Source organism: Pristiophorus japonicus, chromosome 3, assembly GCF_044704955.1.
Source record: "Pristiophorus japonicus isolate sPriJap1 chromosome 3, sPriJap1.hap1, whole genome shotgun sequence".
Lineage (NCBI taxonomy): Eukaryota > Metazoa > Chordata > Chondrichthyes > Pristiophoridae > Pristiophorus > Pristiophorus japonicus.
Genome location: NC_091979.1, coordinates 64370923 through 64659280, shown reverse-complemented (window position 1 = coordinate 64659280; position 288358 = coordinate 64370923). Strand labels below are relative to the sequence as shown.

At 48.2% G+C, this 288358-nt stretch overlaps 1 protein-coding gene across 2 annotated transcripts; it reads left to right on the top strand.

Annotated features, from left to right (window-relative positions):
• Positions 1-64528: 64528 nt before the first annotated feature.
• Positions 64529-214706, top strand: LOC139259738 (histamine N-methyltransferase-like). 2 transcript variants are annotated; one of them, XM_070875381.1, is made up of 7 exons: positions 64529-64580; positions 69247-69396; positions 123229-123284; positions 150508-150615; positions 154446-154576; positions 160413-160506; positions 214313-214706. In XM_070875381.1, the coding sequence occupies exons 1-7, from the start codon at positions 64537-64539 to the stop codon at positions 214651-214653; spliced, it is 924 nt and encodes a 307-aa protein (XP_070731482.1). In that variant the 5' UTR covers positions 64529-64536; the 3' UTR covers positions 214654-214706. The 2 variants fall into 2 exon arrangements, with proteins under 2 accessions (XP_070731482.1, XP_070731483.1); XM_070875382.1 differs by lacking the exon at positions 150508-150615.
• Positions 214707-288358: the final 73652 nt, after the last annotated feature.

Here is a 288358-nt window from a genome sequence, read left to right as displayed (position 1 = left end):
CCGCGCTCGGCCCAACCCCGTCACCGGCGAGCGCGGGGTGCCCTGAGCCCGTGCCCGAGCCCTTGACTAATACCGCAGAGGGGTTCGGGCGTGGGCATGACAAGAAAAAGGGGGGAGTGGAGCGGGAGGCCTTGGCAGACATGGGGTACTCCCTGCCTCCGCGCACCCCCAGGAACAAAAGGAGGCGCCACTCCAATGAGGCGGAGGGGGAACAACATCCCTCCGCGGAGGAGTCGGTGCCCGCCGCATCCCCCGCGTCCCCCACCAGCGCCCCCAAATTGCGCTGTAGGCGCGAGGAATCTGTCCCCAGGGAGAGTGAGGCAGTCGAGGCTACCTGGGATGGCGTGAAAGATCTGCCTGTCGTGGGGGGCGTGGGGCCAGCGGAAGAATGCGTAGCCGCCGGGTCGAGCTTCCCGGGGACTGAGGCGGGCGGGGCCGAAAAGGCCGAACCTGAGCCCGCCCAGCCAATATCCAACTTCCCCCGGGATTTGCTCGACTCGGCAGAAACTGAAAACATGATTAAGTCCACAGAACATCCACACGCTGGGCCGGGGGGTGGCGGCGGGGAGGGGGAAGAACAACAACCCTCGCCCCCTACTTTGGAGCTGGGTTACTTGGTGGACCTGGAACATTACTTTGACCAGGTCTCTCCGTGTTCCCCGGTTCCTGGGGCGGAGGAGGAACCCCTTCCACTGTCGCTTCCCGACCCAGCACCAATTTTAAAAGAGCCCAGTGGGGACTCCTCTGCCGACGATCCTGGGGGTGGGATCGGGGCGGAGCCAGGGCCGGATGGAGCGGCCGGGCCGTTTGCCGTACCTTGTGCGGTCGACGGGCCGGCTGCTGGCGGCGACCTCCCGGGGGAAGTCGGGGACTCGGTGGAGGACGCGGGAGAAGATCTAGAGTCCATCGCCAGTGAGGCGGTGGATCTGCTCGCGTCCGCCGCTGAGACCCTCCTCATTCCTGCAAAGGAACTCCGGGACTTTTTGGTCCAGTGCCGGGGTCGCCGCGACCAAGCCCGTCTGGCCCTGGAAAGATGGTCTGAGCCGGTGTTGCTCATCGCTTCCGTCCGCACCGCCGCTAAAACCTTGGCCGCGGGCGGGCCCTTATCAAGGGTGCAAGGCCTTGAGCTGCGCCGGCTCAAAAAGTTCCTCGCTGGGCTGCTGAAGGAGTGGAGGTCAACAAACGACTCCACTCCCCGCCCCACAATAGGTTAGGTAGAGGTTGCACTATGCTCTAGTCATGAAGACAACCAGAGCCAGCCTCAACATCAACGGCAGCAGAGAGGCACACCGTAGATTTAACAATTTTTCGCTCCTGCGGGAGGGGAAATATGCAGTGTGCTTCCTGCAAGAAACCCACACCATTCCGGGAGACGAAGCCACGTGGCTCCTGGAATGGCAAGGAGAGGTCCGCATGAGCCACCTCACCGCCACTTCTAGTGGGGTGGCCATCTTGCTGGCCAAGCATTTTCAGCCGGAGATCTTGGGGGTCGAGGAGCCCATGCCAGGCCGCTTGCTGCACGTAACGGTTCGCCTGGGGGACGTGCCGCTCCATCTCGTGAAGGTGTACGCCCCTCAGCCCGGCCCGCAGCAAACGCACTTCTTCGAAGAGGTGACCGCTCTTCTTGGCTCCATTGACGTTGGCGACTGCATTGTCCTTGGGGGGATTTTAACTGCACCCTCGAGGCGAGGGACCGCTCCGGTGCCCCGCAGAGCATGACGGCGATGGAGAAGTTGAGGGACCTGGTCGGGTCCTTCGACTTGGTGGACGTCTGGCGAAATCTCCATCCCGACTCCAGCGCCTTTACTTGGGTGAGGCCTGGAGTAGGATGGTCCAGAGTCGACCGCCTTTATGTGTCTCGGGCGTACGTTTCCTGCGTCCCGGCGGCCTCCATGCGGCCAGTGCCGTGTTCGGACCACCACCTGTGTGGGCGGAGCTCGCTTCGCTCCGCGCGAGGGCGGGGTCCGCGTACTGGCATTTTAACAACCGGCTGCTGGAGGACGTGCGGTTACAGGACTCGTTCCGTCGTTTCTGGGCCGACTGGAGAAGGAAGCAGGGGGGCTTCCCCTCCTTGAGGCTATGGTGGGACGTGGGCAAGGCTCACGTCCGCGTCTTCTATCAAGAGTATGCGAGGGGGTCGACCAAGAGGTGGGCGGCCAGGGTCGGGCGCCTAGAAAAAGAGGTGCTTGACCTGGAGTCCCGTCTCGGTCAAGTCGTCGGGGACCCGGCCCTGCGGACGGTGTACGAAGCGAAGAAGGCCGCGCTGAAGGACCTGCAGCTCTTCGGGTCCCGAGGCGCGTTCGTGAGTTCGTGAGGTCGCGGATCCGGTTCCTGCGGGATCTGGACCGTGGCTCCCCCTTCTTCTACTCGCTGGAAAAAAGGCAGAGTGTCCGTAAGCAGCTCTTGACGCTGCTGGCCGACGACGGCTCTCTCGTCTCGGATCCGGAGGGCGTCAACAAAGGGCCCGTGAATATTACGGGGCCCTGTTCTCTCCAGAGCCGTCCAGCGAGGAAGCGCAAAAAGTTTTGTGGGAGGACCTGCCGAAGGTCAGCCCGGAGGGCGCCGAAAATCTGGAAGCTCCGCTAAGCCTGGCGGAGCTGACCGGCGCCCTCGACCGGCTCTCGAGGGGAAAATCCCCGGGGCTGGACGGGCTGACCGTGGAGTTCCACAGGGCGTTCTGGGACGTCCTGGTGGGGCGACTACGCGCGGGTCCTGGGGGAAAGTCTGGCAACCGGGGAGATGTCCCTCTCTTGGCGCAGGGCAGTCATCGTCCTGCTGCCTAAGAAGGGCGATCTCCGCCTCCTTAAGAACTGGCGCCCGGTCTCCCTCCTCAGCACGGACTACAAAATCTTCGCCAGGGCGATGTCTGCTCGCCTTGCTGCCGTGCTGGACCACATGATCCACCCCGACCAGTCCTACACGGTCCCGGGCCGGACAATCCACGATAACATCCATCTGGTCCGGGACCTCATCCATTATTCCCAGGAGGCTGGTCTGTCGGTCGCCTTCCTATCCCTCGACCAAGAGAAGGCGTTCGACAGGGTGGATCATGACTATCTGCTCGGAAAGCTGCGCGCTTTCGGGTTCGGGACGCATTTCGTCGCCCAGATCCGACTTTTGTATGCCGCCGCGGAGTGTCTGATTAAGGTTAACGGGTCCTTGACGGCGCCCCTTCGCTTTGGGAGAGGGGTGCGCCAGGGATGCCCCATGTCCGGCCAGTTATACGCCGTCTGCGTGGAGCCTTTCCTGCGCCTCCTGTGGACGAGGTTGACGGGACTGGCTCTGCAAGGGCCGGGCATGGAGGTCGTCATCTCGGCTTACGCCGATGACGTGTTCCTCGCGATAGAGGATCCCGCTGACCTGCGGAGGATGCGTGAGTGCCAGGAGATTTACTCGGCCGCATCCTCCGCCAGAATCAACTGGGAAAAATGTTCCGGACTCCTGGTGGGTCAGTGGTGGGTGGACTCCCTGCCGGAGGAGCTCAGGCCTTTTGCCTGGAGCACGACCCATCTCCTCTATCTGGGAGTCTACCTTAGCCCCGACGAGGAAGCCTGGCCGGCGAACTGGCAAGAGCTGGAGGCCAAGGCCTAGGGCGCTAGACAGGACTGCTCCGAGTGCTGTCCTACAGGGGTCGAGCGCTAGTCATAAACCAGCTGGTGGCCGCCATGTTGTGGTACCGGCTGGTCACTTTGACCCCTCCCCCTGCGTTTGTCGCCAAGATACAGAAGAAGCTGGTGGACTTCTTCTGGAACAACAGGAAGCACTGGGTCTCTGCGGCGGTCTTCAGGCTCCCGCTTGGGGAGGGCGGTCAGTCGTTGGTGTGCGTCAGCACCCAGTTCGCGACTTTCCGTCTTCAGACCCTGCAGAGATACCTTTACGTTGAGTCCCCTCCAAGGTGGCGTGCTCTGGCGATGTATTTCTTCCGCCAACAGCACGGCCTCAACTACGACAAGCAGCTCCTGTTTGTGAGTGTGGGGGGCGTCTGGACCGCCCTCCGGGAGCTGCCTGTCTTCTACAAGGAACTCATCAGGGTCTGGAACAAAGTCTCCTCCAAGCGTAGCTCTCCACTGGCTGGAGTGGCGGCTGTCCTGCAAGAGCCGCTGCTCGGGAATCCGTACCTCCACGACCGAGGTTTCAGGTGGCAGTCGGACGAGAGGGCTGTGGCTGGTGAGGTGACCAGGGTCAGGGACCTGCTCGATGGCGGAGGAGCGGGCTGGATGGCGTCAGACACGCTGGCGCGGCGCCTAAATTCTGCCGACGTCCGCCGCGCGGCCGATGCCATCGAGTTGCTGAAAACAGGTCTGGGCCCCGACTCTGTTAGGTGCATCGAGGAGGCTCAAGCATGTGGGGAGATCCCGTCCGAACTGACCCCCGTCCGGACGGAATTCCTCATCGGCGCCAAACCCCGGAACCTCCCTCGGGGGCCGGCACCTCACAACTTGAGCCGCCTCGAGGAAATCCCCTCCGTGCCTTTCAGTTCTGCGCGGAGGGGTTTTCTGTACTGGCTGCTCCTGCACACCCTCAACTTTGCCATCCTCGCCTACCGTCTGGACACACCATGGCGTACCATCTTGCCGTCCGGAGGAGGCGAGGGTCCCCGATGGAAGGTACTCTACGCGGGAGTCCTCCCAGTATTCATCGGGGACTTGGCCTGGAGGGTGGTGCACGGAGCAGTCCCGTGCAATAAATTTCTAAGCTGGTTCACGGGCTCCCAGGCCGCCTGCAATTTCTGCGGTCTGGAAGAGTCCGTGTTCCATGTTTTTATTGAGTGCACGAGGTTGCAGCCCCTGTTTTGCTATTTAAAGGGGCTGCTCCTGAAATTCTGGCTGCACTTCAGTCCCACACTCCTGATCTTCGGGCACCCTGTGCAGAGGGTAGCGGGTAAGTCCGAGGGCCTCCTCGTAGGACTGCTCCTGGGCACGGCCAAGGGTGCCATCAGCTGGTCCAGGCAGCAGGCGGTCGAGGGAGTCGTTCAGCCAGACTGCCTGCCTCTCTTCCGCTCTTACATCCGGTCCAGGGTGTCCTTGGAGATGGAGCACGCGGTGTCCACCGGTACGCTCGCGGCCTTCCGCGAGAGGTGGGCACCGGAGGGACAGGAGTGCATCATCATGCCCGGCAACCAAATTTTAATTTGATTTTTTGTTTTTAAGTTAATTTGTTTTAATTGCCGGTGCTTTTAGTGTCCCCCTCCCCTTTTATAGGGGGCACTTAGGAAAAATAATATTATTTTAGTGCCCAAAAAAAAATATATAATAAAAAAAAAGGCCTTGTAAATATTGGTGTTCCCCCAGATCGGGGGGCACGGTTTAATGTTTTTGTTGTTTACTCCAAAAGAGTTTCATGCACAAGGACCCCCAGGTCCCTCTGCATCTCAGCATGTTGTAATTTCTCCCCATTCAAATAATATTCCCATTTACTGTTTTTTTTCCCAAGGTGGATGACCTCACACTTTGCGACATTGTATTCCATCTGCCAAACCTTAGCCCATTCGCTTAACCTATCCAAATCTCTTTGCAGCCTCTCTGTGTCCTCTACACAACCTGCTTTCCCACTAATCTTAGTGTCATCTGCAAATTTTGTTGCACTACACTCTGTCCCCTCCTCTAGGTCATCTATGTATATTGTAAACAGTTGTGGTCCCAGCACTGATCCCTGTGGCACACCACTAACCACTGATTTCCAACCGGAAAAGGACCCATTTATCCCGACTCTCTGCTTTCTGTTCGCCAGCCAATTCTCTATCCATGCTAATACATTTCCTCTGACTCCGCATACCTTTATCTTCTGCAGTAACCTTTTGTGTGGCACCTTATCGAATGCCTTTTGGAAATCTAAATACACCACATCCATCGGTACACCTCTATCCACCATGCTCGTTATATCCTCAAAGAATTCCAGTCAGTTAGTTAAACATGATTTCCCTTTCATGAATCCATGCTGCGTCTTCTTGATTGCACTATTCCTATCCAGATGTCCCGCTATTTCTTCCTTAATGATAGTTTCAAGCATTTTCCCCACTACAGATGTTAAACTAACCGGCCTATAGTTACCTGCCTTTTGCCTGCCCCCTTTTTTAAACAGAGGCGTTACATTAGCTGCTTTCCAATCTGCTGGTACCTCCCCAGAGTCCAGAGAATTTTGGTAGATTATAACAAATGCATCTGCTATAACTTCCGCCATCTCTTTTAATACCCTGGGATGCATTTCATCAGGACCAGGGGACTTGTCTACCTTCAGTCCCATTAGTCTGTCCAGCACTACCTCCCTAGTGATAGTGATCATCTCAAGGTCCTCCCTTCCCACATTCCTATGACCAGCAATTTTTGGTATGGTTTTTGTGTCTTCCACTGTGAAGACGGAAGCAAAATAATTGTTTAAGGTCTCAGCCATTTCCACATTTCCCATTATTAAATCCCCCTTTTCATCTTCTAAGGGACCAACATTTACTTTAGTCACTCTTTTCCGTTTTATATATCTGTAAAAGCTTTTACTATCTGTTTTTATGTTTTGCGCAAGTTTACCTTCGTAATCTATCTTCCCTTTCTTTATTGTTTTTTTAGTCATTCTTTGCTGTTGCTTAAAATCTTCCCAATCCTCTAGTTTCCCACTAACCTTGGCCACCTTATACGCATTGGTCTTTGATTTGATACTTTCCTTTATTTCCTTGGTTATCCACGGCTGGCTATCTCTTCTCTTGCCGCCCTTCTTTTTCACTGGAATATATTTTTGTTGCGCATTGTGAAAGAGCTCCTTAAAAATCCTCCACTGTTCCTCAATTGTGCCACCGTTTAGTCCTTGTTTCCAGTCTACTTTAGCCAACTCTGCCCTCATCCCACTGTAGTCCCCTTTGTTTAAGCATAGTACGCTCGTTTCTGACACAACTTCCTCATCCTCAATCTGTATTACAAATGCAACCATATTGTGATCACTCATTCCGAGAGGATCTTTTACGAGGAGATCATTTAATTTTCCTGTCTCGTTTCACAGGACCAGATCCAAAATGGCTTGCTCCCTTGTAGGCTCTGTTACATACTGTTCTAAGAAACAATCCCGTATGCATTCTATGAATTCCTCCTCAAGGCTACCCCCTGCGATTTGATTTGACCAATCGATATGTAGGTTAAAATCCCCCATAACTACTGCCATTCCTTTTTCACATGCCTCCATTATTCCCTTGATTATTGCCCGCCCCACCATGAAGTTATTATTTGGGGGCCTATAAACTACGCCGACCAGTGACTTTTTCCCCTTACTATCTCTAATCTCCACCCACAATGATTCAACATTTTGTTCATTGGAGCCAATATCATCCCTCACAACTGCCCTGATATCATCCCTTATTAACAGAGCTACCCCACCTCCCTTACCTTCCTGTCTATCTTTCCAAATCGTCAGATACCCCTGTACATTTAATTCCCAGTCCTGGCCACCTTGCAACCGTGTCTCTGTAATGGCCACCAAATCATACCCATTTGTAATGATTTGTGCCGTCAACTCATTTACTTTATTTCTAATGCTGCGTGCATTTCGGTAGAGTGTTTTCATCCTCGTTTTTAAACCATGATTTTTAGTTTTTACTCCTCCTGCAGCCCTTTTATATTCAGTGGCCCTTTTTGTTTCTTGCCTTTGGTTTCTCTACCCTCCACTTTTACTCATCTCTTTTCTGTCTTTTGTTTTTGTCTCCTTTTTGTTTCCCTCTGTCTCCCTGTATTGGTTCCCATCCCCCTGCCATATTAGTTTAACTCCTCACCAACAGCACTAGCAAACACTCCCCCTAGGACATTGGTTCTGTTCCTGCCCAAGTGCAGACCGTCCGGTTTGTATTGGTCCCACCTCCCCCAGAACCTGTTCCAATGCCCCACGAATTTGAATCCCTCCCTGCTGCACCACTGCTCAAGCCACGTATTCATCTGTGCTATCCTGCGATTCCTACTCTGACTAGCACGTGGCACTGGTAGCAATCCTGAGATTACTACTTTTGAGGTCCTACTTTTTAATTTAACTCCTAGCTCCTTAAATTTGTCTTGTAGGACCTTGTCCCCTTTTTTATCTATGTCGTTGGTACCAATGTGCACCACGACAACTGGCTGTTCTCCCTCCCTTTTCAGAATGTCCTGCACTCGCTCAGAGACATCCTTGACCCTTGCACCAGGGAGGCAACATACCATCCTGGAGTCTCGATTGCGGCCGCAGAAACGTCTATCTATCCCCCTTATGATTGAATCCCCTATCACTATCGCTCTCCCACTCTTTTTTATGCCCTCCTGTACAACAGAGCCAGCCACGGTGCCATCAACTTGGCTGCTGTTGCTCTCCCCTAATGAGTCATCTCCCTCAACAGCACTCAAAACAGTGTATCTGTTTTGCAGGGGGATGACCAGATGGGACCCCTGCACTACCTTCTTTGTACTACTCTTCCTGCTGGTCTTCCATTCCCTAGCTGGCTGTGGATCCTTCTCATGCGGTAAGACCAACTCACTACATGTGCCACTTATGTCATTCTCAGCATCGTGGATGCTCCAGAGTGAATCCACCCTCAGCTCCAATTCCACAACGCGGTCCATCAGGAGATGGAGGCGGATACACTTCTTACACATGTAGTCGTAAGGGACACCGGAAGCGTCCCTGAGTTCCCACATGGCACAGGAGGACCATATCACGTGACCGATCTCTCCTGCCATGCCTTAACCCTTAGATACCCTTAAATTGGTAATAACAATGTTACAGTTTACTTACTGATATAAAAAGAAAAAGAAAAGCTACTCACCAATCACCAGCCAATCACTTACCCCATTGGCTGTGACGTCACCTTTTGATTCCTTTCTACTTCTTTTTTGCTTTCTCTCCCACTGTAGCTGCACCGGTACGCCTTTTATAAGCCGCTCCGACGCTGCTCCCACCTCTCCCCAACTGCTGCTGACTCTCGAGCTCCCGCTGGGCCTTTTATAGGCCGCTCCGACGCTGCTCCCACCTCTCGCCAACTGCCGCTGACTCTCGAGCTCCCGCTGAGCCTTTTATAGGCTGCTCCGACACTGCTCCCACCTCTCACCAACTGCCGCTGACTCTCGAGCTCCCGCTGGGCCTTTTATAGGCTGCTCCGACGCTGCTCCCACCTCTTGCCAACTCCCATAATCCCTTGGGAGCACAGGTATTTAAGGAGGCTTCACAGGTTGGAGAGGCACTCTGGAGACCTGCAATAAAAGACTAAGGTCACACGTTACTTTGAGCTCACAGTGTTCAGTCTGACTCTTTCTCCATACACAACAGTTCATGTTGCAATTGACGATCTCAATTGCAGATCGATTCTTTAATAAACCTATGTATATTTTAGAATTGTCTCCCATGGTCTTCTGTATCACTAACTTGTTCATTATATCTCCGTACACTATTTTGGTGAAGTGGTACATTACTGAGGAGAGACCCCCAGACCCTGAGAAGTTTTGCGACCGGGTTTTCACCGCAATTTGATCTTCCGTGGCAAAAACACGGTCGCAAAGCCCGGGTGGGATCCTCAGGTACCTATTTGCGGCAGCGCTTCCAAGTACCACAGGGGAGAGAGGCGCCGACGTGCAACAACGTGGATTGCATTGGCGTTGGACTTTCGGCTTCTTCCTGACCCATACGCTGTGCCCAGAATAGCGACAGGTTGATGCAGTCCTGTCAACAGCAGTAAATATGAAAACCTGCAAAAAAGGTAAGTTAAAGTTTTGATTTTTTACTTTTTTTCAGTGATTCGATCGATAAGGATCTTGTAAATGTTTTTGGAATGTTTTTTTGATACTTTTCCCCTTCCAAGGAGAACCAGTTGATGTGGTATATTTGGACTTTCAGAAGGCTTTCGACAAGGTCCCACACAAGAGATTAATGTGCAAAGTTAAAGCACATGGGATTGGGGGTAGTGTGCTGACGTGGATTGAGAACTGGTTGTCAGACAGGAAGCAAAGAGTAGGAGTAAACGGGTACTTTTCAGAATGGCAGGCAGTGACTAGTGGAGTGCCGCAAGGTTCTGTGCTGGGGCCCCAGCTGTTTACATTGTACATTAATGATTTAGACGAGGGGATTAAATGCAGTATCTCCAAATTTGCGGATGATACTAAGTTGGGTGGCAGTGTGAGCTGCGAGGAGGATGCTATTAGGCTGCAGAGTGACTTGGATAGGTTAGGTGAGTGGGCAAATGCATGGCAGATGAAGTATAATGTGGATAAATGTGAGGTTATCCACTTTGGTGGTAAAAACAGAGAGACAGACTATTATCTGAATGGTGACAGATTAGGAAAAGGGAAGGTGCAACGAGACCTGGGTGTCATGGTACATCAGTCATTGAAGGTTGGCATGCAGGTACAGCAGGCGGTTAAGAAAGCAAATGGCATGTTGGCCTTCATAGCGAGGGGATTTGAATACAGGGGCAGGGAGGTGTTGCTACAGTTGTACAGGGCCTTGGTGAGGCCACACCTGGAGTATTGTGTACAGTTTTGGTCTCCTAACTTGAGGAAGGACATTCTTGCTATTGAGGGAGTGCAGCGAAGGTTCACCAGACTGATTCCCGGGATGGCGGGACTGACCTATCAAGAAAGATTGGATCAATTGGGCTTGTATTCACTGGAGTTCAGAAGAATGAGAGGGGACCTCATAGAAACGTTTAAAATTCTGACGGGTTTAGACAGGTTAGATGCAGAAAGAATGTTCCCAATGTTGGGGAAGTCCAGAACCAGGGGTCACAGTCTGAGGATAAGGGGTAAGCCATTTAGGACCGAGATGAGGAGAAACTTCTTCACCCAGAGAGTGGTGAACCTGTGGAATTCTCTACCACAGAAAGTAGTTGAGGCCAATTCACTAAATATATTCAAAAGGGAGTTAGATGAAGTCCTTACTACTCGGGGGATCAAGGGTTATGGCGAGAAAGCAGGAAGGGGGTACTGAAGTTTCATGTTCAGCCATGAACTCATTGAATGGCGGTGCAGGCTAGAAGGGCTGAATGGCCTGCTCCTGCACCTATTTTCTATGTTTCTATGTTTCTATGTTTCTCGCAGCAATCTCAGCCCTGGACTAACTTTGGCAAAACTTGCGGTTTTGCGCCACAAGTGCTTGTGCAACACCCCCTTACCGATGTGCCCCTGGCGCAGATGTAAAGGCCAAAAGTTTGGGCTCAAAATGGTAGCACAGCGCAAACAGCAAGTTTCACGTATGGCTACCGTTTTCGCCTAAAAATCTCGAAAGCCAAAAATCTGGCTCTTACAATATCCGGGCCGTAATAATCTGGCTTGAACTTGCTAAAATGGACAGTAACATTTTCGGATTGTCCCTTTCCTTTGGGGATATAAAGACCACACATTCATTCCCGTTAGGCTTCCTCAACCTTAAGTTGTGAGTGAACACTTGAGAGGTATGCCTGATCCAAGATAATCCCAAAGGGGCTCAGATTATAATTCACCACAGTTGATATTTCCTCTTTAAAGGCAGCCCATTACTCCATTACAGTTTGCCTGCCAATCATAAGAACATAAGAACATAAGAAATAGGAGCAGAAGAAGGCCATGCGGCCCCTCGAGCCTGCTCCGCCATTTAATACGATCATGGCTGATCCGATCATGGACTCATGTCCACTTCCCTGCCCGCTCTCCATAACCCCTTATTCCCTTATCGTTTAAGAAACTGTCTATTTCTGTCTTAAATTTATTCAATGTCCCAGCTTCCACAGCTCTCTGAGACTGCGGATTCCACAGATCCACAATCGTCTGAGAGAAGAAATTTCTCCTCATCTCAGTTTTAAATCGGTGGCCCCTTATTCTAAGATTTTGCCCTCTAGTTCTAGTCTCTCCCATCAGCGGAAACATCCTCTCTGCATCCACCTTATCAAGCCCCCTCATAATCTTATATGTTTCGATAAGATCACCTCTCATTCTTCTGAATTCCAATGAGTAGAGGCCCAACCTACTCAACCTTTCCTCTTAAGTCAACTTCCTCATCTCTGGAATCAACCTTGTGAACCTTCTCTGAACTGCCTCTAAAGCAAGTATATCCTTTCGTAAATATGGAAACCAAAACTGCATGCAGTATTCCAGGTGTGGCCTCACCAATACCCTGTACAACTGTAGCAAGGTTTCTCTGCTTTTATACTCCATCCCCTTTGCAATAAAGGCCAAGATTCCATTGGCCTTCCTGATCACTTGCTCTACCTGCATACTAACCTATTGTGTTTCATGCACAAGTACCCCCAGGTCCCGCTGTACTGCAGCACTTTGCAATCTTTCTCCATTTAAATAATAACTTGCTCGTTCATTTTTTTCTGCCAAAGTGCATGACCTCACACTTTCCAACATTATACTCCATCTGCCAAATCTTTGCCCACTCACTTAGCCTGTCTATGTCCTTTTGCAGATTTTGTGTATCCTCCTCACACGTTGCTTTTCATCCTATCTTTGTATCGTCGGCAAACTTGGTTACGTTACACTCAGTCCCTTCCTCCAAGTCGTTAATATAGATTGTAAATAGTTGGGGTCCCAGCACTGATCCCTGCGGCACCCCACTAGTTACTGATTGCCAACCCGAGAATGAATCATTTATCCCTACTCTCTGTTTTCTGTTCATTAGCTAGTCCTCTATCCATGCTAATATATTACCCCCAACCCCATGATCTTTTATCTTGTGCAGTAACCTTTTAAGTGGCACCTTATCAAATGCCTTCTGGAAGTCCAAATACACCACATTCACTGGTTCCCCTTTATCCACCCTGTTCGTTACATCCTCAAAGAATTCTAGCAAATTTGTCAAACATGACTTCCCCTTCATAAATCCATGCTGACTCTGCCTGACCAAATTTTGCTTTTCCAAATGTCCTGCTACTGCTTCTTTAATAATGGACTCCAACATCTTCCCAACCACAGATGTTAGGCTAACTGGTCTATAGTTTCCTTGGTTCCATTTTCCCCAGGCCAGATCCATTTTTTTCCCACTGAAATAGGCCTTCCCCAGTTAACCATTTTGACTCTATATATTCCCTGTTCTTTTTCAAAGCTATTCTAAATCTCATGATACTATGATCACTATTCCGTAAATGTTCACCTACTGACACTTGCTCTACTTGACCCACCTCATTCCCCAGAACCAGATCCAGCAATGCTTCCACCTTCGTCGGGCCAGAAACATACTGATCAAGAAAGTTCTCCTGAACACACTTCAGAAATTCTTCCCATTTTCTGCCCTTTGCACTATTACTATCCCAGTCTATATTAGGATAATTGAAGTCTCCCATTATCACGACTCTATAACTTTTGCACCTCTCTGTAATTTCTCTGCAAATTTGCTCCTCCATATCTTTCCCACTATTTGGTGGTCTATAGAATGCACCGAGTGGTGTAATGGCACCTCTATTATTTCTTAACTCTAGTCATATTGGCCCCAAGTTTCCACATGATTTGCTCCTGATTTTTAGGAGCAACTGGTGTAGAACGGAGTATCTTAGAAATCGGAATTCTCGTCATTTAGTTTGCTCCAGTTCTAGTCAGTTAGAACAGTTTCACTTTGGAACAGAATTTTTTTTCAAAAGGTGGCGTGTCCGGCCACTTACACCTGTTTTCAAAGTTTCGGCAGTGAAAACTTACTCCAAACTAACTTAGAATGGAGTAAGTGAAGATTTTTCTACGCTCGAAAAAACCTTGTCTACACTTTAGAAAATCAGGCATAGGTTACAAATCAGGCGTAGGGAATGGGGGAGGGGGGATTTAAAGGGACGTTTACAATCATTAAACACTTCAGTTTTACAAATAAAGAGCCATCATCAATAATAAATGATAAATACATCAATAAATCAACCAATAAATAAATCAAAAAAATTAATAAGAAATAATTCTTTTTTTAAATCAATAAATAAAACATTTTCTACTTACCGACTGCAGCACCGGGAGCCCTCCAACAGCGTGCTGGGATGCCCCCCCCCCGCCCCCCCCCCCCCCCCCCCCCCACAGTGTGTCTCTGTCAGTGTCTCTATCTCTCTGTCTGACTGTGTGTGTCTCTCATTCTCTGTCTGTCAGTGTCTGTGTTTCTGACAGCGAGGGGAGGGGGAGGAGGGGGGTAGAGGGAGAGAGGGGGGGAGCAGAGGGAGGAAAGGGGGAGAAGGGGGAGGGATGGAGAAGGGGTGGAGAAGGGGGAGGGGGGGAGAAGGGGATAAAGGGGAGAAGGGGGAGAAAGGAGATGGGGAGGGGGGGAAAGGAGATGGGGGGAAAGGAGATGGGGGGGAAAGGAGATGGGGGAAAAGGAGATGGGGGTGAAAGAAGATGGGGGGGAAAGGAGATGAGGGGAAGGAGAAGCGGGGGAAAGGAGAAGGGGGAGGGAGGCTGAACGGGCTGGGCCCGAGACTTCGGGCAGGGCCCGTCCCCAGCACCAGACTTACAGGTAGCTGGCATTGGGTCGGGTCGGGGGGCTGGTGGGAGGGAGGTCGGTTTGATTCGGGTCGGGGGGGGGGGGAGGGAGAGGGAGGTCGGGTCGGGGGGAGGGAGGGAGAGGGAGGTCAGGTCGGGGGGAGGGAGGTCAGGTCGGATCCAGTCCGGGGGGGTGGGGGGGAAGCGGGAGTCGGGTCCGGTCCGGTCCGGTCCGGGGGCGGGGCGGGGGAAGTGGGAATCGGGTCGGGTTCGGAGGCGGGGGGGGGGCGGGGGGAAGCGGGAGTCGGGTCCGGTCCGGGGGTGGCGGGGGGGAAAGCGGGAGTCGGGTCGGGTCCGAGGGCGGTGGCGGGGAGAGGGTGGGGAAGCACGAGTTGGGTCGGGTTGGGTCCAGTCTGGAGGTGGGGGGCGGGAAGCGGGAGTCGAGTCGGGTCGGGAGGAAGCAGGAGCTGGCCGTGGGAGGAGCCTTATTCATGCAGCCCCAGTGAGGCTAGTCGGCCAGGGCTAGGGCCTGCGTGCTTCGGGCCCCTCCCCCACAGTTTCGGGCGCCTGGAGCTACTGCAATTGCGCGCCCACTGTAGCGCGCATGTGCAGAGGTCCCGGCACTGTTTTCAGCACAGGGACCTGGCTCCACCCCCTACAGCTCCTGCTGCGCCGTGCCGAGGGCCAGAGGACCTGCAGGGAGGTGGAGAATCTGGAGGGTTTTTTTAGGCGCACTTTGTGGTGCAAAAAACTGACGTCAGGTCAGGACTGCGCCGTTCTAGGCGCGGCTTGAAACTTGGGCCCATAGATTCTGTCCTTGACCCCTCCAGGATATCCTACCTCTCCAGCACTATAATATTCTCCTGAACCAATATTGCCACATCACCTCCCATCTTTTCTTCCCTATCTTTCCTGAACAGACTATTACCAGAACTATTTAATACCCAATCCTGCCCTTTTTGAGCCAGTTCTCAGTTATTACCACAACATCATACTCCCATGTGGCTATTTGTGCCTGGAGCTCACTTACCTTGTGTACTACACTTCATGTATTCACATACATACCCTGTACAGCTATCTTGGATCATCCTTTGTTGCCTCGTAGTCTGACCCCATCTAATACCTTAGTCTGACCCCACCTAATACCTCACTATCTCTTACTCTCTGTCTCTTCCAATCCTTTGTACTCCTTGTTTCTCCTTTCTGATGTGAAATGCTGTCTTTTGGATGAGATGTTAAACCAAGGTCTCATCTGCTTTCACGTAGATGTAAAATATCCCATTGTACTATTTTGAAGAAGAGCAAGGGAGTTATTCCTGGTGTCCTGGCCAATATTTATTGCTCAACAGCACTAAAAAAACAGATTATCAGGTCATTATCACATTGCTGTTTGTGGGAGCTTGCTGTGCACAAATTGGCTGCTGCATTTCCTACATTACAACAGTGACTACACTTCAAAAGTACTTTATTAGCTGTAAAGCATGTTGATATGTCCTGTGGTTGTGAAAGGTGCTATATAAATCCAAGTCTTTCTTTATTTCGTTCCAGATCTTTGCCAGTGCCACCATATAGCCAGTGACAGGGAAGTGTGTCTGAATGTTTGCCTGCCTCCCTCACTCACTGTGAGTATGTGTCTAGTCTTTGCTCAGTGCTTCCAGATGACCTGCTTCTCTCAATGTACTTCAAAAAAGAAATAACACTTTCAGTTACCCTAAATGAATAGCATTTTCAGGCTGTGCTGATCACGCTTAAAAATGAGCAATGGCAACTAGATTTATATTGTTATTTATCACATTCTGGAATTACTAGATTTTAAGTCATTAAACATTGAAAATAATACTTGTTTAAAGGGTGAGCATCCCTGATTATAATCGCTCAACCATCGGTGGTCGTGCCTTCAGCTGCCAAGGCCAGAAGCTCTGGACCTCCCTCCCTAAAGCTCTCTGCCTCTCTAACTCGCTTTCCTCCTTTAAGACGCTGCTTAAAAAAAACCTCTTTGATGAAGCTTTTGGTCATCTGCCGTAATTTCTTCTTATGGTGTCAAATTGTTTCTTATAATACTCCTTGGGACGCTTTACTACTTTAAAGGCACTATATGAATACAAATTGTTGTTGTTGTTGTCTTTGTTGTTGATTTCTCTCAGAAACAATAGTTAACTATTTCAGTGAAGGATGGCTGGAGGCTCAAAAACAGTCCCAAAATAGCTGTAATCCCAAAACAGCGAGGCAACAAAAACAATGCCACAGGAAAATCAATGCAGAGGCATTCAAAGACCCTGTTAAGAAAGCCCTATTCAGCCAGCGCCTCACTGCCAACCTGGCGACCCTCGAAAACCCAGAGACGCAGAGAGCCCACAGCACCTGGTCTAGCCTCAAGGCCTCCATAACCAGCACCTGCGAAGAGACGCTCGGTCACTCGACCAGGAAACACCAAGACTGACGAAAACCACCAGGAGATCCAGGAGCTAATTAGTCGCAAGCGCAAGGCATTTCTGAACTTAAAACAGCAACCCAACACGAGAGCAAGAAAGCAGCTCTACGTCGGTTGAAGGCAGAAGTCCAACAAAAAACCCACGACCTAAAAAACAGATGGTAGATGGAGAAAACGCAGGAGATCCAGCAGTTAGCCGACAAACATGACGTGCATGGATTCTTCAGGGCAGTCAAGACTACCTACGGCCCAAGCACCCAAGGCCCTACCCCACTGCTTGCCAAGAATGGTGAGGTACTCATCAAGGACAGAGAGGCAGTCAGTGCCCGTTGGAAGAAGCATTTTGAAGATTGTCTTAACTGAGACTCTGTCTTCGATGCGAGTGTTTTCGACTCAATCCCGCAGCATGCTATCCGCCACCATCCCAGCACAACCCCAGCCCGGCACGAGATAGAAAAGGCCATCCGTTAATCCGTGAAGAATAACAAGTCACCAGGAGCAGATGGAATTCCCGCCGAAGTACTAAAGCATGGTGGAGAAGCACGTTTGGCACAAATAAATGACCTAATTTCTCTTATCTGGAAGGAGGAGAGCATGCCAGGAGATCTCAGGGATGCTGTAATCGTGACCATCTTCAAAAAAGGGCACAAGTCCGACTGCAGTAACTACAGAGGAATCTCCCTGCTGTTGGCCACAGGGAAAATCATTACAAAAATCCACCTCAATCGTCTTCTCCCTGTGGCTGAAGAGCTCCTCCCAGAGTCGCAATGCGGATTCCGTTCACTAAGCGGTACCAAGTGACAACTACAAGAGAAATGCAGGGACAGCACCAACCCTTGAACATGACCTTCTTTGAGCTCACAAAGGCTTTTGACACTGTTAACCGTGAGGGATTATGGAGTATCCTCCTCCATTTTGGCTGCCCTCAAAAGTTTGTCACCATCCACCACCTGCTCCACGATGACATGCAAACTGTGATCCTGACCAATGGATCCACCACAGACCCAATCCATATCCGGACCAGGGTCAAGCAAGGCTGCGTCATCGCACCAATGCTCTTTTCGATTTTCCTTGCTGCAATGCTGCATCTCACCCTTAGCAAGCTCACCACCGGAGTGGAGCTAACTTATAGAACAGATGGGAATCTATTCAATCTCCGTCATCTTCAGGCCAGATCCAAGGTCATCCCATCCTCTGTCATTGAACTACAGTATGCAGACATGCTTGTGTCTGCACACACTCGGAGGCCGAACTCCAAGCCATCGTCAACACCTTCACCAAGGCATACGAGAACCTGGGCCTTATGCTAAACATCCGTAAGATAAAGGTCCTCTACCAACCTGATCCCGCCTCACAGCACTGCCCGTCGAGTATCAAAATCCACGACGAGGCCTTGGACAATGTGAACCATTTTTCATAACTCGGGAGCCTACTGTCAGCAAGAGCAGACATTGATGACAAGGTCCAATACTGCCTTCAGTTTGCCAGTGCAGCCTTCAGTCACCTGAGGAAGAGACTGTTTGAAGACCAGTACCTTAAATCTGGCACCAAACTCATGTTCTACAGGGCAGTAGTGATACCCGCCCTCCTATATGGCTCAGCGAAATGGACTATATACAGCAGGCACCTCAAAACGCTGGAGAATTACCACAAGCGCTGCTTCCGCAAAATCCTGCAAATCTATTGTCAGGACAGACGCACCAACATCAGTGTTCTTGCTTAGGCCAACATCTCCAGCACCGAAGCATTGACCACGCTCGATCAGCTCCGTTTAGCGGGCCACATCGTCCGTATACCTGACACGAGACCTCCAAAACAAACGCTCTACATGGAGCTTTGACATGGCAAGCGAGCCCCAGGTTGGGCAGAGGAAGCACTTCAAGGACACCCTCAAATCCTCCTTGACAAAGTGAAACATCCCCACCGACTCCTTGGAATCCCTGGCCCACGACCATCCAAAGTGGAGGAAGAGCATCCGACAGGGCACTGAACACCTTGAGTCTCGTTGCCGAGAGCATGCAGAAATGAAGTGCAGACAGTGGAAGGAGCGTGCGGCAAACCAGGCTCCCCACTCACCCTTTCCTTCAACCACTGTCTGCCCACCGTGACAGAGACTGTAGGTCCTGCATTGGACTCCTCAGTCACCTGAGAACTTACTTTTCGAGTGGAAGCAAGTCATCCTCGACTCGGAGGGACTGCCTATGATGATGTTGAAGCTGGCCAGCATCACAATTTCAAAAACATAAACTAGGGCTACAGAATTCGGAAGCGAACATTTGGGGACGGTAACCTTCGCAGGAATCGTGCAACCGGCGCAGAAGTCCCGCCCCGTGACCTAACTTGGGGGTCACCGCCCCTGAGAGGAAGTGGAGCGCAATGACCTGCTTGTGGGTGATAAGCACACGCAACACGGAACACTACATGGCCACTCCACGTAGCGTTGATGTGTTCCACGAGCCCTCCCATTCCGTTAAAGGGCGGGATGCTGCGAGCTCTGCACGGCTCTTGATGTGCCTCCACTAGGTCACCGGCGATGCGGGATGCTGTGGCCACCGCCTGGCACAGAAACGGAGTGCTGGGCTGCACGATTGCTGCACAGACCCTGTGAAATCGGCAGAGAAAGGCCCGAAAGATAAGTCGGCATAAAAAATGGTGGGGCGCGATGCCGCGAATGTCTCCATTAAATCTTGCATCGCGAGCGGAGTTCATGCGATGATCAGCCATGATCTTATTGAATGGCGGTGCTGGCTCGAAGGGCCGAATGGCCTACTCCTGCACCTATTTTCTATGTTTCTATGTTTCTATGTGCCCCGCGAGGCTGGTGCTGACCACGCCCACAAGGGGCATTGCCTCATTTCTGCTGTGGGGTGAAAATGGGCCGCTGCCGGAGATGCATCCACCCAGGGTGCTATCAGCGGGGGCATGGCGCTACTGATTTCACGCCTCTGCTAACTCGCGCGAGCCAGTATTGCTCCGCCCGCCCCCCCCCCCGCCCCCGGGAAAACACTTTGGCGCCCTGTTAGCGCCCACCTCAGTCATGTGGTCAAGGTGAGTACATGCTTCAACAGCTCCTACGTACCAGACTCTGAACTGCTGTCTGTGCACACTGCACAAACCACCATTCTCCCACCAAACATGTGCAGCTACTTAAACTCACAACCCCATCTCATGCCTTGCCTACATTCACAGCGCTTCAATGATGGTGGGCATATCTCCCAGAAAATTAGCTGAACTTTGACTCACACACATTCCTTTCTATTTCAGGCCAAGAAGGCATTCAATAGGAGGGAGCAGCAGAGTACAGGTGAGGGTGAACCTCAGGTCAAGCAGCTGTCTGACCTCGAGGAATGAGTGCTGTGACTGATTGGGCAGCAAGTGGTGGGTGTGTAGCCATCGGCAACACCAACCCAGCTGGGGTAACAACGGTATCTTTATCTCCGCTCCTTTTCTCATCCCACTACCCCGTCAAATCAGAATGCTTTATTACTTTTCGCATCCTGATACTGTCTGCTTTCCTCGCTCCATTCCTGCACTCCTGCCCTCACCTTAACATGTCTAGTGCCATTAATGCTTTCAGATAATCAGTCAGCAGATGTGCTGTCTGTACCTGAGCCTCCCCAGTGCAGTCAGGAGGGAGAGTTGGAGGAGGAGGAGGAGGAGGAGGAAGAGGAGGAGGAGGAGGAGGATACAAGCACCTCTCTCTACTGCAGACACCAGCTCAGAGACTGACACTACGTGGTCCTGAGAGGTTAGGTTAGTAGAGGGGTCTGCACTAGGTGATACACTGGGGCCAGGCAGGCTGCATCAAGATCAAGGGGAAAGGTAGCCTCGTGAGCCAACTTTCCGGAGGGAGAGTTCGCACGTGAATTCTGCTGCACAGGACTCAGGCGAAGACCTCAGTGGGGAGGCGTACACAAGTAGGGTGATGGCCATGCACTCTGAGACGATAGGTGCAATGGAGAGTTGAGAAGTCCGCCTCCAACATAGCACAGAGCTCTGCGCCCTCCATGGACCCCATCATTTCAGTCTGCTGATGATGGTGGATTCCCAGAGAGACCGTGCGGATCCAGACCTCATGACGTATGTCATGGGCAACGTAGCAGCTTCCATTGCAGCTCAGGCGGAAGCAACGCAATGTCTTGATGCTGTGATGCAGAGCATGGTTGGTGCCATTGAGTCTCGGACTGCTCTCATGTAAGAATTCGGTGAAAACATAATTTTGGACTTACGTTTTGGACATTGCTTGGACACATTTTCTGTTCCTGCAGAGGAGCAGAGCAGCCTAACTTGGGACAGGTCCAAACATGTTCCACAGGAATGCACATCAGGTGGACAAGGAATCAATGGCTGAAATGGTTGATGGACAGGCCCTTTGTCTTGCAATCAGTGAGAGATCAACAAGATTGGTCGGTGCTTATTGTTATGTATTTAACCCCTTGTAACCTGCATCACACCTGACCACCAGAGGGCCAACCAGTTGGAGTCTGAAGGGATCCCAGCATCCTGCACTCTGGAACCTTGATAAAGGAGCAAAGGTCACACTTGCTCATTACACACAGTACTCAGTCTGACCATTTATTATAAGTGTAACAATTGGCGAAGAGGTAACGAATAACCGCACGAAAATGCAAAGAACAATTGGCATCCTGGAGAAGTTCTCAGAGGGGGACGATTGGGAGGCCTTCGTGAAGAGACTCGACCAATACTTCGTGGCCAACGAACTGGAAGGGGGCGAGGACGCGACCAAACAAAGGGTGATCTTCCTAACTGTCTGTGGGGCAACAATCTATGACCTCATGAAGAATCTCCTGGCCCCGGCAAAACCAACAGGGAAATCCTACAAAGAACTGTGTATGCTGGTTCGGGAGCACCTACATCCTAAGGAAAGCATTTTGATGGCGAGATATTGGTTCTACACGTGTGAACGATTGGAGGGCCAAGAAGTGGGGAGCGACATCGCCGAACTAAGGCGCCTTGCAGGATATTGTGAGTTTGAGGGATTCCTAGAACAAATGCTCAGAGACTTTTTTGTACTGGGCATTGGACATGAAACAATCCTTCGCAACCTGTTGACTGTAGAAATTCCGAATCTGAGTAAAGCCATAATGATAGCCCAAGCATTTATGTCCACCAGCGACAACACCATGCAGACTTCGCAGAACAATAAAGTTTTGGCCAGTACTGTGCATAAAGTAACGTCGGTTTTGAGCAGAAATGTACAGGGCAGAATGTACATGCCGGCTGCTATGGCCCGACCTCAATTGACCCAGAGTCCACCATCATCTGTTAATGCGAGGCAGTTAACACTCTGTTGGCGTTGCGGAGGTGATCATCGGCCCCATCAATGCCACTTTAAGCACTATGCATACAATGGCTGCAGAACAATGGGACAGCTCCAATGAATGTGCAGGTGAGCTTCAAACCCTGCAAACCCTGCAGACCATCACATTGCAGAGGAAGATAGATCCACAGTGGATCAGACAGAATTGGAAACTCATACGGAGGAGGCAGAGGTGTACGGGGTAGACGCATTCATGATGAAATGCCCACCAATAATGTTGAAAGTTGAACTGAACGGTATTCCAGTGTCTATGGAGCAGTTCACAGGGGCAAGTCAGTCCATAATGAATAAAACGGCCTTCGACAGGCTGTGGGGAAAGAAGACACACAGGCCCAAGCTCAGCCCCATTCACACCAAACTAAGCACTAAAACAAAGCAACTAATCACTGTAATTGGCAATGCTGAAGTCAAAGTCGCCTATGATGGAGCAGTACACAAACTCCCACTGTGGATTCTGCCAGAGGATGGCCCCATGTTGTTTGGCAGAAGCTGGCTGGGGAAAATCCGCTGGAACTGGGACGATATCCGAGTGCTTTCGTCAGTCGACGACACCGCATGTTCCCAGGTTCTAAGTAAGTTCCCTTCATTATTCGAGCCAGGCATTGGAAGCTTCTCATGGGCGAAAGTACAGATGCATTTGATTCCCGGTACGTGACCCATCCACCACGAGGCTCGGGCTGTACCATACATGATGCGTGAAAAAGTGGAAATCAAGTTGAACAGGCTGCAACGTGAAGGCATCGTCGAGCCGGTGGAATACAATGACTGGGTCAGTCCGATTGATCCGGTACTCAAGAAGGACAGTACGGTTAGAATTTGCGGGGACTATAAAGTAACGATTAATCATTTTTCGCTGCAGGACCAGTACCCGCTACCCAAGGCAGACGACCTATTCGCGACCCTGGTTGGAGGGAAGACATTCATCAAGCTGGACCTGACCTCGGCCTACATGATGCAGGAGTTGGAGGAGTCTTCGAAAGGCCTCAGCTGCATCAACATACACAAAGGTGTGTTTATCTACAACCAGTGCCTGTTTGGGATTCGGTCGGCCACAGCAATCTTCCAGCGGAACATGGAGAACCTGCTAAAGTCGATTTCTTGCACAGTGGTCTTTCAGGATGACATATTGGTTACAGGTCGGGACACCATGGAGCATTTGAAGAACCTGGAGGAGGTTCTTAGTCGGTTGGACCGCGTGAGGCTCAGGTTGAAATGCTCTAAGTGTGTTTTCCTGGCACAGGATGTCAAGTTCTTGGGAAGGAGAATCGCAGCAGACGGCATCAGACCCACCGACGCCAAGACGGAGGCCATCAAGAATGCGCCGCAACCACAGAATGTGATGGAGCTGCGGTCGTTCCTGGGGCTCCTGAACTAATTTGGTAATTTCCTACCTGGTTTAAGTAACCTGCTAGAACCCCTACATGCGCTACTGCGCAAGGGAGATGACTGGGTATGGGGGAATTCACAAGAGGCTGCCTTTAAGAAAGCCAGAAACATATTGTGTTCTAACAAACTGCTTGTCCTGTGTAACCCATGTAAACGATTGGTGTTAGCTTGCGATGCATCGTCAATCAGGTTTGGGTGTGTTTTACAACAGGCTAACGAATCGGGAATTTTGCAACCAGTTGCGTGTGCAGCCAGGAGTTTGTCCAAGGCCGAAAGGGCCTACAGCACAATTGAAAAAGAGGCTCTGGCGTACGTTTACGGGGTAAAAAAATGCACCAGTACTTATTTGGCCTCAAGTTCGAGCTTGAAACTGACCACAAGCCGCTCATATCGCTATTCTCGGAAAGCAAAGGGATTAATACTAATGCCTCTGCCCACATCCAAAGATGGGCGCTCACGCTGTCGGCATACAACTATGTAATCCGCCACAGATTGGGCACAGAGAACTGTGCAGATGCTCTCAGTCGGCTACCATTGCCCACCACCAGGGTGGAAATGGCACAGTCAGCGGACTTGCTCATGGTCATGGAGGCATTTGAAAACGAGAAATCCCCCGTTATGGCCCGCCAGATCAGGACCTGGACTAGCCAGGATCCTTTATTGTCCCTGGAATAAAACTGTATCCTGCATGGGAGCTGATCCAATGTCCCAGTTGAGATGCAGGAAGCGATTAAGCCGTTCCACAGACGCAAAGATGAGCTGTCCCTACAGACGGACTGTCTTTTGTGGGCAATTGCGTAGTCTTGCCCAAGAAAGGCAGAGACACATTCATTTGCAAACTGCACAACACCCATCCAGGCAGCGTGATGATGAAAGCCATAGCCAGATCTCACGTGTGGTGGCCTGGCATTGTCTCAGATTTAGAGTCATATGTGCGCCAGTGCAACACTTGCTCTCAGTTGAGCAATGCACCCAGAGAGTCACCACTAAGTTTGTGGTCTTGGCCATCCAAACCATGGTTGAGGATCCATGGAGACTATACGGGCCCATTCCGAGGCAAAATGTTTTTGGTTGTCATGGACGCTTACTCAAAGTGGATTGAATGTGCAATAATGTCTGTAAGCACATCCACGGCTACCATTGAAAGTCTATGAGCTATATTTGCCACGGACGGCTTGTCTGATGTCCTAGTCAGCGACAATGGGCCGTGCTTCACCAGTGCTGAATTCAAAGAATTCATGACCCGCAACGGGATCAAACATGTCACATCTGCCCCGTTCAAGCCCGCATCCAACGGCCAGGCAGAACGGGCAGTTCAGACCATCAAGCAAAGCTTGAAAAACGTGCTGCAAGGCTCCCTGCAGACCCGGTTGTCCCAAGTACTGATCAGCTACCACACCAGACCCCACTCACTCACCGGGATTCCCTCAGCTGAGTTGCTCATGAAAAGGATGCTTAAAACAAGGCTCTCTCTGGTCCACCCTGATCTATATGATCATGTGGAGGACAAGCAACATCAACAAAGTGTGTACCATGACCGCGCAAATTTGTCACACGATATTGAGATCAATGATCCTGTGTTTGTGCTCAATTATGGACATGGTCCCAAATGGCTCGCTGGCCACAGCCAAAGAGAGGAGTAGGGTATTTCAGGTCAAACTGACCAATGGACAAACACAGAAAACACTTGGAACAAATCAAATTGCGGTTCACCAACAGCTACGAACAACCTGAAGAGGACACCACCAACTTTGACCTTACAACACACACACAAGTGGCAACTGACATCACAGTTGACCACGAAACCGAACTCATCATCCCCAGCAGCCCGAGACGATCGATAGGGGAGCGCAAAGCCTCAGATTGTCTCACCTTGTAAATAAGTGTACTGTTGACTTCACGAGTGAGTGATGTTATGTATTTAACCCCTTATAACCTGCATCACACCTGACCACCAGAGGGCCTACCAGTTGGAGGCCCAAGGGATCCCAGCATCCCTTGGGAGCACAGTATATAAGCAGGCCACCCACGTGATACCCGCACTCTGGAACCTTAATAAAGGAGCAAAGGTCACACTTGCTGATTACACACAATACTCAGTCTGATCATTTATTATAAGTGTAACACTTATGACACAAAGGAAGCAAATCGACCACACAGACTTGTCGGAGCCATATCAAGGAAACAGCCAGTAACAAAGGAACAGGCCGAGGACATTGATTTTGCTCTTTCAGTTGGACTGCCTCAGGTGCAAGAAGTAGCATTTTTGCAGATATAAGAGTGGCAGTTTACAGCCATCTCTCTCTCTCTCCTCTTCTACGTTTACTCGCTTCGTTCAACACACATGGACTGAGCACTTCATCTGGGATGGAGAGAAGAAACACCATCTACGAGCAAAGAGAGCCTTGCTACTTCAACTGAGAAGCTAACCTTGAGACTGGACTTGAATACCACAGATTGGTACAGAACCAGAAGATACGCCTCATCGGGAGAAACAACGAGTAAGCCAGAGGGGCAATTGGTGAGCATTTATCCCTGCCCATACATCTTTAAGACCACTGCATAGTGTGAAAAGGTCTTATGTGTCCCAGCCAAGCCTTAGGGGTTTGAGTGGGGAGGTTTTTGCAAGGATCGTAAGCATATGCACAATTCTGTTGGACAGATTTGGAGGTGCAATTTTGATGGTCTGCTCAATGATGCTCCTGTATGAGTGCTGGGCAGGAGTTTTGGGGTTGCGAAGGGGAATCATGAGCCAGGTGCAGAGCAGAAAGACCTTGTCTCCCAGCAACCAGCCCTGAGCTTCATGTGGTGAGTGATAGAGAGCTGGCGGTGAGGATTCTGCGTGTGCAGTCACACACCAACTGCACATTCAGTGGCATGCCTCCACGCTGCCCATGGCCGCCGGTCACCAGTCCTTTTATGGCCCCGACCTGCCGCTGATGTTCCCTCGCAGGTCGGGGCTCCACTACAAGGTACAGTGCAAAGAGTGACGTCATCAAGATCCAGGTCGGTGACTGGAGCGTGGGCAGATACAGCAGGAGCAGCGAGGTTAGGGTGAAGGAGCTGCAAGAGACTGTGGAGGGACATGATCGGGGCCCAGGGAAGGCGCGAGTTCGGGGCCAGGGGCCCAGGAGCAGCACGAACCAGCCTACACTGCGATACGTGTGCGAATTAGGTCTGTGCAGCAGAGCTGGTCTCCAGTTATCTTGGGTAATCGTTGCCACTGGACCAAGACCTAGCTCTGTCAAGCCCGTGTGGTGGCTGGTGTGCAACGGCCACACCACATTAACAAAATTCATGCACCGGCATCTTATACCCTTCAGAATGTAGTTTGGGTCCTTCATTGAAACACTTGTGAACTCATCATTTTTTTTGGCGTCATCCTCGTTTCGAGGGATCGCCTGTGATTGATTGATTGCCCATTCAGTGAGTGGTAGACTTTGCAATTATGCAATACCTCAGGATTGTTATGCGGTGCCAAAAAGGGGACGTGGGTACAGTCAATGGCGCCCTCCACCAGGGGGAAGCCTGCCATGTTGCAGGAATTAACTTCAACATTCCCATTTGACCAAGGTTTAGATCAGGAAATGAGTGGAGCAGGAAAAAGTAATGAATGTCAGTACCCATGACATATATTGTAATGGGATGTTCTAATAGGGTTGGTAACCTGAAGGGATGTCTGAAGTGGGTTGAAGGGCCGCTTTTATCCAATCCTATCTTGTGCAGGTCTGTGATGTACCTGTAATGAGAACAATGCTCATGTGTTCTGGATCTCCTCGCTTCCCACACTAAGGCCACGATTTTACTTAGCGAGGTGGGCTAAGAGCAGCTGAGGTAAGTGGCAGACTGCGACTCCGCTCTCGGTCCCGTCGCGCTGTGTTGAAGTGATTTTGCCTTGATGGGGCTTGTGAGGTTCCTGGCCAATTAAAAGGAAACGGGTCCGATCATGTCATTTGATGACACATCATCAGCCGATTTCCTTCAAGGGACCATGGCCAGATTCATTTTGACAGTTGGGCTGTCAGTGTTCTGCAGCATTGAGGTGCTACCATCATTGACAAGCACTGCACAGAGGTGCACGGCTGCATCCAGGCTCTCCCATACGGAGCTTCTCTTCCCTACCAACGCGTGGACGGGACCTCCCCAACTGCGTACGTGGAATCTGTGGCTGCTCAAAGTCTGCCAACGAATGAATCCGATAGCACTGTGTTGGTGTTGTGGGGGAAATCATTGGCATCACTAGTGTCGGTTTAAACAGTATATTTGTAAAGGCTGTTCGAGAGTGGGGCGTCTCCAGCGCATGTGTCTGCAACTGAGCAAGCGTGCTGCGACATTAAACGTGGAGGATGATGACCAGTCGAGCGCGGATCCGGATATGCAATCCGAGATACCAGAGAGGAAAGTGTATGGACTGTGTTCATTCGTAACAAAGAGCCAACCGATAATAATTAATGTTAAACTTAATGGTGTGCCAGGATTGATGGAATTGGACGCGGGTTCGATTCAATCAATAATGAGCCAGAGGACATTCGACAGGCTGTGGGATACTAAGGCTGTGAGGCCTAAGCTGAGTCCAGTCAATGCTAAGTTATGTATGTACACGAAAGAACTCATAATGGTGGTTGGCAGTGCAGTAATCAAGGTGTCATATGATGGTGCGGTTCACGACTTACCGTTATGGATTATTCCAGGCAATGGTCCAACGCTGTTCGGCAGGAACTGGTTAGAAAAAATCAAATGGAACTGGAACGAGATCAAAGAATTGTCGTCGGAGGAGGATACTCCATGTGCTCAAGTTCCCCTCACTATTTGAACCAGGTAGCGGCAATTTCACGGGAGCCAAGGTGCAGATCCACGTGGACTCAGATATAAGACCCGTCCATCATAAAGCATGGGCAGTTCCGTACATGATGAGGAAGAAGGTCGAAATCAAACTGGACAGACTCCAGCGTGAAGAGATCATATCACCGATCGAATTTAACGAATGGGCCAGCCCCATTGTTCCCGTGTTGAAAAGTGATGGCACTGTATGGTTGAATTTGTAATACAGATTGAGGGTGAGGAAGTAGTGTCTCAAATGAGCGTACTATGCTTAACCAAAGGGGACTACAGTGGGATGAGGGCAGAGTTGGCTAAAGTAGACTGGGAACACAGACTAAATGATGGCACAATTGAGGAACAGTGGAGGACTTTAAGGAGCTCTTTCATAGTGCTCAACAAAAATATATCCCAGTGAAAAAGAAGGGCGGTCAGAGAAGGGATAACCAGCCGTGGATAACCAAGGAAATAAAGGAGAGTATCAAATTAAAAACCAAGGTTAGTGGGAAACTAGCAGATTGGGAAAATTTTAAACGACAGCAAAGAATGACTAAGAAAGCAATAAAGAAAGGAAAGATAGATTACGAAAGTAAACTTGCGCAAAACATAAAAACAAATAGTAAAAGCTTTTACCGATATATAAAATGGAAAAGAGTGACTAAAGTAAATGTTGGTCCCTTAGAAGATGAGAAAGGGGATTTAATAATGGGAAATGTGGAAATGGCTGAGACCTTAAACAATTATTTTGCTTCGATCTTCAGAGTGGAAGACACAAAAACCATGCCAAAAATTGCTGGTCACAGGAATGTGGGAAGGGAGGACCTTGAGATAATCACTATCACTAGGGGGATAATGCTGGACAGGCTAATGGGACTCAAGGTAGACAAGTCCCCTGGTCCTGATGAAATGCATCCCAGGGTATTAAAAGAGATGGCGGAAGTTATAGCAGATGCATTCGTTATAATCTACCAAAATTCTCTGGACTCTGGGGAGGTACCAGCGGATTGGAAAGCAGCTAATGTAACGCCTCTGTTTAAAAAAGGGGGCAGAGAAAAGGCAGGTAACTATAGGCCGGTTATCTGTAGTGGGAAAAATGCCTGAAGCTATCATTATGGAAGAAATAGCGGGGCATCTAGATTGGAATAGTGCAATCAAGCAGACGCAGCATGGATTCATGAAGGGGAAATCATGTTTAACTAATTTACTGTAATTCTTTGAGGAGATAATGAGCATGGTGGATAGAGGTGTACCGATGGATGTGTTGTATTTAGATTTCCAAAAGGCATTCAATAAGGTTACTGCAGAAGATAAAGGTAAGCAGAGTCAGAGGAAATGTATTAGCATGGATAGAGAATTGACTGGCTAACAGAAAGCAGAGAGTCGGGATAAATGGGTCCTTTTCGGGTTGGAAATCGGTGGTTAGTGGTGTGCCGCAGGGATCGGTGCTGGGACCACAACTGTTTACAATATACATAGATGACCTGGAAGAGAGGACAGAGTGTAGTGTAACAAAATTTGCAGATGACACTAAGATTAGTGGGAAAGCGGGTTGTGTAGAGGACACAGAGATGCTGCAAAGAGATTTAGATAGGTTAAGCGAATGGGCTAAGGTTTGGCAGATGGAATATAATGTCGGAAAATGTGAGGTCATCCACCTTGGAAAAAAAAACAGTAAAAGGGAATATTATTTGAATGGGGCGAAATTCCAACATGCTGCGGCGCAGAGGGACCTGGGGGTCCTTGTGCATGATCCCAAAAAGTTAGTTTGCAGATGCAGCAGGTAATCAGGAAGGTGAATGGAATGTTGGCTTTCATTGCGAGAGGGATGGAGTACAAAAGCAGGGAGGTCCTGCTGCAACTGTATAGGGTATTGGTAAGGCTGCACCTTTAGTACTGCGTGCAGTTTTGGTCATCTTACTTAAGGAAGGATATACTAGCTTTGGAGGGAGTACAGAGACGATTCACTAGGCTGATTCCGGAGATGAGGGGGTTACCTTATGATGGTAGATTGAGTAGACTGGGTCTTTACTCGTTAGAGTTCAGAAGGATGAGGGGTGATCTTATAGAAATATTTAAAATAATGAAAGGGATAGACAAGATAGAGGCAGAGAGGTTGTTTCCACTGGTCGGGGAGACTAGAACTAGGGGGCACAGCCTCAAAATATGGGGGAGCCAATTTAAAACCGAGTTGAGAAGGAATTTCTTCTCCCAGAGGGTTGTGAATCTGTGGAATTCTCTGCCCAAGAAAGCAGTTGAGGCTAGCTCATTGAATGTATTCAAATCACAGATAGATAGATTTTTAACCAATAAGTGAATTATATGTTACCGGGAGCGGTCGGGTAAGTGGAGCTGAGTCCACGGCCAGATCAGCCATGATCTTGTTGAATGGCGGAGCAGGCTCGAGGAGCTAGATGGCCTACTCCTGTTCCTAATTCTTTTGTTACGTCTGTCAGGATTTGTGGAGACTACAAGGTTACGATCAACCGAGTTTCGAAACAGGATCAATAACAGTTACCGAAGGCTGATGACCTGTTTGCAATGCTAGCCGGGGGAAAATCGTTCACAAAACTGGATCTGACATTGACCTACATGACACAGGAGCTGGTCGACACGTCGAAGATACTTATGTGCATCAACACTCATAAAGGGCTGTTTATCTACAACAGGTCCTTTTGGAATTCGCTCGGCTGCAGCCATATTTCAGAGGAACATGGAGAGTCTGCTGAAGTCCGTCCACAGAACCGTCGTGTCAAGATGACATACTGGTCACAGATCACGACTCCGCTGAACATCTGAACATCTTGGAAGAGGTTCTATCTCTTCTGGACAAAGCGGAACTCAGACTGAAACGCTCGAAGTGCATCTTCATGGCATCGGAAGTCGAATTCCTGGGGAGGAAAATTGTTGCTGACGGTATCAGGCCAACGGACTCGAAAACCAAAGCCATCAAAATGCACACAAGCCCCAGAATGTGACGGAGCTGCATTCATTCCTTGGTCTACTCAACTACTTTGGTAATTTCTTACCTAGATTGAGCCGACTTTAGCCCTCGTGGAAGTTGGAGGTGGGTCAAATCATTAACCAAGTTGCCTCCGGTAGTGCTGAAGGAGACAAATCTGAAGCTGCTTGCGGGACATTAGTTCCAGGGCTCGGTCACCGAAATTAGATTCGTCCCGCCGACTTGACACTTGTCATTTCTGTCCTTGGGGGTTGGCAGGTTATCTGCACAGAGCTAGGAGGTGGCTGATCGAGACTTGGCCGGAGAACCTTATTAGAGCCACTGCACATGCTGCTAAGAAAAGGCGACAACTGGGTTTGGGGTGCATCTCAAGATAGAGCTTTTGCGAAAGCTACTAATCTGCTTTGCTCTAACAAGCTGCTGGTACATTATGATCTGTGAAAACGTCTTGTATTGGCCTGTGATGCTTCGTCATATGGAGTTGGTTGCATGCTCCAACAAGCTAATGAGTCGGGCAAATTACAACCTGTTGCATATGATTCAAAAAGTTTGTCAAAGGTGGAAAGAGCCGACAGCATGGTAGAGAAAGCACTAGCCTGTGTGTATGGGGTTAAAAAGATACTACAGTACCTGTTTGGTCTTCGCTTTGAACTGGAAACAGATCACAAGCCACTCATTTCATTGTTTTTGGAAAACAAAGGTGTCAATACCAATGCATCGTCCCGCATCCACAGGTGGGCGCTGACATTATCTGCCTAAGATTATGTCATTCGCCATAGACCTGGCACTGAGAATTGTGCCGATGCATTGAGCCGTCTGCCATTGCCCACACCGGAGGTGGAAACGCCACAACCTGCAGGCCTACTGTTGGTCATGGATGGTTTTGAAAGTGAAGGAACTCCTGTCACCGCCTAACAAGTTAAGACCTAGATCAGCCAGGACCCGATATTATCGGTTGTGAAACATTGTATCCTTAGTGGTGATTGGTCTGCCATACCCAAGCAAATTTGTGAGGAGACCAAACCTTACATCCGTCGTAAAGACGAACTATCCATTCAATCAGATTGTATACTGTGGGGTAATCGTGTTGTTATGCCCAAGAAAGGCAGAGAAAAATTTGTGCATGTTCTACATAGCACGCATCCCGATATTGTCATGATGAAAGCCATTGCCAGATCTCATGTATGGTGACCTGGAATTGACTCTGATCTGGAATCATGTGTGCATCAATGCAATACTTGCATGCTGCTTAGTAAAGCACCAGCGGAATCGCCGCGGAGTCTGTGGTCATGGCCATCTAAACCATGGTCCAGGACCCACATCGACTTTGCAAGTCCCTTCCTGGGAAAGATGTTCTTAATGTGGTGGATGTTTATTCCAAGTGGATAGAGTGTACAATCATGTCATCCAGCACATCCACAGCTACCATTGAGAACCTTCATGTCATGTTTGCTACGCATGGTCTGCCTGAAATCATTATAAGCGACAAAGGATCTTGCTTCACTAGTATGGAGTTTCAAGAGTTCATGAAACTCAATGGTATCAAACATGTGAGGTCAGCACCATTCAAACCCTCATCCAATGGACAAGCAGAGCGTGTGGTCCAAACCATTAAGCAGCGTATGAAACGTGTAACCCGAGGTTCACTGCAAATTCGCTTGTCATGCATATTGCTTAGTTACAGGACAAGAGCCCATACGCTTACAGGGGTCTCCCCTGCTGAACTATTGATGAAGAGATGTCTCAAGACCAGGCTCTCTCTTGTCCAACCTGACTTGAACAATCGCGTTGAATACAGACGTCAAAGTCAGCAAGGGTATCATAATCGCGTTACTGTGTCATGCGACATTTCTATCAATGATCCTGTGTATGTACTGAATTATGGTCAATGTCCCAAATGGATCGCCGGTACTGTTATGGCCAAGGAGGGTAACAGAGTGTTTATTGTTAAGCTCAAGAATGGGCAGACATGCAGGAAACATGTCGATCAGATAAAGCTGCAGCACACGGATGAACCGGAACAGTCTGAGGAAGACAAAATCAGTGACCAACCAACCTACTCTCCATCATCAGAGGACTCCGCTGTCATCAATGAACCTGGACATTAAATCACTGATATGGTCAATGAATCTGGACTTTCAATCCCTGACGTGGTCATTGCCACTCCCATCAGATTGGCTACCCAGCCTCCAGTCATAACAGACTTAGAACGCTCGCCCAAGGCTGGAGTTGAACTGAGACATTTAACTCAGGAGCGGAAAGCCCCGGACCCTCTCAATTTGTAACAAGACCGTTACTAATATCTTAAAGGAGGATATTGTCATGTATGTATGTTTGGTTTTACTAGCCACCAGGTGGCGCCATTGTCAGAGGTCATTGGGCTGTGCGCGGCCCAGGTATAAAAGGCCAGCCATCTTGTAATGTAAGCACTTTGGGCCCAAATAAAGTAGAGCCAGGTTTGTACCTGTTCGGAATTTACAGTATTCAGTCTATTGAGTTATTCCATACACAACACTTCCAAAACGCATAAAACTCAAAAGTCTCTTCCAAATAGTGAAGGCACCAGCTTCTAACATTGGAACATGAACAGCTGTGAAATGGTCGCTTTTATACCAGTTTTGCAGCTGTCGCCTACTCAAAGCAATGCTGCTTAAATACCTTTAAACAGGTTCTTAAGTATTTCAATTGCCTGACTGGCCACTTAGAGCCAGGGCTGCAAAGGACTTTAGGCTTAAGATCTGGATCCTTTCCAAAGGCCACAATGGAACTCACCAGCTTTCTGTGTACTGGGTGGAATTGCCAGATTATGCAAAACTCACCCAGAAGTAGGTGCGTTGGGGAGGGGACAGCAGGAAATTCATCTACACCTCCCCATGAATGGAAAATGGCAAACCAGGAAAAACAGAGTGTTATTCAGGCAGAAGTAGGTTTGACACATCTTCTGACCCTCCAATCAGAAGTCTGCCAATGGTTTTTGACTCTGTGGGGGAAACCAATGGCAAGCTTCTAATTATAATTGTTTCAGGTAGGTGATTGTCCAGTGTTTTGGATATGCTAGCACAAGGATTCCTGTACAAACTTAAATTCTACAGGAAAAACATAATCACATTTCTTCTCTTTGATATTCATTCTCCTCCTGAAGTTTAGTTCTATGCAGTCTGGTACATGTGCAAACAATAATGATTATTGACTATAGGAGCAGCTCCTGGAACAAAGTAAAAACATTGCAAAGTACATCATGAATTGACTACATAACAGAAAACTGAGGATAGCTGTCAATGCTGAGAGTTGTAAGTGAGCAGCTATGATCACTGAAGTCTCCAAGAGATTGGCCCTCAAACCTCTGGTCATTGATATATTTATTATGTATAAGAAATAGTAAGTGGTCTTGAGTCTCAAGGTACTGCATTTGTCGATGGTCCTGTGTAACCTTTCGTGACTAATTGAGTATGAGGGGCTGCACCAAATGTTACATGAAATTTCCTTTTAATGATCAGCCACCTCTTAACACACACGTTCCCCAGCTTGCTACAGCACTCTCTGTCCATTCGAGTGGAAGAACATGTCCTTCCTCTCCACAAAAAATTCCACAGCAGAGTCAGAAAATCTTTGCCTAGAAATTCTGTTTGCCACGAATGTTGCTGGTGTCGCTGGCAACTGGAGTTAACGGCAGCTGAAAAGACTGCAACACTAAGTAGAATATATTCGTCTGGGGCGGGGGCTAGAGATTGGTGGCACAGTGGTAACTTTTTGTTCCATACCCACCAGGTGGCATTAGTGGAGATCTCCGAGGCAAAGTTCGCATTCTGAAGTAGCATCCGAGCTTCACACATCATCTGGAAGCGAGGCTGTGGAGCTCGTGAGCGATTGTGGGCAATTAAAAGGGCTATGAATTAAAAGGGCAATGCATTCAAAACTAATACAAATTAAAATGCAGTGAAAAATGCAGTTTTCAGCCCTTACTGCTTGCTTTACATTTAAAAGTCCCAAATGTGATTATCTATCTCTTAAAGCGGAATTCCCTTCCCGAAGCTCAAAAAAGCTGCTTTAGCACTAACACAAATGGCCCAGTAGCCAGGGATGGGGCAGCCAGGATCTCACACGCAGCCCTCCAGCTTTGTGCAGGGGGTCAACACTGCAATACAGGTCCTCGCCCCACAGGTGCCAGGAGGCTCTCCCGAAATAAGGATGTGGGACTACATCACTGAGGCCGTCACTACCAGCAGAGTCGCCCCACCACCTGGTTTCAGTGCCAAAAGAAGCTTCATGGCCTCAGACCACTCATCAAGATCCCTGAATACATCTTCAAAAGCTGACTCCTATCAACTGCACCATTAGCCTCACACACTGGTCAATGCATGACTCCCACCCCCAATACCTCACTGTCCAACAACCTGTATGAATCACGGGGCACATTTCCCATTCCTAGCCTCACCTCACCACTTTGGAGGAGATGGTGCAGGTCATTCTTGGCAAGGTCATGGCTGAGCCCTTGGCCAGTGGTGGGGCTGGTAACCCTTTTCTGGCATGCACCTCTTGCTTTTACGCCCATCACCACAACTCCACCCTTGTGCCTTCCTCATTTTACACACCCAAGGAATTCAGCCTGCCCAGCCAGTGGTTGACTAAGAACAGGGAGAGGAGATTGAAGAAGAAGAAGAAACACCATCATTTGATTTGACACTCCCAGCCACCAGCTCCTCAAGGTCAACCAGCAAGGCCATTTGCAGAGTCCCCCACTGAAAGACAGCAGTCTTTTACCAGCCATGCTGCAGCCACTGAGGTAGCACTGTGTGACATCAGTACAATAGGCAAAGTCACACACAAGAAAGTCATGAAGAGAATGCATAAGGGTGATGTGTTGATTTTTTTATATCATATTGGTTGGATAGATGTATAATGTTGGATTGGAAAATTTTCTTTGTGGTGGCTTTTAAACATAAGAACATAAAACTTAGGAGCAGGAATAGGCCATTCGGCCCTTCGAGCCTGCTCCGCCATTCAATAAGATCATGGCTGATCATCTACCTCAATTCCACTTTCCTGCACTAACCCCATATTCCTTGATTCCCTTAATATCCCAAAATCTATCAATCTCTGTTTTGAATATAGTCAAAGACTGAGCCTCCACAACCCCCTGGGGTTGAGAATTCCAAAGATTCACCACTCACTGATTGAAGATGTTTCTCCTCATCTCAGTCCTAAATGAAAGACCTCTTATTCTGAGACGCTGACCCCTGGTTCTAGATGCCTCAGCCAGAAGAAACATCCTCCCTGCATCTACCCTGTCAAGCACTGTAAGAATTTTGTATGTTTCAATGAGATCATCTCTCAATCTTCTAAACGCTACAGAATATAGGCCTAGTCTATTCAATCTCTCCTCATAGGACAATCCCCCCCATCCCAGGAATCAGACTGGTGAACCTTCCTTGCACTCCCTCTTTGGCAAGTATATCCTTCCTTAGGTAAGGAGGCCAAAATTGCACACAATACTAGAAGTGCAGTCTCACCAGGGCCCTATATAATTGCAATAAGATGTCTTTACCTTCTACTCAAATCCTATTGTATAAAAGCCAACATACCATTTGCTTTATTAATTTACTTGCTGTACCTGCATGTTAACTTTCAGTGATTCACATACAAGGACACCCAGATCCCTTTGAACACCAACATTTTCCAATCTCTCACCATTTAAAAAATACTCTACTTTTTTCTTTTTCCTTGCCAAAGTGGATAACTTCACATTTCTCCACATTATATTCCATTTGCCATGTTCTTGCCCACTCACTTAGCCTGACTATATCCCTTGTAGCCTCTTTGCATCCTCCTCACAACTTACATTCCCGCCTAGCTTTGTATCATCAGCAAACTTGGATATATTACATTTGGTCCCCTCATCCAAATCATTGATATAGATTGTGAATAGCTGGGGCCCAAACACCGATCCTTGTGGTACCCCACTAGTTAGAGCCTACCAACCCGAAAATGACCCGTTATTCCTACTCTCTGTTTTCTGTCCGTTAACCAATCCTCAATCCCATGAGCCCTAATTTTGTTCAATAACCTTTTGTGTTGCACCTTATTGAATGCATTCTGAAAATCCAAATACACCACATCCACTGATGCTCCCTTATCTATTTTGCTAGTTGCAACCTCAAAAAACTCTAACAGATTTGTCAAACATGATTTCCCTTTCGTAAATCCATCTTGACTCTGCCCAATCCTATTATTATTTTCTAAGTGCCTTGTTACCACATACTTAATAATAGATTCTTGCATTTTCCCTACTACTGATGTCAGGCTAACTGGTCTGTAGTTCCCTGTTTTCTCTCTCCCTCCTTTTTTTAAATAGCGGGGTTATATTAGCTACCTTCCAATCTGCAGTAACCGTTCCAGAATCTATGGAATTTTGAAAGATGGCAACCAATGCATCCACTATCTTTATAGCCACCTCTTTCAAAACCCTACTATGTAGGCCATCAGGTCCAGAGGATTTATCAGATTTCAGTCCCATTAATTTCTCCAGTTCTATTGTTTGTCTAATATTAATTTCTTTCAGTTCTTCATTCTCACTAGACCCTTGGTACTCCATTATGTTCGGGAGATTTTTCATGTCTTCTTCCGTGAAGACAGACACAAAGTATAAGTTTTTTAATTTCTCTGCCATTTCCTTATTCCCCATTATAATTTCTCCTGTCTCGGCCTATAGGGATATTTACTTTTGCTAATCTTCTTTTTATATACCTACAGTCTGTTTTTATGTCTCTCGCTCATTTATTCTCATTCTATTTTCCCTTTCTTTATCAATTTCTTGGTCCTACTTTGCTGAATTCTAAAATCCTCCCAATCCTCAGGCTTACTGCCCTTTTTGCTAATATTATAAGCCTCTTCCTTTGATCTAATACTATCTTTAACTTCTCCGGTTAGCCACAGTTGGACCACATTTGCTGTGGGTTTTTTTTTTGCTTTAAAGGAATGTATGTTTGTTGTAATTTATGTATTAATTCTTTAAATGCTAGCCATTGCTTGTCAACCATCATACCTTTTAATGTAGTTTCCTAATTTAACTCTGACCTACGTAGTTTCCTTTATTTAGATTTAAGACCCTAGTTTCGTATTTAACTAAATCACTTTCAAACTTAATGTAAAATGCCAACATATTATGGTCACTCTTCCCAAGGGCCCCTTTATCACAAGGTTATTAATTAACCCTTTTCAATTGCACAAATCTAGATCTAAAATAACCTGTCCTATAGTTGGTTCCTCAGCATACTGATCTAGAAAACCATCTTGTATACATTAACTGAATTTGTTCTCTGCCCTTTTATGGTAAATTTGGTTTGCCCAGTCGATATGTAGATTAAAGACCTGTTTTATTTCAGCATTGTGGCAAAGAGGACACTGTGATAGTCAGTAACAGAGGGGAGGTAAGGTGTGGGACAAATGTTGAAAGGGGAATTGGGGATGTGGTCACTGCTTCCGCTGGCGGATGATTCCATCCTGGATATCCCGCTAGAAGGGGCTGTCTGGGTTGCGTCCTTCCTTTTCCTTCCTCTTCTTTGGCTTCTTCCTCTTCTGTTTCTTCCTCTTCCCTCTGGGAGCGGATGATATAAATCTGAAATGACAGCATATACTCAACTGGTCAGGCAGCATCTCGACCTGAGACATAAACACTGTTTCTCTCTCCACAGATATTGCCTGACCTTCTGAGTATTTGCAGCATTTTCTGTGATGTATGTAATAACTCGATAGACTGAATACTGTAAACTAACACAGGTACAAACCTGGCTCTGCTTTATTAGGGCCCAAAGTGATTGCATTACATGATGGCTTGCCTTTTAGACCTGGGCCGCACACACGTGCGTACAGCCCCCTGATCTCCGACAGTGGCGCCACTTGGTACCACCCAAACATACATACATGACAATATCCCCCTTTAAGATATTAGTAACAGTCTTTTTACAAATTGAGATGGTCTGGGGCTTTCCGCTCCCGAGTTGATCGTCTCAGTTCAACTTCAGCCTTTGGTGAGCATTCTGAGTCTGTTATGACTGGGGGCTGGGTAGCCGATCTGATGGGAGTGGCAATGACCATGTCAGGGATTGAAAGTCCAGATTCATTGTTGACAGCGGAATCCTCTGATGACTGAGGGTAGGTTGGATAGTCACTGATTGTGTCTTCCTCAGACTGTTCCAGTTCATCTGTGTGCTGCAGCTTTATCTGATCAACATGTTTCCTGCATGTTTGCCGATTCTTGAGCTTGACGATAAATGCTCTGTTACCCTCCTTGGCCGTAACAATACCGACGACGCTCCATTTGGGACCTTGACCATAATTTAGTACATACACAGGATCGTTAACAGAAATGTCGCATGACACAGCAGCGCGATCATGATACCACTGCTGACTTTGATGTCTGTAGTCAACATGATCATTCATGTCAGGGTGGACAAGAGAGAGCTTGGTCTTGAGACCTCTCTTCATCAATAGTTCAGCAGGGGGGGACCCCGGTAAGCATATGGGGTCATGCCCTGTAACTAAGCAAAATGCATGACAAGCAAATCTGCACTGAACCTTGAGTTACACATTTCATATGCTGCTTGATGGTTTGGACAGCACACTCTGCTTGACCATTAGATGCGCGTTTGAATGGTGCTGACCTCACATGTTTGATACCATTGAGTTTCATGAACTCCTGAAACTCCAGACTAGTGAAGCAAGGTCCGTTGTCGCTTACAACGATGTGGGGCATACCATGAGTGGCAAACATGACACAAAGGCTCTCAATGGTAGCTGTGGATGTACTGGATGACATGATTGTACATTCTATCCACTTGGAACATGCATCCACCACAACTAAGAACATCTTTCCCAGGAAGTGACCTGCAAAGTCGATGTGGATCCTGGACCATGGTTTAGATGCCCATGACTGGGTCTTTACTCGTTGGAGTTCAGAAGGATGAGGGGTGATCTTATAGAAACATTTAAAATAATGAAAGGGATAGACAAGATTGAGGCAGAGAGGTTGTTTCCACTGGTCGGGGAGACTAGAACTAGGGGGCACAGCCTCAAAATATGGGAGAGCCAATTTAAAACCGAGTTGAGAAGGAATTTCTTCTCCCAGAGGGTTGTGAATCTGTGGAATTCTCTGCCCAAGGAAGCAGTTGAGGCTAGCTCATTGAATGTATTCAAGTCACAGATAGATAGATTTTTAACCAATAAGGGAATTAAGGGTTATGGGGAGCGGTCGGGTAAGTGGAGCTGAGTCCACGGCCAGATCAGCCATGATCTTGTTGAATGGTGGAGCAGGCTCGAGGGGCTAGATGGCCGACTCCTGCTCCTAATTCTTATGTTCTTATGTTCTTATGACCACAGACTCAGAGACAATTCCGCTGGTGTTTTACTTAGATGCATGCAAGTGTTGCGCTGATGCACACATGATTCCAGATCAGAATCAATTCCAGGCCACCATATATGAGACCTGGCAATGGCTTTCATCATGACAATACTGGGATGAGTGCGATGTAGATCATGTACAAATTTCTCTCTGCCTTTCTTAGGCATAACAACATGATTACCCCACAGTAAACAATCTGACTGAATGGATAGTTCATCTTTGCAATAGTTGTAAGGTTTAGTCTCATCACCCATTTGCTTGGGTATGGCAGACACAACATTTCACAACCGATAATATCAGGTCCTGGCTGATCCAGGTCTTAATTTGTTGAGCCGTGATGGGGGTTCCTTCACTTTCAAAAGCATCCAGAACTAACAGTAGGTCTGCAGGTTGTGGCGTCTCCACCTCCGGTGTGGGCAACAGCAGAAGGCTCAGTGCATCGGCACAATTCTTGGGGCCAGGTCTATGGCAAATGACATAATCATAGGCAGATAATGTCAGTACCTACCTCTGGATGCGGGACGATGCATTGGTATTGATACCTTTGTTTTCCGAAAACAATGAAATGAGTGGCTTGTGATCTGTTTCCAGTTCAAACCGAAGACCAAACAGGTCCTGATGCATCTTTTTAACCCCATACACACAGGCTAATACTTCTTTTTCTACCAAGCTATACGCTCTTTCCACCTGTGACAAACTTTTAGAAGCATATGCAACAGGTTGTAGTTTATCCGACTAATTAGCTTGTTGGAGCACATAACCAACTCCATATGATGAAGCATCACAGGCCAATACTAAATGCTTACACAGATCATAATGTACTAGCAGCTGTTAGAGCAAAGCAGATTAATAGCTTTCTCAAAAGCTCTATCTTGAGATGCTCCCCAAACCCAGTTGTCGCCTTTTCTTAGCAGCATGTGCAGTGGCTCTCATGAAGTGCTCAATCTAGGTAGAAAATTACCGAAGTAGTTGAGTAGACGAAGGAACGAATGCTGCTCCATCACATTCTGAAGCTTAGGTGCATTTTTGATGGCCTTGGTTTTCATCAGCAGCAATTTTTCTCCCCACGAATTCGACTTCCGATGCCATAAATACGCACTTCGAACATTTTAGTCTGAGTCCCACTTTGTCCAGATGATGTCGAAACTCTTCCAGGTTGTTCAGATGTTTGGTGATGTCACGACCTGTGATCAGGATGTCATCCTGGAACACGACAGCTCTAGGGATGGACTTCAATAGACTCTCCATGTTCCTTTGAAATATGGCTGCAGCCGAGCAAATTCTGAAAGGACACCTGTTGTCGATAAACAGTCCTTTATGAGTGTTGATGCACGTAAGTTTCTTCGATGACTTGAGCAGCTCCTGTGTCATGTAGACCAACGTCAGATCCAATTTAGTGAACGACTTCCCCCCTCCCCGCTAGCATTGCAAACAAATCAGCAGCCTTCGGTAACGGGTATTGATCCTGTGTCGAAACTCAATTGATCGTAACCTTGTAGTCTCCACAAATCCTGACAGCGCCATCACTCTTTAACGCAGGACTAGCACATTCGTTCATTTCGACTGGTGATATGGCCCCTTCATGCTGGAGTCTGTCCAGGTCGATTTCGAACTTCTCACTCAACATGTATGGAACTGCCCGAGCTTTATGATGGATGGGTCTTGCATTCGAGTCCACATGGATCTGCACCTTGGCTGCCATGAAATTGCCGATGCCTGGTTCAAGCAGTTGAGCACATGGAGTATCATCCACCGATGACAACACTTTGATATCGTTCCAATTCTATTTGATTTTTTTCTCGCCAATTCCTGCCGAACAGCATAGGACCATTACCTGGAACAATCCATAAAGTTAAATCATGAACCGCACCATCATATGACACCTTGACTGCTGCACTGCCAATCACTGTTATGAGTTCTTTAGTGTATGTACGCAACTTGTCATTGACTGGACTCAGCTTAGGCCTCACAGCGTTAGTATCCCACAGCTTGTCGAATATGCTCTGGCTCATTATTGATTGACTCGCACCCGTGTCCAATTCTCTCGGTACCGGCACATCGTTAAGTTTCACATTAATCATTATTGGTTGGCTCTTTGTTGAGAATGAATACAGTCCATACACTTCCTCCTCTGGTATCTCAGATTGCATATCCGGATCCGCACTATACTGGTCATCATCCTCCACATGGTGTGTCGCAGCACGCTTGCTCAGTTGCGGACACATGCGCTGGAGATGCCCCAGTCTTGAACAGCCTTTACAAATGTACTGTTTAAACCGACGCTGATGAGGCTGATGATTACGCCAACACGGTGAAATCGGATTCATTCCCGTTGGTGGACTTTGGGCAGCCACAGGTTTTGCATACCCAGTCGAGTAGGCCCTGCCATATGCAGCTCTGCCAAATCTTGTTTACAGTACTTGCCGAGTTCCGATTTTTCGATGATATCTGCTTTAAGTTTTTGTCCGTCGTCATGCATGCCTGGGCAATCGTGATGGCCTTGCTCAAATCCAACATCTCCGCCGCCAGTAGCTTGCGCAGGATTACCTCGTGGTTGATGCCAATTACAATGAAGTCCCGCAGCATATCTCCCAATGCGTTTTTGAACTTACACGGTCCAGCTTGACATCTTAGGTTGGCAACGAATTGCAACATGCCCTGGCCCTCAGAACAAACGGGCTTGTCGAATCAATATCATGAGATGATGATACCTTCTTCTGGTTTGAAATGGTCACGTACCAGAGCACACAATTCCTCATAATTTTTGTCCATTGGACTTGCAGATGAGAGAAGATTTATGAGTCCATAGATTTTCAGACTGCAAACCGTGAGGAAGTCCGCCCTGCGCCTAACTGCGTCAGTGGTTTCCTCCATTTTGTTGGCCACGAAGTACTGGTCCAGGTGAGCTACAAAATCTGCCCAGTCCTCTCTCTCCATGAATCTCTCCAGAATTCCAATTGTGCTTATTTTTGCATGCGAAAGTTCTTAAGTTACCTTGTCGCCAAATGTTATGTATGTAATAAATCGCTAGACTGAATACTGTAAACGAACACAGGTACAAACCTGGCTCAACTTTATTAGGGCCCAAAAGTGATTAAATTACATGATGGCTTGCCTTTTATACCTGGGCTGCACACACGTGCGTACAGCCCCGTGACCTCCGACAGTGGTGCAACCTGGTGGCTAGTAACCCCAAGCATACATATGTGACATTTTCTGTCTTCTTAGAGGCCTTGTTTTAACATTCAAGACCTTGCAGGCATCCAACAGCACTCCCTAGACACTTAATAAAATGTTAATATCTATTGCAGCAAGCCACGACTTCAATAAAATCAAAACAAACCCAGTCCAAAAGCTTAAATCCAAACTGACCTGAATGATGTGTATGTCCCTTGAAGAGGAGCTGACATTTCCACTATCAGTATGCATGCATGTCAGGTTAATCTGGCATGCTTAGGACCTAGCGCTGAATTCATTACTAGGGTCGAAGTTCGGAATGGTGACTTTAAGTCAGCATTGCTCCTCCACAGGGTGCACCACCTACAGAGTCGGCAATCAATATATTCTGTCAAGTCAAGGACACTGACAATAACTTTGGCTTCTCTGAGGTAATACCACAGTTAAATTTTACATTAAAAGTTAAGACCTTTGGGCTAGACTTTCCACCACATCGCCCATCTATGGCCCATATCTCGTCCAAAACGGACCTCTATTGCCCATTTTGAGGAAAAAGTGGAAACTAGGCCAGAAAGATCGCCGGGAAAATAAGCCCCCAGGTTTCAGCTCACTTTGCCGAACTGATCGCCGAGCTGATCGCCCACACATGGCCCATCCCAACTTTCGGCACATCGCCATCACAAGGCCCGGCTGATTGCTCGCCAAGAACAAGGCTGGGTAATAGTTGCTTCTCCTGGGCTTTACTGAAGGAAATGGGCACTACAGACGCCATTTTGAAGATTGGAGGAAGGTTGGAGGCAGCTAAAATATCGTGCTTAGATAGTTGTGAGTTATTTAAGGGTAATGTATAGATAGATCTACTCAGATTATTAATTATATATCATTTTAATAATAGTAGCCAAGTGGATTAGACATTTTTTAGTGAAAAGTGCATTTATACCAAGTGAAAATAAGGCCTTGTCAGCTGACTGATGACCACACTGCATAAATCCCATCACTGAAGCAGAGAAACGTTACAACGAAAGCTACGTTGCAACAGGGAACATCGTCGAGAAGACAATTGGAGTGCTTCAGATGCCTGGACCACTCTGGTGGCAGCCTACAATACCACCCTGACCAGGTCACTGAGTTTATTGTGGTGTGTTGCATGCTACATAACCTAGCAATAAAGAGAGGACAGCAAATGCCTGATGGGGCTGCAGGTCCACCTCCAGAAGGAGGGGAGATGGAAGAACCAGCCGGCAAGGAGCAAGAAGACAAGAAGAGGAGGAGGAGGAGGAGCAGGAGGAAGAGGAGGCTGGTGAGGTCCTTGAGGAGGATCAGCCTGGCGATGTAGCCATGGTCCTACCACCACCCCCCCTCCCCCCCCCAGAAGAACAGTAACCCGTGGGAGTTACACGGTCGCAAAGCTGTTGTGTCAGCAGCTGATAAAGGAATGCTTTGCATGAACTTACATTGGGGATCGTCACAATTACATTTGTACAAAAGTATAAATTTGCATTGAGTTATGTTGAGTTACGTTTTAGCCTTGCCTGCATCGTCCTGTATTTGTCGTGCAGCATTTGCAAAAATGCTTAACTTAAGTAATGTTATTACAAGAGAATAAAGATGTTAAATTATTCAAAATGCCGAAGTTAAAATAACTTTATCAGAGAATTGTTAAAATCATTAACAAAATTTATTGCAAACACCCTTTTGACTTCCTCGTTTGGCAGGCCAACGTGACATCACCGAAAAATCAGATCGCATCGCCAGCCTAAGGCCGAGTGGAAAATCACCAAAAAAAAAGGGCCACGTTCCAGTGATCAATAAGGCTGAGGTGTCCTACATCGCTGGAACAAGGCCCATTTTTGGGGGCGATAGCCACCTAGTGGAAAGTCTGAATTAAGATATAAAGAAATAATTTACTGCGGAATCCAACTTCATACAATGAATTTTGGCACTATCAGCATTTGAATCAAATAAATATTTACAAATATATTTCAATTATTACTATTAAAAAATGGCAGTGGAACTCATTCACTTTGGAAAACAGTTGGATCCTGTTTTACTGGCAATTGTCTTTTACTTGATGTCTGCAAAATGCTTGATGACCTGAGAATGAAGTATCAGATCTATGAGCTTTCCTCTGACCTGGATATCACAGAGTGTTTCATTGAAGGAAATTAAAATGGGAAGCTTTTGTTGGATGACCTCACACAAATAATTCATTTCAAGGAAATTTTCGACATGGATCTGAAGGCAGAATTTCTTCAATACCTACCCCAGCCTCTGTGCTCAAGAGAGGAAAATGGGACAATTATTTTCAATAATAATTTGCAAGCAATGGTGGTTGACTATTGATTTGATTTCTATCAATCAGCCATTACCCAGCTAACATCACGTAATTTTCTTAACAGCTACAATTCTTTCTCAAGATTTATTGGTAAGATCACATTATTAGATTGTGCTTCCACTAAAGTTTTGAGTGAATTCACTAAGTTTCTCTCCAACTTAAAAAATAATTCCTCATAAGGTTAAAAATATAACATTCATGAATTAAGTGATGGAGCTTTTAAAATATCTTCTTGTAACTGAATCATTTTGATGAATCTTACACTTTAATTAGGAGGGGGAAAATAGAGTATGAGAGTAAGCTTGCAGGGAACATAGAAACTGACTGCAAAAGCTTCTACAGATACGTGAAGAGAAAAAGATTAGTGAAGACTAAAGTAGGTCCCATGCAGTCAGAATCAAGGAATTCATAATGGGAAACAAGGAAATGGCAGACCAATTGAACAAATACTTTGGTTCTGTCTTCACTAAGGAAGACATGAATAACCACCTCCCGAAAATACTATGGGACCGAGGGTCTAGCGAGAAGGAGGAACTGAGGGAAATCCTTATTAGCCGGAAATGGTGTTAGGGAAATTGAAGAGACTGAAGGCCGATAAATCCCCATGGCCTGATAGTCTGCATCACAGAGTACTTAAGGAATTGGCCCTAGAAATAGTAGATGCATTGGTAGTCATTTTCCAACATTCTATAGAATCTGGTTCAGTTCCTGTGGATTGGCAGGTAGCTAATGTAACCCCACATTTAAAAAAAAAGAGGGAGAGAGAAAAAAGGGAATTATAGATGGTTAGCCTGACATCAGTAGTGGGGAAAATGTTGGAATCAATTATTAAAGATGTAATAGCAGCGCATTTGGAAAGCAGTGATAGAATCGGTCCAAGTCAGCATGGATTTATGAAAGAGAAATCATGTTTGACAAATCTTCTAGAGTTTTTTGAGGATGTAATTAGTAGACTGGATAAGTGAGAACCAGTGGATGTGGTATATTTGGACTTTCAAAAGGCTTTTGACAAGGTCCCACAAAAGAGATTAGTGTGCAAAATTAAGGCGCATGGCATTGGGAGTAATGTATTGTCGTGGATAGAGAACTGGTTGGCAGACAGGAAACAAAGAGTGGGAATAAATGGGTTCTTTTCAGAATGGCAGGCAGTGACTAGTGGGGTGTCACAGGGTTCAGTGCTGGGACCCCAGCTATTTACAATATATGTTAATGATTTAGACAAAGAAATTGAATGTAATATCTCCAAGTTTGCAGATGACACTAAGCTGGGTGGCAGTGCGAGCTGCGAGGAGGATGCTGGGAAGCTGCAGGGGGACTTGGACAGGTTAGGTGAATGGGCAAATGCATGGCAGATGCAGTATAATGTGCATAATGTGTGAGGTTATCCACTTTGGTTGCAAAAACAAGAAGGCAGATTATTATCTGAATGGTGACAGATTAGTAAAAGTGGAGGTAAAACGAGACCTGGGTGTCATATTACATCATAGAAACATAGAAACATAGAAAATAGGTGCAGGAGTAGGCCATTCGGCCCTTCTAGCCTGCACCGCCATTCAATGAGTTCATGGCTGAACATGCAACTTCAGTACCCCATTCCTGCTTTCTCGCCATACCCCTTGATCCCCCTAGTAGTAAGGACTTCATCTAACTCCTTTTTGAATATATTTAGTGAATTGGCCTCAACAACTTTCTATGGTAGAGAATTCCACAGGTTCACCACTCTCTGGGTGAAGAAGTTCCTCCTCATCTCGGTCCTAAATGTCTTACCCCTTATCCTTAGACTGTGTCCCCTGGTTCTGGACTTCCCCAACATTGGGAATATTCTTCCTGCATCTAACCTGTCTAACCCCGTCAGAATTTTAAACGTTTCTATGAGGTCCCCTCTCATTCTTCTGAACTCCAGTGAATATAAGCCCAATTGATCCAGTTTTTCTTGATAGGTCAGTCCCGCCATCCCGGGAATCAGTCTGGTGAACCTTCGCTGCACTCCCTCAATAGCAAGAATGTCCTTCCTCAGGTTAGGAGACCAAAACTGTACACAATACTCCAGGTGTGGCCTCACTAAGACCCTGTACAACTGTAGCAACACCTCCCTGCCCCTGTACTCAAATCCCCTCGCTATGAAGGCCAACATGCCATTTGCTTTCTTAACCGCCTGCTGCACCTGCATGCCAACCTTCAATGACTGATGTACCATGACACCCAGGTCTCTTTGCACCTCCCCTTTTCCTAATCTGTCACCATTCAGATAATAGTCTGTCTCTCTGTTTTTACCACCAAAGTGGATAACCTCACATTTATCCACATTATACTTCATCTGCCATGCATTTGCCCACTCACCTAACCTATCCAAGTCGCTCTGCAGCCTCATAGCATCCTCCTCGCAGCTCACACTGCCACCCAACTTAGTGTCATCCGCAAATTTGGAGATACTACATTTAATCCCCTCGTCTAAATCATTAATGTACAGTGTAAACAGCTGGGGCCCCAGCACAGAACCTTGCGGTACCCCACTAGTCACTGCCTGCCATTCTGAAAAGTACCCATATACTCCTACTTTTTGCTTCCTGTCTGACAACCAGTTCTCAATCCATGTCAGCACACTACCCCCAATCCCATGTGCTTTAACTTTGCACATTAATCTCTTGTGTGGGACCTTGTCGAAAGCCTTCTGAAAGTCCAAATATACCACATCAACTGGTTCTCCCTTGTCCACTCTACTGGAAACATCCTCAAAAAATTCCAGAAGTTTTGTCAAGCATGATTTCCCTTTCACAAATCCATGCTGACTTGGACCTATCATGTCACCTCTTTCCAAATGCGCTGCTATGACATCCTTAATAATTGATTCCATCATTTTACCCACTACCGGTGTCAGGCTGACCAGTCTATAATTCCCTGTTATCTCTCTGCCTCCTTTTTTAAAAAGTGGGGTTACATTGGCTACCCTCCACTCCATAGGAACTGATCCAGAGTCAATGGAATGTTGGAAAATGACTGTCAATGCATCCACGATATCCAAGGGCACCTCCTTAAGTACTCTGGGATGCAGTCCATCAGGCCCTGGGGATTTATCGGCCTTCAATCCCATCAAATTCCCCAACACAATTTCCCGACTAATAAGGATTTCCCTCAGTCATTGAAGGTAGGCATGCACGTACAGCAGGCAGTAAAGAAGCCAAATGGCATGCTGGCCTTCATAGCGAGGGGATTTGAGTATAGGAGCATGGAGGTCTTACTGCAGTTGTACAGCGCCACACCATGAGTATTGTGTGCAGTTTTGGTCTCCTAATCTGAGGAAGGACATTCTTGCTATTGAGGGAGTGCAGCGAAGGTTCAGCAGACTGATTCCCGGGATGGCAGAACTGACATATGAAGAAAGACTGGATCGACTGGGCTTATATTCACTGGAATTTAGAAGATTGAGAGAGGATCTCATAGAAACATATACAATTCTGACGGGATTGGACAGTTTAGATGCAGGAAGAATGTTCCCAATGTTGGGGAAGTCCAGAACCAGAGGTCACAGTCTAAGGATAAGGGGTGTGCCATTTGAACCGAGATGAGGAGAAACTTCTTCACTCAGAGAATTGTGAACCTGTGGAATTCTCTACCACAGAAAGTTGTTGAGGCCAGTTCATTAGATCTATTCAAAAGGGAGTTAGATGTGCCCCTTACGGCTAAAGGGATCAAGGGGTATGGAGAGAAAGCAGGAATGGGGTACTGAAGTTGCATAATCAGCTATGATCATATTGAATGGTAATGCAGGCTCGAAGGGCCGAATGGCCTACTCCTGCTCCTACTTTCTATGTTTCTATGTCAATTGTTTATTGCTACATTTTCCCTGGTGTCTACACCACAATCTCACTGTGGAAAGCTCATTTTGTTTAATTCCAGAACAGGCAGCAGGGTTTTTTGTTGTGGCAGACTGAATTTATTTGCTTTCCTTTTACTTCTGAGGTAAAGGCCAATTTACTCAGCGATATTTCTGATGCGAGGATCAAGAACTGGTTTTATTATCTGAGCATGCCCATGTAAAGTAACAGAGGCCACCAAACTCCAGATAATTTTGGAACATGCTCAGGAGTCAGTAGGAACTGTTATATACATCATTCTGGCCAATCTTTGTGTACTTGCTTTGGGTAATAGTCAGATAAGGAGCATTTTTGCTTTCTAGCAGGTTGACTTTCTATCATTTAACCCTAAACTCTTGGCATACAAATTACCAGGGCTACAGGATACAAATTTCAGAAGAGCAGCGGAAGTTTATATCTATATATTGGTTGTCTTGTCTTAGCTGCACATGTCCATAAAAATGCAATGAACTATTGTTCTACATGACAAATACCAGCTTTTCGGCAAAACATGATGATATCTATAGTAAACGTTTGTTAATATGTGATTGTAACTGCATATGTTTCAATAATAACACATCATCCAATGTTAGCAACAGCTGTTGTAACATTGCTCAATCACAAATATGGTCAATAATCACAATGTTTTATGATTGTCAATAAAAGTGAAAGTATTTGTAATTGTAATTCTTTTTTGAGGTACACATCACAATTTGGTTCATAGTGGCCTATTCTTTAATTCAAATTTGTATTTATTGTTTTAAAAATACATTTATATAGAGTGTCTTTTAAGGTAGAGAAATATCTCAAGGCACTTCACAGAGGAAGAAAAGGAATGGATAGAGAAGCTTTGTGGATTTGTTTGGACAGGTTTCAAAAGACTGTCTCCTGCTTGTGTTCATTCCATCTCAAATACCCCTATTACTGTTATCTTTTGCATTGGGGGCCAATTAGCCTCGAGTGTTTCTGCTAGAGACATTCACACATTTAATACAGTGCAGGAACAGACTGCCATCGTCCACATGAAGTCAACAGGAAATCTATTTCAAGATATTGCAAGTTAGATTTTGTATAAAGAAGAACCACTTCGAAGAGGGAAGAGCAGTTTGGACAGTCGAGAAGAAGGACGCAGCTGGTAACTACGGTCCAGGCCTACAATCAGGAAACAACCAATGAGTGGGTGATTTACGTTTCAGTCAAATCATAGAAGGGGTTTGTGATTTAGTCTGAGTCATTTTATATGTAACAGTCGAATCGCGGATCGGTTTAACTGTGTCATAGTGTGTAGATGCAAATTACCCTTGTGCAGGGGTTTGTATTTTGCGTTTTGTTATTACAATATAAATCGCAGGGATTTATTCTTGGGAGGTAATTGTGTGTATGTTCAATAAACGAACGAATTTAAGGTTGAGCTAAAACTCTGTGCCTTGTGTATTTATTTCTTATACATCTTGAAGCCCAAGAACTGTATGTAACGAGGAACTAGTATCAGAAACCCTGACAAACTCTCATCCATGCCTTTGTTGCCTCTAGATTTGACTACTCCAATGCATTCCTGGCTGGCCTCCCACATTCTACCCTACGTAAATGTGAGGTCATCCAAAACTTGGCAGCCCGTGTCCTAACTCGCAACAAGTCCCACTCACCCATCACCACTGTGATCACTGACCTACATTGGCTACCGGTTAAGCAACACCTCGTTTTTAAAATTCTCATGCTTGTTTACAAATCCCTTCATGGCCTTGCCCTTCCCTACCTCTGCAATTTTCTTCAGCCTCACAACCACCCAAAATATCTGCACTCCTCAAATTCTGCCCTCTTGAGCATCCTTGATTATAACTGCTCCACCAGTGGTGACCATGCCTTCAGCTGCCGAGGCCCCAAACTCTGGAACTCGCTCTCTAAACCTCTCTGCCTCTCTACCTCTCTTTTCTCCTTTAAGATGCTACTTAAAACCTACGTCTTTGACCAAGCTTTTGATCATCTGTCGTAATATCTTCTGATGTGACTTGGTGTCAAATTTATTTGTTTTGTCTTATAACACTCCTGTGAAGCACCTTGGGATGTTTTACTACACTAACGGCGCTATAAAAATACAAGTTATTATTGTAATCATGTTTTTTTAGTAAATAATAACCTGATATTTCTAAATCTAGCTGACTTATTATATATTAAGAGAATATTTCAGGTTACTTTGCTTAAAGGGTGAGTGCAGACAGAGGTCCAACAACAGTCGATCCATTGATTTGCTCGGTCCCATGGAATTGTGGTAGTTCTCAAACTGGAAGACTTGTTTAGCTCCACTACCTGTTCACTAGAATAATGCATAGACCATCCGATATTTCTGTGATGCGGGGCACAAGTTTGGTTTATGTTCGTGGATCTGAGTCACCCCCATTGCCCCTCAATATGCAATCTGCTCGAATAGACAGTTCGTAATTGCGACAAATGTAAGATTTGGCCTCCTCGCACATTTGCTTAGGTATGGCAGACCAATCCCCTTTGAGGATGCAACCATTTACCACCGATAATATTGGGTCCTGGCTGGTCCAGGTCTTAACTTGTTGAACCATGACAGGGGTACCTACACTCTCAAAAGCATCCATGATTAACATGAAATCTGCCAGTTGTGGCATTCCCACCTACAGTGTGGGCAACGGCAACCGGCTCAAAGCATCAGCACAATTCTCTGCGCCAGGTCTGTGGCAAATGACATAATCATAGGCAGATAATGTCAGCGCCCATCTTTGGATGCAGGATGAAGCGTTGCTATTGATACCTTTGCCTCGGAAAACCACGAAATGAGCGGCTTGTGATCGGTCTCTAATTCGAACCTCAGACCGAACAGATATTGATGCATCTTTTTAACACCATACACACATGCTAAAGCTTCTTTATCGACCATACTGTAGGCTCTTTCTGCTTCAGACAAACTTTTGGATGCATACGTAACAGGTTGAAGTTTCCCCGACTCATTGGCTTGTTGTAAGACGCATCTGAGTCACCCCCATGTGAAGAGTTATGTAATTCCTTTATTTACTGGTGAGCTTTCATTCTTTGTAGATTTCACACAGTAAGGCTGTGATTCTCCCTACCTTGGTTGGTCTGTTGCGGCTTGGTTCAGTGGTGGGTCCCAACATCGCTGCTGGCTCCAGACTTCAATGCAGAAATGATTTTACGCTGATTGGGCTTTTAAACCCGCCCTGCGCGTTTCGCGACCAATTGAAAGAAGCGGGTCGGACGACGTAATTTGATAACGCGTCATTAGCCAGTTTCCTGAAAGGAACAATGTCCAAATTTACATTGACAGGTGTGCTGTTCCTGTTCTACAGCATTGAGCTGCTGCAAACGCTGACAAGCACAGAGGTGGACGGCTGCACCCAGGCTCTCCCATGAATTCTCTCCACATGTCAGCAGTAGCTCAGTGGGTAGCGAACTTGCTTCTGAGTGGGAAAGTTGAGGGTTCAAGTCCCATTCCAGGGACTTAAATGGATATTTGGGCATTCTAGTGCATACATCCTTAAAGATACTTGAGCAAAACTGTGCAGTGATAGCTAGAGCAAATAGAGTGTATTGGAGTGTAGCCCTAGGGCAATTGAGTATAAGACGAGGTGAACTGTTTTGTTGTTGTTTAAAACCTTAGTCAGGCCGCACTTGGTTGACTGTGTCTAGTTTTGGTCTCCTCACATAGCAGTTGTTATTGAGGCTCTGGAAAGGGTGCAGAAGAGGGCCACGAGACTAATTTGAAGACTAAAGCATCTTAGTTGCCAAGATGGGCTAAAAGTGTTGGGATTCTAAAAGGGGGATCTGATTGAGTTAATAAGATAATGAAGGGAATAGATAGTGTTCCAGCTGACAGTTTATTTCAATTAAATAGGTTAAGCAGGACCAGGGGTCACAAATTTAAGTTATATAGGGCTGGATCAAGGTACAGACGTCAGGATTCTATTCCCAGAGATTAGTTTAACTCTGGAACAAGCTACCGTTTCATGTGGTGGATGCAGACGCGCAGAATTCCTTCAAGCGAAAGCTGGATTTGTTTCTGGCTGCACGGAGATCACCTAGTACAGAAGGTAAACACTGCAGGGAATTCAAAGCCAGAGTGATCTCCTAGTTTTGATCGCCTAGATAGGTCGGAGAGGAATTGCTCAGATTTTTCCCCCAAATTGGCCAGGGTTTTGTTTTAATTAGGTTTTACCGAGGTTTCACAAACTAGCCTGGTGCATGTACATACATATATTAAGAAGGTTCAGGCTGCTGTTTGACAGGAGGCTAAGGTTGAGGAAGATTATTGAGCGGGGCATGCAGGTGGCAGTTAATGTTGCGGACAATACTAGAACGTTTCAAAGTTTTACGATTAAAGTTCAGTTAGCGCAATAATTGTTCAAGGCAAGGTCCACATTCTGATTTCAGCACACAACATTCAGAGTGAACTGAACTGTTAACGTTTCTTAACAGCAGGAAATCAGAGATGGAGTCATCTAAGAAATCGCTCGTCTCAAACGTCAGCTCTTATTTGAAGACTTTTAACCTCTTCTTAGACCGTTCCACTGAACATCTGTGCATGCAAAAATTCATTGATGAGAATCTACCAGACGTAGTAGCCAGGTGCGTCATGTTTAGAGTCTTGTATAAAATTAAGGAATCTGTAAAGGCTATATGACTTGTTTATTTGGTCGAAACCAATCTTTATCTACTTAAAAATGGTTTTCTGTTACTTAAACATCAGGTTGCAATAGTTGGTAAAATTCATGTTCTGAATTAAAAGATTTTGGTCCATAAATTCAAGTATGCAATGTCTGCTTTTCGGGCAAAGCAATTATTTGTGCGACGTGATTATCTGCAGGAACATTTTCGTGTCCTGCTGCACATGTGTGTGGTCATACCCATCCCTTTTTGCACATGCGCACCTGTTATGTATGCAATAAAGTTTCAAATTGAATACTGTTTAAATAAGCAAGGTACAACCTTGCTTCTGCTTTATTTTGGCCCAAAGTGTCTGACTCACAAAATGGCTGGCCTTTTATACCAGTGCAGCACCATGTGCGTGCTGGTCAGTGGCCTCCAGCAATGATACCATCTGGTGGCCACAAACAGCATGTACATACATGACAATACCCTCCTCTGAGATCTTATCACAGTCTTTCACAGGTTGAGATGATCCGGCGCTTTACGCTCCCGGGTTGACCGTCTCAGTTCGATTCCGGCCTTGGCTGAATGTGTGGAGTCTGTTGTGGCTGGTGGCTGGATGGCTGACTTGTTGGGGTTGACAGTGGCCATGTCAGGAATTGTATGTCCATATTTATTGAACTAGTCCGTGATGGAAATTCCGGGTTCACTGATGAGCCTTGAGTTCACTAAGGGCTGCTGGTAGGTTGAATGTTTGTCGACGGTTTCTTTGTCCGACTGCTCTGGCTCATCTATGTGCCTCAGCTTTGTTTGATCCATGTGATTCCTGCAAGTTTGCCCATTCTTGAGCTTAATAACAAATACTCTGTTGCCCTCTTGGCCATGAGCATACCAGCGACCTATTTGCGACCCTGACCATAATTCAACACATATACAGGATCATTAACAGAAATCTCGCGTGACACAGTTGCGCGATCGTGGTACCCTTGTTGACTCTGTCTTCTGTATTCAACATGATTACTTAAATCTGGGTGTACAAGAGATAACTTGGTCTTAAGATCTCTTTTCATCATGAGTTCAGCAGGCGAGACCCCTGTGAGTGTGTGGGGTCATGTCCTGTAAATCAGCAGTATGCAAGACAAGCAGGTCTACAGTGACCCTTGGGTTACTCTCCTCATGCTTTGCTTGATAATTTGTACTGCACGTTCTGCTTGCCTGTCGGACGCAGGCTTGAATGGTGCTGATCATATATGTTTTATGGCATTAAGTTTTCAAACTTCTGAAACTCCTGACTGGTGAAGCACGACCCATTGTCACTCACCACTATGTCAGGCAGACCATGTGTCACGAAAATGACATTGAGATTCTCTATGGTTGCCAGGGACGTACTGGATGACATGATTATGCATTCTATCCACTTTGAATAAGCATTCACCACCACTAAAACTATCTTGCCCAGGAAGGGACCTGCAAAATCTACATGGATCCTGGACCAAGGTTTGAATGGCCATGACCACAGAATCAGCGGCGATTCTGCTGGTGGTTTGCTGAGCTGCATGCAGGTGTTGCACTGATCCACACATGCTTCCAATTCAGAATCAAATACTGGCCACCATACGTGAGACCTGGCGATAGCCTTCATCATCATTATACCAGGATGTGTGCTATGTAATTCATGCACAAACTTCTCTCTCCCTTTCTTCGGCGTTACAACTTGATTGCCCCACAATATGCAATCTGCTCGAATAGTCAGTTCGTCCTTGCGACAAATGTAACTTTTGTCCTCCTCGATCATTTGCTTAGGTATGGCAGACCAATCCCCTTTGAGGATACAACCGTTTAACACTGATAATATCAGGTCCTGGCTGGTCCAGGTCTTAACATGTTGAACCATGACAGGGGTACCTACACTCTCAAAAGCATCCATGATTAACATGAAATCTGCCAGTTGTGGCGTTTCCACCTCCAGTGTGGGCAACGGCAACCGGCTCAAAGCATCAGCACAATTCTCTGTGCCAGGTCTGTGGCGAATGACATAATCATAGGCAGATAATGTCAGTGCCCATCTTTGGATGCGGGATGAAGCATTGCTATTGATACCTTTGCTCTCGGAAAACCACGAAATGAGCGGCTTGTGATCGGTCTCTAATTCGAACCTCAGACCGAACAGATATTGATGCATCTTTTTAACACCATACACACATGCTAAAGCTTATTTTTCTACCATACTGTAGGCTCTTTCTGCTTTAGACAAACTTTTGGATGCATACGTGACCGGTTGAAGTTTCCCCGACTCATTGGCTTGTTGTAAGACGCAACCAATTCCTTATGATGATGCATCACAGGCCAAAACTAAATGCTTACATGGGTCATAATGTACCAGCAGCTTGTTCGAGCAAAGCAGATTGGTGGCTTTCTTGAAGGCTCTGTCTTGCAATGCGCCCCACACCCAGTTGTTGCCTTTTCTCAATAGAATGTGGAATGGTTCAAGTAAGGTGCACAATTTAGGTAGGAAGTTACCAAAGTAGTTGAGTAGAGCCAGGATCGAATGCAGCTCCGTCACGTTCTGCGGCTTGGGTGCATTTGTGATGGCTTTGGTTTTCACGTCAATAGGTCTGATGCCATCAGCGGCGATTTTGCTCCCGAGGAATTCGACCTCCGGTGCCATGAAGAAGCACTTTGGTATGTTTAACTCTGAGTCCCACACTGTCGAAACGCAGTAGATCCTCTTCCATATTGTATCCTTGGAGCCATGACTGGTGATCAGGATGTCTTCTTGGAACACGACGGTTCTGGGAACGGACTTCAGTAGACTTGGCCCCAAACTCTGGAACTCGCTCTCTAAACCTCTCTGCCTCTCTACTTCTCTTTCCTCCTTTAAGATGCTCCTTAAAACCTACCTCTTTGGCCAAGCTTTTGATCATCTGCCGTAATTTCTTCTTATGTGACTTGGTGTCAAATTTATTTGTTTTGTCTTATAACACTCCTGTGAAGCACCTTGGGATGTTTTACTACACTAACGGCGCTATAAAAATACAAGTTATTATTGTAATCATGTATTTTTAGTAAATAATAACCTGATATTTCTAAATCTAGCTGACTTATTATGTATTAAGAGAATATTTCAGGTTACTTTGCTTAAAGGCTGAGTGCAGACAGAGGTCCAACAACAGTCGATCCATTGATTTGCTCGGTCCCATGGAATTGTGGTAGTTCTCAAACTGGAAGGCTTGTTTAGCTCCACTACCTGTTCACTAGAATAATGCACAGACCATCCTATATTTCTGTGATGCGGGGCACATGTTTGGTTTAAGTTCGTGGCATCTGAGTCACCCCCATGTGAAGAGTTATGTAATTCCTTTATTTACTGGTGAGCTTTCATTCTTTGTCGATTTCACACAGTAAGGCTGCGATTCTCCCGACCTTGGTTCGTCTGTTGCGGCTTGGGTCAGTGGCGGGTCCCAACCTCGCTGCTGGTTCCAGACTTCAATGCAGAAATGATTTTACGCTGATTGGGCATTTAAACCCGCCCTGCGCGTTTCGCGGCCAATTGAAAGAAACGGGTCGGATGACGTAATTTGATAACGCGTCATTAGCCAGTTTCCTGAAAGGAATGATGTCCAAATTTACATTGACAGGTGTGCTGTTCGTGTTCTGCAGCATTGAGCTACTGCAAACGCTGACAAGCACAGAGGTGGACGGCTGCACCCAGGCTTTCCCAGGATTCTTTCCACATGCCAGCAGTGGCTCAGTGGGTAGCGAACTTGCTTCTGAGTGGGAATGTTGAGGGTTCAAATCCCATTCCAGGGACTTAAATGGATATTTGGGCATTCTTGTGCATACATCCTTAAAGATACTTGAGCAAAACTGTGCAGTGATAGCTACAGTACATAGAGTATTGGAGTGTAGCCCTAGGGCAATTGAGTATAAGACAAGGTGAACTGTTTTGTTGTTGTATAAAACCTTAGTCAGGCCGCACTTGGATGACTGTGTCTAGTTTTGGTCTCCTCACATGGCAGTTGTTATTGAGGCTCTGGAAAGGGTGCAGAAGAGGGCCACGGGACTAATTTCAAGACTAACGCATCTTAGTTACCAAGATAGGCTAAAAGTGTTGGGATTCTAAAAGGGGGATCTGATTGAGTTGATAAGATAATGAAGGGAATAGATAGTGTTCCAGCTGACAGTTTATTTCAGTGAAATAGGTTAAGCAGGACCAGGGGTCACAAATGTAATTTATATAGGGCTGGATCTAGGTTAGACGTCAGGATTCTTTTCCCAGAGATTAGTTTAACTCTGGAACAAGCTACCGTTTTATGTGGTGGATGCAGACACACTGAATTCCTCCAAGCGAAAGCTGGAATTGTTTCTGGCTGCACGGAGATCACCTAGTACAGAAGGTAAACACTGCATGGAATTCAAAGCCAGAGTGATCTCCTGGATTAGTTTTGATCGCCTAGATTGGTCGGAGAGGAATTGCTCAGATTTTTTCCCCCAAATTGGCCAGGGTTTTGTTTTAATTAGGTTTTACCGAGGTTTCACAAACTAGCCTGTTGCATGTACACACATATATTAAGAAGGTTCAGGCTGCTGTTTGACAGGAGGCTAAGGTTGAGGAAGATTATTGAGCGGGGCATGCAGGTGGCAGTTAATGTTGCGGACAATACTAGAACGTTTCAAAGTTTTACGATTAAAGTCCAGTTAGCGCAATAATTGTTCAAGGCAAGGTCCACATTCTGATTTCAGCACACAACGTTCAGAGTGAACTGAACTGTTAACGTTTCTTAACAGCAGGAAACCAGAGATGGAGTCATCTAAGAAATCGCTCGTCTCAAACTTCAGCTCTTATTTGAAGACTTTTAACCTCTTCTTAGACCGTTCCACTGAACATCTGTGCATGCAAAAATTCATTGATGAGAATCTACCAGACGTAGTAGCCAGGTACGTCATGTTTAGAGTCTTGTACAAAATTAAGGAATCTGTAAAGGCTATATGACTTGTTTATTTGGTCGAAACCAATCTTTATCTACTTAAAAATGGTTTTCTGTTACTTAAACATCAGGTTGTAATAGTTGGTAAATTCATGTTCTGAATTAAAGGATTTTGGTCCATAAATTCAAGTATGCAATGTCTGCTTTTTGGGCAAAGTAATTATTTGTGCGACGTGATTATCTGCAGGAACATTTTCGTGTCCTGCTGCACATGTGTGTGGTCGTACCCATCCCGTTTTGCACATGTGCACCTGTTATGTATGCAATAAAGTTTCAAATTGAATACTGTTTAAATAAGCAAGGTACAACCTTGCTTCTGCTTTATTTTGGCCAAAATGTCTGACTCACAAAATGGCTGGCGTTTTATACCAGTGCAGCACCATGTGCGTGCTGGTCAGTGGCCTCCAGCAATGATACCATCTGGTGGCCACAAACAGCATGTACATACATGACAATACCCTCCTCTGAGATCTTATCACAGTCTTTCACAGATTGAGATGATCCGGCGCTTTACGCTCCCGGGTTGACCGTCTCAGTTCGATTCCGGCCTTGGCTGAATGTGTGGAGTCTGTTGTGGCTGGTGGCTGGATGGCTGACTTGATGGGGTTGACAGTGGCCATGTCAGAAATTGCATGTCCAGATTTATTGAACTAGTCCGTGATGGAAATTCCGGGTTCACTGATGAGCCTTGAGTTCACTAAGGGCTGCTGGTAGGTTGATTAGTTGTTGACGGTTTCTTTGTCCGACTGCTCTGGCTCATCTATGTGCCTCAGCTTTGTTTGATCCATGTGATTCCTGCAAGTTTGCCCATTCTTGAGCTTAATAACAAATACTCTGTTGCCCTCTTGGCCATGAGCATACCAGCGACCTATTTGCGACCCTGACCATAATTCAACACATATACAGGATCATTAACAGAAATCTCGCGTGACACAGTTGCGCGATCATGGTACCCTTGTTGACTCTGTCTTCTGTATTCAACATGATTACTTAAATCTGGGTGTACAAGAGATAACTTGATCTTAAGACCTCTTTTCATCATGAGTTCAGCAGGCGAGACCCCTGTGAGTGTGTGGGGTCATGTCCTGTAAATCAGCAGTATGCAAGACAAGCAGGTCTACAGTGACCCTTGGGTTACTCTCCTCATGCTTTGCTTGATCATTTGTACTGCACGTTCTGCTTGCCTGTCGGACACAGGCTTGAATGGTGCTGATCATATATGTTTTATGGCATTAAGTTTTCAAACTTCTGAAACTCCTGACTGGTGAAGCACGACCCATTGTCACTCACCACTATGTCAGGCAGACCATGTGTCACGAAAATGACATTGAGATTCTCTATGGTTGCCAGGGACGTACTGGATGACATGATTATGCATTCTATCCACTTTGAATAAGCATTCACCACCACTAAAAACATCTTGCCCAGGAAGGGACCTGCAAAATCTACATGGATCCTGGACCAAGGTTTGAATGGCCATGACCACAGAATCAACGGCGATTCTGCTGGTGGTTTGCTGAGCTGCATGCAGGTGTTGCACTGATCCACACATGCTTCCAATTCAGAATCAAATACTGGCCATCATACGTGAGACCTGGCGATAGCCTTCATCATCATTATACCAGGATGTGTGCTATGTAATTCATGCACAAACTTCTCTCTCCCTTTCTTCGGCGTTACAATTTGATTGCCCCACAATATGCAATCTGCTCGAATAGTCAGTTCGTCCTTGCGACAAATGTAACTTTTGTCCTCCTCGCACATTTGCTTAGGTATAGCAGACCAATCCCCTTTGAGGATGCAACCGTTTAACACTGATAATATCGGGTCCTGGCTGGTCCAGGTCTTAACATGTTGAACCATGACAGGGGTACCTACACTCTCAAAAGCATCCATGATTAACATGAAATCTGCCAGTTGTGGCGTTTCCATCTCCAGTGTGGGCAATGGCAACCGGCTCAAAGCATCGGCACAATTCTCTGTGCCAGGTCTGTGGCGAATGACATAAACATAGGCAGATAATGTCAGTGCCCATCTTTGGATGCGGGATGAAGCGTTGCTATTGATACCTTTGCTCTCGGAAAACCACGAAATGAAAGGCTTGTGATCAGTCTCTAATTCGAACCTCAGACCGAACAGATATTGATGCATCTTTTTAACACCATACACACATGCTAAAGCTTCTTTTTCTACCATACTGTAGGCTCTTTCTGCTTTAGACAAACTTTTGGATGCATACGTGACCGGTTGAAGTTTCCCCGACTCATTGGCTTGTTGTAAGACGCAACCAATTCCTTATGATGATGCATCACAGGCCAAAACTAAATGCTTACATGGGTCATAATGTACCAGCAGCTTGTTCGAGCAAAGCAGATTGGTGGCTTTCTTGAAGGCTCTGTCTTGCAATGCGCCCCACACCCAGTTGTTGCCTTTTCTCAATAGAATGTGGAATGGTTCAAGTAAGGTGCACAATTTAGGTAGGAAGTTACCAAAGTAGTTGAGTAGAGCCAGGATCGAATGCAGCTCCGTCACGTTCTGCGGCTTGGGTGCATTTGTGATGGCTTTGGTTTTCACGTCAATAGGTCTGATGCCATCAGCGGCGATTTTGCTCCCGAGGAATTCGACCTCCGGTGCCATGAAGAAGCACTTTGGGTGTTTAACTCTGAGTCCCACACTGTCGAAACGCAGTAGATTCTCTTCCATATTGTTCAGATGTTCCTTGGAGCCATGACTGGTGATCAGGATGTCTTCTTGGAACACGACGGTTCTGGGAACGGACTTCAGTAGACTTGGCCCCAAACTCTGGAACTCGCTCCCTAAACCTCTCTGCCTCTCTACCTCTCTTTCCTCCTTTAAGATGCTCCTTAAAACCTATCTCTTTGACCAAGCTTTTGATCATCTGCCGTAATTTCTTCTTCTGTGACTTGTGTCAAATTTATTTGTTTTGTCTTATAACACTCCTGTAAAGCACCTTGGGATGTTTTACTACGCTAACGGCACTATAAAAATACAAGTTATTATTGTAATCATGTTTTTTTAGTAAATAATAACCTGATATTTCTAAATCTAGCTGACTTATTATATATTAAGAGAATATTTCAGGTTACTTTGCTTAAAGGCTGAGTGCAGACAGAGGTCCAACAACAGTCGATCCATTGATTTGCTCGGTCCCATGGAATTGTGGTAATCCTCAAACTGGAAGGCTTGTTTAGCTCCACTACCTATTCACTAGAATAATGCACAGACCATCCTATATTTCTGTGATGCGGGGCACAAGTTTGGTTTATGTTCGTGGCATGTGAGTCACCCCCATGTGAAGAGTTATGTAATTCCTTTATTTACTGGTGAGCTTTCATTCATTGTAGATTTCACACAGTAAGGCTGCGATTCTCCCTACCTTGGTTGGTCTGTTGCGGCTTGGGTCAGTGGCGGGTCCCAACCTCGCTGCTGGCTCCAGACTTCTGTGCAGAAATGATGTTATGCTGATTGGGCTTTTAAACCCGCCCTGCGCGTTTCGCGGCCAATTGAAAGAAGCGGGTCGGATGACGTAATTTGATAACGTGTCATTAGCCTGAAAGGAACGATGTCCAAACTTACATTGACAGTTGTGCTGTTCGTGTTCTACAGCATTGAGCTGCTGCAAACGCTGACAAGCACAGAGGTGGACAGCTGCACCCAGGCTCTCCCAGAATTCTCTCCACATGTCAGCAGTGGCTCAGTGGGTAGCGAACTTGCTTCTGAGTGGGAGAGTTGAGGGTTCAAGTCCCAGTCCAGAGAATTAAATGGATATTTGGACATTATAGTGCATACATCCTTAAAGATACTTGGGTAAAACTGTGCAGTGATAGCTAGAGCAAATAGAGTATTGGAGTGAAGCCCTAGGGCAATTGAGTATAAGACGAGGTGAACTGTTTTGTTGTTGTATAAAACCTTAGTCAGGCCGCACTTGGTTGACTGTGTCTAGTTTTGGTCTCCTCACATAGCAGTTGTTATTGAGGCTCTGGAAAGGGTGCAGAAGAGGGCCATGAGACTAATTTCAAGACTAAAGCATCTTAGTTACCAAGATCGGCTAAAAGTGTTGGGATTCTAAAAGGGGGATCTGATTGAGTTAATAAGACAATGAAGGGAATAGATAGTGTTCCAGCTGACAGTTTATTTCAATGAAATAGGTTAAGCAGGACCAGGGTCACAAATTTAATTTATGGAGGGCTGGATCTAGGTTAGACGTCAGGATTCTTTTCCCAGAGATTTGTAGACCTCTGGAACAAGCTACCGTTTCATGTGGTGGATGCATACACGCTGAATTCCTTGAAGCGAAAGCTGGATTTGTTTCTGGCTGCACGGAGATCACCTAGTACAGAAGGTAAACACTGCATGGAATTCAAAGCCAGAGTGATCTCCTGGATTAGTTTTGATCGCCTAGATAGGTCGGAGAGGAATTGCTCAGATTTTTTTCCCCCAAATTGACCAGGGTTTTGTTTTAATTAGGTTTTACCGAGGTTTCACAAGCTAGCCTGGTGCTTTTACGTACATATATTAAGAAGGTTCAGGCTGCTGTTTGACAGGACGCTAAGGTTGAGAAAGATTTTTGAGCGGGGCATGCAGGTGGCAGTTAATGTTGCGGACAGTACTAGAATGTTTCAAAGTTTTACGATTAAAGTACAGTTAACGCAATAATTGTGCAAGGCAAGGTCCACATTCTGATTTCAGCACACAACAACGTTCAGAGTGAACTGAACTGTTAACGTTTCTTAACAGCAGGAAACCAGAGATGGCGTCATCTAAGAAATCGCTTGTCTCAAACGTCAGCTCTTATTTGAAGACTTTTAACCTCTTCTTAGACCGTTCCATTGAACATCTGTGCATGCAAAAATTCATTGATGAGAATCTACCAGACGTAGTAGCCAGGTACGTCATGGTTAGAGTCTTGTACAAAATTAAGGAATCTGTAAAGGCTATATGACTTATTTATTTGGTAGAAACCAATCTTTATCTACTTAAAAATGGTTTTCTGTTACTTAAACATTAGGTTGCAATAGTTGGTAAAATTCATGTTCTGAATTAAAAGATTTTGGTCCATATATTCATGTATGCAATGTCTGCTTTTCGGGCAAAGTAATTATTTGTGCGACGTGATTATCTGCAGGAACATTTTTGTGTCCTGCTGCACATGTGTGTGGTCGTACCCATCCCTTTTTGCACATGTGCACCTGTTATGTATGCAATAAAGGTTAAAACTGAATACTGTTTAAATAAGCAAGGTACAACCTTGCTTCTGCTTTATTTTGGCCCAAAATGTCTGACTCACAAAATGGCTGGCCTTTTATACCAGAGCTGCACCATGTGCGTGCTGGTCAGTGGCCTCCAGCAATGATACCAACTGGTGGCCACAAACAGCATGTACATACATGACAATATCCTCCTCTGAGTGTTATCACAGTCTTTCACAGGTTGAGATGATCCGGTGCTTTACGCTCCCAGGTTGACCGTCTCAGTTCGATTCCGGCCTTGGGTGAATGTGTGGAGTCTGTTGTGGCTGGTGGCTGGATGGCTGACTCGTTGTGGTTGACAGTGGCCAGGTCAGGAATTGTAAGTCCATTTTTATTGAACAAGTTCGTGATGGAAATTCCAGGTTCACTGATGAGCCTTGAGTTCACTAAGTGCTGCTGGTAGGTTGATTGGTTGTCGACGGTTTCTTTGTCCGACTGCTCTGGCTCATCTATGCATTTCAGCTTTGTTTGATCCATGTGATTCCTGCAAGTTTGCCCATTCTTGAGCTGAATAACAAATACTCTGTTGCCCTCTTGGCCATGACCATACCAGCGACCCATTTGGGCCCATGACCATAATTCAGCACATATACAGGATCATTAACAGAAATCTCCCGTGACACAGTTGCGCGATCGTGGTACCCTTGTTGACTCTGTCTTCTGTCTTCAACATGATTACTTAAATCTGGGTGTACAAGAGATAACTTGGTCTTAAGATCTCTTTTCATCATGAGTTCAGCAGGCGAGACCCCTGTGAGTGTGTAGGGTCTCGTCCTGTAAATCAGCAGCATGCAAGACAAGCAGGTCTGCAGTGACCCTTGGGTTACTCTCCTCATGCTTTGCTTGATAATTTGTATTGCATGTTCTGCTTGCTTGTCGGACGCAGGCTTGAATGGTGCTGATTTTATATGTTTTATGCCATTAAGTTTTACAAACTTCTGAAACTCCTGACTGGTGAAGCACGACCCACCACCACTAAAAACATCTTGCCCAGAAAGGGACTTGCAAAATCTACATGGATCCTGAACCAAGGTTTGGATGGCCATGACCATAGAATCAGCGGCGATTCTGCTGGTGCTTTGCTGAGCTGCATGCAGGTGTTGCACTGATCCACGCATGCTTCCAATTCAGAATCAAATACTGGCCACCATACAAGGGACCTGGCGATGTGCTTCATCATCATTATACCAGGATGTGTGCTGTGTAACTCATGCACAACCTTCTCTCTCCCTTTCTTAGGCATTACAACTCGATTGTCCCACAATATGCAATCTGCTCGAATAGACAGTTCGTCCTTGCAATAAATGTAAGATTTGGCCTCCTCGCACATTTGCTTAGGTATGGCAGACCAATCCCCTTTGAGGATGCAACCGTTTTCCACCGATAATATTGGGTCCTGGCTGGTCCAGGTCTAAACTTGTTGAACCATGACAGGGGTACCGACACTCTCAAAAGCATCCATGATTAACATGAAATCTGCCAGTTGTGGCGTTTCCACCTCCAGTGTGGGCAACGGCAACCGGCTCAAAGCATCGGCACAATTCTCTGTGGCGAATGACATAATCAGAGGCAGATAAAGTCAGCGCCCATCTTTGGATGCGGGATGAAGCGTTGCTATTGATACCTTTGCTCTCGGAAAACCACGAAATGAGCGGCTTGTGATCGGTCTCTAATTTGAACCTCAGACCGAACAGATATTGATGCATCTTTTTAACACCATACACACATGCTAAAGCTTATTTTTCTACCATACTGTAGGCTCTTTCTGCTTTAGACAAACTTTTGGATGCATACGTGACCGGTTGAAGTTTCCCCGACTCATTGGCTTGTTGTAAGACGCAACCAATTCCTTATGATGATGCATCACAGGCCAAAACTAAATGCTTCTAATGGGTCATAATGTACCAGCAGCTTGTTCGAGTAAAGCAGATTGGTGGCTTTCTTGAAGGCTCTGTCTTGCAATGCGCCCCACACCCAGTTGTTGCCTTTTCTCAATAGAATGTGCAATGGTTCAAGTAAGGTGCACAATTTAGGTAGGAAGTTACCAAAGTAGTTGAGTAGACCCAGGAACGAACACAGCTCCGTCACTTTCTGCGGCTTGGGTGCATTCGTGATGGCTTTGGTTTTCACGTCAATAGGTCTGATGCCATCAGCGGCGATTTTCCTCCCGAGGAATTCGACCTCCGGTGCCATGAAGAAGCACTTTGGGTGTTTCACACTGAGTCCCACACTGTCCAAACGCAGTAGAACCTCTTCCATATTGTTCAGATGTTCCTTGGAGCCATGTTTGGTGATCAGGATGTCTTCTTCGAACACGACGGTTCTGGGAACGGACTTCAGTAAACTCTGGAACTCGCTCTATAAACCTCTCTGCGTCTCCACCTCTCTTTCCTCCTTTAAGATGCTCCTTAAAACCTACCTCTTTGACCAAGCTTTTGATCATCTGCCGTAATTTCTTCTTATGTGACTTGGTGTCAAATTTATTTGTTTTGTCTTATAACACTCCTGTGAAGCACCTTGGGATGTTTTACTACGCTAACGGCGCTATAAAAATACAAGTTATTATTGTAATCATGTTTTTTTAGTAAATAATAACCTGATATTTCTAAATCTAGCTGACTTATTATGTATTAAGAGAATATTTCAGGTTACTTTGCTTAAAGGCTGAGTGCAGACAGAGGTCCAACAACAGTCGATCCATTGATTTGCTCGGTCCCATGGAATTGTGATAGTTCTCAAACTGGAAGACTTGTTTAGCTCCACGACCTGTTCACTAGAATAATGCACAGACCATCCTATATTTCTGTGATGCGGGGCACAAGTTTGGTTTATGTTCGTGGCATCTGAGTCACCCCCATGTGAAGAGTTATGTAATTCCTTTATTTACTGGTGAGCTTTCATTCTTTGTAGATTTCATACACTAAGGCTGCGATACTCCCTACCTTGGTTGGTCTGTTGCGGCTTGGGTCAGTGGAGGGTCCCAACCTCGCTGCTGGCTCCAGACTTCTGTGCAGAAATGATTTTACGCTGATTGGGCTTTTAAACCCGCCCTGCACGTTTTGCGACCAATTGAAAGAAGCGGGTCGGATGACGTAATTTGATAACGTGTCATTAGCCAGTTTCCTGAAAGGAACGATATCCAAATTTACATTGACAGTTGTGCTGTTCGTGTTCTACAGCATTGAGCTGCTGCAAACGCTGACAAGCACAGAGGTGGATGGCTGCACCCAGGCTCTCCCACGATTCTCTCCACATGCCAGCAGTGGCTCAGTGGGTAGTGAACTTGCTTCTGAGTGGGAAAGTACAGGGTTCAAGGCCTATTCCAGGGACTTAAATGGATATTTGGACATTCTAGGTCATACAACCTTAAAGATACTTGAGCAAAACTGTGCAGTGATAGCTAGAGCAAATAGAGTATTGGAGTGTAGCCCTAGGGCAATTGAGTATAAGACGAGGTGAACTGTTTTGTTGTTGTATAAAACCTTAGTCAGGCCGCACTTGGATGACTGTGTCTAGTTTTGGTCTCCTCACATAGCAGTTGTTATTGAGGCTCTGGAAAGGGTGCAGAAGAGGGCCACGAGACTAATTTCAAGACTGAAGCATCTTAGTTACCAAGATAGGCTAAAAGTGTTGGGAATCGAAAAGAGGGATCTGATTGAGTTAATAAGATAATGAAGGGAATAGATAGTGTTCCAGCTGACAGTTTATTTCAATGAAATAGGTTAAGCAGGACCAGGGGTCACAAATTTAAGTTATATAGGGCTGGATCTAGGTTGGACGTCAGAATTCTTTTCCCAGAGATTAGTTTAACTCTGGAACAAGCTACCGTTTCATGTGGTGGATGCAGACGCGCTGAATTCCTCCAAGCGAAAGCTGGATTTGTTTCTGGCTGCACGGAGATCACCTAGTACAGAAGGTAAACACTGCAGGGAATTCAAAGCCAGAGTGATCTCCGGGATTAGTTTTGATCGCCTAGATAGGTCGGAGAGGAATTACTCAGATTTTTTCCTCCAAATTGGCCAGGGTTTTGGTTTAATTAGGTTTTACCGAGGTTTCACAAACTAGCCTGGTGCTTGTACACACATATATTAAGAAGGTTCCGGCTGCTATTTGACAGGACGCTATGGTTGATTATTGAGCGGGGCATGCAGGTGGCAGTTAATGTTGCGGACAGTACTAGAATGTTTCAAAGTTTTACGGTTAAAGTCCAGTTAACGCAATAATTGTGCAAGGCAAGGTCCACATTCTGATTTCAGCACACAACAACGTTCAGAGTGAACTGAACTGTTAACGTTTCTTAACAGCAGGAAACCAGAGATGGAGTCATATAAGAAATCGCTCGTCTCAAACTTCAGCTCTTATTTGAAGACTTTTAACCTCTTCTTAGACCGTTCCACTGAACATCTGTGCATGCAAAAATTCATTGATGAGAATCTACCAGACGTAGTAGCCAGGTACGTCATGTTTAGAGTCTTGTACAAAATTAAGGAATCTGTAAAGGCTATATGACTTATTTATTTGGTCGAAACCAATCTTTATCTACTTAAAAATGGTTTTCTGTTACTTAAACATCAGGTTGCCATAGTTGGTAAAATTCATGTTCTGAATTAAAAGATTTTGGTCCATAAATTCAAGTATGCAATGTCTGCTTTTCAGGCAAAGAAATTATTTGTATGACGTGATTATCTGCATGAACATTTTTGTGTCCTGCTGCGCAAGTGTGTGGTCGTACCCATTCCTTTTTGCACATGTTATGTATGCAATAAAGGTTCAAACTGAATACTGTTTAAATAAGCAAGGTACAACCTTGCTTCTACTTTATTTTGGCCCAAAGTGTCTGACTCACAAAATGGCTGGCCTTTTATACCAGTGCAGCACCATGTGCGTGCTGGTCAGTGGCCTCCAGCAATGATACCATCTGGTGGCCACAAACAGCATGTACATACATGACAATACCCTCCTCTGAGATCTTATCACAGTCTTTCACAGGTTGAGACGGTCCGATGCTTTACGCTCCCGGGTTGACCGTCTCAGTTCGATTCCGGCCTTGGGTGAATGTGTGGAGTCTGTTGTGGCTGGTGGCTGGATGGCTGACTTGTTGGAGTTGACAGTGGCCATGTCAGGAATTGTAAGTCCATTTTTATTGAACAAGTCCGTGATGGAAATTCCGGGTTCACTGATGAGCCTTGAGTTCACTAAGGGCTGCTGGTAGGTTGATTGGTTGTTGACGGTTTCTTCGTCCGACTGCTCTGGCTCATCTATGTGCCTCAGCTTTGTTTGATCCATGTGATTCCTGCAAGTTTGCCCATTCTTGAGCTGAATAACAAATACTCTGTTGCCCTCTTGGCCATGACCATACCAGCACCCCATTTGCGACCCTGACCATAATTCAACACATATACAGGATCATTAACAGAAATCTCGCGTGGCACAGTTGCGCGATCATAGAAACATAGAAACATAGAAACATAGAAAATAGGTGCAGGAGTAGGCCATTCGGCCCTTCTAGCCTGCACCGCCATTCAATGAGTTCATGGCTGAACATTCAACTTCAGTACCCCATTCCTGCTTTCTCGCCATACCCCTTGATCCCCCTAGTAGTAAGGACCTCATCTAACTCCTTTTTGAATATATTTAGTGAATTGGCCTCAACAACTTTCTGTGGTAGAGAATTCCACAGGTTCACCACTCTCTGGGTGAAGAAGTTCCTCCGCATCTCGGTCCTAAATGGCTTACCCCTTATCCTTAGACTGTGACCTCTGGTTCTGGACTTCCCCAACATTGGGAACATTCTTCCTGCATCTAACCTGTCTAACCCCGTCAGAATTTTAAATGTTTCTATGAGGTCCCCTCTCATTCTTCTGAACTCCAGTGAATACAAGCCCAGTTGATCCAGTCTTTCTTGATAGGTCAGTCCCGCCATCCCGGGAATCAGTCTGGTGAACCTTCGCTGCACTCCCTCAGTAGCAAGAATGTCCTTCCTCAGGTTAGGAGACCAAAACTGTACACAATACTCCAGGTGTGGCCTCACCAATGCCCTGTACAACTGTAGCAACACCTCCCTGCCCCTGTACTCAAATCCCCTTGCTATGAAGGCCAACATGCCATTTGCTTTCTTAACCGCCTGCTGCACCTGCATGCCAACCTTCAATGACTGATGTACCATGACACCCAGGTCTCTTTGCACCTCCCCTTTTCCTAATCTGTCACCATTCAGATAATAGTCTGTCTCTCTGTTTTTACCACCAAAGTGGATAACCTCACATTTATCCACATTATACTTCATCTGCCATGCATTTGCCCACTCACCTAACCTATCCAAGTCGCTCTGCAGCCTCACAGCATCCTCCTCGCAGCTCACACTGCCACCCAACTTAGTGTCATCCGCAAATTTGGAGATACTACATTTAATCCCCTCATCTAAATCATTAATGTACAGTGTAAACAGCTGGGGCCCCAGCACAGAACCTTGCGGTACCCCACTAGTCACTGCCTGCCATTCTGAAAAGTACCCATTTACTCCTACTCTTTGCTTCCTGTCTGACAACCAGTTCTCAATCCATGTCAGTACACTACCCCCAATCCCATGTGCTCTAACTTTGCACATTAATCTCTTGTATGGACCTTGTCGAACGCCTTCTGAAAGTCCAAATATACCACATCAACTGGTTCTCCCTTATCCACTCTACTGGAAACATCCTCAAAAAATTCCAGAAGATTTGTCAAGCATGATTTCCCTTTCACAAATCCATGCTGACTTGGACCTATCATGTCACCTCTTTCCAAATGCACTGCTATGACATCCTTAATAATTGATTCCATCATTTTACCCACTACCGATGTCAGGCTGACCGGTCTATAATTCCCTGTTTTCTCTCTCCCTCCTTTTTTAAAAAGTGGGGTTACATTGGCTACCCTCCACTCGATAGGAACTGATCCAGAGTCAATGGAATGTTGGAAAATGACTGTCAACGCATCCACTATTTCCAAGGCCACCTCCTTAAGTACTCTGGGATGCAGTCCATCAGGCCCTGGGGATTTATCGGCCTTCAATCCCATCAATTTCCCCAACACAATTTCCCGGCTAATAAGGATTTCCCTCAGTTCCTCCTCCTTACTAGACCCCCCGACCCCTTTTATAACCGGAAGGTTGTTCTTGTCCTCCTTCGTGAATACCGAACCAAAGTACTTGTTCAATTGGTCCGCCATTTCTTTGTTCCCCGTTATGACTTCCCCTGATTCTGTCTGCAGCGGACCTACGTTTGTCTTTACTAACCTTTTTCTCTTTACATATCTATAGAAACTTTTGCAATCCGTCTTAATGTTCCCTGCAAGCTTCTTCTCATACTCCATTTTCCCTGCCCTAATCAAACCCTTTGTCCTCCTCTGCTGAGTTCTAAATTTCTCCCAGTCCCCAGGTTCGCTGCTATTTCTGGCCAATTTGTATGCCACTTCCTTGGCTTTAATACTATCCCTGATTTCCCTTGATAGCCACGGTTGAGCCACCTTCCCTTTTTTATTTTTATGCCAGACAGGAATGTACAATTGTTGTAGTTCATCCATGCGGTCTCTAAATGTCTGCCATTGCCCATCCACAGTCAACCCCTTAAGTATCATTCGCCAATCCATCCCAGCCAATTCACGCCTCATACCTTCAAAGTTAGCCTTCTTTAAGTTCTGGACCATGGTCTCTGAATTAACTGTTTCATTCTCCATCCCAATGCAGAATTCCACCATATTATGGTCACTCTTCCCCAAGGGGCCTCGCACAACGAGATTGCTAATTAATCCTCTCTCATTACATAACACCCAGTCTAAGATGGCCTCCCCCCTAGTTGGTTCCTCGACATATTGGTCTAAAAAACCATCCCTTATGCACTCCAGAAAATCCTCCTCCACCGTATTGCTTCCAGTTTGGCTAGCCCAATCTATGTGCATATTAAAGTCACCCATTATAACTGCTGCACCTTTATTGCACGCACCCCTAATTTCATGTTTGATGCCCTCCCCAACATCATTACTACTGTTTGGAGGTCTGTACACAACTCCCACTAACGTTTTTTGCCCTTTGGTGTTCTGCAGTTCTACCCATATAGATTCCACATCATCCAAGCTAATGTCCTTCCTAACTGTTGCCTTAATCTCCTCCTTAACCAGCAATGCTACCCCACCTCCTTTTCCTTTTATTCTATCCTTCCTGAATGTTGAATACCCCTGGATGTTGAGTTCCCAGCCCTGATCATCCTGGAGCCACATCTCCGTAATCCCAATCATATCATATTTGTTAACATCTATTTGCACAGTTAATTCATCCACCTTATTGCGGATACTCCTTGCATTAAGACACAAAGCCTTTAGGCTTGTTTTTTTAACACCCTCTGTCCTTTTAGAATTTTGCTGTACAATGGCCCTTTTTGTTCTTTGTCTTGGGTTTCTCTGCACTCCACTTTTCCTCATCTCCTTTCTGTCTTTTGTTTTTGCCTCCTTTTTGTTTCCCTCTATCTCCCTGCATTGGTTCCCATCCCCCTGCCATATTCGTTTAACTCCTCCCCAACAGCACTAGCAAAACTCCCCCGAGGACATTGGTTCTGATTCTGCCCAGGTGCAGACCGTCCGGATTGTACTGGTCCCACCTCCCCCAGAACCGGTTCCAATGCCCCATTAATTTGAATCCCTCCCTGCTGCACCATTGCTCAAGCCACATATTCATCTGAGCTATCCTGCGATTCCTACTCTGACCCTTGTTGACTCTGTCTTCTGCAATCAACATGATTACTTAAATCTGGGTGTACAAGAGATAACTTGATCTTAAGACCTCTTTTCATCATGAGTTCAGCAGGCGAGACCCCTGTGAGTGTGTGGGGTCATGTCCTGTAAATCAGCAGTATGCAAGACAAGCAGGTCTGCAGTGATCCTTGGGTTACTCTCCTCATGCTTTGCTTGATAATTTGTACTGCACGTTCTGCTTGCCTGTCGGACGCAGGCTTGAATGGTGCTAATCATATATGTTTTATGCCATTAAGTTTTACAAACTTCTGAAACTCCTGACTGGTGAAGCACGACCCATTGTCACTCACCACTATGTCAGGCAGACCATGAGTCGTGAAAATGACATTGAGATTCTCTATGGTTGCCAGGGACGTACGGGATGACATGATTATGCATTCTATCCACTTCGAATAAGCATTCACCACCACTAAAAACATCTTGCCCAGGAAGGGAGCTGCAAAATCTACATGGATCCTGGACCAAGGTTTGGATGGCCATGACCACAGAATCAGCGGCGATTCTGCTGGTGCTTTGCTGAGCTGCATGCAGGTGTTGCACTGATCCACGCATGCTTCCAATTCAGAATCAAATACTGGCCACCATACGTGGGACCTGGCGATGGCCTTCATCATCATTATACCAGGATGTGTGCTGTGTAACTCATGCACAAACTTCTCTCTCCCTTTCTTCGGCGTTACAACTCGATTGCCCCACAATATGCAATCTGCTCGAATAGACAGTTCGTCCTTGCGACAAATGTAAGATTTGGCCTCCTCGCACATTTGCTTAGGTATGACAGACCAATACCCTTTGAGGATGCAACCGTTTACCACCGATAATATCGGGTCCTGGCTGGTCCAGGTCTTAACTTGTTGAACCATGACAGGGGTACCTACACTCTCAAATGCATCCATGATTAACATGAAATCTGCCAGTTGTGGCGTTTCCACCTCCAGTGTGGGCAACGGCAACCGGCTCAAAGCATCGGCACAATTCTCTGTGGCAGGTCTGTGGCGAATGACATAATCATAGGCAGATAATGTCAGCGCCCATCTTTGGATGCGGGATGAAGCGTTGCTATTGATACCTTTGCTCTCGGAAAACCATGAAATAAGTAGCTTGTGATCGGTCTCTAATTCGCACCTAGACCGAACAGATATGATGCATCTTTTTAACACCATACACACATGCTAAAGCTTCTTTTTCTACCATACTGTAGGCTCATTCTGCTTTAGACAAACTTTTGGATGCATACGTAACAGTTTGAAGTTTCCCCGACTCATTGACTTGTTGTAAGATGCAACCAATTCCTTATGATGATGCATCACAGGCCAAAACTAAATGCTTACGTGGGTCATAATGTACCAGCAGCTTGTTCGAGCAAAGCAGATTAGTGGCTTTCTTGAAGGCTCTGTCTTGCAATGCGCCCCACACCCAGTTGTTGCCTTTTCTCAATAGAATGCGCAATGGTTCAAGTAAGGTGCACATTTTAGGTAGGAAGGTACCAAAGTAGTTGAGTAGACCCAGGAACGAATGCAGCTCCATCACGTTCTGCGGCTTGGGTGCATTCGTGATGGCTTTGGTTTTCACGTCAATAGGTCTGATGCCATCAGCGACGATTTTCCTTCCGAGGAATTCGACCTCCGGTGCCATGAAGAAGCACTTTGGGTGTTTAAGTCTGAGTCCCACTCTGTCCAAACGCAGTAGAACCTCTTCCATATTGTTCAGATGTTCCTTGGAGCCATGACTGGTCATCAGGATGTCTTCTTGGAACACGACGGTTCTGGGAACGGACTTCAGTAGACTTTCCATATTTCTCTGGAATATTGCTGCTGCCGAGTGTATTCCAAACGGGCTCCTGTGGTAAAGAAACAGTCCTTTATATGTGTTAATGCACATAAGTCTCTTCGATGTCTCGACCAAATCTTGCATCATATATTCTGAGGTATTTGTGAACCACTTCCCTCTAGCTAGCTTCACAAACAAGTCATCAGCCTTCGGTAACAGATACTGATCTTGTTTCGAAACCCTGTTTATCATAGCCTTGTCGTCTCCACAGATTCTGAATGTGCCATCACTTTTCAGCACAGGAACAATGGGGTGGCCCATTCATTGAATTCTACCGGTGATATGATCCCTTCATGCTGGAGTCTGTCCAGTTCAATTTCGACCTTCTCCCTTATCATATATGGCACTGCCCGAGCTTTATGATGGACGGTTCTTGCATCTGAATCCACGTGGATCTGCACCTTGGCTCCCGTGAAGTTGCTGATACCTTGTTCGAACAGCGAGGTGAACTTGCTCAATGCTTGGGCACATGTCTCTTCCTCCGGCAACACCGTCTTCATGCTGTTCCAGTCGCATCTGATTTTCTCCAACTAGCTCCTGCTGAGCAGCGTTGGGCCATTGCCTGGAACAATTCACAGCGGTAACTCGTGAACCGCACCATTACATAACACATTAATTTGTGCACTGCCAATCACCTTTATCAGTTCTTTGGTATATGTGTGCAGATTGGCGTTAACAGGGCTCAGCCTGGGCTATTATGTCTGTAAAGTACCTATGAATGACTCCACGAGGCAATGTGTTGTACTCAAACTGTAGTGACCTTGGTCCTTTACTCGTAACTCCAGAATGACGCAGCCGCATGCTGGCTCCCCTTTTATACAGCCCCTGCCACCAGGGCAGGAAACCCCAGTCTCCACCAGTTGCACCCTCTAGTGGTGCCAGCATGTATATACACAGTGTATACCTTATTGACAGTGCATCATGTAACAAAGTCTCCATCTTATGCAATTATACAGTGACTACACAGAGAATATATCTATAGTCTGTGTATATAACATCACTCTCCCCCAAGTCCTTTGTGCCAACTACCTTTGCACTATATGCTCTGGCTTAGCTGTCCCCAGACTTAAGTGCCAATAGCCCTTGCACCTTGGGTGGCCTTTGACTTGGCTCTCTCCCTGTTAACCCCAAGTCCTTTTGTCACAACGTTGGGTAGTAGTTACCAGTTTGGATGGTTCGATGATACAGTGGTTCCAGTGGGTTCTGGGAGTGATCCATGTGCGTGTCCATGGCTACATACATCCATTCCCCCCACCCCCCCCGACCCCCACAGTGAGATCATGCAGTTGGCCAGTTACATTAACATATAGGATTAGACACAGTGCAAGTACAAAGAAAGGAAAAAAACATTTTTTTTTACAGTTTGGACCGTGACACCTTGGTTCAGTGACTTACATTTATTGCGTTTTATGGTTGTGCACCAGGATTGGGTAGATTGCATTCATGGTTCAGTTATGGTCAGTACTGAGGTAGCAGGTAGGCGAGGACACTAGTTCCAGAGCAACTGGACGGGGTCCTAGTCGTCTGATGATGGCATGCATCCCCTGCTAGCGGGGTGGGGTTGGTTTGCTCACCTAGCCAGGACTCAGGGTCTTTACCATTGCCTAGTGGTGGGCAGATCCATAGATGTGTGTGGCCTCCCTGTCCTCCTTGAGGGCTGCAGAATCATCTGCCTGCTCTCTAACGGTGTTGGGAACCTGGCTGTTCCAGGTCCCATTTGTGGAACTCGTTGGTTCTGACCTTTCACTCCCAGATATGGCCGAGGTAGCGACTGGGTCTGGGGGCTGCACCGTCTCCACCCGGGTGGTGGGCAACGGCGGCCGACTATACATATTGGCATCATTTTCGTTTCAAGGTCCATGGCGAATCGTGCCATCGGGTGCATGCAGCGTGGGATAGACCTGGGGCAGGGTATCAGGATCAGTGCCTTCACCCTCCTGAGATTGCTCTAATTGGTTCCCCGACATATTGGTCTAGAAAATCATCCCGAATACATTTCAGCAAATCCTCCTCCACCGCATTGCTACCAGTTTGGTTAGCCCAATCGATATGTAGATTAAAGTTGCCCATGATAACTGCTGTACCTTTATCGCACGCATCCCTAATTTCTTGTTTGATGCTGTGCCCAAGCTCACTACTACTGTTTGGTGGTCTGTACACAACTCCCACGAGCGTTTTCTGGCTTTTGGTATTCCGTAGCTCCACCCATACCGATTCCGCATCATCCAAGCTATGTCCTTCCTTACTATTGCTATAATTTCTTCTTTAACCAGCAATGCTACCCCATCTCCTTTACTCTCTGTCTATCCTACCTGAACATTGACTACCCCTGGATGTTGAGTTCCCAACCTTGGTCCCCACTGGATTCAAAGTCATTTACCGACTCCTCTGCTAGACGGTGAGTCGTATTTCTTTTACACATACGCTGGAGGTGTCCCTTTGTGTTACAGGCTTTGCATATGTACTCAGCAAACTGACACTGGTGAGCCCTATGGTTTACTCTGCAACGCCAGCATGGTGCTACTCGATTAGCACCCCTCGGCGGACTCTGAGTTCTGGAAGCCTGAGGTCTGTGCTCTCTGCCCTGGGCAGAGCCACATTCTACAGACTTGCCTGTGAAAGGCACCATTCTGTGTACAGTACTTGCCAGGTTTGAGTCCACAGGATGAATAATTTTCTTGGTGCTGCAGGTCGAGGTCATGAACGCCTGACTGGTGCTGCTGTCTGTGGTGTAGGCAGATAACAGCTTGTGAAGGAGGCCCTCATGGCCAATTCCCGTAATGAAGATGTCTCGCAATGCTTCATTGAGGTGCATGCCGAAATCACAAGGTGCCGCAAGTCTCATGAGGTCGGCAGCATATTTTGCAATCTCCTGGCCCTCAGGTCTGTGGTGAGTGTAGAATCTGTGCCAGGCTGTGAGGATGCTCTCTTTTGCTTTTAGTTGGTCGCGAATTAGTTCAGTCAGCTCATCATATGTCTTATTCTTGGCCTTTGTGGGTGCCAGCAAGTCCCTGACAAGGTGGTAGACCTCGGGCCCACAACTGGTCAGCAGTATAGCCTTGTGCTTCTCCGCCAATGTGTCTGTCTCCGTTGCCAGGTCGTTTGCCACGAAATATTGCTCGAGCCTTTCCATGAAGGTATCCCAATCATCACCCTCTGCAAAGTCTTTTAGTGTGCCAAAGGTAGCCATAATCGTGTGAAAGTCTGTATTCTTGTCGCCAGTTATTATTTCTGTAATGTTCCTATGAATGACTCTACAAGGCAATGTGTTGTACTCAAACTGTAGTGACCGTGTTCCTTTACTCGTAACTCCAGACTGAGGCAGCCACATGCTGGCTCCCCTTATATACAGCCCCTGCCACCAGGGCAGGAAACCCCGGTCTCCACCAGTTGCACCCTCTAGTGGTGCCAGCATGTATATACAAAGTATAAACCTTATTGATAGTACATCAGGTAAACAAGTCTCCATCTTATGCAACACAGAGAGTATAGCTATAGTTTGCATATATAACATGAGCCTCACAGTCTTAGTATCCCACAGCTTATTAAATGCCCTCTCGTTCATGATCGATTGACTCGCCCCTGTGTCCAGTTCCATTGATACCGGTATCCCGTTAAACTTCACATTAATCAAAATTGGTTTACTCTTGATTATGAAAGAGTACAGTCCATACACTTCCTTCTCTGGCATCGCTGATTGCGTATCCGGATCCGCGTTAATCTGGCTCTCATCCTCCACGTGGTGTGTCGCAGCTCGCTTGCTCATCTGCGGACACTTGCACTGGAGATGCCCCATTCTCAGACAGCCTTTGCAACTATATTGCTTAAATCGGCACTGCACCCCCACAATGCCAACACGGAGGAGTTGGATACATTCTGCTGGCGGACTTTGGCCAGCCACAGGTTTCGCGAACGCAGCCAAAAAGACCCTGCCACGTGTTGCTCTGCCGAACGCCGAATCAATCGCATTTACAGTACTTGCCGAGGTTCAATTCTTCACCGCTATTTGCTTTACACTCCTTTCCATCGTCATACATGATTGAGCGATCTGCTTGGACCTTTTTGAATCCAACTCCTCCATTGCCAAAAGTTTGCGCAGGATCACCTCGTGGTTGATACCGATAAAAATGAAGTCCCGTGGCATGTCTGCTAACACCGTCTTGAACTTGCATGGTCCCGCTAGACATCTCAGGTTGGCAATGAATTCCGCCACGCTCTGGCCCTCCGATCGAACGTGTGTATAAAACCTGTATCTCGAGATGATGATGCCGTTGTCTGGCTTAAGATGCTCACGTATCAATGTACACAACTCCTCGTACGTTTTCTCTGTTGGATCACTAGGCATGAGTAGATTCTTTATCAGACTGTAGATCTTTGAACTGCCTCCCTCCACGAATCGCTCTAAAAATCCAATCGTGCTCATTTTGCAAACAAAGGTTCTTATATTCTCGTCGCCAAATGTTTTGTATGCAATAAAGGTTCAAACTGAGTACTGTTTAACTAAGCAAGGTACAACCTTGCTTCTGCTTTATTTTGGCCCAAAGTGTCTGACTCAAAAAATGGCTGGCCTTTTATACCAGAGCAGCACCATGTGCATGCTGCTCAGTGGCCTCCAGCAATGACACCATCTGGTGGCTACAAACAGTATGTACATACATGACAGCACCACGTCCCCTTCTGTGCATGCACCGTACGCCACATTGCAGCATGACTCATGCTGTGTTCACCTCCGTGGATCAAAGCTTCGCAAAAGCTTGGATCGGAAGGGGAGATAGACGGGGAGAAAGGGGGGGCGCGGGGAAGAGAAGGGGAGAGTGAGAGGCTGAGATGGGGTGAGAGATAGAGAGATGGTGACAGAGAGGGAGGGGAAAAAGAGAGAGCGAGAGAAGTGAGACGGGGGAGAGAGAGAGGGGGAGACAGGGAGGGAGAGAGGGTGGGCAGAGGGAGAGCAGCAAGTGAGTCAGAGTGAGAAAGAGACAGGGACAGAGGGAGAGTGGGGCAGAGAGAGAGATGAAGGGCAGCGAGAGAGAGGGGCAGAGAGAGCGTCAGAGCGAGAAAGTGTGGGGGTGATAGAGCGAGAGAGTGTGGCAGAGAGAGTGGGGAAAAGAGATAGTGGGGCGAGAGAGAGAGGCAAAGAGATGGGGGCAGAGAGAGAGAGTGGAGCAGAGAGAGTGGGGCAATAATTGTTCAAGGCAAGGTTCACATCCTGATTTCACTAGATAACAAAATTCAGAGTGAACTGAACTGTTACCATTTCTTAACAACAAGAAACCAGAAATGGAGTCATCTATGAAATCACTCATCTCAGTCTTCAGCTATTATTTTAATCTCTTCTTAGACCGCTTCACTGAACATCTGTGCATGCAAAAAATCATTGTTGAGTGTCTACCAGATTGTTTAGAGTCCTGTACAAAACTAAGGAATCTGTAAAGACCATGGGCTCAATTTTCTCCAAGCCCATTTTCTGGCGCATTGCCAGAGTTGCGCCGCTTATTTAGGTCCAGAAATGCACCAGAAAAACATATCCAAACTTTCCCCGATGTTTCTGCTGTAATCCAGACCCACAAAGCATGGCCTGTCGCCTCAGGGGATGGAGCCTGTGGTCTGCGCCAAAAAATGTAGCCGGGCCTTCTGTGCATGCGCGTAAAAAAAACTCACGTTCTTGACGTCGCTGAAATGGCCACACATGCGCAGTAGAGTCCTCTCCTCTCTCCCACCCCCCCCCGCTCCCTTGAGTCTTGTGACCTCTCTCTCCCCCCTCCCCCGGCACCAAGTCTTCAGATCGGCTGTCTCCGACCCTCTCCAGTCCCTGAGTGAGGTACCTTCTTGGTCCGCTGTGGCCCCGAGTAAGTATCTTCCTGGTCCGCTGTGGCCCCGAATGCATGCCGGTCCCAGTCCGTTGTGGCCCCCGAGTGTGTGCCTTCCCGGACCACTGTGGCCCGAGTGTGTGACTTCCCGGTCCGCTGTGGCCCCGAGAGTGTGCCTTCCCGGTCCGCTGTGGCCCCAAGAGTGTGACTTCCCGGTCCGCTGTGGCCCCGAGAGTGTGCCTTCCCGGTCCGCTGTGGCCCCGAGAGTGTGCCTTCCCGGACCACTGTGGCCCGAGTGTGTGACTTCCCGGTCCGCTGTGGCCCCGAGTGAGTGCCTTCCCAGTCCGCTGTGGCCCCGAGTGTGTGCCTTCCCAGTCCGCTGTGGCCCCGAGAGTGTGCCTTCCTGGTCCGCTGTGGCCCCGAGAGTGTGCCTTCCTGGTCCACTGTGGCCCCGAGAGTGTGCCTTCCTGGTCCGCTGTGGCCCCGAGTGAGTGCCTTCCTGGTCCGCTGTGGCCCCGAGAGTGTGCCTTCCCAGTCCGCTGTGGCCCCGAGAGTGTGCCTTCCCGGTCCGCTGTGGCCCCGAGAGTGTGCCTTCCTGGTCCACTGTGGCCCCGAGAGTGTGCCTTCCTGGTCCACTGTGGCCCCGAGAGTGTGCCTTCCTGGTCCGCTGTGGCCCCGAGTGAGTGCCTTCCTGGTCCGCTGTGGCCCCGAGAGTGTGCCTTCCTGGTCCGCTGTGGCCCCGAGTGAGTGCCTTCCCAGTCCGCTGTGGCCCCGAGTGTGTGCCTTCCCGGTCCGCTGTGGCCCCCAAGTGAGTGCCGGTCAGATTGCTATCGACCGCGCGAGCCTCTCCGGTCCCGAGTGAGTGCCGGTCCAGGTCCGCTCTGCTTCCTGCCCCTAGCCCAGGCCGAATAATCGAAACTTATCAAGTATTGTAAATATGATTGATTCAGCGATCGGCAGAGTGGCACATGGCAGGGCATACCCGACTGCGTACGTGAAACCTGTGGCTGCCCAAAGTCCGCCAACGGGAATGCATCCGATTTCTCTGTGTTGACGTTGTAGGGGAAATCATCGGCACCAGCAGTGCTGATTTAAACAATACAGTTGCAAAGGCTGTCTGAGAGTGGGGCATCTCCAGTGCAATTGTCTGCAGATGAGCAAGCATGCTGCAACACACCACGTGGGGGATGATGGTCAGACTAGTGCGGATCCGGATTACGCAATCCGAAATACCAGAGGAGGAAGTGTATGGACTGTACTCATTCCTAACTAAGAACAAATCGATAATGATCAACGTGAAATTTAATGGGGTGCTGGTATTGATAGAACTGGACACAGGGGTGAGTCAATCGATAATGAGCCAGAGGGCATTTGACAAGCTGTGGGATACCAAGGCTGTGAGGTGCAGGCTGAGTCCAGTCAATGCCAAGTTGCGCACGTACACCAAAGAACTCATAACGGTTGGCAGTGCCATAATTAAAATGTTGTATGATGGTGCGGTTCACGAGTTACTGCTATGGATTGTCCCAGGCAATGGCCCAACGCTGTTCGGCAGGAACTGGCTTGAAAAAATCAGATGCGATTGGAACGACATCAAGGCCTTGTCATCAGAGAAAGCTATATGTGCCCAAGTACTGAGCAAGTTTCCCTCACTGTTCGAACCAGGCATCAGCAACTTCACAGGAGCCAAGGTGCAGATCCACGTGGACTCGGATGCAAGACCCGTCCATCATAAAGCTCAGGCAGTTCCGTATATGATGAGGGAGAAGGTCAAAATTAAACTGGAGAGACTCCAGCATGAAGGGATCATATCACCGGTTGAATTTAATGAATAGTCCAGCCCCATTGTTCCTGTGCTGAAAAGTGATGGCACAGTCAGAATCTGTGGAGACTACAAGGCTACAATCAACAGGATTTCAAAACAGGATCAGTACCCATTACCGAAGGCTGATGACTTGTTTGCAACGCTAGCTGGGGGGAAGTCGTTCACCAAACTGGACTTGACATCGGCCTACATGACACAGGTGCTGGTCGAGACATCGAAGAGACTTCCGTGCATTAACACACATAAAGGACTGTTTATTTATGACAGGTACCCTTTTGGAATTCGCTCTGCTGCAGCAATATTTCAGAGGAACATGGAGAGTCTACTGAAGTCCGTTCCCAGAACTGTCGTGTTCCAAGATGACATCCTGATCACAGGTCATGAGTCTGAGGAACATCTGAACAATCTGGAAGAGATTCTACATCGTCTGGACAAAGTGGGACTCAGACTGAAACGCTCGAATTGCGTCTTCATGGCACCAGAGGTCGAATTCCTGGGGAAGAAAATTGCTGCTGACGGCATCAGGCCCACGGACGCGAAAATCAAGGCCATCAAGAATGTACCCAAGCCGCAGAGTCTGACAGAGCTGCGTTCGTTCCTGGGTCCACTCAACTACTTTGGTAACTTCTTACTTAAATTGAACACCTTATTAGAACCACTGCACATGCTGCTAAGAAAAGGCAACAACTGGGTGTGGGGTGTGTCTCAAGACAGAGCTTTTGAGAAAGCCACTAATCTGCTTTGCTATAACAAGCTGCTGGTACATTATGACCCATGTAAACGTTTAGTATTGGCCTGTGATGCTTTGTCATATGGAATTGGTTGCATACTCCAACAAGCTAATGAGTCGGGTAAACTTCAACCAGTCGTGTATGCTTCAAAAAGTTTGTCTAAAGCAGAAAGAGCCTATAGCATGGTAGAGAAAGAAGTACTAGCCTGTGTGTATGGGGTTAAAAAGATGCATCAGTACTTGTGTGGTATTCAGATTGAACTGGAGACAGATCACAAGCCACTCATTTCAGTGTTCTCTGAAAACAAAGGTATCAATACCAATGCTTCATCCCACATCCAGAGGCGGGCGCTGATATTATCCGCTTATGATTATGTCATTCACCACAGACCTGGCACCGAGAATTGTGCCGTTGCCCACACCGGAGGTGGAAATGCCACAACCGATGGACTTATTGTTAGTTATGGATGCTTTTGAGAGTGAAGGAACCCCTGTCACGGCTCAACAAGTTAAGACCTGGACCAGCCAGGACCCAATTTTATCGGTGGTGAAGAGTTGCATCCTCAAAGGTGATTGGTCTGCCATACCCAAGCAAATGTTCAAGGAGACCAAACCTTACATTCATCGCAAAGATGAACTGTCTATTCAGTCGGATTGTATACTGTGGGGCAATCGTGCTGTTATGCCCAAGAAAGGGAGAGAGAAATTTGTACGTGAGCTACATAGCACACATCCCAGCATTGTAATGATGAAAGCCATCACCAGGTCTCATGTATGGTGGCCAGGAATTGACTCTGAGCTGGAATCATGTGTGCATCAGTGCAACACTTGCATGTAGCTCAGCAAAGCACCAGCGGAATCGCCGTTGAGTCTGCGATCGTGGCTGTCCAAACCATGGTCCAGGATCCACATAGACTTTGCAGGTCCCTTCCTGGGGAAGATGTTTTTAGTTATGGTAGCTGCATATTCGAAGTGGATAGAGTGTATAATCATGTCATCTGGCATATCCACAGCTACCATTGAGAATCTTAGTGTCATGTTCGCGACACATGGTCTGCCTGACATCGTTGTTAGTGACAATGGATCGTACTTCACCAGTCAGGAGTTTCAAGAGTTCATGAAACTCAATGGTATCAAACATGTAAGGTCAGCACCATTCAAACCTGCATCCAATGGGCAAGCAGAACGTGCTGTTCAAATCATAAAGCAGAGTGTGAAGCGAATAACTCAAGGGTCGCTGCAGACCCGCCTGTCATGCATACTGCTTAGTGACAGGAAAAGACCACACATGCTTACCGGAGTCTCGCCTGCTGAACTAATGATGAAGAGGTGTCTTAAGACCAAGCTATCTCTTGTACACCCTGACTTGAATAATCATGTTGAATATAGAAGACAAAGTCAGCAAGGGTGTCACGCGACATTTCTGTAAATGATCCTGTATATGTTCTGAATTATGGTCAGGGTCCCAAGTGGATCATTGGTACTATCATGGCCAAGGAGGGCAACAAAGTATTTATTGTCAAGCTCAAACATGGCAAACAGTCAGGAAACATATGGATCAGACAAAGCTGCGGCACACAGACGAACCGGAACAGTCGGAGGAAGAGACAATCGAAGACCAACCAACCTACCCCAATCATCAGAGGACTCAGTGGTCATCAGTGAATCGGCACTTTCAATCACTGTCATGTTCAATGAAAATGGATTTTGAATCCCTGACATGGCCATTGCCACTCCCATCTTGAATTAAAAGATTTTGGTCCATAAATTCAAGTATACAATGCCTGTTTTTCATGCAAAGTGATTATTTGTGTGAAGTGATTATCTGCACGAACATTTTTGTGTCCTTCTGCGCATGTTGTGGTTGGACCCACTCTTTTTTTATGCATGCACACCACATGCTCTTCTGCGCATGCACCGTAACCCACAGTGCAGCATGACCCACACTGTGTTCAGCTCCGTGGATCAAGGCTCTGGAGAAGCTTGGATCGACAGGGGATATAGACGGGGATAGAGAGAGGATGGGGATGAGGGCAGCGGGGATAGAAAGAGGGGGGCCGGGGTGGAGAGAAAGAGGATGAGAGGGAGGGGAGAGAGATAGAGGGATGGTGAGAGAGAGAGGGGAGACAGAGTGAGAGAGAGAGAATGGGCAGAGAGAGAGTGGGGCGGAGAGTGAGATGAGGGACAGAGAGAGGGGCAGAGTGAGAGAGTGTGGCAAAGAGAGAAAGTGCACGGAGAGAGAGAGAGTGGGGCAATAATTGTTCAAGGAAAGGTTCACATCCTGAATTCTGTAGACAATAACATTCAGAGTGAACTGAACTGTTACCGTTTCTTAACGACAAGCAACCAGAGATGGAGTCAACTATGAAATTGCTCATTTCAGACTTCAGCTATTATTTGAAGACGTTTAACCTCTTCTGAGACCGCTCCACTGAACATCTGTGCATGCAAAAATTCATTGTTGAGAATCAACTGGATGTTGTAGCCAGCTGCATCATGGTTAGAGTTCTGTACAAAACTGAGGAATCTGTAAAGACTATATGAGTTATTTAATTGGTAGAAATCAATCTTCATCTACTTATAAATGGTTTTCTGTTATTTAAACATTGGTGTGCAATAGTTGATAACATTCTTGTTCTGAATTTAAGATTTTGGCCTATAAAATCAGGGATGCAATGACTGCTTTTCGGGAAAGTAATTATTTGTGCAATGTAATTATCTGCACGAACACTTCGTTTCCTGCTACGCATGTGTGTGGTCAGACCCACCCCTTTTTGCGCATGTGCACCATATCCCTTTCTGTGCATGCACTGTACCCCACAGTGCAGCATGACCCATGCTGTGTTCAGCTCTGTGGATCAAGGCTCTGGAGTAGCTTGGATCGACAGGGGATATAGACGGAGATAGAGAGAGGAGAGGGGGCGGGGGCGGCGGGATGGCGCGGGGGGGGAAGAGAAGGGGAGAGAGAGAGGAGGGGGAGGAAGGGGAGAGAGAGAGGGAGGGACGTGGTGAGAGACAGAGAGATGGTGACAGAGAGAGAGAGAGATGGAGGGGAAAGAGAGAGAGAGAGAGAGAGAGAGAGGTGAGATGGGGAAAGAGAGAGGGGGAGACAGGGAGAGAGAGAGAATGGGTAGAGAGAGAGTGGCAACAGTGTCAGAGCGAGAAAGAGACTGGGACAGAGGGAAAGTGGGGTAGAGAAAGAGAAGGGCAGAGAGAGAGGGTCAGAGCGAGAAAGTGTGGGGGTGATAGAGCGAGAGAGTGGGGCAGAGAGAGGGTGGAGAAAAGAGATAGTGGGGAAAGAGAGAGGGTTAAAGAGATGAGGGGCAGAGAGAGAGAGTGGGGCAATAATTGTTCAAGGCAAGGTTCACATCCTGATTTCGATAGATAACAAAATTCAGAGTGAACTGAACTGTTACCGTTTCTTAACGACAAGAAACCAGAGATAGAGTCATCTATGTAATCACTCATCTCAGACTTCAGCTATTATTTGAAGACTTTTAACCACTTCTTAGACCGCTCCACTGAACATCTGTGCATGCAAAAAATCATTGTTGAGTGTCTACGGATTGTTTAGAGTCCTGTACAAAACTGAGGAATCTGTAAAGACCATGGGCTAGAATTTCCACGTTTTTTGCATGCTTACCGCCTACTTAACGTCCATTGTACTGCTGAAATGACGTATAACGCCCATATTTCGCCATTTAGCCACAAAATGGAAACTGATGGGCATTTTTCAGAAACTTATCGGCAAGCATTACTTTCCCCATGTGCGTAACGCCGGGAAAAAATAATACCGCCCGCCCACTTTTTTTGGGGCGGAATCATCAGAATGGGTGAAATCAATGCCCATAATATCGCCCAGCGTTACTTTCCACACGGAATTAACGCCGAGATTCAATAATACCGCCCGCCCACTTTTTTTTGTCGTAAGGAGCACATTTAGTGAAACTAACGCCCAGGAAATCGCCCACCGTCACTTTCACCACATCGCACACATATCTCCCTCAATATCGCTCGCCCAAAAAAACGGCCAGAAAAAGTGGAACTGTTCTGAACTAAAGCCAGATCGCTTCATTCAAAAGGCTGCTTCAACTTCGGGGGAGTTTGGATTGACTCTGGAGTTCATCTCAGGTGAAGTGACCATCTCAACAGACATATTTTCAGACTCTGGACTATGGGGGTTTACTCTAGGTGTATTTTAGTCAGGAAATTATTGCTTCTGATCAATCACTATTATACTTTCATTGCAATGGGGCCAGCCATTCCTCAGTCTGCATCAATTAATACACAGATGCTGCAGAGTGCAGATGGCTCAATGTGTTATACACATCATTATGTCCCCAATTTAAGACATGCAAGAATGAGGAGGAGGACCAGACTATACACACCCCGCACGTACAGGGAAAAGAGGTCTTACTTCGACGTGTCTGACCACACCTGCCTTCGGTGACTGCACTTCCACAAGGTGGTGATCAATTAAATATGTGAGCTCATCAGGCCACATATGCAGCCTGCCATCAGGACATCAGTGTCAGTCGAGGTCAAGGTCACCGCGGCACTGTCTTTCTACGCATCCGGTTCCTTTCGGGCCTCCGTGGTCAAGATTTGCCCTCGGTCTCACCATGCAAACCATCGCTGCATTAGGCAGGTCATGGAGGACCTGTACGCAAGAAGGATGGACTTTATCAGTTTCCCCATGACCACTGTAAGGGGTGGTCCCGGGGGTCAGATTTACCTCTGACTACTTGAGTGGTTCGAATCACTCCCACACCCTTGGGTTCTAGACTCTGGATTTATTTGGGGGGTGTGATAAAATGCAAAAGACAACTGGTTTGATGCAAAGAACTTTGATTTTATTACAGACAAGAAAGTACAATGTCAAACTTATAATCACTTTAATAAAGAACAATACATTACACATTCAAAGGGGGTTACAGTAAAAATTACACCTCCCACCTCCCAATACCTAATCCTAGCTAGGTTAGACTCCAGGGCAGGCAGGGACTATGCTTACCAAACCTTTCTGATCAGTTAGCGGTAGTTCACGATTACGGGGTTCGTTAAATTCTGTAGGTTCTGCTTGCCGTACCCCGAACGTCGGAGAAGACTTCTTACTGCGCAATCTTCAGTTGGGTTGAGTCCCCTGATGCGGTAAGGCGCCTTTTGGATTTGTGGGATAAGTACTCGTTTTCTTTCGTTAGAAGTAGGTTTTTACAGTTCTTTAGATAATGTTTTACCCGTTGGTAGTTCAGGAACAGCTTGTAGAGTGGAAACTTTCGATTCTTGGGTTTCTTTCTGTTGGAGTTTTGTTTCAAGTTTGGTCGATCGCGGTGGTTTTGGTGGTGCCATGTTGGCTGTGGTCGGTTGCTGCCGCGATGGTGATGATCCTCCTTCCTTTTGGACTTCAGGACTTCGAGGCTGGAGAAGTTGGTTTTCAACTGTCGCGTTGGTTTCTCTCCCTTCTTGATGGCATAGTCGCAGTATGGCACATGTGTAGTATGGCACCTGGCGTAGTATGGCATACCCTTTGTTAAAACAGGAGGCCAGTTTTACGGTTTGAGTTGCCCTAATCTTCACGCCAAATCAGTCCAGAATTCTTTGTTTAAATTTGGCGGGTTTGATATTTCTTTGTAATATTTTGGCGGGCTCGTTAAAAGTTAATATGTCTTGGATGGGTTGCTCTTCTGAATCTATTTCCTGGTGGAAATATTAGCTTGGTAATCGCAATGTTCTTTTGTGCTTGGTTTTCACATACAGGCTGTAGTGGGCCCTTTGTTCTTATTCATGCTGAAGATGGCTTTTCTCGGTTCAGTTTGATGGCTGGCCATCTCTGAGTTATTGTTGTAATGTTAATGTCTCTTGTGGAGAAGGGTTTTCAAATATCCATTTCTTCAGACAATTTACTTTAGCCCTAACACCCAGACAGTTCCAATAATCAAGTTGGCTTCTTTAGTTCCTTAGGCCCGCCCACAGACTTGAATTTGTTTTGTAAAAGTCCAAAAGTCAATTAAAGTTCGTAGTTTCTTCCATAGCACTTTAGGATTTCAAACTTTCTGGTATATAGTCCCAAATTAAATTTCCTTTCCAATGAGCCCAAACACTGGGGGGGTTCCCCTAAATTTTGACCTTTCACCACGGAGGCTCAGACTGACAGGGCTGGAGCATTCTACCATATTGCTAAGTTCCCCAGGGTACAGGGAGCTATACAGTGCACTCACATCACCATGAGGCCACCTTCTCAGGACCCGGAGTGTTTTCGTAACAGAAAATGATTTCACTCCCTGAAGGTCCAACTTGTTGTTGACCACAACCAGATCGTCATGGCAGTGAATGCCAAATGTCCGGGCACCTTCGATGAGGCTCACATCCTGTGTGAGAGTGCTGTTTCTGACATCTTTAATAGTCATCAGCCACAAGGACAATGCTGGATGCTTGGTGATAACCAATATGGCCTAGCCACCTGGCTGATGACTCCTTTGTGTGAAACCCACACGGGGCCGAGAAGCGACACAACCAGAGCCACAGAGACACATGCAATGTGGTCCAGAAAACAATAACTGTGCTTAAGCAGTGCTTCAGATGTCTGGACCACTCAGGAGGGGAGCTACAATACAACCCTGAGCAAGTAGGTAAATTCGTGTTCGTGTGCTCCATGCTGCACAATTTGGCTATCAGGAGGGGCCAAGAATTGCCAGAAGAGACTGATGCTCCACCTCAGGAGAGAGAGGAAGAGGATGACAAGGGGCTGGACGCTGATCTAGGGCCAGACAATCAAGCTGGCTATGCAACCATGCCCACGACCCCCTCCAGACCACAGGAAAGGGCCCTTTCTACATAGCTGCAAGACTCTTATGTGAGGAGCTGATATCTAAATGATTGGCCTGAAAAAACATTGCTGTGAGTGACAACGCTGACACACTGCTGTGTGTGTGCAGCTCAGATATCAATGGTGCCCATAACCTTGGTGCCAGTTAAAGTTTACGTTGATGAAGTTAAGTTTTATTTAACCCTTTCATGTTAAGGAATCACTAGTGTGTAACAGTCCAGGTATCTGAGACAATGCGCAACAAGGTTAAATTTAATATAAAAAAATTTATACCAACATTGGTCTGAAATCATAAGTATCACAGGCAAAAATGCCCAACCCCCGCCCACACACAACTTTTTCCACGACTGACATTAATCAAATGTTCAACATGTCCAGCAACCCAGAATACAAAGGCAAAGCAGGTGGGTGGTCCCCTCCCCCCATACATTACAACAAATTACATACACCCATAGAGATATAACAGAGCCATCATCTGCGGAGATGCACCTCATTTTCCTTCCCCCCTCCCCTTCTTCTTCCCACCCCTTCCCCTCCTCGCTCCACGGCACCTGGCCGAGGAACTCTTCAGGCGGTGCCTCATTGGGGGGGCCGAAGGCCGATGCGGTGTTGGACAGGTACAGGAGCGGTGGGTGCCGAGGAGGCAACATTCTCTGATGCAGAAGCAAGATTTTGGTCCTTTCTCTCATCTGTCGTTCGCAGTGGTGGTGCGGAGCCTAGGGGTGGAGTGCCGTGCTTGGGGACCACTGGGAGGCCTGTGCCAGCAGTGTTCCTGGCTATTACCTCCAGGGCCTCCGCCATCCATGGAATGTACTCAGTCATAGTGGCCAGCTGTCAGGATTATGCCCCCCAATGCTTCGATGAGCTGGTCACCAATGTTTATAGTCCTCATCGACAACTGTACCATCTCTCCGCTCTCATGTGGTACTCGTGGGCCAGACCTGCCGCGTCCACGAGGCCTCCGCGGGGTTGGCACCATCCTAGGACAAATGGGGTGCCCTGTGGCGAGGTGTTTGGGGCCGATACCTCCAGAGTGGAGGTGGGAATGACCGGAGGACCATTAGATGGTCTTGGGGTGGAACGGCTTCTGGAGCGTGGCAATTCAGTCTCCTCGAAGTACGCGCTCTCATCCATAGAAAACAGACCCAGCGGATTGACAGGCGAGAATCCGAGCTCCTCAGCAGATTTAGGATCGTCTGGCGAGTCTGGCCCCGCATCCCCACCTTCTGGCCTCTGTGGCCTTGCCTGGGGCTGTGCTGCTGGCTGAGCTGCAAAACACAAATGAGGTTATTAGAGGAGAATGGGGTGCTAGGGTCACAAGGTGAGTCCAGCGCTACACACATCATATGCACAACAAAAGCACCACCGTTATCAAAATTATCACAGACATCACATTTCATGACCATCAACACATTTTCATTGCAATGATTTTCATTAGGCCAGCATTATTTCTAGGACAATTTTAGAAATCATCTCTTATATATGATTGTTCGGAAAAGAGTGGGTGTGGCATCTATTGACTTCACATCATGCAATGGTGTAAGCTTTACTCACGTGGCATCACTTCAGGATCTGCAGATGCTTCCGTGGCTGTCTGGGTCTGCTTTCCCACGGGTGCCTGCACCCGCTCCTCCATGTCAGTGATGTCGCTGACAACTGGTGGCCCCCCACCCATTCGCCTCTGCATGGACCTCATCGTCGATAGCTTCTTCTGCAAAATGTGACAGGATGACATGGCATGAGACCATTGCGTTATATCATTGCTAGGTACTGTCACAGAGACTGATACAACACATAACCGACAGATGTAATCATGATTATTATGATAATTATCATTCTTTACCAAAGGACATGCAATGTGACCGCAGGCTTTGAGTAAAACATTCCTGGTAAAAGTGGAAGACCTCACATCTGCTGATTGTCACTCATGACTGTTACAAATCAAATTATATAAATACACATGTCCAAGTAAATAAATGTAATGCGGATTTCACAAGGTTGTTCTATCGTTTGTGGCATTGGTTGCCCTAACGCACCTCATTGGTAGCCAACGAGACCACCTCTGCTATTTCGGTCCATATCTTCTGGTAGGCCTTTGAGGTGGGCTTCCCACGCTCTCCCTGTGTCAAATCACCCCAGCATGTCTCGATCTCCTGCAGGAGGGAGGCATTTGTCTCGTCTGAAAACCTCCTGGCTCTTTTGCGCTCTCCAATGTGCTCCTCTCCCACCTCACTGCTCTCTCCAGCATCGGTATCCACAGCGTGCTGTGATGCCTCCTCCTCTCTCTCCATTATAGGCCAAATTTGTGCAAATATGTGCTGGTAACAGCTAATTTTTGTTTCCCTATTTGTCCTAAAGCTCTAAAGTCTCCCTCCTTCCTCTCAAAGCAGCCACACCACACCCACACACGCCTTCACTCCCTCTCAGCTCCCTCTCTCTCTGCCTCCTCTTCTGCACATGTCATGATGACCCTTGACCTCCTGAATCATGGGAATCGAGCGTTGCCATGACGTTGCTAAGGACGGCGACACTTTACGGCAGAAGGTCAGTGAGATTTAACGCTTCCGGCCATTTCATATTGCTCGCAGTTACGCCCAATTTCAAAAATGGAGACTAGTTGCTTTGAGAATGGGTGAGAAGCCAGCGATCTGAAAACCCATTTTTACCGACCACGCCGGAAATAATGCCCATTTTTGGGCGATATGCACAAAAGTGTAAAATCTAGCCCTCAATGAGTTATTTAATTGGTAGAAACCAAACTTTATCTGCTTATAAATGGTTTTCTATTACTTCAACATTGGTGTGCAGTAGTTGGTAACATTCTTCTGCTGAATTAATAAAATGTTGGTGCATAAATTCAATTATGCAATGCCTGTTTTTCGGGCAAAGTGATTATTTGTGCAAAGTGATTATCTGCACAAATACTTTTGTGTCCTTCTGCGCATGTGTGTGTCGTACCCACTCCTTTTTTGTGCATGCGCACCACATTCCCTTCTGCACAGTGCAGCATGACCCACGCTGTGGTCAGCTCTGTGGATCAAGGCTCCAGAGAAGCTTGGATCGACAGGGGATATAGACAGGGATTGAGAGAGGAGGGGGAGAGGAGAGAGAGGGGGAGAGAGAGGGGGAGAGATATCGAGAGATGGTGAGAGAGAGAAAGAGAGAGAGAGTGGGGGGGGGGGATGGGGAACAGAGTGAGAGAGAGAGAATGGGCGGAAAGAGAGTGGTAAGAGAGTCAGAGCGAGAGAGAGACTGGGACAGAGAGAGAGAATGGGGCAGAGAGCGAGAGAGTGTGGGAAAGAGAGATAGTGGTGGGAGAGAGAGAGAGAAAGTGGGGCAATAATTGATCAAGGCAACGTTCACATTCTGAATTCGATAGATAACAACATTCAGAGTGAACTGAACTGATACCATTTCTTAACGACAGGAAACCAGAGATAGAGTCATCTAAGAAATCGCTCATCTCAGACTTCAGCTATTATTTGAAGACTTTGAACCTCTTTTGAGACAACTCCACTGAACATCTGTGCATACAAAAATTAATTGTAGAGAATCTACTGGATGTAGTAGCCAGTTGCGTCATGCTTAGAGTCCTGTACAAAACTGAGGAATCTGTAAAGATTATGAGTTCTTCAATTGGTAGAAACCAATCTTTATCTACTTATCATAGGCAGTCCCTCGGGATTGAGGAAGACTTGCTTCACTCCTAAAGTGAGTTCTTTGGTGGCTGAACAGTCCAACACGAGAGCCACAGACCCTGTCACAGGTGGGACAGATATTCGTTGAGGGAAAGGGGGGTGGTGGCACTGATTTACCACACACTCCTTGCGTTGCCTGCACTTGACCTCTTCACGCTCGCAGCATTGAGATTCGAAGAGCTCAACGCTCTCCCGGATGCACTTTCTCCACCTAGGGCGGTCTTTATCCAGGGTCTCCCAGGTGTCAGTGGTGATGTTGCACTTCACCAGAGAGGCTTTGTAACATTTCCGCTGCCCACCTTTGGTTCGTTTGCCATGAAGGAGCTCTGCGTAGAGCAATTGCTTAGGGAGTCTCGTGTCTGGCATGCAAACTAAGTGGCCTGCCCAGCGAAGCTAATCGAATGTGGTCAGTGCTTCAATGCTGGGGATGTTAGCCTGGGCGAGGACACTGATGTTGGTGCATCTGTCCTCCCAGGGGATTTGTAGGATCTTGCGGAGACATCGTTGGTGATATATCTCCAGCGACTTGATGTGTCTTCTGTACATCGTCCATGTCTCTGATCCATACAGGAGGGCGGGTATCACTACAGCCCTGTAGACCATGAGCTTGATGGTAGATTTGAGAGTGTAGTCTTTGAGCACTCTTTTTCTCAGGTGGCCGAAGGCTGCACTGGTGCACTGGAGGCGATGTTGAATCTCCGCATCAATGTCTGCCTTTGTTAACAAGAGGCTCCCGAAGTATGGGAAGAGGTCCACGTTTTTGAGAATCTTGATGATTGGGGGGCAGTGCTGTGCAGCGAGGACAGGCTGGTGGAGGACCTTTGTCTTATGGATGTTAAGACCCATGCTTTCATATGCCTCGGTGAATACATCGACTATATTCCTGGAGCTCAGCTTCAGAATGTACGCAGATGCAGGCGTCGTTCGCGTACTGCAGTTCAATGACAGAGGTTGGGGTGATCTTGGACCTGGCCTGGAGATGGCGAAGGTTAAACAGCTTCCCACTGGTTCTGTAGTTTAGTTCCATTCCAGTGGGGAGCTTGTTGACAGTGAAGTGGAGCATGGCAGCAAGGAAGATTGAGAAGAGGGTTGGAGCGATGACGCAGCCTTGTTTGACCCCAGACCGGATGTGGAATAGGTCTGTAATGGATCCACTGATAAGGATCACGGCCTGCATGTCATTGTGGAGCAGGCAAAGGATGTTGACAAATATTTGGGGGCATCCAAAATGGAGGAGGACGCTCCATAAGCCCTCACGGTCGACAGTGTCAAAGGCCTTTGTAAGATTGAAAAAGGCCATGTATAAGGGCTGGCGCTGCTCCCTGCATTTTTCCTGCAGTTGTCATGCTGCAAATATCATGTCCGTTGTTCCCTGTAGGGGACAAAATCCACAGTGTGACTCCAGGAAGAGATCCTCAGCCACAGGGAGAAGATGGTTGAGGAGAACTCTAGCGACAACTTTCACTGTGGCTGATAGCAGGGAGATTCCCCTGTAGTTGCCGCAGTCGGATTTGTTCCCCTTTTTAAAAATGGACTTGATCACTGCATTTCTGAGATCTCCAGGCATGCTCTCCTCCCTCCAAATGAGAGAGATGAGGTCATGTATCCGTGCCAACAGCGCCTCCCCACCATCTTTTAGCGCCTCAGCAGGAATCCATCCGCACCCGTAGCCTTGTTATTCTTGAGCTGTTTTATGGCTTTGCCTACCTCGTGCAGCGTTGGGGTTTCACTGAGATGGTGGCGGGTTGCATGCTGCGGGATGGAGTTGAGAGCACTCGATTTAAAGACAGAGTCTCGATTGAGGAGATCTTCAAAGTGCTCCTTCCAGCGGGCCCTGACAGCCTTAGTGTCCTTGATGAGTGTTTCCCCGTTCTTGGCCAGGAGTGAGATGAGGCCTTGGGAGTTTGGACCATAGGTGGCCTTGACGCGATGAAGAATCCTCGCATGTCGTGGCTGTCGGTTAGCTGTTGTATCACCTGCGCTTTCTCCATCCAGCACCTGTTCTTTAGGTCCCGGGTTTTTTGTTGGAGTTCAGCCTTGAGCCGTCTGTAACGTTGCTTTGTAGCTCTCGAGTTAGGTTGTTGCTTGAGGCTCAGAAATGCTCTGCGCTTACGATCTATTAGTTCTTGGATCTCTTGATCATTTTCATCAAACCAGTCCTGATGTTTTCTGGTTAAGTAACCAAGTGTCTCTTCTCAGGCACTGGTTATGGAGGCCTGGAGGGCAGACCAAGTGCTGTGGGCAGTGAGCATCTCAGGGTCATCAAGGCACGCCAGATTGGCTGTGAGGTGCTGGCTGTATAGGGCTCTCCTAGCTGGGTCTTTAAGTGTCCCGGTATTAACTTTTTTTGCAGCACTGCATCTGATATCCCCCTCTGCTTTGGGGCTACGTTAATGTTGATGATGGATCGGATTAGGCGGCGGTCCATCCAGCAGCCGTCAGCTCCTGTCATGGCGCGGGTGATGCGCACATCCTTGCGATCCCTGGCTCGAACGATGCCAGTGTTTGGAGCGAGGGTATTGCCACGATGCCTTGTATTTGTCCCTCTGGCGGAACAAGCTGTTGGTGATGAGGAGTTCGTGTTCGAGACATTTTGTCAGGAGTAGGGTGCCGTTGGAGTTGGATTTCCCTACCCCCTTTCTGCCAATCACGCCTTCCCAGAGGTCTGTGTCTTTGCCGACCCTGGCATTAAAGTCACTTAGGAGGATCAATTTGTCGCCCATGGGGACGTGGGACAGGGATGTCTCGAGGTTGGAATAAAAACTCTCTTTAGCCTCATCCATTGCATCAAGTGTTGGGGCTTAGGCACTGTGGCGCATTGGTTCTGGGATAGGGTAAGGTGAAGGGTCATGAGGCGTTCATTAACCCCGCAAGGGGAGTCTTTGAGGCGGTCAACCAGTTCATTTTTGACGGCGAAGCTGACTCTATGAAGGCAGCGTTCTTCTTCTGGTTTTCCTTTCCAGAAAAAGGTATAATCTCCACCATGTTCCTTGAGCTGACCTTCCCCTGCCTGCTGGGTCTCGCTTAGGGCGGCGATGTCGATGTCGATGTCAAAGCGTCTAATTTCCCAGGCAACTATGGCGGTGCGGCGTTCCAGCCTGTCGCCGTTGGAGTTGTCCATTAGGGTCCCGACATTCCAGGTCCTGAACTTCATATTAGATGATTGAAAGATGCCTGATCTTGAGTTCTTTTAACGTGGGTTGGTCGTTGCACACCGATTACCACACGGGCTTAGCGGAGCAAGGCCTTGGTCCAGTGGCAAAGGGGTCCAAGATGACTGGAGATCAGGCTCTGCTGTGTGAGCCTAGTTGCCTACGGCGAGATGTTGGCCACAAACTCGACGCTGAATAACACCCTTGATGGTAGGTGGTCTGCTGCTTGGTTGGGGGCAGGAATTGAGAGGGTCAGCGGTCCACTGGAGTTCAGTGTAGAAGGTCAGGGTGGTCACAGCCATGGTACTCACCACGTGCTGGGGGAGAAGAGGCCAGGTCATCAGCGGGGAAGGAGAGATCCAGTCGTTGCTGAAGGGGAGGAGGCCCGATCACCGTTGAGGAAGTGAGGTCCAGCTGCCATTGAAAGAGGTGGAGAGGCCAGCCATCGTTGCTGAGGAGGAGAGGCCCAGCCGCCATCGCTGGAGGAGGCCCGATCTCTGCTGGAGGGGGCCCGGTTGTTGTTGGGAATGATCCGATCGTCGTTGGAGGGGTGGAGGCCTGATCGTCGTTGGAGGGGGTCTGATCGCCGCTGGAGGGGGTCCAATCGGCTTTGGAGGGGCTCGATCACCTGGTCGGAGGCTCACCTGGTTCACCGGGCGTCGTCGAGGATCGGGGATCAGGTGGGGCAGCTGAGTCGACGTCGAAGGAGGAGGTCGGCGAAGAACGTAGCCGGAGGAGGGAAGAGGTCCAGATCCAGGTCGCTGCTGCAGGAGAAGGGAGGAGAGAGAGAGAGAGGGAGAGACGGGGTGAGAGATAGAGGGATGGTGACAGAGAGAGAGAGGGAGGGGAGAGAGAGAGAGAGAGAGAGAGAGAGAAAGAGAGAGAGGGTGAGACAGGAGAGGGAGAGAGGGGAGACAGGGAGAGAGAGAGAATGCGCAGAGAGAGAGTGGCGAGAGAGTCAGAGCGAGAAAGAGACTGGGACAGAGGGAGAGTGGGGCAGAGAGAGGGGCAGAACGAGAAAGTGTGGGGGTGATAGAGCGAGAGAGTGGGGCAGAAAGAGAGTGGGGAAAAGAGATAGTGGGGAGACAGAGAGAGTGGCAAAGAGATGATGGGCAGAGAGAGAGAGAGTGGGGCAGAGCGAGAGAGAGTGGGGCAATAATTGTTCAAGGCAAGGTTCACATCCTGATTTCGATAGATAACAACATTCAGAGTGAACTGAACTGTTACGGTTTCTTAACGACAAGAAACCAGAGATAGAAGAAATCACTCATCTCAGACTTCAGCTATGATTTGAAGACTTTTAACCTCTTCTTAGACCACTCCACTGAACATCTGTGCATACAAAAATTCATTGTTGAGAATCTACTGGATGTAGGAGCCAGGTATGGCATTTTTAGAATCCTGTACAAAACTGAGGAATCTGTAAAGACTATATGAGTCATTTAATTGGTAGAAATCAATCTTTATCTACTTATAAACATTTTTCTGTTACTTAAACATCAGTGTTCAATAGTTGGTAATGTTCTTTTTCTGAATTAAATGATTGTGGTCTATAAATTCAGGTATGCTGTACCTGTTTTTCGGGCAAAGTGATTATCAGTGCAAACATTTTCGTGTTTTCTGTGCATGTGCACGGTTGGCCCCTCCCCTTCTATGCATGCACAGTACCCCACAGTGCAGCATGTCCCACGCTGAGTTCAACTCCGTGGATCAAGGCCCTGGAGAAGCTTTAATCGACAGGGGAGATAGATGGAGGGGAGACAGGGAGAGAGAGATAGAGAGATGGGAGACAGCAGGGAGAGCTGGAGAGACAGGGGGTGGGGTTGGGGAGAAACATAGTGTTAAGTCTTGAATAAAGAGTCAGACGATATGCTGCAAGCTCAAAGTAAGTGTGACTGTAGTCCTTTATTGCAGATCTCAGAGTGCCTCTCCAAACTTTGAGGCCTCCTTATATACAACCTGTGCTCCCAAGAGATTGTGGGATCCTTTGGGACTTCAGGGGATAAGCCCTCTGGTGGTAGACATGGTAATTACAGGTTTACATACAAAACAACACACCCCCGCCAATGTCAATAGTGTAACTATTTACAATGTGAGTCGATCTGGGGCTTTCCTTTCTCTGGTTGATCATCTCGCTGCAAATACTGGTGTTGGTGAGTCATTTGTTGAGCCTTCGCTGGGCTACTGCACAGCTGGCCTTACTGGGCTGCTGGGGGTGGTGAGCCTTACTGGGCTGCTGCGGGTGATGGGTTCTGCTTCGTGGTCAACCGCCAGGTCAGTTGCCACTTGTGTGTGTGTTGGAGGGTCGAAAAAGGTAGAGTCTATTGTGGGTTGTTCTGGATAGTCCGTAAATCTGAGTTTGGTTTGGTCCAAGTGTTTTCTGCAGGTGAGTCCATTTGCGAGTTTGACCACAAACACCCTACTCCCCTCTTTGGCCAAAACAGTGCCAGCAACCCACTTGGGACCTTGTCCATAGTTCAACACAAATACAGGATCATTTACTTCAATTTCGCGTGACACATTTGTGCGATCATGATATGTATTCTGTTGAAGCCGCCTGCTCTCTACCTGTTCGCGTAGAACAGGGTGGACTAACACGAGCCTTGTCTTAAGTGCCCTTTTCATGAGCAGTTCAGCGGGAGGGATCCCGGTGAATGAGTGCGGTAATTAAGCAGGATAAGGGAGTCTGCAGCGAGCCTTCAGTTATCCTTTTCAAGCTCTGCTTGATTGTTTGAACTGCTCGTTCTGCCTGACTGTTGGACGCTGGCTTAAACGGGGCAGACGTGACATGTTTGACCCCATTGTGGGTCATGGATTCCTTGAATTCGGCACTGGTAAAGCACGGCCCATTGTCACTTACAAGGACATCAGGCAGGCCGTGCGTGGCAAACATGGCCCGTAGGCTTTCAATGGTGGCAGCGGATGTGCTTGCTGACATTAGCACACATTTAATCCATTTGGAGTAGGCATCTACAACTACTAAAAACATTTTTCCCAAGAATGGGCCCGGCATAGTCGAAATGAACCCTAGACTACGGTTTGGAGGGCCAAGACCATAAACTTACTGGCACCTCCCTGGGTGCATTGCTTAACTGGGAACATGTATTACATTTGTATACGCAGGACTCTAAGTCTGCATCGATACCGGGCCACCACACGTGGGATCTGGCTATCTCTTTCATCATTACAATGCCTGGGTGGGTGCTGTGGAGATCACTAATGAAGGTGTCCTGCCCATCTTTGGCACCACTACCCGATTTCCCCATAGGAGGCAGTCTGCCTGGATAGACATTTCATCTCTGCACTGCTAGTACAGCTTTATTTCTTCCTGCATTTCTAATGGGACACTAGACCAACTCCCGTGGAGCACACAATTTTTTACTAAGGATAGTAAGGCGTCCTGGCTCGTCCAGGTTCTAATCTGTCGGACGGTAACAGGTGATTGCTCACTCTCAAATGCTTCCATTACCATGACTAAATCTGCGGCTGTGTCATCTCCACCCCTGTGGTGGGCAATGGCAGCCTACTGAGAGCAACGACACAGTTTTCTGTGTCTGGCCTGTGGCGATGGCATAGTTGTATGCAGACAACTGGATGCGGGCCATGCATTTGTATTTATCCACATATTTTCAGAAAAGAGGGATATAAGTGGCTTGTGGTCGGTTTCCAATTCAAATTTGAGCCCGAACAGATATTGATGCATTTTCTTTACCCCGTAAACACACGCTAATGCTTCTTTTTCGATCATACTATAGGCCGACTCAGCCTTAGACTTCTGGATGCATAAGCAACCGGTTGCAATACACACCCGACCTCGTACGACGATGCATCACATGCTAGTATAAAATGTTTACATGGATCATACAGCTTCCTAGCTTTCTCAAAGGCATTTTCTTGGCTTTTATCCCATGCCCATTCATCTCCCTTACACAGTAGAGAGTGCAGGGGTTCTAACATTGTGCTAAGATCCGGTAAGAAGTTACCAAAATAGTTCAGGAGTCCAAGAAATGACCGCAGCTCCGTCACGTTCTGTGGTCTCGGTGCGTTCTTGATTGCCTCCGTCTTCAAATCGGTGGGCCTGATGCCGTCCACCGCGATTCTTCTCCCCAGGAACTTCAATTCAGGCTCCAGGAAAACGCACTTCAAGCATTTTAGCCTGAGTCCCACATGATTAAGAACCTTCACCAGGTTCTGCATGTGCTCGACGGTGTCGCGAGCTGTAACCAAGATGTCGTCCTGGAAGACCACGGTGCACAGGACCGACTTCAGCAAACTTTCCATGTTCCTCTGGACTATTGCCGATCGACTCCCAAACAGGCATCTGTTGTAACCGAAAAGACCTTTGTGCATGTTGATGCAGGTGAGGCCTTTCGAAGATTACTCTAGCTCCTGTGTCATGTAGGCCTAGGTCAAGTCCAGCTTCGTGAACGTTTTCCCTCCCACCAGCATCACAAATAGGTCATCTGCTTTTGGTAGCGGGCATTGATCCTGCAGCGAGAAACGATTGATAGTTATTTTGTAATTACTACAGATTCTGACGGTGCCGTCTCCCTTGAGGACTGGAATGATCGGACTGGCCCACTCATTGAATTCAAATGGCGAAATGATGCCCCCTCGTTTCAGCCGGTCCAGGTCGATCTCCACTCTCTCTCATCATGTACGGTACCGCTCCCGCCTTGTGATGGATGGGTTGCACCCCCGGAATCAAATGGATCTGCACTTTTGCTCCTTGGAACTTCCCGATGCCTGGTTCGAACAGCGAGGGGAACTTGCTTAGGACCTGGGCACATAAGGTTTCATTGAAGGACGAAAGCGCTCGGACGTCGTCCCAGTTCCAGCTTATCTTTCCCAGCTAGTTCCTGCCAAACAGCGTGGGGCCATCGCCCGGTACCACCCAGAGTGCTAAATCGTGCACCGCTCCATCGTAGGAGATCTTTATGGTAGCACTGCCAATTACGGGAATCAATTCCTTTGTGTACATTCTGAGTTTGGGATGAATGGGGGTCAGGACTGGCCTTGAAGCTTTGTTGCACCACAACTTATCAAAAGTCTTTTTGCTCATTATGGACTGGCTTGCACCCGTGTCCAGCTCCATGGACACCGGGAGCCCATTTAATTCAACCTTCAGCATTATCGGAGGACACTTTGTGGTAAATGTGTGCACCACATATACCTTAGCCTCCTCGGTCTGAGACTCTGGTTCGTCGTGATCCACCGTGGATCTGTCCTCCTCTGCTACATGGTGGTTTGCAGGATTAGCAGGGTTTTCAGCTCACCTGCACATGTGTTGGAGGTGTCCCATTGTTCCACAGCCCTTGCAAACGTATCCTTTGAAGCAGCATGAATGGAATCGATGATCACCCCCGCAGCGCCAACAAGGTGTTAATGGCCTTGTATTCACCACCCTTGATGGTGGACTCTGAGTCATCTGCAGACGTGCAGCTGCAGGCGTGTAAGTCCTGCCATGTACATTTCGATTCGAAAACAACATTACTTTGTTCACAGCACTAGTGTGCTGGGAAATTTGTTTGGTATTGTCATTGGTGGAGATAAATGCCTGGGCTATCACTATGGCTTTACTCAAGGTTGGGGTCTCTACAGTCAAAAGTATGCGAAGTATTACTTCATGGCCAAAGTTAAGCACAAAGAAGTCCCTGAGCATATGCTCTAAGTGTCCTTCAAATTCACAATGTTCTGCAAGGCGCCTTAGCTCGGCAACGTAGCTTGCCACTTCCTGGCCTTCAGACCCCTTGTACGTGTAGAACTGATACCTCGCCATCAGAACGCTTTCCTTCATATTTAGATGCTCCCGGACCAGTGTGCACAACTCATTGTACGACTTGTCTGTGGGTTTCGCTGGAGCGAGCAGATTGTTCATGAGGCCATATGTTGATGCCCCGCAAACGGTGAGGAGGATCGCCCTTCGTTTGGAAGCGTTCGCTTCTCCTTCCAGCTCGTTGGCCACGAAGTATTGGTCGAGTCATTCCACGAAGGTTTCCCAATCATCTCCCTCCGAAAATTTCTCCAGGATGCCCACAGTTCTCTGCAATGTTGTGTTGGGGTTCATCATCTGAATCTCGTCACCAGTTGTTATGTCTTGAATAAAGAGTCAGACTAGATACTTCAAGCACAAAGTAAGGTGTGAACGTAGTCCTTTATTGCAGATCTCAGTGTGCCTCTCCAGCCTGTGAGGCCTCCTTATATACAGGTGCTCCCAAGGGATTGTGGGATCCCTTGGGAGCACCTGTATATAAGGAGATAAACCCTCTGGTGGTTAGACATGGTAATCACAGGTTTACATACATAACACAAAGAAACATAGAAACATAGAAAATAGGAGCAGTAGTAGGCCATTCGGCCCTTCGAGTCTGCACCGCCATTCAATATAATCATAGCTGATCCTCTATCTCAACATCATATTCCCGCTTTATCCCCATATCCCTTGATGCCTTTTGTTTCTAGAAATCTATCTGTCTTCCTCTTAAATATATTCAGTGACTTGGCCTCCACAGCCTTCTGTGGTAGTGAATGCCACAGGTTCACCACCCTCTGCTGAGTGAAAAAATTTCTCCTCATCTCGGTCCTAAATTTCCTACCCCATATCCTGAGACTGTGATCCCTTGTTCTAGACTTCCCAGCCAGGGGAAACATCATCCCTGCATCCAGTCCATCCAACCCAGTCATAATTTTATATGGTTCAATGAGATCCTCTCTCATTCTTCTAAACTCTAGTGAATACAGGCCTAGTCAACCCAATCTCTCCTCATACGACAGTCCTGCCATCCCAGGAATCAGTCTGGTCTACCTTCGCTGCACTCCCTCTATGGCAAGTAAATCCTTTCTTGGGTACGGTGACCAAAACTGCACACAATACTCCAGGTGCAGTCTCACCAAGGTCCTGTATATCTGTAGCAAAACATCCTTGCTCCTGTACTCAAATCCTCTTGCAATGAAGGCCAACATACCATTTGCCTTCCTAACTGCTTGCTGCACCTGCATGTTTGATTCCAATCACTGGTGTACAAGGACATCCAGGTCCCTCTGTACATCAACACTTCCCAAGCCATCGCCATTGAAATAATACTTTGTCCTTATGTTTTTCCTACCAAAGTGGATAACTTCACATTTATCCACGTTATACTGCATCTGCCATGTGTTTGTCCATTTACTCAACCTATCTAAATCGCCTTGCAGTGTCTTTGCATCCTCCTCACAACTCACAATCCCACCTAGTTTTGTGTCGTCAGCAAACTTGGGCAGATGGGAGAAGTAGGTCAGGAACTTGGGCAGGAAGCATGGGAGGAGGCAGAGATAGAGAGATGGCGGGGGAGGAAGGAGAAATGGGGGGGAGGTGTGGGGAGGATGCAGAGATGGGGGGTGGGGAGGAGGGAAAGATAGAGATATGGAGGGGGAAGAAGGAGTGATAGAGAGATGAGGGGAGGAGCAGGCAGAGTTAGAGATGAAGGGGAGGAGGGAGAGATTGAGAGATGGGAGGTGGAGGAGGGTGAGGTAGTGAGATAGGTGAGCGAAGGGAGAGAGAGAGAGATATGGGGTAAGAGAGAGAAGGGGCAGAGCGTGAAAGAGTGGTGGAGAGAGAGAAAAAGTGGGACAGGGAGGGAGAGTGGGGAGAGAGAGTCAGCGAGAGAGAGAGTGGGGCGGAGAGAGAAAGTGGGACAGGGAGAGAGAGACTGGGGCAGAGAGAGAGCAAGCATAGAGAGAGATGAGGGGCAGAGAGAGGGAGAGTGGACATAGAGAGAGATGAGGGACAGAGCGAGAGTGATAGTGGGGCAGAGAGAGAGAGAGAGTGGTGGGAGGGAGAAGGTCAGGAATTCAGGTGGTGGGGAAGAGATCAGAACTTGGCTGGGGAGAGAAAGTGAGGAACTTGGTCCGGATTGGGCGAGGGTGGGGTAAGGGAATGTCAGTGTAAAGTCCTTACACAATACCACAAATCCACACGAGGCACACTCCATGATCTGAACTTTTATTCACAGGACCAAGAAGTGATGACCCTGCGTGGGACCTCCCTTTGTATACCTGGATGACCAAGTGAGGAGTGTCTCCCACAAGTTCACCCCCTGTGATCAAGGTGTGCATTTCTTACATATATACAGTATTGCAGTGTTGTACATAAAGGTTACATACATGACATCACCTCCTCTCAACATCTTATTGGGATGATAGGTTAAGTCTCTCGGGTGGTCTGCGCTCTCTCGTGGAGCGCCGCAGTTGGGGCTCTGGTTGTTGAGCCTTGGTATGCGTGTCTGTCACCTGCAGTGATTCTGGCCTGTCCGGGCTGACCACAAGGACTGTGCATGCTGCTGAATGTTCTTGTTGCTCGTTCACTGGCGGTGGTGTGAATACCATCTCGTGATCTTCGGCAGGTTCCTCAGTGTCCATGCTGAACCTTTTTTTTACTTGGTCCAGATGCTTGCGGCATATCTAACCATTGTTAAGTTTCACCACTATGACCCAATTCCCCTCTTTGTCTATTCAAGTACCCTCAAGCCATTTGGACCCCAAAGCATGATTGAGAACAAATACGGGGTCATCAATTTCTATACATCTCCCCCTTGAATTTCGGTCATGGTACTCGTTTTGGGACTGGCGCTTGCCCTCAACAATGTCAGACAGGACTGGATGAATGAGGGACAGCCGACTTTTGAGTGTTCATTTCGTGAGTAGCTCTGCGGGTGGGAACCCCGTGAGCGAGTGCGGTCGAGACCTTTGGGCCAGCAAGAGGCGCGATAGGCGGCATTGAAGGGAGGGTCCTTGAATCCGGAGCATGCCTTGTTTTATGATTTGGACCGCACGTTCCGCCTGGCCATTGGAAGCCGGCTTGAACGGTGCTGTCCTGATATGGTTAATGCCATTACCCAACATGAACTCCGGGAATTCGTAGCTTGTGAAACATTGGCCATTATCGCTAACAAAGATGTCCGGCAAGCCCTGGGTCGCAAAGACCGCGCGCAGAATCTCCACAGTGATGGATGTCGTGCACGAATTCAAAATGATGCACTCGATCCATTTCGAGTACATAAGAACATAAGAACATAAGAATTAGGAACAGGAGTAGGCCATATAGTCCCTAGAGCCTGCTCCGCCATTCAATAAGATCTTGGCTGATCTGGCCGTGGAATCACCTCCACTTACCTGCCCGCTCCCCGTAACCCTTAATTCCCTTATTGGTTAAAAATCTATCTATCTGTGACTTGAATACATTCAATGAGCTAGCCTCAACTGCTTCCTTGGGCAGAGAATTCCACAGATTCACAACCCTCTGGGAGAAGAAATTCCTTCTCAGCTCGGTTTTAAATTGGCTCCCCCATATTTTAGGGCTGTGCCCCCTAGTTCTAGTCTCCCCGACCAGTGGAAACAACCTCTCCGCCTCTATCTTGTCTATCCCTTTCATTATTTTAAATGTTTCTATAAGATCACCCCTCATCCTTCTGAACTCCAATGAGTAAAGACCGAGTCTACTCAATCTATCATCATAAGGTAACCCCCTCATCTCTGGAATCAGCCTCGTGAATCGTCTCTGTACCCCCTCCAAAGCCAGTATATCCTTCCTTAAGTAAGGTGACCAAAACTGCATGCAGTACTCCAGGTGCGGCCTTACCAATACCCTATACAGTTGCAGCAGGACCTCCCTGCTTTTGTACTCCATCCCTCTCGCAATGAAGGCCAACATTCCATTCGCCTTCCTGATTACCTGCTGCACCTGCAAACTAACTTTTTGGGATTCATGCACAAGGACCCCCAGGTCCCTCTGCACCTCAGCATGTTGTAATTTCTCCCCATTCAAATAATATTCCCTTTTACTGTTTTTTTTCCCCAAGGTGGATGACCTCACACTTTCCGACATTGTATTCCATCTGCCAACCCTTAGCCCATTCACTTAACCTATCTAAATCTCTTTGCAGCCTCTCTGTGTCCTCTACACAAGCCACTTTCCCACTAATCTTAGTGTCATCTGCAAATTTTGTTACACTACACTCTGTCCCCTCTTCCAGGTCATCTATGTATATTGTAAACAGTTGTGGTCCCAACACCAATCCCTGTGGCACACCACTAACCACCGATTTCCAACACGAAAAGGACCCATTTATCCCGACTCTCTGCTTTCTGTTCGCCAGCCAATTCTCTATCCATGCTAATACATTTCCTCTGACTCCGCGTACCTCTATCTTCTGTAGTAACCTTTTGTGTGGCACCATATCGAATGCCTTTTGGAAATCTAAATACGCCACATCCATCGGTACACCTCTATCCACCATGCTCATTATATCCTCAAAGAATTCCAGTAAATTAGTTAAACATAATTTCCCCTTCATGAATCCATGCTGCGTCTGCTTGATTGCACTATTCCTATCTCGATGTCCCGCTATTTCTTCTTTAATGATAGTTTCAAGCATTTTCCCCACTACAGATGTTAAACTAACCGGCCTATAGTTACCTGCCTTTTGTCTGCCCCCTTTTTTAAACAGAGGCGTTACATTAGCTGATTTCCAATCCGCTGGTACCTCCCCAGAGTCCAGAGAATTTTGGTAGATTATAACGAATGCATCTGCTATAACTTCCGCCATCTCTTTTAATACCCTGGGATGCATTTCATCAGGACCAGGGGACTTGTCTCCCTTGAGTACCATTAGCCTGTCCAGCACTACCCCGCTAGTGATAGTGATTGTCTCAAGGTCCTCCCTTCCCACATTCCTGTGACCAGCAATTTTTGGCATGGTTTCTGTGTCTTCCACTGTGAAGACCGAAGCAAAATAATTGTTTAAAGTCTCAGCCTTTTCCACATTTCCCATTATTAAATCCCCCTTCTCATCTTCGAAGGGACCAACATTTACTTAAGTCACTCTTTGTCGTTTTATATATCTGTAAAAGCTTTTACTATCTGTTTTTATGTTTTGTGCAAGTTTACCTTCGTAATCTATCTTTCCTTTCTTTATTGCTTTTTTAGTCATTCTTTGCTGTTGTTTAAAATTTTCCCAATCTTCTAGTTTCCCACGAACCTTGGCCACCTTATACGCATTGGTCTTTGATTTGATGCTCTCCTTTATTTCCTTGGTTATCCACGGCTGGTTATCCCTTCTCTTACCACCATTCTTTTTCACTGGAATATATTTTTGTTGCGCACTATGAAAGAGCTCCTTAAAAGTCCTCCACTGTTCCTCAATTGTGCCACCGTTTAGTCTGTGTTTCCAGTCTACTTTAGCCAACTCAACCCTCATCCCACTGTAGTCCCCTTTGTTTAAGCATAGTACGCTCGTTTCTGACACAACTTCCTCACCCTCAATCTGTATTTCAAATTCAACCATACTGTGATCACTCATTCCGAGAGGATCTTTTACTTGGAGATCATTTATTTTTCCTGTCTCATTACACAGGACCAAATCTAAGATAGCTTGCTCCCTTGTCGGTTCTGTTACATACTGTTCTAAGAAACAATCCCGTATGCATTCTATGAATTCCTCCTCCAGGCTACCCCGTGCGATTTGAGTTGACCAATCGATATGTAGGTAAAAATCCCCCATGACTACTGCCGTTCCTTTTTCACACGCCTCCATTATTCCCTTGATTATTACCCGCCCCACCGTGAAGTTATTATTTGGGGGCCTATAAACTACACCCACCAGTGACTTTTCCCCTTACTGTCTCTAATCTCCACCCACAATGATTCAACATTTTGTTCATTCGAGCCAATATCATCTCTCACAACTGCCCTGATATCATCCTTTATTAACAGAGCTACCCCACCTCCTTTCCCTTCTTGTCTATCTTTCCGAATCGTCAGATACCCCAGTCTTGGCCACCCTGCAACCATGTTTCTGTAATGGCCACCAAATCATACCCATTTGTAATGATTTGTGCCGTCAACTCATTTACTTTATTTCAAATGCTGCGTGCGTTTCGGTCGAGTGTTTTAATCCTAGTTTTTAAACCACGATTTCTAGTTTTGACCCCTCCTGCAGCCCCTTCATATATATGCATCAACCACAATGAGAAACAATTTTCCCATGAACGGGCCCACGTAGTCTACGTGAAAAAGTGACCATGGCCTGGTGGGCCATGGCCACGGGCTGAGTGGGGCCTCCCTGGGGGCATTACCTAGCTGGGCACACGTCGTGCACCTGCGAACACAGTGTTCCAGGTCTGAACCAATTCCCGGCCACCATACATGTGACCAGGCAATGGCCTTCATCAGCACGATGCCTGGGTGCTCGCTGTGGAGTTCCCTGATGAATGCTTCCCTGCCCCTCTGGGGCATGACTACTCAGCTGCCCCATAGTAGGCAGTCGGCTTGGATGGAGAGCTCATCCATCCGTCTGTGAAACAGTCTGACCTCCTCAGGCCATGCTCCGTGTGCGGGCGCCCAATCCCCAGTCAGGACACATTTCTTAATCAAGGATAGAAGGGAATCTCCGTTGATCCAGATTTTGATCTGGTGGGCTGTGATGGGGGAGCCTGCGCTGTCAAAGGCATTGACAGCCATGATCATCTCAGCGCTTTTCTCCGCTGCCCCCTCAGTGGTGGCCAGCGGAAGCCAGCTAAGCGTGTCAGTGCAGTTTTCGGTGCCGGGTCGGTGCCGGATGGTGTTGTCATACACAGCGAGCATGAGAGCCCATCGCTGTATGTGAGCTGACGCATTGGCATTGACGGCCTTGCTGTCTGACAGCAGGGCTGTTAACAGCTTGTGGTCCATTTGTAATTCGAACCTCCTGCCAAAAAGGTACTGATGAATCTTTTTCACCCCATAGACACATGCGAGTGCTTCCTTCTCAACCATCCCATATCCCCATTCAGCTTGAGAGAGCGACTTGGAGGCATAAGCCACAGGTTGTAGTTGGCCCTTAGCATTACCCTGCTGCAACACGCACCCAACCCCATAGGACGATGCATCACACATCAGAACCAATTTCTTACGGGGGTCGTACAGGGTCAACAACTTATTTGAACAAAGTAGATTCCGCGCCCGATTGAAAGCCCGTTCCTGACAGTCCCCCCAAAACCAATCGCAACCCTTATGCAGGAGCACGTGTCGCGGCTCCAATAATGTGCTTAAGTTCGATAGAAAGTTCCCGAAATAGTTCAAAAGTCCCCGAAATGAACGCAACTCCGATGTGTTGCAGGGCCTGGGCGCTCTTCGAATCACCTCTGTTTTGGATTCGGTGGGCTGAATCCCATCTGCAGCAACCCTCCTGCCCAGGAAGTCAACCTCAGGAGCCAAAAACATACATTTAGACTTCTTGAGTCGCAGGCCTACCCGGTCCAGTCGGTGTAGCACCTCCTCCAGTTTGTGAAGGTGTTCTTCGGTGTCATGACCGATGTTGAGGATGTCGTCCTGAAATACGATTGTTCCGGGAATGGATTTGAGCAGGCTTTCTATGTTTCTTTAAAAAATCGCGGCCGCTGATCGAATGCCAAATGGATACCTGTTGTAAACAAACAGTCCCTTGTGCGTGGTGATGGTGGTCAGTAGTTTAGATTCGTCGGCCAGTTCTTGGGTCATGTAGGCTGAAGTGAGGTCCAACTTGGTGAACAGCTTGCCGCCTGCCAGCGTGGCAAAAAGGTCCTCCGCTCTCGGGAGCGGGTATTGGTCTTGTCGGGCCACCTGGTTGACAGTGGCCTTGTCGTCGCCACAGATCCTGACCAAGCCATCCGTTTTTAGGACGGGAGCGACGGGGCTGAATTCAATGGGCGAGATGATGCCCTCTCTCAGCAAACGGTCCAATTCGCTTTCAATTTTCTCCCGCGTCACATATGGCACAGCTCTGGCTTTGTGGTGCACTCGTCTGGCATCCGGGGTGATGCGTATCACTACTTTGGTACCTTTGAAAGTCCCGACGGCAGGTTAAAATAGTGATTCAAATTGCTGTAGGACCTGTGACCATGAACTTCGCTCCACAGATGACATGGCGTGCACATCCCCCCATTTCCAGTTCATCTCAGCTAACCATCTCCTCCCTAACAGTGCGGGACCATTGCCCGGGACAATCCAGAGCGGCAGCCGGTTCATCGATCCATTGTGTGTGACCGCCAACATTGCACTGCCTAGCACTGGAATGATTTCTTTGTTGTACGTCCATCATGCGTCTCAATGCATTCTAGTTTGGGTCTGCTGGCTTTGAGTGGCCACAGCTTTTCGAATTGTTGAACACCCATGAGTGACTGGCTGGCCGCCGTGTCCAGCTCCATGCGTACAGGGGTGCCGTTTAATAGGACTTTCATCAACATGGGTGGCGTTGTGGTATATGAGCTGTGAATGTTTGCCACATGAACCCACTGAACTTCAGCGTCCAGTGATTTGCCCCAACCGTCATCCTACCTCACAGACCCCTCATCTGGTTCATCCGCCTCATATATTAGCCTGCTTACATGCTTTCTTCACATTCTGGCTGAATGGAACTGAGGTTACAATTTTTGCAGACGAACTGTTGAAACCTGCAAGTCCTGGCAGCATGTCTGCCCCCACACCTCCAGCATGAACTGAGATTCCCATTGTTGTGAACAAAAGAGCTGTTGCAAGGCATTCTTCGCTCATTGTCCCTTTGATTGCTCTTGAGCACCCTGTTAGTGGGTGTCAATGGCCCCATCCTGGGCCGCATTGTCCACTGGGCGGGGGGGCGTAAATGTTCGTTCGGCCTGCTCTGTTGAAGACTTACTCTTGGGTCTATTGCTGCCTGGGGTGTGTCGAACTGCCCTTGCCTGCCTGCGAGGCTCTGTGTCGCGTTTATGATATTGACTCCCTGATCCATCGCTATGTTGGAGGCAGAATTGCGCGCGTATATTATCTTGGTTTCCTCCTCTCCCGCCATAAAAGTCTGAGCCATCAACGTCGCCGCTTCCAAGGCCAAGTCCTTGGTCTCAATTAGCTTTCTGAAAATCCCAGCATGACCGATGCCCTCAATAAAGAAATCCCTTAGCATTTCCCCCCTGCAGGCATCTGTGAACTTACAGAGGCTGGCCAAGCACCCACAACGAAATCCGGTATGCTCTGTCCTTCCCAGCATCGGTGGGTATAGAATCTCTGTCGGGCCATGTGTACGCTGCTCGCCGCTTTGAGGTGCTCACCGATTAGTTTGCTGAGCTCTTCAAAGGCTTTGTCCGCCGGCTTCTCGGGTGCTATCAGGTCTTTCATGAGCATGTAAGTCTCAGGTCCACAGCTGGTCAGCAGATGAGCCCTTCGCTTGTTGGCCGCTGCGTCTCCCAGCCAGTCCTTCGTGACAAAACTCTGCTGGAGCCTCTCAATGAAATCGTCCCAGTCCTCACCAACACAGTACTATTAATCTGTGCTGCCGGTGGCCATTCTCGTGGGTCGTTGATTCCCGTTTCTCGTCGCCAATGTAAAGTCCTTACACAATACCACAAATCCACACATTCTATGGACAAGGTCACTCCATGACTTGAACCTTTATTCACAGGACCAAGAAGTGATGACCCTGCATGGGACCTCCCTTTATATACCTGGATGACCAGGTGAGGAGTGTCTCCCACAAGTTCAACCCTGTGGTCAAGGTGTGCATTTCTTACGCATATACAATATTGCAGTGTTGTTACATAAAGGTTACATACATGACAGTCAGGAACTTGGGTGGGGGAGTAGGCAGGAACTTGGGCAGGGAGGGGGAGGAATACAGGAACTTGGGCTGCGGGGGAGGAGGTCAGGAACTTGGACGGTGGGGTGAGTACGTCAGGAACTTGGGCGGGATGGGGAGAAGTCAGGAACTTGGGCAGTGGGGGCAGGAACATGTGTGGGGGTGTGGGAGAAGATATTAACCCGTGAGAATGAGCACTGTCTGCTCCAAGTGAGCCCTAGTCTATCTGGAGGCATTCCGAATGGCTCGAATTACAATTTGCAAAGTTACTGATTATGTAGACAGGGAGAATCTGATTGCACATTCCAGAGAAACTGCTGGTGTGTCCTCCAAGGGGACCAATCAGCAATCATGACTTGTCATTCAAGGGAGGCAATCAGAGCTTTAGTTGCTGCAAATAAACACATTCTTTTTCAGGCACTAAGCAGTCAACTGAGTCCCCAATACAGCGGGCAGGAAGAGCGCACACATTTCCAGCCGGAAGTGTGCCACCTGCCATATTGGGAAAGAGAAACAAATTGCCATATAGGGCCTAAAGTCTGTTTGAGGCAACCACAAGATTGGTTTGCCCTGAGGAAGCTGGCAGTAAAACCAGACCTTAGGACAGCATGAAAGGATATGGGAAGCAAATTTTTGATTAAGCTCAAAGTGGTTTGGGTGGGGATAGTGATGGAAGGTATAGCCAGATGGAGAGGCTTCAATTAGGGGGAAGGTATCATCAACGCTCATCCAAGTTTCCAGCAAGGTCATGATGTCAATGCAATCATCAACGATAAGTTTGTGGATGGCAAGGGACATGATCATAAGTGAACGAATATTCTGGAGGGAGATGTGGCGAGCAGCAGTGATAGCTGATGCAGTGACAGGGTCCACAGGGTCAGTATTGGGAGGGATGAGTGGGACGGAAAGGTGGTAGGAAAGATTAGCCTCCAACGGATGCGCTGTGTGCGAAGGTCAGCGAGAATGTAGGTTGCTGCTCGTAAGGAGGCAGTGACGAGTGCATCATTGGGCCCTTCAAAGGATGCCAAGAGAGGCACAGAGGGAAGCTGCAGGCTTATCTAAGAGGGAGTCAAACTTGAAATGTTGGCAGGAGAGTAGGAAGGCCAAGGATTGCTGAAGAGTTGGGATAAGGATTTGGGAGGGCAGAATACCCGAGAGGAGAGGAATGAAAGGAGGCATTATGATAGGAGAGATGGGTCTCGGAGGGGTAAAGAGTAGGGAAGATAAAAAAGTGGGAGAAAAAAGGAGAAATAAAAGTGATGGGCTCAGGACCTGAGCAACAACCAAAGCGTGCATGCAAATGAATACAGTGAAAACTGAAGTTACATAGGTCTGGTTACGTAGCAAGATTAGGAAACATATATCCTAATAGTAAACAGAGACAAGAGAGGCGATCAAAGGAGGGAGTCCAGATTTATACGTCAGCGTTGTTGTGGTGGGATAAAGTTGACATAGGTAGGGTGGAGTCAGCATGTTCAGTTTTGGAGACAGGCAGTAATGCCAATTCTTGTGAATTCATCAGACGCGCATTGGGAGGGATGAATAGGATGGGAAGAATATAAGAACAAAAGAACATAAGAAATAGGAGCAGGAGAAGGCCATATGGCCCCTCGAGCCTGCTCTGCCATTTAATATGATCATTGATGATCTGATCATAGACTCAGATCCACTTCCCTGCCCGCTCTCCATAACTCCTTATTCCCTTATCGTTCAAGAAACTGTCTATTTCTGTCTTAAATTTATTCAATGTCTCAGCTTCCATAGCTCTCTGAGGCAGCGAATTCCACAGATCCACAACATAGAAACATAGAAACATAGGAAATAGGTGCAGGAGTAGGCCATTCGGCCCTTCGAGCCTGCACCACCATTCAATGAGATCATGGCTGATTATTCTCTCAGTACCCCTTTCCTGCTTTCTCTCCAGACTCCTTGATCCCTCTAGCCGTAAGGGCCATATCTAACTCCCTCTTGAATATATCCAATGAACTGGCATCAACAACTCTCTGCGGCAGGGAATTCCACAGGTTAACAACTCTCTGAAGTTTCTCCTCATCTCAGCCCTAAATGGCCTACCCCTTATCCTAAGACTGTGTCCCCTGGTTCTGGACTTCCCCAACAATGGGAACATTCTTCCCGCATCTATCTTGTCCATCCCGTCAGAATCTTATGTTTCTATGAGATCCCCTCTCATCCTTCTAAACTCCAGTGTATAAAGGCCCAGTTGATCCAGTCTCTCCTCACATGTCAGTCCAGCTATCCCGGGAATCAGTCTGGTGAACCTTCACTGCACTCCCTCAATACAAGACTGTCCTTCATCAGATTAGGAGACCAAAACTGAACACAATATTCCAGGTGAGGCCTTACCAAGGCCCTGTACAACTGCAGTAAGACCTCCCTGCCCCTATACTCAAATTCCCTAGTTATGAAGGCCAACATACCATTTGCCTTCTTCACCGCCTGCTGTACCTGCATGCCAACTTTCGATGACTTATGAAACATGACACCCAGGTCTCATTGCACCTCCCCTTTTCCTAATCTGCCACCATTCAGATAATATTCTGCCTTCGTGTTTTTGTCCCCAAAGTGGATAATCTCACATTTATCCACATTATACTGCATCTGCCATGCATTTGCTCACTCACCTAACCTGTCCAGGTCACCCTGCAGCCTCTTAGCGTCCTCCTCACAGCTCACACCGCCACCACTTCTTCCAACCACTGAGAATTGCACGATGCCTGTACCAAGGGACTCATCCCTGTCAACGTCAAGTGGCCTGGTGTTCTCATGAGTCTTCCAGTCATAGCCTGATATAGAAAGACTCCTGTTGTTTTATGGGTGTTGATCTTATTGCCATTAAACACATTGACAATATGTTAGCCCATTGAGTGGGGTAGTTTTCACATAATTTTTGTAACATTGTTTTGAGGGTCCTGTTTGCCCTTTCTACCAATCCTGATGACTGAGGGTGGTGGGAGATATGCAAATGATGTTTAATGCCCATGATTTCCTGAAAATGGGTAAAAATTGTGCCTGTAAAATGTGACTCTTGATCACTGTCCACCTTTACTGGCATTCCGCACCTGCAGAACACCTCACTCATTAAGATCTTGGCTGGTTTTAGAGCAGTATTAGAGCTACAGGGGAATGCCTCTATCCACTTAGTGAATTGATCCACTATTTCCTGGGCATAAGTGGTTTCCCTGGATTTGGGGCAATGTGCCGATGAAATCAATTTGCAGATGAGTCCAAGGTTCCTCGGGAGGGGGGGTGGGGGGGGAGCAGGGGTGTGCGGCGGTACACTCCTGAGGAGGCCACGATTGGTATGCGGGGAGGATTATGTTGGAAGCAGGGTAAGCATTGTGACACATACAGATTGACTGCTTCCTTTATGGCAGGCCAGCATGCTGTTGTGGCCAACTGTTCCAATGTCAGTGTGGCCGCATAGTGCCCTCCCACTGGATGGGAATGGAAGAGAGAGAGGGAAACTCCTCACCCATTATTGGTGGAACACACACCACAGGGTAGGTGGCTCCTGTGTTCTGAAACATTAACTGCTGGGTGTCCGAACTGATGCCAGGGGCCAGTAGAGTACTGCTTCATGCCATGCGATCATTGTAGCATAAGGCTGGTGTTGTCGCTGCAAAGTCCCTAACTCAATGCGGTCAGATGTAGCGGCACTGGCCACAGGAGCACAGTGTTCTACAAAGGGCTCCCTAGGATCCCCTGACATAGCCGCCTCCTTGGCAGCCCTGTCGACTTCTGCGTTCCCTTTACTCTGGGGGCCCTTCTTCTTATGGGCTGCTTCTTTCCCAATGAAGCAGGGCTGACTGCACCCTTTTAAGTAAGTCCATAACATTTGTAACCAAGCCCCATGTACCAGGGGCTTGCCGTCTACCGTACAATACGCGTTCTTATGATACAGGGGTAGGGATAACATGGTGTTGATGGCGTAGGCACTGTCAGACCAAATATTAATGGATCTATCAGAGGTTTCTTTAATGGCAGTATGGCAGTTAAAAGTGTGGCAATTTCGGCATCCTGTGATGATTGGCGACTACACCGACATCAAATAACTGTGTTGTGGTAGCACCGCAGCATAACCAGTACGAGGTGACCCCTGCACATAACACGAGGAACCGTCCACATATATGTCTGGAGCACCTTCAATGGGCTCCTTTTGAACAGGATGCAACTCAAAATTTATTAGAGGCAGTGGACATTTGTGTGGATCTCCCTCATATGCTATGAACTGGGGTAGAAATGTGATTGCTTTGGGGGTTATGTCAATGTCTCTGTGCATCAGCTCCAATGTCAATCTACTAAGTCTCTGGAATGAGACCAGGGAATCTCCGACTCTCATGAGTAAGTTTAGTGGTGTATGTGGGGAATGCAGGCTGACTGCTTTTAACCCTATGATGTGTGTGAAGTGATGTACTGCCCAGAACACAGCCAATAGATGGCATTCACATGCTGCATAAGTTGTCTCCATCCCCTGAAGTATTCGGGATAAGTAAGCGATCGGCTGTAGATTCTCGGCTCGTTTCTGACAGAGGACGGCTGTAAGGCTCTGATCTGTTGCTCACACCTCGAGGTGGAACGGCTGAGTTGGATCCGGAGTGATCAGGCAGGTCGCCTGTATAACGGCCATCTTGAGTGTAGTTACTCCATCACGATGGAGTTCTGACCAGCGAGGGCGAAAATCACTGTCCTTTTCCTTTAAAGTTCATAAAGCGGCTTTGCCACCTTGGCAAAACGAGGAATAACATTTCTCTGATATCCAGCCAGATCCAGAAACGATTGGAGTGCTGTTCGGGACGTCGGGATACGTAGGCAAGAGAACAGGGATTACCGGTCTTCCATGTCCATTTTATCGGACCCTCACTTCTGACCAGTCGAAGGGGGGGCCAAACCCCTTCATAGGGACCCTGTTGAGGATCCTTCTAGCAGAGGTGTGCTAGCTTCTGTAACCGCACACATTTGCTGGTTATCCTGCCTCACCATAATAATTTGGGTTTTCATAAAAACAATTAACTGAGCCAATTGTTCCACCCCAGAGGGCTTGGAGTCATCGGGGCTGGTATGTATTTCCTTGGTGCCTGCATGGGGTTCCGGCACTTTTTCGCTATGTGGCTGTTCCTCCCGCAACTATAACAGGGGCCCAATGGTCTTTTGGCAGATTATTGGGGGTCCTCTACAACAGCAACCATTTTCATAGCTGTGTCTCCCGTAAGCATTTGAGGGCAGATCCTCGCCTTTTCCACCTCCCAAGCTCAGGTGACATCCGCCTCCATCACCATCTCCTGGTCAGTGGGTCAAGTGGATATGCCCAGAGCTGTCTTGACTTGGGGTGAAGATGATTAAGAACATAAACAGAGCCTGGGCTTTCCCCGTACCTGCGTCTGCAGGAACCTGGTGCTGTGTTCTCTTGTAGAGATCGCAGAGGCAATTAGCAAATGCCCTAAGCGTCTCATCCGGTTGCTGCTTAGACTGGTACAATAACGCTACCAAGTTAAAGTCTTGGATTCCCAGGCAGGTGAGAATATGGGTCATTACCTGGGTTGTGGTAGTGGCAACTTGATGGACTGCCTTTGGCAGCCCACAACTAAAACTGATGGTGCTGCTTGTGAGGAGGACTCGCTTAAGGCCCACATCCTCTACATAAAAACATAAGAAATAGGAGCAGGAGTAGGCCACCTGGCCCCTCGAGCCTGCTTTGCCATTTAATAAGATCATGGCTGATCTGATCATGGATTCAGCTCCACTTCCCTGCCCGCACCCCATAAACCTTTACTCTCTTATCGTTCAAATATCTGTCTAGCTCCGCCTTAAATATATTCAATGACAGAGCCTCCACAGCTCTCTGGGGCAGTGAATTCCACAGATTTATAACCCTTTGAGAGAAGAAATTCCTCCTCAATTCAGTTTTAAATGGGCGGCCCCTTATTCTGAGACTATGTCCCCTAGTTTTAGTTTCCCCTATGAATGGAATATATCCTCTCTGCATCCACCTTGTCGAGCCCCCTCATTATCTTATATGTTTCAATAGGATCACCTTTCATTCTTCTGAACTCCAATGTGTATAGGCCAGAACTACTCAACCTATCTTCATAAGTCAACCTCCTCATCAACCTAGTGAACCTTTTTGAACAGCCGCCAATGCAAGTATATATTTTCTTATATACGGAGACCAAAACTGTACGTAGTACTCCAGGTGTGGTCTTACCAAAACCCTGTACAATTGTAGCAGGACTTCTCTGCTTTTATACTCTATCCCCCTTGCAATAAAGGCCAACATTCCATTTTCCTTCCTGATTTCTTGCTGTACCTGCATACTAACTTTTTATGTTTCATGCACAAGGACTGCCCAGGTCACTCTGTACTGCAGCACTTTGCAATTTTTCTCCATTTAAATTATAATTTGCTTTTCCATTATTTCTGCCAAAATGGATAACCTCACATTTTCCCACATTATACTCCATCTGCCAATTTTTTTCCCACTCACTTAGCCTGTCTCTATCTCTTTGCAGATTATTTGTGTTCTCCTCACAATTTGCTTTCCCACCCATCTTTGTATCATCAGCAAACTTGGCTACATTACACTCGATCCCTTCATCCAAATCATTAATATAGATTGTAAATAGTTGAGGACCTAGCACCGATCCCTGTGGCACCCCACTAGTCATTGTTTGCCAATTGGAAAATTACCCATTTATCCCGACACTCTGTTTTCTGTTAGTTAGCCAATCTATATCCATGCTAATATATTGCCCCCAACCCGGTGAGCTTTATTCTTGTGCAGTAACCTCTTATGTGGCACCTTATCGAATGCCTTCTGGAAATCCAAATACACCACATCCACTGTTTCCCCCTTATGCACCCTGCTTGTTACATCCTCAAAGAACTGCAGCAAATTTGTCAAACATGATTTCCCTTTCAATAAAACCATGCTGAGGCTAGCAAGAACTCTGCTTGGGGTACTTCAATGTCCATCATCAAGAGTGGCTTGCGAGCACCACTACTGACTGAGCTGGCCGAGTCCTGAAGGATATAGCTGCCAGAGATGCATCTGTCCATGGCAGCATTGGTATCAGTGATCACCGCACAATCGTTGTCAGGTTAGAGTCCCACCTTCAAAGTGAAGATACCCTCCATTGTGTTGTGTGCTACTTCCACGGTGATAAATGGGATGGATTCACTGCAGATCTAGCAGCTCAAAACTGAGCATTCATGAGATCTGTGTCAAGGGCAGACACTCTCAACTCACCTCTGGAATTCAGCTCTTTTGTCCATATTTGGACCAAGGCTGTAATGAGCTTTGGAGCTGAGTGGTCCTCACAGAATCCAAACTGAGCATCAGTGAGCAGGTTATTGGTGAGTAAGTGCCACTTGAAAGCACTGTCGACGACACCTTCCATCACTTTGCTGATGATTGAGAGTAGACTGATTGGGCGGTAATTGGATGGATTAGATTTGCCCTGCTTTTTGTGGACAGGCCATATCTGGGCAGCTTTCCACATTTTTGGATAGATGCCAGTGTTGTAGCTGTACTGGAACAGCTTCGCTAGAGGCGCAGCTAGTTCTGGAGCATAAGTCTTCAGCACAACAGCTGGGATGTTGTTGGGGCCTATAGCTTTTGCTGTATCTAGTGCTCTCAGCTGTTTCTTGATATCACGTGGTGTGAATTGAATTGAATTGACTGAAGACTGGCTTCTGTGATGGCTTCTGTGGAAATGGCTGAGACCTTAAACAATTATTTTGCTTCGGTCTTCACAGTGGAAGACACAAAAACCATGCCAAAAATTGCTGGTCACAGGAATGTGGGAAGCGAAGACCTTGAGACAATCACTATCACTAGGGGGGTAGTGCTTGACAGGCTAATGGGACTCAAGGTAGACAAGTCCCCTGGTCCTGATGAAATGCATCCCAGGGTATTAAAAGAGATGGCGGAAGTTATAGCAGATGCATTCGTTATAATCTACCAAAATTCTTTGGACTCTGGGGAGGTATCAGCGGATTGGAAAGCAGCTAATGTAACGCCTCTGTTTAAAAAAGGGGGCAGAGAAAAGGCAGGTAACTATAGGCCGGTTAGTTTAACATCTGTAGCGGGGAAAATGCTTGAAACTATCATTAAGGAAGAAATAGCGGGACATCTAGATAGGAATAGTGCAATCAAGCAGACACAACATGGATTCATGAAGGGGAAATCATGTTTAACTAATATACTGGAATTCTTTGAGGATATAACGAGCATGATGGATAGAGGTGTACCGATGGAAGTGGTGTATTTAGATTTCCAAAAGGCATTCGATAAGGTGCCACACAAAAGGTTACTGCAGAAGATAAAGGTACACGGAGTCAGAGGAAATGTATTAGCATGGATCGAGAATTGGCTGGCTAACAGAAAGCAGAGAGTTGGGATAAATGGGTCCTTTTCGTGTTGGAAATCGGTGGTTAGTGGTGTGCCACAGGGATCGTTGTTGGGACCACAACTGTTTACAATATACATAGATGACCTGGAAGAGGGGACAGAGTGTAGTGTAACAAAATTTGCAGATGACACTAAGATTAGTGGGAAAGTTGCTTGTGTAGAGGACACAGAGAGGCTGCAAAGAGATTTAGATAGGTTAAGTGAATGGGCTAAGGTTTGGCAGATGGAATACAATGTCGGAAAGTGTGAGGTCATCCACCTTGGGGAAAAAAAACAGTAAAAGGGAATATTATTTGAATGGGGAGAAATTACAACATGCTGAGGTGCAGAGGGACCTGGGGGTCCTTGTGCATGAATCCCAAAAAGTTAGTTTGCAGGTGCAGCAGGTAATCAGGAAGGCGAATGGAATGTTGGCCTTCATTGCAAGAGGGATGGAGTACAAAAGCAGGGAGGTCCTGCTGCAACTGTATAGGGTATTGGTGAGGCCGCACCTGGAGTACTGCGTGCAGTTTTGGTCACCTTACTTAAGGAAGGATATACTAGCTTTGGACGGGGTATAGAGACGATTCACTCAGCTGATTCTGGAGATGAGGGGGTTACCTTATAATGATAGATTGAGCAGACTGGGTCTTTACTCGTTGGAGTTCAGAAGGATGAGGGGTGATCTTATTGCAACATTTAAAATAATGAAAGGGATAGACAAGATAGAGGCAGAGACGTTGTTTCCACTGGTCGGGGAGACAAGAACTAGGGGGCACAGCCTCAAAATACGGGGGAGCCAATTTAAAACCGTGTTGAGAAGGAATTTCTTCTCCCAGAGGGTTGTGAATCTGTGGAATTCTCTGCCCAAGGAAGCAGTTAAGGCTAGCTCATTGAATGTATTCAAGTCACAGATAGATAGATTTTTAACCAATAAGGGAATTAAGGGTTACAGGGAGCGGGCGGGTAAGTGGAGATGAGTCCACGGCCAGATCAGCCATGATCTTGTTGAATGGCGGAGCATGCTCGAGGGGCTTGATGGCCTACTCCTGTTCCTAATTCTTATGTTCTTATGTTCTTATGGTGGGGACCTCAGGAGGAGGCCGAAATGGATCATCCACTCAGCTGCCTGAAGATGGTTGAAATCGTTTCAGCCTTGTCTTTTGCACATGCATGCTGGGCTCTGCCATCGTTGAGGATGGGGATGTTCATGGAGCCTCCTCCTCCCGTTAGTTGTTTAATTGTCCACCACCATTCCGACTGGATGTGGCAGGACTGCAGAGCTTTGATCTGATCTGTTGGTTGTGGGATCGGTTAGCTCTGTCTGTAGCATGCTGCTTCTGCTGTTTAGCATCCATGTAGTCCTGTGTTACAGCTTCCCCAAGCTGGCACCTCATTTTTAGATGCGCCTGGTGCTACTCCTGGCATGCTCTTTCACTCTCCTCATTGAACCAGGATTGGTCGCCTTTCTTGATGGTAGAGTCAAGGATAATGCCGGGCCAGATTGTGGTTACAGATTGTGGTGGAATACAATTCTGCTGCTGCTGATGGCCCACAGTGCCTCATGGAGGCGTCAATGTAGGTTGGTTCATGTCACTTCAAATTAAAACTTTTTTACTTTGCAGCATTGGGAAAAACGGAAGTTCCAGTCTTAATGTCCTGGGAGTCGGAAGTGGTTCAGGTAGGTCCTGCTGTATCCATTGTTCTATATCTAATTATTAAGTATTGTATTCATGATGCATGTATTTTATCGTCTTGCGCAGCATATTTAATCAAATACACTTTTACTACTACAAACTCAGTAATGGTATCAAGTATTAAATGATGATGGATCATCTATATTTTATCCTGTAGCAAACACAAGAATAATGCACACTGGATTTTCAACAGCAACAACAACAATTTATATTTATATTTATATAGCGCTTTTTACATTGTGAAACATCCCAAACACCACGGGATCATTACAAAGCTAAATTTGGATATGTTAAGGGAGATCACCAAAAGCTTGGTCAAACAGGTAGGTTTTAAGGAGCGTCTTAAATGAGGAAAGAGAGTTAGCGAGATGGAGAGGTTCAGAAAAGGATTTTCAGAGCTTGGAGCCTTGGCAGCAGAAGGCATGGCCGGCAATAATTGAGCAATTAAGGTCAGGGATGTTCATGAGATCAGAATTCAATGTCTCATATTGCTAAAAATGGATTAGCAGAAAACTGCAAACAGAAATGCCTTTAGTTCTAGCATAGGATAAAGATTGTTCTGTAAAACTTGCATTGCCTACCCATTGATTCCAGGCTCAAAACTAATTTTGGGTTTTGTCCCTTTCATCACTAACTTGCATCTCATTTGATAAAGTATCCCGTAAATAAAACCAAGTCTTGATATAAAATGTTAAAAATTAACCATTGGCTTTATTATGTCCTTAATGAATTTTGCATAAACAAGACAAAAAGAAGAAACTCAATTTTGAGTTAGAAACAGAAATTGCTACAAAAAATGAGCAGCAGATGAAACGTTCCTATTACGCTTCGACTTTTGCACTTGCATCGGAAGGAGCACTTCGAAGATCTCCTCAACTGAGACTCTGTCTTCGATGTGAGTGTCCTCGATTCCATCCCACAACATGCTACCCGCCGCCATCTCAGCACAACCCCAGCCCGGCATGAGGTAGAAAAGGCCATCTGACAACTGAAGAACAACAAGGTCTCAGGAATAGATGGAATCCCTGCCGAAGCACTAAAACACAGCACTTTTGGCACACATACACAATCTCATTTCTCTCATCTGGAAGGAGGAGAGCATGCCAGGGGATCTCAGAGACACGGTAATCGTGACCATCTTCAAGAAAGTTGACAAGTCCGATTGCGATAACTACAGAGGAATTTCTCTGCTGTCTGCCACAGGAAAAGTCATTGCAAGAATCCTCCTAAATCTCCTTCTCCCTGTGGCTGAAGAGCTCCTCCCAGAGACCCACTAAGGGGCACAATGGACATGATCTTCACCACACGGCAAATCCAGTAGAAATGCAGGGAACAGCACCAACCCCTGTACTTAGCCTTCTTTGACCTCACAAAGGTCTTCGACACTATCAACCGTGAGGGATTATGGAGCGTCCTCCTCAAATTCGACTGCCCTCAAATGTTTGGCACCATCCTTCGCCTGCTTCATGATGACATGCAAGCCCCATGATCCTGACCAATGAATCCACCAATTCACATTAGGACCGGTGTCAAACAATATTGTGTCATTACACCAACACTCTTCTTATTCTTCCTTGCTGCAATGCTCCATCTCACTCTCAGTAAGCTCTCCACTGGAGTGGAGCTAATCCAAACGGGAAACTGTTCAACTTCTGCTGCCTCCAGGCCAGATCTAAGGTGTTCCCATCCTCTGTCATTGAATTACCGTATGCAGATAATGCCTGCATCTGCGCAAACTCAGAGGCCAAACTCCAAGCCATCGTCAACACCTTCACCGAAGTTACAAGAGCATGGGCCTTACACTAAACATCCATAAGACAAAGGTCCTCTACAAACCTACCCCCGCTATGCAGCACTGCTCCCCGGTTATCAAAATCCATGATGAGGCCTTGAACAATGTGAATCATTTTCCATACCTTGGGAGCCTAGTGCCAACAATGGCAGACATTGATGACGAAATCCAACATAGCATTCAGTGTGCCAGTGCAGCCTTTGGTCACCCGAGGAAGAGAGTGTTTGAAGACCAGGACCTCAAACTCGGCACCAAGCCCATGGTCTACAGAGCAGTAGTGATACCCACCCTCCTATATGTCTCAGAGACATGGGGGCCGAATTTGGTCAAGACCTCCGCCCGCCCAAGTGCCGCCCAAAGTGCTGTCGATGGCAGGCGGCAAATCAACGACGTACGCCGCCAATCTGGGTGGCAGTGGGTGGGAGGTCTCATTCTTGGCGGCTTGCTGCCCAACTGCCGCCAAGGATGGAGTTGGGCCCACGGAGGGTCTAACAGCTGAAAATAAAAATCATCAGGGGACACAGGCTGAAGTCGGTGTGGAAAAAAAAAAATTATTCACTAAACTTTTTTGCAGGATCTTCAGACTTACCGTCGGGGACAACCCAGCCTGCAGCCAGCAATCCAACCCCATTCTGGTGCTGACTCCCGCCCACATCAATATGGGAGCTCAGTGGGCGGGAGGTCAGTTGCGCCACTCGGCCGTTCCCGGTGGCTCTCCCTTCCTGCCCGCTCCAGGCCACGTCGAAAGTGGCACTGGGCGGATCTTGCAGAGGAATGTCAATGGTAGTGGACGGCAGTCAGCAGCAGTGGGCAGTAAGTTGATCAATTATGACCCCACGGACTATGATCATAGGCAGTCCCTCGAAGCGAGGATGACTTGCTTCCACGCCAAAAAAGAAATGAGTTCACAGATGTTTCAATGAAGGACCTAATATTCCAGGTCCCGAACTACATCTTGAAGGGTGGATTTTTTTAACATGTGGTGGCCATTGCACACCAGCCACCACACGGGCTTGACAGAGCTAGATCTTGGTCCAGTGGCAAGGATTACCCTCTGCTGCATGGACCTAGTGCGCGCACATATTGCAGTGTGGCTGGCCTGTGCTGCCCCTGGACCCTTGCCTCTTCTGGGCCCCAAACTCACGCCTCTCCTGGGCCCCAGTCACTTCCCTCTACAAACTTTTGCTGCTCCTTCACCTCTCCTGTTGTGCCTGTCTGCACTGCAATCAGCGACCAGGCTTCGCAACCGTCGTCCTCCTGCAGCAGCACGCACTGCTCCCTGCAGTGGTATGCCACCGCATGCTGCTCCCTCCAATGGCCCCGGCCTGCTGATGGTCTTGCAGGCTCGGACCGAGCCGAATTCCGGGCCAGGCCGCTGCAAGCTGCTCCCGTCAATGGCCTCGGTCTACTGATGGTCTTGCAGGCCGGGACCGCACTGATTTCCGGGCTGGGCCGCCTGTAGTGGGTGGTGTGTGGGTCAGGTTCATTTCTGACCTTCTGAGCAGTTCAAACCGCTCCCACTCCCTGGGTTCGAGACTTTGGATTTATTTGGGGATGTGACAAAGTGCAGCAGATAACTGGTTTTGGTGCAAGAAACTTTGATTTTATTCAGGAAAGAAAAGTACGCTGTCAAAACTTACAATCTCTAAAATAAGGAACACTTTATTACACATACAAAAAGGGTTACAGAAAATAATACACCTCCCACCTCCCAATGCCTAAATCTGACCAGGTTAAATTCTAGGGCAACAGGGATAATGCTCACCAATCGTCTTAATGACAGTTAGCGGTGGTTCACGGTTTCGGGGTTCGCTGGACTCTGTAAGTTCTGCTTGCCTTACCCCGAACGTCATGGAAGACTTCTTGCTGCGTAGTCTTCAGATGGGTTGAGTCCGCTGATGCGGTAAGGCGCGGTTTGGCTTTTGGATTTATGGGGTGAGTACCCACTTTCTTCTTGTAGGAGTAGGGCTTTTGGGTTACTTTAGGTAATGTTTCACCCATTGTAAACTAGGAATAGATTGTAGAGTGGAAAATTTTCGAACCTTCAGTTTCTTCTCGAGTAGTTTCTTTCTTAGGATTCATCGATCGCGGTAGTTCGATGTTACCACGTTGGCTGTGGTCCGTTGTTGCCGCGATGAGTTGGTGATGTCCGAAGTCACTGGGAACTGCTTTTCTCTGCCTTTTTGATGGTGTTCTTCCTTCTTCTTCGATAGCAGAGCAGTGTAACCCAGGAGTGCTGTCGAGGCCGAAGACGCTGATGGAGCGGATAGCGCAGTGAAGGCTCTAATTGCACAGAAGGCTCATCAGAAGGCTTCCTAACTCATAAAACAGGACCTCAATTCTACTTTGAGAGCTTTTCTAATCTGTGCGCCAAATCAAACCCGATTCGTTGTCTCAGTTTTGACGGGCTTGATAATTCTTTGTTAAATTTTGGCTGGCTCGTTAACGATAACTTGTTTAGGATGCGTCGATCTGTTGGATTCGAGTTGCGATTGTAAAAATTAGTTTTGGTGTTTAAGTTGTCTGCCTAGGCCTGGGTTTTCCATGCAGGCCGGAAAAGTGATTAACATTATGCATGCGCTGGATGCGTTTCATGCTTAGAGCTGTAGCTGGCTATCTCTGGGTCAATTGTTGAAATGTTACTGTCTCCAAGGGAGCAGAGTTTTTGAGTTTTCACAGTTCCTCAGACAATTTGTTTAGCTCTAATATCTCAGACAGCTCCAATATCCAAAGAGTGGCTTTTTCAAAGGTTAGTAGTCCCCTGTTTTTTCAGCCCTTTTCCTTTGCAGACCCATACATCTTAAAATCCCAACGTTCATCTTAAGCGAGTCCAAAATGATCCTTCCTTAGGGTTTCTTCACACAGAGGGGGAGTCTTTGAATTTTGAGAAAACTTTGAGTTTTACATTCCCCCCTGTGATATCCTACATGCTATAGTGTCATGCTAAGTGAGCAAAATTCTTGATTCCCGAGAGCCAACCTTCCCCTGTATTTACCGAGCTAAAACTTAAACGTAATGCAGTGAAATGTAATACAGTTTACAGCCAAATACAGTCATTCCAATTACATTGCAGCATGGAGGGGGCCCAACACCCTTCCATTACTCCAATTTTACAGAAAAATAAAGTACACAGTCAAAATACACAAGTAAACTCTCACAACACTTGACCACTGTGTTTTTACAGCAGGTAAAATCACAAAAAAACAAATCAGACATTACAATATGGTGTTTCCCTTCCCGATGCGATCCCCAAGTTTAGCTAGGGAGCTTTCAGCACGCTTTGGTGCTGGGACCGACGGCCTCTGCCTCTCACTCGGCAAGTGATACACCACAAGTAAAGAATAATCGCGAGTTGACAGACAACTAAAACATGGGAAGCTATTCTGACCCCTGCTGGGACTTCTATGTTTCTGAAAATGTCCCACCAGGGTGGAATTGTGATCTCCAGAATTTTCCTCTCTATCTCAATTGCTTTCTGTTCTAGAGTGTAGAAATGTTTCTGTGAGATTACTATAGCTTTCAGTAGAGTGGTAAGATGTTCCGGTAGAGGGGGGATTTCGTAGCCAAAATGTGCAATGTAATCTTGCAGGTTTGTGATGTTTTCACTTACAGTGAGGTGAACAGCGGAGGGTTCGGAAATGGGGACAATCCGTTCTTGGGCCACTTGAACTTACGCCTCGGGTTTAAAACAAAAACTGCTGTCACTCACCAGACACCAAAAGTGTTGTCCATGCTGGTAGTGGGGCGCACTGGTGGTGACACAATATGTCACCCCCTATGTATGTTACCGGTGGAGGGACCTGGTCTTGTGCCATTATCTCCATGGTACAGTTGATAGGTTGTGCGCCAGCAGCTTTAAACCCACACTGTGGTTTAGAATAGGCGTTCAAGTGCTGGGGACACAGTATTATGTGTGCACCCCGGCTCCGGCACCTGGAGGGGTCAGTATCTGTCATAGCGTGCTCCCACTTTATGAACTAAGGTGGGACCGCTGTGAAACGAACGTGTGCACCTCCTTGAATGACTCCAATGTTCTCCACCCTGTATACCGGTGCGGGTCGGGCTGTCCCACCCATGACCGGCATCCTAAGTACTATCCCCATGGTGGTGTGGTTAGAACACCCGCAATCCACTGGGACAGGGTCGGTTTCAGAAGCTAAACGGAGCTGACACGGTCTTAGTGAATTACTATACAGATGGAGTGTTGCGAGGTGCTTGTTGCTGATCCAGGAGGGGACTAAACCTTGCTTTAAATCCTCCAGGTTGTTGCGGCCCTCGCCCAACAACCATGCCCCGTACAGCACACACACCTCATTCTGTGCAGCCTGGTCTGAAGCATTCCTATCCTCCCGTATGAGTGCATTCACCGTTTGGGCATGCCTTTCCAGCTCAGCAATAATCTCTTTTAAATGAACCATCATAGCCTGGTCCTCGTGTAGCTCTGAGCTTACCACTATGTTTTCCTCTTTTAGGATCTTTCGTAGTTGGTTCTTTAGACAATTTATTTGCATTTGCAGTTCTATATCGTTATACTATTTATCACAGAGGATCCTGTATTATATGCAGTAAAAATGTCGTTCCAGGTTCCCCTTCTTTGTCTCCCCGTGCCTATAGTGTTGCCAGCATATAGGGCCCAAGTTTCAGCCTCAGTTGCTCCTGATTTTTTGGAGCAACTGGTGTAGAATGGAGTATCTTAGAAATTCAAATTCTCGGCATTTAGTTTGCTCCAGTTCTAGTCAGTTAGAACAGTTTCACTTTGGAACAGAATTTTTTTTTCAAAAGGGGGCGTGTCTGGCCACTTATGCCTGTTTTCAAAGTTTTGGCAGTGAAAACTTACTCCAAACTAACTTAGAATGGAGTAAGTGAAGATTTTTGTACGCTCGGAAAAATCTTGTCTACACTTTAGAAAATCAGGCACAGGTTACAAATCAGGTGTAGGGAATGGTGGGGGGGGTTTAAAGGGAAGTTTACAAACATTAAACGCTTCAGTTTTACAAATAAAGAGCCATCATCAATAATAAATGTTAAAAACATCAATAAATCAACCAATAAATCAATCAAAAAAAATTTATAAGAAATAATTTTTTTTTAAATCAATAAATAAAACATTTTCTACTTACTGACTGCAGCACCGGGAGCCCTCCAACAGCGTGCTGGGATCCCCCCCCCCCCCCCCCGCCACCCCCCAACCCCCACAGTGTGTCTCTTTCAGTGTCTCTATCTCTCTGTCTGTCTGTCTGTGTGTGTCTCTCACTCTCTGTCTGTCAGTGTCTGTGTTTCTGACAGTGAGGGGAGGGGGAGGAGGGGGGTAGAAGGAGAGAGGGGGGGCAGGGGGAGGGGAGGAAGGGAGGCAGAGGGGGAGGGATGGGGGAGGGGGGAGAAGGGAGAAGGGGGGAGGAGGAGAAGGGGAAGGGCAAGGGGGGAGAAGGGGAAGGGGGGGAGAAGGAGAAAGGGGGGAGGAGGAGAAGGGGAAAGGAGGGAGGAGAGGAGAAGAGGAAAGGAGAAGGGGGGGAAAGGAGAAGGGAGAGGGGAAAGAGGGAGGTGGGAAAGAGAAGGGAGGGGAGGCTGAACGAGGTGGGGAGAGGCTGAACGGGGGCGGGGAGGCTGAACGGGCAGGGCCCGTCCCCAGCACCAAATTTACAGGTAGGTGGCTTTGGGTCGGGGTCGGGAGCGTGGGTCGGATCGGGTCGGGGCCGGTCCCAGGGGGCAGTCGGGAGCACGGGTCGGGTCGGGGGGGGGGGGGAGGAGGGAGGTCGGTTCGGGTCGGTTCGTGTCGGGGGCGGGGGGAGGGAGGTCAGGTTGGGTCAGGTCCGGTCCGGGTAGGGGTGGGGGGTGGTCGGGAGCGCGGGTCGGGTCGGGGGGGTGGTGGGAGGGAGGTCGGTTTGGTTCAGGTCAGGGGGCGGGGGGGGGAGCGCGGTCGAGTCCGGTCCGGGGGCGCGGGTGGAGGGGGGGGAGCGGGAGTCGAGTCGGGTCGGGAGGAAGCAGGAGCTGGGCGTGGGAGGTGCCGTATGCACGCAGCCCCAGTGAGGCCATTGGGCCAGGGCTCGGGGCTGCATGCTTTGGGCCCCTCCCACACAGTTTTGGGCGCCTGGAGCTACTGCACTTGCGTGCCCACTGTAGTGCGCTTGTGCAGAGGTCCCGGCACTGTTTTCAGCGCAGGGACCTAGCTCCGCCCCCCACAGCTCATGCTGCGCCGCGGTGAGGGTCAGAGGACCTGCAGGAAGCTGGAGAATCTGGAAGTCTTTTTTAGGCGCACTTTGTGGCGCGAAAAATGGGCGTCCAGGTCGGGGCTGCGCCGTTCTAGGCGCGGCCCGAAACTTGGGCCCATAGTGTGTATAAATCTGCTTTGTCTACGTTGCCGAAATCTAACTTGTAAAATTCTTGAACATTTCTCTGAGTAGGGCCTGGTATAGCTGTTCTGTTTCCTTCGGGCACCAGTCAGTTAAGTGCACCTCGGTAAGATTTAAAATAACTGAAGCTACTGCATAGTATACCCACTGATATAACACCTTTTCGGTTGGTACCAATACTAATCCATTCCCTCGTCCCTTGGTGGTGGTAGGACATCTTTCTATTATTGTTCGCATTGGCAGGGTCGTGGGCAGGGGTTTCTTAATGTGTGCTATGAGTTCGGTGGCATTGATTGGGAGCGGGAAATGTGAGACCACGCACCCGTGTAGGCTGGAATTCCACCCCATTCGCTTCCAGACATCTTGCCATTGCCTGGCGAAGGCGATCGATATGCCTGCGTGACAGACCCTCTCTGATCCCCACATGCAAACGTAAATCCCCTGTTCAGACACCCTCCACTTGTTCCAACACACACTCACTCCTCCCTGTGTTCCCGTGATGGTCCGGTAAGTATCGTTACCGAGTCATTCCCAGTCGGTTCCCTGGTCCCCATGTGTCTTTGCTCAGCTTCCTGAGCCACCACCATCTATCCAGGGGAATCTGTCCTTTACAAGCCAAACACACATGTTTTCCATCCGTAACACTGACCCGCACAGCAACGATCCGTATCGTGGGGCATGGAACGGAGGCCTCCCCATAGGTAAATCCCGCCTGGCTGGAGTATCGAGTGGAGTTAGACCCCAACCATACTGGCCACCTTCCCTGTGGAAATAAACGGCGAGCTCTTCCACACCCGTTGTGCCACCCACTGCAGTTACAATCGGTGCTCTCTCTCCTGAGCACCCATAAATGAGGGATATTTCCATGTCACCTCGATCACCGATGCTCACCCCTATCAGGGTGAGCAGGAGCAGGACCCTTTTTATGTCGATCTCCTTTCTGTGGGGACACATAAAACAGATTGCCCAGTCCTGAGAAAAGCTTTCCGGCTTGACAAAAGGTGATCGAGTTCCAACTTAAATTTATTTCATAAAAAGCCCATGATTTCTTCATGGAAACTTGATAAAGTCTCTAATAAACTGAGCTGTCTTCATCCCAGTTTCTACATTGGAACTGATGTCTGTTTTAACTGCTGTGTCTTGGTCAGTTAGCTTCATAATCGGCACTTAGCTTTGTCCAGAATTTTAATAGAGTATGGTATAGCAATTTTTTTCGTCTTCGGAGTGCCTCCTCGAATAGCTGCAAAGCTGGGTTCTTTCATACCCTCAAATACTACCAGGTCTAGGTGACTAGTTGGACATCAGCTGCCAGGCAAAAGTCCTTCATAACCAATCTTATTCGTCTCACTATTTCTTTACGCATGGTTTCTTCTTGAGGTTGTGGTGACCTGAAATTCCTAAAATCTTAACTTAAACTAACGCTCTTAAAGATAAACATTCTTAAACTCATATCATACCATTATATACATCTGCCACCTGTCTCCGGGTGGCCAGGTTAATCCCTGTTCTTCTCCTTCCTTTTGCGGCCTTTGGGCTGCCTGAATGGCCGGCGGTAAGGTGGCCTGTACCGCAGGACTCGGAGTGTTCTAACCGGAGGTGTGTCTGAGTCCCACATTATCGGGGGGATGGCCCCTCCGGTGCTACAGCACACTGCCCCTTTAGGTGTAGCTGCTGAGTTAATTTTGTTTTCTGTGGGTTCTGTGCAGCTGGGGGCTGTAGGTTGGGGACTCTCAGTTGGTGGCTGGTCCACCACTACCTCTCCCGTGAGTCCCTCATTGCCGAAGGCTGCTGGCTGGGGGTCCCTGTCCGTCGACTGATCCCTGATTTTGGGTATTCTTTTATGGATGGCAAACCTCCCGGGGCTGACCCACTGAAACTGGGTGCTGGTGACCACAGGGTCTTAGGCCGTGGTGTGCGGGGTGTCCTTCTGAAGGCTCTGACTACTGGAGGTGCGTCCGATTGGGGGGATGGTTCCTCCAGTAATACAGTTTACTGCCCCTATCAGTACAATCTGTGAGTCTGCAACGTACCCTGTGGGCTTTCCACAGTCGGAGGCTGCTGGCTGAGGATCCCTGTTCCTAGAACGCTTCACTGTTCCTGGCTGCCCCTTGTGCTTAGCAGCTATCCTGGGGTTAAACAGATTACGCTAGTTTATGTGGAACCACTTTGTACAGCGGGGCATCTTTATGGCATTGATCATGGAGCTCGCTTTGTCGACAATGTGGTACGGCCCCATGTACAGTGTCTCAAAAGCCCCTACACGAGTGTAGTTCCATACCATGACCTGGTCCCCTATCTCCCATTCGTGGTGTTTGCGGGGCTCTAGCAGCAGTCAGTTGCTCCGATGCTATTTTCCCATGTTGTTAGTGGCCTGCCAGTGAATCTGTTTAAGGTGTTCAAACAGTATTCCTGACAAAGCTGTCCCAGCTCACTTCCCTGAGCTGACCTTCCGTGAGTAACGGGGCTAGTACATGGGTGGGGATACGCATGGCTCTGCCGGTCATGAGCTCATACAGGTAGTACCCCGTGACCTTTGACTGACTGGCCCAGATCCCCATGAGGACCAGTGGCAAGACCTCCACCCACTTCTTGGATGAGTCCCCCGTCTCTTTTCATAACCTTTCTTTAATAGTGCGGTTGAAACGCTCCACAGGCCCGGATGACTGCGGGTTATGGGTGACATGCCATTTACCCTCGATGCCGAGCACCTTAAGGGTCTCCTGTATCACCTGCCCGGTGAAGTGACTCCCTTGGTCGGACTCCACATACTGTGGTAGTCCCCATCGGGGATCCTAGCTGTTCCCAATGCAGTAGCTGTACGGCATGGGAAGGCTTCCACCCACTTAGTGAACACATCCACCAACACTAGGCAGTACTTGTAGCCTTCCTGGGCGGTGGGTAGGGGCCCGATGTAATCAACCTGGATCGACTGCCAGGGTCCCTCTACCCTCCTGATATGTCCCATAGACACCTTCCTTTTCTGGGGGTCAGGGTTGTTGGCAGCGCACACCAGACAGCCGGCACAGAACTCGCGGACATCTTCCCTGAGTCCCAGCTACCATCCTGCCTGTTCCACCCGTTGCCAGGTGGTTTCAGGTCCGGGGTGTCCTGCTCCTGGACTCTTGTGGACCAGCTGCAGGAATTCTCTCTGGTGTTGTTGCGGTACTACCCATTGCTCCCCCGTGAACAGCATGCCTTCTTTAATGGCAATAGCTGTGGTGTCGTATGGGCCGTCAACCTTTTCCCCTTTAGCTAGCATGTTCAGGACAATTTTGAGGATGGGGTCTTGGGTCTGAACCGTTTTCAGGTCCTGGGGCAATGCTACCCCTGCCCTTCCTGTTGTCCCAATCCTACCCTTAACCGCTGCAATGGGGCTTGGGTTGTATGGGTCCCAGAGCTAGCCCGTGCAAGCACCTTGCTTGGCCAACATGTCAGCATGCTGGTTTCCCTCGCTTCGGGGTTCAGTGGTTGAATGTGCCTTCACTTTGCATATAAGGACCTTCCCTTCCTCCCCTATGGCTGCCATAATCTTTTCCAGTAAAGGCTTAATTGCCAGGGGTCTCCCGTCTGCAGATGTGTATCCGCGACGGGACTGGATAGCCAGGTATTCCGTACACAAATTGCATGTGAACATACTGTCTGAGCAAATCGTGTATGGGGCAGGGAATTCTTCGGCGTGTGTGACCACGTACACCACCGCCGACAGTTCAGCATGCTGGGCACTCATGGTACTGGGGAGTTTAATCACCAGGGCAATGCCTGCCTCGGGGTCATAAATTCCGCAGCCTGTGAGTCGTTCATCCGCAGATACAGTGCTTGAACCATCTACATAGATGTCTCGGCCTGTGGGGTGTAACCCGGCCCGAAAGCCTATGTTAACTTCCCATAACCCTTCTACGGAACACCGGTGGGCTGTCGCTGAATAAATCATGTTGGCTGCAAGTCTTGGCTCGCAGAGACCCTTTACCCTTAGGTCCATCTGGGAGAGGAGTCAGGTCCAGCGAGCAATGCGGGCACTGCTCACTGTACCGTCCTTGATTCTCCCATCCAGGAGCATCTGGGTGGGCATGTGATGGGTAAGGAGTGTGGTAGGGGACCCCCAACTGAAAATCAATGTTCTTTTCACAGCCCAGTGAGTGGCTATGAGGTGCCGCTCACAGTTAGAGTACCCCTTCTCCACATCAGTGAGTATCCTGGAGGAGTAAAACACTGGTCTCAACGGCCGTACTGCTCCTGGAGCAGTATTGCGCTCAGACTGTTGCCGCTGGCTGCTACCTCCAGGAAAAACTCCTTCCCCCGACCAATAGCCCCTAAAGCCGATGCAGTCTGCAGATCTTTCTTGAGCTGGATAACTGCTGCCTCGCCACCTTTGTCCCAATCCCACTCCACCCCCTTGTGTAGGAGTCGGAGCAGAGGGGCTGCTGTGGCTGCATAATCCTCAATGAAATCTCTGCAATACCTGGTTAACCCTAGAAAAGATCTTACTCCTGTTACTGTGTTGGGGGCTGGTAACTTCTGGATTGCTTCCCTTCGAGCTTTGTCAATGGCTCTTTTCCCAGCGTGCACAGTTAGTCCCAGGTTTTTTACTTGCTTCTGGCCGATCTGTGCCTTCTTGGGATTAACTTCAAACCCTTCCACCTTCAGCAGCTCCAGCAGCTCAGCCAGCAGTGGGCCATGCTCCTCCCCCTCATCGGTGAATAGGAGCAGGTCGTCCACATACTGTATCAACTGCTGGGGTCTGCTGAAGCTCTTTAAACAATTCGTCATACATTGATGAAAAATGCTAGGCTGTTGTGGAAGCCCTGAGGGAGACAGTTCCAAATGTATTGCTGGCCTTTAAAGGTAAAAGCAAACTTGTACTGATCCTCTCTTCGTAAAGGGATGGACCAAAACCCGTTGGAAATATCCAGCACCGCGAAGTTGGTTGCGGAGGCTGGGATACTTCCAATGAGGTGGAACCGTGGGTGCACAGGTGGGGATGTTACGGTTGAGTACTCGATAGTCCACCGTGGCTCTCCAGGAATTGTCCAGTTTCCTAACCGGCCACAATGGAGTGTTCACATGGGTGGCTAACGGTCTCAATAACCCTTGCTTAACCAAATAACCCAAGGCTGTTTGCATGTCTGCTTCCGCCTCCCTGGGGAAATTGTACTGCTTTTGCGGTCGAGTCATGGGGTCCCCATCTACGCTAACCTCGACCCCATTTACCCTTCCACAGGGTTTGTGAGTGCCAAAAGTTGCAAGGTGTGCCCTCACATCCTCTTGGTACTCCATCGGAGAGTTACTGACCAGTGATTCGAGGTCGTAACCCTTCTTTTGCTTCATGGTACACACCGTCCCCTTGCCACGTTTTTCTGGGATAATCACCACCTCACTTTCCTGTCCCATACATACTGCCCCCCAAAGACAGTGGTTCTTTAAATCCGCTAGAATCCCGTGGCCTATAATAAAATCGACCCCCAGGATCCCCTTCCCTTCCTGCTCCCACTTCATTAGGACACAAGTCCACTTGATGTGGAGTGTTCCCAATAGAGAGTGGAACAGAGAATGAGCCAGCCTGCTCGGTGCCTGTGAAACCCACTAACCTGTATGGGAACCCGTTAGACAGTGGTGAGACGGCGGGGTTATCTGAATAGACGAGGGTGCTTGATGCACCGGTATCCAACAGATAAGTCCCCTTCACCTTCTCCACCTCCATCTGAACGCACGGTCTCTTCCATACATCGTACTCGAGGGAACACAGGTGGACAGATTGTGCCTGTTCTAGTCACTGTCCTGGATGGATGAGGCAGATGGGATTACGGTACCGGTGGTGACGGCTACCCTCCCAGGGCCCTCTAGTACTGTTTGGAGCGCAGCCACGAATGAGTCGATCGTGTGGGGAGAGACTGATTTCCCAGTCTTGGTCTTTTGGCCTGGGGCTGGAGAATTCTTCCCTGCACTACCCTTCCATGGATTCCAACAATCCTTTCTCCAGTGCCCACTGTTCCCGCACCTGAAGCAGTTCCGCTTCGTAACAGAGGGGCTGCCCCCTTCCTGGTGCCATTCCTTGTTATCCTGACTAGGTCTGATTTTGTGGACCTTTCCTTTGGGTGGGTGCTGTATCGGGTGGTGTGTGGGGTCAGGTTCACCTCTGACCTTCTGAGCAGTTCGAACCACTCCCACTCCCTGGCGTATGTGATAAAGTGCAAGAGACAACTGGTTTGGTGCAAAAGAACTTTGATTTTATTAAAAGACAAGAAAATACAATGTCAAACTTAGAATCACTCAAGTAAAGAACAGTACATCAAACATTCAAAAGGGTTACAGTGAATAATACACCTCCCACCTCCCAATGCCTAACACTCACTAGGTTAAACTCCAGGGCAAACAGGGACTATGCTCAGCAATCCTTTGCTGTTAGTTGGCAGTGGTTCGCGATTTCAGGGTTTGCTGGATTCTGTAGTTTCTGCTTGCCGTACCCCGAATGTCGTAGAAGACTTCTTACTGCGCAATCTTCGTGGTGTCCGCTGATGCGGTCGGGCGCTTTTTGGACTTATGGGGTAAGTACCCGTTTTCTTTCGTTAGAAATAGATTTCAAAGTCTTTTTAGGTAATGTTTTCACCTTTTGGTAGTCAGGCCTAGGTTGTAGAGTGGAAATTTTCGATTCTTCGGTTTCTTCTTTGTGGAGCTTTGTTTCGAAGTTGGTTGATCGCGGTGCTTTTGGTGGTACCACGTTGGCTGTGGTCGGTTGCTGCCGCGATGGTGATATTCTTCCTTCCTTTTCGATTTCAGGACATCGAGGCTGGAGAAACTAGTTAAAACTGCTGCGGTGATCTCTCTCTCCCTTCTTGATGCTCTATGAGGCTATGCTGCTGTGTGCATGCCTTCTGCTCAGCGTCCCTAGCAGCATCTTCTGAAGCAAAAGCATGCCCTTTGTTAAAGCAGGGCCCAATTATACCTTTGGAGCTGTTCTAATCTTCGTGACAAATCAGCCCCGATTCTTTGTTTAATTTTGGCGGGCTTGCTATTTCTTTGGCATATTTTGGCAGGCTCGTTAAATGTTAACCTGTCTTGGATGTTTTAATCTTCTAAATCTGTTTCTTGATAGAAATATTAGCTTTGGTATTTGTAGTGTCTGTCTGTGTTTGGGATTTTCATACGGGCTCGATGTGCCATTATTATTATGTATGTGCTGGAATGGTTTTCCAGTTCAGGCTGATGGTTAGCTATCTCTGGGTGAATTGTTGCTATGTTAATGTCTCCTGGGGAGAAGGGTTTTCGAGTATCTACAATTCTCCAGACAATTTACTTTAGTTTCAATACACCAGACAGCTTCAATACTCAAAACTGGCTTCTTTGAAGGATAGTTCCTTTAGTCCTTAGCCATGCCCATATAGACCCAATCTGCCTTGTAAAATCCCAAATTCGATTAAAGTTCGTCGTTTCTTCCATGTGCACTTTAGGATCTCAAACTTTCTGATAGACAGTTCCAAATTAAATTTCCTTTCCAATGATTCCAAACACTTAGGGGTGTTTTCCCATGAACTTTGCAACCCTTCAGTCCCCCCTGTGACACTCTACACTCTTGAGTGTCATGCTAGGTGAACAAAATTCCTGATGTCCCGAGAGCCAAACTTCCCTGTATTTACCTAGCTAAAACTTAAACGTGCATCCCCTTTGAAATGCAATGCAGTTTACAGGCAAATACAATCATTACAATTCTATTACAGCATAGAGGGGGTCCGACACCCCTCCATCACTCTATTTTTACAGTGAAATAAAGGTGTATAGTCAAACACATTTTTAAGTAACATTCTTACAACACTCGATTTCGGCATTTTTACAGCAGGTAAAATTAAAACAAATCAAACGTGGTAGTAAGGCGTTACCCCTCCCTGTGCGATCCCCAAGTTTGGCCATTGAGCGTACAGCACCCTTTGGTGCCTGACCTGATGACCTTTGCGTTTCACTCGGCAAGTGAGGCACCATAGGTAAAGAATAATCGCGAGTTGGCAGATAACTAAAACGTGGGAAGCTATTCTGATCCCGGCTGGAACTTCTACATTTCTGAAAATGTCCCACTAGGTGGAATTGTGATCTCTAGAATCTTTTTCCCTATCTCAATTGTTTTCTGTTCTCGAGTATAGAAATGTTTTTGTGAGATTACCACAGCTTCTAGTAGAGCAGTAAGATGTTCGGGTCGAGGGGGAATTTCAGAGCCAAAATGTGCAACGTAGTCCTGCGGTTTATAATGTTTTCCCTTGCAGTGAGGTGAACAGTGGAGGGTTCAGGAATGGGTACAATCCGTTCATGGGCCACTTGAACTTCTGCCTCAGGTTTAAAGCAAAAACTGCTGTCACTCATCGGACACCAGAAGTATCCAAGCTAGCAGTGGGGTGCACTGGTGATGACAAAATATGTCCCACCCTCTATGTATGCTACCTGTGGAGGAACATGGTCTTGTGCCATTACCTCCATGGTACAGTTGATAGGCTGTGCGCCAGCAGCTTTAAACCCACGCTGTGGTTTAGAATAGGCATTCATGTGCTGGGGACACAGTATTATGTGTGCACCCTGGCTCCGGCACCCGGAGAGGTCAGCACCCCTCATAGCGTGCTCCCACTTTATGACATAGGGTGGGACCACTGTGAAACGAATGTGTGCACCTCCTTGAATGACTCCAATGTTCCTACCCGTGACCGGCATCCTTACTACTATCCCCATGATGGTGTGGTTAGAGATGGGCTCTTCTCTGCTCTTCTCTGCCTCAGGTCTGCCTTATCGTCGCCCAACCAGTCTTTGGTTACAAAGCTTTGCTGGAGCCTTGCTAAAAAGTCCTCCCAATTATCTCCAGCATTGTATTTCTCATCTGAGCCATTGGTAGCCATTCTGTGGATTCTGTAATCCCGTAACTCGTCGCAGTACAGACTTACATGAGGCACATCTTGGAGTCAAGGTCACTCAGCACCTGCACCTTTATTTAGAAACATATAAACATAGAAACGTAGAAAATAGGTGCAGGAATAGGCCATTCGGCCCTTCTAGCCTGCACCGCCATTCAGTGAGTTCATGGCTGAACATGTAACTTCAGTACCCCCTTCCTGCTTTCTCGCCATACCCCTTGATCCCCCTAGTAGTAAGGACTTCATCTAACTCCCTTTTGAATATATTTAGTGAATTGGCCTCAACAACTTTCTGTGGTAGAGAATTCCACAGGTTCACCACTCTCTGGGTGAAGAAGTTTCTCCTCATCTCGGTCCTAAATGGCTTACCCCTTATCCTTAGACTGTGACCCCTGGTTCTGGACTTCCCCAACATTGGGAACATTCTTCGTGCATCTAACCTGTCTAAACCCATCAGAATTTTAAACGTTTCTATGAGGTCCCCTCTCATTCTTCTGAACTCCAGTGAATACAAGCCCAGTTGATCCAGTCTTTCTTGATAGGTCAGTCCCACCATCCCGGGAATCAGTCTGGTGAACCTTTGCTGCACTCCCTCAATAGCAAGAATGTCCTTCCTCAAGTTAGGAGACCAAAACTGTACACAATACTCCAGGTGTGGCCTCACCAAGGTCCTGTACAACTGCAGCAACACCTCCCTGACCCTGTACTCAAATCCCCTCGCTATGAAGGCCAACATACCATTTGCTTTCCTAACCGCCTGCTGTACCTGCATGCCAACCTTCAATGACTGATGTACCATGACACCCAGGTCTCGTTGCACCTCCCCTTTTCCTAATCTGTCACCATTCAGATAATAGTCTGTCTCTCTGTTCTTATCACCAAAGTGGATAACCTCACATATATCCACATTATACTTCATCTGCCATGCATTTGCCCACTCACCTAACCTATCCAAGTCACTCTGCAGCCTCATAGCATCCTCCTCGCAGCTCACACTGCCACCCAACTTAGTGTCATCCGCAAATTTGGAGATACTACGTTTAATCCCCTCGTCTAAATCATTAATGTACAGTGTGAACAGCTGGGGCCCCAGCACAGAATCTTGCGGTACCCCACTAGTCACTGTCTGCCATTCTGAAAAGCACCCATTTACTCCTATTCTTTGCTTCCTGTCTGACAACCAGTTTTCAATCCACGTCAGCACACTACCCCCAACGTCAGCACACTACCCCCACAGCTCTGGAATGCCTCACTTCCCTGAGACCTGCCTTTATATACCTCAGTGGGACAGGTGTGCAGTGTCTCCTGCAAGTGCACCCCTGATGGTAAGGTATGCTTGTGGTTACAGGTCATATCTAGTTACAGTCATGTGTAGCATGGTAAGATACAGTGGTGTGAGATACATGACACTTATTCATAGCAAACTGTTTGCCACCAGGTTTCGGAGCCATTGGGCTCTCTTGTGCCGGCTTAGGTGACTCTGGTTGAAGTCCCCTCCACAGGCACTCTGGTAAACAGGCCACAGTTTGTCTGCGAAAGCCGGTGGGGTTACCCCTGTGAGCTGCACTGTTTTCTCTACTCTGGAGAAGGGACTCCCGTCATTACAGCCCATGGCTTCTAGAATGTCTTCCTGGATGATGGCACATGCCCTCTGCCTCCTTTTGCTCTTGGCAGAGAAGGACTGGTGCAGCTTGCCGTCCAGTGAGAGGAGGAGCATCTTTGCTATCTCGGCAGCATCACACCCGTGAATATTCCCTGCCTGTTCCACTTCCATAAAGTGAACCGAGGAATCTCCCTTTGGAGTGAGCTTTCCCAGGTGGCTTATCATAGTCCTAAGCTGTTGGGTAGTGTGGGGAACCACAAATTGGCTTTCCAGGGGCCCCTGACCCCCAGCACCGGTGGGCGGGCCGAACTTCAGTTTCTGCACATTCCCATAGTTCTGCCTGTAGTGAATTGATGGTTTTGTCTCGAAGTTGGACCTGTCGCTGTAGACAGATCAACCAAATTGCCTTTTCGACCGATTCTTTATGATCGTTGCTTGCTGTGCGCTGGGCTGCAGCATCTCCCAGACGCTCAGTGTGCAACAGATCAAGCACCCATTCCCTAGTGACATTCACTTTCTTATACACATAGGAGGAAATCCTCTCTTCCATCTTAGTTTTTTCCTCCAAAACAGTATTCTCTGCATCACATCCTTTGGATTAAAGTCCTGCCGTGGTCGTCATTCTGTAGGGGTGGTGTGTGGGTCAGGTTTACTTCTGACCTTCTGAGTGGTTTGAATCGCTCCCACTACCTGGGTTCTAGACTTTGGATTCATTTGGGGATGTGACAAAGTGCAGCAGACAACTGGTTTTGGTGCAAGAAACTTTGATTTTATTCAGGAAAGAAAAGTACAATGTCAAAACTTACAATCTCCAAAATAAGGAACACTTTATTACACAAACAAAAGGGGTTACAGAAAATAATGTACCTCCCACCTTCCAATGCCTAAATCTGACTAGGTTAAACTCTGGGGCAACAGGGATAATGCTCATCAATCCTCTTATTGACAGTTAGCGGTGGTTCGCAGTTTTGGGGTTCACTGGACTCTGTAGTTTCTGCTTGCCATACCCAGAATGTCGTGGAAGACTTCTTGCTGCCTAGTCTTCAGTTGGGTTGAGTCCGTTGATGCGGTAAGGCACGATTTGGATTTATGGGGTAAGTACCCACTTTCTTATTGTAGGAGTAGGACTTTTGGGTTACTTGAGGTAATGCCTGACATCGGTAGTGTGTAAAATGATGGAATCAATTATTAAGGATGTCATAGCAGTGCATTTGGAAAGAGGTGACATGATAGGTCCAAGTCAGCATGGATTTGTGAAAGGGAAATCATGCTTGACAAATCTTCTGGAATTTTTTGAGGATGTTTCCAGTAGAGTGGATAAGGGAGAACCAGTTGATGTGGTATATTTGGACTTTCAGAAGGCGTTCGACAAGGTCCCACACAAGAGATTGATGTGCAAAGTTAGAGCACATGGGATTGGGGGTAGTGTACTGACATGGATTGAGAACTGGTTGTCAGACAGGAAGCAAAGAGTAGGAGTAAATGGGTACTTTTCAGAATGGCAGGCAGTGACTAGTGGGGTACCGCAAGGTTCTGTGCTGGGGCCCCAGCTGTTTACACTGTACATTAATGATTTAGATGAGGGGATTAAATGTAGTATCTCCAAATTTGCGGATGACACTAAGTTGGGTGGCAGTGTGAGCTGCGAGGAGGATGCTGTGAGGCTGCAGAGCGACTTGGATAGGTTAGGTGAGTGGGCAAATGCATGGCAGATGAAGTATAATGTGGATAAATGTGAGGTTATCCACTTTGGTGGTAAAAACAGAGAGACAGACTATTATCTGAATGGTGACAGATTAGGAAAAGGGGAGGTGCAAAGAGACCTGGGTGTCATGGTACATCAGTCATTGAAGGTTGGCATGCAGGTGCAGCAGGCGGTTAAGAAAGCAAATGGCATGTTGGCCTTCATAGCAAGGGGATTTGAGTACAGGGGCAGGGAGGTGTTGCTACAGTTGTACAGGGCATTGGTGAGGCCACACCTGGAGTATTGTGTACAGTTTTGGTCTCCTAACCTGAGGAAGGACATTCTTGCTATTGAGGGAGTGCAGCGAAGGTTCACCAGACTGATTCCCGGGATGGCGGGACTGACCTATCAAGAAAGACTGGATCAACTGGGCTTGTATTCACTGGAGTTCAGAAGAATGAGAGGGGACCTCATAGAAACATATAAAATTCTGACGGGGTTAGACAGGTTAGATGCAGGAAGAATGTTCCCAATGTTGGGGAAGTCCAGAACCAGGGGTCACAGTCTAAGGATAAGGGGTAAGCCATTTAGGACCGAGATGCGGAGGAACTTCTTCACCCAGAGAGTGGTGAACCTGTGGAATTCTCTACCACAGAAAGTTGTTGAGGCCAATTCACTAAATATATTCAAAAAGGAGTTAGATGAGGTCCTTACTGCTAGGGGGATCAAGGGGTATGGCGAGAAAGCAGGAATGGGGTACTGAAGTTGAATGTTCAGCCATGAACTCATTGAATGGTGGTGCAGGCTAGAAGGGCCGAATGGCCTACTCCTGCACCTATTTTCTATGTTTCTATGTTTCTATGTTTCACCCGTTGTAAGCTAGGAATAGATTGTAGTGTGGAAAACTTTCGAACCTTCAGTTTCTTCTCGAGTAGTTTCTTTCTTAAGATTCGTCGATCACGGTGGTTCAATGTTATCACGTTGGCTGTGGTCAGTTGTTACCGTAATGAGTTGGTGATGTCTGAAGTCACTGGGGACTACTTTTTCTGCCTTTTTGATGGTGTTCTTCCTTCTTCTTCGGTAGCAGAGCAGTGTAACCCAGGAGTGCTGTCGAGGCAGAAGACGCTGATGGTGCGGATAGCGCAGTGAAGGCTCTAGTTGCTCAGAAGGCTCATCAGAAGGCTTCCTAACCTGTAAAACAGGGTCTCAATTATACTTTCTCAACCCTTCTAATCTACGCGCCAAATCAATCCCGATTCTTTGTCTCAGTTCTGGCGAGCTTGATAATTCTTTGTTAAATTTTGGCAGGCTCGTTAACGATAACTTATTTAGGATGAGTCGATCTGTTGGATTCGAGTTGCGATTGTAAAAATTAGATTTGGTGTTTACATTGTCTGCCTAGGTCTGCGTTTTCGATGCAGGCCGGAAAAGCCAATGTAACCCCACTTTTTTTTCAAATAAGGAGGGAGAGAGAAAACAGGGAATTATAGACTGGTCAGCCTGACATCGGTAGTGGGTAAAATGATGGAATCAAATATTAAGGATGTCATAGCAGCGCATTTGGAAAGAGGTGACATGATAGGTCCAAGTCAGCATGGATTTGTGAAAGGGAAATCATGCTTGGCAAATCTTCTGGAATTTTTTGAGGATGTTTCCAGTAGAGTGGACAAGGGAGAACCAGTAGATGTGGTTTTCGACAAGGTCCCACACAAGACATTAATGTGCAAAGTTAAAGCACATGGGATTGGGGGTAGTGTACTGATGTGGATTGAGAACTGGTTGGCAGACAGGAAGCAAAGAGTAAGATTAAATGGGTACTTTTCAGAATGGCAGGCAGCGACTAGTGGGGTACCGCAAGGTTCTGTGCTGGGGCACCAGCTGTTTACACTGTGCATTAATGATTTAGACGAAGGGATTGAATGTAGTATCTCCAAATTTGCGGATGACACTAAGTTGGGTGGCAGTGTGAGCTGCGAGGAGGATGCTATGAGGCTGCAGAGTGACTTGGATAGGTGAGGTGAGTGGGCAAATGCATGGCAGATGAAGTATAATGTGGATAAATGTGATGTTATCCACTTTGGTGGTAAAAACAGAGAAACAGACTATTATCTGAATGGTGACAGATTAGGAAAAGGGGAGGTGCAACGAGACCTGGGTGTCATGGTACATCAGTCATTGAAGGTTGGCATGCAGGTACAGCAGGCGGTTAAGAAAGCAAATGGCATGTTGGCCTTCATAGCGAGGGGATTTGAATACAGGGACAGGGAGGTGTTGCTACAGTTGTACAGGGCCTTGGTGAGGCCACACCTGGAGTATTGTGTACAGTTTTGGTCTCCTAACTTGAGGAAGGACATTCTTGCTATTGAGGGAGTGCAGCAAAGGTTCACCAGACTGATTCCCGGGATGGCGGGACTGACCTATCAAGAAAGACTGGATGAACTGGGCTTGTATTCACTGGAGTTCAGGAGAATGAGAGGGGACCTCATAGAAACGTTTAAAATTCTGATGGGTTTAGACAGGTTAGATGCAGGAAGAATGTTCCCGATGTTGGGGAAGTCCAGAACCAGGGGTCACAGTCTAAGGATGAGGGGTAAGCCATTTAGGACCGAGATGAGGAGAAACTTCTTCACCCAGAGAGTGGTGTACCTGTGGAATTCTCGACCACAGAAAGTTGTTGAAGCCAATTCACTAAATATATTCAAAAAGGAGTTAGATGTAGTCCTTACTACTAGGGGGATCAAGGGGTATGACGAGAAAGCAGGAATGGGGTACTGAAGTTACATGTTCAGTCTGAACTCATTGAATGGCGGTGCAGGCTCGAAGGGCCGAATGACCTACTCCTGCACCTATTTTCTATGTTTCTATGTTTCTATGTGATTGACATTATGCATGTGCTGGATGGGTTTCATGCTTCGAGCTGTAGCTGGCAATCTCTGGATCAATTGTTGAAATGTTAATGGTCTCCTCGGGAGCAGAGTTTTTGAGTTTTCACAGTTCCTCGACCAATTTGTTTAGCTCTAATATCCCAGACAGTTCCAATACCCAAAGACTGGCTTTTTCACAGGTTAGTAGTCCCCTGGTTTTTCAACCCTTTTCCCTTTGCAGACCCAATGCATCTTTTAAAATCCCAAAGTTCATCTCAAGCGAGTCCAAAATTATTCTTCCTTAGGGTTTCTTCATACAGAGGGGGAATCTTTGGATTTTGAGAAAACGCTGCTCCCTCCAATGGCAGCCGGCACCTCAAAGCACTGGAGAAGTACCAGCAATGCTGCGCCGCAAGATCCTGCAAATCCATTGGCAGGATAGACGCACCAAAGTCAGTGTTCTCGCTCAGGCCAACATCCCCAGCGTCGAAGCTCTGAGCACCCTCGATCAACTCTGTTGGGTGTGCCACGTCATCCGCATACCCAATTTGAGACTCCCAAAACAAGCACTCTCATCGGAGGTCCAACACGGCAAGCGAGCCCCAGGTGGGCAGAGGAATCGCTTCAAGGACACCCTCAAAGCCTCCTTGAAAAAGTGCAACACCCCCACTGACATCTGGGAATCCCTAGCCCAAGACCACACAAAGTGGAGGAAAAGCATCCGGGAAGGCACCGAACACCTCATGTCTCTTCGTCAGGAGCAAGCTGAAGCCAAGCGTAAACAGCGGAAGGAGCATGCGACAACCCAGCACCCCACCCACCCGTTCATTCAACCACCGTCTGCCCCACCTGTGACAGAGACTGTAGGTCCCACATTGGGCTCTTCAGTCACCTGAGAACTCATTTTTTAGTGTGGAAGCAAGTTATCCTCAACTCCAAGGGACTGACTATGAGAGAGATATTTACGGAAGCATGCTAACAAAAGAAAAAGGGCATTTTGTTCTGTTTTGTCTTTTTATAACAACATAAAGTCATAGGCCAGGAATTTCCTCAGTGCAGCTACTGGTCTCCCATCGTAACTTTGCAGGAAGTGCGGCAGAAACCCAGTTTGCACATGTAAACATGGATTCTGCTGTACTTCCAGCGAGCTTACAGTAGTAGAGCAGCAGCACCTGTGTGGAAATTCCTGACCTTATATTCTAGGTCAGTGCTGATCACAATTGGGTTACAGAGGCAAGTAATTACTACAGAAACTCTGCACCTCCAGCTGGTGGGATCACTGTTCAATGGGTTTGGTGTGCATCCTTGTGGTGGCCAGGAAAATGATGGAAAGGTACACACATTTGAATTTGAGTTCCGCTCTTCACCGTGATGCTGTTGAGCATTTCTAGGGACCTGCTCTGCAGATAGTGAAGGTTCAAACCTGAACTTGTTAGTTCTTGAAACCGTGAGTAACTAATGATCATCCTACTTGGGGTGGGGGGAATATAAGCATGTTCCTTTGGAGTGAAGTAGATGTTTACATGCCTGGCGATGGAAGATAGAAACTGTCGTCTCCATCCGCAGCAGGTCTGCCATATTCCAGATACTGTTGATGGACTGGAATGACATCACCTCAATGACCATTTATCGGATGATCCAAGCTGGAAAATTATGGAGAAGCCATTCATATCCTCAGTAATTAACTTCAGAAGCATTCAAAAGTAACCATTGGAATTTTGAATGTGTTTTTTAATTCTTTTATCATATTTGCTGTCAAAAATAACTGGATGTACATCCAATTTAAAGAAATTGAATGGTATAGCTGTTCTTTAAAAACAAAATTGTGATCATGGAATGGCCTTCGATGAGCCTCTTTGCAGAACATCTTAGTACAGCACTGGGAAGTTTTAAAAGCTGTGAAGTTAGCTGTCAGTGGTTTAGTATTTTGGAAATCTCCATGTTTTGCTTCATCTCATGAACTTCATTCAAATAGTATCACATAAAAGTGAAACTGGTGCAATAGTGGGAGGTGGCAGGTGGCAGCAGCTCTTGCAGCACAGGCCGAAACCACGCAATGGCTTAGTGCTGTAATGGACTCAGTGCTTGGTGGCATTCAAGCTCACTTTGCTGTGATGCAGACTCAGTCTGCTCTTATGCAGACTCAGATTGATGCCACGCTAGCACTGATTGCTGCCATCATCTCTGGGTTCCCACCAGTCCAACAGGAGTCTCACGGTGGTGAAGTAGGCCGGCAGTCTGTGCTCCGGTAGATTGCTCCGAATGCTGAGACTCTGCCCCGGGGGAGTGGCAGTGTGTCGGTCGAAATGGAAAGTGCTGTCCTCTCAGAATAATAGCTTTCCAGCTCCCAGCATTGTCACTTCACCATTGTATCTGACGCTGTCTGCACCCCAGCCATCTGAGACTGCTGCCGCCCATCCTGAGGTGTGCAGTCCGCAGCCAGGCCTTCTGGGCTCAGAGCTTTTCCAGGACTTCCTGCTAGACCATCTGCAGTCTCTGTGTTGCAGAGTGAGCAGATTTTCACCAGCCTTGCTGCAGCTACTGGGGCCAAATTAAGGAGGAATGGTAGGGTTGGTAGGGCGGAGAAGCGAAGGGGAGGGAAAGAGTGAAAAAAGGCCCAATCAGCCACACTTTATGGGTTTTCATTTTTCAAAGGGGAGGGTTGTTTGTGCATATATTGCTGGTGTTGTTTGCGGGTTCTCATGTTTGAAAGGGGAGGGTTGTTTGTGCGTATATTGCTGGTGGTGTTTGCGGGTTCTCATGATTGAAAGGGGAGGGTTGTTTGTGCGTATATTGCTGGTGTTGCTTGCGGGTTCTCATGTTTGAAAGGGGAGGGTTGTTTGTTACATTAAAGTTTTAATTTGACGTCTCCGTTTTGGTCATCTGTCTCATTGAACCTTTCATGGTTGATGGGGCCTGCGACCTACAAATAGCCAGGCCTTTATGATTTCCAATCGCCATCTCAGCGATGAATTATTGGAAGCAGTGCCTAATGAGCTGGTGACACACGGCCCTTGCAGCACCCACATTGCCAACATCCCTCCTCCTGCTGCTGCTCCTCCTCCTCCTGTCCCTTGTCATGCTGAAGGTGATGTACTCCCTTCTCCTGCGATACAGAACCTCGGTGACCTCCTGGATGCAGCAATGTACAGCAAATAGGGAGATGTTGGAGATATGCCCTGCTGGTGCCTGGAAGGAGCTGGTAGCATAGAAGCTCAGTGCTACTGTCATCTTAACTGCCACTGAGAGCGAAGTCCTGTCCTGATGTAAGGCTAGAGGTCTGGCTGCAGAAGGTTCAGCCTTCTTAGTCACTGCTCTTCTCACAGATTCATGCAGGAGAAGTGCTTCCGGAAAACCCTGGGGGGGGCACAGGGATAAGTGGGTAAGGCCTCCTGTTACGACCTCTATGCGCCCTCCTCATGCCTCCGGCTACATTTCCCATAATCTGTCTCTGGAGCTGCTGCCTCGCAAATAGTTGCTGCAGGGCAAGATGGAGTGCCAGTGCAGCCCCCTGTGAAAAGGCTTGAGGTGCAAATGGATTGGTAAATACTAATGAAAGTAATTAAACAGTCACAGCAATGAAATAGCAGAGCAGTAATGCTAATCAGAGGTATGGAACGCCTGCTTTCTGTGGCGTATTTAACGCCATGCGGTAAGTGAGGCGAAGCAACTGAGGTTCGCGTCCGGGGCACTAATGGGGAGTTGCAAACTAATCTGGGTCCAGATGTCATGATCTGGGTGGTGATGCAGGGCGAAATGCTAAATGTTAGTGCCGCCGCTAATACTCAACTGAAATACGTGAGCAGTGCTAATTTCACCACGTCCGGGTGGTAAGCCATTACCAACCATTTATCACCCCGCCCGGGCACTAACGGCTGGTGCTAGCCAACTGAATTTTTAGCCCATAATACTTTAAAAGAACAAGTGAACTCCGAGCAGTTTGAATGCATCTTACTTATTCCTTTTGAAGAGATGCTGTAATGAATTCATGGAAAGAAGCATTCAGAAGTGTTTTGTTTTTCCATTCAGGCAAAATAGACTTTGAAATACTTGGCAAAATTCAGTCCAAGCATCCAGGTCTTTTGATTGATAATGAGGTGGTGGAGCCTAATCCTGAGCAAATCTCCAGCTACAAAGGTATTTTTGCAAACTTAAATATTTTTACGTACCACGTGTTTCCAGGTGAAAACTGCAGTTTTATTTGAGGTGTTAAAGTGACCGTTTGTGTGTGTGTGTGTGTGTGTGTGTGTGTGTATGTGAGACATCACTGTCCTGTCTTGTTGATTGATCATGGAACCAATAGTTGGTACTAACCTATGTAAAGATGCTGAGAACCAGTTTACTGCAAAATAAATTTCTCCTTTATTAACTATTAACTTTAATGGTTATGTTGTCATCTTTGCTCAAATATTGTTTTTTTTGAATCTGCTTCCAACACCCTTTCAGGCCGTGTATTCCAACTCATAACATCTCGCTGCATAAAAAAAGCTGTTGCCAAATGGATGTGTGGCGAGCCTATTCATAGGGACATCAGACACTGCCCCCAAGTATCAGCTCGAAAATGTTGGAAACTACTCGGTCATGACTCTCCCTTGCAGTTTTCTTTCTTACCTCCAGGAATACACTTTTTTTGTGCTCATTAGAGTGAGACTTTGTATAACCAATTGTAAAGAAACGGGAGTTGAAACATATGATGCTGAGTGAAGAACACTTTGAAATGAAAATGAAGGATCAAAATGATCATGTACGTTTTTGTAATGAAAAGCCATCTGCGTAGGATCCCTGGAGCGCGGTGCGGTCGCACGTCTGTGCAGCTTACAAGGAACACTTCTGCAGCGTCTTCTTGGAGTTAAGAAGGAAAGCAACAAGGGAGAGTCATGCCCGAGTAGTTTCCAACATTTCCTGGGAGTTATTGAGGGGCACTGTCTGATTTCCCCAGGAACAGGCTCCCCACACATCTATTTGGTAACAGATTTTTTTAATGCAGCGAGTTGTTATGATTTGGAAAAGGTAGTGAAAGCAGATTCAGCAGTAACTTTTAGAAGGGAATTAGATAAGTTGGATCCAAAGTGACAAATTGGATCCAAAATTGGCTCAGTGACAGGAAGCAAAGGGTCATGGTTGAGGGGAGTTTTTGTGACTGGAAGGCTGTTTCCAATGGGGTTCCACAGGGCTCAGTACTCAGTCCCTTACTTTCTGTGGTATATATTAATGATTCAGACTTAAATTTAGGGGGCGATGATAAAGAAATTTGCAGATAATACCAAAATTGGCTGTGTGGTTGACAGTGAGGAGGAAAGCTGCAGATTGCACGAAGATATTGATGAACTGGTCAGTTGGGCAGAAAAGTGGCAAATGGAATTCAATCCGGAAAATGTGAGGTAATGCATTTGGGGAAGGGCAACAAGGCAAGAGAATACACAATAAATGGGAGGATACTTAAAGGGACCTTGGAGTATATGTTCACAGATCCTTAAAGGTAGCAGGACAGGTTGATAAGGTAGTTAAAAAGACATATGGAATGCTTTCCTTTATTAGCCGAGGCATAGAATACAAGAGCAGGGAAGTTATATTAGGACAGTATACAACACCAGGTAGGCCACAGCTTGAATACTGCATGCAATTCTGGTCACCACATTACAGGAAGGATGTGATTGCACGAGAAAGGGTGCAGAGGAGGTTTACGAGGATGTTGCCAGGACTGGAAAACTTTAGCTAAGATGAAAGTTTGGATCAGCTGGTGTTGTTTTCAGTGGAACAGAGGAGGCTGAGGGGAGATTTAATTGAGATTTATAAAATTATGAGGGGCCTAGATAGAGTGGATAGGAATGTCCTATTTCCCTTAGCAGAGGGGTCATTAATCAGGGGGCATAGCTTTAAAGTAGTTGGTCAAAGGATTAGGGAGGAGATGAGGAAACATTTCTTCACCCAGAGGGTAATGGGAGTCTGGAACTCACTACCTGAAAGGATGGTAGAGGCAGAAACCCTCATCACATTCAAAAGGAACTTAAAGAGCTGTAACCTACAGGGCTACGGACCTTGTGCTGGAAGATGGCATTCGGCTGGATAACGTTTTTTCGACTGACGCAGACACAATGGGCCGAATGGCCTCCTTCTGTGTCGTAATTTTCTATGATTCTATGTACTTGGAAAGGAAACAATTTTCAGAGCTTTGGAGAAATAGCAAGGGAGTGAGACTAGTTGGATGGCATTTTCAAGGAGCTGGCAAGGCAAGGTGGGTTGAATAGTCGCCTTCTTCTGTCCTGTCTGACACCTATTCGAACCATTGAATCAAAGAAAGGTAGATTAAAAACGGGGAATAATTTAGCAGAAGAAAAGAAAGTATTTGTAAATAATATTATTTAATAGAACATAAGAACATAAGAATTAGGAACAGGAGTAGGCCATCTAGCCCCTCGAGCCTGCTCCACCACACAACAAGATCATGGCTGATCTGGCCGTGGACTCAGCTCCACTTACCCGCCCGCTCCCCGTAACCCTTAATTCCCTTATTGGTTAAAAATCTATCTATCTGTGATTTGAATACATTCAATGAGCTAGCCTCAACTGCTTCCATGGGCAGAGAATTCCACAGATTCACAACCCTCTGGGAGAAGAAATTCCTTCTCAACTCGGTTTTAAATTGGCTACCCCATATTTTGAGGCTGTGCCCCCTAGTTCTAGTCTCCCCGACCAGTGGAAACAACCTCTCTGCCTCTATCTTGTCTATCCCTTTCATTATTTTACATGTTTTGAGAAGATCACCCCTCATCCTTCTGAACTCCAACGAGTAAAGACCCAGCCTACTCAATCTATCATCATAAGGTAACCCCCTCATCTCCGGAATCAGCCTAGTGAATCGTCTCTGTACCCTCTCCAAAGCCAGTATATCCTTCCTTAAGTAAGGTGACCAAAACTGCATGCAGTACTCCAGGTGCAGCCTCACCAATACCCTGTACAGTTGCAGCGGGACCTCCTTGCTTTTGTACTCCATCCCTCTTGCAATGAAGGCCAACATTCCATTCGCCTTCCTGATTACCTGCTGTAGCTGCAAACTAAATTTTTGGGATTCATGCACAAGGACCCCCAGGTGCCTCTGCACCGCAGCATGTTGTAATTTCTCCCCATTCAAATAATATTCCCTTTTACTGTTTTTTTTTTCCAAGGTGGATGACCTCACATTTTCCGACATTGTATTCCATCTGCCAAACCTGAGCCCATTCGCTTAACCTAATCGCTATGAGCTACCAATTTTTGGGTGATTGAGTGGCACAGTCTGTTGGACACATTTCTGGGCCTTGGGTTCAGATTCATCCCAGAATAATGGGATGGAAGTCTTCTCTGTTTGTTGCCTGTAAGGGTTCTGTGTGAAATGCAATTGGGGAGTCTCTTCTGAGACCGGAGGCTTTTTGTTGGGGAAAATACAGGGAGCTTTATTCTGTCTCTAACTATGCTATCTGACCAGCGCTGCAGTATACCTGATGAGCTGGTGGTAGATACTGACAGTGGGTCTCTAAAATAATGGGGGTTTTTCACCTGCCAGTTGACTGTTTTTCAGGTGAAAACGAGGTGGCTGGCAAAGGAAAATCTGGTGGGGACCTTGTGCTATCAATTGCCTGCCTGATTCAATTTTTCTATTTCTTTTAAATCTATTTATGTAATTAGTGAGCGATTCCAGCACTTTCTACCAAATTTTCTGCTTGATGTGTACCATTTGATAAAATAATTAAATTAATGGTTTTCAATATAAATTGTAATATGTTGAGGTGTGAACAAATTGCTTCAGCCCTTAAATATCTGCTATTTTTCCTCAGCTAAACCGAACATACCAATGTGCTCTCTTAAAATCAGACGGTAATGAACTGTCTATATGTGAACTGCTAGAAACTGCATATGATGAAATAGCAAACAAAAGTTGTGTTTATATTTACTTTAATTAATTCCTTCTAATTCTACCTGTCTCCCAGCACTTGTGAAAGAAAAGAGTCAGAGTCTTAACATCTCCTTCACTTGGAACCAGATGACCTCAGAAGAATATGAAAAGAAAGCCAAGGAAAGAAATGAGATCAAAAAGTTTGATTTCATTCACATGATCCAGGTAACTGCAGCTAAAGATCACCTTACAACCAGCGGACAGAGAAGACATTCACCCCATCAGTCTGGGCTGGATGTGAACCCAGTTCTACACATCACATTCCTAACTGTGCCACTTAGTGCCCAAAATTTCAGAGACATTTTTGGAATATTCTTGGCCATTTTTTTTTCTGGCAAATTATTCCCCATCCTTGACGTGTCTGCCCTTGACACCTCTGGGACTACACGGGCGTGTGAGTAGCCTGATTGTAGACTTTAGTCATTAGCCCCGAGCATCTGTCATGTTGTGTTGGAGACAACTCAGCAACAACAATAACTTGTTTTTATACAGCACCTTTAATGTAAAACATCCCAATGCACTTCACAGTAGTGTTATTAAAAATAAAGACACCAAATGAGACAAGGAGATAGCAGAGCAGAGGAGCAAAGCTTGGTCAAAGAGGTCATGAAGGAGGAAAGATTCCCTAAATCTATCCCAGTATAAATCAGTGCCTTTAGAAGATGGGAGAGAAATTGGGAGGAAAATACATTACATTGTGTTATTTTCTAATGTTGCTTCATAAAATAAAATGGTCTTCTGCTTTAATTTTACTTCTTAAATTATATCTGCACTTTGTGGTTCCAAATATTTGTGAGACAGCAAATAAGATAAAACTGACTTAGTTGGACAGCATTTTCTATCAGTGTTGTTTATTTCAGATTGTTCTCTTGTAATCCAATTCCTCAATTATGGGATGCATTCTTCTTACTTTTACCATGAGATTTCAAGCGTTCCTCGGGTGGAAAGTGGAGGAAAATGGGATGGGGAGATCTTCCATCAAATCTCGGCCTGTAAAAACAGCTGCAGCTATTTTCTTTACCCTTAATGAGGCTAGTCTGCAGTGGATGCGACTGTCCCAACCCACCACACGTAAAAGACGGTGGGAGGTCAAGGCTTCCCGGAATAGCCCTGAGCATTTAGAGCGAGTATGTTCCTGTAAAAAAGGGCGGGGCTAACAAATCTAGAGCCCCCTGGATGTCAAGGGACGTACAGGGTAAGATGAAGAAAAAATGGAAGATGGTGACAAATTCTGAGAAATCAATACTGCAGAGGCTCTGGAGGAGTATAAGAAGTGTAGAGGAGCAATTAAAAAAGATATCAGGAAAGCAAAGAGAGAGCATGAAAGAATGTTGGCAAGTAAAATCAGGGAAAACCCAAAGATGTTTTATAAATACATTAAGAGCAAGAGGATAACTAGAGAATGAGTAGGGCCTATTAGAGACCAAAAAGGAAATCTGTGTGTGGAGGCAGAAGACGTGGGTATTAATGAATACTTTGCATCTGTTTTCACAAAAGAGAGGGGCGATGCAAACTTTGCAATGAGGGATGAGGAGTGTGAAATATTAGATGAGATAAACATAGTGAGAGAGGGAGTATTAAGAGGTTTAGCATCTTTGAAAGTGGATAAATCCCCAGGACCGGATGAAATGTATCCCAGGTTGTTAAAGAAAGCAAAAGAGGAAATAGCAGAGGCTCTGACCTTCATTTTCCTGTCCTCTCTGGCTACAGGTGTGGTACCAGAGGACTTGAGGACTGCTAACGTTGCACCTTTGTTTAAAAAGGGAGAAAGGGATCAACTGAGAAATTACAGGCCAGTCAGCCTAACCTCAGTGGTGGGAAAATTATTGGAAAAATTCCTGAGGGACGGGATAAATCTTCATTTGGAAAGACATGGATTAATCAAGGACAGTCAACATGGATTTATTAAGGGAAGGTCGTGTCTGACTAACTTGATTGAATTTTTCGAGGAGGTAACTAGAAGGATCGATGAGCGCAGTGCATATGATGTAGTGTATATGGATTTTAGCAAAGCTTTTGATAAGGTCGCACATGGCAGACTGGTCACGAAAGTAATAGCCCATGAGATCCAGGATAAAGTGGCAAGTTGGATTCAACATTGGCTCAGAGGCAGGAAGCAGAGGGTAATGGTTGATGGGTGTTTTTGTGACTGTAAGCCTGTAATCCAGTGGGGTCCCAAAGGGCTCAGTGCTGAATCCCTTGCTTTTTGTGGTATACATCAATGATTGGACTTGAATGTTGGGGGTATGATTAAGAAGTTTGCAGATGACACTAAAATAGGTTGTGTGGTTCATAATGAAGAAGAAAGCTGCGGATTGCAGGAAGATATCAATGTACTGGTCAGATGGGCAATACAGTGGCAAATGGAATTCAATCCGGATAAGTGTGAGGTAATGCATTTAGGGAGGTCTAACAAGGCAAGAGAATTTTCATTAAATGGTACGACACTGAAAAGAGTAGAGAATAAATGGACCTTGGAGTGCACGTCCACAGATCCCTAAAGGTAGCAGGCCAGGTTAAGCCGGCATATGGAATACTTGCCTTTATTAGTCGAGGCACGGAATACAAGAGCAAGACTGTTGTGCTTGAACTGTATAAAACACTGGTTAGGCCGCAGCTGGAGTACTGTGTGCAGTTCTGGTCACCACATTACAGGAAAGATGTGATTGCACTGGAAAGGGTACAGAGGAGATTTACAAGAATGTTGCCTGGACTGGAGAATTTTGGCTATGAGGAAAGATTGGAGAAGCTGGTTCTGTTTTCTTTAGAACAAAGAAGGCTGAAGGGAGAACAGATTGAGGTGTATAAAATTATGAGAGGCCTGGATAGAGTGGATAGGAAGGACCTGTTTCCCTTGGCAGAATGGTTAACAAACCGGGGACATAGCTTTAAAGTATTTGGGGGGATTTTGATGAGATGTGAGGGGTAATTTCTTCACCCAGAGGGTAGTGAGGGTCTGGAACTCACAGCCTGAAAGGGTGGTAGAGGCAGAAACCCTCACCACATTAAAAAAATACTTGGATGTGCACTTAAAGTGCCATAACCTGCAGGGCTACAGACCAAGTGCTGGAAAGTGGGATTAGGCTGAGTAGCTCTTGGTCGGCCGGCGCGGACACAATGGTCCAAAATGGCCTTCTTCTGTGCTTTAAATTTCTATGTTTCTATGATTTCACTCCCTAAATACCTGCCAAAAACACTGGGAGAGACTTTGGCTGGAAATTTCTCCAGTGAGGCGAGTTGGGAGTGGGCAGGAAAACCGGAAGCGCCTGAATTGCATGTGAGGCCTTGGATTCCCACGAGCAGCCAGCCAGATTGAGAGATGGGCATGCCTATAGATGTGAGGGGGTGGCCGGCGGACAGCAGTCAGACATCGAGGGGGGAGCTGGGGTCCAGGATATGGGATCGCAGAGGGTAGAATCGGGGGATTGACAATCAGGACATTGGGGTCGCGGGATGGGGTATCGGCAGGTCTGGGGGGGTGTCGGGCGGAGCATCGGCAGAGGGGCGTGGGCGCTTGGAGGATCGACAGGGGGGGAAGAGAGAATCGGGGCCAGCCACCGTCGGATTGTGGCCGTCATCGGTGTCGTCGGTGGGGATGGGGGGAGGCCTTATGGTGGGGATTGGAGGCCTGGGAAGCCGATTGGAGGGAATGGGTTAGGTAGGGACCATGGATCCAGGAGGTTGGTATAAAGATATTTACCTCCTGGATGCAGCAGTGCCTACCTCGGTTTAACTACTGGGTTTGATAAATTGTGTGATACACGTCCACATGTAGTTAAGTTCAAAATGGAGGTGACAAATGAGGCTTCCAGCCTCATTATAATATTTAAGTTGACGTACCACTCCATGGGAGCGGGTTAGTCGCCCACGTCCCTGTCCCGCCCCTGCTGGAAGTGGATGGGATGGTAGAGGGATCATGTCAGAAATCCCATTTTTAACAATTTAACTGCCCCCACACCCCAAACCCACCCAGTTTTGTGGGGGAAGATTCGGACTTTCAGTTTGAGTGTGATCAGTTGCAATAAAGCTTCGACACCCAACCAACGCAATGCTTGGAGATTGTTCTTAGCAATTCTGCCCAATGTGTCCTTTTATAAAGGATTCCGACAGGCTCGGGCCTGCTCTCAGCTTTCCTCACAACGTGCAAAGTCCCAGAACTCATAAAGCTCAAAATAATACCACCTGGCATTCTCTGTCTCCTTTAGGACAGGTACTCTTGAAGCACTCTTACTGGAGTGGTGCACCTGCTTTGTATATTCAAATGGCACTATCACTATAATTTGGCTGTAAGGGTTCAGCTCCATTACTCTTCCACCGGTGTATCATCCCGACAGGAAAGTTGGGGCCTGATTGTTTACTAGCAGCATGAATTGCTATTTCACATTACAGAGTAGCTAAAACAGTGATCTCCTCATTGTCCCAGGAATTCCGACCCCGACAGCAGACTGGAATATCAGAGCATTGCTATGCTGCTCCATTGACAGAGAGAAGGCCTGAAAGGACCCACTGGAGGAAAATCAATTAAATCTTCAGCTCTTTCAGGAGATTGGGGATGGGGTTTTTTGGCAGTTGATTGCTTCTGTGAGAGCTTAAGAACATAAGAACACAAGAAATAGGAACAGGAGAAGGCCATATGGCCCCTTGAGCCTGCTCTGCCATTCAATAAGATCATGACTGATCTGATCATGGACTCAGCTCCACTTCCCCGCCCAAAGCCCATAAACCTTTATCCCCTTATCGTTTAAGAAACTGTCTATTTCTGTCTTAAATTTATTCAATGTCCCAGCTTCCACAACTTTCTGAGGCAGCAAATTCCACAGATTTACAACCTTCTGAGAGAAGAAATTTCTCCTCATCTCTGTTTTAAATGGGCAGCCCCTTATTCTAAGATCATGCACTCTAGTTCTCGTCTCCCCCATCAGTGGAAACATCCTCCTTATAATCTTATACGTTTCGATAAGATCACCTCTCATTCTTCTGAACTCTAATGAGGAGAGGCACAACCTACTCAACCTTTCCTCATAAGTCAACCCCCTCATCCCCTGGAATCAACCGAGTGAACCTTCTCTGAACTGCCTCCAAAGCAAGTATATCCTTTCGTAAATATGGAAACCAAAACGACATGCAGTATTCCAGGTGTGGCCTCACCAAAACCTTGTATAGCTGTAGCAAGACTTCCCTGCTTTTATACTCCATCCCCTTTGCAATTCAGGCCAAGATACCATTGGCCTTCCTGATCACTTGCTGTACCAGCTTGTGTTTCGTGCACAAGTAACCCCAGGTCCCGCTGTACTACGGCACTTTGCAATCTTTCTCCATTTAAATAATAACTTACTCTTTGATTTTTTTTCTGCCAAAATGCATGACCTCACACCTTCCAACATTATATTCCATCTGCCAAATTTATGCCCAATCACTTAGCCTGTCTATGTCCTTTTGCAGATTTTTTGTGTCCTCCTCACACATTGCTTTTCTTCCCATCTTGGTGTCGTCAGCAAACTTGGCTACGTTACACTCAGTCCCTTCTTCCAATTTGTTAATATAGATTGTAAATAGTTGGGGTCCCAGCACTGATCCCTACGGCACCCCACTAGTTACTGGTTGCCAACCAGAGAATGAACCATTTATCCCGACTCTCTGATCTCTGTTAGTTAGCCAATCCTTTATCCATACTAATATATTACCGCTGGGGTTACATCTGGGGCCATACCTCCCCAGGACGGGAAAATGGCAAACCAGAAAAAACAGAGCGCAATTCAGGCTGAAGTAGGTTCTACCCATCTTCTGACCCTCTGATCAGAAATCAGCCAGGATTACACCTTAGCCCCAAACAGAATTTCAAGGCAGTATCTTCAAACTCTGTGTGGCATGTATCACAGAGAAAAATAATTCACAATTTATATCATTTATATTTATTCACAAAACTATATCAATTTTGAGATAAGGTTGGAGCTTATATGAGAATATATTTGTATTTCTCACAGTGTGTTTTCTTGTCTAGATGTTATACTTCGTAGAAAGTGTGCATGATTCCATCAAGTACTTCCACAGCCTTCTGGAACCCAATGGCAAGCTTCTAATTATAATTGTTTCAGGTAGGTGATTGTCCAGTGTTTCTGACATGCTGGCACTAAGGATGCCTGTACGCACTGAAATTCTGCAGGGAAAATGATCATTAAATTTCTTATCTTTGCTATTCATTCTCCTCCTGATGTTTAGTTCTATGCAGTCTGATACATGTGCAAACAACAAAGATTATTGACTATAGGAGCAGCTCCTGAAACAAAGTAAAAATATTGCGAAGTACATCATGAATTGACTACATAACAGAAAATTGAGGATAGCTGTCAATGCTGAGAGTTGTAAGTGAGCAGCTATGATCACTGAAGTCTCCTGGAGATTGACCCTCAAACCTCTGGTCATTGATCATATATATTAAAAGTACTAAGTGGTCTCGAGTCTAGAGGTACGGTGTAACATTACGTGACTCAGTGAATATGAGGGGCAGCATCATGGGTTATATGAATGTCCCTTTAATATGATCTGCTGCATCTTGTCACTCGGATTTGTTAAGGGAAGGTTATGTCTGACTAACTTGATTGAATTTTTCAAGGAGGTAACCAGGAGGATTGATTAGGACAGTGCGTATGATGTAGTTTATATGGATTTTAGCAAAGCTTTTGATAAGGTCTCACATGGCAGACTGGTCACGAATGTAAAAGCCCAAGGGCTCCAGGGCAAAGTGGCAAGTTGGATCCAAAATAGGCTCAATAGCAGGAAACAAATGGTAATGGCTGATGGGTGTTTTTGTAACTGGAAGGCTGTATCCAGTGGGGTTCAGCAGGGCTCAGTACTGGGTCCCTTGCTTTTTATGGTATATATTAATGATTTGGACTTGAATGTTGATGGTATGATTAAGAAGTTTGCAAACGACACTAAATCATCATTCCATCACCATAGGCAGTCCCTGGGACTCAAGGAAGACTTGCTTCCACTCTTAAAATTAGTCGTTACGTGGTTGAACAGTCCAATACGAGAACCACAGTCCCTGTCACAGATGGGACAGATAGTCGTTGAGGAAAAAGGTGGGTGGGGCAGGTTTGCCGCACGCTCTTTCTGCTTCCTGTGCTTGATTTCTGCATGCTCTCGGCGATGAGACTCGAGGTGCTCAGCGCCCTCCCGGATGCACTTTCTCCACTTAGGGTGGTCTTTGGCCAGGGACTCCTGGGTGTCAATGGGGATGTTGCACTTTATCAGGGAGGCGTTGAGGGTGTCCTTGTAATGTTTCCTCTGCCCACACTTGGCTCGTTTGCCGTGAAGGAGTTCCGAGTAGAACGCTTGTTCTGGGAGTCTCGTGTCCAGCTTGCGGACAATGTGGCCTGTCAAGCAGAGCTGATCAAATGTGGTCAGTGCTTTAATGCTGGGGATGTTGGCCTGATCGAGGGCGCTAATGTTGATGTGTCTGTCCTCCCAGGGGATTTGTAGGGTCTTGCGGAGACATTGTTGGTGGTATTTCTCCAGCGACTTGAGGTGTCTTCTGTACATGGTCCATGTCTCTGAGCCATACAGGAGGGCAGGTATTACTACAGCCCTGTAGACCATGAGCTTGGTGGCAGTTTTGAGGGCCTGATCTTCAAACACTCTTTTCCTCAGGCAGCCAAAGGCTGCACTGGAAACGGTGTTGAATCTCGTCGTCAATGTCTACTCTTGTTGATAAGAGGCTTTCGAGGTATGGGAAATGGTCCATGTTGTCCAGGGCCATGCCGTGGATCTTGATGACTGGGGGACAGTGCTGTGCGGCGAGGACAGGCTTTTGGATGACCTTTGTCTTACGGATGTTTAGCGTAAGGCCCATGCTTTCGTACGCCTCAGTAAATAAGTCAACTATGTCCTGGAGTTCAGTCTCTGTATGTGCACAGGCTCATGCGTCGTCCGCGTACTGTAGCTCGACGACAGAGGCTGGGGTAGTCTTGGATCTGGCCTGGAGACGGCGAAGGTTGAACAGGTTCCCACTGGTTCTGTAGTTTAGTTCCACTCCAGCAGGGAGGTTGTTGACTGTGAGGTCGAGCATGGCAGCAAGGAAGATTGAGAAAAGGATTGGGGCGATGACGCAGCCCTATTTGACACTGGTCCGGACATGGATTGGGTCTGTAATGGGCCTCTCCTTCCCCACTGGTAACCTGGCCTCTTCTGACTGGTGAGTACCATGGCTGTAACCTTCCACTCTGAACTCCAGTGGGCCATTGACCTGCCCAATGCCTGCCCCCAACCAAACCTCGGACCACCTACCATCAAGGGCACTACTCAGCACCGAGCTTGCAGCCAATATCTCACTGTCGGCAACTAGGCTCATACAGCAGTGCCTGGTCTCCAGTCATCTTGGACCCCCTTGCCACTGGACCAAGACCTTGCTCAGCTAAGCCCGCGTGGTAGCCGATGTGCAACAGCCAGCCCACGTTAAAAGAACTCACGCACGGGCATCTTCCACTCTGTCAAGACCCTCATGGACAACTCCAACAGCGACAGGCCGGAACGCCGCTGTGTGGTTGATATTGAAGAAGAAAGCTGCAGACTGCTGGAAGATGTCAATGTGCAGGTCAGGTGGGCAGAACAGTGGGCAATGGAATTCAATCCGGAAAAGTGTGAGGTCATGCATTTGGAGAGGTCTAACAAGGCAAGGGAATACACACTAAATGGTAAGACACTGACAAGTGTAGAGGAACAAAGTGACCTTGGAGTGCAGGTCCACAGATCCGTGAAGGTAGCAGGCTAGTTAGATGAGAAGGCGTATGGAATACTTGCCTTTATTAGTCAAGGCATGGAATACAAGAGCAAGGAGGTTATGTTTGAACTGTATAAAACACTGGTTAGGCCGCACTGAGTGCAGTTCTGGTCACCACATTACAGGAAGGATGTGATTGCGCTGGAGACAGTGTCGAAGAAATTTACAAGAAAGTTGCTTGGACTGGAGAATTTTGGCTATGAGGAAAGATTGGAGATGCTGGGTCTGTTTTCTTTGGAGCGGAGGGGGCTGAGGGGAGACCTGATTGAAGTGTATAAAATTATGAGGGGCCTGGATAGAGTGGATAGGAAGGATCTGAGTCTCTTGGCAGAGGGGTCAACAACCAGGCGGCATAGATTTAAAGTAATTGGGGGGAGTTTTAGAGGAGATATGAGGGGAAATTTCTTCACCCAGGGGGTGTTGGGGATCTGGAACGCTCTGCCTGAAAGGGTGGTAGAGGCAGAAAGCATCACCACATTTAAAAAAAATACTTGGATGTGCACTTAAAGTGCCGTAACCTGCAAGGCTTCGGACCGAGCTGGGAAGTGGGATTACGCTGAGTAGCTCTTGGTCGGTCGGTGTGGACACAATGACCTGAAATGGCCTCCTTCCGTGTTTTAAATTTCTATGGGTTCAATTTTCCCAGGTTATTTGCGTCGTTTTTTTTGATGCGCGCCGTTTTTTCTGGCGTATTTATTTTTTTCAAGGTTTCCCCCTGCGATCTGTGCCCGCATAATTGAGTTGGTTACAATTTTTCTCGGTGAGTTTTTTTTAATGTTTTCTCATGTCTACGCCAGTTTTCATAATATTTTGCAGTTTGTCCAAATCGGCGTTGAAAGATGCCATTGTTTTTAATCGAAGGTTTTGGAGGGAGTCAAGAACACTCTAAAAATCAATAATAAAGTTCAACTTTTTCTACCTGTCAATGTAGTAAATGAAAGTTTTTGGGATTTCAGAAGTTTTCATTTTTTTTATTACTCACATGCCAACACCGAACGTCTTCAAGCAGGGCTGGAGAGTCGTAGATTTGGCTGGCAGAATCTACTCCACGCCCGGATACAGGAACTTGGGGCTGGGCTGAAAAACAAGCCCGGGGCGGGAGGGGTGGGTGGGAGAGAACGAGGTGCTGACCGACTGGAAGGCTTCTTAAAACTGCAATGAGTTTGGGGGAGGGGAGAGAAGGAGGTGCCAATCAGAAGGCTTATGTACACTGAACCCTGGGAGGGAGGTGCCGATTGGAAGGCTTCTGAAGACTGCAATGAGTTAGAGGGAGGAGGGGCGAAAGGTGGGGGACAGAAGGGGAGAAGTCACAGGATTGCAATTAGTTGCGGGGGAGAGGGGCTAGAAGGAAAGAAGTCACAAGACAGCAATTAGTTGGGGGGGGTGGGGTGGCAGAGAGGAGAAAATTTAATAATCCAACAAATAATGGAAATTATTCAGTTTTAATGTAAAATATATTTTATTCAAAATTTGAATCAACAGTTTGTACTTAAGTTAACTTTAATAACAATCACTTACAAACTTTAAGATCACTTAAAAACTTTAAGATCACTTACTAATAAATGTGTAAATTTACATAACTTACAAAATCATTAAATTTGAGGACAGTTACAACAGTAACAATAATAATAACAACAACAACAGCAAAGAAAGGCTGCACCTATCTCTCTTCCACCTTATTCTAAGACCGCCCGCCGTGCTTACTCTTGGTGATTCCACTACCCCTGCCCTCAGGCAGTGGCACAGTGTTTCTAGGGTTGGTGCCAAGCTTATTCTTTCTAAGATCTTGGATAGAGCACTTCTGTTGAGAGAGTGGGGGGAGGTGGGTAGGGGGTGGGGGAGGCAAGCGGCAATGTGGACAGCCCAGCTTGGGGCTCTTCAGAGGCTGTTGTGGGGATTGGAGTGAAAGTGGCAATTGATTCTGTCATTGGGCGCGGGGTCTGGGCATGTCTCCTTATTGCAGCAGCTAACTCGAACATGCCATCCGTCATGAGCCCTGACAGTATCTCAATGACCTGCAACATTCCCTTCCTCATGTTGAGCAAAACTGTCTCAGCTACCTGTGATATTCCCTCCTTTCAGTGATAGTGTTTGCACCATCTCTGACATTCCCTCTCTGATGTTCACTGATAGCGCATCACCAACCTGTGACATTCCCTCTCTCCTGGTCACTGACATCGTTCCCATTTCTCGTGAGATTGCTGTTACTTCTCCCGACAGCCTGTTACTTCGCCACCCATCTCACTGATGGTATCTGGGAGTGATTGCGTAAGGTCAGTGCTCTCCCCAATCATTGCCATCATCTGAAGCACATCTGTTACATCCTGCACCTCAGGAGAGCGCGGTCGAGCTCTCCTTCCCCTCATCCCCACGGGTGTGGCTCGCACGCCGCCATTACGACGTTGGGACCCTGGGTGTGCCTCGATGCACCTTCCACTGGGACCTGCAGCCTCGGAAGGTGGGGCCCTGGGTGTGCCCTGCTGCACCACACCACTGGGACCCGGAGCCTCGGACATTCGGAAACCATGGAATGTCCCACCAGCTCTCAAACGACTAGTCACGGAAGGGGCTGTCACCGCAACGAGCAGCACCTCCTCCAAAGTCAGTATAACAGTGGGGGTTTCATCCAGTTCAGTCCCCTCCCCCTCACTCCCATGTTCTTGGTCTGGAGGATTAGATTCAAAGATGTTATCCTGTTCAGGCCGGTTCTTGTCTGCGTTTCCTTGTACATCGTCAGTGTCGGCCTCACGTTCTGCAAAATATAACAAAACACAGACAAATGGTTAGTAGCAGGGGAGGGGGCAGGATGGGTGGCATGAGTAGGCTCACACAGTGCAGGCAGCAGGCTGATCTGAAGGATCACGATGAATGATAGCACATTGCTTCAACCGAAGCGTAGCTGACTGAGACATCCCCATGAACCGAAGCATGGCTAGCCCGCGCAATACTTAACACTTAGCAAAGCCAGACTGTGAAATTTGCAGGACTTACCCTCTCCCTCGAGTGTGGGCTCAGCTTGTGCAGTGGTGGTTGCTTGTCTCCAGGTAGGACCCATCAAAGCAGCGACCCTCTCTTCCAAGTGTGTCAGTGGGTGCAGATTTGCCGGGCCTCCTCCTATTCAGGTTCTTTCTCGTTTGTTGTGTGCTACTTTCCTCTGCAAAGACGAAAACATAACTTTTTACAGAGAGTGTCTTTCTGCTGGTTCGGAAATATACAGCTGGTCACATTTACAATTGCAATTGCATTGAATAAATGAAAATACTACTTACACTAACAACTTGACCAAGGTCCTGCCATTTTTGCACTGGCCTCTAGATCTCATGGTGGTCACCATTGCGCAGTAATTATCTGCAACTTGGTTCCAGTGTTTCATCATTTCTTTGGGTAGAACATTTTTGTGACCTTTGCTGGTGTCCAGCCCTTGACATCTGTTCTCAATCACAGTAACTAGAGCCTCCACTTCTTCCTGTAAGAAATTCTTGGTCCTTGCACCGCGTTGCATCTTGTGCTGCTGCAGCTCCGATTTTTCCAATGATCTCACACAGCACTCCTTCGCACACACAATTGGCTCTTTAAAAATGTCCGATTGCCAACTCGAAGCTGTACTGCGCATGCACATCCATTGCAACTACGTCAAAAATGTAAATGTTTTTGTCGCGCATGCGCAGAAGGTGCGGCATCATTTTTTCGGCGCAGACAGCAAGCTCCATCCCCCCGAGGCAACTGGATATCCTGCGTGGCACCAAATTTGAATTATAGATCGTGGAAACTTTGGCAAAATATTTCTAGCATATTTCTGGCCCAGAAAAAAGGGGCATAACTCTGGCAATACACCAGAAAACGGGGTGGGCAAAATTGACCCCAATGATTCTACATTCTCCAGTTTGCTGCTGTACCCTCTGACCATCCAAGTGGAGGAATATGTCCAACCCACTTCCCACTGGCTAATGCCGCCACGCTAAAATTGATTCATAGAGATAATGTGTAACTTAGAAACATAGAAACATAGAAAATAGGTGCAGCAGTAGGCCATTCGGCCCTTCGAGCCTGCACCATCATTCACTGATCATTCACCTCAGTATCCCTTTCCTGCTTTCTCTCCATAGCCCTTGATCCCTTTAGCCGTAAGGGCCATATCTAACTCCCTCTTGAATATATCCAACAAACTGGCATCAACAACTCTCTGCGGTAGAGAATTCCACAGGTTAAAAACTCTCTGAGTGAAGAAGTTTCTCCTCATCTCAGTGCAAATGGCTTACCCCTTATCCTTAGACTGTGTCCCCTACTTCTGGACTTCCCCAACATCGGGAACATTCTTCCCGCAACTAACCTGTCCAGTCGAGTCAGAATTTTATGTTTCTATGAGATCCCCTCTCATCCTTCTAAACTCCAGTGAATACAGGCCCAGTCGACCCAATCTCTCCTCATATATGTCAGACCTACCATCCTGGGAATCAGTGTGGTGAACCTTCGCTGCACTCCCTCAATAGCAAGAATGTCCTTCCTCAGGTTGGGAGACCAAATTGAGCACAATATTCCAGGCGTGATCTTTCAATGTTTGCCATTGCCTATCCATCGTCAACCCTTTAAGTATCATTCGCCAGTCTAGATGAAGGGTCAAAATTCACGGGAACCCTCCCAGTGTTTAGGCTCATTGGAAAGGAAATTTAATTTGGGACTATTTACCGGAAAGTTTGAAATCCTAAAGTGCTTACGGAAGAAACTACGAACTTTAATCGAATTTTGGACTTTTACAAGGCAAATTCAAGTCCGTGGGCGGGCCTAAGGAACGAAAGGAGCTGGCTTGATTATTGGAACTGTCTGGGTGTTAGAACTAAAGTGAATTGTCTGGTGAAATGGATATTCGAAAACCCTTCTCCAGAAGAGGCATTTACACTACAACAATAACTCAGACTAAGCCATCAAACTAAACCGAGAAAAGCTATCTTCAACATGAATAAGAACAAAGGGCCCACTACAGATTGTATGCAAAAACCAAGCACAAAAGGACATTGCGATTACCAAGCTAATATTTACACCAGGAAACAGATTTAGAAATGCAACCCACCCAAGACATACTAACTTTTAATGAGCCCTCCAAATTATTAAAAAGAAATGCCAAGCCCGCCAAATTTAAACAAAGAATTCTGGACTGATTTGGTGGAAGATTAGGACAATTCAAACCGTATAACTGGCCCCCTGTTTTAACAGAGGGTATGCAATTCTATGCCTAGTGCCATACTATGCTTATGCCATCAAGAAGGGAGAGAAACCAACACGACAGTTGTAAACTAACTTCTCCAGCCTTGAAGTCCTGAAGTCCAAAAGGAAGGAAGAACATCACCATCGTGGCAGCAACCGACCACAGCCAACGTGGTACCACCGAAAGATCACCGCGATCGACCAATTTCGAAACGAAACTCCACAAAGAAGAAATCGAAGAATCGAAACATTTCCACTCTACAATCTCAGTCCTGAATACCAACAGGTGAAAACATTACCTAAAAAGACTTTGAACCTATTTCTAACAAAGGAAACTTACCCCATAGATCCAAAACCCGCCTTACTGCATCAGCGGACTCAACCCACTGAAGAAGTCTTCTCCGACATTCGGGGTAGGGCAAGCAGAATCTACAGAAAACAATGAACCCCAAAATTGCGAACTACCACTAATTGACCAGAAAGGATTGGTAAGCATAGTCCCTGCCTGCCCTGGAGTCTAACCTAGCTAGGATTAGGTATTGGGAGGTGAGAGGTGTAATTTTTACTGTAACCCCCTTTGAATGTGTAATGCGTCGGCGGCAGTCGGGAGCAGCGTCGAGGAGGTGCGTGGAGAGGCCTATAAAAGGCGTGACTTGTGCAGCTACAGGGGGAAGGCAAAAAAGAAGTAGAAGGAAATCAAAAGGTGACGTCACAGCCAAGAGGGTAAGTGATTGGCTGGTGATTGGTGAGCAGTTTTTCTTTTTTCTCTTCTATATCAGTGAGTAACTTTTAACATTGTTGTTGCCAATTTAAGTGTATATAAGGTTTAAGTCATGGCAGGAGAACTCGGTCGGGTGTTATGCTCCTCCTGTACCATGTGGGAACTCAGGGACACTTCCGGTGTCCCTGACGATTACGTGTGCGGGAAGTGTATCCGCCTCCAGCTCCTGACAGACCGCGTTGCGGAGTTGGAGCTGAGGGTGGATTCACTCTGGAGCATCCACGATGCTGAGAATGACGTGAGTATCACATGTAGCGAGTTGGTCGTACCGCAGGGAAAGGATCCACAGCCAGATAGGGAATGGGAGACCAACAGGAAGAGCAGTGCAAGGAAGGTAGTGCAGGAGTCCCCTGTGGTCATCCCCCTGCAAAACAGATACACTGCTTTGGGTACTGTTGAGGGGGATGACTCATCAGGGGAGGGCAGCAGCAGCCAAGTTCATGGCACCATGGCTGGCTCTGCTGCACAGGAGGGCAGGAAAAAGAGTGGGAGAGCAATAGTGATTGGGGATTCAATGGTGAGGGGAATAGATAGGCGTTTCTGCGGCCGCAACCGAGACTCCAGGATGGTATGTTGCCTCCCTGGTGCAAGGGTCAAGGATGTCTCGGAGCGGGTGCAGGACATTCTAAAAAGGGAGGGTGAACAGCCAGTTGTCGTGGTGCACATTGGTACCAACGACATAGGTAAAAAAAGGGATGAGGTCCTACGAAACGAATTTAAGGAGCTAGGAGCTAAATTAAAAAGTAGGACCTCAAAAGTAGTAATCTCTGGATTGCTACCAGTGCCACGTGATAGTCAGAGTAGGAATCGCAGGATAGTGCAGATGAATACGTGGCTTGAGCAGTGGTGCAACAGGGAGGGATTCAAATTCCTGGGGCATTGGAACCGGTTCAGGGGGAGGTGGGACCAGTACAAACCGGACGGTCTGCACCTGGGCAGGACCGGAACCAATGTCCTAGGGGGAGTGTTTGCTAGTGCTGTTGGGGAGGATTTAAACTGATATGGCAGGTGGATGGGAACCAATGCAGGGAGACAGAGGGAAACAAAAAGGAGGCAAAAGCAAAAGACAGAAAGGAGATGAGGAAAAGTGGAGGGCAGAGAAACCCAAGGCAAAGAACAAAAAGGGCCACTGTACAGCAAAATTCTAAAAGGACAAAGGGTGTTAAAAGAACAAGCCTGAAGGCTTTGTGTCTTAATGCAAGGAGTATCCGCAATAAAGTGGATGAATTAACTGTGCAAATAGATGTTAACAAATATGATGTGATTGGGATTACGGAGACGTGGCTCCAGGATGATCAGGGCTGGGAACTCAACATCCAGGGGTATTCAACATTCAGGAAAGATAGAATAAAAGGAAAAGGAGGTGGGGTAGCATTGCTGGTTAAGGAGCAAATTAAGGCAATAGTTCGGAAGGACATTCGCTTGGATGATGTGGAATCTATATGGGTTGAGCTGCAGAATACCAAAGGACAAAAAACGTTAGTGGGAGTTGTGTACAGACCTCCAAACAGTAGTAGTGATGTTGGGGAGGGCATCAAACATGAAATTAGGGGTGCGTGCAATAAAGGTGCAGCAGTTATAATGGGTGACTTTAATATGCACATAGATTGGGTTAACCAAACTGGAAGCAATACGGTAGAGGAGGATTTCCTGGAGTGCATAAGGGATGGTTTTTTAGACCAATATGTCGAGGAACCAACTAGGGGGGAGGCCATCTTAGACTGGGTGTTGTGTAATGAGAGAGGATTAATTAGCAATCTCGTTGTGCGAGGCTCCTTGGGGAAGAGTGACCATAATATGGTGGAATTCTGCATTAGGATGGAGAATGAAACAGTTAATTCAGAGACCATGGTCCAGAACTTAAAGAAGGGTAACTTTGAAGGTATGAGGCGTGAATTGGCTAGGATAGATTGGCGAATGATACTGAAGGGGTTGACTGTGGATGGGCAATGGCAGACATTTAGAGACCGCATGGATGAACTACAACAATTGTACATTCCTGTCTGTCGTAAAAATAAAAAAGGGAAGGTGGCTCAACCGTGGCTATCAAGGGAAATCAGGGATAGCATTAAAGCCAAGGAAGTGGCATACAAATTGGCCAGAAATAACAGAGAACCCGGGGACTGGGAGAAATTTAGAACTCAGCAGAGGAGGACAAAGGTTTGATTAGGGCAGGGAAAATGGAGTACGAGAAGAAGCTTGCAGGGAACATTAAGACGGATTGCAAAAGTTTCTATAGATATGTAAAGAGAAAAAGGTTAGTAAAGACAAACGTAGGTCCCCTGCAGTCAGAATCAGGGGAAGTCATAACGGGGAACAAAGAAATGGCGGACCAATTGAACAAGTACTTTGGTTCGGTATTCACTGAGGAGGACACAAACAACCTTCTGGATATAAAAGGGGTCGGAGGGTCTAGTAAGGAGGAGGAACTGAGGGAAATCCGTATTAGTCGGGAAATTGTGTTGGGGAAATTGATGGGATTGAAGGCCGATAAATCCCCAGGGCCTGATGGACTGCATCCCAGAGTACTTAAGGAGGTGGCCTTGGAAATAGCGGATGCATTGACAGTCATTTTCCAACATTCCATTGACTCTCGATCAGTTCCTATGGAGTGGAGGGTAGCCAATGTAACCCCAATTTTTAAAAAAGGAGGGAGAGAGAAAACAGGGAATTACAGACCGGTCAGCCTGACATCGGTAGTGGGTAAAATGATGGAATCAATTATTAAGGATGTCATAGCAGTGCATTTGGAAAGAGGTAATATGATACGTCCAAGTCAGCATGGATTTGTGAAAGGGAAATCATGCTTGACAAATCTTCTGGAATTTTTTGAGGATGTTTCAAGTAGAGTGGACAAGGGAGAACCAGTTGATGTGGTATATTTGGACTTTCAGAAGGCTTTCGACAAGGTCCCACACAAGAGATTAATGTGCAAAGTTAAAGCACATGGGATTGGGGGTAGTGTGCTGACATGGATTGAGAACTGGTTGTCAGACAGGAAGCAAAGAGTAGGAGTAAATGGGGACTTTTCAGAATGGCAGGCAGTGACTAGTGGGGTACCGCAAGGTTCTGTGCTGGGGCCCCAGCTGTTTACACTGTACATTAATGATTTAGACGAGGGGATTAAATGTAGTATCTCCAAATTTGCGGATGACACTAAGTTGGGTGGCAGTGTGAGCTGCAAGGAGGATTCTATGAGGCTGCAGAGCGACTTGGATAGGTTAGATGAGTGGGCAAATGCATGGCAGATGAAGTATAATGTGGATAAATGTGAGGTTATCCACTTTGGTGGTAAAAACAGAGAGACAGACTATTATCTGAATGGTGACAGATTAGGAAAAGGGCAGGTGCAAAGAGACCTGGGTGTCATGGTACATCAGTCATTGAAGGTTGGCATGCAGGTGCAGCAGGCGGTTAAGAAAGCAAATGGCATGTTGGCCTTCATAGCGAGGGGATTTGAGTACAGGGGCAGGGATGTGTTGCTACAGTTGTACAGGGCCTTGGTGAGGCCACACCTGTGTACAGTTTTGGTCTCCTAACCTGAGGAAGGACATTCTTGCTATTGAGGGCGTGCAGCGAAGGTTCACCAGACTGATTCCTGGGATGGCGGGACTGACCTATCAAGAAAGACTGGATCAACTGGGCTTGTATTCACTGGAGTTCAGAAGAATGAGAGGGGACCTCATAGAAACGTTTAAAATTCTGACGGGGTTAGACAGGTTAGATGCAGGAAGAATGTTCCCAATGTTGGGGAAGTCCAGAACCAGGGGACACAGTCTAAGGATAAGGAGGAAGCCATTTAGGACCGAGATGAGGAGGAATTTCTTCACTCAGAGAGTTATTAACCTATGGAATTCCCTACCGCAAAGAGTTGTTGATACCAGTTCATTGGATATATTGAAGAGGGAGTTAGATATGGCCCTTGTGGTTAAAGGGATCAAGGGGTATGGAGAGAAAGCAGGAACAGGGTACTGAAGGAATTATCAGACATGATCTTATTGAATGGTGGTGCAGGCTCGAAGGGTCGGATGGCCTAAACCTGCACCTATTTTCTATGTTTCTATATCATCGAAGTTACCTTTCCTTAAGTTCAGGACTCTAGTCTCTGAATTAACTTTGTCACTCTCCATCTTAATGAGGAATTCGACCACATTATGGTCACACTTCCCCAGGGCCCTTGCACAACAAGATTGCTAATTAGTCCTTTCTCATTACACATCACCCAGTCTAGGATGGCCAGCCTGCTAGTTGGTCCTTGACATATTGGTCTAGAAAACCATCTCTAATACCCTCCAGGAAATCCTCCTCCACTGCATTGTTACCAGCTTGGTTAGCCCAATCTATATGTAGATTAAAATCGCCCATGATAACTGCTGTACCTTTATTGCACGCATCCTTAATTTCTTGTTTGAAGCTGTCCCCAACCTCACTACTACTGTTTTGTGGTCTGTACACAACTCCCCCTTGTGTTTTCTGCCCTTTGGTATTCCACAGCTCCACCCATACAGATTCCACATCATCCAAGCTAATGTCCTTCCGTACTATTGCATTTATTTCCTCTTTAACCAGCAATGCTACTCCACCTCCTTTTCCTTTCTGTCTATCCTTCCTGCATGTTGAATACCCCTGGATGTTGAGTGCCCAGCCTTGGTCACTCTGGAGCCATGTCTCCGTGATACCAATTATATCATATTCATTAATTGTTACCTGTGCAGTTAATTCATCCACCTTATTATGAATATTCCTTGCATCGAGGCACAGAGCCTTCAGGCTTGTCTTTTTAACACATTTTGCCCCTTTAGAATTTTGCTGTAATGTGACACTTTTTTGATTTTTGCCTTGGGTTTCTCTACCCTCCACTTTTACTATTCTTCTTTCTCTTTGCTTCTGCCCCCATTCTACTTCCCTTTGTCTCCCTGAATAGGTTCCCATCCCCCTGCTTATTAGTTTAACCCCTCCCCAACAGCACTAGAGAACACTCCCCTGGGACATTGGTTGCAGTCCTGCCCAAGTGCAGACCGTCTGGTTTGCACTGGTCCCACCTCCCCCAGAACCGGTTTCAATGTCCCAGGAATTTGAATCCCTCCGTTCTGCACCACTCTTCTAACAACGTATTCATCTAGCTATCCTGCAATTCCTACTCTGACTAGCATGTGGCACTGCTAGCAAACCTGAGATTACTATCTTAGAGGTCCTACTTTTTAATTTCACTTCGAGCTCCCTAAATTCAGCTTGTAGGACCTCATCCCGTTTTTTACCGATATCGTTGGTACCTATGTGCACTACGACAACTGGCTGTTCACCCTCCCCCTCTAAAATGTCCTGCAGCCGCTCTGAGACATCCTTGACCCTTGCACCAGGGAGGTAACATACCATCCTGGAGTCTCGATTGCGGCCACAGAAAAATCTATCTATTCCTCTTACAATAGAATCCCCTACTACTATAGCTCTCCCACTCTTTTTCCTGCCCTACTGTGCAGCAGAGCTACCCATGGTGTCATGAACTGGCTGCTGTTGCCTTCCCCTGATGAGTCATCCCCCCCAACAGTACCCAAAGCGGTGTATCTGTTTCGGAGGCGGATGACGGCAGGGGACACCTGCACTACCTTCCTTCCACTGCTCTTCCTGTTGGTCACCCATTCCCTATCTGGCTGTGTACCCTTTACCTGCGGTAAGACCAACTCACTAAATGTGCTATTCACGTCATCCTCAGCATCGTGGATACTCCAGAGTGAATCCACCTGCAGCTCCAGTGCCGCAATGCAGTCTGTCAGGAGCTGCAGCCGGATACACTTCGCGCATATGTAGTTGTCAGGGACACTGGAAGCGTCCCTGAGTTCCCACATAGCACAGGAGGAGCATGACACGTGTCCGAGCTCTCCTGCCATGACTCAACCCCTAGATTAACTTAATTTGGCAACAACAATGATAAAGGTTACCTACTGATAAAGGAAAAGAGAAAGAAAAACTACTCACCAATCACCAGTCAATCACTTACCCCCTTGACTATGACGTCACTCTTCGATTTCTTTCTACTTCTTTTTTGCCTTCTCTCCCTGCAGCTGCACCAGCTGGCTCCTCAACGCTGCTGCTCCCCGACTGTTGGGCCTTTTATAGGGCTCCCTTCCACCTCCCGCTAGCCTCTCCGACGACGAGCTCCCGCCGCTCCGATTGCTGGGCCTTTTATAGGCCTCCCTTGACCTCCCGTTGGCCTCTCCGATGACAAACTCCCGCTGCTCCGACTGCTCGGCCTTTTATAGGTCTCCCTCCGACCTCCCGTTAGCCTCTCCGACGACGAACAAAAATCTTAATTAGCTGGAACTTGGGATATCGTGTGCAGTTTTGGGGCATTCTATTATAGGAAGGATATAATAGAAATGGAAAAGGTAGTGCATAGGTTCATTAGAGAGCTGGTAGTGATGAGGGGTTACAGATAGGAAGAAAGACTTCAGAAGTTAATGCTTTTTTCCCCTGGAGATGAGAAGAGGTGATGATAGATGTCTTCAAGGTTCTGAATGAATAAATACTGATGGAAAGTTTCCATTAGTCAGTGAGATGGTAACAAGAGTGTGCATATTTAAAATAATCACACAATATTAAAGGTTAGAAAAAGTTGTTTGATACAGAATGTGGAATTCTCTGCTACAAACTATGATTGAAGCAAAATCAATAGGTAATTTCAAAAGGGAATTAAATGCTTGAAAAGGGGAAATGTTAAAGGATATGGAGAATGGAATGGAATTAGATGTGGAGAGAAACATTTAATGGGTTGTATAACTTTTTTCTGTGCTGCATCTTTCTATGATGCTCTAATATTTGACACTGGAGAAACGGAAAAACAGTGCAATCCTTTTTAACTCAGCAAATCAAACTGAACGACATTCAATCTATACACCAATTGACAAACTACCGCCCGTTAATGCTGTGCTGGATACCGCCCATTTCTGGAGTACTTACCTGACTTGGGCCCAGCTACGGGAACGGATGGGATCCCTGCTGAGGCATTAAAATATGGCGGAGAGGCACTGGTGGCACGAATACATGACCTCATCTCTCTCATCTGGAGGGAGGAGAGCATGCCGGGAGATCTTAGAGATGCAGTGATTGTGACCATTTTTTAAAAAGTGGACGACAGAGGAATCTCCCTGCTATCAGCCACTAGGATAGTCATCGCTAGAGTCCTCTTCAAGCGTCTTCTCCCTGTGGTTGAGGAGCTCCTCCCGGAGTCACAGTGTGGATTTCGTCCACTCCAGGGCACAACGGACATGATCTTTGCAGCGTTACAGCTGCAGGAAAAATGGAGGGAACAGCGCCAGCCATTCAACATGGCCTTCTTTGAAGTTACAAAGGCCTTTGACACTGTCAACTGCGAGGGTCTATGGAGCGTCCTCCTCCATTTCAGATGCCCGCAAAAGTTCGTCACCATCCTCCGCCTGCTACACGACGACATGTAAGCCGTGATCCTTACCAACGGGTCCATTACAGACCCAATCCATGTCCAGACTGTGTCATTGCCCCAACCCTATTCTCAATCTTCCTCGCTACCATGCTCCACCTCACAATCAACAAGCTCCCCGCTGGAATGGAACTAAACTACAGAACTAATGGGAACCTGTTTAATCTTTGCAGGCCAGGTCCAAGACCACCCCAACCTCTGTAATCGAGCTACAGTACACATTCAACGCCTGCGTCTGTGCAGATACAGAGGCTGAACTCCAGGATATAGTCGACGTATTTACTGAGGCCTACGAAAGCATGGGCCTTATGCTAGACATTCGTAAGACAAAGGTCCTGGTCCTCCACCAGCCTGTTCTCGCCGCACAGCACTTCCGCCCCAGTCATCAAGATCCATGGCACAGCCCTGGACAACGTGAACCATTTCCCATATCTCGGGAACCTCTTATCAACAAGAGCAGACATTGACAACGAGATTCAACACCGCCTCCAGTGCGCCAGTGCAGCTTCGGCCGCTTGAGGAAAAAAGTGTTTGAAGACCAGGTCCTCAAAACTGCCACCAAGCTCATAGTCTACAGGCTGTAGTAATACCCGCTCTCCTGTAAGGCTCAGAGATAATGGACCATGTTCAGTAGACACCTCAAGTCACTGGAGAAATACCACCAACGATGTCTCCGCAAGATCCTGCAAATCCCCTGGGAGGACAGACACATCAACATTAGCGTCCTCGACCAGGCCAACATCCTCAGCATTGAAGCACTGACCACACTTGATCAGTTCTGTTGGGCAGACCATATTGTTCGCATGCCAGACATGAGACTCCCAAAGCAAGCGCACTACTCGGAACTCCTTCACGGCAAACGAGCCAAAGGTGAGCAGAGGAAACATTACAAGGACGCCCTCAAAGCCTCCCAGATAAAGTGCAACATCCCCACTGACACCTGGGAGTCCCTGGCCAAAGACCACCCTAAGTGGAGGAAGTGCATCCGGGAGGGCGCTGAGCATCTCGAGTTTCATTGCCGAGAGTATGCAGAAATCAAGCGCAGGCAGCGGAAAGAATGTGTGGCAAACCAGTCCCACTCACTCTTTCCCTCAACGATTATCTGTCCCACCTGTGACAGGGACTGTGGTTCTCGTATTGGACTGTTCAGCCACCTAAGGACTCATTTTGAGAGTGGAAGCAAGACTTCCTCAATTCCGAGGGAAAACTTGAGAATGATGATGAGGTATGCAGCATCTCTCAACATGCTGCACGTCGCTGCATTTGCCAAGTCACAAAGGCTCTCTATGCCCGCAGAACGGAATTCATAATGTTGCCAATGAGCAGGAAGAGCCAGAATGAGCGGGCATGTGGGTTTGGCAGGATTGCGGGCTTCCCGAAGGTTCAAGGAGACATTGACTGCACACACGTGGCTTTGCAAGGCAGAGGTATTCAGAAACCGAAAGGGATACCACTCCCTTAACGCACAGCTGGTGTGTGAGCGCGCACAGCTGGTGTGTGAGCGCACACAGCGCATTCTCGCAGTGAATGCCCGCTATCCAGGGAGCACACGTGATGTCTCACGATCGTTTCTGCGAGCACAGGAAGAGGTTGGCTGGCTGCTCGGTGACAAAGGATATGGACTAGCTCTGTGTTTCATGGCCCCCGCCTCCGCAACCCCACTACAGAAGTGAAGCAGCACTACGATGAGAGCCATGCGGCCACCCACAACATCATCGAACAGACAATCGGGGTGCTGTAGCAGCATTTCTGATAACAGCACCGTTCTGGAGGCAGCCTTCAATACTCCCCTCAACAGGTCTCGAAATTCATTGTGGTGTGCTGCATGCTGCACCATTTGACCATCATGAGGGGCCAAGCGTTGCCAGTGGGGATTGCAGGACCACCTCAGAAGGCGGAGGATGAAGACAAGGAACAGGAGCCTGGAAAGGCCCCGAATCGCCAGCCATACAAGGAGCAGCACCATCTATGGTGGAGTCAGTGTGGCAATGCTGCTGGACCAAGATCTGCACCTTAGCAGCTCATAATGAATCGGTTCTCTTGAATGGATGAAACTGAGATATGCAGCTAATACTGCCCACGCTATGTTCCACCATAATGGCACATCAGCGGTTAAGTCTACAATGATACGTCAAAGGATAAGGGGTAAGCCATTTAGGACCGAGATGAGGAGAAACTTCTTCACCCAGAGAGTGGTGAACCTGTGGAATTCTCTACCACAGAAAGTTGTTGAGGCCAATTCACTAAATATATTCAAAGAGGAGTTAGATGAAGTCCTTACTACTAGGGGGATCAAGGGGTATGGCGAGAAAGCAGGAATGGGGTACTGAAGTTGCATGTTCAGCCATGAACTCATTGAATGGCAGTGCAGGCTAGAAGGGCCGAATGGCCTACTCCTGCACCTATTTTCTATGTTTCTATGTTTCTATGTTTCTATACCAAGATACCAATGATAAATGGTCAAAGTAAGATTTTACTTAAACAAACAAACACACCCAACCCGCAAATAGCCAAACAAAATGCAACGTCCTGTTGCAACGCACTCAACCACAATGAGGTGCAGCAGTGTAATTTAACTATATACAGGCCTGATTAACAATTCTAAGTACATGTCCCTAATGTGGTGCAAATCCTTTATCAGACTTGGCCTGATATTTACCCCACACCCCCCCGCCCTCCTCAATGAGGTCTCAATGCCCACAGCAAGGCACACTACACACTACTACGGTGCAAAGGCAGAGTGGCAATGGTGGGAGCCGGAATGCTAACATCTTGAGGAAGGACAACACCTTCCATTTCCAGCGGCCCACTGCCACTCACACAGGGCGGAGCCTCAGCATCCGGAGCAGGATGTGTGACCACAACTCTGCCTCTCCGGATGAACGTTATCCCTCACTCCCATATCGTAAAACTTTTCCCGATTCACATCCCCGTAACTGAGTTCAAAGAACTGACGGAACATTTCTTTAATGAGCGCCTCATACAGCTGTTCAATCTCTTTTGGACACCACTCAGGCAGATGTACCCCAGTTAGATTTAAAATGACAGACTCGACCACGTAATGCACCCACTGGAATAAAACCTTCCCTGGGCCTGGTGTGGTGGCGGGACACCTAGCTTCTGTCGCCTGTACCGGTGGGGCTGTGGGCAGGGGCTTCCTCTCGTGTGCGACAAGCTCCGTGGAATTTATTGTGTTGGGAGGGTCTGGGATCATGCAGGAGTTCGTAGTCTGATCCCATGTGATCCTAGCCCTGGCGTCCTGCCATTGCGGCGAAAAGGCAATCGACACACCCGCTGGGCAGATCCGTTCCAACCCCCACATATACACATAAATTCCGTGTTCCTCCTTCTACCACTTGTCCCAGCACACTTCCACTCCCCCCTGTGTCCCTGTAATCTGTCAGTACGTATCGTTCCCGAGTTTCTCCCAGTCCGCTGTCTGGTTCCCTGTGTCCTGACTCAATTTCCTGAACCACCACCGACCCAGGGGAATGTGTCCCTTGCACTTCAAGCATACGCGCTTGCCCTTGGTCACCCCAACCCATGTGGCTGTGACCTTCAGTCTGGGACATGGTATGGAAGCCTCCCCATATGTGAACCCGGCGTGACTGGAGTATTTAGTCAAATTCAACCCCAGCCACCCTGGCCACCTTCCCTCGTGGAAAGAGGCTGCCATCCCGTCCCTGTCCCCTGTCCTGCCCCCCTGTGTCATGGTGGGTTCGTTCCCCCCAGTACATCCGTAGAGGAAGGACAACTCGATGTCTCCTCTCCTGCTGTGCCCCATTCCGGCCAGCATCCAAATCAGGCTCAGTCTCAGAACTGTCTCCATTCCATCCTCGGCTTCCTGCAAAACAAAACTAACAAGCACCTTGCTGTGAGAGGGTCTACCTCCAAAGGGATGGCTTCATTACAACTGACCAAAACATTTTAAAAGGAAACTATGTACAATACCACCCGAGCTGCTGGGTCGCTCCGCTAGGGCACCTCTTGCCTGGCCTTTTACGGCTCCTGGTCAGCGTGTAAGGAGGTGTCCACGACGCCCTTGGCCGTGGGATCCTGCTGCTCCTTTTCACAGCCCCCACCACGGGATCCTCACTTTCCCAAACTATGTGAGGAAGACTCACGTCCACCATGCTGTTTACAGCACCTTGGTGTTTCTTTCCTTTTCTTACACTTTCCCCCGGGTTAAACAACTTACACTGGTTCACGTGAAATCACTTTATGCACTTTATCCACTCTGCTGTAAAGTCCCATATATACAGTGGCTCAAATGTCCTACACGAGCATCGTTTCGGACCATCACCTGGTCTCCTACCTTCCACTTGTGCGTTCTCTGGGTTTCGAGCAGCACCTAATTACTCTGGTGCTGCTTCCCCAAGTTACTTGCTGCTGCCAATGAATCTGCTTCAACCTCTCGTGTAGATTCTTGACAAACTTATTGCAATTTACTTCTCTCACTTGACCTTCGGTGAGAACCGGTGCCAGAACATGAGAGAGCGTGCGCATGACCCTCCCGGTCATGAGCTCATGCGGGGAGTACCCTGTGCTCCTGGAGAGGCTGGCTCGGACCCCCATCAAAATTAATGCCAGGACCTCATAACACTTTTTTGGGAACGACCCTGTTTCCTTCCACAGCCTTTCTTTGATAGTCTGATTAAGTCGCTCCATAACCCCCGATGACTGTGGGTTATGAGCCACATGCCATTTACCCTCTATCCCCAGAATCTTCAAGGTGGCCTGCATGACTTGCCCCATGAAGTGGCTCCCATGGTCGGTGTTAAGTTCAGAATAACTCCACGAGACTGTGTTGTAAGCTCAAACCATTGTGACCTTGATCTCTTTAATCTAACTCCAAAGTGAGACAGCAGCCTGGTGGATTGCCTTTTATACCTGCTTGTCCAATGTGCACAGGTAATCCTTAGGTCTCCCACAGGTGTGCTCCCTAGTGGCAAGTCTTACACATTGGTGAGGTTTGCATACATAACATCACTTCCCCCCAAAGTCTTATGTACAAGTTATTTACAAGTTGAGGCAATCTGGCGCTCTGCGTTCCCAGGTCGATCGCCTGAGTTGAAGTCCTGGCATGGGTGAGTTGGTCGGATCATTGCTGCATGGCAGCGCAGCTGGTCTGATTGGACTGTCGGGCATTGTGGGTTCATCCTCCTGGTTGACAGCGAGGTCGATTGCTGGTTGGGTGTGTGTTGGTGGATCATTGATGGTAAAGTCATCTTCAAACTGTTCTTGGTTGTCAGAGAATCGCAGATTGGTCTGATCCAAGTGCTTCCTGCACAATTGCCCATTCAACAATTTAACAACAAACACTCTATTCCCCTCCTTGGCCAAAACAGTGCCAGCAATCCATTTGGGACCATGACCATAAATGAGAACAAACACCAGATCATTAACCTCAATGTCACGCGATACAGTTGCGTGATCATGTACATGTTATGCCACTGCTGCCGGGTTTCTTCGTGATCATTGAGATCCGGGTGGACTAAGAAGAGCCTGGTTTTGAGTGCTCTCTTCATTAACAATTCTGCAGGGGGAGCCCTGGTGAGCAAGTTGGGGTGCGCCTGGTAGCTGAGCTGTAGCGAGATAACCGGGTCTGCAAGGAGCTGTCCGTTACACTTATCAAGCTCTGCTTTATGGTTTGGACTGCCCATTCTGCTTGACCATTGGATGCGGGCTTAAATGGGGCAGACCTGACATGCTTAATGCCATTGCAGGTAATGGACTCGTTGAATTCTGAGCTGGTGAAGCATGGTCCATTGTCACTAACAAGGACGTCGGGCAAACTATGGGTGGCGAACATGGCCCTGAGGCTTTCAATGGTGGCAGTGGACCTACATGATGACATTATTGTACATTAAATCCATTTAGAGTAAGCGTCCACTGCTACTAGAAACATTTTTCCTCGAAAAGGGCCAGCAAAACCTACGTGGAACCTGGACCACGGTTTGGAGGGCCATGACCACAGGTCGATTGGATGGACAATTCATCCTTACATCGGTGGAACGGCTTAATTTCATCTTGCATTTCCCCAGGAACCAGCAACCAGCTGCCATTTAGAATGCAGCTTTTTACTAGTGATAGCACAGGGTCTTGGCTAGTCCAAGTCCTGATCTGGCGAGCTGTGACGGGTGGCCACTCGCTCTCAAAAGCATCCATTACCAGAAGCAAGTCTGAAGGTGGCGCCATTTCCACCCCAGTGGTGAGCAACGGCAGCCGATTGAGGGCGTCAGCGCAGTTCTCTGTGCCTGGTCTGTGGCGGATTATATAGTCATATGCCGACAATCTTAGTGCCCATCTTTGGATGTGGGTCAAAGCATTGGTGTTGATACCTTTGCTTTCTGAGAGCAGTGAAGTTAAGCGGTTTGTGGTCGGTTTTGAGCTCGAACCAGAGACCAAATAGATTTTCTTAACCCCGTATTCAATGCTAATGCATCTTTCTCAACCATACTGTAGGCTCTTTCAGCCTTAGATAAGCTTCTGGATGCATATGCAACCGGTTGCAGTTTTCCTGACACATTTGCTTGCTGTAACACACAACCGACCACGTACAACGACGCATTACAAGCTAGTACTAAACATTTACATGGGTCATATAATACAAGTAACTTGTTAAGAATATAGCAGGTTTCTGGCCTTATTAAAGGCTGTCTCTTGACATTTACCCCAAATCAGTCATCACCCTTGCGTAACAATAAATGCAAGGGTTCCAGCAAAGTGCTCAACTCCAGTAGAAAGTTACCAAAATAGTTGAGGAGTCCCAGGAACGAATGCAGCTCCGTCACATTCTGTGGTCTGAGTGCAGTCTTGATGGCCTCCGTCTTGGAGTCCGTGGTTCTGATGCCACCTGCTGCAATCTTTCTCCCCAGGAATTAGACCTCTGGCGCCAGGAAAACAGATTTGGAGTGTTTCAGCCTGAGTCCCACTCTGTCCAGTCGCTTTAGAACCTCTTCCAGATTGTGCAATTTTTCGGTGGTGTTGCGACCAGTGATCAAGATGTCGTCTTGGAACACCACAGTGCATGGAACCAATTTCAGCAAACTCTCCATGTTCCTCTGGAAGATGGCTGCAGCCAAGCGAATTCCAAAGGGATACATGAATAGTCCTTTGTGCGTGTTGATGCACATCAATTTCTTTGACTGTTTAGCCAGCTCCTGTGTCATATAAGCAGAGGTTAGATCTAGCTTGGTGAAAGACTTTCCCCCTGCTAGCATTGCGAATAGGCTCTCCGCTTTAGATAGTGGGTATTGGTCCTGTCACGAGACTTGGTTGATTGTTACCTTGTAGTCCCTATAGATTCTGACCATACCAACTCTCTTTAGCACCAGCACGATTGGACCTGCCCACTCGTTGAACTCGACTGGCGATATGATTCCCTCTCGTTGAAGTCTGTCCAGCTCGATCTCGACTTTCTCTCGCATCATATATGGGACTGCTCGGGCCTTGTGATGAACGGGCTGTGCCCCAGGAACAAAATGGATCTGCACCTTGGCGCCTGTGAAGTTGTCGATGCCTGGCTCAAATAACGCTGGGAATTTGTTGAGCACCTGGGCGCACGGGCCGTCATCCACCGAAGACAGTGCTTTGATGTCGTCCCAGTTCCATCGGATTTTTCCTAGCCACTTCTGCCGAACAGCGTTGGGCCATCACCTGGGACAATCCATAGTGGTAAATCATGCACCAAATTCATCCAGCAAATTCGCACTGTCCCACAAGGCATCTTAGGTCGGCGATAAAGCTCGCCACGTTCTGGCCCTCGGAGCGATGGTGTTTGTAAAAGCGAGACCTGGCCATTAAGATGCTCTCCTTCGGCTTCAGGTGTTCCCGAACCAGCGTACACAGCTCTGTATAAGTCTTGTCCGTTGGTTTGACCGGTGCCAGCAGATTTTTGATGAGGCCATATATCGAAGACCCACATATAGTGAGGAGAATCGCCCTGCACTTGACCGCTATCTCAGCCGTGTCCAGCTCATTGGCCACAAAGTACTGGTCGAGTTGCTTAACGAAGGCTTCCCAGTCATCACCCTCAAAAATACCGGCAGCCAATACCGCGTGAAAATTCGTGATCTGTAACTCGTCGCCAGTTGTTAAGTTCAGACTAACTCCACGAGATTGTGTTGTAAGCTCAAACCATTGTGACCTTGGTCTCTTTAATCTAACTCCAAAGTCAGGCAACAGCCTGGTGGATTGCCTTTTATACCTGCTTGCCCCAGGGTGCACAGTTGACCCTTTGGTCTCCCACAGGTGTAGCCCCTAGTGGCAAGTCTTACACATTGGTGAGGTTTGCATCCATAACAGTCAGACTCTACTATCTGTGACAGTCCCCACTTGGAGAACACTTCCCTTACCAAAATCCTTGCCGTCACCAACTTCGTGGCTGATCGGCAAGTGAAGGCTTCCACCCACTTGAAGAACATGTCTACTAGGACCAAACAGTACTTGTAACCCCCCTTTGTGGTTTGATGTTATCGACCTGTACCAACTGCCATGGTCCCTCTACCCTTCTCGTGTGCCCCATGGGAACCTTCCTACATTGTGGATCGGAGTTGTTCGCCATGCACACCGGACAGTCTGCGCAAAAATCGCGGACATCCTCTCTCAGTTGCGGCCACTACCCTGCCTGTTCTACCCTTTGCCAAGTAGTCTCCGCTCCTGGGCCCCCATGGGCCAACTGGAGGAATTCCCTCTGATGCACCAGGAACTATCCACCAATCTGCTTTGAAGAGCATTCCCCTCCTTTACGGTGATACCTGCTATCCCAAATGGACTTTCTAATTTCTCGCCCTTCGCCAGCTGCTCCAGGACGACCTTGAAGACGGGATCCTATGCCTGGACTTGCCTGTACTCCCGGGTGTCCCCCCTTTATCCCGGATCGCTACTACTGGGCTGGACCCAAATGGATCCCAGAAAACTCCTTCCCTGGTCCCTCCTTTGCTAACTTGTCTGCCCTTTGGTTGCCTTCCCCTCTGGGCTCTGTCTTAGAGTGAGCCTTTACTTTGTGGATGTAATGACATCCCGGGGTCCCCGTGGCCGCTAAGACTTTTCTCAGACAGGTGCTGTTGCTAAGGGCTTCCTGTCTGTGGATGTGAAACTGCGACGAGCCCAGATGGCTAAGTATTCGGTGCTCGAATTGCACGTAAACATTGAATCCGAGCAGATGATGTATGGGGCCGGGAACTCATCGGCGTGGGTAACGACGTATACCATTGCTGACAGTTCGGCGTGCTGGGCACTCGGTGCTCGGGAGTTTAATGGCCCTTGCTGCAATAATCCCGCACCCGGTGAAATGCTCCCCATTCATCACTGAACTAGACCCATCGACGTAGATCTCGCAGCCCATTGGATGTAACCCGGCCCGGAAGCCTACGTCCACGTCCCATACCCCTTCCACCGTACACTTGTGGGCCATCCCTGGCTAGATCATATTGGTAGCCAACTTGGGCTCACTCAGGTCTTGCATTCTCAGATGCATTTGTGAGAGCAATAAAGACCAGCGAGCAATGCGAGCACTGCTCACTGTGCCGTCCTTTATCCTCCCATCTAACAACATCCAAGTGGGGGTACGGTGGGTTAGTGGAACGATCAAGGATGATCTCGTAAAGAGCTGTGAACGCTTTACGGCCCAATGCGTGGTTCGGAGATGCCTCATGCAATTGGAATATCCCCGTTCTACATCCGTGAGGACTCTTGATGAGTACACCATGGGCCTCAGTTTGCCGTACCGCTCCTTAAGCAGCACCGCGCCCAAACTGTTCCCACTGGCTGCTACTTCCAAAATGAAGTCCTCCCCACCATTAATCGCCCCGGATGCGGGTGCCGTCTGCAGGTCTCCCTTGAGATGATTGAACACTGCCGTGCAGTCCTCATCCCACTCCCAGCTGACTCTCTTGCAGAGGAGCCGAGGCAGAGGGGCTGCCGTGGTGGCGTAATCCTCAATAAAATCCCTGCAGTATCTCGTGAACCCCAGGAAGGATCTCACCCCCGTCACAGTCATGGGGTCTGTTAACTCCTGTACCGCCTTCTGACTGGCCTCGTCGATAGCCCTTTCCCCAGTCCTCACGGTAAGCCGAGGAATTTTATTTCCCTCTGACCGATCTGAGCTTTCTTGGGATTGATCTTGAACCCTGTCTCTCTCAGCAGCTCAAGCAGCTCGGCCAGCAGCGGACCATACTCCTCCCCCTCACTGGAGAACAAAAGCAAATCGTCCACACACTGCACCAACTGCTGGGGTCTGTTGAAACCCTTAAAGGTGTCTGCCATACACTGGTGGAATATGGAGGGGCTGTTATGAAATCCCTGGGGAAGGCATGTCCATGTGTACTGCTGTCCTTTAAAAGTGAAGGCAAACTTGTACTGGTCTTCCCGTTTCAGGGGAATCGACCAAAACCCGTTTGAAATGTCCAGCACTGTAAATGTGGTTGCATTTGCTGGAACACTCCCTATCAGATCAGCTACGGCCGCGACTGTGGACGCGCAGGCTGGGATGTTTTTGTTGAGCACCCAATAGTCCACGGTGGCTCTCCACGACTGGTCCGGTTTCCTAACCGGCCAAAGTGGCGAGTTCACGTGTGTGGCTATGGGTCTCAACAATTCCTGAGCCAACAGGGATCCCAGTGCCGTCTCCAAGTCAGCCTCTGCCTCTCTGGGGAAACTGAACTGCTTCTGTGGCCGTGACATGGGGTCCCCCTGTACTTGGACTTCCACCCCCGTCACCCTACCACAGTCATGCTTGTTTGTGGCGAACAATGCGAGGTTATCGCGCACGTACGCCTGGTACTCGGCCGGGGTAGTATTGACCAATTGCTCTAGGTTGTAACTCCCCTTCGGCTTCATGTTACACATGTTGCCTTTTCCTTCCCCTTTTCTTGGGATCACTACAACTTCTTTCTCCTTCTCGAAACCCACTGCCCCCCAAAGGCAGTGATTCCTCAAATCCACAAAAATCCTGTGGGCTAACATAAAGACGGCCCTAGGACTCCTGACCCTGGCTGTTCCCATTTTATTTGAACACATTGCCACCTGGTGTGGAGGGATCCTAAATCTGCGGCTAACGGCCTGGACATCGCCCCGCCTGCTCGTTCCCAATGAACGGATTGCAAAAGTTTCTGTAGATATGTAAAGAGAAAAAGGTTAGTAAAGACAAATGTAGGTCCCCTGCAGTCAGAATCAGGGGAAGTCATAACGGGGAACAAAGAAATGGCGGACCAATTGAACAAGTAATTTGGTTCAGTATTCACTAAGGAGGACACAAACAACCTTCCGGATATAAAAGGGGTCGGGGGGTCTAGTAAGGAGGAGGAACTGAGGGAAATCCTTATTAGCCGGGAAATTGTGTTGGGGAAATTGATGGGATTGAAGGCCGATAAATCCCCAGGGCCTGATGGACTGCATCCCAGAGTACTTAAGGAGGTGGCCTTGGAAATAGTGGATGCATTGACAGTCATTTTCCAACATTCCTTTGACTCGGGATCAGTTCCTATGGAGTGGAGGGTAGCCAATGTAACCCCACTTTTTAAAAAAGGAGGGAGAGAGAAAACAGGGAATTATAGACCGGTCAGTCTGACATCGGTAGTGGGTAAAATGATGGAATCAATTATTAAGGATGTCACAGCAGTGCATTTGGATAGAGGTGATATGATAGGTCCAAGTCAGCATGGATTTGTGAAAGGGAAATCATGCTTGACAAATCTTCTGGAATTTTTTGAGGATGTTTCCAGGACAAGGGAGAACCAGTTGATGTGGTATATTTGGACTTTCAGAAGGCTTTCGACAAGGTCCCACACAAGAGATTAATGTGCAAAGTTAAAGCACATGGGATTGGGGGTAGTGTGCTGACGTGGATTGAGAACTGGTTGTCAGACAGGAAGCAAAGAGTAGGAGTAAATGGGGACTTTTCAGAATGGCAGGCAGTGACTAGTGGGGTACCGCAAGGTTCTGTGCTGGGGCCCCAGCTGTTTACACTGTACATTAATGATTTAGATGAGGGGATTAAAAGTAGTATCTCCAAATTTGCGGATAACACTAAGTTAGGTGGCAGTGTGAGCTGCGAGGAAGGTGCTATGAGACTGCAGAGCGACTTGGTAGGTTAGGTGAGTGGGCAAATGCATGGCAGATGAAGTATAATGTGGATAAATGTGAGGTTATCCACTTTGGTGGTAAAAACAGAGAGACAAACTATTATCTGAATGGTGACAGTTTAGGAAAAGGGGAGGTGCAAAGAGACCTGGGTGTCATGGTACATCAGTCATTGAAGATTGGCATGCAGGTGCAGCAGGCGGTTAAGAAAACAAATGGCATGTTGGCCTTCATAGCGAGGGGATTTGAGTACAGGGGCAGGGAGGTGTTGCTACAGTTGTACAGGGCCTTGGTGAGGCCACACCTGGAGTATTGTGTACAGTTTTGGTCTCCTAACCTGAGGAAGGACATTTTTGCTATTGAGGGAGTGCAGCGAAGGTTCACCAGACTGATTCCCGGGATGGCGGGACTGACCTATCAAGAAAGAGTGGATCAACTGGGCTTGTATTCACTGGAGTTCAGAAGAATGAGAGGGGACATCATAGAAACGTTTAAAATTCTGACGGGGTTGGACAGGTTAGATGCAGGAAGAATGTTCCCAATGTTGGGGAAGTCCAGAACCAGGGGACACAGTCTAAGGATAAGGGGTAAGCCATTTAGGACCGAGATGAGGAGGAATTTCTTCACCCAGAGAGTGGTGAACCTATGGAATTCTCTACCACAGAAACTTGTTGAGGCCAATTCACTAAATATATTCAAAAAGGAGTTAGATGAAGTCCTTACTACTCGGGGGATCAAGGGGTATGGTGAGAAAGCAGGAATGGGGTACTGAAGTTGCATGTTCAGCCATGAACTCATTGAATGGCGGTGCAGGCTAGAAGTGCCGAATGGCCTACTCCTGCACCTATTTTCTATGTTTCTATGTTTCTAACCCCACGAGACTGAAAGGAACCTTGCTGGACCAGGGTGAATCGGTCGAGTTATTCGCATGCATCACTGTGCTCGAAGCTCTGGTGTCCACCAAGTACTTCCCCTCTACCTTCTCCATCCCCATACTGAGGGAATGATCAGCCTTGATCTTATTGAATGGCGGTGCAGGCTCGAAGGGCTGAATGGCCTACTCCTGCACCTATTTTCTATGTTTCTATCCTCATGCATGGTCTACTCCACTCATCGTACGTGAGCGAACACAGGTACTCAGGCTGGGTGTGTGCTAGTCAGGGTGGTGGGATTAACGGAGCGGTTGGGATTTCCCTGCTCACGGCACCGTCTACCCTTCCCTGCTCTGGCACAAAAACTGTCTGAAGGGCGGCCACCAGAACATCAAATTGTTCCGCAGTAGGTCCCTCGCCTCGACAGGTTTTGTCTTAGCCTCTTTGCCTTGACCCCTCCTCGGGTCCGGGCAGTCCCTCCTCCAGTGTCCCACCTTCCCACACCCGAAACATGTCCTAGTCTTCCCTGCGCTAACCCCTTCCTGATGCCATTCCTTTTTACTCGCCTCACTGGCCTTCATTTCATGTACCTTGCCCTTACTTGGTTTGATCTCCTCCTCTGAGCCAGGCTCATGTGACGGGGTACTCCGACCTCCGTATTCATGAGGTCCTCGGAGTCAAACCAGGCCTCCACTTTTACCCTTATTCATGACAAACTGTTTGCCAACAGGGACCTGAGCCAATGGTTTCTCGGCCGCCCCTGCAACTGTGTCGAGCACCCCACCGGTGGCCATTTCGTAGATGGGCCATGTCATGTATGTAACCATCATGCAACGGTAATCTTCATGTGACTGTAACCTTCATGCAACTCCTGAACACTGTACTTATATCTTAGAAATGCACACCCTGACCACAGGGGGTCAACTTGTGGGAGACATTCCTCACCTGGGTTTCCAGGTATAAAAGGGGAGGTCCCACCCAGGGTCAGCACTCCTTGGTCCTGGGAATAAAGGTTAAGGTCACATAGTGACTGTGTCTGTAGTACATATCTCGTGTGAATTTGTAGTAAGGTGCAGGGACACAAAATTTGGCGACGAGAAACGGGAATCACCAAACCACGAGGATAGCCACCGGTAGCACAGAGGAACATTACTGTGTGGCTGAGGACTTGGACAACTTCGTGAAAAGACTCCAGCAGAGCTTTGTCACGAAGGATTGGCTGGGAGCGACAGCGGCTGAAAGCAGAGGGCGCATCTACTGACCAGCTGCGGACCACAGACGTATGCGCTGATGAAAGACCTGCTCGCATCCCAAAAGCCAGCGGACAAGTCCTTTGAAGAGCTCAGCCAGCTGATCATTGAGCATATCAAGCTGGCAAGTAGCGTATACATGGCCCGGCACCGGTTCTACACACACCGGCGTCGGGAGGGACAAAACATCTCGGACCTCGTTGCAGACCTGCGGCGCTTGGCCAGTCTCTGTGAGTTCACAGATGCCTACAGCGGGGAGATGTTAAGGGACTTTTTCATTGAGGGCATTAATCATGCCGGGATTTTCAGGAAGCTCATAAAGACCAAGGACTTGACTTTAGAAGGGGCGGCGTTGATAGCTCAGACCTTCATGGCAGGGGAAGAGGAGACCAAGCTAACTTACTTGCGCAGCTCTGGTCCCTGGCGATGGACCAGAGAGTTTGGTGAAGTGGCTCGGGACCCCACAGGCAGGCAAGGGCATTTCGAAACCGCCCAGGCAGCAACAGACTCTAGAGTGGGCCCGCAACAGGGACAATGGAAAGGGGATCGGCAATTCACGCCATCACGAGGAACAATGCGTCCCACGATGGGACCATTAACACCCACGATCAGTGTGCTTAGAAACAACCAAATGGGCAATCAGAGAGAAATGCCTGGTAACAGTCGTTTTGTTAACAACAATCTCAGCTCATGCTGGAGGTGCAGTGGTAGACATATTGCAAAAAGCTGCAGGTTTCAGCAATATACCTGTAGGATTTGTAACGTCAGTGGACACTTGGCCAGGATGTGCAAAAAGGCTGTAGCGAGGCTAATCTGCGAGACAGAGGAACCAGACGAGGGGTCTGCAATGCAGGATGATACCTGGGGAAAAGCCATGGGTGCTGAAGTTCAGCGGGTTCATGTTGCTGACGTCCACAGCTCATACACTAAAATGCCACCCATGATGATGGAAGTTTTATTGAATAACATGGAGCTGGATACAGGAGCTAGCCAGTCACTTATGAGTGCCCAACAATTTGAGAGACTATGGCCACACAGAGCTCGCAGGCCCAAACTGGAACGCATTGACATGTTGCCACGGACGTACACCAAAGAGATCATCCTAGTGCTAGGCAGTGCAAACTTGGTGGTAACACATAATGGATCACAGAACTGGCTGCCACTCTGGATTGTCCCGGGAAATGGCCCCGCGCTCTTGGGGAGGAGTTGGCTCGCCGAGATGAATTGGAAATGGGGGGGATGTGCACACCATTTCATCTGTGGAGCAAAATTCATGCTTACATGTTCAACAAAAATTCGGGTCACTGTTTCCACCCGGTGTCGGAACGTTCAAGGGCACTAAAGTAGTGATACGCATCACTCCGGACGCCAGACCAGTGCACCACAATGTCAGAGCAGTTCCGTATGTGATGCGTGAGAAAATTGAAAGTGAATTGGACAGGCTGCTCAAAGAGGGCATAATTTTGCCCGTTGAATTCAGCGACTGGGCAAGTCCCATTATTCCTGTCCTTAAAGCAGATGGCTCAGTCAGGATTTGTGGCGACTACAAAGCCACTATCAACCGTGTGTTGCTGCAAGACCAATACCCGCTCCCGAGAGCGGAGGACCTTTTTGCCACGCTGGCAGGTGGCAAGCTGTTCACGAAGCTGGACCTCACTTCGGCCTACATGACTCAGGAACCGGCTGAAGAATCCAAGCTTCTGACCACCATCACGACACACAAGGGATTATTTATCTACAACAGGTGTCCGTTTGGCATTCGTTCGGCGGCAGCTATCTTTCAACATGGAAAGCTTGCTCAAATCCATTCTGGGAGCAATCATATTCCAAGGTGACATCTTTATAATGGGTCGAGACACCGGGGAACACCTCCACAACCTGGAGGAGGTGCTACGCCGACTGGACCAGGTAGGCTTGCGGCTGAAAAAGGCCAAGTGTGTGTTTTTGGCCCCAAAGGTCAAGTTTTTGGGCAGGAGGGTTGCCGCAGACTGGATCCGGCCCACTGAATCAAAAACGGAGGCGATCCGCCAAGCGCCCAGGCCCGGCAACATGTCGGAGTTGCGATCATTCCTGGGACTTTTGAACTATTTCGGGAATTTTCTGCCGAACTTAAGCACATTGTTGGAGCCGTTACACATGCTCCTGCGTAAAGGTTGTGAATGGCTTTGGGGGAACTGTCAAGAACGGGCTTTCAATAAGGCGAGGAACCTGCTATGTTCTAACCAACTGTTGACTTTGTATGACCCCTGTAAAAAAACTGGTTTTAACGTGTGATGCATCATCCTACGGGGTTGGGTGTGTGTTGCAGCAGGGTAATGATGACGGCTGACTCCAACCAGTGGCTTATGCCTCCAGGTCACTCTCCCAGGCAGAGCGTGGATACGGCATGGTCGAAAAGGAAGCACTCGCTTGTGTTTACGGTGTGAAAAAGATGCACCAGTACCTTTTCGGTAGACGGATCGAGCTAGAAACGTACCACAAGCCGTTAACATCCCTGTTGTCCGACAGCGAGGCTGTCAATGCCAAAGCGTTAGCTCGCATACAGCGATGGGCTCTCACTCTGGCTGTGTATGACTACACCATACTGCACCGGCCAGGCACCGAAAATTGTGCTGACGCGCTCAGCAGGTTCCCACTGGCCACCACCGAGGGGGCGTCGGAGCAGAGCGCTGAGATGGTCATGGCCGTTGAGGCTTTTGACACCGCAGGCTCCCCTTTCACAGCCTGCCAGATCAAACTCTGGACCAACAGAGACCTCTTCCTATCCATGATAAAGAAATGTATTCTGACTGGGGATTGGGCGCCCGGACACAGGGCATGCCCCGAGGAGGTCAGACGGTTTCAGAGACAGATGGATGAGTTCTCCATCTAAGCCGACTGCCTGCTATGGGTCATGTCCCAGAAAGGAAGGGAAGCGTTCATCAGGGAACTCCACAGCGAGCATCCTGGGCTGGCATTGTGTTAATGAAGGCCATTGCCCAGTCACATATATGGTGGCCGGGGGTTGACTCAGACCTGGAAAACTGGGTTCGCAGGTGCACGACGTGTGCCCAGCTGGGCAATGCCCCCAGGGAGGCCCCACTCAGCCCATGGCCCTGGCCCACCAGGCTGGGGTCACATATTCACGTAGACTATGCGGGCCTGTTCATGGGGAAAATGTTCCTGATCGTTGTCGATGCATACCCGAAATGGATCGAGTGCATCATATTAAACTCATGCATGACATCCATCACCGTGGAGAGACTGCGTATGCTTTTCACGATCCACGGCTTGCCGGACATCCTGGTCAGCGACAATGGCCCGTGTTTCATCAGCCATGAATTCCAGGAGTTTATGTCGGGCAATGGTATCAAACACGTCCAGACAGCGCCGTTCAAGCCGGCTTCCAATGGCCAGGTGGAACGTGCGGTCCAAGTCATAAAACAGGACATGCTACGCATCCAAGGATCCTCCCTTCAGTACCGCCTATCGCGCCTCCTGCTGGCCTACAGGTCCCGCCCGCACTCGCTCACGGGAGTCCCACCAGCGGAACTACTCATGAAACGCACGCTTAAAATGCGGCTGTCCCTCATTCACCCAGCCATGGCAGACATTGTTGAGGGCAAGCGCCAGTCCCAGACTGAGTTCCAAGATCGAAACTCAAGGGGGAGGTGTATAGAAATGGATGACCCGGTATTTTTTCTTAACCATGCTTTGGGACCCAAGTGGCTTGAGGGCACAATAATTGGCAAAGAAGGGAATAGGGTCATAATGGTCAGACTAAACAATGGGCAGATATGCCGCAAACACTTGGACCAAGTAAAGAAAAGGTTCAGCATAGTCACGGAGGAACCTGAAGAAGAGCATGAGAAGTCACCCACACATTACCAGTGGACGAGCAACAAGGACAGTCCACAGCATGCACAGTCCCTGCGGCCAGCCCGGACAGGCCAGAATCACCTCAGGTGACAGAGACGCATGCCAAGGCTCAGCCACCAGAGCCACAACTGCGGTGTCCCACGAGAGAGCGTCGACCACCTAAAAGATTTAACCTTTGCTACAAAAAGATGTAAGGGGGGAGGTGATGTCATGTATGTAACCATCATGCAACGGTAATCTTCATGTAACTGTAATCTTCATGCAACTCCTGTACACTGTACTTAAACCCTAGAAATGCATACCCTGACCACAGGGGGTGAACTTGTGAGAGACACTCCTCACCTGGGTTTCCAGGTATAAAATGGGAGGTCCCACCCAGGGTCAGCACTCCTTGGTCCTGGGAATAAAGGTTAAGGTCACGTCGTGACTGTGTCTGCAGTACATGCCTCGTGTTAATTTGCAGTAAAGTGCAGGGACACCACAGGCCAGAGCCTGTCCGCGAATGCCTGAGGTGCTTCCCCTGCCAGTTGCTTTGTTCTCTCTACCCTAGAGAATGGACTACCCTGGGTGTGACCCATGGCTCTCAGGATTTCTTCCTTTAAGCCGGCCGTGGTTCCCTGTCCCCGTTTGGGTCTGGGCGGACAGGGCCTGATACATTTTCCCATCCAGGGAAAACAGCAATAGCTTGTGAGCCTCGGCCTCACTACACCCGTTAATGCCCCCAGCCTGGTCCATCTCGGTAAAGTGAACTGAGGGGTCCCCTTCTTTCTTTAACTTGGGCACCCCCAAGATCATATTCTGCAGCTGCGGGATGGTGAACGGAACCACAAAATCGCTTTGCATCGTGCCCTGATCCGCGCCGTCTACAAGCGAGCCGAACTTCTGATGCCGTATGGGCCACATTGATCTCTTTGGTGCTTCAAGCGGTGGTCGGATGCCCCTACCCTGCCCCCAATCCTCGCTATCTTCTTCCTCTTCCCAGTCCACTCAAGCTTCCCCCGGAGCCATCAAGCAAACCATGCCTTTGGCTTTGGCTAGAGCTTGAGTCAAGCTTTGGATTTTTTTTTGGCAGGGCCCGTGATTCCCATTCTCAAACCCCCTACTGCTTGCTACCCTGTAAGCTGTCTGAATATCTCTCAGTTGCCGCTCTAGCCCGTCAACTTTACCCGCTAAACGGGCGTTCTCCTCCTGTACAGTCTGCTCATTGAGCTTGTTCTCGGTGACCTGGCATTGCAGGTACTCTCCGGTGTTATGGAAGGTTTCCTCCTGAGTACGCCTTCCCTGCCTCTCCTCACGTAACTCATCCACAATCTGTTCCCCACTATGGCCCTTGTGGCTGACTGCTCCTTGGACTCCTGGAGCTCTGCCTTAAGCTTATCAATCTGCTCCCTGAGCAACTGGACTTGCTTCTGCAAATACAGGAGCCAAATGGCCTTTTCTTTTGCCTTTTTGTGCTCCTTACTCCCCGTCCACTCTGCAGCTTTGTCCTCTGGACTCTCAGCCCGCAACAGGTCTAACACCCACTGTTGTGTTACATTAACTTTACCTAATACATACAAGGAAATCCTTTTCCCCCATTGCCGATCTCTTGAACTTGAGATCTTCCATAACTGTCTGTTCATTCAAACCGGAGCCCTGCCGCCAGTCACCAGACCTTGTAAGTGGTTTTGCCCTTGGTGATTTTGAATCACCCCTCTTACACAGTTCTAGATCCCGGAATTATAGTCATGAACAATAATATACATTCACAGACAGATCTTTTGGTCTCAACTGTCATCATGCTTTTATTCAAATTAAAGCACAAACCTGCACCCAGTAAAACACACCCCAGTAGTGTAAAACAAACAGAGTACAACAAACAACCCTGAACAGGTCCCTAAAGTGAAGTACCCACGACTAAAACACCCCTGCTCAGATTCAAAAGTGCAACAGAATCTGTCGAACAGAAATGTGCGTACACTTACGATCCATGCTAAAACCTCCCCACTAACCCCTAAGGCTTGGTTGGGACACACGACACCCTTTCACACGGTGGTCTTAAAGATGTATGGGCTGGGATAAATGCTTACCAATTATCCCTCTGGCTTACTCACTCCTTCTCCCAATGAGGTGTATCTTCTGGGTCCATACCAATCTGTGGTATTCAAGTCCAGTCTCAAGGTCAGCTTCCCAGTCGAAATAGCAAGGCTCTCTTTGCTCATAAATGATGGTTTCTTCTCTCCGTGCCAGATGGAGTGCTCAGTCCTTGTGCGTTGCATGAAGCAAGCAGGCGTAGAAGAGGGGAGACAGAGAGAGAGAGAGAGATGGCTGCAAACTGCCGTCTCTTATACCTGCAAAAAGCTTCTTCTCGCCCAAAAGTTCAACTGTTCTTCCCCTGAGGCAGTGTAACTGAAAGAGCAAAATCAGGTCTTTGGCTTGTTCCTTTGTCACCTGGGCTGTACCTCGATGTGTAGCTCCGATGAGTCTGTGGTTGAATAGCTTTCCTTTGTGTCCTGAACACCAATCAATCATAATGCGCAACAAAAATATATTCCAGTGAAAAAGAAGGGCGGCAAGAGAAGAGATAACCAGCCAGGAATAACCAAGGAAATTAAGGAAAGTATCAAATCAAAGACCAATGCGTATAAGGTGGCCAAGGTTAGTGGGAAACTAGAGGATTGGGAAGATTTTAAGCAACAGCAAAGAATGACTAAAAAAGCAATAAAGAAAGGGAAGTTAGATTACGAAGGTAAACTTGCGCAAAACATAAAAACAGATAGTAAAAGCTTTTACAGATATATAAAACGGAAAAGAGTGACTAAAGTAAATGTTGGTCCCTTAGAAGATGAAAAGGGGGATTTAATAATGGGAAATGTGGAAATGGCTGAGACCTTAAACAGTTATTTTGCTTCCGTCTTCACAGTGGAAGACACAGAAACCATGCCAAAAATTGCTGGTCACAGGAATGTGGGAAGGGAGGACCTTGAGATGATCACTATCACTAGGGAGGTAGTGCTGGACAGACTAATGGGACTGAAGGTAGACAAGTCCCCTGGTCCTGATGAAATGCATCCCAGGTTATTAAAAGAGATGGCGGAAGTTATAGCAGATGCATTTGTTATAATCTACCAAAATTCTCTGGACTCTGGGGAGGTGCCAGCGGATTGGAGAGCAGCTAATGTAACACCTCTGTTTAAAAAAGGGGGCAGACAAAAGGCAGGTAACTATAGGCCGGTTAGTTTAACATCTGTAGTGGGGAAAATGCTTGAAACTATCATTAAGGAAGAAATAGCGGAACATCTGGATAGGAATAGTGCAATCAAGCAGACGCAGCATGGATTCCTGAAAGGGAAATCATGTTTAACTAACTTACTGGAATTCTTTGAGGATATAACGAGCATGGTGGATAGAGGTGTACCAATGGATGTGGTGTATTTAGATTTCCAAAAGGCATTCAATAAGGTGCCACACAAAAGGTTACTGCAGAAGATAAAGATACGCGGAGTCAGAGGAAATGTATTAGCATGGATAGAGAGTTGGCTGGTGAACATAAAGCAGAGAGTAGGGATAAATGGGTCCTTTTCCGGTTGGAAATCAGTGGTTAGTGGTGTGCCACAGGGATCAGTGCTGGGACCACAACTGTTTACAATATACATAGATGACCTAGAGGAGGGGACAGAGTGTAGTGCAACAAAATTTGCAGATGACACTAAGATTAGTGGGAAAGCGGGTTGTGTAGAGGACTCAGAGAGGCTGCAAGGAGATTTGGATAGGTTAAGCGAATGGGCTAAGGTTTGGCAGATGGAATACAATGTCGGAAAGTGTGAAGTCATCCACCTTGGGAAAAAAAACAGTAAAAGGGAATATTATTTGAATGGGGAGAAATTACAACATGCTGTGGTGCAGAGGGACCTGGGGGTCCTTGTGCATGAAACTCTTTTAGAGTTTATCTGTAAAACATAAAACATTAAACCGTGCCACCCGCCCTGGATGACACAGCAGACATTTACAAGGCCGCTTTTTTTCCTTTTTTTTTTGGTTTTTTTTTGGGGCGCTAAAATCAAAATTTTTTCCGGTGCCCCCTATAAAAGGGAAGGGGACACTAAAAGCACCGGCAATTAAAACAAATTAAACTTTAAAACGTAAAATCAAATTAAAATTTGGTTGCCGGGCGTGATGATGCACTCCAGTCCCTCCGGTGCCCACCTCTCGCGGAAGGCCGCGAGCGTACCGGTGGACACCGCGTGCTCCATCTCCAAGGACACCCTGGACCGGATGTAAGAGCGGAAGAGAGGCAGGCAGTCAGGTTGAACGACCCCCTCGACCGCCCGCTGCCTGGACCGGCTGATGGCACCCTTGGCCGTGCCCAGGAGCAGTCCTACGAGGAGGCCTTCGGACCTACCCGCTCCCCTCCGCACAGGGTGCCCAAAGATCAGGAGAGTGGGACTGAAGTGCAGCCAGAATTTCAGGAGCAGCCCCTTCAAATAATGGAACAGGGGCTGCAACCTTGTGCACTCAATAAAAACATGGAACACGGACTCCTCTAGACCGCAGAAATTGCAGGCGGCCTGCGAGTCCGTGAACCGGCTTAAAAATTTATTGCATGGCACTGCTCCGTGCACCACCCTCCAGGCCAAGTCCTCGATGAATAGTGGGAGGACCCCTGCGTAGAGTGCCCTCCATCGGGGACCCCCGCCTCCTCCGGATGGCAAGATGGTACGCCATGGCGTGTCCGGACGGCCGGCGAGGATGGCAAAGTTGAGAGTGTGCAGGAGCAGCCCGTACAGGAAACCCCTCCGCGCGGAACTGAAAGGCACGGAGGGGAATTCCCTGAGGCGGCTCAAGTTGTGAGGCGCCGGCCCCTGAGGGAGGTTCCGGGGTTTGGCGCCGATGAGGAATTCCGTCCGGACGGGGGTCAGTTCGGACGGGATCTCCCCACGTGCTTGAGCCTCCTCGATGCACCTAACGGAGTCAGGGCCCAGAGCTGTTTTTAGCGACTCGATGGCATCGGCCGCGTGGCGGACGTTGGCAGAATTTAGGCGCCGCGCCAGCGTGTCTGGCGCCACCCAGCCCGCTCCTCCGCCATCGAGCAGGTCCCTGACCCTGGTCACCTCACCAGCCACAGCCCTCTCTTCCGACCGCCACGTAAAACCTCGGCCATGGAGGTACGGATTCCCGAGCAGCGGCTCCTGCAGGACGGCCGCCACTCCAGCCGGCGGAGAGCTGCGCTTGGTGGAGACTTTGTTCCAGACCCTGATGAGTTCCCTGTAAAAGACAGGCAGCTCCCGGAGGGCGGTCCTGACACCCCCCAAGTTCACAAACAGGAGCTGCGTGTCATAATTGAGGTCGCGCTGCTGGCGGAAGAAATACCTCGCCAGAGCACACCACCTAGGAGGGGGCTCGACGTAAAGGTATCTCTGCAGGGTCTGAAGATGGAAAGTCGCGAGCTGGGCGCTGATGCACACCAACGACTGACCGCCCTCCTCAAGCGGGAGACTCAAGACCGCAGCAGAGACCCAGTGCTTCCTGTTGTTCCAGAAGAAGTCCACCAGCTTCTTCTGTATCTTGGCGACAAACGCAGGGGGAGGGGTCAAAGTGACCAGCCGGTACCACAGCATTGCGGCCACCAGCTGGTTTATGACTAGCGCTCGACCCCTGTAGGACAGCACTCGGAGCAGTCCTGTCCAGCGCCCTAGGCGAGCGGTGACCTTGGCCTCCAGCTCCTGCCAGTTCGCCGGCCAGGCTCCCTCGTCGGGGCTAAGGTAGACTCCCAGATAGAGGAGATGGGTCGTGCTCCAGGCAAAAGGCCTGAGCTCCTCCGGCAGGGAGTCCACCCGCCACTGACCCACCAGGAGTCCGGAACATTTCTCCCAGTTGATCCTGGCGGAGGACGCGGCCGAGTAAATCTCCTGGCACTCACGCATCCTCCGCAGGTCAGCGAGATCCTCTACCGCGAGGAGCACGTCATCGGCGTAAGCCGAGAGGACGACCTCCACGCCCGGCCCTTGCAGAGCCAGTCCCGTCAACCTCGTCCGCAAGAGGCGCAGGAAAGGCTCCACGCAAACGGCGTATAACTGGCCGGACATGGGGCATCCCTGGCGCACCCCTCTCCTAAAACGAAGGGGCGCCGTCAAGGACTCGTTAACCTTAATCAGACACTCCGCGGCGGCGTACAAAAGTCGGATCCGGGCGACGAAATGCGTCCCGAACCCGAAAGCGCGCAGAGTTCCGAGCAGATAGTCGTGATCCACCCTGTCGAACGCCTTCTCTTGGTCGAGGGATAGGAAGGCGACCGACAGACCAGCCTCCTGGGAACAATGGATGAGGTCCCGGACCAGATGGATGTTATCGTGGATTGTCCGGCCCGGGACCGTGTAGGACTGGTCGGGGTGGATCATGTGGTCCAGCACGGCACCAAGGCGAGCAGACATCGCCCTGGCGAAGATTTTGTAGTCCGTGCTGAGGAGGGAGACCGGGCGCCAGTTCTTAAGGAGGCGGAGATCGCCCTTCTTAGGCAGCAGGACGATGACTGCCCTGCGCCAAGAGAGGGGCATCTCCCCGGTCGCCAGACTTTCCCCCAGGACCCGCGCGTAGTCGCCCCCCCAGGACGTCCCAGAACGCCCTGTGGAACTCCACGGTCAGCCCGTCCAGCCCCAGGGATTTTCCCCTCGAGAGCCGGGCGAGGGCACCGGTCAGCTCCGCCAGGCTTAGCGGAGCTTCCAGATTTTCGGCGCCCTCCGGGCTGACCTTCGGCAGGTCCTCCCACAAAACTCTACGCGCTTCCTCGCTGGACGGATCCGGAGAGAACAGAGCCCCGTAATATTCATGGGCCCTGTTGTTGACGCCCTCCGGATCCGAGACGAGAGAGCCGTCGTCGGCCAGCAGTGTCAAGAGCTGCTTACGGACACTCTGCCTTTTTTCCAGCGAGTAGAAGAAGGGGGAGCCGCGGTCCAGATCCCGCAGGAACCGGATCCGCGACCTCACGAACGCGCCTCGGGACCCGACGAGCTGCAGGTCCTTCAGCGCGGCATTCTTCGCTTCGTACACCGTCCGCAGGGCCGGGTCCTGGACGACTTGACCGAGAAGGGCTTCCAGGTCGAGCACCTCTTTTTCTAGGCGCCCGACTCTGGCCGCCCGCCTCTTCGTCGACCCCCTCGCGTACTCTTGACAGAAGATGCGGAGTGAGCCTTGCCCACGTCCCACCATAGCCTCAAGGAGGGGAAGCCCCCCTGCTTCCTTCTCCAGTCGGACCAGAATCGACGGAACGAGTCCTGGAACCGCACGTCCTCCAGCAGCCGGTTGTTAAAGTGCCAGTACGCGGACCCCGTCCTCGCGCGGAGCGAAGCGAGCTCCGCCCACACCAGGTGGTGGTCCGAACACGGCACCGGCCGCATGGAGGCCGCCGGGACGCAGGAAACGTACGCCCGAGACACGTAAAGGCGTTCGACTCTAGACCATCCAACTTCAGGCCTCACCCAAGTAAAGGCGCTGGAGTCGGGGTGGAGATTTCGCCAGACGTCCACCAAGTCGAAGGACCCGACCAGGTCCCTCAACTTCTCCATCGCCGTCATGCACTGCGGGGCACCGGAGCGGTCCCTCGCCTCGAGGGTGCAGTTAAAATCCCCCCCGAGGACAATGCAGTCGCCGACGTCGACGGAGCCAAGAAGATCGGACACCTCTTCAAAGAAGCGCGTTTGCTGCGGGCCGGGCTGAGGGGCGTACACATTCACGAGATGGAGCGGCACGTCCCCCAGGCGAACCGTTACGTGCAACAAGCGGCCTGGCACGGGCTCCTCGACCCCCAAGATCTCCGGCTGAAAATGCGGGCCCAGCAAGATGGCCACCCCACTAGAAATGGCGGTGAGGTGGCTCATGCGGACCTCTCCTTGCCATTCCAGGAGCCACGTGGCTTCGTCTCCCGAAATGGTATGGGTTTCTTGCAGGAAGCACACCGCATATTTCCCTTCCCGCAGGAGCGAAAAATTGTCAAATCTACGGCGTGCCCCTCTGCCGCCGTTGATGTTGAGGCTGGCTATGGTTATCTTCATGGCAAAAGCATAGTGCAACCTCTACCTTAACCTATTGTGGGGGAGGGAGCGGAGTCTTTTGTTGAACTCCGCTCCCTCCACAGCCCAGCGAGGAGTCCCTTGAGCTCGCGCAGCTCAAGGTGTTGCGCCTTTGTCAAGGGCCCGCCCGCGGCCAAGGTTTTAACGGCGGCGTGGATGGACCCCTTGATCAGCTCTGGCTCGGACCATTTTTCCAGGGCCAGTCGGGCTTGGTTGCAGTGACCCCGGCTCTGGGCCAAAAAGTCCCGGAGTTCCTTTGCAGGAATGAGGATGGTCTCGGCGGCGGCCGCGAGCAGATCCACCGCCTCGCTGGCGGTGGTCTCTAGGTCTTCACCCGCGTCCCCCACCGAGTCCCCGTCCTCCTCCGGGAGGTGGCCGCCAGCAGCCGGCCCATCGACCGCACAAGGTACGGCAAATGACCCGGCCACTCCAACCGGCCCTGGCTCTGCCCCGATCCCACCCCCAGGATCGTCGGCAGAGGAGTCCCCACTGGACTCTTTTAAAAATGGTGCTGGGTCGGGAAATGACAGCGGAAGGGGTTCCCCCTCCGCCCCAGGAACCGGGGAACAAGGAGAGACCCGGCCATAGGAAATCCCCAGGCTCCCCAAGTGCTCCAGCTCCAAAGCAAGGGGCGAGGGTGGGTGTTCCTCCCCCTCCCGCTGCCACCCCCCGGCCCAGCATCGACAGTGTCATAATAAACATTTGTTTCATTTTCTGCCGGGTCGAGCGACTCCCGGGGGAAGTTGGGTATTGGCTGGGCGGGCTCAGGTTCGGCCTTTTCGGCCCCGCCCGCCTCAGTCCCCGGGACATCTGGCCCGGCGGCAATGCATTCCTCCGCGATCCCCACGCCCCCCACGACAGGCCGATCTTCCACGCCATCCCCGGGAGGCAGAGGCTGGGCAGTCTCGACTGTCTCACCCTCCCCGGGGACAGACTCCTCTCGCCTACAGCGCAGCTTGGGGGCGCTGGTTGGGGATGCGGGACATGCGGCGGGCACCGACTCCTCCGCGGAGGGATGTTGTTCCCCCTCCACCTCATCGGAGCCACGCCTCCTTTTGTTCCTGGAGGCGCGCGGAGGCAAGGAGACCTCCATGTCTGCCGAGGCCTCCCGCTCCGCCCCCCCCTTTTCCTTTTCTTGCCCGCGCCCGGGCCCCTCTGTGGTGTTGTTCAAGGGCTCGGGCACGGGCTCGGGGCACCCCGCGCTCGCCGGTGACTGCGTTGGGCCGAGCGTGGCAAACAAATTGTCTGCCGCACCGAGGGGACTCGCCTCTGGATGTTTTGCCTTCTCCCGCGTCTTCCTTCCGATCGGATGCTCTTCCTCCCCCCCGCCGGAGGCCGTAGTAGCAAGGGCCCCCGGCGATACCCGCGCACCTATGGCTCCCGGCACGCGGACGCAACTAGGGAGAGGGGTGGCGGCGGCGCCAGCCTTGGCCGCCTTCGGTGGTTTGGCGGCCTTGGAGGTGGGGCAGTTCTTGCGAATGTGCCCCACCTCTCTGCAGGCATGGCACCGCACGCCGTCCGACGTCCAGAAGACACGGTAGGCAGTCCCCTCGTGCACCACATTAAAGTGCCCTTCCGTCATGTCCTCCCGCGCCAGCCGGACAAAGAGCTGGCGGCGGAAGGTGAACACATGGCGCAGGCTGTTCTCCCTGAGGCCGAGCGGTATGGGGTTGATCCCCGACCTTACCTCCCCCAGTTGTTGTAGGTGAGGGAGGAGGAGCTCAGCGGAAACAAAGGGCGGGACGTTTGACACGATGACCCTCTGCGCGGTGGCCTCGAGAGGGTCCACCGGCAGGAACGTCCCGCCCACCGTGAGCCCCTTTTCAAGGGCCAGGGACACCGCCCGCTCCGACCCCAGGAAGAACACGGCCTTCCCAGACATCTTGGAGGCCGCGACAATGGCCGAGGGGCCGACTACCCCAGCCATTGCCCGCACGCACTCCTCGATGGTCATTGTGGGGTGAGTGTAGCTCTTGACCCCGTGTTTTTTTGTGATTAATCTGAATGGTGGCAGGGCAGCGGGTGGCGCAGGAGGTGCCGTGGAAGCGGTTGCCACCTGCGCATATGTCCTTGCTGGCCCTGCCACCGGCGTGGATGGGGTCGCCATCACGGGGTCCCTTTAAGGGCTACACCCACCCCAAAGTCACAGGCCTTAATGGTCTTTATTGGCCTCTTGTATATTGACTGAGCAGAGGAGCCGTTAATGAGGCACACCTCTCCCCTTGTTGGCAATTGGGGAGGGGCCTTGCTCCCTCTGCTCAGTTGTCTTAATTGTTTTATCCTTTTTTTTAAATTAGAAGAAAGGGGTCTCAGAGAGAGAGGGGTGAAACAGAGTAACAGAGAAAGAGAGAGGGGGGTGGGAAGGGGGGGGGGAACTGCGAGGGCAGGTCTCCCCTCGCAGCTGTGGGTGGGTGCAATCCCAGATGGCAAAACACAAAGTCTTTGGGGTGGTCTTCAGGTGAGGGGAGAAGATGTCTTCACCTGGGGCAGCTGGAGCCACCAGGCACACACTCCTAACAATGTTTAATAGGGTGATTAAAAAAAATCTTCAGCCTGGTGGCTCCAGCTATCCCAGGCTAGGCAATTGCGGGGGGGGGGGTTCAGTTGTGTGTGGGGCCTAGTTGTAGCAAGGCCCCCACACACACTTCCACACACACACACAACCCCCGCGATGTTCCGGCCCTCAGTGGTCTTCTTTCCTCCCCCCACCGATTCAACAAAGTCTTTTTGGGACTGCACCAATACACCCACCTGTTGAATGGTAGAGTCTCCCTCCTTCCACACTGGATGTTTGTTGGTCTTTCCCCCTCTCTCCAACTCTTTGCAGAATGTTAAAATGTTGTTTAAAGGTTTTCTGTTCTCCTCCTCTCCCTCTGGGTGAAAGTTGGTGGTGAAGCCCCTTCCTTCCTTCTCTTCCTGGGCTGTTCTCAGGGCTTCCAGGCAGGAGCTAAGGTTGGTAGCTGCTCCTCTCTCTGCAGCACAGCTCCTACTGAGCAGGACACGCCTCCACTGCTCCACAATTGGTCCTTGTGCATGAAACTCTTTTAGAGTCCACCTGCAAAAAATAAACATTAAACTGTGCCACCCGACCTGGGTAACACACCAGACATTTACAAGGCCCTTTTTTCCTTTTTATTTTTTTTGTGTTTTTTCTTTTTTTTTGTTGTTTTTTGGGCACTAAAATCACAATTTTTCCGGTGCCCCCTATAAAAGGGAAGGGGACACTAAAAACACCGGCAATTTAAACAAATTAAACTTTTAAAACGTAAAATCAAATTAAAATTTGGTTGCCGGGCGTGATGATGCACTCCAGTCCCTCCGGTGCCCACCTCTCGCGGAAGGCCGCGAGCGTACCGGTGGACACCGCGTGCTCCATCTCCAAGGACACCCTGGACCGGATGTAAGAGCGGAAGAGAGGCAGGCAGTCAGGTTGAACGACCCCCTCGACCGCCCGCTGCCTGGACCGGCTGATGGCACCCTTGGCCGTGCCCAGGAGCAGTCCTACGAGGAGGCCTTCGGACCTACACGCTCCCCTCCGCACAGGGTGCCCAAAGATCAGGAGAGTGGGACTGAAGTGCAGCCAGAATTTCAGGAGCAGCCCCTTCAAATAATAAAACAGGGGCTGCAACCTTGTGCATTCCATAAAAACATGGAACACGGACTCTTCCAGACCGCAGAAATTGCAGGCGGCCTGGGAGTCCGTGAACCGGCTTAAAAATTTGTTGCAAGGCACTGCTCCGTGCACCACCCTCCAGGCCAAGTCCCCGATGAATAGTGGGAGGACCCCTGCGTAGAGTGCCCTCCATCGGGGACCCCCGCCTCCTCCGGACGGCAAGATGGTACGCCATGGCGTGTCCGGACGGCCGGCGAGGATGGCAAAGTTGAGGGTGTGCAGGAGCAGCCCGTACAGGAAACCCCTCCGCGCGGAACTGAAAGGCACGGAGGGGATTTCCCCAAGGCGGCTCAAGTTGTGAGGCGCCGGCCCCCGAGGGAGGTTCCGGGGTTTGGCGCCGATGAGGAATTCCGTCCGGACGGGGGTCAGTTCGGACGGGATCTCCCCACGTGCTTGAGCCTCCTCGATGCACCTAACGGAGTCAGGGCCCAGAGCTGTTTTTAGCGACTCGATGGCATCGGCCGCGTGGCGGACGTTGGCAGAATTTAGGCGCCGCGCCAGCGTGTCTGGCGCCATCCAGCCCGCTCCTCCGCCATCGAGCAGGTCCCTGACCCTGGTCACCTCACCAGCCACAGCCCTCTCTTCCGACCGCCACATAAAACCTCGGCCGTGGAGGTACGGATTCCCGAGCAGCCGTTCCTGCAGGACGGCCGCCACTCCAGCCAGCGGAGAGCTGCGCTTGGTGGAGACTTTGTTCCAGACCCTGATGAGTTCCCTGTAAAAGACAGGCAGCTCCCGGAGGGCGGTCCTGGCACCCCCCAAGTTCACAAACAGGAGCTGCGTGTCATAATTGAGGTCGCGCTGCTGGCGGAAGAAATACCTCGCCAGAGCACACCACCTAGGAGGGGGCTCGACGTAAAGGTATCTCTGCAGGGTCTGAAGACGGAAAGTCGCGAGCCGGGCGCTGACGCACACCAACGACTGACCGCCTTCCTCAAGCGGGAGACTCAAGACCGCGGCAGAGACCCAGTGCTTCCTGTTGTTCCAGAAGAAGTCCACCAGCTCCTTCTGTATCTTGGCGACAAACGCAGGGGGAGGGGTCAAAGTGACCAGCCGGTACCACAGCATTGCGGCCACCAGCTGGTTTATGACTAGCGCTCGACCCCTGTAGGACAGCACTCGGAGCAGTCCTGTCCAGCGCCCTAGGCGAGCGGCGACCTTGGCCTCCAGCTCCTGCCAGTTCGCCGGCCAGGCTCCCTCGTCGGGGCTAAGGTAGACTCCCAGATAGAGGAGATGGGTCGTGCTCCAGGCAAAAGGCCTGAGCTCCTCCGGCAGGGAGTCCACCCGCCACTGACCCACCAGGAGTCCGGAACATTTCACCCAGTTGATCCTGGCGGAGGACGCGGCCGAATAAATCTCCTGGCACTCACGCATCCTCCGCAGGTCAGCGGGATCCTCTACCGCGAGGAGCACGTCATCGGCGTAAGCCGAGAGGACGACCTCCACGCCAGGCCCTTGCAGAGCCAGTCCCGTCAACCTCGTCCGCAGGAGGCGCAGGAAAGGCTCCACGCAGATGGCATATAACTGGCCGGACATGGGGCATCCCTGGCGCACCCCTCTCCTAAAGCGAAGGGGCGCCATCAAGGACCCGTTAACCTTAATCAGACACTCCGCGGCGGCGTACAAAAGTCGGATCCGGGCGACGAAATGCGTCCCGAACCCGAAAGCGCGCAGAGTTCCGAGCAGATAGTCGTGATCCACCCTGTCGAACGCCTTCTCTTGGTCGAGGGATAGGAAGGCGACCGAAAGACCAGCCTCCTGGGAACAATGGATGAGGTCACGGACCAGATGGATGTTATCGTGGATTGTCCGGCCCGGGACCGTGTAGGACTGGTCGGGGTGGATCATGTGGTCCAGCACGGCACCAAGGCGAGCAGACATCGCCCTGGCGAAGATTTTGTAGTCCGTGCTGAGGAGGGAGACCGGGCGCCAGTTCTTAAGGAGGCGGAGATCGCCCTTCTTAGGCAGCAGGACGATGACTGCCCTGCGCCAAGAGAGGGGCATCTCCCCGGTCGCCAGACTTTCCCCCAGGACCCGCGCGTAGTCGCTCCGCAGGACGTCCCAGAACGCCCTGTGGAACTCCACGGTCAGCCCGTCCAGCCCCGGGGATTTTCCCCTCGAGAGCCGGGCGAGGGCACCGGTCAGCTCCGCCAGGCTTAGCGGAGCTTCCAGATTTTCGGCGCCCTCCGGGCTGACCTTCGGCAGGTCCTCCCACAAAACTCTACGCGCTTCCTCGCTGGACGGATCCGGAGAGAACAGAGCCCCGTAATATTCACGGGCCCTGTTGTTGACGCCCTCCGGATCCGAGACGAGAGAGCCGTCGTCGGCCAGCAGTGTCAAGAGCTGCTTACGGACACTCTGCCTTTTTTCCAGCGAGTAGAAGAAGGGGGAGCCGCGGTCCAGATCCCGCAGGAATCGGATCCGCGACCTCACGAACGCGCCTCGGGACCCGACGAGCTGCAGGTCCTTCAGTGCGGCCTTCTTCGCTTCGTGCACCGTCCGCAGGGCCGGGTCCTGGACGACTTGACCGAGACGGGCTTCCAGGTCGAGCACCTCTTTTTCTAGGCGCCCGACTCTGGCCGCCCGCCTCTTGGTCGACCCCCTCGCGTACTCTTGACAGAAGACGCAGACGTGAGCCTTGCCCACGTCCCACCATAGCCTCAAGGAGGGGAAGCCCCCCTGCTTCCTTCTCCAGTCGGACCAGAATCGACGGAACGAGTCCTGGAACCGCACGTCCTCCAGCAGCCGGTTGTTAAAATGCCAGTACGCGGACCCTGTCCTCGCGCGGAGCGAAGCGAGCTCCGCCCACACCAGGTGGTGGTCCGAACACGGCACCGGCCGCATGGAGGCCGCCGGGACACAGGAAACGTACGCCCGAGACACGTAAAGGCGGTCGACTCTAGACCATCCAACTCCAGGCCTCACCCAAGTAAAGGCGCTGGAGTCGGGGTGGAGATTTCGCCAGACGTCCACCAAGTCGAAGGACCCGACCAGGTCCCTCAACTTCTCCATCGCCGTCATGCACTGCGGGGCACCGGAGCGGTCCCTCGCCTCGAGGGTGCAGTTAAAATCCCCCCCGAGGACAATGCAGTCGCCGACGTCGACGGAGCCAAGAAGAGCGGACACCTCTTCAAAGAAGCGCGTTTGCTGCGTGCCGAGCTGAGGGGCGTACACGTTCATGAGATGGAGCGGCACGTCCCCCAGGCGAACCGTTACGTGCAGCAAGCGGCCTGGCACGGGCTCCTCGACCCCCAAGATCTCCGGCTGAAAATGCGGGCCCAGCAAGATGGCCACCCCACTAGAAATGGCGGTGAGGTGGCTCATGCGGACCTCTCCTTGCCATTCCAGGAGCCACGTGGCTTCGTCTCCCGGAACGGTGTGGGTTTCTTGCAGGAAGCACACCGCATATTTCCCCTCCCGCAGGAGCGAAAATTGTCAAATCTACGGCGTGCCCCTCTGCCGCCGTTGATGTTGAGGCTGGCTATGGTTATCTTCATGGCAAAAGCATAGTGCAACCTCTACCTTAACCTATTGTGGGGGAGGGAGCGGAGTCTTTTGTTGAACTCCGCTCCCTCCGCAGCCCAGCGAGGAGTCCCTCGAGCTCGCGCAGCTCAAGGTGTTGCGCCTTTGTCAAGGGCCCGCCCGCGGCCAAGGTTTTAACGGCGGCGCGGACGGACCCCTTGATCAGCTCTGGCTCGGACCATTTTTCCAGGGCCAGTCGGGCTTGGTTGCAGTGACCCCGGCTCTGGGCCAAAAAGTCCCGGAGTTCCTTTGCAGGAATGAGGATGGTCTCGGCGGCGGCCGCGAGCAGATCCACCGCCTCGCTGGCGGTGGTCTCTAGGTCTTCACCCGCGTCCCCCACCGAGTCCCCGTCCTCTTCCGGGAGGTGGCCGCCAGCAGCCGGCCCATCGACCGCACAAGGTACGGCAAATGACCCAGCCGCTCCAACCGGCCCTGGCTCTGCCCCGATCCCACCCCCAGGATCGTCGGCAGAGGAGTCCCCACTGGGCTCTTTTAAAAATGGTGCTGGGTCGGGAAATGACAGCGGAAGGGGTTCCCCCTCTGCCCCAGGAACCGGGGAACAAGGAGAGACCCGGCCATAGGAAATCCCCAGGCTCTCCAAGTGCTCCAGCTCCACAGCAAGAGGCGAGGGTGGGTGTTCCTCCCCCTTCCCGCTGCCACCCCCCGGCCCAGCATCTACAGTGTCATAATAGACATATGTTTCATTTTCTGCCGGGTCGAGCGACTCCCGGGGGAAGTTGGGTATTGGCTGGGCGGGCTCAGGTTCGGTCTTTTCGGCCCTGCCCGCCTCAGTCCCCGGGACGCCCGGCCCGGCGGCAATGCATTCCTCCGCGATCCCCACGGCCCCCACGACAGGCAGATCTTCCACGCCATCCCCGGGAGGCAGAGGCTGGGCAGCCTCGACTGTCTCACCCTCCCCGGGGACAGACTCCTCTCGCCTACAGCGCAGCTTGGGGGCGCTGGTTGGGGACGCGGGACACGCGGCCGGCACCGACTCCTCCGCGGAGGGATGTTGTTCCCCCTCCGCCTCATCGGAGCCGCGCCTCCTTTTGTTCCTGGGGACGCGCGGAGGCAGGGAGACCTCCATGTCTGCCGAGGCCTCCCGCTCCGCCCCCCCCTTTTCCTTTTCTTGCCCGCGCCCGGGCCCCTCTGTGGTGTTGTTCAAGGGCTCGGGCACGGGCTCGGGGCACCCCGCGCTCGCCGGTGACTGGGTTGGGCCGAGCGTGGTAAACAAATTGTCTGGCGCACCGAGGGGACCCGCCTCTGGATGTTTTGCCTTGTCCCGCGCCTTCCTTCCGTTCGGACACTCTTCCTCCCCCCCGCCGGAGGCCGTAATAGCAAGGGCCCCCGGCGATGCGCGCGCACCCATAGCTCCCGGCACGCCGTCGCAACTAGGGGGAGGGGTGGCGGCGGCGCCAGCCTTGGCCGCCTTCGGTGGTTTGGCGGCCTTGGAGGCGGGGCAGTTCTTGCGAATGTGCCCCACCTCTCTGCAGGCATGGCACCGCAAGCCGTCCGACGTCCAGAAGACGCGGTAGGCAGTCCCCTCGTGCACCACATTAAAAGACCCCTCCGTCGTCTCCTCCCGCGCCAGCCGGACAAAGAGCTGGCGGCGGAAGGAGAACACGTGGCGCAGGCTGCTCTCCCTGAGGCCGAGCGGTATGGGGTTGATCCCTGACCTTACCTCCCCCAGTTGTTGTAGGTGAGGGAGGAGGAGCCCAGCGGGAACAAAGGGCGGGACGTTCGACACGATGACCCTCTGCGCGGTGGCCTCGAGGGGATCCACCTGCAGGAACGTCCCGCCCACCGTGAGCCCCCTTTCGAGGGCCAGGGACACCGCCCGCTCCGACCCCAGGAAGAACACAGCCTTCCCAGACATCTTGGAGGCCGCGACAATGGCCGAGGGGCCGACTACCCCAGCCATCGCCCGCACGCACTCCTCAATGCTCATTGTGGGGTGAGTGTAGCTCTTGACCCCGTGTTTTCTGGTAATTAATCTGAAAGGTGGCAGGGCAGCGGGTGGCGCAGGAGGTGCCGTGGAAGCGGTTGCCACCTGCGCATACGTCTTCGCTGGCCCTGCCACCGGCGTGGATGGGGTCGCCATCACGGGGTCCCTTTAAGGGCTACACCCACCCCAAAGTCATAGGCCTTAATGGTCTTTATTGGCCTCGTATATTAACTGAGCAGAGGAGCACTTAACGAGGCACCTCTCCCCTAGTTGGCAATTGGGGAGGGGCCTTGCTCCCTCTGCTCAGTTGTCTCAATTGTTTTTTTTTAAATTAGGAGAAAGGGGCCTCAGAGAGAGAGGGGAGAAACAGAGTAACAGAGAAAGAGAGAGGCGGGTGGGAAGGGGGGGGGAACTGTGAGGGCAGGTCTCCCCTTGTAGCTGTGGGTGGGTGCAATCCCCAGATGGCAAAACACAAAGTCTTTGGGGTGGTCTTCAGGTGAGGGGAGAAGATGTCTTCACCTGGGGCAGCTCGAGCCACCAGGCACACACTCCTAATGATGTTTAATAGGGTATTTAAGGAAAAGAAATCTTCAGCCTGGTAGCTCCAGCTACCCCAGGCTAGGCAATTGGGTGGGGGGGGGGTTCAGTTGTGTGTGGGGCCTAGTTGTAAGCAAAGCCCCCACACACACTTCCACACACACACACCCCCCGCGATGTTCCGGCCCTTAGTGGTCTTCTTTCCTCCCCCCACCGATTCAACAAAGTCTTTTTGGGACTGCACCAATACACCCACCTGTTGAATGGTAGAGTCTCCCTCCTTCCACACTGGATGTTTGTTGGTTTTTCCCCCTCTCTCCAACTCTTTGCAGAATGGTAAAAAAAAAGATGTACAAAGTTTTCTATTCTCCTCCTCTCCCTCTGGGTGAAAGTTGATGGTGAAGCCCCTTCCTTCCTTCTCTTCCTGGGCTGGTCTCAGGGCTCTCCAGGCAGTCCAGGCAGGAGCACAGGTTGATAGCTGCTCTCCTCACTGCTCACAGCTCCAACTGAGCAGGACACACCTCCACTGCTCCACAATTGGTCCTTGTGCATGAATCCCAAAAGGTTAGTTTGCAGGTGCAGCAGGTAATCAGGAAGGCAAATGGAATGTTGGCCTTCATTGCGAAAGGGATGGAGTACAAAAGCAGGGAGGTGTTGCTGCAACTGTATAAGGTATTGGTAAGGCCGCACCTGGAGTACTGCGTGCAATTTTGGTCACCTTACTTAAGGAAGGATATACTGGCTTTGGAAGGGGTACAGAGACGATTCACTAGGCTGATTCGAGAAATGAGGGGGTTACCTTATGATGATAGATTGAGTAGACTGGGTCTTTACTCCTTGGAGTTCAGAAGGATGAGGGGTGATCTTATAGAAACATTTAAAATCATGAAAGGGATAGACAAGATAGAGGCAGAGAGGTTGTTTCCATTGGTGGGGGAGACTAGAACTAGGGGGCACAGCCTCAAAATACGGAGGAGCCAATTTAAAACCGAGTTGAGAAAGAATTTCTTCTCCCAGAGGGTTGTGATTCTGTGGAATTCTCTGCCCAAAGAAGCAGTTGAGGCTGGCTCATTGAATGTTTTCAAGTCAAAGATAGATAGATTTTTAAGCAATAAGGGAATTAAGGGTTACGGGGAGAGGGCGGGTAAGTGGAGCTGAGTCCACGACCAGATCAGCCATGATCTTATTGAATGGCGGAGCAGGCTCGAGGGGCTAGATGACCTACTCCTGTTCCTAATTCTTATGTTCTTATGTTCTTATGCTTGATCTCTCACTGATTGCATGAAAAAGGGCCTGCCCATCAACCATCTCAGCCATCGATTCCTTGTCCACCTGATGTGTATTCCTGTGGGGCATGTTTGGACCTGTCAGTGTTGTCCGCTCCTCTGCAGTAACAGAAAATGTGTCCAAGCAATGTCCAAAAGATCCACAAAGTTTACGCCGATGTTTTCGCCGAATTCTTACAGATATGGGGAATAAAATGGAATTAGATGTGGGGAGAAACATTTAAAGGATTGAATAACTATTTTCTGTGCTGCATCTTTCTATGATTCTCTAATATTTGACACTGGAGAAACTGAGAAACAGTGCATTCCTTTTTAACTCAGCAAATCAAACTGACCGATATTCAATCTAAACACCAATTGACAAAGTTTCTTAATGTATACCAGCCGTTAAAGATATATATGCAATAACTCCCTTTGGGTAGCATAGCATACGTATGTTACAGCAGGATAATTGATTTCCCAGACAACAGAAATAATTTATAAGTACTATCAAGAAATAAAAGAATAATTTACAATGGACTCCTCCTTAATATAACCAATTTTGGCAGCAGCATTTGAAGCAAATTAATATATCTTTGAAAGTATATTTAAATTATTACTCTCAACAGATGACGGTGGATGGCATGCACTTTGGAAAAAATTTGGATCTCGTTTTACTGGCAATTGTCTTTTCCTTGATGTCCGCAAAATGCTTGATGACGTGCGAATGAAGTATAAGATCTATGAGCTTTCCTCTGACCTGGATATCACAGAGTGTTTCATTGAAGGAAATGAAAATGGGGAGCTTCTGTTGGATTTCCTCACACAGATAATTAATTTCAGGAAAACTGCCCCCGCGGATCTGAAGGCTGAAGTTCTTCAATACCTACGCCAGCCTCAGTGCTCAAGAGAGGAAAATGGAAAAATTATGTTCAACAATAATATGCAAGTAATAGTGGTTGACTATTGATTTGATTTCTATCAATCAGCCATTACCCAGCTAACATCACTTATAATTTTCTTAACAGCTACAAATCCTTCTCAAGATTTGTTGATGTTAAGATCAAATAATTATTTGATTGTGCTTGCACAAAAGTTTAGAATAAATCCACGAACTTGCTCGCTAGCATAAAATAATATATCATGAGATTAAAAATATAACCTTCATGGATTAAGTGCTGGAGCTTTTAAAATATCTTCTTGTAACTGAATCATTTCGATGAAATTTACACTTGACCATCATTGCTGCGTTTTCCCTGGTGTCTATGTCACAATCTCCCCGTGGAAAGCCCATTTTATTTCATCTCAAAATGGGCAGCAGGGTTTTTTATTGCGGCAGAATAAATTTATTTCCTCTCTTTTTACTTCTGACATCTTTATATCTATTGCATGTTGCATTCTAAGATAAAGGTTAATTTACTCAGCGATATTTCTGATGCAAGGATCAAGAACTGAAACATACATTACTATTGACTAACTTTGTGCACTTTGCATAAGGTTCTATATGTAGGTAGAGAATATTTTTGCTGGCTGCCAGAATTACCTTGTATCATTTAATCCTAGTTGATAAATATTGATTTTATTGTCTGAGCTTTTGCATTTAAAGTAACAGATAGATTTGAAACATTTTCAGGAATCAGTAGGAACTGTTATATATATTTTTCTGGCTTATCTTTCTGCACTTGCTTAATTTTTAATAGCCAGATAGGGAATATTTTTGCTGGCTAGCAGGTTGACTTTCTATCATTTAACCCTAAAAGTCTTTGCATCCATGACTACAAGATACAAATTTCAGAAGAGTAGCAGAAATTTATAACTATATATTGGTTGTCTTGTTTAGGCTGCACATGCCTATAAAAATGCATTGAACTATTGTTTTTCATGGCAAATTCCAGCGTGTTGGCAAAGAATGCCAATATCTGTAGTTAAAGATTGTTAATATGTGATTGTAAAAGTAGGGCTGGATTTTCAGTTGGCTTGCGTCTCTGTTAGCGCCCCGGAAGGGCGGTAAAGGGTGTTTAAATGTTTATTGCTCCAGCAACCAGCTTTTACCACACGGCTGGGAAATTCGGTTCAGGTTTTCCGGCAGCGGAAAAACTTACCGCCACACCCTATAGTTTCATTCAGATCATGACATCAATCGTCGTGCAGCATCCCGTTAAAACCCGCCTGCAAAATTAGGTGGTAACATCACATTTAGCATCCGCCCCAAGAGATGCCTGAAAAACCAGGCAGTCCCAAGGTCGAGTAGGCGCTTTTTGCAGCAAGTTTAAATTGCTGGAGGAGGATCCTAAATCAGAGGTGACATTGACTGCGACGTTTGCACACAGCATGCTGCGTGGAGCTCAGACTTTAAAGAGGCAGATTTATCTGCCATCACAGTGTCCTTACAACTTCAGTGAAATAATTTAATGGGGGCATTACCAGTTCGCCAGCGAATCAGAAGACATCTGGGCAGGTGGCCTTAACCCCAATGGGTTTACAGGTAGCAACACTCATACCTCCAGCTCTCTGAGAAGCAGTGTGTGAGAAGGCTGTACTAATGAAAGGAAGTGCTGACAGAGCTATGCCATCTCATCCAGGCAGACCTGCAGCTTTACATCGGGATGAGGACTGCGCAGCCCATCACAGTGAAGGCCACTGTGGAGCTGGCCTTCTATGCCTCCAGCTCCTTCCAGGCTGCAGCAGGGGATATATGCAGCATCTCTCAACATGCTGCACAGCGCTGCATTCGTCACATCACAAAGGCTCCCTATGCCCGCAGAACTGAATTCATAACGTTCCCAATGAACAGGGAGAGCCAGAATGAGTGGGCATGTGGGTTTGGCAGGATTGCGGAATTCCCAAAGGTTCAAGGAGTCATTGACAGCACACATGTGGCCTTGCGAACACCATTCCACAACGCAGAGTTATTCAAAAACCAAAAGGGATATCAGTCCCTTAACATGCAGCTAGTGTGCGACCACAAGCAGCGCATTCTCACAGTGAATGCCCGCTATCCAGGGAGCATACATGATGCTTTCATCCTGTGTGAGACCATTGTCTCATGATTGTTTCTGCCAGCACAGGAAGAGTGTGGCTGGCTGCTCAGGGACAAAGGATACGGCCTAGCTATGTGGTCCATGCCTCCCCCCGCCTCCACAACCCCACCACAGAAGCAGAGCAGCACAATAATGAGAGCCATGCGGCCACCCGCAACATCATCGAACAGGAGTGCCGAAGCAGTATTTCCATAATGGCACATCAGCGCTTAAGTCTACAATGATAAGTCTACTTTTTAAGAAATGAGGGAGATAGAAAACGTGTAATTATAGACCAGTTAGCCTGGCATCAGTAGTGGGGAAAATGTTGGAATCAATTATTAAAGATGAAATAGCAGCGCATTTGGAAAGCAGTGACAGGATCGGTCGAAGTCAGCATGGATTTATGAAAGGGAAATCATGCTTGACAAATCTTCTGGAATTTTTTGAGGATGTAACTGGTAGAGTGGACAAGGGAGAACCAGTGGATGTGGTGTATTTGGACTTTCAAAAGACTTTTGACAAGATCCCACATGAGAGATTGGTGTGCAAAATTAAAGCACATGGTATTGGGGGTAATGTACTGATGTGGATAGAGAACTGGTTGGCAGACAAGAAGTGGAGAGTCAGAATAAACGGGTCCTTTTCAGAATGGCAGGCAGTGACTAGTGGGGTGCCACAGGGCTCAGTGCTGGGACCCCAGCTATTTACAATATACATTAATGATTTAGATGAAGGAATTGAGTGTAATATCTCCAAGTTTGCAGATGACATTAAGCTGGGTGTGAGCTATGAGGAGGACACTAAGAGGTTGCAGGGTGACTTGGACAGGTTAAGTGAGTGGGCAAACGCATAGCAGGTGCAGTATAATGTGGATAAATGTGATGTTATCCACTTTGGGGGCAAAAACACGATGGCAGAATATTATCTGAACGGCAGCAGATTCGGAAAAGGGGAGGTGCAACGAGACCTGGGTGTCATGATACATCAGTCATTGAAAGTGGGCATGCAGGTACAGCAGGCGGTGAAGAAGGCAAATGGTCTATTGGCCTTCATAGCTAGGGGATTTGAGTATAGGAGCAGGGAGGTCTTACTGCAGTTGTACAGGGCCTTGGTGAGGCCCTGGAATATTGTGTTCAGTTTTGGTCTCCTAATCTGAGGAAGGACATTCTTGCTATTGAGGGAATGCAGCGAAGGTTCACCAGACTGATTCCCGGAATGGCAGCACTGACATATGTGGAGAAACTGGATCGACTGGGTCTGTATTCACTGGAGTTTAGAAGGATGAGAGGCGATCTCATAGGAACATATAAGATTCTGACGGGACTGGACAAGTTAGATACAGGAAGAATGTTCCTGATGTTGGGGAAGTCCAGAATCAGGGGACATAGTCTAAGGATAAGGGGTAAGCCATTTAGGACTGAGATGAGGAGAAACTTCTTCACTCAGAGAGTTGTTAACCTGTGGAATTCCCTACCCCCTGAGAGTTGTTGATGCCAGTTCATTGGATATATTCAAGAGAGAGTTAAATATGGTCCTTACGGCTAAAGGGATCAAGAGGTATGGAGAGAAAGCAGGAAAGGGGTATTGAGGTGAACAATCTGCCATGATCTTATTGAATGGTGGTGCAGGCTCAAAGGGCCGATTGGCCTACTCCTGCAACTATTTTCTATGTTTCTATGTTTCTATGATACACAAGACGCCAATGATAAACGGTCAAAGTAACATTTTACTGAACTAAACAAACACACCCGACCCGCAAATAACCAAACAAAATGCAACATCCTGTTGCAACGCACTCAACCACAATGAGGCGCAGCAGTGTAACTTAACAATTCTAAGTACATGTCCCCAATGTGGTGCAAGTCCTTTATCAGACTTGGCCTGACATTTCCACCCCGTAACCTTTAACCCCCTCCATGCCTACTGCTCCTCCTCAATGAGGTCTCAATGCCCACAGCAAGGCTGCTTGAGGGCTGCTGTTTGTGGGCCAGACAGTACAGATGGCCTATGACGACACCCAGGATCAACATTGGGCATGGAAGGCTTGGCTGCGCACTCCTCCGCTTAAGCATCGGCAGCAGCAGTCTCTGATAGCTTGAGTGTGGACCTACTACTACTAATACTACAGTGCAAAGGCGGAGTGGCAATGTTGGGAGCCAGAATGCTGGCATCTTGAGGAAGGACAACACCTTCCATTTCCGGTGGCCCACTGCCACTCACACGGGGCAGAGCCTCAGCATCTGGAGCAGAATGTGTGACCACAACTTGCTGGCCTGCTTCAGCACCGTCACTTCCCCGTTGGACTGTGGATAACACAGAGAGGATGACAGCAGTCAGTGATCGCATGGCATCACATAGTTCTTGCGTCGCTTGGGCCTGTGATAGAATTGCTGCTGCCATGTCAACCATGGCATGTGCCATCCCTTCTGGGACTCCACTATTGCTGCTGAAGCCTATTTGGATCTGTAAGCGGCCAAGGATGGGCTCACTGGACTCTTGAGATGCACGGGCAAAACTTTACGCGGCCTCTGCCACACTCACCGCAAGTGCGTCGATGCTCTGCAGGACCCTACCCAATGCACCCATGAGGTCATGGTGCATTTGCCTGTTCTCCCTAGATATAGCCACCAAGTCCAGGTCCACATCTGCCTGTCTCTGAGTAGGATTACTGGACCGACATGCCCTCCGGGGAACTGGCCTATGAGCTTCCCCTCCCAATCGACGTTGCTGTAGGCCACTGGGGCCAGGAGCCTCAGAGTCATCAAACCCCTCAAACGACATTTCGTCTCCCAATGTTGTGCCCCCACTCGATGGGACCGCTGGGGTCTCCTGCTCAGGGAGCACACTGTTGTTCCTTCCCTTGTCATCTCCACCATCCACAGATGTGGACGGCTCATGGGAAGGCTGCTGCGCTTCTGGCTGGTCATCTGTAAGCAACAGACATGTGATTAGCAGCAGGGGAGGGGCCAGAGTGATAAGAGGAAGGTGGAATTGCACACCTATATGTCAAGTGGCTCGGCCACTTGACATTCGAGTGAAGGAACTCACATAAATCGCAAAGGCCATTCACATACCGTCAACATCCACAGGGGCTCTGCCTCGCTGCTGGCACCCATGCAAACTGGGGTGCCCATGAGGGCCAACACTTGCTGCTCCACCTCAGTGATGTCCTCCATATCAGGCGCTCCATCTCCAGTCTGCTGCTGCTCCCGCTGATTATGCGCTAACTTGGCCTACAATAAGAGCAAGAAGAAGGGTTGAGTAAGTGTGCAGCTCATTTTGCGCCACATGTGCCTTCCATAGTAGAATAGCTGCTACTGTCTGGAAGTGCACATGTGTGTATTATAATCTGCGTGGATGTGGACTGAGCATGTGGAAAGACTGGGAGGAGGTGAGAGCCAGGTAGGATTGCGGCTCAGAGTGACGTTTGGCCAACACATATCAGGAGTCAAAGGTTAGTGCGAGGAAGGGTGAGAATTAATAGGAGACAAGAGGGTCCGCGATGCCTAAATGCATAAGGCATGGCTGCTGAACTAAGTCTCCAGCTTTCAGGTGGCTTCAACAACTGACACCATGCCCGGGAACACATAGAGAAGGGGCAGCTGCATCAAAGACTTAACATTGTGTGAGACATGACAGGGGTCCATTACTGTAAAGGGTACTCACCCTTAAGACTGTTAAAGTTCTCCTGCTCTGTACGAAGTGGGCTAGTGGATCTGCGCATGCGCCAACTTTATTGGTGCCCTAAACTTTCGCCTAGGCTTGTGAACTGTTGCGCACATCTGTGCATGCGCATGGATTAGAGCATTTTTGCGCCACTGTTTTTGGTCGAGCTGGTCAAGCACAGGTGTATAATGCCTGATTTTGCGCCCCCGATCATTGAAGCTCAGTTTCGGACAAATTTTCCAGACGGATGGACAAACTTTTTCTGGTGCAAAAAGTATCGCCCTGCCGTGATTAACACCACAAAATCAACAATAACGAAAATCCAGCCCTACTTGTTTCAGTAATAACACATCCTCCGATGTTACCAAGAGCTGCAGTAATGATGCTGAATCTCAAATATGGTCAATAATCACAATGGTTTATGATTGTCAATAAAAGTTCAAGAAATAACTATTTGTAATTGTAATTCTTTTGAGGGATACATCACAATTTGCTCCATAGTGACCTCCTCTTCAATTCACATTTGTATTAATAAGAACATAAGAACATAAGAACATAAGAATTAGAAACAGGAGTAGGCCATCTAGGCCCTCGAGCCTGCTCCGCCATTCAGTAAGATCATGGCTGATCTGGCCGTGGACTCAGCTCCACTTACCCGCCCGCTCCCCGTAACCCTTAATTCCATTATTGGTTACAAATCTATCTATCTGTGACTTGAATACATTCAATGAGCTAGCTAGCCTCAACTGCTTCCTTGGGCAGAGAATTCCACAGATTCACAACCCTCTGGGAAAAGAAATTCCTTCTCAACTCGGTTTTAAATTGGCTCCCCCGTATTTTGAGGCTGTGTCCCTAGTTCTAGTCTCCTCGACCAGTGGAAACAACCTCTCCGCCTCTATCTTGTCTATCCCTTTCATTATTTTAAATGTTTCTATAAGATCACCCCTCATCCTTCTGAACTCCAAGGAGTAAAGACCCAGTCTACTCAATCTATCATCATAATGTAACCCCCTCATCTCCGGAATCAGCCGAGTGAATCGTCTCTGTACTCCCTCCAAAGCCAGTATATCCTTCCTTAAGTAAGGTGACCAAAACTGCATGCAGTACTCCAGGTGCAGCCTTACCAATACCCTATACAGTTGCAGCAGGACCTCCTTGCTTTTGTACTCCATCCCTCTCGCAATGAAGGCCAACATTCCATTCGCCTTCCTGATTACCTGCTGCACCTGGGCCAATTGTGGAGCATAGAAACATAGAAAATAGGTGCAGGAGTAGGCCATTCAGCCCTTCGAGCCTGCACCACCATTCAATAAGATCATGGCTGATCATTCACCTCAGTACTCCTTTCCTGCTTTCTCTCCATACTGCTTGATCCCTTTAGCCATAAGGGCCATATCTAACTCCCTCTTGAATATATCCAATGAGTTGGCATCAACAACTCTCTGCGGTAAGAATTCCACAAGTTAACAACTCTGAGTGAAGAAGTTTCTCCTCATCTCAGTCCGAAATGGTTTACCCCTTATCCTCAGACTGTGTCCCCTGGTTCTGGACTTCCCCAACATCAGGAACATTGGCCTAAACAGTTGGAGCTGTGAGCAGTGAGAGAAGGAGCTGCTGCTTTTGCTCCTGGCTGGGCCTGTGAATCAGCCCAGGAAGAGAAGGAAGGAAGTAAGGAAGGGGCTTCACCACCAACTTTCACCCAGAGGGAGAGGAGGAAAAAGCAGAAAACTTGAACAACTTCACCATTTCTACAAAGAGTTGGAGAGAGGGGGAAAGACCAACAACAACATCCAGTGTGGAAGGAGGGAGACGCTACCATTCTACAGGTGGGTGTATTGGTGCAGTCCCTAAAAGACTTTGCTGCATCGGTGGGGGGAGGAAAGAAGACCAGTCGGGGGCCGGAACATCGCGGGGGGTGTGTGTGTGTGTGGGGGCCTTGCTTACAACTAGGCCCCACACACCTTTGAAGCACCCCTCCCCCATTTCCTAGCCTGGGATAGCTGGAGCTACCAGGCTGAAGAAACAATTAATCCATCCTAATTAACATCGTTGGGAGTGTGTGCCTGTGTGGCTCCAGCTGCACCAGGTGAAGACATCTTCTCCCCTCATCCGAAGACCACCCCAAAGACTATTTTTGTTTGCCATCTGGGGATTGCACCCACCCACAGCTGCGAGGAGAGACCTGCCCTCGCAGTTTCCCCCCTTCCCACCCCCCTATCTCTTTCTCTGTTATTCTCTGTCTCTCCCCTCTCTCTCTGAGAGCCCTTTTCCTCCCAAACTGATTGGAAAAATATAAAACAATTAAGACAACTGAGCAGAGGGAGCAAGGCCCCTCCCCAATTGTCAACTAGGGGAGAGGTGTGCCTCGTTAAGAGCTCCTCTGCTCAGTCTATTAAACAAGGCCATTTAAAGACCATTAAGGCCTGTGACTTTGGGGTGGGTGTAGCCCTTAAAGGGACCCCGTGATGGCGACCCCATCTACGCCGGTGGCAAGGCCAGCTAGGACTTATGCGCAGGTGGCATCCACATCCACGGCACCTCCTGCGCCACCTGCTGCCCTGCCACCATTCAGACTTATAACTACGAAACACGGGGTCAAGAGCTACACTCACCCCAAAATGAACATTGAGGAGTGCGTGCGGGCGATGGCTGGGGTAGTCGGCCCCTCGGCCATTGTCGCAGCCTCCAAGATGTCTGGGAAGGCCGTGTTCTTCCTGGGTTCGGAGCGGGCGGTGGCCCTGGCCATTGAAAAGGGGCTCATAGTGGGCGGGGCATTCCTGCCGGTGGACCCTCTCGAGGCCACCGTGCAGAGGGTCATTCTATCAAACGTCCCGCCCTTTGTTCCCGCTGAGCTCCTCCTCCCTCACCTACACCAACTGGGGGAGGTAAGGTCGGGGATCAACCCCATACCGCTTGGCCTCAGGGAGAACAGCCTGCGCCATGTGTTCTCCTTCCGCCGCCAGCTCTTTGTCCGGCTGGCGCGGGAAGAGACGACAGAGGGCAATTTTAATGTGGTGCACGAGGGGACTGCCTACCGCGTCTTTTGGACGTCGGACGGCGTGCGGTGCCATGCCTGCAGGGAGGTGGGGCACGTTCGCAAGAACTGCCCCGCCTCCAAAGCCACCAAACCACCGAGGGCGGCCAAGGCTGGCGCCGCCGCCACCCCTCCCCCTAGTAGCATCCACGTGCCGGGAGCTGTGGGTGCGCGGGCATCGTCGGGGGCCTTTGTTTTCACGGCGGGGGGGAGGGAGAGCGTCCGGCCGGCAAGAAGGCGCAGAAGAAGGCGAAACACCTAGAGGCGGGTCCCCTTAGTGCGCCAGACAAGCTGTTCACCGCACTCGGCCCAACCCCGTCACCGGCGAGCGCGGGGTGCCCTGAGCCCGTGCCCGAGCCCTTGACTAATACCGCAGAGGGGTTCGGGCGCGGGCAAGATAAGAAAAAGGGGGGAGTGGAGCGGGAGGCCTCAGCAGACACGGGTGTCTCCCTGTCTCCGTGCCCCCCCAGGAAAAAAAGGAGGCGCCGCTCCAATGAGGCGGGGGGGAAACAACATCCCTCCGCGGAGGAGTCGGTGCCCGTCGCGTGTCCCGCGTCCCCCACCGGCGCCCCCAAACTGCACCGTAGGCACGAGGAATCTGTCCCCGGGGAGGGTGAGGCAGTCGAGGCTGCCCAGCCGCTGCATCCCGGGGATGGCGTGAAAGATCTGCCTGTCGTGGGGGGCGTGGGGCCAGCGGAAGAATGTGTAGCCGCCGGGTCGAGCGTCCCGGGGACTGAGGTGGGCGGGGCCGAAAAGTCCGAACCTGAGCCCGCCCAGCCAATATCCAACTTCCCCCGGGATTTGCTCGACTCGGCAGAAATACAAAGTATTAACACTTTTAATGAATCTGTACACGCTGGGCCGGGGGGATGCGGCGGAGTGGGGGAGGAACACCCACCCTCGCCCCCTACTTTGGAGCTGGAGCGCTTGGAGGGCCTGGGGATTTTCTATGGCCGGGTCTCTCCTTGTTCCCCGGTTCCTGGGGCGGAGGAGGAACCCCTTCCGCTGTCGCTTCCCGACCCAGCACCAATTCTAAAAGAGCCCAGTGGGGACTCCTCTGCCGACGATCCTGGGGGTGGGATCGGGGCAGAGCCAGGGCCGGATGGAGCGGCCGGGCCAATTGCCGTACCTCGTGTGGTCGACGGGCCGGCTGCTAGCGGCGACCTCCCGGAGGAGGACGGGGACTCGGTGGAGGACGCGGGTGAAGATTTCGAGTCCATCGCCAGTGAGGCGGTGGATCTCCTCGTGCCCGCCGCTGAGTCCCCCCTCATTCCCGTAGAGGATCTCCGGGGCTTTTTGGTCGAGAGCCAGGGTCGCCGCAACCGAGCCCATCTGGCCCGAGAAAGATGGTCTGAGCCGGGGCTGCTCATCGCTTCCATCTGCGTCGCCGCTAAAACCATGGCCGCGGGCGGGCCCTTATCAAGGGCGCAAGGCCTTGAGCTGCGCCGGCTCAAAAAGTTCCTCGCTGGGCTGCTGAAGGAGTGGAGGTCAACAAAAGACTCCGCTCCCTCCCCCGCAATAGGTTAAGGTAGAGGTTGCACTCTGCTTTTGCCATGAAGATAACCATAGCCAGCCTCAACATCAACGGCGGCAGAGGGGCACGTCGTAGATTTGACAATTTTTTGCTCCTGCGGGAGGGGAAATATGCGGTGTGCTTCCTGCAAGAAACCCACACCGTTCCGGGAGACGAAGCCACGTGGCTCCTGGAATGGCAAGGAGAGGTCCGCATGAGCCACCTCACCGCCACTTCTAGTGGGGTGGCCATCTTGCTGGGCCCGCATTTTCAGCCGGAGATCTTGGGGGTCGAGGAGCCCGTGCCAGGCCGCTTGCTGCACGTAACGGTTCGCCTGGGGGACGTGCCGCTCCATCTCGTGAACGTGTACGCCCCTCAGCCCGGCTCGCAGCAGGCGCGCTTCTTCGAAGAGGTGTCCGCTCTTCTTGGCTCCGTCGACGTCGGCGACTGCATTGTCCTCGGGGGGGATTTTAACTGCACCCTCGAGGCGAGGGACTGCTCCGGTGCCCCGCAGAGCATGACGGCGATGGAGAAGTTGAGGGACCTGGTCGGGTCCTTCGACTTGGTGGACGTCTGGCGAAATCTCCACCCCGACTCCAGCGTCTTTACTTGGGTGAGGCCTGGAGTAGGATGGTCCAGAGTCGACCGCCTTTACGTGTCTCGGGCGTACGTTTCCTGCGTCCCGGCGGCCTCCATGCGGCCGGTGCCGTGTTCGGACCACCACCTGGTGTGGGCGGAGCTCGCTTCGCTCCGCGCGAGGACGGAGTCCGGGTACTGGCACTTTAACAACCGGCTGCTGGAGGACGAGCGGTTCCAGGACTCGTTCCGTCGATTCTGGTCCGACTGGAGAAGAAAGCAGGGGGGCTTCCCCTCCTTGAGGCTATGGTGGGTCGTGGGCAAGGCTCACGTCCGCGTCTTCTGTCAAGAGTACGCGAGGGGGTCGACCAAGAGGCGGGCGGCCAGAGTCGGGCGCCTAGAAAAAGAGGTGCTCGACCTGCAATCCCGTCTCGGTCAAGTCGTCGAGGACCCGGCCCTGCGGACGGTGTACGAAGCGAAGAAGGCCGCGCTGAAGGACCTGCAGCTCGTCGGGTCCCGAGGCGCGTTCGTGAGGTCGCGGATCCGGTTCCTGCGGGATCTGGACCGTGGCTCCTCCTTCTTCTACTCACTGGAAAAAAGGCAGAGTGTCCGTAAGCAGCTCTTGACGCTGCTGGCCGACGACGGCTCTCTCGTCTCGGATCCGGAGGGCGTCAACAACAGGGCCCGTGAATATTACGGGGCTCTATTCTTTCCGGATCCGTCCAGCGAGGAAGCGCGTAGAGTTTTGTGGGAGGACCTGCCGAAAGTCAGCCCGGAGGGCGGTGAAAATTTGGAACCTCCGCTCAGCCTGGCGGAGCTGACCGGTGCCCTCGACCGGCTCTCGAGGGGAAAATCCCCGGGGCTGGACGGGCTGACCGTGGAGTTCCACAGGGCGTTCTGGGACGTCCTGGGGAGCGACTACGCGCGAGTCCTGGGGGAAAGTCTGGCGACCGGGGAGATGCCCCTCTCTTGGCGCAGGGCAGTCATCGTCCTGCTGCCTAAGAAGGGCGATCTCCGCCTCCTTAAGAACTGGCGCCCGGTCTCCCTCCTCAGCACGGACTACAAAATCTTCGCCAGGGCGATGTCTGCTCGCCTTGGTGCCGTGCTGGACCACATGATCCACCCCGACCAGTCCTACACGGTCCCGGGCCGGACAATCCACGATAACATCCATCTGGTCCGTGACCTCATCCATTGTTCCCAGGAGGCTGGTCTTTCGGTCGCCTTCCTATCCCTCGACCAAGAGAAGGCGTTCGACAGGGTGGATCACGACTATCTGCTCGGAACTCTGCGCGCTTTCGGGTTCGGGACGCATTTCGTCGCCCGGATCCGACTTTTGTACGCCGCCGCGGAGTGTCTGATTAAGGTTAACGGGTCCTTGATGGCGCCCCTTCGCTTTAGGAGAGGGGTGCGCCAGGGATGCCCCATGTCGGGCCAGTTATATGCCATCTGCGTGGAGCCTTTCCTGCGCCTCCTGCGGACGAGGTTGACGGGACTGGCTCTGCAAGGGCCTGGCGTGGAGGTCGTCCTCTCGGCTTACGCCGATGACGTGCTCCTCGCGGTAGAGGATCCCGCTGACCTGCGGAGGATGCGTGAGTGCCAGGAGATTTACTCGGACGCATCCTCCGCCAGAATCAACTGTGAAAAATGTTCCGGACTCCTGGTGGGTCAGTGGCGGGTGGACTCCCTGCCGGAGGAGCTCAGGCCTTTTGCCTGGAGCACGACCCATCTCCTCTATCTGGGAGTCTACCTTAGCCCCGACGAGGAAGCCTGGCCGGCGAACTGGCAGGAGCTGGAGGCCAAGGTCGCCGCTCGCCTAGGGCGCTGGACAGGACTGCTCCGAGTGCTGTCCTACAGGGATCGAGCGCTAGTCATAAACCAGCTGGTGGCCGCAATGTTGTGGTACCGGCTGGTCACTTTGACCCCTCCCCCTGCGTTTATCGCCAAGATACAGAAGAAGCTGGTGGACTTCTTCTGGAACAACAGGAAGCACTGGGTCTCTGCCGCGGTCTTGAGTCTCCCGCTTGAGGAGGGCGGTCAGTCGTTGGTGTGCGTCAGTGCCCAGCTCGCGACTTTCCGTCTTCAGACCCTGCAGAGATACCTTTACGTCGAGCCCCCTCCTAGGTGGTGTGCTCTGGCGACGTATTTCTTCCGCCAGCAACGCGACCTCAATTACGACACGCAGCTCCTGTTTGTGAACTTGGGGGGTGTCAGGACCGCCCTCCGGGAGCTGCCTGTCTTTTACAAGGAACTCATCAGGGTCTGGAACAAAGTCTCCACCAAGCGCAGCTCTCCGCCGGCTGGAGTGGCGGCTGTCCTACAGGAGCCGCTGCTCGGGAATCCGTACCTCCACGACCGAGGTTTTATGTGGCGGTCGGAAGAGGGGGTTGTGGCTGGTGAGGTGACCATGGTCAGGGACCTGCTCGATGGCGGGGGAGCGGGCTGGATGGTGCCAGGCATGCTGGCGCGGCGCCTAAATTCAGCCAACGTCTGCCGCCCGGCCGAAGCCATCGAGTCGCTAAAAACAGCTTTGGGCCCTGACTCTGTTAGGTGCATCGAGGAGGCTCAAGCACGTGGGGAGATCCCGTCCGAACTGACCCCCGTCCGGACGGAATTCCTCATCGGCGCCAAACCCCGGAACCTCCCTCGGGAGCCGGCGCCTCACAACTTGAGCCGCCTCGAGGAAATCCCCTCCGTGCCTTTCAGTTCCGCGCGGAGGGGTTTCCTGTACGGGCTGCTCCTGCACACTCTCAACGTTGCCATCCTCGCCGGCCGGCCGGACACGCCATGGCGTACCATCTTGCCGTCCGGAGGAGGCGGGGGTCCCCGACGGAGGGCACTCTATGCGGGAGTCCTCCCACTATTCATCGGGGACTTGGCCTGGAGGGTGGTGCACGGAGCAGTGCCGTGCAACAAATTTTTAAGCCGGTTCACGGACTCCCAGGTCGCCTGCAATTTCTGCGGTCTGGAAGAGTCCGTGTTCCGTGTTTTTATGGAATGCACGAGGTTGCAGCCCCTGTTTTATCATTTAAAGGGGCTGCTCCTGAAATTCTGGCTGCACTTCAGTCCCACTCTCCTGATCTTTGGGCACCCTGTGCGGAGGGGAGCGGGTAGGTCCGAGGGCCTCCTCGTAGGACTGCTCCTGGGCACGGCCAAGGGTGCCATCAGCCGGTCCAGGCAGCGGGCGGTCGAGGGGGTCGTTCAACCTGACTGCCTGCCTCTCTTCCGCGCGTACATCCGCGCCAGGGTGTCCTTGGAGATGGCGCACGTGGTGTCCACCGGTACGCTCGCGGCCTTCCGCGAGAGGTGGGCACCGGAGGGACTGGAGTGCATCGTCACGCCCGGCAACCAAATTTTAATTTGATTTTATGTTTTAAAGTTTAATTTGTTTTAATTGCCGGTGCTTTTAGTGTCCCCCTCCCCTTTTATAGGGGGCAATGGAAAAAATGTGATTTTAGTGCCCAAAAAAAAACCAAAAAAAAAAGTAAAACACAAAAAAAAACACAAAAAGAAAAAAAAGGGCCTTGTAAATGTCTGGTGTGTCATCCAGGGCGGGTGGCACGGTTTAATGTTTATGTTTTTTCAGGTAAACTCCAAAAGATTTTCATCCACAAGGGCCCCCAGGTCCCTCTGCACCTCAGCATGTTGTAATTTCTCCCCATTCAAATAATATTCCCTTTTACTGTTTTTTTTCCCAAGGTGGATGACCTCACACTTTCTGACATTGCATTCCATCTGCCAAACCTTAGACCAGTCGCTTAACCTATCCAAATCTCTTTGCAGCCTCTCTGTGTCCTCTACACAACCCGCTTCCCCACTAATCTTTGTGTCATCTGCAAATTTTGTTACTCTACACTCTGTCCCCTCTTCCAGGTCATCTATGTATATTGTAAACAGTTGTGGTCCCAGCACCGATTCCTGTGGCACACCACTAACCACCGATTGCCAGCCCGAAAAGGACCCATTTATCCCTGCTCTCTGCTTTCTGTTCGCCAGCCAATTCTCTATCCATGCTAATACATTTCCTCTGACTCCGCGTACCTCTATCTTTTGCAGTAACCTTTTGTGTGGCACCTTATCGAATGCCTTTTGGAAATCTAAATACACCACATCCATCGGTACACCTCTATCCACCATGTTCGTTATATCCTCAAAGAATTCCAGTAAATTAGTTGAACATGATTTCCCCTTCATGAATCCATGCTGTGTCTGCTTGATTGCACTATTCCTATCTAGATGTCCCGCTATTTCTTCCTTAATGATAGTTTCAAGCATTTTCCCCACTCCAGATGTTAAACTAACCGGCCTATAGTTACCTGCCTTTTGTCTGCCCCCTTTTTTAAACAGAGGCGTTACATTAGCTGCTTTCCAATCCGCTGGTACCTCCCCAGAGTCCAGAGAGTGTTGGTAGATTATAATGAATGCATCTGCTATAACTTCCACCATCTCTTTTAATACCCTGGGATACATTTCATCAGGACCAGGGGACTTGTCTACCTTGAGTCCCATTAGCCTGTCCAGCACTACCCCACTAGTGATAGTGATTGTCTCAAGGTCCTCCCTTCCCACATTCCTGTGACCAGCAATTTTTGGCATGGTTTTTGTGTCTTCCACTGTGTATACGGAAGCAAAATAATTGTTTAAGGTCTCAGCCAGTTCCACATTTCCCATTATTAAATCCCCCTTCTCATCTTCTAAGGGACCAACATTTACTTTAGTCACTCTTTTCCGTTTTATACATCTGTGAAAGCTTTTACTATCTGTTTCTATGTTTTGCGCAAGTTTACTTTCGTAATCTATCTTTTCTTTCTTCATTGCTTTTTTAGTCATTCTTTGCTGTTGTTTAAAATTTTCCCAATCTTCTCGTTTCCCACGAACCTTGGCCACCTTATACACATTGGTCTTTAATTTGATACTTTCCTTTATTTCCTTGGTTATCCACGGCTGGTTATCCCTTCTCTTACCACCCTTCTTTTTCACTGGAATATATTTTTGTTGCGCACTATGAAAGAGCTCCTTAAAAGTCCTCCACTGTTCCTCAATTGTGCCACCGTTTAGTCTGTGTTTCCAGTCAACTTTAGCCAACTCTGCCCTCATCCCACTGTAGTCCCCTTTGTTTAAGCATAGTACGCTCATTTCTGACACAACTTCCTCACCCTTAATCTGTATTACAAATTCAACCTTATTGTGATTACTCATTCCAAGAGGATCTTTTACTAGGAGATCGTTTATTTTTCCTGTCTCATTACACAGGACCAGATCTAAGATAGCTTGCTCCCTTGTAGGTTCTGTTACATACTGTTCTGAGAAGCAATCCCGTATGCATTCTGTGAATTCCTCCTCCAGGCTACCCCGTGAGATTTGAGTTGACCAATCGATATGTAGGTTAAAATCCCCCATGATTACTGCCGTTCCTTTTTCACATGCCTCCATTATTCCCTTGATTATTGCCTGCCCCACCATGAAGTTATTATTTGCGGGGCCTATAAACTACGCCCACCAGTGACTTTTTCCCCTTACTATCTCTAATCTCCACCCACAATGATTCAACATTTTGTTCATTGGAGCCAATATCGTCTCTCACAACTGCCCTGATATCATCCTTTATTAACAGAGCTACCCCACCTCCTTTCCCTTCTTGTCTATCTTTCCGAATCATCAGATACCCCTGTATGTTTAATTCCCAGACTTGGCCACCCTGCAACCATGTTTCTGTAATGGCCACCAAATCATACCCATTCGTAATGATTTGTGCCGTCAACTCATTCACTTTTTTTTGAATGCTGCATGCATTTAGGTAGAGAGTTTTAATCCTAGTTTTTAAACCATGATTTTTAGTTTTGACCCCTCCTGCAGCCCCTTTATATTCAGTGGCCCTTTATTGTTTTAAAAATACCAAACTCCTTCATTTATATAGAATGTCTTTTAATGTGGAGAAATGTCTCAAGGCACTTGACAGAGGAAGAAAATCAATGGATACAAATCCTTTGTGGGCTTGTTAGGAGAGGTTTCAAAAGACTGTCTCCTGCTGGTGTTCATTCCATCTCAAATTTCCCTATTCGTGCACTCTTTTGCATTGGCACCTCACTGATTTGCAACATACTTAATTCATCCTGTAACTTATAAGTCACCATTGCCAAGTAGCACATTATATCACTGCTCTATACGAGGTTTATCTGTGCTCTTCCAGAGCTGGAAATAAATTATTTTCCTAAAAGTAACAAAAAAATGATTACTCTCCCTTCCTGATACAGCTGGCTGAAGGTGCATCAGCAAAATACCAAAGAGTATCTGATGGGTAATTACATCTAATTTAATATTATTTCCTTTTTTTATTAGCATGTTTAGTGATTATTTAATAATCAAGTCAGATGTAACAGTTCAATTGATTATAGTTGGGAATGATTTCCTTTGTAAATACATTAAGTTTTCATTTTTGCCTCATTCTTCTTTTGTCATCTGCTCTTTAGTTAAACTTTCATCTTACTGGTTCACAGCAACACCATCACCAGATATATTGGACCAGTTCTGCTGGGGAAAAAAAATGGTGTGTACATGTCCATCTGGGTAGATGACCTGTCTCCTTCTGTAGACCCTCTGCACCGAGGCATCCAGTGCTGCATCTGAGAACCGAGGTGTCCGTTTTCTCTCCTGTTGAGACATTACTCCAGCGACAGTCACAATGAGGAACTTCTGTAACAAAGAAGTGCAGACTTTCACTCTGCAGCCAATCTTTAAATAGAGAGCAGACCCCACACAATATTGGGTCCCCTGTTGTCTGCTGAGACAACCAGCAACGTGTTTAGCAATAAGTTCAGCGCTGCAATCGTGGTAATGAGAAGGCAGCCGAATTTCTTGTGCTACCTGCACTACATTCAACAGGTTTTCTGCCTAATCCAATTTAGCCCTCACTATCTTTTCTTTGCATTCCTTGATTCTTTGGTGTTGCCAACAACCAGTCAAATGGTCTTTGGTGTCTGAGAGAATAACAAAATGTTATGTTTGATTTGCTGAAATCTAATCCCGAAACCGAAAATTACCTCAGTTTCTATGAAAGCTATTTTCAGTTTTTCTAAAACTACCATAAATAATTAAAATGTTCTTTCCTCAGACATGCTTTAGCATATATGGAATCAGAAGCAATGGTAAATAATCTGAAAAATAGAGTGGGGGGATAAATTGGACAGGGTCTGAAAACAGGCGCAGGGATCACAATGTGCGATTAGCCCATGCCCATTGAGGTCCTCCAGACTAATTTTGCAAAGTCAGTGGGACCACTGAAATTCTTCGTGCATTGGCAGACCTGCCAGAAAGCCTGTGTGCAATGTCAAGGAGCATGGAGGAGTCATAAGAACATTAGAAATAGGAGCAGGAGTGGGCCATATGGCCCCTCGAGCCTGCTCCACTATTTAAGACAATCATGGCTGATCCGATCATGGACTCAGGCCCACTTCCCTGCCCACTCCCCATAACCCCTCAATCCTTTATCAGTTAAGAAGCTGTCTATCTCTGTCTTAAATTTATTCAATGTCCCAGCTTCCACAGCTCTCTGAGGCAGCGAATTCCACAGATTTAAAAACCTTTGAGAAAAGAAATTCCTCCTCATCCCACTTATAAATGGGCGGCCCCTTATTCTAAGATTAAGACCCCTAGTTCTAGTCTCCCCCATCAGTTGAAACATCCTCTCAGCATCCATCTTGTTGTTAGTGTGAATGTTTTCTCAGAAGAATCACTCAACACTCAGAGTTGGTTCCAACGCCAATGCGGCCTTTATTTACGCTAGCGGGGAGGAAGCCTCAGGACTGGATCCAGGCACTTCTCTCCGCAGAACAAAGGGTTTCATGGATCTTTGTATGTTTTACAACAGTTTCCTACAGTTACTCAGCCCACTTCGGCTGGACACAATCCAATCATAACGATTATAGGTTTCTTTAACCCAATAGAATTCCCCTGATACCTCAGGAACTGCATGTTCGGTTTTTGTCAGCTCGGGTTGATTAATGACCTCGTTATGTGAGGCAGGTTCTCCCCTTATCTCTCTTCCTCGGGCTTCGGCTGTGTGAAATCACTGGTTCATTATAATTATCTTGTATCGAAGGCATTCTTGGTAGTGGGCCTCACAGGGTCATTGTTCGGTCATTGCTCGGTCAGCCCCAGTTCATCACTTGACTAACGGGGTTCCCATCATGCTTGGGCAGCCATTTTATATGTGGCTGCTTTAAACTTATATGAGTTTAGATATATTCAGCAGGTGCCTAATGCCTAGTGTTTTATATATTCAGCAGGTGCCTAATGCCTACAACAATTCCCTCCTTTCGGTAAAGGGATTAGTCCTAGTCCCCTTTTAACCGACCGCCCTACTTTTATTAGATTTTGTGCACGGCCCGGTACTCCCTGCCTCAACGTGCTGGCCAGTCATGCGGTTTCAGGAGTCCCGGTTGCTTAAATCAAATTGACAAAGGCCAAATCCTCCTGCCCCTTTATTAGACAGGCTTGTTTAGTATTTGGGGACCGGCCATGGGTCCCTCTTCGTTGTGCTTGGTGCCTGCATGCCTGGCAGGCCATTATGCCCCATGTTATCGCTAAGATCAATTGTATCCCGACCAGTATGTGTGAAATTATTCGAATCCAAGGATGGATGTTCACATTTATTCTCCAGTCCCAGATCTTTCTCCACCAACTCTGACTTTGTAAGTCTACATCGATATCTTCTTCCAGTACTTTGATTTTAGTTTGCAGTTGGTGGTAGAACTTTGTACATCTTCCTTGACTGTTCTGTGCAGTATTCCGGCATCTGGATGCCTGAAATATTGATCAGGACAGGCACAATTTCATGTTTAACATTATCATACAATAATTCCCCTTCGTTGTACATTACAATCCCATTCTCTGGTCCCTTAGTAGTTATGGGACAAGGCAGTTCCTCGGGCAATGTAGTGGTTCTTATGGGGCGCAGTGTTGGAGGGGGTGAGAAACATACATACAGTGATATTGCAGCCGCCCCCACCTCCTCGTAGTACCCACACAGCCCCATTCCCTTTTCGCGGATGACTGATTGCTGGGACTGTCCCGGAGGCGCGCAAATTATGCCGAAAGTACATTCATCGGGCCCTTTGACATCCCTCTGTTTAATGCAGCTGCTCCTTATACCCGTGGAGCACTGTACACATACCCGGTTCTTATTAGGATTTACTTGTAACCATGCATTAAAATAAGTCCTGTCCTTGCTCCAATCTTTAGTCGCTGGGACACATACTCCGTCCGTCAAATTGAATAAAACTCCATAGTTCATGTAGTTGTTTATTTCCTGAGTGCGCTGCAATCCGTTGGTATCATCCAGTGTTTGCGTGGGTCTTGAGGTTCCCAGTATCATGAGTCCCCAGAGTCAGAGTCACCACTGCGGTCCCAACTTGGTGAGTGTTTTATCTGAAAATTTTAAACAGAAAGCCTGGTCATCACCAGGTGTTAGGTTCTGGTCTACTTGTGTCGCTGTCACTCTGTGGAATCGAAGGTAAGGATTAGGTTAACCATATTCTTTATAGTCGTACCATCTCTATCACTTCATGTCCCTGTCTGGGCTGCCGTCGGTTTTGCGTTTGAGCCTGCTGTGCTCGAGCCTGCACGATGACCCATCTAAATATTATCCAAACTCCAATCAACACCAATGCCACCATTATTCCTCCAAACATCGCTGTCTGCTTTACCGTTGGGTTGGGTTTGTGGACTACACCTACCCACCGTGGGGTACATTGGCTCTATTGCCATAGCTGATGGTGCTATGGCTGCGCACTACACTATCCGTCTAGTCCCGTTTTTTTAAAACATCTCTTCCAGCCTGTTTATCTTAGCTTTTAACTCTTGACCAGCTAGTTCCGTTTTATTTTTATTCTGAATAGCCCACCATTTCCTCTGTCTGTCAGGTGAGTCTTCTTTATTTTATTAAGAAATCCAAATTAATAATGTCCAGTATAAAACAGCTGTCAATGGAAAGGGTTAACTCCTTTACACATTTGTAAGAAAGCCTGATGTCATTACGTGACTTCATGTAATCATCCGAAAAATTCTTTTTTTTTTTAATCTTTGTGCCTTCAAAACTTGCTTAGAAATTAGGAATCCGTTAAACAGCATAAATTAGTAAAGTGGTCATAATAAAGATCTTCTCATCAGGGAAGACGGCATTTTAGAGTAAACTCCAATGTTTTCTTAACTTCTAATTCAAGTACATGCCAATGAATTTTTTTTTAAATTGATTTAAAACGAGACCACACATTTTTAATAGCAATTTTGTTTACTGAAATTCAATATCTTTTTCACAGCAAACATCAACTAGTATTTAGTAAGTTATGTCTTTTTCCATCACAAACACATTTGTTAATTTAAAATCATTTATTTACTTTCAAAGTGGCATCTTTATGTTTTTCTTTTCTCCATAACTGGAATGGAGTCCAGCTTTGAGGGTTTGAGGGTTGCTTTTCGTTATCTCAAAATGCTCCAGTTTCAAAGGTGTTAAAATGTCTCTTCTAAACTGCTAAAGCTTGCTGTTTTTAACATTTTCCAAAAGTTCCTTTTACACCTTCGCAGATAGCTCGCCACTCGCCCAGGAGTTTGACCTGATCAGATTTAATTTAATATATATTTTTTTTAATCCACCTCAGTATTTTCTGTGCCTTCTCTGAATATCTCAAAATCCCAATTCAAACTTTGTAATTTCAATCTTTATTTAAAACCTTTTTTTTTGTTTTGAGCAAGAAGCTTTCTTAAAAGGCATTCTTTATCTCATTCCGAGACTAAATTTATGTCTTTCAATCCAATGTAATCAATCATTGCATGTTTTCTTTCGACAAGTAAATTCTTTTTTTTTAACCACCGGGACCATGTTTTTTTAATCTTTTGCTCAACAAACCTATCCTTTGTACATTTCCTAGCTCCGTAACTTATCATCCGAATAAATCCACACCTGCGTTTCTAACTTAAAATGTCTTAAAACTTCCCACATACAGGACAACACTACAAAGGATTAGCTAAAATAAACAGACACTTGCATTCCTCTTCCAACCAGGCTTTCAGAAAAATTAATTCCGCAGTCACAAAATCACACAGGGACTCTCACTCAACGACCAGACATTTACAACAGTCTCTCTTCTTTCCTATTAATGTTTTGGCTGGCTCTATTTTTGGATCCATGACCTTTCAGGGAATTCGTAGTTTTATCTAAATAATTCCTCACATAACTTTTGTAGTGGACGCCCGGTATTGGTTTTACCATTCCTTCACCCACCATTCCCGTTGGGCTGCTGGCAGGTCCTGAGGATCCCACCCTGCTCTAATCATTTTCTCGATTAGTTTCTTTTGCTTTTCCGCCAGATGGCGGGTAAGGGACCCTTCTGATTCCCACTCGAGTTTATCTGCTTTATCTCGCCATTCCTGGGTAGGATTAGAACCGTTAGGAATCTACTCTCAGAGGTTTGCCTTTTACCTCGCACAACTTGTAGGAGACCATCTCTGGGCTGCTGTCAGGTCACAAGTCTGCTATTACACAAACTTATACAATTCTTAAAACGCGTTTAAGCAATTCCCGCAGTGCTCTACGTATCCTTAATGACTACCTACCACCACTCTGCCCATTGCTCCGACCCTGTTCACAGGTTTGGATTCCGTTAGCCGCTGTACACTCTTGGTTCTCCCCCGGGGTATATTTCAAATCACACTACTTGGTGCAGAAGATGTCTTTCAGTATCACGATCCCACGGTCTAAGTGTGTTCCCTACGCCTACTTGGTTCCTGGCCGTCACGTGGGACAAAAATCCTCTTAATTCAGGCTCAGGCTAGGCGTTTGAGATATTAGACCGTCTCCTCGTGTCGATCAACCGGTTTCCACCTTCCACACCCTTTATAATTAAAAATCGTTTTTTATACTCACCCGGTTTTTTCCAAGGTGTCCAGTGACTCCGGGAAATCCTACCGACTACGCCACTGTTAGCGTGAATGTTTTCTCAGAAGAATCACTCAACACTCAGAGTCGGTTCCAACGCCAATGCGGCCTTTATTTACGCTAGTGGGGAGGAAGCCTCAGGACTGGATCCAGGCACTTCTCTCCGCAGAACAAAGGGTTTCATGGATCTTTATATGTTTTACAACAGTTTACTACAGTTACTCAGCCCACTTCGGCTGGACACAATCCAATCATAATGATTATAGATTACATATAGGTTTCTTTAACCCAATAGAATTCCCCTGATACCTCAGGAACTGCATGTTCGGTTTTTGTCAGCTCGGGCTGATTAATGGCCTCGTTATGTGAGGCAGGTTCTCCCCTTATCTCTCTTCCTCGGGCTTCGGCTGTGTGAAATCACTGGTTCATTATAATTATCTTGTATCCAAGGCATTCCTGGTAGTGGGCCTCACAGGGTCATTGTTCGGTCATTGCTCGGTCAGCCCCAGTTCATCACTTGACTAACGGGGTTCCCATCATGCTTGGGCAGCCATTATATATGTGGCTGCTTTAAACTTATATGAGTTTAGATATATTCAGCAGGTGGCTAATGCCTAGTGTTTTATATATTCAGCAGGTGCCTAATGCCTACAACAATTCCCTCCTTTTGGCAAAGGGACTAGTCCTAGTCCCCTTTTAACCGACCGCCCTACTTTTATTAGATTTTGTGCATGGCCCGGTACTCCCTGCCTCAACGTGCTGGTCAGTCATACGGTTTCAGGAGTCCCGGTTGCTTAAATCAAATTGACAAAGGCCAAATCCTCCTGCCCCTTTATTAGACTTTATTAGGCTTGTTTAGTATTTGGGGACTGGTCATGGGTCCCTCTTCGTTGTGCTTGGTGCCTGCATGCCTGGCAGGCCATTATGCCCCATGTTATCGCTAAGATCAATTGTATCCCGACCAGTATGTGTGAAATTATTCGAATCCAAGGATGGATGTTCACATTTATTCCCCAGTCCCAGATCTTTCTCCACCAACTCTGACTTTGTAAGTCTACATCGATATCTTCTTCCAGTACTTTGATTTTAGTTTGCAGTTGGTGGTAGAGCTTAACGGATTGACCCACTCTGAGCCTCAACTCTCGTAATACTTTGGTTAGATGTGGGATAGGGACCTGATCTGGCTCGTCATAATCCTGCAAATGATCATGGAGCTGATCGGTTACATCAATAACTTCGGACTTCCGGCGCCTAACCTGGGTGATATGCGCTTGCCCGATCGTGACAGGTTGTAGTGGCGTAAAGCAAAAGTTTGGCTGTGGTATAGGGCACTGCAGGTCATTATACTGGTATGAACGCTCTGTGGTAGAGACACAGTATCTTCCCTTCCCTCCGTAGCCTGCCCTCGCAAAGTGTTTGTGTGCGGGCACTCTTTGGAAATCCCGGTAAGTATGTTGTTTCGACGAACGGCGGAGGTGGTGGTCAGATAGTAATGTATGGAGACATTTTCCCGTATTACTCCGATATTCTCTAGTTGGTACAGGGGGAACGCTCCTGAGTCCGGCGTGGCTATGGGGATCATCAGGACTATCCCTATCCCAGTATTCCTTCCCATCTGGCAGTCTGGAATTGCTGGGTATACTCGGGTCAGTCCCTTCAGGGTACAATTATCCAGTGTCCCCCTCTGGTTAGCCAACTGAGCCAAATGTGAACTGTCTATCCAATCGGGTACTTCCCCGCGTTGGATCTGGTCGAGATTGTGGCGGATCCACAGACCATAAGCGTGACAGAGTTGCCCCTGTCTTTGCTTTCCTGTATCTTCTTTTTCTCTATCAATGAGATGATTGATGGTTTTGGCATGAGCTTCCAGGACTGAGATGCCATCCAACTGGATTTCGGCACCCTCCTTTCCTACGTTGGCTTGGTCTTCCTGGTTTTGCTCTACCTTCTCTAATAACCCCTTCATCACCCCTCTAAGCTGTTCCACCCTCTCATTTAACCCTTGTATATCTATTGAGTTTACTACGGAGGTCCCTGTATTGAAAACGGTGGCAATATCATTAACTATTTCCTTCTTTATCCTGGGGGCTGACCCCTGTCCTCGGAATCTACTGGCACCCATTGCATCGGCAGCCTGCTGCATTACAACTTTGTACATCTTCCTTGACTGTTCTGTACAGTATTCCGGCATCTGGATGCCTAACATATTGATCAGGACAGGCACAATTTCATGTTTAACATTATCATACAATAATTCCCCTTCGTTGTACATTACAATCCCATTCTCTGGTCCCTTAGTAGTTATGGGACAAGGCGGTTCCTCGGGCAATGTAGTGGTTCTTATGGGGCGCAGTGTTGGAGGGGGTGAGAAACATACATACAGTGATATTGCAGCCGCCCCCACCTCCTCGTAGTACCCACACAGCCCCATTCCCTTTTTGCGGATGACTGATTGCTGGGACTGTCCCGGAGGCGCGCAAATTATGCCGAAAGTACATTCATTGGGCCCTTTGACATCCCTCTGTTTAATGCAGCTGCTCCTTATACCCGTGGAGCACTGTACACATACCCGGTTCTTATTAGGATTTACTTGTAACCATGCATTAAAATAAGTCCTGTCCTTGCTCCAATCTTTAGTCGCTGGGACACATATTCCGTCCGTCAAATTGAATAAAACGCCATAGTTCATGTAGTTGTTTATTTCCTGAGTGCGCTGCAATCCATTGGTATCATCCAGTGTTTGCATGGGTCTTGAGGTTCCCAGTATCATGAGTCCCCAGAGTCGGAGACACCACTGCGATCCCAACTTGGTGAGTGTTTTATCTGAAAATTTTAAACAGAAAGCCTGGTCATCACCAGGTGTTAGGTTCTGGTCTACTTGTGTCGCTGTCACTCTGTGGAATCGAAGGTAAGGATTAGGTTAACCATATTCTTTATAGTCGTACCATCTCTATCACTTCATGTCCCTGTCTGGGCTGCCATCGGTTTTGCGTTTGAGCCTGCTGTGCTCGAGCCTGCACGATGACCCATCTAAATATTATCCAAACTCCAATCAACACCAATACTACCATTATTCCTCCAAACATCGCTGTCTGCTTTACCGTTAGGTTGGGTTTGTGGACTACACCTACCCACCGTGGGGTACATTGGCTCTATTGCCATAGGTGATCGTGCTATGGCTGCGCACTACACTATCCGTCTAGTCCCGTTTTTTTTTAAAAACATCTCTTCCAGCCTGTTTATCTTAGCTTTTAACTCTTGACCAGCTAGTTCCGTTTTATTTTTATTCTGAATAGCCCACCATTTCCTCTGTCTGTCAGGTGAGTCTTCTTTATTTTATTAAGAAATCCAAATTAATAATGTCCAGTATAAAACAGCTGTCAATGGAAAGGGTTAACTCCTTTACACATTTGTAAGAAAGCCTGATGTCATTACGTGACTACATGTAATCATCCGAAAAATTCTTTTTTTTTAAAGTCTTTGTGCCTTCAAAACTTGCTTAGAAATTAGGAATCCGTTAAACAGCATAAATTAGTAAAGTGGTCATAATAAAAATCTTCTCATCAGGGATTTTAGAGTAAACTCCAATGTTTTCTTAACTTCTAATTCAAGTACTTGCCAATGAATTTTTTTTAAATTGATTTAAAACGAGACCACACATTTTTAATAGCAATTTTGTTTACTGAAATTCAATATCTTTTTCACAGCAAACTAGTATTTAGTAAGTTATGTCTTTTTCCATCACAAACACATTTGTTAATTTAAAATCATTTATTTACTTTCAAAGTGGCATCTTTATGTTTTTCTTTTCTCCATAACTGGAATGGAGTCCAGCTTTGAGGGTTTGAGGGTTGCTTTTCGTTATCTCAAAATGCTCCAGTTTCAAAGGTGTTAAAATGTCTCTTCTAAACTGCTAAAGCTTGCTGTTTTTAACATTTTCCAAAAGTTCCTTTTACACCTTCGCAGATAGCTCGCCACTCGCCCAGGAGTTTGACCTGATCAGATTTAATTTAATATTTTTTTTTTTTAATCCACCTCAGTATTTTCTGTGCCTTCTCTGAATATCTCAAAATCCCAATTCAAACTTTGTAATTTCAATCTTTATTTAAAACCTTTTTTTTTTTGTTTTGAGCAAGAAGCTTTCTTAAAAGGCATTCTTTATCTCATTCCGAGACTAAATTTATGTCTTTCAATCCAATGTAATCAATCATTGCATGTTTTCTTTCGACAAGTAAATTCTTTTTTTTTAACCACCGGGACCATGTTTTTTTAATCTTTTGCTCAACAAACCTATCCTTTGTACATTTCCTAGCTCCGTAACTTATCATCCGAATAAATCCACACCTGCGTTTCTAACTTAAAATGTCTTAAAACTTCCCACATACAGGACAACACTACAAAGGGTTAGCTAAAATAAACAGACACTTGCATTCCTCTTCCAACCAGGCTTTCAGAAACATGACAACATAAAAATTAATTCCGCAGTCACAAAATCACACAGGGACTCTCACTCAACGACCAGACATTTACAACAGTCTCTCTTCTTTCCTATTAATGTTTTGGCTGGCTCTATTTTTGGATCCATGACCTTTCAGGGAATTCGTTGTTTTATCTAAATAATTCCTCACATAACTTTTGTAGTGGACGCCCGGTATTGGTTTTACCATTCCTTCACCCACCATTCCCGTTGGGCTGCTGGCAGGTCCTGAGGATCCCACCCTGCTCTAATCATTTTCTCGATTAGTTTCTTTTGCTTTTCCGCCAGATGGCGGGTAAGGGACCCTTCTGATTCCCACTCGAGTTTATCTGCTTTATCTGGCCATTCCTGGGTAGGATTAGAACCGTTAGGAATCTACTCTCAGAGGTTTGCCTTTTACCTCGCACAACTTGTAGGAGACCATCTCTGGGCTGCTGTCAGGTCACAAGTCTGCTGTTACACAAACTTATACAATTCTTAAAACGCGTTTAAGCAATTCCCGCAGTGCTCTACGTATCCTTAACGACTACCTACCACCGCTCTGCCCATTGCTCCGACCCTGTTCACAGGTTTGGATTCCGTTAGCCGCTGTACACTGCTTGGTTCTCCCCCGGGGTATATTTCAAATCACACTACTGGGTCCGGAAGATGTCTTTCAGTATCACGATCCCACGGTCTAAGTGTGTTCCCTACGCCTACTTGGTTCCTGGCCGTCGCGTGGGACAAAAGTCCTCTTAATTCAGGCTCAGGCTAGGCATTTGAGATATTAGACCGTCTCCTCGTGTCAATCAACCGGTTTCCACCTTCCACACCCTTTATAATTAAAAATCGTTTTTTATACTCACCCGGTTTTTTCCAAGGCGTCCAGTGACTCCGGGAAATCCTACCGACTACGCCACTGTTAGCGTGAATGTTTTCTCAGAAGAATCACTCAACACTCAGAGTCGGTTCCAACGCCAATGCGGCCTTTATTTACGCTAGTGGGGAGGAAGCCTCAGGACTGGATCCAGGCACTTCTCTCTGCAGAACAAAGGGTTTCATGGATCTTTATATGTTTTACAACAGTTTACTACAGTTACTCAGCCCACTTTGGCTGGATACAATCCAATCATAATGATTATAGATTACATATAGGTTTCTTTAACCCAATAGAATTCCCCTGATACCTCAGGAACTGCATGTTCGGTTTTTGTCAGCTCGGGCTGATTAATGACCTCGTTATGTGAGGCAGGTTCTCCCCTTATCTCTCTTCCTCGGGCTTCGGCTGTGTGAAATCACTGGTTCATTATAATTATCTTGTATCCAAGGCATTCCTGGTAGTGGGCCTCACAGGGTCATTGCTCGGTCATTGCTCGGTCAGCCCCAGTTCATTACTTGACTAACGGGGTTCCCATCATGCTTGGGCAGCCATTTTATATGTGGCCACTTTAAACTTATATGAATTTAGATATATTCAGCAGGTGCCGAATGCCTAGTGTTTTATATATTCAGCAAGTGCCTAATGCCTACAACATTGTCAAGCCCCCTCATAATCTTATACGTTTCGATAAGATCACCTCTCATTCTTCTGAATTCCATTGAGTAGGGGCCCAACCTCCTCAACCTTTCCTCGTATGTCAACCCCCTCATCTCCATCTGAACTGTCTCCAAAGCAAGTATATCCTTTTGTAAATATGGAAACCAAAACTGTACGCAGTTTTACAGGTGTAGCCTCACCAATATGCTGTATGACTGTAGCAAGACTTCCCTGCTTTTATACTCCATCCCCTTTGCAATAAAGGCCAAGATTGGGAACCAATGCAGGGAGACAGAGGGAAACAAAAAGGAGACAAAAGCAAAAGACAGAAAGGAGATGAATAAAAGTGGAGGGCAGAGAAACCCAAGGCAAAAAATAAAAAGGGCCACTGAATATAAAGGGGCTGCAGGAGGGGTCAAAACTAAAAATCATGGTTTAAAAACAAGGATTAAAACACTCTACCTAAATGCACGCAGCATTCGATATAAAGTAAATGAGTTGATGGCACAAATCATTACAAATGTGTATGATTTGGTGGCCATTACAGAAACATGGTCGCAGGGTGGCCAAGATTGGGAATTAAATATACAGGGGTATCTGATGATTCGGAAAGATAGACAAGAAGGGAAAGGAGGTGGGGTAGCTCTGTTAATAAAGGATGATATCAGGGCAGTTGTGAGAGACGATATTGGCTCTAATGAACAAAATGTTGAATCATTGTGGATGGAGATTAGAGATAGTAAGGGGAAATAGTCACTGGTGGGCGTAGTTTATAGGCCCCCAAATAATAACTTCATGGTGGGGCGGGCAATAATCAAGGGAATAATGGAGGCATGTGAAAAAGGAACAGCAGTAGTCATGGGGGATTTTAACCTACATATCGATTGGTCAACTCAAATCGCACGGGGTAGCCTGGAGGAGGAATTCATAGAATGCATGTGGGATTGTTTCTTAGAACAGTATGTAACAGAACCTACAAGGGAGCAAGCTATCTTAGATCTGGTCCTGTGTAATGAGACAAGAAAAATAAGCGATCTCCTAGTAAAAGATCCTCTCAGAATGAGTGATCACAGTATGGTTGAATTTGTAATACAGATTGAGGGTGAGGAAGTTGTGTCAGAAACGAGCATACTGCGCTTAAACAAAGGGGACTACAGTGGGATGAGGGCAGAGTTGGCTAAAGTAGACTGGAAACACAGACTAAACGGTGGCACAATTGAGGAACAGTGGAGGACTTTTAAGGAGCTCTTTCATAGTGCGCAACAAAAATATATTCCAGAGAAAAGAAGGGTGGTAAGAGAAGGGATAACCAGCCGTGGATCACCAAGGAAATAAAGGAAGTATCAAATTAAAGACCAATGCGTATAAGGTGGCCAAGGTTAGTGGGAAGCTAGAGGATTGGGAAAATTTTAAACAACAGCAAAGAATGACTAAAACAGCAATAAAGCAAGCAAAGATAGATTTCAAAGTTAAACTTGAGCAAAACATAAAAACAGATAGTAAAAGCTTTTAGAGATATATAAAACGGAAAAGAGTGACTCAAGTAAATGTTGGTCCCTCAGAAGATAAGAAGGGGGATTTAATAATGGGAAATGTTGAAATGGCTGAGACCTTAAACAATTATTTTGCTTCCGTATACACAGTGGAAGACACAAAAACCATGCCAAAACTTGCTGGTCACGGGAATGTGGGAAGGGAGGACCTTGAGACAATTACTATCACTAGGGGGGTAGTGCTGGACAGGATAATGGGACTCAAGTTAGACAAGTCCCCTGGTCCTGATGAAATGCATCCCAGGGTATTAAAAGAGATGGCGGAAGTTATAGCAGATGCATTCGTTATAATCTACCAAAATTCTCTGGACTCTGAGGAGGTACCAGCGGATTGGAAAGCAGCTAATGTAACGCCTCTGTTTAAAAGAGGGGGCAGACAAAAGGCAGGTAACTATAGGCCGGTTAGTTTAACATCTGTAGTGGGGAAAATGCTTGAAGCTATCATTAAGGAAGAAATAGCAGGACATCTAGATAGGAATAGTGCAATCAGGCAGACGCAGCATGGATTCATGAAGGGGAAATCATTTTTAACTAATTTACTAGAATTCTTTGAGGATATTCTTTGAGGAGCATGCTGGATAGAGGTGTACCGATGGATGTGGTGTATTTAGATTTCCAAAAGGCATTCGATATGGTGCCACACAAATGGTTACTGCAGAAGATAAAGGTACGCGGAGTCAGAGGAAATGTATTAGAATGGATGGAGAATTGGCTGGCGAACAGAAAGCAGAGAGTCGGGATAAATGGGTCCTTTTCGTGTTGGAAATCGGTGGTTAGTGGTGTGCCACAGGGATCGGTGCTGGGACCACAACTGTTTACAATATACATAGATGACCTGGAAGAGGGGACAGAGTGTAGTGTAACAAAATTTGCAGATGACACAAAGATTAGTGGGAAAGCGGGTTGTGTGGAGGACACAGAGAGGCTGCAAAGAGATTTGGATAGGTTAAGCGACTGGTCTAAGGTTTGGCAGATGGAATACAATGTTGGAAAGTGTGAGGTCATCCACCTTGGGAAAAAAAACAGTAAAAAGGAAAATTATTTGAATGGGGAGAAATTACAACATGCTGAGGTGCAGAGGGACCTGGGGATCCTTGTGTATGAATCCCAAAAAGTTAGTTTGCAGGTGCAGCAGGTAATCAGGAAGGCGAATGGAATGTTGGCCTTCATTGCGAGAGGGATGGAGTACAAAAGCAGGGAGGTCCTGCTGCAATGCATAGGGTATTGGTAAGGCCACACCTGGAGTACTGCATGCAGTTTTGGTCACCTTACTTAAGGAAGGATATACTGGCTTTGGAGGGGATAAAGAGACGATTCACTCGGCTGATTCCGGAGATGAGGGGGTTACCTTATGATGATAGATTGAGTAGACTGGGTCTTTACTCATTGGAGTTCAGAAGGATGAGGGGTGATCTTCTAGAAACATTTAAAATAATGAAAGGGATAGACAAGATAGAGGCAGAGAGGTTGTTTCCACTGGTAGGGGAGACTAGAACTAGGGGGCACAGACTCAAAATACAGCGGAGCCTATTTAAAACCGAGTTGAGAAGGAATTTCTTCTCCCAGAGGGTTGTGAATCTGTGGAATTCTCTGCCCAAGGAAGCAGTTGAGGCGAGCTCATTGAATGTATTCAAGTCACAGATAGATAGATTTTTAACCAATGAGGGAATTAAGGGTTACGGGGAGAGGGCGGGTAAGTGGAGCTGAGTCCACGGCCAGATCAGCCATGATCTTATTGAATGGCGGAGCAGGCTCGAGGGGCTAGATAGCCTACTCCTGTTCCTAATTCTTATGTTCTTATGTTCTTATTCCATTGGCCTTCCTGATCACATGCTGTACTTGCATACTAACCTTTTGTGTTTCATGCACAAGTACCCCCAGGTCCCGCTGTACTGCAGCACTTTGCAGTTTTTCTCCATTTAAATAATAACTTGCTCTTGCTTTTTTCTGCCAAAGTGCATGACCTCACACTTTCCAAAATTATACTTCATCTGCCAAATTTTTGCCCACTCATTGAGCCTGTCTATATCCTTTTGCAGATTTTTTGTATCCTCCTCACACATTGCATTTCTTTCCACCTTTGTATCATCAGCAAACTTGGCTACGTTATACTCGGTCCCTTCTTCCAAGTCGTTAATATAGATTGTAAATAGTTGGGGCCCCAGCACTGATCCCTGCGGCACCCCACTAGTTACTGATTGCCAACCAGAGAATGAACCATTTATCATGACTCTCTGTTTTCTGTTAGTTAGCCAATCCTCTATCCATGCTAATATATTACCCCCAACCCTGTGAACTTTTATCTTGTGCAGTAACCTTTTATGTGGCACTTTGTCAATTGCCTTCTGGAAGTCCAAATACACCACATCCACTGGCTCCCCTTTATCCACCCTGTGCGTTACATCATCAAAGAATTCAAGCAAATTTGTCAAACATGACTTCCCCTTCATAAATCCATACTGAATCTGCTTGGCCGAATGATGCTTTTCCGAATGTTCAGCTGCTGCTTCTTTAATAATGGACTCCAACATTTTCCCAACCACAGATATTAGGCTAACTGGTCTATATAGTTCCTACTTTTTGTTTGCCTCCTTTTTTAAATAGGGGTTTTACATTTGCAGTTTTCTAATCTGCTGGGGCCTCCCCAGAATCCAGGGAATTTTGGTAAATTACAACCAATGCATCCATTATCCCTGCCGCTACTTCTCTTAAGACCCTAGGATGCAAGCCATCAGGTCCAGGGGATTTATCTGCCTTAATCCCATTATCTTACTGTGTACCACCTCCTTAGTGATTGTGATTGTGTTAAGTTCCTCCCCCCCTATAACCCCTTGACTATCCACTGTTGGGATATTGTTTGTGTCCTCCACCGTAAAGACTGATCCAAAATATTTGTTCAGAGTTTCTGCCATCTCCATGTTCCCCATTACTAATTCCCCGGTCTCATCCTCTAAAGGACCAACATTTACATTAGCTACTCTTTTCCTTTTTATATACTTATAGAAACTCTTGCTATCTGTTTTTATATTTCGTGCTAGTTTACTTTCATAGTCTATCTTCCCTTTCTTTATCATTTTTTTAGTCATTCCTTGCTGGCTTTTAAAAGCTTCTGGCACCAACTTGGTGCAAGGCTTTTTACAGAGCTTGGAGCCCATTCTTTCCTGTATGGATGTGTTCGCCAAATCCGTTAGCACACTTGTGGACCCAACCATGATGCAGCATCCGATGGCTGATGTCTCAGCTTCTATTGCAGCACAAACAGAAGCCACCCAATGTCTGGGTGCTGCAGTGGAAGCTCTGTTATGCAAGATCTCAGACTGCTCTCATGCAAGCTCAACTTGCTGCCATGCAAGCTCACATTGCTGCCATCATGGGAAGCAGAGATGAGGAGGACAAGTGAGGCAATTTTTGAGAAATTGGAAGATAGGAACGTTGGGAGATGAGTTAATCCACATGAATTTTGAACATCCTCGTAGCTCAATTAAGATCAGAATTAGTAAAAATCCAGTCACAGTTTAGCACAAACAATTTTTAGTCAAGGTGTGATAATGCAGACTTGAAAAATGGAAGAAACTTTAGAAAAGGGGATAGACTTGTAACTACCAGTAAAATAAATTAAACCATCTTCCATTTTTAATTGCTGATCCAGCCTCTTCGAATCTTTAAATCTATATATCGATATATTAATATATATAACCTGCAACAGTTTCTCTGTTATCATAGAATCATAGAATCGTAGAAAGTTACAGCACGGAAGGAGGCCATCATGTCCGTACCGGCCAACAAAGAGCTATCCAGCCTAATTCCACTTTCCAGCTCTTGATCTGTAGTCCTGCAGGTTATGACACTTCAAGTACACATTCAAGTACTTTTTAAATGTGGTGAGAGTTTCTGCCTCTACCAGCCTTTCAGGCAATGAGTTCCAGATCCCCTCTGGGTGAAGAAATTTCCCCTCAAATCCTCTCTAAACCTTCTACCAATTACTTTAAATCTCTGCCCCCTGGTTTTTGTCCCTCTGCTAAGGGAAATAGGTCATTTCTATCACTTTATCTAGGCCCGCAAAATTTTATACACCTCAATAAAGTCTCCCCTCAGACACCTCTGTTCCAAGGAAAGCAAAACCCAGCTTATCCAATCTTTCCTCATATCTAAGATTCTCTACTCCTGGCAACATCCTCGTAAATCTCCTCTGTACCCTCTTCAGTGCAATCATATCTTTCCTGTAATGTGATAACCAGAACTGCTTGCAGCACTGTCGTTGTAGCCTAACTAATGCTTTATACAGTTCAAGCATAATCCCCCTGATCTTGTATTCTATGCCTCGGCTAATAAAGGCAAACATTCTGTATGTCTTCTTAACTACCTTATCTACCTGGCCTGCTACCTTCCGGGAACTGTGAACATGCACTCCAAGGTCCCTTTGTTCCTCTACACTTCTCAGTGTCCTACCACTTAATGTGTATTCCCTCTCCTTCATAGAATCATTGAAGTTTACAGCACGGAAGGAGATCATTTCGACCCATCACATCCGTGTCGACCAACAAGAGACTATCCAGCCTAATCCCACTTTCCAGTTCTAGGTCTGTAGCCCTTCAGGTTATAGCACTTCAAGTGCACACTCAATATTTTTAAATGTGGTGAGGGTTTCTGCCTCTACCACCCTTTCAGGCAGTGAGTTCCAGACCTCTCATAACCCTCTGTGTGAAGAAAATTCCCCTCAACTTCCCTCTAAACCTTCAACCAATTACTTTAAATTTATGCCCCCTGGTTGTAGACCCCTCTGCTGAGGGAAATAGGCCCTTTCGATCCACTATATACAGGCACCTCATAATTTTATATACCGCAATGAGGTCTCCCCTCAGCCTCCTCTGTTTCAAGGAAAACAAATCCAACCTATCCAATCTGTCCTCATAGCTAAGATTCTCCACTCCCACCAACATCCTCATAAATCTCCTCTGTACTCTCTCTAGTGCAATCACATCCGTCCTGAAATGCGGTGACCAGAACTGCACGCAGTACTCTAGCTGTGGCCTAACCAGTATTTTATACAGTTCAAGCATAACCCTCCTACTCTTGTATTCTATGCCTCGGCTAATAAAGGCATGCATTCCGTATGCCTTCTTAACCACCTTTTTTTTCCTGGCTTGCTACCTTCAGGGATCTGTGGACATGCACTCCAAGGTCCTTTTGTTCCTCTTCTCAGTGTCCTACCATTTAATGTGTATTTCCTTTCCTTGTTAGCCCTCCCCAAATGCATTACCCCACACTTCTCCAGATTGAATTCCATTTGCCACTGTTCTGCCCACCTGACCAGCTTATTGATATCTTCCTTCAGTCTACAGCTTGATTCTTCATTATCAACCACACAGCCGATTTTAGTATCATCTGCAAACTTCTCAATCATACACCCTATATTCTCTCACTATGTTTATTTCACACTCCTCTTCCCCAATAGCAATGTCTGCTTCGCCCCCCTCCTTTTTGAAAACAGACGCAAAGTATTCATTAATAACCCTACTGACGTCTCCCGCCTCCACACACAGATTATCCTCATGGTCTCTAATAGGCCCTATCCTTTCTTTAGTTATCCTCTTATTCTTAATATATTTATAAAACATCTTTGGGTTTTCCTAAACTTCACTTGCAAAGAATTTTTCATGCTCTCACTTTGCTTTCCTAATATCCTTTTTAATAGTACCCCTGCACTTTCTATACTCCCCTGCAGTATTTAGCCCTCGGTATCTGTCATAAGCCTTCTTTTTTTTATCCTACCCTGTATGTCCCTCAACATCCACGGGGTTCTAGATTTGTTAGTCCCACCCTTTTTCATTCAGGGCACATATTTGGTCTGAACCCTCTGGAACCTGTCCTTGAATGCCTCCCGCTGCTCTGACACTGATTTACCTTCAAGTAGCTGTTTCCACTTTGGCTAAATCCTGTCTCAATTTAGCAACATTTGCTTTTCCCCAATTTAGAACTTTTATTCCTGATCTATCCTTGTCCTTTTCCATACTACCTTAAATATAACTGAATTATGGGGGCCAAGTTTTGGGCTGTGCCTAAAACGGCGCGGCCCCGCGAGCCAAGGCTGATTTCCACTCTCAAAACCACGCCGAAAACTTACCTCGGTATTCTCCCCTCCCTCAGGTTGATCCAGGCCCTTGGCACGGCACAGCACAAGCTGTGGGGGGCAGAGCCAGGTCCCGGCGCTGAAAACAGTGCCGGTACCTCTGCACATGCGCACTGCAGTGTGCACGCATGTGTAGTAGCTCCAGGTGCCCGAGGCTGTGTGGGAGGGGCCCGAAGCACGCCGCCCCGAGCCCTGGCCGAATGGGCTCACTCGGGCGGCGACGATCGGACCGGATCTCCCTCCTTGAGCTCCTGCTCTGGCTCTGGCTCCCACCTCCCTCCCAGTCAGCTCCCGCGCCCGCTCCCTCCGGCTCTCTCCCACACCAACCCTCCCCCGCCCCCCCAGCTCCCGCTCCCTGTCTGGCTCTTTCCCGCAGCTCCCCCCCCCGTTTCGCTTCCGCTCCGCTGCCTGCCCCTCCCCCCCACCCCACCCCACCCCCAGCTCCTGCTCCGGCTCCGCCCCCCCACCCCTTCAGATCCGGTCCGGTCCGCTCCCCCTCCCCCTCCACGTCTTCGATGGGGCCCGCCCGGCATCTTGCTGGGGGTGGGCCCTGCCCGAAGTCTTCGGCCCGTCTTCCTCTCATCAACCGGGCCTGTTCAGCCTCCGCCCCCCCAACCTCTCCTCTCTCCCCCTCCCTCCTCTCTCGCCCCCTTCTCTCCTCTCTCCCCCTTTCCTCTCTGCCCCCTCCTCTCTCCCGCCCCTCTCTACCCACTTCTCTCCCCCCTCCCTCCCTCCCTTTCTCCCCTCCTCGCCCTCCCTCTCCCCCTCTCTCCCTCCCTCTCCCCCTCCCTCCCTCTCCCCCTCCCTCCCTCTCCCTCCCTCTCCCCCCCTACCTCTCCCCCCCTCCGTCCCTCCCTCCTTCTCCCTCTCCCTCCCTCCCTCTTCCCCCTTCGTCCCTCTCTTTCTCCCTCTCCTCTCCCTCTCTTCCTCTCCCTCCCTTTCCTCTCCAACCCCCTCCTCCCCCTCCTCTCTCTCCCCTCCCCCCTTCCTCACCCTTCCTCCCCCCATCCCTCGCTGTCAGAAACACAGAGACACTGACAGACAGAGAGAGAGACACTGACAGACAGAGAGAGAGAGAGACACTGACAGACAGACAGAGCGAGAGACACTGACACTGACAGACAGAGAGAGAGAGAGACACTAACAGACAGACAGAGAGAGAGAGAGACACTGACAGACAGACAGAGCGAGAGACACTGACACTGACAGACAGAGAGAGAGACGCTGACACTGACAGGCAGAAAGAGAGAGACCGACAGAGACAGAGAGAGAGGCACACTGGGGGGTGGGGTGGGGTGGAGGGGGCCTATCACACACGCTGTTGGAGGGTTCCCAGTGCTGCAGTCGGTGAGTAGAAACTTAATTTTTTATTTATTGATTTTTAAAATTATTTTTATTTTTAATTTTTAAATTTTTTTTGATTGATTTATTGGTTGATTTATTGATTTATTTATCATTTATTATTGATGATGGCTCTTTATTTGTAAAAGTGATGTGTTTCATGCTTGTAAACTTCCCTTGCCCCCCACCCCCATCTCTCTTCCTCACGCCTGATTTCTAAGTGTAGGCAAGGTTTTTCTGAGGGTACAAAAATCTACACTTACTCCATTCTAAGTTAGTTTGGAATAAGATTTTGCTGCCTAAACTTGCAAAACAGGCGTAAGTGGCCGGACACATCCCCTTTTAAAAAAAAAAATCTGTTCTAAAATCAAACAGTTCGAACTCACTCGAACTGGAGCAAACTAAAGGCCGAAAATTGCAATTTCTAAGATACTCCATTCTCAACTAGTTGCTCCAAAAAAATAGGAGCAACTCAGGCCGAAACTTGACCCCATGGTTACTGACAACAAAATGCTCTCCCACTGATACACCTTCCACCTGCCCAGCTCCATTCCCTAAAACTAAGTCCAGAACCGTCCCCTCCATTGTTGGGCTTCCGACACACTGATTAAAAAAGTTCTGCCGAATGCATTTTAGGAATTCCGTACCCTCAATACCCTTCACACTAATTTAATCCCAGTTAATATTGGGTAGTTGAAATCTCCTACTATTTCTGCACTATAGCTTTTGCACCTCAGAAATTTGAATACATATTTCCTCTTCTATTTCCCTCTCACTCTTTGGGGGTCTATAGGTCTATAGTACCCTCCAAGCGGTATGATCGCCCATTTTTTGTTTGTCAATTCGACTCATATAGCCTCGTTTGATGATCCCTCCAACATATCATCCCTCCTCAGAGCTGTAATAGTTTATTACCGCGACCCTCCCTCGCTTTTTACTCTCCTCTCGATCCCGTCTGAAAATCCCGTAAGCAGGAATATTGAGCTACCATAACTGCCCATCTTTTAACCATGTCTCTGTAAGAGCTATAATATCATACGCCCAAATGTCTACCTGTGCTCTCAGCTCATCTGTCTTATTCTCTATACTCTTTGCATTGAAGTATATACCATTTACAGTGCAGTAGACACCTCCAGTCACTGGAGAAATACCACCAACGGTTGCCTCCGCAAGATCCTACAAATCCCCTGGGAGGACAGATGCACCAACATTAGCGTCCTCGTCCAGGTCAACATCCCCAGCATTGAAGCGCTGACCACACTTGATCAGCTCTGCTGGGCAGGCCATATAGTTTGCATGCCAGACAGGAGACTCCCAAAGCAAGCGCTCTACTCGGAACTCCTTCATGGCAAACGAGCTAAAGGAGAACAGCGTAAAGATTACAAGGACACCCTCAAAGCCTCCCTGATAAAGTGCAACATCCCCACTGACACCTGGGAGTCCCTGGCCAAAGATCCAAGTGGAGAAAGTGTATCCGGGAGGACGCTGAGCACCTCGAGTCTCGTGATCAAGAGCATGCAGAAATCAAGTGCAGGCAGTGGAAAGGGCATGCGGCAAACCAGCCCCACCCACCCCTTTCCTCAATGACTATTTGTGACAGAGACTGTGGTTCTCGTATTGGACTGTACAGCCACCTAAGAACTCATGCTAAGAGTGGAAGCAAGTGTTCCTCGATTCCGAGGGACTGCCTATGACGATGATGATATACCATTTAGTACAGGCAAACCTCATTGTTGACTACTGTCTAGCCCCTGTTTCCTCTGTATTTCTAATTTACTTTCTACATTTTTGTTTTCCAAATACAATTTTTCTTCCCTCCCTACCGACTCTATTCTCAGGTTCCCATTTCCTTGCCAAACTAGTTTAAACTCTCCCCAACAGCACTAGCAAACTCCCCCGAGCACGCCCCCCCCACCGTCCCGTGAGAATATTGGTCCCAGTTCTATTGTGGTAAAACTGTCTGGCTTGCACAGGTCCCACTTCCCCCAGAAACAGCCCCAATGCCTCAGGAATCTAAAGCCTTCCCGCCTGAACCATCTCTCCAGCCACGCGTTCATCTGCTCTACCCTCCTATTTCTGTACTCACTAGCACGTGCACCGGGAGTAATCCGGAGATTACTACCTTTGCTTTTTAGTCTGCCTTCTCGCTCCCTAAGCTCTGCCTGCAGGATCTCACCCATCTTTCTACCTATGTCATTGGTATCGATGTGGACCACGACCTCTGGCTGTTCACTCTCTCCCCCCAGAATGCCCTGCAGCCGCTCAGTGACATCCTTGACCCTGGCACCAGGGAGGCAACATACCATCCTGGAGTCACACCTGCGGCTGCAGAAACGCCTGTCTGCTCCCCTGACTATTGAATCCCCTACCACTATTGCTCTTCTACTATTTTTCCTCCCCCCCCTCCACTGTGCAGCTGAGCCATCCGTGGTGCCATGGATTTGGCTCTGACTGCACTGCTCAGAGGGACCATTATCCCCACCAGTACTCAGGATAGAATACCAGTTAGAGAGCAAGATGCCCTCTGGGGCCTCCTTTACTCCGGGCTAGATTTTCCATATTTGGGCAGAGCGCCCAAAAATGGGCGCTATTTCTGGCATGGGCGGTAAATGTGGGTTTTCAGATCATCGGATTGTCAGCTATTTTCAAATAGTTTCTATTTTTAAAATTGGGCGTTACCGCGAGCGATCTGAAATGGGCGTTAGCGTTAAATCTCTTTGACCTTCTACCATAAAGTGTCGCCATCCTTAGCAACGGAATGGCAGCACTCATTTTCTCCTATTCAGGAGGTCAGGGATCATCATTACATGTGCATAAGAGGAGACAGAGAGCGAGGGAGCAGAGAGGGAGTGAAGGCGTGTGTGGGTGTGGTGTGTGCTTGTTTGGCTGCTTTGGGAGGTAGGAGGGAGAGTTTCGAGCTTTACAGAAAATTGTGTGAAAAAAGTTAGCTGTTACCAGCCAGATATTTTCACGAATTTGGTGCCTATAATGGAGGGAGTGGAGGAGGCGACACAGCACACTGTGAAGCCTGACACTGGTGACAGCAGTGAGCTGGGAGAGGAACAAATGGGAGGACGGAAGAGAGCGAGGAGGCTCTCGGACAAGGCAAATGCCTCCCTCATGCAGGAGGTCGAGTCACGCTGGGGTGGTTTGTCCCAGGGAGGGCGTGGGAAGCCCACCCCAAAGGCCTACCAGAAGATAGGGGCCAAGATAGCAGAGGTGGTCTCGTCGGCGACCAATGAGGTGCGTGAGGGCAACCAATGCCACAAGCAATGGAACGACCTTGTCGGATCCGCAAGAGTAAGTATTACATTTATTTACATGTACTTGTATAATTAAATAATTTGATTTGTAAGAGTCATGAGTGACTATAATCAAATGTAAGGTCTTTCACTTTTACCGGGAATATTGTACTCAAAGCCTGCGGTCACAGTGTACTTCTTTAAGTAAAGAATGATAATTATCAAAATAATCATGATTACATCTGTCGGTTATGTGTTGTAACAGTCTCTGTGACAGTACCTAGCAATGATATCACGCAATGATCTCATGCCATGTCGTCCTGTTGTTACCTTTTACAGAAGAAACTTTTGAGGATTAGGGCCGAGCAGAGACGTAAGGGTGGAGGGCCACCAATCATTAGTGACCTCACTGAAATCGAGGAGCGGGTGCTCTCACTCATGGGGACCCACCCCCGGATGGCCACGCAGGCAGCTGCAGAACCTGAAGTGATGCCACGTGAGTAAAATATACACCATTGCGTGATGTGAATAGATGCCACACCCACTCATATCTGAACAATATTATATGTTAGATGATTGCTAAAAGTAGAAACATAGAAACATAGAAATTTACAGCACAGAAGGAGGCCATTTCGGCCCATCGTGTCCGCGCCGGCCGACAAAGAGCCGCACAGCCCTTGGTCAGCAGCCCTAAAGGTTACATATAAACCTATGAACAATGATGGAAAGGCAAAGAGCACCCAGCCCAACCAGTCCGCCTCACACAACTGCGACACCCCTTTTACTGAAAACATCTGCACTCCACTCCAACCGGAGCCATGTGATCGCCTGGGAGAGGCAAAAATCAGCTAAAAACCCAGGCCAATTTAGGGAGAAAAAATCTGGGAAAATTCCTCTCTGACCCATCCAGGTGATCAACACTAGTCCAGGAGATCACCCTGGCTGTATTCTATTCCCTGCAGTACTTATCATTATATCTGCGCCGTCCAACAAAAGGTCATCCAGTCTAATCCCAATTATCAGCTCGAGGTCCGTAACCCTGCAGGTTACTGCACTTTAAGTGCCCATCCAACCATCTCTTAAAAGTGGTGAGGGTTTTTGCATCCACCACTCTTCCAGGCAACAAGTTCCAGATCCACAACCCTCTGCGTAAAGAACCCCCACTCCTCAAATCGCCTCTAAACCTTCCACCAACCACCTTAAAACTATGCCCCCTCATAATAGACCCCTCCATCAATAGAAATAGACCCTTACTCTCCACTATGTCCAGGCCCCTCAATATTTTGTGCACCTCGATGAGGTCTTCTCTCAACCTCCTCTGTTCTAATGAGAACAAACCCAGCCTATCCAATCTGTCCTCATAACTAAGATTTTCCGTTCCAGGCAGCATCCTAGTAAATCTCTTCTGCACCCTCTCTAGTGCAATCACGTCCTTTCTATAATATGGTGACCAGAACTGCACGCAGTACTCCAGCTGTGGCCTAACCAAAGTATTATACAATTTAAGCATAACCTCCCTGCTCTTATATTCTATGCCTCGGCCAATAAAGGCAAGCATTCCGTATGCCTTCTTAACCACCTTATTCACCTGGCCTGCTACTTTCAGGGATCTGTGGACAAGCACTCCAAGGTCCCTTTGTTCATCTACACTATTAAGTGGCCTACCGCTTAATGTGGATACCCTTTCCTTATTAGCCCTCCCAAAGTGCATCACCTCACACTTTTCTGAATTAAATTCCATTTGCCACTGCTCTGCCCACCTGACCAGTAGATTGATATCCTCCTGTAGCCCATGACTTTAAATAATGTCCTCTAAATAATGATGGCCTCATGAGAATCATTGCAATGCAGAATGTGTTGATGCTCATGAAATGTGATGTCTGTGATGATTTTGATAGTGGTGGTGCTTTTGTCGTGCATATGCTATGTGTGGCGCTATAATCATCTTGTGACCCGAGCACTCCCTTCTCTTCTAATAAGCTCATTTATGTTTTGCAGCTGAGCCAGCAGCGCGTCCCAAGGCAAGACCACTGAGCCCAGAAGGTGGGGGCGCACGGCCGGACTCATCAGATGATTCTATATCTGGTGCTGAGGAGCTCCGATTCTCGCCTATCAATCTGCTTGGTCTGTTCTTAACGGATGACAGTGTGGACTTTGAAGACCCTGCATCGCCAGGCTCCAGAAGGCATTCGACCCCAAAGTCCACTCTGGAGGTACCGGATCCAAGCACCTCACCACAGGGCACCCAGGTGTCCCCAGGACGGCGCCGACCCTGTGGAAGTTTCTTAGACGTGGCAGGTATGCTTCACGAGCACCAGATGAGAGGGGTGACATGGTTGAGTTGTCCAGGAGCACTGTTGACATAGGTCACCAGATCCTATAGGCATTGGGGGGGCATATCCCGTCAGCTGCCCAGCATCTCCGGCATCATGACGGAGTACGTTTCCCAGAGCATGGCACTCCACCCCTAGGTTCCTGCTTCTGGATCTGAGAATGTTCCGACCTCGGTACCCCCCACTCCCATATCCGTGCAACCATCGGCTCTGCCTTCATCCCCCCCCAATGAGGCACCGCCTGAGGAGCGGCTCGGCCAGGTGGCGTGGAGCAAGGAGAGGAAGGGATAGAGGTGGGAGAAGAAGGGGAAGGGGGAAGGAAAGTGAGGTGCATGTACGCAGGTGATGGCTTTGTTATATCTCCATCTTCGTGTATGCAATATGTTGTAAGGTATGGGGGGAGGGGGCCACCCTGTTGGTTTGCATTTATGCTCTGCGTTGCTGGACATGTTGATCATTTGATTGATGTCAGTGTTCGAAAAAATGTTGTGGGGTGGGGTGTTTTTGATCGTTATACTTATGATTTCAGACCAATGGTCGTATTAAATATTTTTTATTTAACATAACCTTGTTGCGCATTGTCTCAGATAGCTGGACCGTTGCACACTGGTGATTCCTTAACATGAAAGAGTATAATTAAACTTAACTTCAATCAACTTAAACTTCAACTGGCACCAAGGTGATGCCCCCCCATTGATGTCTGAGCTGCACACACAGCAGTGTGTCAGCTTTGTCAATAACAGCAATGTTCTTTCAGGCAAAGCGCTCATTTATGAGCTGCTGACCTAAGAGTCTTGCAGCTATGTAGCCACCACGGGCCCTTTCCTGTGGTCTGGAGGGGGGCGTGGTTATGGTTGCATAGTCAGCCTGATTGTATGGCCCTAGGTCATTGTCCAGCCCCTCATCCTCCTCTTCCTCTCTCTCCTGAGGTGGATCATCAGTCTCTTCTGGCAATTCTTGCCTCCTCCTGATAGCCAAGTTGTGCAGCATGGAGCACACAACCACGAATTGAGTTGCCTGATCAGGGTTATATTGTAGCTCCCCTCCTGAGTGCTGCAGGCATCTAAAACGCTGCTTAAGCACACTAATGGTTTTCTGGACCACATTGCGTGTGGCTCTGTTGCTCTCATTGTATCGCTTCTCGGCCTTGATGTGGGTGTCACGCAGCAGGGTCATCAGCCAGGTGGCTAGGCCATATCGTTTGTCACCAAGCATCCAGCATTGACCTTGTGGCTGACTGGTAAATATGTCAGATACAATGCTCTAACGCAGGGTGTGAGCCTCATTGATGCTGCCCGGAAACTTGGCATTCACTGCCATAATTATCTGGTTGTGGTTGACAATGAGTTGGACCTTCAGGGAGTGAAATCCTTTTCGATTGCGAAAAACCTCTGCGTCCTGAGAAGGTGCCCGCATGGGCGATGTGCGTACAGTGTATTGCTCCCTGCACCTTGAGGAAATTAGCAATTCGGTAGAATCCTAGAGCCCTGTCAGTCTGAGCCTCCATGATCATAGGGAAGCTGATAAAGTCCATTCTACATTTGTACTGGGCTTTAGTGACCTGTCTAATGCAGCAATGTGTGGCATGCTGAGATATAGCGCAAAGGTCAACTGCGGAGGCCTGAAAGGAACCAGGCGTGTAGAACGACAGTGCCACGGTGACCTTGACCTCGACGGACAGTGATGTCCTGAAGGTGCTAGCAGGCTGCAAATCTCCCCTGATGAGCTGGCATATCTCACTGATAACCACTTTGTGGAAGCGCAGTCTCAGAAGGCACATATTCTCGGATAAGTCGAGGTAAGACCGCTTCTCCTTGTAAGTGCGGGGGGAGTATGGTCTGGTCCTGCACATCAATCTGGCATGTCTTAGATTGGGCATATAATGCTGTGGATTAGACGTTATGCCATTTGCACTCTGCAGCATCTGCATTGCAATCGATGCATCCTGAGAAATGGCTGGCCCCATTCCAATAACTATAAGTATAATGCCAATTGTTTACAAGCAATAAATTTCACCACTAAGACACCTAGAGTAAAATCCAATCGTCCACAATATGATAAGATGTCTGTTCAGATGGTCACATCTCCTGAAAAGAACTCAAGAGTACATCCAAACTCCCCCGAAGTTGAAGCAGCCTTTTCAGTGAAGTGACCTGCAATTTACAAAATGGCGTCCACACCGCTGTGATTACTTCAGATCAGTTCAACTTTTTCACAGTGGTTTTTTCGGCGAGCGATATGTGTGTGAGGCTGAAAGTGACGCTGAGCGATTTACTGGGCGTTAGTTTCGGCAAAAGTGATCTTCACGACAAAAAAAGTTGGCAGGTGGTATTTTTTCTCGACGTTATGTACATGCCAAAAGTAACGCTCAGCGATAAGTGACGAGAAATGGGCGTCAGTTTCCATTTTGTGGCTAAATGGGCGGTATATGGGCGTTGCACCTCATTTCAGTGTTAAAATGGACGTTAATTGGGCGGTATGCATGCAAAAATAATGGAAATCTAGCCCCACCTGCTTTGTCTTCTTCTGTCTGGTGGTCACGCACTCTCTCTCTGACTGCTCTCTCTTAGGCAGCAGGATGACCACGTCTCTAAACATGCTATCCACGTATTCGCAGCATCGCGATGCACCACAGTGATTCCAGCTGCCGCTCAAGCTCCAAAAACCGTCGCTCGAGTTGTTGCCGTTGGGTACACTTACTGTACATATCGTCATTCATGCTACGCGAAGCATTCATGACTTTCCACATGTCACTAGATGTGCATTCCGCTAAACTGAGCTGCCCTGCCAATCATGCCATCCCTTTATTTAATAATGTAGAGTATGATAAAGACACTCAACACAGGCCTGTTGTGGAGAAAAGAATTGTTTAATTGCTTGATCAAAGGAGACATGGTCTACACAAGTTCCTTAACTGGATGCCTTCCCAACCGTTCTCGTCTAACACTTCAGGAGCTGCTTCTTTTATACAGAATGCTTTGCAAAGTCATCATTTACATTATCATCGGTCTGTCTTTCTACCGCGTGATAATTTTTTTCGCTTTGTTACAGATTGTTCAATTTCAACTTTGCTAATTGTTTCACGTACTCCTTGGGTATCAACGTCTGTATCCTGTATCCTGCCTCCTGTCACTAACAGGAATCTATTTCTTAGTTCTGAATAACAACAGGAATCTATTTCTTAGTTCTGAATAACAATAGGAAGCCACTTCATTAGCTCTGAATAGCAGGAAATGCACCATTGTCCGACAGTTGCACCTGCCAATTTTGCCACATCAGCAAATTGTGTTTTCGCCTTCCTAATCTAAAACGTGTTTCACTCTTTAATTCCCACTTCAATCCCCACTTTGGTCACATGGTTATTCCATTAACCCACCGTGACCAATTATTTTACCTTACTAGACTCATGTGTCTCCCGCCCCGATTTTGTTGATCAGGCGATAGGATTGGGACACTCAAGAGTCACATCAGGTATTCATGTTTGTTTGGTTTGTCTCCTCTGTTACTTACTTTCAGCAAAGGATTTGTTTCGTATTTCTGAGCAGCTTTTACCAGTGCTTTTATCCTTCTCCTCCGACATCTAAAGCACCATTCAAATAGTAACATAAGTATAACCAACATCTGCACTATCACTAATACATGTGACATAATTCTTATCCAAGGGTGTACATGAACATTAAGTCCAAAATACCATAGTTGTGTATACCAGGGTTGGTTGGCCAGCACTTTTTTTGTGTCCTTTTGCAGTTCAACAATCTCTTTTATCAGGATGATGCATTTTTGTTGTTGCTCACGGACACTCTTCTCCAACGCTGTCTGTACCTCACTTAGTTTGGGAATAGGTTTTCCCTGAGGCTCTTCGAAGCCCTTGTACCCCGCCTTTATAGTGTCTGCCACCATTCCACTGGTAGTTTCTTCTTTTAATTCTGGGTATACAATATGTTCCTGAATATTAACCTCTTCTCTGGTCGTAAAGCAAAAGTCGGTGGTGGTGATGGGGCATTGCGTTACTCCTCCCACAGTCATGTTAGTGGCTGTGGTGCTGACACACCATTGCTCATTACTTCGTGGGGCTGCTGTTGTCTCGGAATCCAGCATCAGTGATGCTATGCTCAGGACGCATCCTTCTGTGCAGCTGTATCCACAGTCACCTTGATTAAATTTGGGATGTTCTCGGTACAAAACAACCTGGTTATTCTTATAACAATCTTTAATGCACACACCCTTGGTATCATTTCCCTTCTTAATAATGTATTGGTGCAGTTTGTGGTAGCTGATCCATGTTTGGTTTCTTATTTCTCCTATATTGTCAACTTTATACAGGAGGTTTTCCTTGGTCACATCATATTGTGGTATTGACAGTACAAATCCGAATATATTCTGATGACCATTTAGTTTTAGGAACCCATGCATGGCTGTTTTGCCTGATTTCACAGGCGTCTGTTTCCCTTTTTCTCAAGGTTGTAGGGGGTGGTGGGTTTGTCAGCCTTTTCTGACCTTGAAGGTTCGAATCGTCCCACTCCCTGGTTCTAGAGCTTGGAATTATTTCGGGAATGTGATCGATGTAGACAAACAACTATTTGGTGCAAGAACAAATATTTTATTTAGAAAATAGCACACCACACTAATTAACTTAATAGCATATAACAAAATGTACAGAAAAAGGGGGAAAACGTATACGCAACGGGTACAGAGGTTATGCAGTAAAAACAAAAAAAAAACTCCCACCACTACACTAACTAAGTTAGGCTCAGAAACTGCAGGGACTATGCTGACCAAAGGATTTCTCCAAAGTTTAGACCGGTTGCAGACTGCTTTCTCTCTCCTCAATCTTGTGGATTCCTTGGCTGGTTGCGGTGTCTTCGGTATTAGCACTGGTCGACGTTTTGATGGTAAATACATTTTTTTCCTTGAGTCAGCGCTGGATGATTGTTGGTTTTTCAGTTACTCCGAGGCTTCTTGTTAGGTTCTTGTTGCGTTGCTGTAATCTCGTGTGGCAAGTTAGATGTTTCAAAGCCAGAGTCAAAGTGCCCAGAGTTCAAGTGCTTTTCCAGAGTTTTCTCGGGTATGTTTCTTCAAAAGTGTTTCCTCAGCCCAAAAGTTACCACAGCCCAAAAGTTACAAGCAAGGCTCCCAGTTATACCTGAGAGGCTGCTCAAACTTTCGCGCCAAAACTCGGGCGCACAATTGATTTTTGATGACTGCTTTTGTGCGATTTTGGCGGCTGATCAATTCTAATGTGATCCCTTTGTGAGAATTTTGGTGGGCTGATTTGTATCATTCTAATGCTCAGATTCCCAAAGGTGTTGATGGGGTTTTCAAATAGTGCCATTAGAATGTAATCAGGTCTTGATGCTGTCCATTGTGTGTTTTGCTGATGCCAGGGTTTTTCTGTCTGGCCGTTTTAAGAACTATTAAAATATGTATGTATCTGAGTCCCTGGTAAGTGGGCTTTTGTTAGACTGCTAATGTCTCCCTGGGGCTTGCCTCCCAGGTGGGTTAGCAGCCCTATGCAGACCCACCATACAATTTAAAATGTCCAAACTCAATCTAAAAGGCCCTAGTTTAGTCCAAAGCTGCCTAATAGTGAGATATTTATGTCCACATTTCTCCTCCAAAAGTCTAACACAGTTCCCTTTTAAATTCCAGACACATGTTCATTGAATAGGGGTCCCAGAATTTTGTGAATCCTTCAAGGTCCATTCCCTGAATACATCATTGGTTTTCCAATCTGGGACCTCCCCATTTTGTAGCTGTTCGAAGTTATGTTCTACTGTACTTATCATCCATGCTCCATACCCGGCGCATACTGTGGCGTTTCGTCCGCTTTCGCTATTGTACTTTTGGTTCGCATCTATTAAGTTAATTGTCTTGGCATGACCCCTTAGTGTGGGCCACTTGTAACAATTCTCATTCAGCCCCATCTCCCAATTGGGCCTGCATTTTCTCATTATTTCCCCTTTCCAGCAACCCTCTTATGGTTTCGGTGAGTGTGTCAACCTGCTCTTCTACCATCTGGAGATCTGTAGCGTATACCATGGCTACGCCCGCCACATATCCCGCGCCCATCATTTCTAATATCTCCCTTTTCCATCTAATCGTCCCTTTTAATGTAATAAACCTCAGGGTCTTGGACTCGGGTACATCTAAGGCCTGTAATGTCAGATTTTTATACATGCTTATTGTTTTTGACCCACAGAAACTGTGGATCGTTAGATCGGTCAGATTTAGAAATATCGTGATTATCTTCTGGCATATTCCAAAGTGTATATTTTCCTTTATCACCAGCCCTCCACTTGTGAGGACAATCTGGTGGTGGAGAATTTGGAGTTTCTGCCGTGGGTGTAGGGGTTATTTCTGAGCTCCAACATCCAAGTGCTGCCCAATCTATTATAGCCCTATTATTCAGGCACGCGAGGTTTTTATAGGTGGTCTGTCCCCTCCCCCCGACTTTCGGTCTTGGTTATCCAGGGACTATCCAGCAACTTATGTCCCAAATCACACCCTACCTTCCAGCACCCTGGGGCATTGGTCGCCATCCTTACCCTCTGATCCTTTATAGACAGGGTGAGAATTAGGGTGACACTCCCAACATTGTTTCTTCTGGTTCTTGAAGGAGTGTGTGATCCTCTTTTCATCCTCGGGGATCATACTCTCGCTGTTGTATCTGTTGGACAGCATCACCATGCATTCTGTTCCTCTGGCCAGTCCCAGCTGGCCCAAAAAGGTCAATAACCGCATCCTTTCGAGTCACCTGTTTGGGGGAACACAATCTGGACAGCTCAGACTGGGGTCAGAGCCTTACCATCTCCACTTGGCCATTCCTGTTCCTCTCATGGGTCCTCTCCCACAGCCAGATTATCACAACGACTATGCTTAACATTACAAATATGATATACATCCCTCCAATTAGTCCGCCTAATAATCGATTTACCCAACTCTAGTATGCCTCTGCTTACCATTCAGAGAGGTATAGTGGTACAAATTTGGGGTCAGTCATTGGTCAGGTCCCTTATATTCTTTCAGTTGAGACCAGTGTTTCCACCTACCCCCACTTTTCATATTTATGCATGAACACGTGTCTCCACTAATCTGTACCTCATAGGGTCCGCTCCATCGAGGGGCGAATCCAGGTTTTTCTGGTAACACCCAAACCATTACCCTTGGCCCCACCTTGGGTACTCCCACCGGGGGTTTTGTTCCTTTATCCTCATCTTCCACTTCTTGCTTATCTCGCACTTCCTCTCGCATACCTTTCAGCTGCCGACTCAGTTCCATCACATACTTCCTAATTCTATCACGTAAAGGTCCTAAATCTACTCCTCCTGTAACTATTCCCTCAGGGAGTTTCATTGCTCGTCCAGTCATTAGTTCGTAAGGGGTGAGTCCTGTTGTGCGGTTTTGTGTAGCACGCAGTCTCATCAATATGGTGGGCAGGAGTTCCATCCATGCCTGTCCGGTTCCCTGGATTGCTTTAATCAGGGAGGTTTTGAGGGTTTTATTCATTCTTTCTACCATTCCCGAACTCTGGGGATGGTAGGGGATGTAGAATTTCTGCTTAATGTTCAGTATTTTACAAGTTCCCTTCATTACCTTTCCTGTGAAATGAGTCCCTTGGTCCAAATCTATCTGAATGGGAATCCCCATCTAGGAATTACCTCTTACGCTAGTATACGGGCTATCGTGGTTGCGGTGCAATTGCAGGTGGCGAATGCTTCCACCCACCTTGTAAACTGGTCAATAATCACCAAGCAGTACTTCCTTCCCCTGGAGTTTATTAAGGGCCCAGTAAAATCAATCTGTATGTTTTCCCATGATCCCCGTGGGCGGGTTGGTGTGCCATCCTTATTTTTAATCGCTTTTCCCGGATTATGTTTTGTGCGTGTAAGACAGTGCTGACAATGTTTAGCAATGTTGCCCCCAATTTTCAGCCACCACCCATCCCGTGAGATATTGGATATCGTGGCATTACGCCCAGCATGGTTAATGCAGTGGTGTAACTCCATGATCATTTGCCGAATGCAGGAAGGGGCCAACACCTTTCTGTCCTTTCTCCACACGAAGTCTATACCAGGTGTTCCTCCCTTCCTCTCCCATTTTGCTCTTTCTTCTTCGTTTGTATCTGTGAGCAGTTTAACTATGCTTATGTCCTCCTCTGTGGTAATGCTACAGGCTGAGTCTATCTTTATGTCTGCGGATGTGGCCGCTTCTCGGGCGGCATTGTCCACAGCTTCATTTCCACGCTGTGTTTCATTCACTACTCGTTGATGGGTCTTTACCTTTATCACTGCTGCTTTAGCTGGTTTCCTGGCTGCTTCTAACAGTAATTTTATACATTCATCGTGTTTGATGGCCTCACCGTCAGAGGTAACAAACCCTCTCCTTCTCCATGAAACCATGTGGTCATGTACTACCCCAAAGGCATACCTGCTATCTGTATATATATTCACTGTCTTTCCCTCTGCCAGTTATAAGGCTTCCGTCAGTGCAGTTAATTCTGCTACTTGGGCCAAAAGGCCTCTGTCCAGTGCTCCTGCATCACTACCTCGAGATGCTGGTTTAATCCCGCCCATCCTGTACGTGGGTGGCCGTCGACGTACCGTCGCGATCCGTCCACATATAATGTGAGGTCTGGGTTTTCGAGAGCTACCTCACTTACATTCCCTGGGGAATCTTCCCATTCTAATGCGTTACACTCATGGCGCTCCCCCCTAGTGAGGATTCCTCCTGCTAGGTTTTCCACGGTGTCTCTGACCACCTTTACTGATTCATCATGAGGCAGTAAAATGGCTTCCCACTTCGCTCAGCGGACATTGGAGATGGCCCAGAGCTTTCTAGTATTCAACATTTCTACCAGAGTGTGTTTCGTGTGTCGGACAATTTCACCTGTCATCACGACAGGTTCGCTGACCTTGACTGGCCATGTGGCACAGTCTCATGCAGCCACGCATCTGGGTTGAATAGTAAGCTATGGGTCTCATTCTGCCTCATGCATTTGTGTTACCACAGCTCCATAAAAGCCTTCTTCATACTCACAGTAAACATATTCGGGAGTCCCAATCCTGGGGCGGACATTGGGGCCTCCTTCAGATTTCCATATGCCGTCTCTTGCTCGGAACTCCATTCTATGGTCTCTAGGGATGGTTTTTCCCCTTTTACCAACCTCTGCATGGGGTCCGCAATGACTGAGAATTTGGGTATAAAATTCCTGCAGTAGTTAAAGAGTCCCAGTACCTTCCGCACTCCTCGCACTGTTTTTGGAAGGGGCATGATTCTAATGGTTTCTTTCCTATCCTTGGACATTGTCCAAGTGCCTTGGGAGATCTCGTGTTCCAAGTACTGTATTGTGGCTTTTCCAATCTGGGCCTTTTTGGGGTTTACCTTAAACCCCGCTTCTCGTAAGACTTGTAGGACCTCTATAAGTGTGCCTGTGTGTCCCCTTTCATCTTCTGAGGCGATCAACAGGTCGTCTACATACTGCAGTATCGTACTTCTGTATGATGTCAGGTCCACTTTTTCTATGGCTCGGTTCATGGTTCGATTAAATATTGCCGGACTATTATGGAATCCTTGTGGAACCCGCATCCAAGTATATTGGTGGTCACCCACCGTAAAGGCAAATTTATTCTGGGATTCTTTTGCCAGGCGTATGGACCAAAAGCCATTGGCTTTGTCTAGTACCGTGAACACTTGGTGTTCGGACTTCAACCCATTAAATATGGTAGCAGGGCTTGCCACAATGGGGTGCTGTCTTGGGGTTACCTTATTCAAAGCTGTGTAGTCAATGGTCAGCCTATATGACCTGCCTTGCTTCTTTACTGGCCACACCGGAGAGTTGGTAGTTCCTTCCACTTCTCTAAGTATCCCATTATTTAATAACTCCTTTATGATTTGTTTTACAGCTGTCATTGCCGCTGGTTTAATGGAATATTGTTTATGTGATGTATGTTCGGGTCCTGGGATCAACACAGGGTCTCCCTCTACCAACCCGCAGTCTTGCTTGGACGTTGCCTAAACTCCACATGCCGGCAGACAGCCTCCCACTTTTCTAGTGCATCCCAATCCCTTGTTATGATCTGGGTACTTCCTACATTAGCACATCCATCGAACCAATCTTGCCTCTGTGACACACTTGTGTTCTGACCATGGGCCTTTACCCAAATTACTTTCTTTCCCCGGGGGTCCACCAGTGCCCCTAATTGATCCAATAAATCTATTCCTAGTATCGTACCCTCATTTTTTGGCATTACGTAAAATTGGGCCAGTAGTAAGATCCCAGCTACTTCCAATAATGCAACCTCACTTTATATTCAGCAGTCGAATTGGTCCCTTCCACCTCCCTTACTGTCATGATTTTTCAGGTAGTTGGCAAGGGCATGTCTGTAATAGAGACCACTGCCCCAGTATCCACTAACATATCACACTGCCGGCCCCTAACACTGCTGTCACGTGAATACGCGGGTCACCTTCACTCCGTAGGGGGTCACTGATCTTCAATCACTCACCAGTTCCTTCAAGGCCTGGAGTAGTTGTTGCCTAGTTGCTCCAGTTAGGTTACCCGGTGGGGTTTCCTTATCTGGTCCCTGTCCTTCCAGCGCTCCCCCCCCCCGCCCTTTGCCCAGCAACGGTCCTTGGGGTGGCCGGTTCTGCCGCAGTTCCTGCATTTCTCTGGGGATGATCTACACTCGCTTTTTTGATGTTCCATCTTTCCACAATTATAACACTCCTGACTATTCCCCACTCTCATGGCCACCACCTCCGTCTTTATCTGTTCTGTTGTCTTGCTATCTACCTGACATGCCCATTGTACCAATCCATCGTACGTATTGGCTGCTATTAGCCCCATTTTGAGAATTTTCTGATGCCCTGCCGACAACTCATCTTTAAACATTTTACAGAAGGCGATATCGTTCCGTCTAGGTTGGCCTGGCCTGATGACTCCTGATATGCTGTCCATAAATGCTCTCCATATTCATTACTATTCTATTTTTTCTTTTGTTGTACCAACATTATAAGGCCCCAATTGAGCTGTGATGGTCCCAAGACAGTCTGCACGGCAGTCTTGAATCTGTCATATGCAGCCTGCCTTGCGGCCTGGACAGCGTTTACATTGGGAACCCAGGTCCTGTCCCTAAAATTTTTGTGCCAGGGTATTCCATTTTTCATTTACTAGTTGATGAACATCCTGTTCATGTATATCATAAATGTCATACATTTCTTGCAGGGACTTCCAAAGCTCTGTTTCTGTTGCGGGATTTTATTGCACACAAATCCTTAAGTATGTCCTGTTTTTCCAGGGGGGTGAAGGTCCTATATTTGTGTGTCCCTACGTTGGGACCTCGTACTGTCACTGTCACTGGTGGATGGAGGTTTCGCCTTCATCATCGCTGCTGTCCCCTTTCGGGGCAGTTGGGACTATTTTCTCATAGGGTGGAGGAGGCACGTCATTTATCTTACTGTCTATCTCATCATCCTGGTCATTGCGCAGGGGCCCAAAGCATCCCTCCATCTGCTCTTTGAAACTACTTACTTCTACCTTTAACCTACATAATTCTTCTAGCTGAGGCCTGGCCATGGCCTTATATTGCAAACATTGACTGACCATCACCAAACCCACTTTGGCCATCTTTTTGTTTTTTTGTTTCTCCAACCATAATTTTTGTTTTGCGGGGTCTTCTTTGGGATCCTATCCGTCACTTAACATAGTAACTATCAATTTTCTATGGTCGTTAGCAAAATACCTACTGAGTGAACCTTCCGGCTCCCAGTCTATCATATCTTTTCATGCCATCTATGTTTGGTATGTCTACCCCTCTATTGGTTAATTGTTCCCTTTAACCTGGTTTCCTCGAACCTACAAAGCCGATGCTACTTTGATAATTACTATTGTGACCTCTTAACTACCCTTAAGTCTTTTACACCATCACAGATCTTTCTCACAAGTTTGGACACCCCAGGCAACCGCCATGTTTCGCGGCAGATTACATCGGATTTATGAGTGGTATTTAAAATATTTACTCACTCGTGATGGTCTGCAAATGTCCGTCTGTCTTTCGCCCGGGTGCGTCCTGTCAGACGATGCCATTTGATGTGGAGTATAACAAAGACACTCAACACAGACATGTTGTGGAGAAAAGAATTGTTTCATTGCTTGAACAAGAGAGTCACGGACTATACCAGTTCTTTAACTGGATGCCTTCCCAACCGTTCTCGTCTAACACTTCAGGAGCTGCTTCTTTGATACAGAATTCTTTGCAAAGTCATTATTTACATTATCATTGGTCAGTCTTTCTACCGCAATTTTTTTAACTTTGTTACAGATTGTTCAATTTCAACTTTGCTAATTGTTTCACATCCTCCTTGGGTATGAACAGATGTATCCTGTATCCTGCCTCCTGCCACTAACAGGAATCTATTTCTTAGTTCTGAATAACAACAGGAAGCCACTTCGTAGGCCTATGACATTAGCTCTGAATAACAAGAATTGCACTTTGTCCTACAGTTGTACCTGCCAATTTTGACACATCAGCAAATTGTGTTTTTGCCTTCCTAATCTAAAACATGTTTTAACTATTTAATTCCTGCTTCAAAAAGACTAAGAACTAATCTTTATTTAACAGACGAAGAAGTAACCTTTATTTAAAGACTAAGAACTAACAACAGAAAAAAAAACATTCACCCACTACTCACCAATCAGCTACTTCCCTTGTGCCGACGTCACTTTTAAACTTTGACGTCCCTTTCAAATGTTGCCTGTTGAACCTTACTGTTATACGCTCTGCCTTGCCTCTGCTCCCACTGCTGTTACCATGAAGGTCCGCTGCCTCTGTTACGACCTTTGAGCTTGACAGGCAGTTTTAAATCAAGTGACAAAGGGAGGTTTATTCAAAAATAATATGAAGGGTTTCTCAAATACTGAAAATAGCACAATACTGCTCTGAAATTAGTCAGGAAGTCAGGAGTGTGATGGAATAATCTCCAATTGCCTGGATAAATGCAGCACCAACAACACTCAAAAAGTTTAACACCATCCAGGACAAAGCAGCCCGATTGATTGGCACCCCATCCACCACCTTAGCTGTGTCAGCTTTGGCTCAGTGGGTAGCACAATGTACGGGGGGGGGGATGCAAAATTCACATGAACCCGCCCCCCCCCCCCCCAGTGTTTGGGCTCATTTGAAAAGAAATTTAATTTGGGACCACCTACCGAAAAGTTTGGAACCCTAAAGTGCTTATGGAAGAAACTACGAACTATAATCGAATTTTGGATTTTAAAAGACAAATTCAAGGTTGTGTGCGGGCCTAAAGAACTAGCAGGAGACAACCTGATTAAGAGCGACTACTTGGGTGTGAGGACTAAGTTAACCTGTCTGGAGAAATGAGTATTCGAGAATCCTTCTCCACAAGAGACATTAACATCACAAAATCACCCAGAGATAGCTACCCATCAACATGGGTCTGGAAAACCATTTCAGCATATACATCACAAAAACAGCCAATCCAACCTGTATGCGAAAAACTAAGCACAAAAGGACATTGCAATTACCAAACTAATATTTCCATCAGGAAACATTTTTTGAACATCAACCCACCCAAGACATATCAACTTTTAACGAGCCCACCAAAATATTACGAAGAAGAGTCAATCCCGCCAAATTTAAACAAAGGATTTTGAACTGATTTGGTGCCAAGATTAGAAACACTGAAATCGTATAACTGGCCCCTGTTTTCAACAGAGGTTAGGTTGCTAAGTAGTTACAAAGTTGCTACTACCTCATCAAGACAAGGAAAGAAACCAACGCGACAGTTGTAAACTAACTTTTCCAGCATCGAAGTCCTGAAGTCCTGAAGGAAGGAAGAATATCACCATTGTGGCAGCAACCGACCACAGTCAATGTGATATCAATGGAAAACCACCGCGATCGACCAAACTCGAACAAAATTCCAATGGGGAAAAACCGAAGAATCGAAAAGTTTCCACTCTACAATCTAATCCTGACCTACCAACGGGTAAAACATTACCTAAAAAAACTGTAGAAACCTATTTCTAACCAAAGAAAATGGGTACTTACCCTATAGATCTAAAACGCGCCTTACCGCATCAGCGGACTCAACCCAACTGAAGATTGTGCAGCAAGACGTCTTCTCCGACATTCTGGGTACGGCAAGCAGACCCTACCACATCCAGCAAACCCTGAAACTGTGATCTACCGTTAACTGTCAAAAGGATTGGTAAGCATAGTCCCTGCCTGCCCTGGAGTCCAACCTAGCTAGAATTAGTAATTGGGAGGTGGGAGGTGTAATTCTACTGTCACCCCCTTTGAATGTGTAGTGTATGGTTCTTTATTAAAGTGATTACAATGTTTGGCATTGTACCTTTCCTTGTATTGTTTCTTATTATGTAAGGGGAGCTTGGGGTGTGGGTTCGAATCCACACTCCCCTTGGGTACTGTACGTGCGATTTATGAGGATGGGTGAGTAATGAGGCACCAGACACAGTGGGTAAAAGTATAAAATGGCCAATGTTGTTTATTTAGAATAGCAAACACAAAGATAGAGGGCATAGGAAGAGGTCATAGAATGGCAGTAATGGCAAAATCTCATTCAACAACCCGAAAAATCTCGCAACAGGGAAGGGGAAAACAAGAGGTTAAAACATCCCACTCACACACAACCACACCTCCCACTCCCACCCTTCCGACCAATTCCTATCCTAAATTGAGTCTGTGAGGGGGATTGGGCTCTACTCACAATCCTATCCACTCCGGGGTTCTGTAGCAATTATTTCAGCTCAGGGTCCCTCTGGGGTGGGTTTTATGTTATTGTTCGGTTTTCCTCTTCAATGTTGTGTCGGTTTCTTCTATCTGCCTCTCGGTTATTGTCAGACTGCAGCTGTGAATCCAGGTTAATGAACCAGGTGTCCAAGTCTGCACAGCTCTGCGTGCCCCAGCCAGATGCTTCGGCTATTCTCACCCTGTCCAGTGTGTTCAGGGCTAACAGCAGCACCTGCTGCCACTTACCAACCAAGAGGTTGGCTCGTGGGTTTTTAGTCTCGACCAAAATCAAAGTTTGCAAAACTCTCTCAGCTCCTTTCCCCCCAGCAGCCAGCAGCCTTTTCAGGAACTGACCCCAAACTGTTTTTCTCCACAACTCCTGCAAGTCTTTTCCTCTCCACATCTTTCCTCCCCTGTGAACTCTGCCCAGCTCCTTTTTGGTCTACGACTCCCTTTTTCCACAACTCCTTTTCTCCACCACTCCTTTTCTCCACAACTATCTTTCTGGTGGTCCTGTGTCCAATATTTGTATTCAATTCAATTCTGGTCTTTTCGCGCTCAAACCCAGTGGGTGATCCATTGTGTAAGTTTGGGCGGGGAGATAGCTTTGAGTATTTAATCAGAAGATGTCACAGGTACACGCAGGATTGAGGACAGGGGTATTGTTTCAGTGCACATAGGCGCCTGAAAGTCTGTGGATCCTTTGTTATAGTCCTGGGAGTCAGTGGGCCATTCCTGCAGTGATTCATAGTTTTGATTCAGAGCTATTGTCCATATTAATTAGGTAGATAATGGCCCACATTCGTAGTTTGATTTGGGTGGGAAAGTCATTTTCAAACTGGGCTGGGGAGTCCTTATTGGTTGAAGATTTCCCCACTTCAGGCCCGACTCGACCCCTGATTGGCCTGCCAGAATGCACTTTTCCCCCTTTGGCCAGTGCCTCGGTCTCGCTTGTGAGCCAGACTCCACAATGTCTGTATCCGCCCACACGTTTTCCCAGCCTGCTTTTACTTGGCCAAAAATGTTCATTTAGTGTATGGAACGATCCCATGTTAGTTTTCTTGTCCTTACGGTGTTTCAAATGCGATCCTTACAATTAGAGCGATTGTAAATATGACATTGTATTTTTCTTTTTAGAGTAATTATGAGTTTGTAATTTTCTTGACTGTTACAAAATCAAAGTTCTTTTGCATCAAACCAGTGTCCTTTGCACTTTTGTCACACCTCCCAAATAAATCCAGAGACTAGAACCCAAGGGAGTGGGGGGCGATTCGAACCGCTCAAGTTGGTCAGAAGGGAACCTGACCCCCTCATAGAGACCACCCTCTTACAAAATGGTGAACACGAAGGGACTCTGGTACAAGGGGTGTAATGAGGAGAGTGCTGGTTTGGGGCAAATAACTAAGATGAAGAGAGGATTTCCTCCTATGTGTATAAGAAGGTCAATGTAACTAAAGAATGGGTGCTTAGTCGACTGCGCGCTGAGCTTCCAGCTGACATTGCATCCCATTAGACCACAAAGAAGCAGGAGAGAAAGCAATTTGGTTGGTCTGCCTACAGCGACAGGTCCAATTCCTAGACAGAATAAATGAAACATTACAGGCAGAGTTATGGGAATGTGCAGAGAACTACCAGGAAAGGATTATGTCAGAAGAAAGATTATCGGGAGAACTCCGTAAGCTAAAACAGGAAAGAAACCAAAGAATGGAAAGGTTTAAAAACAGTCAGGTCTATTTTCAATGTCAGGTTACCGAGGCCAAAAGTAATGAAAAGACACTGAGGGAGGAAAACATTCACCTCACCCGACAAGTAAAAGAGCTCCAGGAAAGATGAAAAGTTGTGCAAGCAATGTATAAAGTAGCTAGCACTAATGGGTTTGAATCGGGAGACCACGGTCCCTGCCAGCAACAAAGTAAAAGTTTAAACCTTGCTCTATCCAAGGCGAAAGGCATGGTATGCCTCATAAGCCCGGGTACGCCCCAGGTAAACCTGGAAGAGGAGGAGGAAACTCTCCGGCCACCACCTGCGGCACCGGTGACTACACCGGTTCAGCAGCAGGGGGGGCAAATCAGTTGCAGGGCTGACAGGGATAGTGAACCACCACCACCTGTGGCACTGAGTTTCAGCTCGGCTTGACCACAGGGAGGAGAGGGAGGCGAGCCAGAACAGGGAGAGCCAGAACCAGGGCCAATGTGCCTGGTCCGGCAACAGAAGTTTGGCCCGCCCACCCTTGCCGGGGGTCCAGGGCCCCTGGAAAGTCAGTGTGGGGTCCCCCACACTCTCCACCAGCTTAGGGCTATGATAAGCCACCTGGGAAAGCTAACTCCAAAGGGAAACCCCTCGATTCACTTTGTGGAGTGGAACAGATGGGATATTAATGGGTGCGATGTTGCAGAAATGGCAAAGATGCTTCTCCTATCGCAAACGAGGACAGAAAACACTTGCTGCCGTCCAGAAAGACATTTTCGAAGCTATGGGCTGCAATGACGGGAGTCCCTTCTCTAGAGTAGAGAAAACGGTGCAGCTCACAGGAGAAACCCCACAGGCTTTCACAGACCGACTGTGGCCTGTGTACAAAAGCGCCTGTAGTGGAGACATAGACAGAGATCACTTAAGCCCGGACGAGTTAGCACACTGGCTCCAAAGCCTAGTAGCTAACAGTTTACCCCGAGTAAGAATCAAGGCTGAGGCCTGGTTCGACCCAAGAGATCCCGAAGTCACCGAACAGGGAGTGCTTAGGCAACTGACCCTAGCTAACAGAAACGGCAGAGGGACAGAAGAGCACCACAAAAGGGAAGGGTTCACGAAATCCGACCTAGCCAAGATAAGAGGGAATGGCACCATGAGGGGGGCAACCCCTCCGATACAAAATGTACCTGCTTCGGGTGCGGAAAGAGTGGGCATTGGAGAAAGGATTGTAGAAATCCTTGGAAGAATAGCACAGGAAAGAGTTCTCCAGCCCAGGCTGAAAAGGCCGAGACCGAGAAGCTCGTTTGATACCTTTCTAACTGCACTCTGAGCCACGTTAGATGGCCCGGGAAGGTAGCCACTGCCACCAGTACTGAGATCCCATCTGCCCCCTCTCAACCAAAACCGTGACTAGGACAGGCACAGCCTGTCCACCTGTGTGCCCTCGAGTATGATGCGTGGGGGAGACCAACCGTGCAGATGAAGGTGGAAAAGGTGAAAGGGATTTATCTGCTGGACACCAGTGCCTCAAGCACCCTTGTCTATGCAGCTAACCCCGCCACCTCACCTCTGTCTAACGGGGTCCCCTACAGCTTGGTGGGTTTCACAGACACTGAACAGACTGGCTCATTATCTGTTCTGCTCTCCATTCATTTAGGTACACTCCACACGAAGTGGACTTGTGTCCTGATGAAATGGGAGCAGGAAGGGAGAGGGATCCTGGGGGCTGATTTCATCCTAGACTATGGGATCCTCGTGGATTTAAGAAACCACTGTCCTTGGGGGTCAGTCTGTTTGGGACAGGACAGTGAGGTGATGGTTATCCCGGGAAAACAGGGAAAACGGATGGTGTGCACCATGAAACCAAAGGAGGGTTACGACCTTGAATCACTGGTCAGTAACATTCCGATAGAATACCAAAAAACGTGTGAGGAAAAACCTTGCAGCTTTTGCCACTCACAAACACGACTGTGGGAGAATAAATGGAGTCGAGGTTAGCATAGATGGGACCCCATGACCCGACCACAGAAACAGTACAACTTCCCCAGGGAGGCAGAGGCAGACATGGAAACAGCCTTGGGTTCACTGGTTAAACAGGGGGTATTGAGACCAATAGCTATCCATGTGAATTCTCCATTGTAGCCGGTTAAGAAACTGGACAACTCCTGGAGAGTCACAGTGGACTATCGAGTACTCAACCGCAACATCCCCGCCTGTGCACCCACTGTTGCTGCTGTCACCGACCTCATTGGAAGAGTTACAGCCTCCACGACCACCTTCACTGTGCTGGATATTTCCAATGGGTTCTGGTCCATACCTTTAAGAAGGGAAGATCAGCACAAGTTTGCTTTTACCTTTAAAGGACAGTAATACACTTGGAACTGTCTCCCTCAGGGCTTCCACAACAGCCCCAGTATTTTCCATCAGTGTATGGCCAACTGTTTAAAGAACTTCAATAGACCCCAGCAGCTTGTACAGTATGTGGATGACCTGCTCCTGTTCACCAATGAGGAGGAGGAGCTTGGCCCACTGCTGGCTGAACTGTTGGAGCTGCTGAAAGAAGAAGGATTTAAAGTAAACCCCAAGAAGGCACAGATCGGCATGAAGGAAGTAAAATTCCTGGGACTGGCTGTGCACGCTGAGCCATTGACAAAGCCAGAAGGGAAGCAGTGCAGAAGTTACCAGCCCCCAACACAGTAACAGGAGTAAGATCTTTTCGAGGGTTAACCGGGTACTGCAGAGATTCCATTGAGTATTATGCACTCACCGCAGCCCCTATGCTCCGACTCCTACACAAGGGAGTGGAGTGTGAATGGGACAAAGGTTGCGAGGCAGCATTTATCCAACTCAAGAAAGACCTGCAGACCGTGCCAGCTCTTGGGGCCATCGATGGGGGTAAAGAGTTTTTCCTGGAGGTAGCAGCCAGTGGGGACAGCCTGAGCGCAGTACTGCTCCAAGAGCGGCACGGCCGGCTGAGACCAGGATACTCTAACTGTGAACGGCACTTCCTAGCCACTCACTGGGCTGTGAAAAGATCACTGATCTTCACAGGGGGGTCCCCTATCACACTCCTTACCCACCATACGCCCTCCCAAATGCTCCTGGATGGGAGAATCAAGGATGGGACAATGAGCAGTGCCCGCATTTCTCGTTGGACCCTGGTCCTCTCTCAAATGGACCGAAGGGCAAAGGGTCTCTGCGAGCCAAGACTCGCAGCTAACATGATTTATCCAGGGACAGCCCACTGGTGTTCCATGGAAGGGGTATGGGAAATTGACATAGGCTTTCAGGCTGGGTTACACCCCACAGGCCGAGAGATCTATGTGGACGGTTCAAGCACGATATCTGCGGGTGAACAACTCACAGGCTGCGGAGTTTATGACCCTGAGGCAGACATTGTCCTGGCAATTAAACTCCCCAGTATGATGAGCGCCCAGCACGCTGAACTGTCTGCGGTGGTGTATGTAGTCACACACTCCGAAGAATTCCCTTCCCCATACACGATTTGCTCAGACATTATGTTCACATGCAATTCATGTATGGAGTACCTGGCTATCTGGTCCCGCCGCGGATACACATCCGCAGATGGGAGACCCCTGGCAATTAAGCCCCTGCTGGAAAAGATCATGAAAGCCGTAGGGGAGGAAGGGAATAGCTACATACATAAAGTGAAGGCACATTCCACCACCGAACCCCGCAGCGAGGGAAACCAGCAGGCTGACATGTTGGCCAAGCAAAGTGCCTGCACGGGCAAGCTCTGGGATCCGTACAACCCAGGACCCATTGCAGCGGTTAGGGGCAGGATTGGGACAGCAGGGAAGGCAGGGATAGCATTGCCCCCGGACCTAAAAACGGTTCAGACCCAAGACCCCGTCCTCAAAACTGTCCTGAACACGCTTGCTAAAGGGGAAAGGATAGACAGCCCGCATGGCACCGCAGCAATTGCCATTAAAGAAGGCATGCTGTTCAGGGGGGAGCAATGGGTAGTACCGCAACAACACCAGAGAGAATTCCTTCAGCTGGCCCACGAGGGTCCAGGAGCAGGACACCCCGGACTTGAGACCACTTGGCAACGAGTGGAACAGACAGGGTGGTGGCCAGGACTCAGGGAAGACACCCACGAGTTCTGTGCAAGCTGTCTGGCCAAGAACCCCGACCCCCAGAAAAGAAAGGTGTCTATGGGACATATAAGGAGGGTAGAGGGACGCTGGCAGTTGATCCAAATCGACGACATCGGGCCCCCACACACCGTCCAGGGAGGGTCCAAATACTGCCTAGTATTAGTGGATGTATTCACCAAATGGGTGGAAGCCTTCCCATGCTGAACAGCCGCTGCCCTCGGAACAGCCAGAATCCTGGTCAGAGAAGTGTTTTCTCGATGGGGACTACCACAATACGTGGAGTCCGACCAAGGGAATCACTTCACCGGGCAGGTGATGCAGGAGACCCTTACGGTGCTCGGCATCAAAGGGAAATGGCATGTCGCCCACAACCCGCAGTCATCCGGGCCTGTGGAGCGTTTAAACCGCACAATCAAGGAAAGGCTGCGCAAAGAGACAGGGGACTCACCCAAAGGGTGGGTAGAGGTCCTACCACTGGTCCTCATGGGGATCCAGGCCAGCCAGTCAAACAGCACGGGGCACTCCCCGTACGAGCTCATGACCGGCAGAGCCATGCGAACCCCTACTCATGTGTTAGCCGCGGTACTCACGGAAGGTCAGCTTATGGAAGCGAACCGGGACAGCTTTGGTAGGAATCTGTTTGAACACCTTAAACAGATTCACTGGCAGGCTGCTAACAACATGGGAAAACAGCATCGGAGCAACCGACTGCTGCTAGAGCCCGCAAACACCACGAATGGGAGATAGGGGACCAGGTTATGGTGAGGAACTACGCTAGAGTAGGGGTCTTTGAGGCAATGTACATTCGACCGTACCACATTGTCGACAAGGCAAGCCCCATGGTCTGTGCCATAAAATTGCCCCACCGAACAAAGTGGTTCCACATAAATCAGTGCAAACTTTTCAACCCAGGGGCTGCAGCTAAACGTAAGGAACAGCCAAAAACTGTAAACCGTACTAAAGACAGGGACCCCCAGCCAACAGCCCCCGACTGTGGAATTCCCACAGAGGATGTGGCAGACCCACAGACTGCACCTCGAGGGGCGGTGGACTGGAGGAGCCGTCTTCCCAATCATTTGGGACTCGGATGCACCCCCACTAGCTGGAGCCTTAAAAAGGACTCCCCGCACACCACGGCCAAAGACACCGTTGCCCCAATTTAAATGGTTCAGCCCCGGGAAAGGGACCAGCTGCAAAAGGGTACCTAAGGTCAGAGACCAGCCTGCGAGCAGGGACACCCAGCCGGTAGCCTCGGGCAACGAGGGACCCTCAGAAGAGATAGCAGTGGACCAGCCACCAAGTGGGAGTCCCCAGCCCGTAGCCCTCGACCAGGCAGAGCCCCCAGAGGAAGAAACGAACCAGACAGCCACCCCCAAAGGAGCGGTGTGTTGCAGCACCGGAGGGGATATTCCCCCGATAGTGTGGGACTCGAACCCACCTCTGGTCAGAATACTCCGGGTCTGGCGGTGCAGACCGACCTACTACCGACCTCACTGGATACCCAGCGGTAGAAGAAGAAAGAAAGAAGGCAGGAATTAACCTGGCCACCCGGAGACGGGTATATATATATTACCATATGAATTTAAGTATGTTTAGTGAATAAGTTAGCGTGGTGTAAGATTATGTGTAATGATAAGTATATGTGTATTAGTTACTGGGGTAAGAAAAAGGAATCTACCTATGCAGCTATTAAAAGAGGCACAGGCTGGGTAATAACCGGGAGTAAGAAGAATCCACCAGTATGGCTATTAAGCAAGCACCGGTAGGATAAGAACCAAATGGCTGTGGGATAAAAATTAAAAGCAGACATCAGTCCACACGGAACTGAATAAGACAGACAGCCCAAATTGGAACTCGGCACCTTTGTCAAGCCAGAAAGTTTTCTCAGGGCTAGACAATCTGTTTTATGTACCCCTACAGGAAAGAGAACAGTATGAGAAGGGTCCTGTTCCTGCTCACCCTGATAAGGATGAGCAGCGGCGACCGAGGAGACGTGGAAGAATCCCTCATTTACGGGTGTTCAGGAGAAAGAGCACCGATCGTAACCACCGGGGGTGGCATCCCAGGCATGGAAGAACTTGCCGCTTACGCCACGAGGTAAGATGGCCAGGATGGCTGGGATCTAACTCTACCTGCTACTCCAGCTAGGGTGGTTTCACCTATGGGGAGGCATCACTTCCATGCCCCTAGATACGGATCATTGCTGCCCGAGTCAGTTTTACAGAGGGAAAACGTATATGTTTGACTTGCAAAGGAAACATTCCCCTGGGAAGATGGTGGTGGCTCAGAAAACTCAGCAAGGATGCATGGGACCAGGAATCGGACTGGGAAAGACTCGATAATGATATGTACCGCAGCATCACGGGGACACAGGGAGGAGTAAAAGTGGGTTGGGACAAATGGTGGGAATCTGAACAAGGAATTTATGTTTGCATGTGGGGATCAGAGAGTATTTGTCCCGTTGGCATATCGATTGCCTTCGCCAGGCAATGGCAAGATGAAGGGGAAGGGATAGGGTGGGATTCTAGCCTACACGGGTGCGCGGTCCTACGCTCCCCACTCCCAATTAACACCACTGAACTAAGAGCACATATTAAGAAACTCCTGCCCACAACCCCGCCAATACGCACAGTAAAAGAAAGGTGTCCTACCAGTACCAAAGGACTTGGAAATGGATTAGTATTGGTACCGACCGGAAAGGCGTTATACCAGGGGTACATTATGCAGTAACTTCAGTAATTTTACACCTTACCGAGGTACACCTACCTGCATGGTGTCAAAAGGAAACAGAGCTGCTATACCAGGCCCTACTCAGAGAAATGTTTAAGAAATTTTATGAGTTAGACTTTGGAAATGAAGACAAAGCAGACCTATACACCCTAAACGCTAGGGAAACCATGGGCTCAGGGAGACCTAGAAGGGGAATCATAAACTACGTTTTCATGACCTACAATACAGCATCCTCTGTAATAAATAGCCTAGATGATATAGAACTGCAAACACAGATAAACAGTTTTAAGACCCAATTGAAAATAATCCTGGAACAGGAGAACACAGTAGTAGGTTCAGAACTACACTAGGACCAGGCTATGACTGTCCATTTAAAGGAAATAGTGGCTGAGCTGGAAAAACATGCACAGACAGTGAATGCACTCATACGGGAGGATAGAAATACTTCGGACCAGGCTGCACAGAACGAGGTGTGCATATTGTATGGGCATGGTTATTGGGCGAGGGTCGCAACAACCTGGAGGATTTAAAACAAGGTGTAGTCCCTTCTTGGATCAGGAACAAGCACGTCCTAGCCCTCTACCCGTACAGCAATTCACTCAGCCCATGTCAGCTCTGCCTAGCTTTTGAGGCCTATCCTGTCCCAATAGACTGTGGGAAATCTAACCACACTATTATGGGGATAGTATTAAGGATGCCGGTCATGGGTGGGAAGCCCGACCCGCACCGATATACCGGGCGGAAAACATTGGAGTTATTCAGGGAGGTGCACACATTCGTTTCACAGCAATCCCACCCAATGTCATAAAGTGGGAGCACGCTGTAACGGGTACTGACCTCTCCGGGTGCCGGAGCCGGGGTGCACACGTAATACTGTGTCCCCAGTACTTGAGTGCCCATTCAAAGTCACAGTGTGGGTTTAAAGCTGCTGGCGGGCACAGCCTATTAACTGCACCATGGAGGTAATGGCACAAGAACATGTCCCTCCACAGGTAGCATACATAGGGGGTGGGACATATTGTGTCACCACCAGTGCACCCCACTACTAACATGGACACTTCTGGTGTCCGGTAAGTGACAGCAGTTTTTGCTTCAAACCTGAGGCATCAGTTCAAGTGGACCAGGAACGGATTGTCCCCATTCCTGAACCCTCCACTGTCCACCTCACTGTGAAAAAAAACATTACAAACCTGCAGGATTATGTTGTACATTTTGGCTATGCAATTCCCCCTCTACCCGAACATCTTACCGCTCTGATAAAAGCTGTAATTATCTCACAGAAACACTTCTATACTCTAGAACAGAAAACAATTGAGATAGGGAAAAAGATTCTCGAGATCACCATTCTGCCTTGGTGGGACCTCTTCAGAAATATAGAAGTCCCAGTCTGGATATGAATCGCTTCCCACACTTTAGTTATCTGCCAACTCGCGATTATTCTTTACTTATGATGTCTCACTTGCCGAGTGAAAAGCAGAGACCATCAGATCCGGCACCAAAGGGTGCTGTATGCTCCCTGGCCGAACTTGAGAATCGCGCAAGGAGGGGTGACACCATACTGCCATGTTTAATTTGTGTTTGATTTTACCTGCTGTAAACCGCAAAATCTCGAGTGTTATAAGAGTGTTACTCAAAATGTTTTAACAATGTACCTTTATTTTACTGAACTTAAAATGTGTTTAGCTATGGACCTTTATGTTACCTGAGATTGTGTTTGACTATGTGCTTTTACTTTACTTAAAGTTGTGTTTGACTGTATACCGTTATTTTACTGTGAAAACCGAGTAAAAGAGGGGCACCATAGAAACATAGAAACATAGAAAATAGGTGCAGGAGTAGGCCATTCGGTCCTTCGAGCCTGCACTGCCATTCAATGAGTTCATGGCTGAACATGCAACTTCAGTACCCCATTCCTGCTTTCTCGCTATACCCCTTGATCCCCCTAGTAGTAAGGACGACATCTAACTCCTTTTTGAATATATTTAGTGAATTGGCCTCAACAACTTTCTGTGGTAGAGAATTCCACAGGTTCACCACTCTCTGGGTGAAGAAGTTTCTCCTCATCTCGGTCCTACATAGCTTACCCCTTATCCTTAGACTGTGACCCCTGGTTCTGGACTTCCCCAACATTGGGAACATTCTTCCTGCATCTAACCTGTCGAAACCCATCAGAATTTTAAACGTTTCTATGAGATCCCCTCTCATTCTTCTGAACCATAGCCCCTCTATGCTGCAACCGGACTGTAATGATTGTATTCGCCTGTAAATTGCATTTTATTTCAACAGAGGAGGCAGGGTAATGTTTCGCTAGTGGAAGGGAAGGTTGACTCTCGGGAGCAGGAATTTTGCTTACCTTGATTGACATTCAAGAGTGTGGAGTGTCAACAGGGGGGACTGAAGTGGGGGTGCAAAATTCACAAGAAACCCCCCCCCCCCGAGTGTTTGGGCTCATTCGAAAGGAAATTTAATTTGGGACTACCTACAGAAAAGTTTGGAATCCTAAAATGCTTATGGAAGAAACTACGAACTATAATCCAATTTTGGATTTTAAAAGACAAATTCAAGGCTGTGGACGGGCCTAAAGAACTAGCAGGAGACAACCTGATTAAGAGAGACTACCTGGGTGTGAGGACTAAGTTAACCTGTTTGGAGAAATGAGTATTCGAGAATCCTTTCGAGAGAAATTAACATCACAAACTACCCATCCTGGGTCTGGAAAACCATTTCAGCATATACATCACAAAAAGGCCCAAACCAGCCTGTATGCGAAAAACTAAGCACAGAAGGACATTGCAATTACCAAACTAATATTTCCATCAGGAAACAGTTTTCAAACATCAACCCATCCAAGATATATCAACTTTTAACGAGACCGCTAAAATGTTACACAAGTCAAGCCCGCCAAATTTAAACAAAGGATTTTCAACTGATTTGGCACCAAGATTAGAACCACTAAAATCATATAACTGGCCCCTGTTTTCAACAGAGGTTAGGTTGCTAATTAGCTACAAGGTTGCTACTACCTCATCAAGACAAGAAGAGAAACCAACGCGACAGTTGTAAACTAACTTCGCCAGCCTCGAAGTCCTGAAGTCCTGAAGGAAGGAAGAACATTACCATCGCGTCAGCAACCGACCACAGTCAATGTGATATCAACGAAAAACCACCGCGATCGACCAAACTCGAATAAAACTCCAACGGGGAAAAACCAAAGAATCAAAAAGTTTCCACTTTACAATCTAATCCTGACCTACCAACGGATAAAACATTACCTAACAGACTGTAGAAACCTATTTCTAACCAAAGAAAACGGGTACTTACCCCATAGATCCAAAACGCGCCTTACCGCATCAGCGGACTCAACCCAATTGAAGATTGCGCAGCAAGAAGTCTTCTTTGACATTCGGGGTATGGCAAGCAGACCCAACCGCATCCAGCGAACCCCGAAACCACGATCTACCGTTAACTGTCAAAAGGATTGGTAAGCATCGTCCCTGCCTGCCCTGGAGTCCAACCTAGCTAGAATTATTAATTGGGAGGTGTAATTCTACTGTAACCCCCTTTGAATGTGTAGTGTATGGTTCTTTATTAGAGTGATTGTAACATTTGACATTGTACCTTTCCTTATATTGTTTATTATTAGAGCGATTGTAAGTTTGACATTGTATTTTTGTTATTAGAGTAATTATGAGTTTGTAATTTTCTTGACTGTAATAAAAATCAAAGTTCTTTTGCATCAAACCAGTGTCCTTTGCACTTTTGTCAAACCCCCCAAATAAATCCAGAGTCTAGAACCCAAGGGAGTGGGAGCGATTCGAACCGCTCAAGTTGGTCAAAGGGGAACCTGACCCCCTCATAAAGACCACCCCCTTACAACACTCGCCTCTGAGTTAGAAGGTTGTAGGTTCAAGTCCCACTCCCGGAACTTCAGCACATGGGGCCCAAGTTTCGGCCTCAGTTGCTCCTGATTTTTTGGAGCAACTGGTGTAGAACGGAGTATCTTAGAAATTCAAATTCTCGGCATTTAGTTTGCTCCAGTTCTAGTCAGTTAGAACAGTTTCACTTTGGAACAGAATTTTTTCTTCAAAAGGGGGCATGTCCGGCCACTTACGCCTGTTTTCAAAGTTTCGGCAGTGAAAACTTACTCCAAACTAACTTAGAATTGTAGGTTACAAATCAGGCGTAGGGAATGGCGGGGGGGGGGGGGGGGGTGGGGGGGGTGGGTTTAAAGGGAAGTTTACAAACATTAAACACTTCAGTTTTACAAATAAAGAGCCATCATCAATAATAAATGATAAAAACATCAATAAATCAACCAATAAATCAATTTAACAAAATTAATAGGAAATAATTTTTTTTTGCAAAAAATCAATAAATAAAACATTTTCTACTTACCGACTGCAGCACCGGGAGCCCTCCAACAGCGTGCTGGGATGCCCGCACCCCCAACCCCCCTCAGTGTGTCTCTGTCAGTGTCTCTATCTCTCTGTCTGTCTGTGTGTGTCTCTCACTCTCTGTCTGTCAGTGTCTGTGTTTCTAACAGTGAGGGAAGGGGGAGGAGGGGGATAGAGGGAGAGAGGGGGGGCAGGTGGAGGGGAGGGAGGGAGGCAGAGGGGGAGGGAGGGAAGCGGGAGGGATGGGGGAGAAGGGGAGGGAAGGGGGAGAAGGGGGAGCGAAGGGGGAGAAGGGGAGGGGGGAGAAGGGGAAGGGGGGGAGAAGGGGAAGGGGAGAGGAGGAGAAGGAAAAGGGGGGGAGGAGAAGGAGAAAGGGAGGGAGAGGAGAAGGAGAAGGGGGGTCGGAGGAGAAGGGGAAGGGGGAGGAGAAGGGGAAGGGGGAGAGGAGAAGGGGAAGGTGGGGAGAGGAGAAGGGGAAAGAGAATGGGGTGGAGAAGGGGAAGGAGAGGGGGGGGAAGGAGAGGAGGGGAAGGAAAGGGGGGGTAAGGAGAAGGGGGGAAAGGAGAAGTGGGGGAAAAGGAGAAGCGGGGGGGAAAGGAGAAGGGGGGGAAAGGAGAAGGGGGGAAGGAGAAGGGGGGTGAAGGAGAAGGAGGGTGGGGGAAGGAGAAGGGGGAGGGAGGCTGAACGGGCCGGGCCCGGCTGGGCCCAAGACTTCGGGCAGGGCCCGTCCCCAGCACCAGATGGCGTTGGGTCTGGTCGGGTCCAGGGTTGGGAGCGCAGGTCGGGAGCGCGGGTCGGGTCGGGGGGAGCGCAGGTCGGGGTCAGGACTGCGGGTCGGGTCGGGGGGGCGGAGGGAGGTCGGGTCGGGTCGGGTCGGGTCCAGTTCGGTCGGGAGCATGGGTCGGGTCGGGGGGGGGGGAGGAGGGCCGTCGGGTTGGTTCGGGTGGCGGGGGGGAGGGAGGGAGCGCGGGTCGGGTCAGGTCGGGTCCGGTCCGGGTGGGCGAGGGGGGGCTCGGGAGCGCGGGTCGGGTCGGGGGGGTGGTGGGAGGGAGGTCGGTTCGGTTCGGGTCGGGGGTGGGGGGGAAGCGTGAGTCAGGTCGGTGTCGGGGTCGGGTCCGGTCTGGGGGCGGGGGGGGGGGGAGCGGGAGTCGAGTCGGGTCGGGAGGAAGCAGGAGCTGGGCGTGGGAGGCAGCCTTATGCACGCAGCCCCAGTGAGGCCATTCAGCCAGGGTTAGGGGCTGTGTGCTTCGGGCCCCTCCCACACAGTTTTGGGCACCTGGAGCTACTGCACATGCGAGCCCACTGTAGCGCGCATGTGCAGAGGTCCCGGCACTGTTTTCAGCGCAGGGACCTAGCTCCGCCCCCGTGTTGCACCGCGCCCGGCTCCAGAGGACCAGCAGGGAGCCGGAGAATCTGTAAGTTTTTTTTAGGCGCACTTTGTGGCGCGAAAAACGGGCGTCCAGGTCGGGGCTGCGCCGTTCTAGGCGCGGCCCGAAACTTGGGCCCATTAAGCTAGGCTGACACTCCAGTGCAGTGCTGAGGGAGTGCTGTATTGTTGGAGGTGCCGCGTTTTGGACGAGATGTTAAGCCGAAGCCCCGTCTGCTCTCTCAAGTGGACGTAAAAGATCCCATGACACTATTTTGAAGAAGAGCAGGGGAGTTATTCCCATGTCCTGGCCACTATGTATCCCTCAATCAACATAACAGAAACAGATAATCTGGTCATTATCACATTGCTGATTGTGGGAACTTGCTGTGCGCAAGTTGGCTGCCGCGTTTCCTAATTTACAACAGTGACTACACTTTAAAAAGTAACTCATTTGCTGTCAAGCACTTTGAGACATCCGGTGGTCTTGAAAGGGGCTATATAAATGCAATTAATTCTTTCTTTCCTTTTTTCCTTCTTTCTTTCTTTCTTTCTTTCTTTCTTTCTTTCTTTCTTTCTTTCTTTCTTTCTTTCTTTCTTTCTTTCTTTCTTTCTTTCCATCTTTCTTTCCATCTTTCTTTTCTTTTTTCTTTTCTTCTTTCTTAAACATTCACTCCCTCCACCACCGGTGCACCATGGCTACAGTGTGTACCATCTAGAAGATGAACTGCAGCAACTCACTTACGCTTCTTCGTCAGCACCTCCAAACCTAAGTCCTTAATCGCCTAGAAGGAGAGGGGCAGCAGATGCATAGGAACACCATCCCCTCCAAGTTACACATGTTCCTGTCTTGGTGTAGAGATTAACAAATTTGTAGAGATAAGCTCATCTCTGGTTTTTGAAATAATCAGGATCGACTGCAAACCAATATGGTGAGGTACATTGTGTTTAATCGGAGTTGAAGATGGAATATAACACACTAGTTATACAGCAAAAACTTACGACCGTGACAAGCAGCTAGTACATGTCCTGCTTGGTCAGACGGCTGGCATGCGCGAACAATTCTATGGCTTATGGTGAAGAATTTTTCCCACAGGTTTCAGACACCAAGACGTATAAGAGCACTGAGACATGTAGGGATTGATAGACTCACATATGTTGTTTTAACAATAACTCTGCATTACTGACTTTGCATTATTACCTGCTTTGTTAAGACGCAAGCTTAACGGCAAGGAATGATGAGAAGGCTAGGCTAAATAGGCCAA

What these genes read in the sequence shown, in the direction of transcription:
- LOC139259738 (XM_070875381.1), top strand. Translation starts at nt 64,537, where the DNA reads ATGCAAAAATTCATTGATGAGAATCTACCAGACGTAGTAGCCAG. An exon ending in CTACCAGACGTAGTAGCCAG is followed by an intron (nt 69,397 to 123,228) that starts GTACGTCATGTT and finishes TTTACTTTGCAG; the next exon opens with CATTGGGAAAAACGGAAGTT. An exon ending in GCAAATCTCCAGCTACAAAG is followed by an intron (nt 150,616 to 154,445) that starts GTATTTTTGCAA and finishes CCTGTCTCCCAG; the next exon opens with CACTTGTGAAAGAAAAGAGT.